The following is a 288358-nucleotide window of genomic DNA, read 5'->3' on the forward strand; positions in this document are numbered from 1 at the left end:
AGGTGTTGAGGTATGAGCAAGAGAACCAAAACTCTTTCACCAGATTGAAAACTCATTTCCTTTGCATTTCTGTCATACCTTAGTTTCATTCTTTTACCGAGTAGAGTATAAATTATTTCTTGCCACTTCACAAACCATTGACAACTTATATTTAAAATCAGGACGTAGACGTTGCATTAATATGAGCTGTTCGATGGCATCGTAATCGTAATCAACCTTCTTGGCTGAGCACCACGTATCAAATAGTGATTATTTTCCCTTGTAAATCCGTGATGGGTCTGTCCAGTCGTTTTTCTACACTTCCTAAATCTGTATCGATTTGTTTCAGGTACCAACTCAACACTCTTCAAGACACATTCCTTAACCACATCACAACTAGCATGTTGTTGTACGGACAGTGAAGTCTAGACTTCACATACTTTACCGATAGGTAAATCTTGTAATAAGTAAGTCTAATGATCTCTAGGCCATTGCAAAGTTTAAATTTATTCTTAGCATGAGGAAAATATTGATCTAGTTCTTTTCTTTGAAAGGGTGTATTAACCTAATATTATCTAGTAATATCAAAACCTGAACTTGTGTGTAATTGGAGGAGGGTGGTGGTGGATACTTTCCGCTTGTCATTTCTAATTATTTATGTATAAATTTCATTTCCCTTTCTTCTTTCTGTATTTGCACTTTCTCATTCCAGTAAATAATTTAAATAAATAAATTCTCTAAAATGAAAACTTAACATAACTGAAACACAGATTCCACATGCCAGATGTTAAAGTAGATAAATAAGTTCTGTTTTACTTCTCTCTTATTTAAGAGCTTAAGTCACAATATGATGACCAGGCTGAGGATCAGTTTCCCATCAAATTCATTTTCAGAACATTCTAAGCTTTAAATAGGCGGGTTTCTTGTAAAATATTAAGTAAAGAACACGTAAAACATCAGGTAGACCAGGTGTTTCGCAGAGGAATACCAATGTCCTGAACTCAGATCCAGGTAAACATGTTTGCCTTCAATTAATATATCTTGAAATATAATAAAAATCATGTACAGAAATTTGTATGTAATATCTTGTTTGAACACAAACAGGAGATTAGTGAGGTAGGTTCAACTCATACCCTCAATTATGGAGAAATGTAAATCACAAATACAAATTAAATTTACATTGCAACATGTGAAACATTCAGGCTTACATAGTAAAACTTCAAGATTTGAAAGTGACGACCGCGATTTTGAGTTATATAAATAGCGCACAGGAATAATGTACACGTATTCGAACTACTGCTGTTACCGTAGAAGCTTACGATTCCATATAAACATAACATTGGTGAAGTTGCACATCCCAGAAGTAGAAATGTGTTTTGTGGAAAATTCACCTTTGTAGAAGGGATTAGTTTGATCAAGACTACGGAGAAAGAATAACTAGACGACAGATCAAAAATATACAATGGACAGAGGCGCTTCAAGCTTATGTGGAATATGACGTAAACTAAGTTGATATTAAAGACTGAGGGGCGTCTCTAAACCAATATACAAACACTGGATTATTAATGTTCTAGTTGGTAGCATGGTTTCGATGCTTGCAGCAAATTTAAATCACAATGCTATTTTACTTTAATAATGGAAGAATTGATATAGATTCAATATAATGGATAAAGTTAACGTTAGTTAAAATTAACTTGGCGAATGAAGAAATAAATATATACTCTTATACTTTTAACCTTCAAATGAGAGCGTGACTGAACTGCATTCTTTCTGCATAACACAAAATTGTTTCTGATGTCATTAATATTGATTAATTCAGATAACTGTTATTGTTAAACCACACTTCAGTTGCTCTACTCAACATTTCTTTGCTTCTCATTGTAAAGACTGTTTAAACATTCAGCAGGGTATTATATAGTCCAGTAAATCAAATCCCTTCTGACACTGATGGATGATATGTGGGTCTGATGTCACCTGTTTTTTTTATTATATATGCAGCTTTGCCGTATGTGTACAGTTTAAACACTTACCGGTATTTTGCAACAGCCATATCTAGCGTGAAATTCAAAATGGCAACATGACAGAATGTTGTGCTATTCCACGTGGATTTACAAGTCGACAAACATCGGATTGGATCCGGAAATAGTATGTATATATTGCCAAACGAAGCCGACATTGCCTCAACAGCCACGAAAAATATCGGTAAGTGTATAAAATGCGTGCAGACAAGAGCGTCACCACATCTTGTAGTTTTTATTGAATAGGAAATATCAGCCCTAGAAATCCAGTCAATGTCATGACAAGTGTGGGGCAGATTTATCGGCCAATGTATCATACTTCATCGAATTATTTTGGTTTATATTCCTTATTATCTTTTTTCATGTATCGTATCACATAAAGGACCTTGAAATTCATTGCTTAACATATTTTTTTTAAGTCAGCTTTGCCGAGCATGTCAGAGATAGTTATATATTAGAATCCAAAACCATTTTCTCTCTTTAAACTCTTTGTGAACTTAGCTTACGCTGACAAAAGGTAACTGTTATGATGAAAGATTCTATGTGTACTTTTACCCTGATCAGATCTATACTTAGCCTACAATGCTTCCAAAAAGAATGGGTTTAGTTTGTTTACAAAATATGTGTAAATTTGTGTTCCTGGAAAGAAGAAAGTTGTTTTGCATGAATATTTTTTAAGCAAAACTGTGTTGCTGTCCAGTACAATAATAAAGATTTTAATTTCAATATCATACAAGTATCATCGGAAGGGAAGAAATAAACGTTTCTTCTTTGCCGACTTTAGTCAACTTTGAACATCTAGTAATCGAGGAACATTGCTGTCACACATATTATAAAATCACCTACAAAGAGTTTCACCAAAATCGACAAACTTCAAAAGCTTTAACGTCCAATTTTAAAACTGGAGGGAATAATAATAATAATTATAATCATCATAATTATCATCTGTTATTTGTGGTTTACGTTTCATCATTCACTACTTGCATGTACCTCACACCCATTCATTCTACAGTCATGAAAATTAAATGGAAAATTTAACGTTTTATGAAAAATGTGAATAAAATGTTTAAAATATATTTTGGCAGAAGGTGAGGGGGGAACCTTGGATTTATTTTTAAACCAGAAATACTTGTTCTGTTTCCTCAAGATAGTTAATTCTTTACAGCTAGTATACTTGAATATAATATGTTTTTTTCCCCTAAAATTTGAGTGAGACTTTTTAATAGTTATCTGAAGGTTGGAAATTACTAGCTTTGGGGTTAAATATTTCCAGCACCCCACACAAACCTAAGTGGACTGTATTTGAGCTTAATGAAACCAGGATAAAAATCTCTGAAAAAAAGTTTAAAATGCAGATTACTGATTTTTTTCTCTTTTTTTCAATCTAAGCACAGTGAGCTATAATTGGTTCTTTTAAAGTATGTCTCGCTCTGTTTACCCCTTGATAATTCCTTTCATTTTTTGGGAAAGGAGTCAGGAGTTACGAGTTGTTCAAAATATTTCCGTTTATAATATCATCCCACTAAGCTAGCGGTATGTGGGATTAACCTTTTCCATCGATGTCTGTCTTACATGTTCATGCTAAAACTCATATACAACTTCACTTATTAACATTAAACTTGCACTGTGGATGAATTTGTGATGAATATGCGTGTGTACCATATAAATAATCAGATAGAAGTCTCGCCCATTTATTCTTTTATTTTACGGGGGCGGGGGCACTTTGAGATGACTCTCATGAGCCCAAGAAACTACTTGCTTTAAGCACTGCTCTACAACTGCCTAATAAAAAAACACAACAAAGCAAAAAAAAAAAAAAAAAAACAAAATACGAAACAAAACAAACAAAAACAAAACAAAACAACAGCTTTACTTAAAGAGGTTACATTTCTATCTATTAAAGTTATTTCCTCGCATCGGTGACAGCAGTACGCAGTCTTTTATTATCACTGAAATAAATGTGAAAGCATCAACAAACACTCTCACTCTGTTTACGCCTTACCCGTTTTATTTGTCACGTGATGATATTAGCATACACAAGCTCTATTTTTAGACGAGGAATGCCCTCCTAGGTAAGTCAAAGACTGGCTGTCTTTAAACAGGATTTTCAGTTTTATTATTTTGAACATTTTTTCAACATTTCGAATCAAACAGAAAAAAAAAAGATATGCAGTAGAACAGTTTAAAGAACTCCTCGACGTTTACTCTTGTTTTCAGCTACATTTCCTGAAGTGGAAGAGACTTGTTTACAAAATCTTTTTGATTCTCAATTCCTGTTCTCTAACATTTTGGGTAAGCTACGACATTTAGATAGCGAAACTGTTATTTATTTGCTAGAAATTTCGATTTATTTGCTAAACTTTATTTATTCTTTCTTCTTGTTTTCTCGCATATTGATCTTTTAGATTTGAAACATTTCACTATTTGTTTGCTACCATTTGCCAGGTTTTGCTTCTTTATCCATACATTTTAAGAACCCCATAAACATTATACTTTTGTAGAATATCAACTTCAAATATTAGTTTTCTACCACAAATTTATTTTCAGATGATATTTTTACTTACGTCATTCGATAACAATAAAAGTAAATAAATGTACCATTAAAATAGAAATATTTAATATCCATAAACAGATTTTCACTACCCCTCTACAGTATTAGAGATAACACGAAAGAAAGGTGCACATTTATTTTTGAATGACTCACGAGCCCACAGTCAGCAATGCCGACAGTCTAAATACATGAACAACTCAAGATTAAATATAAAACAATTTAATCAATATGAATAATAAATAAAACTATTCAAGTAATTTCTAGATATAAATCTTCCAATTAAACTTCACTCATAAATTAATGCATTAATTTGGCCTGTTAACAAATGCCTTCTTTATTCCAGCATAAGAGATTTAACGTCGTAATATGAGTGTCCATTCAGTGAGCAGTCCATTGTACTCGTCTGTATTCGATTCTCTATTCTTCTATTCTCCCTTTTTCTTCCCTCCTGCACTCTTCCTGTGCCGCTCCTTGTACTATTATCCTTCTCCTGCGCCCTTTCATTACTACTTCTCGTACTTCCTTCTTCCCTCTCTTGAGAGTTTAGGGCCGTCTGTTAAGTGCACCCTGGGAGCTTCCTGACGGAAATATAAGAGACGTACATCCTATTCTCCCAATACACATCGTCGTAATCTAACACTCTCTCACGGACATCTCATCAGACTGATGGTGAACATCTTACCAGGCCCTCTTCACACACTACGTCTACTCCTTTCATACACGCCGTGGTTTACATACACATAGTATTACGTATGGAAATTTCGTAACACACGCGCCCGTCTAAATTGTATATTATGACACAGCAACCTACCGTTGTTTCGTTAATCGTTCATATTGCCTTTGTCCTACGAATTATAGAATGATGCACAGAAATACGTAAATGCATATGCATTTAAATCCACTCCATCTACTTCACATTATTCCTAGTCTAGATACTGAAAAATGCAAATACACATACCGATTCAATTGTCTAATATATTTAACTATACACTATGAGGTAATATTCTTTAATAGTTCTACGATATGTTATGTTCCATGTCCTAATACAATAGCTATACGTTATACTACACACTCTAAATTCCTATCTACTCAGATCAACACAAATATTCGGCTGAGATAGTTTCTACCTGTAGAAGCTTTCTAATTCTTTCCAGTTTAATTCCTCTTCCGTTTTTTAATACTAATCTCTCGCTCGGAATGGTCTTTCCCCCAGAATTCTTTTTGATAATACACTGCATCCTCCGCCCCTTCCAAACGTTAGGAAACGACGGATTAATTTTGCATAGGTGTGGCTAGATATTTTATTGTCCCCTTGTCTGTCTGAGACATTAGCTCCTCTTACCGGTAGATTTTTAAATTTCTCCAGTTTCGACTGGCTGGTACGTCTCGTCTGATGGTCAGCGACGCTTGACACAAACCTTTTTACATGTAACTGTGAGCGCAGAAGTCTGGCCTTCTTAGCGATACAAAGAGCTTAATCCCATTAAAGCGATTAGTCGAATCAACCGTCTAATTACTGATTAAACACATACCCGGCCAGTTGCTGTTGGACTCACACCCTTTAACCGACTGTCATAAACCTTACGTAACATTTAGCCAGCAAGAAAGTTATCTCCGCTGCACCAAGTCTGATGAATATTTCTCAGAGTATGTGTATCAACTCCGTTAAATACAACTTAAATATTACAGTTATCTCTGATCACTTTTGGTATTTGTGTATATCGATAAGTAACATAAATTATATCAGCATTTTTATGACTACCTCGTGAAAATATTCTAGCTGGATTTGATTGTTTTTCCAGCATCATATCGTATATAACTAAACTATTAATAAATCCATCTAATTCATCTACGGACGGTGCTTCATCAATATCGGTTATAAAATGAATAATGTCGTCGCCATCTTCATTATACAATTTTGCATTTTCATTAAAATCTTAAAGTACATCGTAGCATCTCTGATCATCAACTGATGGTGCAACTAAATATAATTTATCCCACTTTAACCATCTCATTATCTAATTAAGCAGCAATTGAGTTTTACCGGACCTAGATGGACCTATTATAATCATTCTGATATAATTTGGTAATGCTAAAATATGTTTTATTGGCTCTTGCTTTGGTGTCGCTGAGAAATCAATTACATCCATATTATAAATATACATGAATCTATATGGTTTACGTTGTAGAGTTAAAACTCCAACCACTGATTTAGTCACTGTTACAACAAAAAATGGAAAAATAGCATATGGTGGAAAATGTGCAGTGTGGAACAGAATTTTTTTTTCTTCGTTTTTACCTAGAATTCAACGTAAAGATGGTGGTGATATTGCTACATTAATTCAAAATTTCCAGGAACACCATGGGTTAAATACCCAGGAGAAAAATATCTTCCTGGATATAATTATTGTGGTCCTGGTACCCGACTTGATAACCAGTATCAACCAAAACCTGGGGAGTATCCTATAAATGATATTGATAAAGCATGTCACGCTCATTATGTAGCTTAGAAAAGTAAAAACTTACAAGATAGACATGTTGCAGTAGTGAAGTTGATTCATTTGTTAAATTCCATAAAAAAAATAAAAATATCAGAGAATCATTAGCTAATTGGTTGGTAAGATCCGCGATGAAGGATAGGTTAGCATTAGGAGCTGGTAATTAATCAACTAATTATTAAAATAATGGAATCAATTTATTATAGCCCAAGAGGATATTGGAGGGGGTAGAGCAGTAATTAGTAAACTAGCTAATGCAGCAAACGTTACACGTTCTGCCGCCGAAAATTGGTTACCACGACAGGCAATATGGCAAATGTACCTACCACTACCTACAAAAGTTCAACATGCACATTCTGATGTCAGCACTCCTAATGAAGTTCATCAGGCTGATATTTTGTTTTTACCACACAATACTATCAAAATTTGTAGACGTCAGTTAACATACAAATACGCGTTAACTGTCGTTGATGTCGCAAGTAGATATAAAGAAGCAGAGCCACTATCAGCTAAAACAGCAACTAAAGTTGTATCTGCTTCTGAGCGAATTTATCAACGAGGACCCTTACGATGGCCACAACTATTACAAGTTGATCCTGGCAAAGAATTTCTTGGTGTAGTATCATCTCTGATGAAAAAACATAATGTCGAAAACAGACGAGGACATACTACAATACATCGTGATCAGGCAATTGTTGAAAGATTTAATCGAACGCTTGATGAGCGGTTATTTGGATATCAATATGCAAAAGAAATATAAGATACGAGATCTCGTGAATGGGTTGCAAGATTACCAAATGTGATAGCTGCATTAAATAATGAAACTACTATAAAAATTTATATGAAACTTATTAATGCAATTACAACAACAAAAAGAATAACATATATCAACAAAACGATATGAATTTTCAAAACAACCAGTATTAGGTAATGTTACTGTAAGATATTTATATGAACCCGGTGAACTTGAAGGCGGTAAAAAAATAGCGACCGATCCTATTTGGAGTATTACGACACATAAAATATCTAGCGTGGTAAGATCTACGGGTAGACCTGCAATCTACAGACTAGATTCAACTGCTCCTCATCGTAGATTTGTACGTGAACAATTACAAGCAATTCCTGAAGACACACAATTACCACCGCATTCACTTAACTAGCACCTCGACATCGGTTACATTCAAGACAGGTCAGCATCACAATTTCGCGCGTATGATCAAACTTACTATTTATTCTGTCTACAGTAAATTGTCTTGGATCATTTCTCGTGTATCGCCACAACATTACTGGATTACAGCTCGCACAATGATTATTTTGTTGTTGTTTCAGTGTCAATATTAATTCATCATCAAGGTCAATGTCGCGTTTATTTTTTTTGTCACACTGTTATAACTAATTTTTTTCTTATTATATCATTGTCAATAACATCGCCAGTGGTTTCTGTAACGACTACAATAACCCTCCGCAAACTCTAGACATTGCGAGATAAACTAAATTTGACTATTCGATACGATCATCGACGATCCAAACTCGAGTATCAGAGATGGTTAACCCCTGAGATGAATGAATCGTCATTGCCTATCCTAGCGTCCACGGAGTTTTGTCAATAGATAACGGGCTCTCAACAACATTGACATCAACTAAAACAATATAATTTAGTACAAGATTTTGTTTTTCTGACGATCCTGTAGATTAACGTCGATATTCTGTCGTCGCGTATCAACTGGTCGATACCATAATGATACGGGTAGATTTGAAAACGTTTCTTTATGTAACATAAATAATTGTTGTTGAAGTGTATCACGAACTATCTTTATACTTGCCACCATCAAATCATCTGGTCTCCACAAATTCCAAACATTGCTCATAGGAGTTTCTGAAACTACTTCACGCATTATTTCACACTGAACTTTATTCGGTTGTAGTCTGATTATTTTTTTAAGCTCTCTTAATTCAGGATCAAGTGCTCTATGATCATCAGCTATTTCTTCATAATAATCAATAAAATTATTTAGCCATTTGTGTGGAGACAATCCAACAAAAGGTGGTGGTTGACCATGATCGCCACACATTATCACAGCAGTATTTTTTGTTAATAACCAATCAGGACATGTTTTTAATGTTTCTAACGACACTGTATATATTTCAACCCAAACAATTATCTTTGGAATATATTCCTCTCCCATTCGATCAGGGGTCCATGCTTCTCCTTTGCATCAAAAAAAAGCTATGATAAGCAGATGATCTAATAGTTTTTCCTCTCATTTCTCTTGTGAGTCTTTGTGTAAGGGTTAAAACTATCATATGAAAATTCCGAAATAGTTCAATTACACGAGTTGTTTTACCAGAACTTCTAGGTCCATTAAGATAATCTGTTTTATGTCTAGCACGGGATTATACACTGACGGTGCTGATGATAATTTTGATATTTGATATTTTTTGCAGAAAATATCTTTAATCGAAACATCAGCGGATGCAGAATAATCGAGCATATTTTCCTGTTTAATTCTCCATTCGCCCCATGAAGCATAATTACCGATATTTAATTATTCCAACAATCCTGAAAATCTTTTATTGATATAAAAGACGAATCTGTAGCGACTCTGACAGCAAATTTAGAAACTCTATTTATCATCGATAATAGATTTATCGAAACGTACGCGAGCATTGAAGATCTTCAATGAGTAAATTGCGGTGACTCACCGTCCATATAATTCACAATTTTACCTAATTTGGTTCCGTCCGATAAGTTAGCATTGCTTCGACTAATACATGTATTGTTTTTTTTCGTTGTATCAGTAATTATAAAATCTAACTCATCATCATCTATAATCAATCTTGTACAATGTCATTTATGATCATATGATCCTCCTTGGTTAAATTTACCGATTCTTGTTCTGCCGAGATCTTTTACGATTTTATTTTCGTAATCGGTTGTATCAGGATTTTTATTATCAGAATATTTCTTTTGTTGTGGTAATCAAACTTCTTTCTGCGGACGATATGATATAATTGCTTCACCTACTGTCAGAAATATCAGTATTTTTACGTCGAGCATATATCTTAATAATACTGTTGGTACCCACATGTTTTTCTGAAAAACGTTTGCCAAACCAAGAATAACAAATCAGATGAAGACCCTTAGCAAAATCGAATGACTCAATACAAGCTAATCCAGTCAAGTCAAAATCTGGCAATGGTCCGTTTATAGCTACTCTGGTCATTTCGTGTGTGGGATGACCAAATATTTTAAAATATACAGAACACTCTCCCATACCAAGAAAACTTCCGGGATAACATGCAACCATATCAACCAAAATGACATCTTTATGATAGTATTTACTATTCCACAATCCACCGTGTCCGTATTCGACACAACTCGATATTATATCATTAAGAAGATCAAACCGAGATGGTTTCCACGAATTTCTCTCTCTAGCAAAATGAGCCGCAACTGACGGAATACTAAAACAATTGCTGAGTAATTGTTCAGCATCATCGGTATATTTCAACGCAAGATTTTTCATTTCTTCGTGGAGAGATTTTGTGCGATAAAAAACGCCATTAGGTCGTACAAACTGATAATAGTTTCCATCATCAGAACTTTGAAATAACCATACTGATACAGGAACGTTTTTACTTATTTCGTTGATAAAAGTCAAATATATCTCCTTGGTAAAATTTAACAGTTCGATTTCGTGGAAATATTATTACTGCATTAGTCCACGCATGCGCACTATGATCAATCATTTCAATCGAAGCTCCCTTTGATTCATGCTTTGATTCCTACAAAATCTCTTCGGTTATCGTATTATTGGGAATTTTAGGGTTTTTTTCCTAGCTCAGCGACATCTTTGACAGAGGCTCTGGTATCTTTAACTAGTTCTCCTCACTCGTTTATTATTTTACGTCTTTTATCTGTTATACCGTTTCCACGAGTCGAAACGGTAAAATGTTCGGCTACACAATTCAGTCTTGAAAATTTCATTGGTTACAGATTATTAATGATGGGGTTTTCATTTATCGGATAAATTCCATAAATACCTACGGATACAGGATACGCTTTTTCATAGTACGGTTTGTCAGTACCAGTCATCATTCCTGGTTTGGAATTTTTACTCAGCATGGCGTTTTTTTCGTTATGAAGGACAGGATCATATTTGTCCCGGATGATCCAATTGTCTGTTTCTGCTAATACAAAAAATTTTGCTTTAAAAAGATATTTTCGATTGTCGAGATAATTAATGATCGCTACCACTCGTTTGTCGTTCATCGTAGCATCGACATCATCGGTGATTTTGAATATTGACCACACATGAGATGCGCCGTCTTTGCTAAATTCTTTCTTGGCGTTGTGAATTTTATTAATCAAGGTTTTATTCTTCGGATCAACCAGAGCTTTTATCGGTAAGTCAGGGGATATTCTATCAAGATTAAATTTATCTTTATAAGGCTTGATCGTGGATGACCTCTTAAATTCATCCATAGTATAATTAAGATAAATATTGAATTGAAATATTATGTAAATATAATGATTCAAACAAGGGACAAATGCAAGTGACTAATGATAGGTTCTAAGACTCCTTGCAACAAAGGTTGCGTAAACGAATTCTGCGGACATCATTTGCAACGCAAATGAAAGTCTAGAACAAAAACTGTGTTTGAAATCCGGTGTTAGAGTTAGAGGAAACACACGGTTGTGTTTGCAATGTGGTGGTAAAAAATACAGAGAACTGAAAAGATAATATGATTTAAAAAATAATGACAGTGACAAGGTTGTAAAAGGTGTAGAATATTATCTGATAAGATTTTCAAAGTAATGATTTAGAGAAATAATTAATTAAATAAATAATATTAAATATATATGAAGCAAAAAGACTTTGCTAACCTCCCAAGCCAGGACTTTACTAAACAGCCTTTCATAACAAATTATGAAGCAAATCGTGATGGTGAAATCAGGCACTGTCGACGAAAAATACTAGTCAGTTTTGTTAATAATCGTGGTTATCTCATGTTTGGTGTCAGGGAAAATAAAATGAAAATATAACTTTGCCATAGGTTCGTATTTGAATGTTTCAATGGATTGATCGAAGACGGTCTTGTGATCGATCATATCAAAAGTATAAAAATCGATAATAATTTATCTAATCTGTGAGCTATCATGCAGAGGCAGAATTCTGTATGTGGTGGTACTGGTAAATATGAGAAGAAAAAAAAAACAGTTGCAAGGAGGGCAGTTAAATCTATAAATAAAGAGACTGGCGAAGAAATAATAGTCTCGTCGATGTATGCAGCTGCGAAATATTTCGATATTCAATCAAAATCAGTATATTTTGTCGCAGAAAATATAACCAGATCTGCTCTCTCTAATAAATATAAACAAAAAATTGTTTTCCATTATTGTTGAGAGAGATAACTCTCTCTCTCTCTCTCTCTCTCTCTCTCTCGGTAGAATTATTAAGTAGTTATGCCGCTTATATTTACTAAACGTTTTATCCAATTTCTTTTTTTTTTTGTATCATCATAATCATTGTTAAAATAATTATGATAGAACGATTATTTTACCATTTCAAGACTTCTTCTATCGTTGGTGAGGAAACTTCTATAATTATACGAAAAAGGAAATTTCCACATTGACAAAACGTGTAAGATAGAATAATTATCTTTTTCTGATATATTCATCAAATTTCAGCATTAGTGAAGGGAGATAACTCTCCTTACATGACAGAGTAATTTAGTGGTTACCTCCCTTTCTTTCGGTCAATTACATGAAGGAAGGGAGATAATTTTGTAGTATATGTGTTTCCGTAGATCGTGTCATAATTAATATCAGTCAAATAATATAATTGTATAATAGTTCAAATTAGTAGAAGGATAATTTAGATTTCTAACTTGCAAGCGAAATCAAGGCAGAAGATACATGTACAGTACAACAAATCTATTACACAGAAGTATACATTTTTCAAACCTGATTTTGTCAAGGCAGATATATAAATAAATCCACCCTTTAATTCTCAGTACTGTAGCATAGGTAACTTTATAATAATTTCTGAAACTTATATTTGTAAGATTGGAACGTGGCGTAATGCTAAAGCATAGTACTCTGATACTAAGAGGTCTGGCGATCGAATTCCATGACTGAAAACTGTCGATGGTTGCGAATATTTCGCTATTTTCCGCGATATATAATTTGGGGTCCATCCCCGCCTCGAACCTCAACAGAAAAAAACCCATCCCACCATGTCACCACGTGGTGGGTGATCTTTAACACTCTCCCGGGGTTGATTATGGGGGAGGTGAGTAAAAATCTGTTGAGCGTAGAGAATGACTCCCGTATATGTTGTTCCGTCTTTAAAACAAAAATTATATGTATTTGTGCCGTCCTTAGAATTAAGTTATAGAATTAATATTTTATATATCTAAAAAGCTTACATCTCAATTTGGCTATTCTCACTAGAAAAATATCAATTTGACAAACTAGAAAACTAGAAAAATATCAATTTGGCTATTCTCACTAGACAAATATCAATATGGTTATTCTCACTAGACAAACGTAGCTTTGACGTCTTTAGAATTAGATAAATATACAATGCTGTAAATATATGCTTAAATACAATGCTGTAAATATGCTTCTATATGTATTTGTGCCGTTCTCAAAACAAAAATTATATGTTGTGTCGTCCTCAAAAACGGTTAATGATTACCTAATATTTTTTATTTTAAATATATATTTTACTGTAAATATTAAAATGAATTTTGAAAATATTAATATTATTTCTGCATTTAAAAATTTAAATAAAACGATATAAAGATGCAACTTGATCCTGAAAAAATTATGTCTGACTTTGAATCATTAAAAATCGTAAGTTTGAAGGTAGATACACATTATCGACTGAATATCGATTGATAAAAGCGATCGAGCAGATGATGTTACAATTTTTATCAGCAGTGAAGGATACAGAAGTGGAGCAAATCGTCCCTCTTTCTATCGCAATTGAAAAAATTAGATCAAAATTATCTGTTGAATACGAAAAAAAAAATATTTTAATACACGCGTGAGACAATTGAAAAAGATTATATTATTTCGTGAAAACGAAAACACTGTCACTTATGAAAATGAGTGATTGTACTAGCAAAAATCATTTTAAAAAATATTGTTATATTTTATTTTATTTTTATTTTTTAAAATATACCAAATTATTCACAATTAGACAATATTTTTTTAAGCTGATCGAATTTAATACAGGAGTGTACATAATTCAAAATCTGATCTATATCACACGGTATCATATAAATATAGTCTCGCCGCAGTTCATCTAATTTTTCCTCGTCAACAAAAAGTCTTCGTTGCCGTGTTCATCAATGACTGTATCAACACTAAATTGTTCTGTGTTGACTGGAGACTGTGTCATTATTGTTCTGATGGCGTTTTCAAGTACACCCCCCCCCCCCCAGTATGTAAACTCTCACATGTTGGTACATTATATAATGTATTTCTTGATTTAATTAATTGCGAAAATCGTTAAGATCTTATGTATAAATTTAAATTCAGATTTTCAATTCTTAAATCAATTTAGTCTCCGGATTGGTCAGTAAACTTTAAATTCATTCTCGATAATAGCTGATTATGACAACGTAGATGAACAGGATTAATATGTTCTTGTACAATCAAATATCCAGGAGGTACTTGCGGAGTAAATGTATATAAAATATATCCTTGTTGAGCTTGATTTGATTTTTCAAGATCTATTTGATAGCTGCCATCATTTACGTCACAAACAAGATTGACTGCAATCGTGGAGGTTATATAAACGATTCCTGGTGAAATATGACGACCTTCACCGTACGGATTAGTATTGTGTTTAAAAAGAGATACTGGTGGGGCTATTTTTCTTCATGACTCAACAATTTTAGGAAAGTTTTTGTTGATAAGTTCGTTAAGTGATTATTTTCAGTTCGTAGGTTTCAAGTCCTGGTATTACAAATGTTGGTAACTATGCCTCAGTTATTTTGTAATGATTGAGAAACAACAGTTTAGGGGTCATTGTTGTACGGGGTTTTGTATAATGATCAACGAACCCATCACCGAGGCGAATCATATTCCAAATGACAGTTTTATTGATATATTTAAGATCTGATATAACCGGATTTAGATGTTGCATCGTTTCAATGATTTGTTGTTTTACATCATCACTGCAGTATTGTGTAACGCTCGAAAATAAATTTCGTAGTTTCCTGATTGATTGTCTAAATTCAGAATTAACAGGATCGGAAAATGATTGAATAAATTTTTCATCGATGATTGGATTTATTTTATCATCATGGATATACAATTATCCCATTATTTTAGGAAGCTGTTCACCATCAAGAGCAGTAAAATTTTCAGTGGAAATACAAAATCCCTTTCGATATTCCCACGGATATTCTTCTCGATATTCTGGAGTTTTACAACGTAATCTGGAGAAGTTATCTCTATCGTAGCCGATAATGTTGGTTCGTGAACTGAAATAGCTATTTTTGCTTCTCTTACAGTTCCTGATTTGATTCTGCGCTGAAATTCATCATTGATTTGTTCGATTTGATAATTTTTGTAGGAGTAGAAGTGGAAATATACCACCAACTTTAACCATATATTTAATAGCGCTTGGAGAAAGAAGAAGTTGAACTCCGGTTTTTGATTCCAAGGCCCTATTAAAATGTATGAGTTGAGTCTTGGTTAATCATAATTAGTTTGGACCGCCACCAGAAATTTTATCATTTTTAGTGATATTTTTTCCGCATTTACTCGCGAGTTTTGATTGTAATTTTTTCATCTGACCGGAAGCGATAGTGACTCTAACGTGACTATACGACATTATTATAATATCACGAGTGATTTAATTACATGTTTTCTACTGGTGCGTCAATAACTCGCATTCTTCCACCAGCACCTTCAAGTAACATTGCTTTATCTAAAAGAATAACTGCAATTGCTCTGTAACCATCAGCGGGTGAATCGTTTACGCGAGCTCGGAAGTGTTTATCAACGACAGTTGTACTAAATCAAGATGCTCCCGCGAAAAGTAATAGATTGGACATAATATTGTAAAATCTAATTGTGATATTTGTAAACCAGTATCTATATCTTTATCACGTCCCATAAATGTCATCAAACGATGATATGCACGTGCTACATGATTTGTGGTATAATCTAACAATATATACTCAGCTGGCTCTTGTTGGCCATTTATTCTTAAAGAAACCTCAGTAACCCTAAATTGGTCAACTATCATATGACTGTGTTCTTGAGAGTTTATTCAATTATAATTTTGCAAAGCAATAAAAATATGACGCGGTGCAGAAACACCCTGTTGTGATGCTACATGCCATGTAAATACATCTCGAACGGTGCTTTGAATGCTATCTGTGGTCATTGTTAACCATGATAACAGTGATTGTCCACCTTGGTCCATAAAAGAAATTCATTTTTGTTCTTTAGCAATTGTTGGAGTCATTACTGGCATCCACAACGAGAGTTTTGTTATATTCACTTTACCATCATCAGCAACACCAGCGCCCCACCAGACTGCGTCGCTGTCATTGCCTTTTCTTACAACTGTATGCTTAGCCCCGAAAATAGCCTTTCTAACATTTCTACAAAATCCAAAAATATGTGACAGTGGAATCGCGCATGAAAATCTTCTACGTACTCATAACAACATTGATACATGTGTTGCAAACCCTAAGTTGAAATTTGCATTAACGCTTCCTATAATATCAAATTTAGCAGTGGTCTATCTGTATGTTCAAAATCATCTGGTTGTGGATCAACTGCAGTATTTCGTGGTGTCCGTATTTTAATGTATTGAACATGATTAGCATTGTCGGTAACATCTTTAGCAAACATAACTGATGGACCAGCTGATCTTGTATAATCATCAGAATATCTTGCTAAACCTATTATTGTTGTAGCAATGTCGACGTCTTTCTGAATTGAATCAATATTTCTTCCATCAATCATATATGTAGCGCTATCAAACAACGCCATAATCACGTTGTACAAACCAACACGTAGGTTTTCACCATATTGCGTTATCAGCTGCAACATTTGTTACAAGTTCCCTTCTACGTCAATAAATGCTTCAGCAGGAAAGAAATATCTGCTTGTATCTTGAACTTGTAATTCAATTCGTCCACGTTGATTTAGTTGTCTTGCGTCATAAGAATGAAATTGATAATCACGTATTGATTCATCTTTGAGAACTGGTGCGTCTATATCGAACGCCGGATAGCATTAATACCTTTATCACGAACAACATCAATAGCCTTCATTCCTAATTGTTTTGCAATCGGTATTGCTTTTGGAGCTATCCTTTTGAATAAACCCATAACAGTATCACCGAGTCGATCTCCGTAAATCGCTTTATAAGTTGGCTATCGTGAGTTTACTACCCTGACCATGATTGATCCATGTTGTGCATTGTGTATAATCATTTTTTTAATTACACATATTGATTAATTAGTTGTTGTTTTAGTCGCTGTGATAATCACCAGCAATTTCATCAATGAGAGAACGATAAACATTGATACCCATAATACCGCCAGTAAATAATCTTCAACAAAGATCAGATATTTCATTAATTATTTCCGGCGAATTATTTTCAGCACGTTTTCCTCCAGTCAGAACTTCTAATCTATCAACATCGGCAAGAACATTGTCAGGACAGATTCCTCGAGTAACAAAACCACTTCCAGTTGTTTCATCTACACCTTTCTTACCTGGCGAAGAACTTAATTACCACATTTGTCTAGTTCTCTTAAATTCCGGGTCTTTTTCTTTTTCTCTCTCTCGTTTAGATTCTTCCTTTTGTTTCCTTTTTTGTTCAGCTTCTTCATCACTTATTGTTGGAGATGGCTCCCGTAATGCTAATAGTTGTTGTGATTCCAGCCGTTGTAATTTTTTAATATACTTATTTACTCTGTAAATAAAATTATAATATTTTTCATCTTTTCTTTTATCGATCCTATCAATTTTATGATATATTTTAAAAACCCAATCATACCAGGTTTCATTTTTTACATATTTATCGGAGTACAAAGGCTTCAAGAACGCTTCTTTACTATAATAACTATCCACCGCAAATATATATAAATCTACCTCTTTAGTATTACTTAAAAGGTGAATACTATCATCGCTAAATTTATGAATTGCATAAAAATATATTGTTCTGAAGTATCACCCTTTTTAACACGACCTTGTTCAATATCTTCAAGTACTTCTTCATCTATGTCAATAAGCTGAGATCATCTACGTCAGCAGGCTGAGCAGCATCTACTTCATCGGAAACAGCATCTACTTCTTAAATACCTTTTAAAATATCTCGTTTGTTTAGTTCTTTTTGCTATTTTTCTAGTTTGCTTAGCAGTTTTACTGCTGAAAGAAGCCCTTCCGTTGCATCTGCAACTCTTTCAGTAACATTTGTAATGGGTTTAAATATTTTTTCTGTATATTCTGCATATTCAACTTGTGATTCTTGACGTTCTTGAAGATTTTGTTTAACAGAATCACGAACAGGCAAAAACTTTTTGATAGCTTTCAATCTTTCTCTAGCTAATCTAGCTGTATAGGATTCAGCACCATGTGCCATAATATTGAGATATAAATAATGATCTAATTATAGCAGCAGAGGAGGCGCGACCTCAATTAGACGTCAGGTGGGTAAACGACACATATATACCTCTTTATAATTTAAAAAACCTTTTTAAAAAAACACAAACGACAACGATAAAGTAACAAAAACAAACTAACCGAAAGAGAGATTCTCGGTAAAGATAGAGGCTTTGTTTTGGCGTTAGTGACCTTATTTTTTTTATTTATTTTTTTTTTGTATGAGGTTTTTAGTTTTTAAAGTTACGTTTCAGCAAAAGGTCTGTTCGCCTCCTCTGCTGTTGTGGTGGATCCAAAAGTTGTTGTTGTCGTAGGGTTTAAAGCCATTTTTCAGCACACATGGCGGCCAGTATTAATGGTGGAGGAAGAACCCGGGTATACCCCGGAAAGAACCACCGACCCACGAGAAGCTACTGGCAAGCTTTCTCACATACCCACATCGGCTGAATCAGAGAATCGAACCCACGCAGAGGTGAGATGGCAGTGATCCATAACGGAGAGCGCTTTAAACCACTCGCCCCCCCCCCCCCCATCCAAAAGTAAATTCTTACTAACCATTAACTACATTAAATTTTAGGAATCATGTTTCACAGAAGAATCATATATTTATCATCTTAAGTTCACACAGATCTAATACACGTTACACTCATTTTCAAAACATCCCGGCTATGCGGCAGATACGTTAACGGAGAAATATGACTGACTCAAATGGTAATACTTAAACCACACCCATGCATCTGGTTCAAGATGTTACCTTTTGAGCCAATCACATTTTGCTCTCTTTTACAGTATGGCAGACAGGGTCTATGTCGGAACGGGTAATGGGTAATCTGATGAAATTTGGTCACTCGGCACGATTTTTTCCCCCCTTCAGATTATTGCTTTTTCTAACAATACCCTCGCGTTGAGCACCTGTTCCAGCGTTAACTATTTATTTATTTATCAATTATTTGGTTATAGCAGATATCATTTGTAAAATGAACTACACTGCTTACACCCCCAAATGTGTGACTGTTACATAACTTTTTATCGTGGTTTCCACGCACTATACGCCCATCCTAAAATTGGTTTGATTGTGCAGTCTATATCTTATCAAGACTACCTGCAATATGTTACAACATAGACAGTAATGTATTTTGAGCATGAAATGTATTTAAATCTTTCTGAATCAGTATGTCTGTTGATATAGACCTCTAGGTTGACTAGACCAGCAAGTTGTTCTCCACCTTTTTTTTTTTGTTTGACTGGCGGCGCCAGTCAAACTAAAAAAAAAACAAAAGGTGGAGAACAACTTGCTGGTCTATAGGTTGACTAGTCACTGATATTATTTTGAGGCGCCGTAGGGGATGAAAGCTGGTCCAATCAGAAAGTTACATTTGAAATATCGATGTCATATGTCGAGAAATCCAATTTCATGTGTTGGATTAAAGTGCATGTCTATGGGGCACGGTAGGGGACTAAAGCTGGTCCAATGAGAAAGTTGAAATATCGATGTTTCATATCTAGAAATCCAATATCACGTGTTGTATCAAATTGCATATCCTTAAAGTTTCATTTTCGAGATCGAGATTTTAGATTTTATATGTTCAATTATACAGTGGTGGTTTAAAGTTCTATTTCCTATGTCGACGTTTTACATTATATATTTTAAATTACACAGCGGTGGTTGAAATTCCAATATCATATGTCAGAATCCCTAATACACGTTGTATGCAACTGTTTGTGATGAAAGTTCCATTTCATATGGCGAGTATTTAGATTTCATCTGTTGAATTTGACAGCAACGAGAAGCAGCCTCCTTGTATGAGGCGCCGTAGCGGACAAAAGCTGGTCCAATCAGAATGTTGCCGTTGAAATTTTAATGTCATATGTCCAAAATTCTAATTTCATGTGTTGTATCAAAATGCTTGTCCTTAAAGTTTCATTTTCTAGGTCGAGATTTTAGAGCATATCTGTTGAATTAAACAATAGTGGTTGAAAGTTATATTTTCTATGAAGAGGTTTTAGATTGTGTCGTTTGAATTACACGGCTGTGATTGAAATTTCAATGTCATACGTCGAGAATTCCTAATTTACGTATTGGTTCAAAGAGTTTATATTGAAAGTTCCATTTCATATGTTGAATATTTAGATTTTATCTGTTAAATTACACAGCGCTGGTTGAAATCGATGTCCAATATCAAGCTTTTAGATTGTAGCTGGTCCTACGGTAGTAATAATATTAGTTCCTTTATTCCTACCTCGTTACCACAACAAATCAAGTTGAGGATACGACATCGTAGCTAGTCCTACGGCGCCTCATACATTCAGCTCATACCATTTCGATGTGGCTCGTTCCATTTCTATGTAAGCGGGCTCGATCGACTGACCTGTAGTTTTTTAAAAGAATACATCTATTTTCATTTTTATATATAAGAAAAACAAACAAAAAAAGGAAGAAATTATAACTAAATATGATTAACCTCCTAAACAATACATCATATAATGAACCTGAATCCAAACTATCCCAGTAAAACCCTTTCTAGCTGATGTTCACACGAATCTTGGAACAATGACTACCAATGATTAATTACACCCCAGCCGGGATATCAATCAAACAATTCTCCAAGTACAGATAGACCTACACCACAGGGACTAAAACCAAGACTACCGTGCCACTAGTGAAAACTAGATAGTTAACCCAAAACTCTTAAGATATGATCTAGATATTGCCAGTCTATACACAAAATCAAATGCAGTTACAACACAACACACACAAACAGCACCACACCGGACTTTAATGACTATGGCAAGTCACTCAAAAATAATAACGATAACGAAATGGGGATGGGAACGGAAACTTTTACCCTGAACTTTCGTAAAGGGAAAACGAGTACGATCCTAAGTTTCATGCATGTCGGGTTCAAGGCAAGAAAACAATCACGAGCACTAGTGTTTGCAAGTATTGACCTGAGAATGGAAATCGACCTGCCTACCGAGTGGGAACGGAGTACAACTCAGAACCCGCATGCAGGGACAACTCGAGATATATGGCTAAACGAAACAAAGATCAACCCTGACGAAAAAAAGAGATAAATAAATAAATAAAAAACAAAAACAAACAAAAAAAAAAAGAAAAAAAAATATACAAATAAAATAAAAAGAATAATAAAATTAAAACTTTTATATAAAACGAAATGAATACAAAAAAAGCAATATCACATATGGAATCTACATTTGGGAGGACGGGGGATACAAAAATCACAAACCACGACTTTTAGAAACGAAAAACAGGGTGACACCTCCAACTCTTTACCAGCATCTGCTGGAACGGAGTCATGGGGTGCCAACATAAGTGTAGCGTGGGGAAATGGTCTGGCATTCTTGCAAAATGTGTCAGGAAATCAAACTTTGTGCTGGTATAAAAAGTCGACTGCCCGAAGTAAACATCGGCACGAATTTATAACACTAAGGATTATTTTAATAGGTCGAACGAGAAGACAGAGAAGTATCCTTCCATGTAAGTTGTAGTATCTAGTTTTTATTTATAGGCAAATTATAAGCAAACACGGCCGCTGTGCCGTGGCTGATTTTGTCAACATTGGTGCTTGAGAAGTTGTAGCAGTCGCTTGCTCTGTTAGTGTTAGTTTGAAAATTTTCTTTAAACATTTCGTCCTTTGGAAGGTATATCATTGGTATGTATGAATTTGACCTAGTCCTACAACGTAAGACGTCTACGCAAATACTTACGATTATATTGTTTGAGTCGACCCAATGAACATAGCTATCAAGGTCGACGTTTTACACCATAGCACACAGGGGCTCGTTACAAAGAAAATCAAGGGATGGGGGTTCTAACCTGTAATAATATAACCCCCCATCCCTTGATTTTCTTTGTAACGAGCCCCTGTGCCATAGCATACGACTAGTATTTGACTTGGCTTCGGGGCAGTTGCCTGTTACCATTTTGCTGTACGCTAATTAGCGAAGCGCGCACTCTCTCGCTGTATTTCATCCACTTTCTTAGTTTCTATCCCATTTATAACATTGTTAGGTATGCTACAATAATTACATAAAAGAGTCTTGCAGTTAAGTTTGTCACTGTTCTGTAAATAATGGTTTCTTTGTGATGAATTCTGTATTGTACTTTATTTGTTATTTACTGATTTTATTATTATTATTATTACAGACCTCTTAGATGCTGTTTGAGTCTTTTTGACACAAGGTTATGGCCTGAAATTACCTCTGATGATCCTGTGAATTACCTGATCACTTCCAGAGCCTGTTTTGATAAAGAAAATGTGAGCCTTACCTGTGACTTGTACCTTCAGTTATTTGCTAAGTGGGTTGACGAAGGACATATACTACATCATGATGGGGGAATTTATCTACATACTTGTGATTGTGTCACCCTCACAACATAGTGCTGCCAAACTTGACTACACTGCTTTGATTACAACTGGGAAATTTAATGGTGGTTTTGCCTGCTTCACCGTAGCATCTGTCACATGTTCCTGTCCATCCAGATTAGGCAACACTTGTAAACATTGTAAACACTTAGGGGCCTATGCAGTTTTAGCACCGGAGCATGTCCATGCTGGAAAGTCATGTACTGACCTACCTGAGGTAAAGGGAGTAGCTTCAGAATGTGTCCGTCAGGAGAATGCAAGAAACACTGAAGTGAATAGACCAAAATTAACAAAAGCACCAGTTGCTACTGAATGTAGAGGTTCAGATGAACAGGAATACAGATTTAGAAAGATTGAAATACATTCTGATTTGAAATGTCATGTCATGCTTAGAATTCATAAGTGTCGAAGTTGTAGTATTGTGCAGGACATGATACTAATTGCACTATGAAACCAAATTCCTATTAAAAAAAACACACCAGTAGTTGTACATGGAAACCATGATATAGGTTATGATGTACTGTTACATATTTGGAATGTGAGCCACACAGTTCATGTTACTAATGATATGTGCTATTACTATTAGCAGCTCACTGGACGGACAACTGTAATGTGGGTATGAACAGGCAAAAATGAATGCTTTGCCTAAAACTCAGACTGCAGACCCTGAAAAGTCAGTGAATAACCATTTGTGTAATAGATTTAAGGAGAATGCAGCTACAGGCTATGAAGAAACTTTGGAACCAGCAACAAGAAGAGATTCTGAAGTAGAATATAACTGCATTGTAAACATGGTTCACACAGCAATCAGCAAGCATGATTGTTTTCTCTCAGCAAGATCAGATGAATTTATTTGTGAGGACACGCTGTTTGAGGTAAAACCCTGTTAAGGGTAAAATATCCTTTGAGTGAACTGTTCAGTGATGGTTCAATACATTGTGATATGATTAGAAAGAAGGGATGTTACAAAATCAACAGAAAGGGTCATAATGGTTACTGTTATCAAACACAGATGCAGATATACTAAACTTGGGAAGAAAGTATTTCAAACTGTTCCCTGTAACAGTCTTTCAAAATATAATCCTTTCTATTGGCTTCCTTCATCCAGCACATTTGTGTCTTCTGTACTTTGGAACAATATACTACGTATAGGACCAATCATGGCTAGTTCTTCATGAAGGAGTTTATGTTCAGAACAGATGGTTTTCTTCAAGTTGTGAAATTGTACTGTTATCAAAAGATCCCACTATGTTGCAATGGTTTCAGCCATTTTTTACATACTGCATGACTACATTTGGTAAATATTTTTAGTGGAAACTCTCACTATATCACATCATACAGACTTAAAAGATGCCTAGTCATGTAATCAGTTAATGGCAGATGATCATAGTGCCCACTGTTATCAAAGAGCAATTAATTTTGCATACCAGTAAGTAAAATGATAAATTGGAACCACCATATCTAATCTCTAGTTTTCTTTTGAAATTGGGAAACAGTGTAAATTACTTCCAGCTTTATATTTACTTCTCCTAAAAATATATTAAAAGTCATTCCTTTCTTTACATTATTTTGAATTTTTAAACCAACATTTTTCATGCAAACACTATCATATCCTTTTCCTCTCAGGTATACAGCTTGAGTAATATTAATCATGTCCCATGAATTCAGACTCCAAATTCCTTTTGGTAATAGCCATGAATACATTTTTGACACTCAAACCAACAGCCATGAAACTCTTGGAAACTAAACACTCTGCACTGCAACATTGATGTTAATAGACATGTTTTTCTAAGTTGTAAAAAATTGGAACAGTTTGTGAGAGAATTATGTTGAAGCTAGCACACTAAAGGAATTAAAAACCAAGTGACTCCCATGCCTTTGAGGTGATACATGATTTCATGGTCTGTCCAGTTCTATATAGATCCAGATCCAGAAGAATGCTGGATGAATCTATAAGAAGTGCTAACAACAGGAAAGACAGAGTTTTCTTAGGTAAGTATCTGAAGCTGACTGAACACTTTGTTGAAAAGAAACATGCAGCAATGCCTTTTAATCTAATTTGATGTAATCATGTTCATTTTGATAATTATATTCATGATGACTGGAAGTTAATTTTGTGTATGGATGTTTGCAGATATTTTGCTTTTAACTGATACATGCAAGCTTATAAGCTTGATAAGTTATTAATCACTTTTTAGCTGAATATTAAAATAGGAGTAGTAGCAGTATTCTGGATGATCGACATATACAGTATTAAAAATAATTTAATGAGTATGTTTACAATGAAGAAGATAAAGCAACATTATATATATTCTTGTATACATCATCTGGATGTATTATTTTTAAAATTATAAAAATTGAATAGGTATTATTGAAATCATTTTCTTACTTTAAAACCATAATACAATTTAGAAGAAATCTTTCTGATAGCAAAAGCATTAAAAAAATGGCATCTCATGCATGTCCTATTTATAATAAAATTAAAAAATAGATTTAACAAAAAGTGTAATAGATTAGGAATAAAACAAATAGGTCTGCCTATTAAAGAATTACCCATTGAAGTCTGACCTACTGGGACACCGGATGGCTGAGTGGTCTAAGGCACCCACCTTTACAGATCACTTACATATCACCTTTAGTCTGCATGGTATTTAGTCCTGGGTTTGGCCATTGTGGGTATGAGAAAGCTTGCCAATAGATTCCCCCAGGTAAGTGGTTCTTCCTGAGATTTTACCATATACTTCTCCACTAGAAATACGGGCCATCATGTATAGCATATCATATGCTAAAAAATGGTGTTGAACCCTAAAGAACAACAGTGTATTTTCAATGGGGTCCTTAATTTAGAAAAGATAGTGACTGGATGGAACTTGAGACACAACTTAATGCATTCCATTGTAAAAGCATATTACTGTAGAAGTGTTGATGAAAGACATTGGTAGAAGATATAAATTGGTATATAAAGTTTCTTAAGGTATGATTTAATGTGCGTCAATAAAGATTTGTCTTATCTTTGATTAGCCCCATTAATTTCCCAGCTGTTAGAAGGGACATAACTCGTCCTAATCGTACAAGATGATTTTACTCTGGATTGATTACCTCCCATAATAGTTTGCTTGCTTCTCGTTACGATCGTCATTACCGTTAGAACGTGAAATAGCCTCGAAAGGTTCTGTAGGAATGTACAACACTTAGATAAGTTTGTAGCACAAGGGTTCGTTGCAAAGAAAATTTGGAGTATCCGTCCTTGAATCAAGGGATTGGGGTTCTAACCTGTGTCACAGGATTCAAGGACGGATACTCCAAATTTTCTTTGTAACGAACCCGTGTTTGTAGTCCGAGCTTCCTCGGACCCTTGCCACCCGATTTTTGATATTTGCGTCAGAGGAAACTCGAACTAATATGTTTGGTGATTTGCTTTAATTAATTGCACCATATATGTTACGACAGCAAAGACCAAGATCGTTCTGATTGTGACTTTGTTTCCTTGGCCGCCGCCGTTTTGTTCAGTATGAACGAAGATCGTTCAGAATGTAGTTCTTAATGGCTACACAAATAAAAAAAAAAAAACAACTGTTTTTGTATTGCGATTTAACGGTAAAGGCCGAGTATGCTCGGGTGGTTCTAATTTGACTAGTTCTCTGTTATTTGTTAAACTTTAATCATCATAAAAGAATTGAAAGAGGTCAGGGAACTAGACTAGAGACACTTTCCAGTGAGGGTCCAAATACGATTTGCTGATGAAAGTTTCGCAGCAACCAAAGGAGAAAAAGAAAAAAAGAAATAGATAAAGAAAAACCAGCTTATTCAAATTACCTCGGCAACAGTTGAACTGACCAAGATGTGAATGAAAAGTTCGATGCATCCGCAACTGCTTTGTAAGCCGGTGATTCGTAAGTCGGTGTGTTTCCCCTGGTACAGAACTCGAATTTAGATACTGCCATGGAACCAGTTACCGCCACTTTATCCAAGTTTCTCAACGCGTTCTTAATAATCAGAAATATTTGAAAGTTATAATTCTATCCAATTAATCTCTACATATTTAACGAATATTTCAAAAGAAAAATGTAATGAAAAACTTAGTCATGCCTTACAGAATACCGTAAAGTAACCATAATAACGAGTCCCTTCTTTCGCAGTGACAGTACCAGTTACCGCCAGTGCCGTTATTGACGATTAGAAATTGAGATATGATTTATTTCTGCATAATAACAACAAAACATTTATATTTCATGCCGCAGAATTCACTTTCTTCAAAATGAAAATTCTACTTCACGTACAATTAGCAACCAACGCAACCGATAGTCAGCATCTCGGTAGTTTTGACGGAAACCGACATTACGAATCGCGCATGCGTCACAATGACGACCAGCATCATAATAGGGTTTGTATCAAAACCTTATTTTATTTAAAACTTAAAGTCGATATCATATATACCACTTACACTTACAGTAATTATTTGCTTTGTACGTATAACTTCTTAAAAACTTAATCTTTTCTTCATCATTTAAGAATTACATCTTCATTATCAGTGATTGGAAAGCTTAAAACAGCTTTATATATATATATATATAGAGAGAGAGAGAGAGAGAGAGAGAGAGAGAGGGTTGTATACATTTGTAGGTTGCACATACCGATAAATTCTATATTCCAAAGGCTCCCTCTCTTTCCTCCAGTAGTTTACAAACAAGTTAACAAAAAGTAACAAATGAACATTAAAATGAACATTTAAATTGTCAATTGAAACATGTATTAAATGTGCATTTCCTTCAATTTAATTTGATTTTGTAGAGCAATAGGTACAAATAAAGTAAGTTTCATCAACATTTTCCTCATCTGTTAAACCAACACAGGCCAGGTGGTACCATTTCTCACATAAGTCACAGCAAATCCAATTTACATTTGACTCATCATCAATAGTAGGTGGTTCGGCCTTGTTACATATCCCACATACATCGTTCTTTTTTTTCTTGCTTGATGATTTTCTCCCCTTTCCATAGTATTTTCCTTTATATTCTTTCTCTACTTCTCTCTGTTGCTTTCTTTCCTCTCTTTGTATATTCCTGCATTCAATCTCTTTTCTTCTTTCTTCTTCTTAAGTTTTGTTAAGAAGATGCTGATAAAATTTATCACTAGTTATCACTCTTGCCTCAGTGATGCATCTTCTTTTTGCTGTTTGGGTCTTTGCAGGTACTGGGGGGAAAAGATCAGACAAAGCTTCGGGAATAATGCCTTCCTTCACTAATGGATTACCACCTAAGTAAGATCCACACTTGTCACAAGAATAATTGGATGCAGATGATGAAGTTGTAATCAAAGATGTTGAAGGTTTTGCTTCTATACATGTGGAAGTATTCAGATCTGGATATTTTAATGCGACAGGTTGGGATGATGTCAATGGGAACTGGCTAGAGTTGACTTTGTAGATGAACTGTGATGGCATAACTTGCGTTTTGTCAATTGCATCTGGATTCAGAGGATAAAGGCCAGACTTCTTAAAACTATCCTTAATTTTGGCTGGAGAGCACACATTATCAATTGCATACGACAAAATTACTGGAAACTTAGCTTTGTTGATAGTTTGATGCTGATTGATGAATCCAAGATTCAGAGCAATGGAATTGAATTTCATCTTTAGAGGCCCCATGATTCCAACATCTAAAGGTTGCAAAATGTGTGTACTGTGTGGAGGAAGTCCAATCAGCGCAATATGGTTTTCTCTGGCCTTTTTAACTACATCCAGGTTGATATGGCTGTCATGGTTTTCCATAACCAGCAACACTGGGCGATCTTTCCCACAATTTGGAATGAACAGGTCTTTAAACCATGTCAGAAAAAGATAGCTGTCCATGTATCCAGACTCTGATGTTCCAAACAGCCAGTTACCTGGAACACCATCTTTATAGGCTGTATGGGGGAAAGATTTTTCAAAAATTAGAAATGTGGGAAGGACTCTACATCTGCAACAATACAAATGTGGGCAGTGATATGTCCAGATGATAACAGAGCTTGCTGATATGTGTGATGGCCCTTCACGCCAATGACTTTTTGTCGTGGCTTCTCCCTTCCGCTCCAACCAGTCTCATCGCAATTAAATATTCTGCCTGGGTCCTTTCTAAGCCAAGTTTCTTTGTGGTGTCCATCAAAAGGGCAAAATAACTGTTCATGACATTTTCATTGGACATGCGTGACCTCCCCCCTATCAAGTCGTTCTGATTCTCTCTCTGTGAGTTCTGGATGTCGGCTGAAAAACTTTCTAAACCATTTATTTGAGGGACCTTTCTCGGAGCTGAATAGAGATGTTCTTTCATTTTTCTTCATAATGGATATGATATACCCTCTAGCAATAGCCCTTGTCATTGGGAAACCTTGCTGTAGCATATACTTCATGTATGATACTAACGCATCTTCTTCTGTTGCATCCAGCATTCTGTTTGGTCCAGGGACATGTTTCAAATATCGACCTTTCAGAGCATCTTCGATTGTCTTCCTTGGAATATTGTATTCCCTGGAGGCCTGACTACAGGTGAGCTGTAACTTCTTCACATACGAGACGGCAGACAATAGATCTTCTTGGAGATACTTTAAACGCTTTGCCATTTTTCTACAATAAATTATTAATTAATTCAATGTAGTGTTTCATTTGTAAATCACATTATATATATATATATATATATATATATATATATATATATATATATATATATATATATAGAGAGAGAGAGAGAGAGAGAGAGAGAATAAATGGGAAGCAAAAATTAATAATAAGCTGATGTTTTGTTACGGTTACATCCCTTTTAAAATAGATGGTTTTGAGATGACCCCTATACTAGGATTAACTCATGACAAGAGTTACATTCGTATAGGAACGCTGTGCCACATCATTTGTTGGTGCGGTTATAGTAGTGTAAGTTTGAGAGATCCTTTGGTGTGTATATTATAAACAATGACTTTTAAGTGGATATTTTATTCTTGGAGGATACATTTATGGCTGAATAAAAGTTTTTAAACGTTTTAATAGAAATGTCGTCTGCATGGATCTGAGGTCCCATATCCAATTGTTTTGTCATAGAGCTTACGTACGTACTAAAGTGACATTTATGGAAAAAAATTACCCCCCCCCCCCCCCGATGTTTACATAATCGAATTTAGGTCACTGGAGTTCACCAGTAATATTTTTCTTACCTTTATAGCTGGAAATTATTTTTCTTCACTGGAATGAAGGAAACTGGCCTTGCAAAATTATCTTTATGCAGGAATGTAAAAAAAAGCACACGTGAGCGCGAGAAATATGACGTTGGCAGTAAGTGGTCGCTGGCGGTGTCTGGTCCCCATGCAGTAGGCCTGTTGTTTTTTATATTGATTTATGGAAGTTTTTTTCATTTCAGTATAGACGACGAGACATTTACTAAAGTTTACTATAGAGACGATCAATCACTTGCAAGTGACTGCTGTATTTGAGGGTACGTTTTAATTATATAGTATAGTGCAAGTCGGCCTAATTTTTTTTCTTTTTTTCTTTCTTTAAATGTCACGATGAATGCTTACCGATTCAGACCTGGGCCGATTCGGTACAAATAGATATGAGCTATTGCATTTATATCTATTTTTTTAAAAAAAAAACAGTACCCACCCAGGCAAACCAGAGATGGCTGCCTCATTGTGTCCATGTGAAGGGCACTTGGCTCCCATTTTCTCTACATGATATAAAAAGTAACTTGCAATGTTTACAATAAAGAAAGCATAATGATATTATTTGAATTAACCCTATTAATAAATATCTAGGCCTAATCCTTTTACCTCGACCTTCCATATAACGTTCACGACATAGTCTTGCGCCCCAGGGAAAAAAACGTGTAAAGACAACATCTTGAAGAAATTGTATTCTTGCATTGCTTGAAGAGTCTCAGAATAACTTGTGCTTTGAAACTGAAAACATCAATATGTAAATAGCAGTATGTCTTTAATCACCATACTTGGTAAAAGCATTTTTTAAAATAATATTTTTGTGACAATTTTCACTAATGGTCTTGTATTCTACACAATATCATATAACAATATATCTGTAAAAGATGTAGAAACTTTTAATAAATCAGGCCAGTATGCCACTTGTCACTAAATTACAAATAAAGCAATAATTTATGACCTGATTGTCAGCAATGTTCCAGTAAACCTTTGAGTAGGAGACAGGAATAAGTTAGATCTTTAAAATTATGTTACCAATTTTTATGAACCCTTGTATGACCCAGTTATGCCAATATTTTGATCCCCCAAATGTAATAGAGATAACCGGGTTTGACTGTACATTTTATAGTTTTTACAAAGAACCAACACTACCCAGACCCACCTTTTTAACATTTATGTCTGACAGTAAAGTGATATTTTTAATATTTTCCTGTGAATGTGCGTTGTTCTGTTGTGCTATATATGTTTTGAAAGAAACGGGTGATGTCTTTTATTTTAAAAGAAAAATTATGTCATTATGTAATGTCATAAATGATATGCATCATCATAACAATTTTATAAATATATATATATATATATATATATATATATATATATATATATATATATATATATATATATATATATATATATATATAGATAGATAGATATATATATATATGACAGGATCTAAAAGATACACGAGTCTCTAATAAAACTTGAATTAGTAAAATAAAATAAAATAGAGACAAACAGTCATACATAATTATATTGTTATAAAGGATATATACAATATATCAATTCAGAGATCTCGGAAATGCTTAATTACGCATATTTGGACACCAATTTTTGATCTGGGACGCAGAAAATCACTGAGGCAGGAGTCCTCCATATGCATGTAATATGCGTGCGGCAAAATTCAAAGACTTGCCAGTCCTGCTTCAGCCACCTGCTTTGTGGGAAAATGTGTTGATCAGTTAGCTGTGCTGATATTTACAATGACAGAATACAGTGACTGAAAGACCCCTTGATGTACATACATGTTGCCATTATAAGAGTACATCAAAAAGAACATGATGCAATAGCTGAGCGGCAAGTTCAAAGGCTTTGACTGGCAGCCAGGTGGGAAAATTTACTTATATTGACAGTGATTAAATTCAGAGTCAGAAAGACCCAGAGATATACATGCGGTCATTTATAAAAGTGCATCAAATAAACAACTTTAGCTTTCGTTATTGTGTTCATTTCCGAATGTATCGGAATAAGTAGTGCACGTGACCTCAGAATCAGAACATGTTGAGACTTAGACAAAATGCCATTCGTAAATTTGGATAAGTATTTGGGGTTAAACAGCAAACTTACGAAGATTGTAATGAGATTCAGAAGAGTGCTAAAGCTGCTAGAATTGATACTTCGGATAGGACAGTAGCCAAGTGTAAGAAAGTGCGTGATGCCTAGCTTAGTGTTTGGATTAAGTCCTTACTTGGACTGACAAAATTCATTATCACTCTGATGGACGAACAATTGCTATTTAAGAGGTACATTGGCTGACCATACTTTTCTTAAAATGCCCCTCGCCTTAGCCCGGTTAGTTCTAGTGTTGTAGTGAAATGTATTCATCAAGACATCAGTAGCTAGGCCTAGTTTTGATATCAATTACGTTGACAAAGAAACTCTTGCCCATTCACAAGCATATGTTTTGATAGCTGGTTGACCATTAACCCTTTTCCGAGTAAGGTAGCAACTAACAATTTCCTGCATGATACCCTTTGATGATAAAACATACAAACGTGTGTTTTAAGTCAGAATCGGTGAACTGGATATATATTAACTGCCTCTTGTACACCATTTCATCATAAAATTAGTTTGAAACTGTAAGTAAACCAGTAGGCCTAACGGGAAATGATGGCGGACTTCGCAAAGTCTGGGATGTACCAGTTTATTAGATTGTCTGTTTTCGTAAATCGTCGGGCAAATATTTTCAGAAAAATATACAAATCATTGAAAGCAAAGCCAGTGTATTATTTTATTAAAGATTTAACTTTAAAATGCAAATTATGTAGGTCAGAAACATATGGGACAATGCTATGTTGTGGAATTCGTGAGATGCACTTTAAGGTCTAAGCTGTTTTCTGACTTGACATGTATTTGCAAAAATACGGCAAAAAAACCCAGTAAATCAGATACTATTTAGCCACTGCCTAAAATTACTACAAGGACGTAGATAAATAAATAAACTATAAATTTGCAATCCTGTCAGTGGACTGTTGTAATGAAGCTATATTAAAGTGAGTGATTACATTATGGAAACCTCTCCATCTAAAAATAGATGCACTCACGTCTGTGTTGATTCTGTAGGAAAGAAGGGATTGCAACTTTTGATGGTGGGACTCCTATTTTTACCAAAATAGGAGTCCTGGACCCCTAGTTTTAAAATCCTAGCGAGACCTCTGCAGTTTAAATTATACAATTTTATATAGTGCATTGGCATTAAGTCCATCAGAAAGACAGTTGAGCAGCCAATGTTAGCTAACATCGATGTTTATATAAAAAAGTGATGTTATGAAAGCCAAAATCATATGGTCTTCAAACACTGTATAATCAATATAATTTCATATCGTGTAATGCAAACCAATATTTTTCACTTGATGTTCCCAGACAAGCAGCTTCACAGTTTTCCAAGGGGGAAATAAAGAGTGCATAATTAGACATCTTTGGCATTGTGCCACACTTTAAATCACAAATTAACAAAAGTCAGACAGGACAATATATGAGAAACCTTTGTATCTGATGACAGTCACTACTTCAGGGATTTTAATCCATCACAGCAGCAACTGGACAGCTTTTTGTAAACAAACATGGCCAGCAATAAAGATCTGAAAGAACTATGGAATTTTGCAGAGCAAATGGTCCTTTTTCTTGGTCAACCAGCTGTTGAACACGGCTTTTTGTTAGCACTCTCTTAGGGCCCATTGCGCTGTAACTAACCATGTCCACAAGGCCTGAGGAATCTCCAAGGTCCAGATCATAAAGGAAACTCATGCTGTCTGCCTCAGGACAGAAATACCAGATGATACTGGATGACAGGAGGAAAGAAGCTGAAAGCAGCACAGAAGAGAAAGGCAATGAGTGAAGATCTCGCAAATCTGAGGAATAAAAGATTTTAAAGTGAAATAACTCAGTTGTGGACCTCAGCAGACAGACTTGCACTAAAGGCAGTAGAAAAAGAATTATATTGAGTTGTGAATCTAATGCTTTCTGTTGACTTGTAATGTACATAAGACACAAGTTCTGCATGTCGGTAGGTCATGAAGGTTGTTTAAAAGGTTAGTGAAAAGTTCAGGAACTTTGTTTCTCAGTCTGTATGAATCCTGTATAAGTGTTAGATGGATTGTTGGCAAAAGCATCTTCTCAGGGTCAACAACATTGATTTTAAAGATGGCACCAAAACAAGAGGTGCCACGGCACAAATCTTGAGGCTTTAAGTAACAAGAGTACCACACAGCACACTATATGTTAATCTCTTGCCCTTTTCCTACTAATATCCTCGATTTTAGAGCTACAAACCTTCCAGCTGCATCATAATGTGTATACAATTTCATCAAAATATATGAAGTAGTTTTAGTAGATCTACAGCTGATTAGTACAGTTGGCCCGGTAGCAAGCATTTTAGCCTATTTTAATCTGTATGTATAAGAGTAGTTTTACAAATGCTTTTGAGAGAAACTGTGGCCTAACCTGAATTTTGTTCCGCGCATGCGTCACCAACACTGATTTGAGTTACAGTTCAGCATCGCATGTACGATTTTGGAAATGTCTTCACCACTAAGAAAAAAGAACTCTGTTACTCAAAAAGTGAAGTTTAGTTTGGAATATATAAAAAATTGGCCGTGCATTCTGACATTAAACATTGATATTCATCATGCTTTTTGCACTCTGTGCGCCATTGCAGAGATGATGTGAGGAAGCACGTCGGTTGCAGAAAACACGTAGAAGTTGGGGAAATTAAGAATTCGCAGAATCCGGATTATTTTAAACAGTTGGTGGAAGAAATGCAGGCTACCAACGCTGAAGCATTATTTGTGAGTTTTCTTGTCGAACACAATCTATCTTTATCAGCTGGAGACCATGCTAAACATTTGTTCTGACAAATGTTGCCGGACTCGAAAATCGATTCCAAATTTTCCTGTGGAAGGACCAAAAGTGCTGCAGCTCCTGTGCATTCCTCACAGCAACAGTGCAAGTGAAAGTGTATTTTCTCTTGTGAGGAAAAATAAGACTTTAGGGCCTCATTAGCTGCAGAAAATTTGTCAGTAATTTTAGTCACCAAGATCAACCAGCCGGCAAGAAGTCTAAACTGTTTAGAAAAAAAATTTACGATCAAGCAGTTGAGGAAGTTCAAGTCTGCCACAGTATCATGTCTTGATAAATAAATATTTCTGCATATATGTAGTGTTTTAGTTTTATATTGCGAACTTGATATAGTGTAGTATTGACGGTCGGAGTGGTCAGAGTGGATGGAGTTATTGTCATGGTATTTTTCACAAATTCTTGTCCAAATTCACGACTTTTTATCCCTATTTTCACCAATTGTGAACCTGGAAGGTTGGCAGCTATGATGATGATTAGCATCCTGTGGGTCAGTGGTTCTTACCGGGATTATCCCAGGTTCTTCCTCCATGAGTTATACTGGCTACCACATATACTGCCTATCCTGTGCTGAGAAATGGTCTTAAACCCCAAACAACAACAACAACAACACTATTCTTGAGAATTTGTGAGTTACATGCTAGACACTTAAACAAATAATGTTGATCTAAACCTTGATGGTAAACACCATGAAAACAAATGATACATTAATAAGTTATGATTTTAGAATTAATATAAAAGTGAGTAAACTTCACTGATCTTAGTGATAGGACCATGCTGTTGAAAAATGGGACTTTGATCTTGCTTTTAGGACCATGCTATTGCTACTTACTGATTGGACCATGCTATTGCTACTTACTGATTGGACCATGCTACTGATACACATGATAGGTACATGATATACCTTCAGGAGACTTGGTTTTAGAGATAGGTCCATGAAAATGCTCAGTGACAGTATAAAATCTTGATGCAGAGCTAATTAGAATTTGATGTCTATACTTTATTGAAAAGCTTGCAAGTTACAGCTCCAAGCAAATATTGTAATGTCCACCTCTGATCTTCAAATGGGAATGCTGAAAGTGGCAAATTTTACACCCCTGTCTTGTGTATTGGTAAAACCAATTTTCATACAGATACTTCTGTCAAATTCAGAGTTACAAACAACGCACAAATGTAACCTTAATCTGTGATCTTAACCTTCAACAACACACACACTGTTGTTCTGATGTGTAAATTTACAAACATCATTCCAGCCTATGGATTGGTTTGAACCTTCCAAACAGTATAATTATGATTTTGTGCAAAATTACACAAGTATCTATGCACTGATACCACATTTTATTCACGAAGTATGGGGCAGAGCCACATGTACTGTTTTCATACTGGATTAATTATTGTGTAAACATTAAATTCAGCTTAATCCAAAAAGCAACTGGAATTAGGTAAATGACATGTCACTGCATATCACTACACTTCCAGTCTGATCATGGTGCACATTTTTCAATACTGGAAATTTATATTTCTCTATTTCATATCCTGTGTTTGTGTCTGTGTATATATATTGTATTCAATATATTGAATATATATCCATTCCTCCATCGTTAATGTAAAATATTGTGATTTAAATTTGCTGCAAGCATGAACTGGAAGTTATGGTACTGTCTAGATCCTTAATAATACAACAGTTGTATAATGGTTTTGAGATGCCTGTCATTTTCTCATATTAGATTAACTTGAGCTATTTTCCATATAGGTTGGAAGCATCTAGGTCCATTGTATCATTTGTACTGTTTTATATCTTCATTATCCATCATCTTGGATTAAACTTGTCTTATATGCATATATTGATTTTTGACAAAGCATATATCTTCTTTTGGGATGTGTGTTTAATCTTTATGTTTACATAGAATCATGAGCTTATGTTGTAACTACCAGTTTGAATATGCATATCTTGTTCTCGCATGATATATTTATAGAAACTCCCCAATGGCATCAACTTTCTTCTTATCTGGATGTTTGACATAGATTATCTGTGCAAGTCCTTTACAGGGCAGAAAGTTGTATTTTTAGAAGGTCAGCAGACCCTTTGAGTCCTCAAATTAGTATTAAATGGTAGTGCTGCTTTTAGTAAACAACTCACCCCACTGTCAAATGACCAGACATGTATAATACAAGTCGTGCGGGTCATGTATGCCTTCATTATATATTATTTCCATAATGTGACAGTGTGTAATATTTTAGAATTTCATTAAACATTCTTTTAAACAGTGAGAATTCACATTAATGGATCATCATACATCTCTATTCCTTTGAAAGGTCAGTATTTACATGCCCAGAGAAATAAATATGGCGGAATCACTGTTAAAGTATATGGATTATCCAATATTTTTGGATAAGGTAAAACCTAATTGTTGGATCCATTACAAATAGAGTGAAGGTCATGTGCTGTGATGTCACAGTGTAAGCTGCGCATGTTGAAAAAAATTGTACTAACCTATATTGTGATGATTATACCCAGCATGATCTTTTCATGACCCAGTTTAGTACCTGGCCACCATTGTAAAGTCCACAGCAATCAGTAATTTCCATTTGGAAGTTCCTTGATGACAATTAATTTGCAGACCGTTCAATGATCAGATTGAATAGATTTTAGTTAAACAATTATAACGTTACATTTTAGAACATCCATTAATATTTAAGATAAATAAATGCACTTACATGACCACATTGACATATATGATACAATAGATCTAAATAAGGATAGAGATTTATGTGAAACAAACCCAACATCAGATATAGCATTGAGAAGATCAATGTGAATAAGAGAAACACCCGACTTTCTAAAGGATTCTCTGTGCACGAAATAATGTAAATTTTTATTTTAAAAAATGTCTTACCACATACTTTTTGATTTGCAAATAGCATGGAGGCAGTAAACTGCTGTGTGGATCTAAAGAGTTAATAACAGGTATAACACAATAGAGCATTTCAGCTTAACAAGGTGAAACGGAACTCTACCATCAATTAAAACCCAGAACATTGTCAGGACTAAAGCATGAGAACTTGTAAACCAGCATGCACTTTTCCTAATTCTAAGTTGACCTTTTTGTACAATATCAGACAGTCAAGAAGCAACACAATTACATTCCTGAATTTCTGAAAGTAATTATGTCTGATTGTCCCAGCTTGTTACCAGTCTGAAGGCCATGTTTCTGATCTAGTTCTGTTCAAACTTTAAATCTCGGCTTAATGTCATGACAGGTTTGATGATGAGTGAAACTCATGCGTATTAATGAAGTGATTTTGTATCTGAGAGAGCCTGTGTTAATGAGGTGATGTTGAATTTGATTTTATGAAGTTGCTGCTTTTCTAGAGGCTATATTTCTCATTTGATTTCAGTACAAGTTTGGTTTTACTGACATATTCTAATCAATCACATAATCATTCTAAATTTCATTTGTGTACTACTAGTGAAACTAAAATCAGGAATTTATACATCAATTGAATCATTGCAGAACAATATGGGAGGAGCATCTGACTTTGGTGGCAGATACCCAGTCATTATTTTTGTTCAGAATGATTTTAGTAAGTTCCTGTGTAGCATATGTTGTAAAATTCTGAGAGAACCAATGCAGAGAGCAGCAGGGGGGGCGAATCCGACATTTTGTCCAATCGTTATTTTGCTTAATTAATACTTTCTGCACTCAGCGGATCCGGTGTCGTCAGCGCCCGGTAAAAAAAAAACGACGACGGTCCATCCTACACGACGGTGACGTCATCTGGTTTAATGTACTTTCTGCGCGCCGATCCCAGCGTCGTCAGCGTCCGGTAAACACAGCGACGACCGCGTCGATGTCATTTCCCCCCCTGCTGCTAAGTGGTTATTTACAATGATCTTACAAACAGTGATTACTAACTCCTCCTCTTGTAGATCAATTAGGTTATTTGACTGATCGGTAAGTCTAAAATTAATTCTTGTTAAAAACCGATTATGGCATCGCATATAGACCGGATTAATCGGGCTCTCAACGATTAAGAATCTGGGAGGGGCTGTTGGTGAAAATGAATAAAGGATATACCCCTGTTGAGCTTGATTTGATTGCTTGGTATCTACCTGGTAACTCCCTTCGATAACATCACACACTAGATTGATTGCTATCACCGATGCGATATTTACGTTGTATGGAGCAATATGCCTACCACCATCTCCGTTATCGTGTTTGAGGATAGTTGATGGACCGAGAAAATCATTAGGAGACTTTCTTAGTTCTGGCGCGTTGTATCCTGGAAACTTGAAATCGGGTAAATCGGCTTCTGTGATATTATACTCGGTTAGGAATTTTTGTTTATTACCATCGCTGTTAGCGGATATTATTTTAACGATTCGTTCATTGATATATTCCATGTCTGATATAAGTTGATTTAACACCTCAACGTGTTTTCGTGCTTTTGTTTTCCATAGTTGTTTTAGTTGAAATTGGTAATCATGATTAATCTCGCTAAAAGCATTAGCGATATCATTTAAATTAACTGTGACCACGGCGGACGATTCAGGAGTTTCCTTATACTGAAAATACCACTGCATGGCATTCCTGTCTTGAAATATAAACCAACTGGGTAATAACGTGCTTTTCATAATAGACAAACCATCTCGATACCCGGGATTAATTTCATGATACGATTGCGCATTTGTGTGCAAGTCCGCGGGGATTTCATTAGGTGGATTCTCAGGCCAACCTAGTATGGTTCTTATTGAACTGTTATAAATATCAACCATATACCCCGGTGTGCTTATTTCAATCGTCGACGATAACGTCGGTTCATGAACCGTAATAGCGATTTTTGATTCTTTTCCTGTGATCGATTTTATCCTGCGTTGAAATTCTTTATTGATTTGTTCTACTTGGTATGACCCAGTTGGTATTGTAACCTCATTCCAGTCTGGGGTCCCATCGGGTTTATTTGTCCATGCAAAAACCAGCGAGTTATTAGGTTGTTGTCCGTTAAATGCTTCCGCTCGGATATTAGGCCAGCTGTGATATATTCGCAATTTTGCCAGCGCTATTTCCTTCACTGGAATCGGAGAAGGGAAGTTTATACTGAATTCTGGCTTCGTTGATGTTATCGATATCATACTTGTTTGTACCGGAGTGGTGTTCTCCGCGATCCGTTGAAGTAATTGAAACCCTTCGGGGTTCAGCGACATTATTATTATTCGCTGTTTCTAGTGTTTAATTTCAACACCGAATATTAACAACCTGCTTGTTTTCAGGAGGATGTTTTAAGCCCATTGAAGTGGTTTCAGCGACGTGGTTTCCAGCTTCCAGTTGAAAATCCTCGATTTTTGACATCGCGGAGTCATACAACTGAACCATCGTGGAGAATTCAACATCGGATATAAACGAATTATCTATCGCTAACGAGATCAACCCGGATAATTTCGAGTACGCGTCGGATACTATTTGATGTTTTACTGTATACTCGTTGAGTTTTTTCTGAGAACACGATGATATCTTTCTAGTGATTGCGTTGGCGACTCCAGCAATTGTTGTCGCCGCGGAGATAGCGATTGGAACAGCAATCGGGGCCATCATGGTCACCGTGGATAAAATAACACCGGTACCGGCTACTATACCCGACACTGAGTACACGACCGCGTCGATGGTGGTTATTTTTCGGCGGTATTTTTTTATTTTTACACGGTATTGTTCGGAAAGCGTTTTCAAATTCGCGGAGAATTCTTTTACGGTATTGAATCGATATTGATGTGACGTCGGTGATACCTCTGATTCAATTACCTTGGTGGTCATTTTTATTTTAAAAGAGCTAGTGTTTTTAATTACTTAGATCCGCTACAAATTCCACATACCATGTAATGTTTGACAAGGTTAAATTTCTATCAACGGCTTTAATTGTAAACGGTTCAGTTGCGTTCTTGTTTATAATTGTTGATATTGTATTGTTAAACCCGGATGAACTCGACGATAATATATTAAACTGCATCATTGAAACCAGTGTCAATCGATAAATACCCTTGACGGTTGCGGTGATATTTATTATATTCTGTGTAGGAGTCCAGATAAATGTTCCATGTCGAATTGTGTATACCGAGTTGATGGTGTTTTCATGAGGGGTTTTTATTTTTGTCACCTTCGGTAGTCTGTCTTTAATCGCTGCAACATCAAGTTTGATTGTTCTTATTTCATATGCATGCGCGTCTACATCAATTTTGTTCTCTTTAACATTAGTTTTGATTGTTCCTATTTCCTCCCAATACGCTTCTATACCCTTTTTGTTCGCTGCAACACCAAGTTTGATTATTCCTATTTCCTGTGTATGCGCTTCTATACCACTTTTGTTCGCTTCAATATCAGTTTTGATTGTTTCTATTTCCTGTGTATGCGCGTCTACACTCTTTTTGTTCGCTGCAACATTAGTTTTGATTGTTCCTATTTCCTGTGTATGCGCGTCTACAGCAATTTTGTTCTCTTTAACATTAGTTTTGATTGTTCCTATTTCCTGTGTATGCGCGTCTACACTCTTTTTGTTCGCTGCAACATTAGTTTTGATTGTTCCTATTTCCTGTATATGCACGTATAACCCCTCTTTGATCGTTTCAACATCAGTTTTGATTGTTTCTATTTCCTGTCCATACGCAGTGATATCATTTATAGTTATTGTAATTTCATCCGGTTTGGTATATTTTTTACCAAAGAATTTATCAATGGTGTTATCAGCCCTGTTAAAATTTTTTCGTAACGTGTAAAATTGGCCAGACAGCGTTGTAAACTCCGAAATAGTACTTTTTATCCCTACAAGATTCGGTTCGGTTACCGTCGGGGTTCCAAAAAAACTAGCAGTAGTGAGTTGTATATCGGTGACAGACTTTTGTATCCCCTCGAACTGATTTGCTTGCGCGTTAAATTTATCATACAAATTTTTTAACGAATCCGACATGGATATATAATTGTTGCCAAGTGTACTTATTTTTCCATTTATCGTCAAGATGGATTCACCTGATTTAAGTCGTCCGTCATCGGTATACAACGCGATAGTGTTCTCGGTGGCATCACGCTGTCGTATTAAAATGTCATTCAGCGACACATTACTGGATTTCAATTTACCCTGGCGGTCTTGAAATACAACTATTTCGCCCGGGTCAACACTGGTTAAATTTAACGTATCAGCGATTTCATCCTCAATTAGTTTTTTTATGTCATCGGTGGCGAGCGTTTCCGTGGATTCTTTCAGCGCCGAAACCGGTCGTCCCCAGATATCAATCATTATTATTGTAAAAAAAAACAGTTTTTAATTAACCCGCCGGGCCTCTACGACCCCACTAGTGTATTCGTTTACAACCACATGAGGTGGTTTCCGCGATGATGAAATCGCCGCGAGTACGTTCAATACCTCACGGCCGCATATCTGTGGGTCACTTAATTGTTGTGTTGGCAGCGTGGAATAAAAAACCGGGGCTGAACACGCCCGGATATACCGCATGAACTCGTTTGGCGGGGCTAACCCGTATGAATCAAAATAGACGATCGCACGCGGATCAATTGCGTATGCAACCCAATGAGTCCCCGCTCCGGAGGATTTATCGAGGTTAATTATACCGGTTTCAATATTCCTTGGTTTTGTCGGTAATTGATCCCTCATAAAAACACCTCTGAAGTTTTTTATCACTAATGCGTTTGCGGCATCTATTAAATCAAAATTAGACATAGGAGTCATTAAACGGTTCCCGGTAGTCTTAGACCCTTCCCCGAGTACCATGAATACGAGGTTCCCGGTAGTCTTAGACCCTTTCCGGCTACGGGTCGTTTTTTTTTATAACCTTTCCCGGTTGCCTTCTTCAATGCCATTCCCGCCGCGGTACCAACGGCTCCTAACGCAGCCGCCTTCGCCACTGCTGGGGCCGCCGCGGCAATCAACGCTGGAATCACAGCTAACAGCGGAAATATCCCACCGGTCTTTTCCATGTTTTTAATCGCTGCGGCCGAAAAGTCTATTTGAACACCCTTTTTATTCTTCATCGCATCATTGAAATGTTTTATTTGACGCGCCATCAACGATATCTTATGATTACCACCTGCCATCTGTGACGGCTTTAACGTTATTGTGGTTCCACATTGTTTAGCCGACTTTGATCGTAATTTCTTGACTTGACCATCGGTCAACTCTACACCAACAACACTATACGACATTTTTATTGTAAAAGCGTTTATGTTTTCAATTACATGTTTTCCACTGGTGCATCAACGATTCTCATTCGTCCACCAACACCTTCCAACAGCATTGATTTATCGCTGAGAATGACAGCAACCGCTCTATAATTAACATTACCCGGGGCTATACGAGCTCGGAAGTGTATATCAACGACGGACTGTCTCGTTAAATCAAGATGTTCCAACGAAAAGTAATAAATCGGATACAGGTTTTTAAAATCAAGTTGTGATATTTGCAAACCTGTGTCGACGTTTTGATCACGACCCATATATGACAGCATCCGATGATACACACGTGCGACATGGTTGTCGCCGTAATTAAGCTGTATATCCTCGGATGGTTCCTGTTGTCCGTTTATTCTCAGCGAAACCTCCCTGACTCCTAATTGATCAAATATCATATGGCTGCGTTCTTGATTACCCAATCGATTCCTATCCTGTAACGCAACAAATATATGACGCGGGGCTGAAACACCCTGTTTTGATGCCAGGTGCCATGTGAATGTATCACCGACATTATCCTCTTTAGCATCAGTTGTTACCGCTAGCCAACTCAACAACGATTTCCCTCCCTGTTCCATAAATGATAACAATCGTGCTTCCGTGGTAACTGATGGAGTCAACACCGGCATCCACAATGCTATTTTAGTTAAAATGACTTTACCGGCAGCGACACCAGCATCACGCCATATTGCATTGTTATCGCCCCTTTGCGATAGCGCAATTGTATGCTTAGCCCCATAGATAACTTTTCTGACATTTCTGCAGAATCCGAATATGTGATGGAGTGGAATCGCGCATGAAAACTGTCGGCGTTGTCCTTGTAATGTTGCTACTCGTGTTGCAAACCCGAGATTAAAATTATCGTTAGTACTTTTTATAATAGTAAATTCAGCGCCTGGTTTTACTCTGCGGTCTGGGTTAGATGCTTCATCCTGGTCAGATGCGGTATTTCGTGGTGTCAACACATTAATGTACTGAATATGATCAGCGTTATCAGTGGTATCCTTTGCGAACATCATAGATGGGCCCGCTGATCTTGTATAATCATCTGAGTATCTCGCTAGCCCGATTATCGTTGTTGCAACATCAACATCATTTTCTATTGATTCAATTTCTCGTCCGTCAATAAGATATCTAGCACTCTCAAATAACGCCATGATACCGTTGTTGACAAAGCCAACTCGAACACGACCGTCATTTGCGTATGGTGCATTATCGGCAGCATTTGTTACAAGTTCTCCCTCAATTTCGATAAACGCTTCACACGGCAAAAAGTATTTACTGGTATCTTGGACTTGAAGTTCAATTCGCGATCGTAGGTTGCCTTGTGGTGGTTGATAGGAATAAAATTGATAATCACAGACAGAATCATCCCTGCGCACTGGGGCGTCCATATCAAACGCGGGATCAGCGGTTTGCGCAAACTGTTTTATTATTTATCATGTTGATGTTTAATTCATCAACGTCGTTTTCGTCGTAAGTTCTTTAAGCCACTTCCCGCTATCGCGTTCATGAGCGCGTTGGCTGTTGCATCGGTGGATGGCTTTGCCAGAGCCGCCAACGACTCTAGTTTTTCTTCCACGGCGTTATTTATTACTTTACTGACATTTGCAGGCATCACTGTCATTGATGGCATCACCGGTGGTTTCTGTTTTCTTTTTCTCACCAACGACATTAGTTTATCTCGTGCTGCAGAAAACGCCTTTCCGGCAACATCTCCAATAGCACTAATACCCCTATCACGAATAACATCAATGGCCTTCATTCCTAATTGTTTAGCTAACGGCGCTACTTTTGGAGCCATTCTTGTAAATAACCCCGCAATGGTGCTACCGAGACCGTCTCCGTACCATTCGCGGTATACGGGCAATCGTGAGTTTACCACGTAGACGCTGACTGGTTTATCATGGTTGTAGTGTATGATCATTTTATTATAAAACACCAGTGTTTTCCAATTAGTGATTGATCACCAGTGATTGGTCAATCGCTGTAATGACCGTGGTCCACGAGTTCGTCTATGAGCGTTCGATATACATTAATGTCCATGATACCACTGGCAAATAACCGCCTGCAAATATCAGCGGCCTCATTGATTATTTCCGGAGAGTTATTTCCGGCTTGTTTTCCTCCGATTAGTACTTCCAGCCGTGATATATCACTGAGAACACTACCAGGACAAGTAACGCTAGCGTTGAAACCAGAAGAGTATCCTTTTCCGTGCTTTGGTCTTTCACTTTTTACTTTATTGTGGAATATTATATAATTATTATCATGCGGTGGTAATTCATTTTTATATTTATTTGCCAAATACACTATTCTTGTCCAGTCCTTTAACGACCTTATATTTTTCTCGTAGCCGCTATTGATATGCTCATCTCGTGTGCCCTTAGCAAAATTTGTAACAGTAAAATCAACTAATTCTTCGTAGCCGAGATTTCTAATTGTGTCTATTGTGCTCTTTTTAAGTACATTACGGGGTATATTCCCCTCTTTCTCTATTTCTTCCGGTATTTCTTCTTCTGGTTCTCTTGCGGTGGCGCCTGGTTCTTCTTCATCGGCTATTGTAACATAAGGTTCTTGTGGGTCCGTTATAGCGAGTGGTGGCGGCCTCTCCCTCCGTTGGTGTGTTGTAGCAACCGCTATTTTCGCAGGAAGTGTTTTTAGAGACTCTTTTGTTTGCTCGGTCTGAGCCGCTATCTTTTCAAGCGCACCGAGGACGGGCACAGTTGCACTCTTTATCGGAGCAAAGAGTTGTTCACTTCCAACAGCAAAATCAGTTTGTAGTTGTTGCCGCGTTTGAAGTTGTTTTCGGACCCTGTCTCGTAACGGTATGAACTTTTTAAGCGCTACTAGCCGCTCTCTGGCTAGCCGAGTAGTAGGTGATTCGCCTACCATTATTGCAATTGCTCCGTAGTTTCTAATTTCCCGCCGAGTGTGGCGGGGGGATATGTCCCATCGGGGGCTCCAGGGAGTTTTCGTCTATAATCCTTCTAATGTTTTTGATCTTACTAGAAATCTCCCGGCGTCGTTCAAAAGCCTGTCCGAGTTTTTTTCGTACTGTCTCAACGGCAGTAAATAGTCCAATAAATGCATTTACGTCATTGCCATACAAGTTTTCATTGATCGTATATTGTAATCGCTTTATAAAAGAATACTCGCGTGGCAGGGTATATCGACCTTTCTTTGATTGCTCGTTAATAATTTCATAATCGGACAATATTTTTTGGTTATCAAGCTTATCAGATAATACAATTCCTTGATTTTTTAATTTTGAAATCTCGGTTAATATATTATTGATGTCTTCGATATTCATATTCTTATAAAACATCTTATTTCTAAATAAAAAATAAATTATTTTACAAAATGAACCCTGCGTATCAATCCCGAGGTGTGTTATCTAGTATGAAGTTGAAACAGACAATTCGTCATGGCGACTTCGTCACGGTGACAAGGATTTATTTATATACGAAAATCGAATTCTGTGACCCGTCTTTTTTGAGATCGCTGTTTTAGTTATATTCTCTGCAACATCTCGAACTGATTTACTACAAATATCGAAGTACCTACCAGCCGCATTCATAGAGTGAAATATTTTTTCTTCATGCGTTATTGTATCAAACAATTTGACGCTTTTTGCTTTTTTTGCGTGTTTCCCTGTTTTTCCAAATTTGGAATTTTGACTCGGTGTAACAGCTCTTAAATTACACAGTCTGTTATTTTGAGGGCATCCATCAATGTGATCAATAACGAGACCGTCGTTGATCAATCCGTTAAACGTTTCATATACCACCCTGTGAACAAGATAGTTTTTTTTCCCGGCACCAAATATCAAATACCCCTGATTATTTACGGTACCAACCGGCTTCTTCAGTCTACAATTTCTAACAACGCCATCGCGAGATGCCTCGTAATTAACGAGCACAGGATGCGGCTGAAATTCTTGGTTCATTTGTATAATAATACTACTTGTCTAATTCATTATTTGGTTTAATTATAAACCTTGCAATGTAGTCCTGAGGAGTTTTGATGACGAAGTCGGCGGTGGGGTCAATGACGGCGTTTTTTATTCACTTGTCGTAATAACGTTTTAACTCTCTGTATCGCTTTCCGCCACAATTGATACATAATTGCGATTTTCCTCTTACACCAACGTGGCAAACCAAGCACGGTAGGGGGCCATTTGAACCATTACGAACGCTTTGTAAATGATACCCGCAGAATTCACCTCTACATGATTTATTGCACGGGGTTGTCGACCCAATCATCAACCATTTGCAGTGATTCATTATAATATATTCTTTCATTTAAATACTTGTTTTAATTATATGGAGGAGTTCGAGAGATTAGCAGCAATTAAACCCTGGAAAAATATTAAGTTCAATCTCGATAGAGTCCTCAAGGACGCACCAAAAGCGTTAATAAACGATAGAACCCTGTTGAATAAAATACGCGATTGTATCAATGAATTCAAGCGTGATGGTGCATCTCATAGTTGGTCAACATTTCGAATTGATGGTGTTGTTGATGCTACCATGAACGACAAACGCGCGGCAACGATAATATCACAACTTGACGGTAAAAGGTATTTCTTCAGAGTAAAATTCATTGTCCGGGTGGAATCAGGTAATTGGATCATACGTGATAAATTTGAACCGGTTCTCAGCGACAAGAAAACAGTTATTGTTAGCCGCGACTCCAAGCCAGGGCTGTTAACCGGAGTTGACAGACCATACTATGAACGAGCGTATCCTGAAACAGCAGTTGTCTGTGGAATATACCCGTTAAATAAGAAACCTGATATCGGAAAACTAGCGCCGATGAAACAGTCAACGGGGATAAATTGTGTAGCAGAACGAGTAATAGAGCATTTTACAAATGCGTGTCGAGGAAACAAATTGACTGATTTACGACGTAGCAAAATAAACCAATGGGAGGAGACAGTGCGCGAGCGAGGAGCAACCATCAGCGACATAGCGAAATTAGAAACGTCGCTGAGATTTCCAATAACCGTTACAACAATAACCGGTGAAGTATTATATGAATCAAAGTATAAATCAAATGGAGCCCCAATCAAAATTATTGATCATAACGAACACGCGTGGACGCCCGCGGTCACAATATTTCCACGGGATAGAACAGTAAAGTATATCCCGGGGGAATTCCTGGGAGAGGATAGTTTTCTCGCAGAGAGGAAACTATTTGATGCTATTGCTTGTTTGTGTAAAAACGACCCTGTGTCAGTGTGGTTACTTCGAAGCACTGAAAACGACATGGATACCTTTGATCAGTTTGTAAGACCAAACGGTGAATTATATCGCACTGAAGCATTTCACAACAAAATGAAAAAAACCGCCATGGAATTTGAAGAGCATGATGAACAACTGCTAACAAATTGTTTTACGATTCCATCGGTCGCGGCTCATGTTGCAGCAAGGAAAAATGCGTGGAGACCAACGCGCAAGGAATTTCTACCGGATGTACAATCCAGTTGTTTGGAATACTATCACGGTGGACTATGGAACACTGAATACAACCGCGACGCTATGATTTCCGTTGATATGGTTGCCTGTTATCCAGCGAGTTTTCTCGGGTATGGATCCGCCGCTGAGTACTTTAAACGATTTGGACACCCCAGACATGAAATGACTCGTGTTGCTATTAATGGACCACTGCCTGATTTTGATTTAACCGGATTCGCTCACATAGTATCATTTGAATTCGCAGCAGGACTTCATCGCTGTTGTTATATTTGGATCGGTAGACACATGGCTGAAAAGAAGTGGCTGCCAATAGCGCTGCTACGGTATATGATTGATTGTAGCATGCTAGTTTCGTTGATTGTCAGTGACGCGATTATATCATATCGGGCGCAGACTGAAGTCTGGTTACCAGAACCGGAGCGTCTAGATAGCATAATTGACGAATCCAGAGCACACATTGATGCCAACGAGGAATATATCATCGAATGGTCCAAAAAGATATTCAACCAACGAAACCGCGAGGCAAAAGATCTCGGTAGAAGAATAATTGGTAAGTTCACACAAGGTGGAAAAAACTGCGACTACAAACGATATTGCTCACGGCTGATTATAGATGACGCAGAATATGATTTCGTAATCAAGGACGCAGTGGCAAAAAATAGATACGTGAACTGCAAAACAGCTTTCTTGTCCAATGGAACAAAGTTGGGTACAGTTGTTACCTACAGCGATGGAGACAGCCCAGCATATCCACATTTGAGGGCGTCTATGCTGGGTTACGCCGCTATCAATTTATTCTCGATGATAAATAGATTTCCCGACACCGCGGTTAGAGTAGCCGTTGATTCATTTTATATAGACGTAAAGTACAAGGGAAACATAGCCGAGTTTACTAGTCCGGACGAGAGTTGGGGTATATGGAGAATTAAAAATGAAATACGACGCGATTATTCCCCGTCAGCAGATGTCACCGTTGAAAATAATTACTTACGCGGTGATAATTTATCAGAATGGTCTAATGCACCACCGTGTTCTGATCCAATTTGTAGATACAAAACAGTTTATTTAAGCGGCTGTGGCAGGTCAGGAAAGACGACTCGGGCAATTGAATTATTTCGAACGCGGGCAAGTATAATCGTGCTTACACCGACCCATAGACTAGCGCGAGAGATAAAACAACGAAATGTTGACGCCGTTACTTATCACAGCTTTTTTCGATACAGCGGCGGTGAGTGGACTCCTGATCGAATGGGGGAAAAATTTATTCCTGAGGTTATCATCTGGGATGAGATATGTACTGTTTCGTTAGATACTTTACAAATGTTTCTTGAGTGGTTGCTGCGCGCGAATACAGCGGTAATCATGTGTGGCGACCATGGCCAACCACCACCATTTGTCGGCGAGGGTCCACATGATTGGTTAAAGAATTTTGTGGACTATTATGAAGAAACCGATACTGATTACCGAGCACTTGATGAACAACTGCGCGAGGTTAAAAAATTAATCAGATTACAGCCGGATAGAGTTCAATGTGAAATAATCTGCGAGGTGATTCCGGAAACGCCGTTAAATGAATTCTGGGAAACATGGAGACCAAACGATTTGATTGTAGCGAGTAGAAAGATAGTCAGAGACACACTTCAGCGGAAGTTGTTTACGTTGCATAAGGAAAAGTTTCCAACGCGCCCAGTGCCGTTATGTTATAGACCCGCGGACACACGGCGGCAGAACATTGAAGTTGAAATCCCGGGCCCGACAGCGTCAGGACCAAAAAAACAAATTCTTGTGCTGAATGATATTGTGCTCGTTGATATCAGCGTCGTTGAGGACGCGCTACGTGTTGATAAATCCCCGTGGACGCTAGGATACGCAACGACAATACATTCCTCGCAAGGATTGACTATCACGGATACAATTGTTTGGATGGTTGATAATCGCATCGAATGGTCAAATCTAGTCTATCTTGCAGTGTCCAGAGTACGGAGGATAAATCAGCTTCGAAGAATTGTTATTGACGAAGCCAGTGACAACGATGACATTATTGATGCTAGCGTCATTGATAGAAAACTCTCGGGTTACCGCCAACAGGATAAAAAAAAACAGCAGCGTTTTGATATTGATGCCAAATTAATAATTGCGTTACGACAACAACAGAATAATCACTGCGCTAGTTGCAATTGTGTAATGCGCTGGCGTTATTCGGATAAAGACGCTCGCCAATTTACCGTGGACAGGATCGATAACAGTCTCGGTCATATCCGTGGTAATGTGAGGTTAACTTGTCTTGAGTGCAATAGACGCAACGGCGCTAGTTAAGACCACGCGGGGGCAATTGAGTATCGTCAGGTATCACTTGTAGTTGCTCGCGAGTAAATCCGCGCTGAGGAGCAGTTGAATCCAGTCTATAGATCGGTGGTCTACCAGTTGATCGTGTTATCGTTGATATGTTATGTGTGGTAACACTCCAAATAGGATCAGTAGCTCTTTTTTTACCGCCTTCAAGCTCTCCTGGTTCATACAGATATCTAACAGTGACATCGCCGAGAATCGGCTTGGAAACGCTATCTATTTTTGATCTTCCGGGTATATACTTTTTTTTTAATCGCGTCCCTGGGCTTCATGTTGATTGCTCGGGTAATCTCGTTATTTAACGCTGCAATTACGCCTGGCAACCTTTTGACCCATTCACGAGATCGTTTTTCTTGGATGAATTCCTTCGCGTATTGATATCCAAATAACCGTTCAGCAAGAGTCCGATTGAATCGTTCAACAATTGCCTGATCACGATGTAGCGCAGTATGACCTCGTCGTATCGCGACGCTATGATGTTTCAGCGTTGATAAAACAGCACCGCGAAATTCATTGCCAGGATCAACTTGTAATAGATTTGGCCAGCGCAGAGGACCCCTTCGGTAAATCAGCTCAAACGCATCGGCTACTTCAGTTGCTGACTTTGTTTTTAACGGCTCCGCTTGTTTGTATCGACTCGCAACATCAAATACGGTTAGCGCGTATTTGTAACCGTTGTCATGCGGCAGAAATAGTATATCAGCCTGATGAACTTCATTAGGTACGGTAACATCAAAGTGCGAGAAGTTGATTTGTTTAGGCGGTGGTAGATAAATTTGCCATATAGCCTGTTTGGATAACCAATTAGCCGCAACGGCCTTTGTTACCTTTGCAGCGCTTGCGAGTTTACCAATTGCGGCCTTCCCCTTCCAGTATCCTCTCGGAGAATAATAGATGGATTCCATGTTGTTATTATAAACGCTAGCGTTTTCAATTACCAGCGCGAGAAGCTCCGCTTCCAATCATTAATTTACCTTTCATAGCCGATTTTACCAACCATGAAGCCAATTTTTCTTTGAATGATTTATCAGGAATAGCATTTAACGCGTGAATTAATTTTACATCCGCGATATGACGCTATTGCAGATCGCTACTTTTGTAGTAAGCAACATCATGAGCATGACACGCCTTATCGATAGCGTTTATTGGATACTCACCGGGTTTGGGCTGATTTTGATCATCGAGTCTGATATCTAATCGTGTTCCGGGGCCACAGTAGCTATATCCTGGGAGGTGCTTTTCTCCTGGATACTTTGCCCACGGTGTTCCGGGGAGTTTTGATAACTTGGCTGCAATATCACCTCCTCACTTTTTTTTAAAGCATCCCCGGGTCTAGCAGAAATAAATCTAAATTTCTTTGTACCGCATTGTACACACTTACCAGTAAGTGCCGATCTGTTATTTCTTGTTGTAACGGTTGTCATATCATTTGTGCCAGTACGCACTCTACACTTCACACAATATAGATCCATAATTTATGTATAGAGATATGAATATAATTGATTTTTCGGCGACTAAAACGAGAGAACCAGTTAAGCATGTTGCAGCGTTACCAAACTCGATCCGGATGATTATCATCGGACCATCTGGATCCGGCAAGACGCAATTGTTACTTAATTTAATAATGAGATGGATGAAGTGGGATAAGTTGTATTTAATCGCCCCTAGCGTGGATGATCAACGATGCTACGAGGTGTTGAAAGATTTTAACGAGAATGCATCAGCGATCGCTGAAAAAAATGTTATTGAGTTTATTACAGATATCAATGATGCACCAGGCATTGATGATATTAATGGCGACGTTAACAATCTAGTCGTGTACGATGATGTTATGTTAGACAATCAAAAAAACCCAGCTAGGATATTTTCCAGAGGCAGGCATAAAAACACCGACATGATATATGTCACTCAACGATACACTCAGATTCCAAAAGTAATCAGAGACAACTGTAATATTCTTGCTGTATTCAACGGCGTTGATACACACACGCTACGAAATATTTGGCAGACATGGTGCGGCGGTGACATGGACTTTAATGGTTTTCGAAACTTTTTTAGTCATGCTCAGTCGACCCCACATGGATTTGTAACGATAAATTTACATGATCCTCGGACACGATATCGTATCGGACTTGACCAAATATTCGGTTAGTTGTAAATAATTTTCATTGTAAATAACTTCTTAGCAGCAGGGGGGGAAATGACATCGACGCGGTCGTCGCTGTGTTTACCGGACGCTGACGACGCTGGGATCGGCGCGCAGAAAGTACATTAAACCAGATGACGTCACCGTCGTGTAGGATGGACCGTCGTCGTTTTTTTTTTACCAGCGCTGACTACACCGGATCCGCTGAGTGCAGAAAGTATTAATTAAGCAAAATAACGATTGGACAAAATGTCGGATTCGCCCCCCCCCTGCTGCTCAGAGCTTCTATGGACATAGATTCTGTAAAGGATGCATTGTTGAAGTTCTTGGGTAAGTCTTTCATCTGTATATTTGTCATTTAATGCTAAAAATTTATTACGTTTGCTTTCTTGGTTGAATTTGATGGTGACAATGACTATCATGGTGATGATAGTAGTGGTGATGGACAAAATGCACATACACATTCAATGAGCTCAGTAATGAGGAGACATTATCAGCTTTTAGCTGATGGGATGACCTGTTGTCCATCATACATCTGTCCCTTGGCACAACTTTATTATTGTTTTTCTTTATAAAGGAGGATTCCCATGAAACTTTAATCATCCCAAGATATAGTTGGTCCTAGATGAAAAGGGTGTCACTCTGTGACCATCTTGAAAATCTTGTTGCTACTTGTAAACAGTAACTCAAATTGACATGATGTTTTTACTGTTGGAATTCTGACCATGCCTAGTTGGTCCTAAATGAAAACGTTTCAAATCTTTTAATCCACTTTGTCCACCATATGATCATTGTGAAAAATTTGTTACTCTGCCTAGATGGATTTTCTTGTCAGCATTCAGTTTTCATCATGTGTACGGTTTGTCCAAAAAGTCATCATGCTGACCACCTTGAATATTTAATTATCACTACTCCTCCAGAATAGATGGTCACAATGACATGGTTACAGCAAAAGACTTCTTGGGATATCTCTTGGTGCTAACTGAAATTTGTCGCAATATCGCTTCAATTATGGCTGCTACAGTAGTCATATTGGCTTGAGGCTTTCACCTAAAGGCTTCTAATGATGTCTGGTTGCTGTTAAATATGTCTTGTTATTGAATGCCATATATATTCTCATGTAAGTCAACTTTTTAAACTGAAAATTTAATTCATGCAGATTTTGCCCCCAAAAATTTATCAGTCTAAGGGTAATGTTGGAAACATGCTGTTTGCAGTACATAAAAATATTGTCATTTCAAAGACTTTTACATTTTTTTTTCCTTTTCATTCTACTTTTCTTTTTTAGTAATGCATACATGTTATGCACTCTCATTTTTCCATTTCATGAGGGTATTAGGTATACAACACTTGTATTTACAGTTATTTGGATTTTAATAATTTAAAATATTACTGACAAATTAAATACTACACATTGCAAATTGAAGCATCCATCAACGTTGTTTACAGTGTGTGTTCACTAGCATGTATACTGCTTTCATTTTCATGTAGGTCCAGACAACCTGTATTTGTATTGATATTTGTGTTTTGCTAGAACTTTGGATTTAATTTGCATATTCCTTTTCCATAAGTGAGATTTAATTCCCAAGTGATATCTCCTAAGTTTTCTGCATGTGCATGTGACCTGATAATCCCTGGCTTGTAAAGGCAGCCCTTACTTTGTTTTCAAGTTGAGAATCCATTTGATCACATGGCACATTTAATATTTTTTCACTGCTGAGTAGAATTCTACAACATTCTGTAGCTGTTTGACCTCAGTCCCTTGGCTTGTGAAGGCAGCGTCTTTGTTTTCCCATCTGCCAACCCTTTGATCTAGCTGTGAGTTTGATACTTGCTCAGTGCCAAGTTACAAATGGTGGTTATTTGAACTCCTGTGGTCTTGCTGCACAATTGACAATGTCCAGTTGCCACTTTTAATAGGTTCATAGCTGCCAACCCTCATGATTTTGGCATGAATTTCACGACTTTTTCAGCGATTCACGGCTTTGTGCTTTATGCTTAAAAATAATGAATTCCCCAATTCTCAATTATTTTAAATCTTTAATCAAATAACCGATTTCCCATTAAGCGCTAGTCATGATATCTGTAGTTGCCAAAACGGTCCGGTACAGCTGTTCGCAATAGTAGTGGAACTTAAGCTGATTGATACATTTGGCCCGGTAGCAAGCATTTTAGCATATTTTAATCTGTATGTATAAGAGTAGTTTTTACAAATGCTTTTGAGAGAAACTGGTGCCTAACCAGAATTTTGCTCCGTGCATGTGCCTCAAATACTGATTTGAATTACCATTCAGCACCACATCTTGAAAATGTCTCCACCAACAAGGGAAAAAAAATGTATTGCACAAAAAGTGAAGTTTTGGAATATACCAAAAATGGGCAGTGCATTCAGCCATCAAACATTTATTTACATCATGCTTTTTACATGTAGTGTGCCACAAATGTTAGCATTGGGCATGGTGGCAGAGACGATGTGAGGAAGCACATTGGTAGCAAAAAGCACATAGAGGTTGGGAAAATTAAGAACTTGCAGCAGATTTCAGCTCACGATGGAAGACCTGCAAGCTACTTACACTGAAGCATTGTGAGTTTTCTTGTTGAACACAATCTATCTTTATCAGCTGGAGAACATGCTAAACATTTGTTCCAACAAATATTCCGGGACTCAAAGATTGCTTCACGAATTCATGTCAAAATTTACTCATTTTTGTCTCTATATTCACTAGTTGTGAGCCTGGAGGGTTGGCAGCTATGTAGGTCTCACAGACTATATGATCAGAGTGTTGCTTACAGAGCCTAAGCAAGGCCTTTACATAAGCACCCACATATGACTGTGAAGCCAGGGAAACTGAGTCAGATGATATTCACAATGACTAGTTGGCAGTTTACAATATCTGGACAACAGTGGAGGATTTCAGAACTTTATCACACATTGAGAATGAGTTCTTTGACTTTGTACCAGACAAGTTATAGGATACTATGATTCACTAAAATGTAGCCTTAGCATTAATTGTGTATACACAAGACGTATGGAATTAACATACTGTGTTATTGTGATTCTGATCATTCTGAACTACAATTTATATCCCGGTATGTGACTTATAGCTGAATTCATGGATTTTTTTATATCAGTGGATTTAAAATATCAAGTGTTATGGATTTTAGTGGAATTTATTACATAAAGATTGTTGTTGTAAAGTTTGACACCATTTTTCAGCATATGATAGGCAATACATGGCCACCAGTATAACTGGTGGAGGAAGAACTTGGGAAAACCTGGGAAGAACCACCAACCCATGGGAACTACTGGCAAGCTTTCTCATGTACCCTTTTTGGCCAAGCACACAGACAGGTGAGAATACACCCATACTTACAGGAGGATTAAAGTGAAATCAGATTCAGCACTTTGAATTAAAAAGAAGAAATGGTCTTATATTCCTGGAATTTCTTTTTTTTGCAGTAATAATAATAATAATAATGAGGACTTTGCATAGCGCCTAATCTTTAGAACCTCTAAGCGCTTTACAACATTAGACAACACCTATAAGATAAAAAACATATAATGATATGATTACAAAAACAAACACCATGAAATTAGAAAACATTAAAAAACATACTGAGAATATTTAGGGTGGGAAACATTAGGTCTTTAAGTTTGTTCTTGCAGTCGAAATAATTGAGTTTTGAGAGCACTCTTGAATGTGATCACTGTGTCTTTGTGTCTAAGTTCAGTGGGCAATTCATTCCATGTTGCTGGGCCCTGGTATGCAGAAGAACACTGTCCATATGACTTTGTTTTACGTAGTGGGAATAATCAGAATGCTCACATGGCAGACATGATAAAAACTGGGAATGTCCCAATCATTTTACTTTAATACGATTGTCAGAAGAGGAGCATAAGTATCTTGCTGGTGTGTACACATGGGTGAGGTATGTTGGACTAGAGTCTGACAGTGAAACATAGCACAGAGAACAAATTTTGTGTTTGATTCTGTATCGAATGGATAGCCAGTGTAGGGTACAATTTAACTTGGAGCAGATTTGATTTGAAGTACTAATTAAAGATCTCGTGGATCACCAGACTTTGTTCATTTTCAGCTCGCCTCCATGCAATACTCCCAACATTAGCATCTGCACAGATAAACACATATGCATACAGTACAGCTCATATGAATGTTTGGTACCCCATGGTGGGGGTGGATAGAGCACGAAGAGGATTAAGAAAAATCTTCCATCAGCTCTCCATGCATCTTGATGGAGTTAACATGCCAAGTCTTAACAAATTGCTCTGCACACAATGGTTTCCTGCAGAGGAGTCACAGATAACCACTGCAGATTGGGCATGGTTTGCTTTTGTATGACCCCAGCAAGCATGCTCTTTAGAGGTTCATGGCAAGAGAGAGATAGAGTTTCCATTTTATCTACATCATTATCAGCTGATTATAAACATTTCCTAGTTCTAATGAAGATAATATAATAGATATCCCAAATAAAATTTTAGATAATATTAACATAGTCACAATGCCTTGCAAACTGTTTATGACACTATACATTTTTTCATTTAGAAAAGTCTGATTGACTTCTTTTGCAATAAGTTTGAGCTTTTACTCTATATTCAAAAAAATAACAACAAACTTGTGCAATGACTTTGAACTTGTCTAGTTGTCCTTGAGCAATTAACTTTTATCCTACATTATTTTCATATTGAGACCACTCTTTATTCCAAATGCCTGTCTTATCCAACTTTTTGCAAAGGTTCATTGGTCTGTTTGCAGTTCATACCAGTTTGCCTTAGATCTGAGACCAAAAAGCCTAAAATCCAGACACAAAATCTAATTCCGGCCACAGGCGAATTTTTGTAGAAAAAAATTTGGTCCAAAATATGAGGTTTTTCCCTCTGTATTTTGTAGTGCAATATGAAATTCCAGATTATTTGGTATCATTGTAGAGCTACATCTGTCTACGTCTCTATAATACCACCCATTTTAGTGTATTTTACAAGACCTTGATGCTACAGAGCTCGGCAGAAGGCTACTGCCTCCTGCCACTTAAACTCGTCGCCAGGGGTTAATGTGTTAATAGAACTTTTTCTAATTGAAGCTAGCGAAAAGATTGTCATTGACACTCAGGTGATCTTATTTTCAAGTAATTATTTTTATTTGCAAGATACTGTCATATAATTGATCTGGATATAATTCAAATCTTTGTTATTTGCACCTAACACCGTGTCATGCATGAATGGCAGATGTCTTCAATCAATCAGTTAAATATTTCCCTCTTGTTTGCATTTTTGTTGAATACAGTTTTCAGTTGGATAACATATTCAAATCTAAGCACAATTTGTTTCTCAATGTTCAGGTCAATGAACAGTGTGGCGTGTGTTATCAGACATATGCGGTCATGTATTATTGGACATATGTGATACACTCTACAGTATGGATGCCTACGCTACTGTACATGTACAGAGTTCATGGATATATTTTATTCTTTATTGCTCAATACAAGGTTATTTTTTTTTCATTTTGTTATCAAAAAAGCATTTTGTTTATTTTATTGCAATGTGCAAATTTATTTCGTTTCTTAAGTCTTGTGAGATGATCTAGGTGAAAATAGTTTCACCATAAGTTCTAGAACAGGAATTTTGTTTTAATTTATTGTGTCCGAATATATACGGTAAATATGGTAGGTTTCTAATGTAATGAGTGTCTATGGGAGGAATGGAATTTTTCGGCCTCTCTTCTGGGCCCATTGTAAAAATTACAATGACATTCTTAATATTGTTTTGAGAAGGCTATAAATTATTTATAATCAATTTTTCCATGTTAACATGGATTGGCATTGATCTGGATGAGATCATGATATTTATTTATTTCAGAAGTGGACAGATAATAGTGTGTCCCCAGTGTAATCTTGAGGAGAGAGTAGAAGAGGAATTCAGTGTTCTGAAAGCAGATCAGGTACAGTACAAATCACACAATTTTTCAAAACCCTATGTGGAGCAGTTTGGGTGGAAAGAGTTGAAAGGACTAAGGTGATGATGGTGTTGCTGCATTGGTTCACAGAGAATAACTCTGCTCAACATGTTTTATTGTGGAATTATTTTGCGGATGACATGGTCTTGATAAAATGAGTGTGGTTTACTGTGTGTGACCCCTACAAGCATGCTAGAAAGAGGTTCATGAGAGAGAGAGAGAGATGCACCATTTTAACTACATTTTCTTTTTGGGTAGATATTTGCTTACTTTATCATGCTGAAAAATATAATTCAACTGATTTTTTTGGGGGGGGGCGCATTTCTATAAAGAGGTTCATGGAGAGAAAGGTATCGATTTGTCTATATCATTATGTCTTTTGGGAGCTATTTGCTTACTTTCTAATATTGAAATTCACCTGATTTTATGTTTACAGGCTTTGGTAACATATCAAGCATTCCCCGACTTCCAAGCTTTCTGTAGATAGTAGCCTCATTGTTCTCACCAAGCCAAAAAGATTTTTTGTTATCGAAGTTTTAGTGATTCTGATTATGTTTCAAAGAATATTTCACCAATGATTGTTTCAGAAATAATGCTACAATGTTTATTAATGTTAGTCAAATGTTAAGTTTTTGATGCATGACATGTTGACATATATAGGCAATCTTCAGAATTTAAATATTAAAATTTGACCAATTATAAATCTAGTTTAGAAAAGTTCATAAGTGGTAAGAAAATTAATGTCATGCTAGACATTATAGCATCATGGAGGAAAAAGAAAGAAGGAATATTCCCACCAATGGGCATGAACTTGTGACCTCATGTTCCAAAGTCAACTGTGTGTCTCTGTGTCTTTATGTGCATGTGTGTAACATACTGTACACCTAGCCATGACAGCTAGCTGCAAAGCTGAATACGACATACAAAATCATGCTAAATACTATTCACTATTGCATGATGTTTTTCTTTTATTTATCGCAGTAGCCATTCAAGGCTCAAACAGGAAACAGCATGCTTTAATATCTGCATCAAAATAATTATTGGAATTAGATCTTTGTTAATGTTGGGTTATTTACACATTTCCATATGACTGATTAATATTTTGATTATAAAAAGTTATATTTTTTCCCATGTAAAAATGAGCAAATAGTTGGATACGTGTGGAAACTTGCAGAATGCCCTAAATTTGTTGGAAATGAAAATCATTAAGCATCTTTAAGATTAAACAATTGTCAAGATTATTATTCATTTGAACATTATGTTGTTGCTAATGTCAGGACCATAATTGGAGCTGCTGAGAAGAACAAGCCAAGTCAGGTGGCTTCGTATGATAGAAATGCACCTTCCCCAAGCTGAAATTGACGTCATCTTCTGATGCCAATGTTTTTTGACAATGGTCAATGCCTTGATTTTTTGCAGAACATCCACTGAAGTCAAGTCTTTGTTAGGGAGAGCTCGATTTAATTTTCTAAGGAGGAGGAGTAAATGCTTGAAAACAGGTGTCTAGCTCTGATTTGAGGAATAAAATAGGACACTATGCCATTCCTTTTCATAGTGGAAACAGATTTATCTTGTGATGAATGAAAGAACCAAAAATACCCTGGTAAGATGGATATGGCCAGACCCTGATATTACACATGTAAGAACTGAACTGAGTCTTAGTTGTATACATGTATATTCAACCTTGTGACCTGTCTATTATGTGGTTTGCATTTAAATGTAAACTCATTATTTTATGTCAGATTTTTTTTAGAAACAGAAGAGGCTGTCATCTGGGATTCAATTGTTGATACCTCAATTCAGATTATGTTCTCTTTGTATTGTATCTTCAAAGTTTCAGACTTTAAAAATAAATTTGGCATTTTCTCTTTAAAATCTCCTGGTACACATGGAAATTAAAAAAACATTCTGATGCAGGAATCATGTTGTCCATTTCCTAATGAATCAATCCTTCCTGAGAGAAGAGCAGCAGTCACATTTGGATAATCTGTTTTGGGCTCATCCATCATCAGACTCCAGGCATCAGGGACTGGTCTCCAGGCTTAAAACAAAGGTCACAATAATTTGATGATCAGTCTTTGGATAGGGATCAGGTCGATGCCCCTCCCCCTCCTCCCTTTTTGTTGCTTATTCCCAATGAAGGTATAAAGTTGTACTACTCCAGTCGGAGGGTTGGATTGGCATTCCATTAAGTCGCTGTCAGATCTTCATGTGGGGAAGTGGAGATAAGATTTTAATTAGATTGCCTGTCACAAATTGTCCAAGAATATAGAATGTTCCAAATAAGTTCCAGCAGTCTTGAATGTTCTGATATATGAATAGTCTTGAATGTCCTGATATGTCTAGTTTTGAATGAATTCACAAGAAACCAATGTAATTTACTGATCCAAAGTCAATGTCAATGAGCACTTTAGTAATTCCATTGAATGGTTTAAATAAATCAGTACTAATTGTTTCCAATTTCAACACAACTGTAAACTGGGGCCCCGAGTGGTCTAAAGCACTCTCCGTTACTGATCACTGCCATCTCATCTCTGCCTGCGTGGGTTCGAGTCTAGGATTCAGCCAATGTGGGTATGTGAGAAAGCTTGCCAGTAGCTTCTCGTGGGTCGGTAGTTCTTTCCAGGGTTTTCCCCGGGTTCTTCCTCCACCATTAATACTGGCCGCCATGCATAGCCTATTGTGTGCTGAAAAATGGCGTTAAACCCCACAACAACAACTGTAAACTTAATAGATTCACATAGACTGATCTAAAACAGCAATGAAAGTACTTTTATATCAGTTGACTATATATATTCCTGTTTTTACTTGACCTATGATACAAAAGAATATGAATCATTCCAATGGGAAAACACGTATAATTGTAAACAAGGATAGGTATTTAACGTCTCTTTTTTACAACTTAAATCTTGCAGTATTTTACTTTATTTAGAGAACCACAAATTGGTACATGTACGTGAATACTGTTTATACGTACATGTCTAATGTTTTGCATGAATATAGTATCAACACCGTGTACTCAACCCGCAAATCTTATCATATACATTGAGCCATGCCACAATCATCTTGTATTATTCATACGTGATCTCTTCCCCAAAATGATAATAAAAGTTTTTTTCATACTTTTAAGAAAATTTTTTTTTCATGTACGAGAAAAATACATTTATATGAAATTTCGGGAGCCACACCATGACCGTTTTATATCTGAATTCATGTTATAACGGAGCGTGCTATAGCAGGTCACACTACAATGTTTCAGATTTAGGCCTGGGTACCTACAAATAACATGCAAGTGACAAGGCATAAACTGTCTTCTTTAGCTGGTAATAAGAATGGCAAAAATATACTGACAGTTTTACATCCTGAATTTCCTTTCTTAGTTCTGCAAATCTGAATTGCATGAGCCATGTCATGGGTTCTCAAGCTTGATTACACATTTCGAAATTGTACTGTAATTTCGACTGTATTTCAAGTGCAGTTACATCCTCATTAGTGCGCTCAAAATGAAATATGCGTTAAATTCCATAGCGTCTTTTTGATAATTGCAATTGAAAAACTTCATATTTTTCTCACATTATGATTTCAAATATTCAATGACAGAACAGAAACACTCTTGCAGATGTCAACATGCTTCTCCCTCACTATTTCAATCCGATGTATTTCATGTAGAATTTGCACAGATAAATCCAGACCATAATCAAAAAATTTCGTAGAATCGACAAAAATACCAAAATCTATTCATTCCAGATAAAATGGAAAAGTTGTCGCAATCCGCATTCATTCACAATTTGAATCTAAATTTCAATTTTAAGTAGACCAAACTGCCATTTTCTTTAAAAAGTTCTGTCTAGCATGTGACTAAGCTCAAATTTATCTGGGCGGAGTTATGTGTGCATTACTTATGTTGTTGTTGTTGTGTAATGATGAATCTGCGCTTGTGTATTTAGTTTGGAATATGACATATATTCAGTTACTTTGTTTCTTGTAGTGTATTTTATATAATTAAGCCTTAGGTAGAATAAGAAAAATGAGCATATAATAGAAAGGTTACTGCATTTGTATGAGGAAAATATGAACTCGTTTTGTCTGATGAGAGAAGGACATTACATATCATGGGGAGATCAATATTCACTTGGCATGCATCAGAATGATGTTGGTCATTCATAGAAAAACACAAATGTTAAATTAGATGAAGAAAAAGTAAAGATCCACATATTGAGAATATGTTTATAAAATGAAAAAATAATCATTAGCAGAACCTCTTTTGTAAATTAAGCAAGCAAGATGAATTTGCTGAAATGTTTTTTATTGTAAGGACTAGGATGTAAGATAGAAAATGTACATGTACATATTACATTGGAATCAAATATATAATGCAAATATGCTACATATACAGAATTTGTTGACAATTTAATGATGTATAAATTGTATTATTTACTTCAAACAGTAGATTAAGAGATTTAACTGTTAACTTGTTTTAGTTATATTGTTCAGCCATTGTGTATTGTATTAAGACGGGTTTTACAAAATGAAATTTCATTAAAGAACTCCAATTGTAATGACTTGCATGGATAATGAATAATCTATATCCTGTTTGCAGATGTACCCTGATAATGCTATGAAGCGTGAAATGAGCTGTATCAAAGTACGATGTGTGAACCCAGGCTGTTCCTGGCAGGGATATTTTAGGGAATATGAGGTAAAAATTGTTTCTGATAACTAGTGTTTTGCATAACACAATTTTAACTGTGGGTACTCCAGAATTAGAATTGTGTGTATTAGAAGCATAGCTGCCAACCCTCACAAATTTGGTGTGAATTTCACAACTTTTTCAGCGATTCACGGATTCATCATGCTTTTTGCACTCAGTGTGCCATCGCAGAGACGATGTGACGAAGTACGTCGGTTGCGAAAAACACGTAGAAGTTGGGAAAATTAAGAATTCGCAGATTTCAGCTCTGGAATATTTTAAACAAGTGGCGGAAGGAATGCAGGCTACGAACGCTGAAGCATTATTTGTGAGTTTTATTGTCGATCACAATCTACCTTTATCAGCTGGAGACCATGCTAAACGTGTTCTGACATGTTGCCGGACTCGAAAATCGATTCCAAATTTTCATGTGGAAGGTCCAAAATTGCTGCAGCTCCTGTGCATTCCTCACAGCAACAGTGCAAGCAAAAGTGTATTTTCTGTAGTGAGGAAAAATAAGACTTTAGGGCCTCCTTCGCTGCAGAAAATTTGTCAGTAATTTTAGTCGCCAAGATCAACCAGCCGGCAAGAAGCATGAACTGTTTAGAAAACAAATTTACGATCAAGCAGTTGAGGAAGTTCAAGTCTGTCACAGTATCATGTCTTGATAAATAAATATGTCTGCATACATGTAGTGTTTTAGCTTTATATTGCTAATTTGATATAGTGTAGTATTGACGGTCAGAGTGGATGGAGTTATTGTCATGGTATTTTTCACGAATTCTTGCCCAAATTCACGACTTTTTATCCCTATTTTCACTAATTGTGAGCCTGGAAGGTTGGCAGCTATGTAGAAGGTACATAATTACATAAATATGGTTGGCGGTATAATCAAGACTTTTGTACTGACCAGGCAGATTTGATCTTTGATGAAATGTTGGAAAAACAGTGCTTTCTTATTATAAGGTGACCGTTCTGCACTGGGAAAATGGCCTATTATGACTCTATAGTCTTACACTATGTAACAGAAAAAAGCAAAACTAACGAGTAAAACCAATAAATTAATTTCTCTAGAATACAAAAGGAAAATTTAAAAGACACATTATTGTGAATTATATCCGAAATAATCCTATATGTTCAATCACATGTCCAAAAGAATAGTATGTTCTGAATGAATAACAATAGTCCAGAATGTCTTTGAATGATTCCTCAATAATTGCAACATAGTATTTTAGTACAAAAAGTGAATAAGCACTTTGCAGCTCCAGTGAATAATTCCAATAAATAATTCCTGTTAGATCATAACTGAACACAACTATAAATTCTGATCATAGATTCCTAAAGTCTGATATTCAACAGGAAGTAATAATTGTTTACCAAGTCATGTATAATAATTTCACTGTTTAACCCAAAATGCAGTAGGATTTTCAATGGAAAACCCAGGTCTTCAACTTCTAGTTCAAGTAAAGATCGTGTTTACTTCTTAGAATCATTGCAGTGGTCAGATAGACCAAAAATTCCACCCTCAGTAACAGATAAAGGTCAAGCAAACAACATAAACTAAATATACATAACGTGCCTTATAAGAAGGGTGGCCTTTCTAGAGAGGACTATATTTGTGAGAAGTATATGTATGTGTATTAAGTATGAAAGCTTCATGTAATTTCAATGCATTTAATATTTTTATTTAAAAGAAACATTATCAAAAGGTTATTCTTCTCTTATGAATAGACTTATTCATGTTATCATACATTAGTAGCTCTTAATTTATAAGCATGAAATATTTTTCTGATTTTGTTTGTCATTTTGTATGCAGCTTTCCATTTGTCTTTTTAAAGAATGATCTGTTTTCACAACTAAATCCAAAAGTTCAGCATTACTTATCATAAGAACATACTCGTTTAGTTCTGTAGAATGTATTCATTAAGTTTTTTAAATCAATCATATTTGACCAGTGTCTGATCATTGCAAGGACCATTACTGTTAGAGTCAGTTTCCTGATTCAGATCAGTTTGGTCTGAATGGTTAGCACAGTCCAGCAATGATGACTCCCCATCATTTGTATTTTCTGTGCCAAGTCGCTGTCAAACTCCACATAACCTAGAATGGTCATTACAGATTATAAAAGATGTGACATATTCTCTTTTAACAAGTCTTTAACCTCTTGTTGTGTTACACTGGGTCTTCCTGGTATAAAGACCGGTCAACCCTTATGATTTTACGGGAAATTACCCTTAAAATATGGACTTGTGATTAAAGGCACAAATTACAATTGTTTGCAGTACAGTCTATAATGCTGGCTTGTTTGTGTTTGATCTAGATCTGGGTCTCATTTTAGATTCAGTGGAACTGGTCAGGAAACCAGACTATCTTTACCGATGTAGTCAAATACTTTAAATTGTGTGTATTATGTGACACAGAACATCTGCATGATCAAGCTTAATTTTTTCCCAAATGGCATCTAATAAACAACATGTCAAGATGAAAGAGGCAGTAAACCTCTTAAAAAGTTTTAATAGTGCAGATGAATAAAACAATATTTCATGTTCTTGGGGGGAAAAAGCAGAAAAGGCAACAGTTTTGTTTAATCGATGTCATGTGTTGATTTGAGTATGTCAGATGGTGGGAGAGATGATTTTTTTTAAAGGTTTACATCGGGTTGAGAGATATCAAGAAGCCATTGAGCTGCATAGAGTTTTGAACTGGAGTATGTGAAACTGCCATTGAGGTAATTATGGTTGAAATAAATTTTACAACCTGAACACAATATTTACTGTTCTTGCATCAGTCTTGAATCACACTTTTGGACTTTTAAATGCATGTTTTCCAGCTTCACAATAGTAGTGCATGATATTTTGGTACACATTACTGAAAACTGATCCAACTTATGGAAAACATTGACTGCCTTACTGAAAAGGTCTTGGTAGGTTGGGTAATAAGATGTTTTTGAAAGCATTTTTGGTCAGGTTTTACTACTTCATGTGTAGAAGTTAACCATTGAATTGCATCGAGCACAGTCACCTGTTTTGCTATCTCGATGTTGTTGATGCATCTTCCTTCAAAATAGTACAGGTCAAAGAAGCTTTTATCAACATAAATGTTTAACTGTTGGGATGATCCCAGCATCCATATGCTGAAATTTTGAAGTTGTCTTGGATGGAAGATATGCCAGCTTCATATTAGTTGAGGGTGGTCCATCTTCTTTAACCCTGCAGGCCACATTAACCAAAAATGAAAAGTTTGTGGGCCATACATGCCTGATGTACATTATAATTATAGAACTAATTTTTTTATGAGTGTGTGCCGCACAAAAGATTCCGGCAGGCCACATTTGGCTTGAGGGACTGCAGTTGGACCACCCTGTATTAGATAGTTCTTTTTGGGTGTGCAGAACAATCATTAAAATCAAGATCTTTCTGTTTTGCACTTTCATTTGATGATTCATCTGTAACCAAGACTCAAATATATGTGCCATCATCCATGCCTTTCTGTTGGCTCTGAAGTCACAGATTAATTTGAATTATTGTACCCATAAACTTTATGGATTTTGTAATTTGCACAGATCAAAACTGAATCTTTCTTTTGCTTTTTTCACACCTTTATATGGGTCACTTTTGTCATGAATGACCTAGAGTGTAGCATACTGAGACACAAAACCAACCATCTCATCACATTTATACGTATCACATTTGTCATAATCCTTGCATATGTCAATTAACTTTTGCTCCAGTCCCCTGCAACATAATTATTGACTTCAGCAACTCTCCACTTAGGCTGGAACTCTTGATATAGTGCCTGATCTGAAATATATGTAACCATCTATTACTTGTGGTAAAGTTATCGTGGCTCATTTCAACTGATAAAATTATTTCCTTTTCTTGACTCAATCGACATGTGAGTGGGATGTTCATAGTACATTCAGTGGAAATCCATTCAATAATGTGTCATTTAAAAATTCAGAAACTTTGCCATTTAAATCTTGGTCAAACATTGCTTGGCATTCAGGATCATTCTCTTTCCAAATCCTCTATTTTCCCACTGCTGCAAATATTCTCTTTATCTGTTAAGATATTTTCTATTTTTAGGTCTTTCCAAAATCAATTTTTTATGCAAGTAGTCGAAAACTGTCCCATACTATCTTTCATTTTTTTCTTCTTTTGAAGTAAGAATTTAACATGACGACATGTTAAACTTTTGTAATGATTTACTCCTGTGTTAATTGTTTTGAAGTTTGATCATTCAGACGAAACAGTTACAAGTAAATGAGATGCCTTGTTTATTAAGTACTGATTTTTTTGTTCTTTGCGATGTACTTTGTTTTGCTCAAGGTTCATTTCATCATTTGTGAAATAACAATATTTAGCCCATGTTGACTGAGTTATGACCCTGACAAATACCTCTAGTTATAATCATCAAAAGAGTAGAACTCCACAGCGATGTAAACCCAAAACCCTGTCACAACATTGTTAACCCCATTTCAGGTAAATGTTGAGTTCATAGATAATGATATAATATTAACCATAGTTGTACTTTTAATAATGTACTTTAGCCAGCAATTTTATCTTGGTAATGAAAACCTAACATCTGGAAACAGACATAACAAATATTAGATTGCTTACTTTACCATATGAATTAAATATTGGTTTTAAAAGCTAAAATCTGGATGCTTGTGAAAGGTAGACTTGACATTTTTGGACTAATATACCTTCAAGATGGGGACCACTGGATGACATATCATGTCTAAAGTGTCACTAATATTGCTACAAATCACAATACAGAGTTCCTGATATGAACGTATTTTTGTACTGATTCCAGGTATTTACATACTATTCATACAGGCCCTTTCCTCAGTGAAAACTGATTTCCAAGGGTCAGTGACAAGAAGAATCAGGAAGATAGTGATCACTTTTATTCCAGTTTCTTTCCATGCCAGCCTTCCTTCCACAAAAAGGGATGCCAAGTTCATACTGCTCTGTTCACATACTGTTTCCAAACCAACATTTTTACGAATTACTGAAGCAGTAACAAAGAGAATATGAAAGCCCCATTTTATCACAAATGCATATTATCAGTCATGTAAGATAGCCATCTTTTATTGCATTGATGCTTTATCTGAGATATCTAACTAGACCGTATTGGGTATAAAATGAACGACATATAACACCTGGTATGAAATAAGTTTGGAAATTATTTTTTTGTTTGGAATTTGAAATTTTTCAGTTTCAAATAACTAGTTGTATAAATACTATCTATACAACTAGTTATTTGAAATTTAAAATTCTGATAGTACAGGTTCCATAATGTACATTATATTTACACCAGCAATATTGTTGATAAGGAATAGTTGTTTCCCTTTAAGCTGCACAACTGACTTTGCTGGTTGTGTGTTTGGTTGTAAATAGGTTTAATGATGCTTTTAAATAATGATACTTACCACTGTTGAATGTTAAGCAATATGATAGTGTAATTTATGTTAGGGATATCATAACTCTAGTATGTTACACTAGAAAGATAGAGACATACTTCCTTAGTTTATTCTTGTATAAAATTATCCATATCATTATTGGATAAAGATATAACTGTATAAATTAGATAAACTCTTATTATATCAGTGTTTGATATAACTACCTTTAATTACTCAGATATATGTAAGATAATCTGTTCATACTTGTATACAATAAGACATTCTAACCTAGCTTATTCTGGTATAGGGAAATACACTCAAGTCTTACACTTGCATCAAATGAGGCATTGTAACCTTGCTTGTTCTGGTATAGGATAAGATACTCAAGTCTTACACTTGCATCAAGTGAGGCATTGTAACCTTGCTTGTTCTGGTATAGGGTAAGATACTCAAGGTTTACACTTGCATCAAATGAGGCATTGTAACCTTGCTTGTTTTGGTATAGGGGAAATACACTCAAGTTTTACACTTGCATCAAATGAGGCATTGTAACCTTGCTTGTTCTGGTATAGGATAGGATACTCAAGTCTTACACTTGCATCAAATGAGGCATTGTAACCTTGCTTGTTCTGGTATAGGGTAAGATACTCAAGTCTTACACTTGCATCAAGTGAGGCATTGTAACCTTGCTTGTTCTGGTATAGGATAAGATACTCAAGTCTTACACTTGCATCAAATGAGGCATTGTAACCTTGCTTGTTCTGGTATAGGGTAAGATACTCAAGTCTTACACTTGCATCAAATGAGGCATTGTAACCTTGCTTGTTCAGGTATAGGGTAAGATACTGAAGTCTTACACTTGCATCAAGTGAGGCATTGTAACCTTGCTTGTTCTGGTATAGGATAAGATACTCAAGTCTTACACTTGCATCAAGTGAGGCATTGTAACCTTGCTTGTTCTGGTATAGGATAAGATACTCAAGTCTTACACTTGCATCAAATGAGGCATTGTAACCTTGCTTGTTCTGGTATAGGGTAAGATACTCAAGTCTTACACTTGCATCAAATGAGGCATAGTAACCTTGCTTGTTCTGGTATAGGGTAAGATACTCAAGTCTTACACTTGCATCAAATGAGGCATTGTAACCTTGCTCGTTCTGGTATAGGATAAGATACTCAAGTCTTACACTTGCATCAAATGAGGCATTGTAACCTTGCTTGTTCAGGTTTAGGATAAGATACTCAAGTCTTACACTTGCATCAAGTGAGGCATTGTAGCCTTGCTTGTTCTGGTATAGGATAAGATACTCAAGTCTTACACTTGCATCAAATGAGGCATTGTAACCTTGCTTGTTCTGGTATAGGGTAAGATACTCAAGTCTTACACTTGCATCAAATGAGGCATTGTAACCTTGCTTGTTCAGGTTTAGGATAAGATACTCAAGTCTTACACTTGCATCAAGTGAGGCATTGTAGCCTTGCTTGTTCTGGTATAGGATAAGATACTCAAGTCTTACACTTGCATCAAGTGAGGCATTGTAACCTTGCTTGTTCTGGTATAGGATAAGATACTCAAGTCTTACACTTGCATCAAATGAGGCATTGTAACCTTGCTCGTTCTGGTATAGGATAAGATACTCAAGTCTTACACTTGCATCAAATGAGGCATTGTAACCTTGCTTGTTCTGGTATAGGGTAAGATACTCAAGTCTTACACTTGCATCAAATGAGGCATTGTAACCTTGCTTGTTCTGGTATAGGATAAGATACTGAAGTCTTACACTTGCATCAAGTGAGGCATTGTAACCTTGCTTGTTCTGGTATAGGATAAGATACTGAAGTCTTACACTTGCATCAAATGAGGCATTGTAACCTTGCTTGTTCTGGTATAGGATAAGATACTGAAGTCTTACACTTGCATCAAGTGAGGCATTGTAACCTTGCTTGTTCAGGTTTAGGATAAGATACTCAAGTCTTACACTTGCATCAAGTGAGGCATTGTAACCTTGCTTGTTCAGGTATAGGATAAGATACTCAAGTCTTACACTTGCATCAAGTGAGGCATTGTAAACTTGCTTGTTCTGGTATAGGATAAGATACTCAAGTCTTACACTTGCATCAAGTGAGGCATTGTAACCTTGCTTGTTCTGGTATAGGATAAGATACTCAAGTCTTACACTTGCATCAAGTGAGGCATTGTAGCCTTGCTTGTTCTGGTATAGGATAAGATACTCAAGTCTTACACTTGCATCAAGTGAGGCATTGTAACCTTGCTTGTTCTGGTATAGGATAAGATACTCAAGTCTTACACTTGCATCAAATGAGGCATTGTAAACTTGCTTGTTCTGGTATAGGGTAAGTAGTCCAAGTTTCCTCTAACCCTTGCCATCCCATTTTTTATATTTGGACATTTATGTTAGAGTATAGGATCAGAGTCAACTGCCTATAAAAAAAGTTGGAATTTGCCAACACCATTTGGTGTCAGCATAGTGTAGCCACTTTTTAGTTGGCCTAGCAAACTTGAACAGCTTTTGATCGAGATATGCCTGCATGAAATCGATAGGATTATGTATTATTTTCTCAAAACTCATGAGCATAGCATTTGTCATGTCTTGAATACGCTGTCAGATGAGACAAAAGTACATCGTTGCTGAAATTTGACCTGGATCTTGCAATTTGCATTCTGAGTCACATGACTATACAAATCCCACAACCTACTTGTCAGTGACATTAGAGGTCAAATAGTCATGTGATATTGACAATACACAAATTTTCCAAGTTCTGCATAGAATTAGGAAATGTTATATAGAAGTCACTTAATGTTTGTAAATAAATATAATGCACTCTAAATTTTCAACATATTTATTCTGAGAACAACGACCAGAAACCTGTTGGTATCACAGCAGACAGCAATGTGAAGAAAACCATTGTCATCAAGTACGTAGCATGTGTCAGTGATGTTTTTGTTGGTATCTCATGGCTACCATACTCTCTGCCTATGGAATCTGGTTTTCTTCTAGTTGCTGCAAAGTTTACAGATTTCCGGTTATCATTTTCAGAATAAATATTTTGAGAAGTTTGTGTTCTTTCATTTTTCTATAAGGATTATGCAATTTATGTGTTCGATTTATTTTTCTACAGCAACACTATAAATGGTTTATTGTTGATATCATGTGACTTTATGACCTCTGATGTCATTGACATGTTGCTTGCAAGATTTATATAGTCATGTGACTCAGAATGCAAATGGCGAGATCCGGGTCAAATTTCAGCAACGATGTACTTTCCTTTCATCTGACAGCATAGTAAACACCTGACAAATGCTATGATCACGATTTTTGACACAACACCAGAAAGATCATACATAGCGGCCTGTATAACTGGTGGAAGAAAAACGGGAAAACACTGGAAAGAACCACCGACCAACAGGATGCTAGTGGCAAGCTTTTTCACATACTGATATTGCTGAGCCCAAGACTTGAATTGAAATAAAATGATCTTAAATTTATTTTATCAGAATTTAAAATTGATTTTTTTTATATAAAATAAAATCTGGAAAACAATCTTACTGAATTGCAGCCCAGAGGTGGTTTCCACCTTTGTCATGCAGCTGTATGAATTCAAGTTCTCCTGAATAATTTCATCTTATTTGCTACCTGTAAAAAAAATGCAAATATATTTTCTCATTATATGTGACATACATGTTTTTGAAATCTTCTCAAAAATGTGTGACATAACCTTTTGCTAGCATTATTTGTTATGATTTAAAATTATCATATTATCTTTAAATGTGCCCAAGCTGTAACATTTCTGTAATTTTCCTGATATTTGTGCATATCTTAAATAACAGGTTACAATAAGTCAAAAGTTGTAAGTATTTTTTTTGTGTGCAACAGTCTCCAAGATTTGTGTTAAACAGTGGTGTAGCAATACATTCTGCTCCCAACACCCTGCCCACAAAAGAATTATTTCTGGGGCCTATTTAAAAAAAAATATCCTTGGATAGAAGTTATTGGGCCCACACCAGCCATGAAGCCATCCCAACCCTGCCCACAAAATTAAAGAAAAGGGTGATTTATGGCTAATTTTTGTGTTTACACGTGGCCATAGCCACCCAGCTCTGGGAGTTTTGGGGTTGCTTTGGTTTGTTGCTACACCACCATTGAATGTTTGAATGTTTTATTGGTTTTTTTTCTTTCTTGTTTTCTTAACTCTTATTTTGTTCAAGTTATTCAGCTGCATTATTTTAAATAAAAAACACTATATTGTAGAGAATTCACACGTAATTTTTATTCTTTTTATTAATTTCTTGAATATCCAGACATAATAGAAGTTGTATCCAATATTATTCAAGTCACTTATTTTTGCACTCATTTGTGATTTATTTAATCTTTGGCACCTGTAAACTATTAAAAGTAATCACTGTTGTGTTATAGTTTAAAGCCACAGTAAATAAGTGATATGGTATCTTACATTTTAGTTTTAGATGGAAAATAATTATAAAAACTTTCCTTTGTTTTTTTTTTATTCCAGTGCACTTTAAAATGTAAATACAGACTTAACCAAACTTTTGAACATTATTTCCTAGTTGTAACCAATTTATGTTGCCATTTCGTAGACGACCCCAAGTTACAGAGATAAGTTCGTTTAACTGCAGTTGGTTAAAGTTCCATTTTAAATTGTAAAAGGTATTTTTAAAAATATCGTGTAATTCACAGGGAACATTTCTTTAAATATACTTCCAAAACACAAATTAATTAATTTGACTTTTAATGATAAATTAAGTTGCACTTTGAAGCAATACAACAAGAATCTATTACTGATATTTTACCAAAAAAAACACCCCCGAAACATTTTGGTGTACACCAGAACCAACAGAATTGGGTTGGATGTGCTCTAATTTTCTGTTCAATAATCTCAATCTAGGAATAATTTTGAAATATATATATATATATATATATATATATATATATATATATATATATATATATACACACACACTGTATATATATATAGAGTCATCATCATCAAACTCTTAACCCAAGAGGTTGTTGGGGTACCACAGTTGACTTTACAACCAATTCTTTCCATCTTTCCCTGTTCTCCACTGCCCTTTGTGAATCTCCAGATCCAAAGTCTGTCTACTCCTTAATCTTGTCTTCCCACCTCTTATTCTGTCTGCCTCTTCTTTTGTACCCTCGCACTGTGCCTTGCAATATTGTTTTTGCCAGTCCAGATGATCCTGAGACATGACCATACTACATCAGTTTATACTTTTTTTTACAGTGGTCAAGAGGTCTTCATTGGATCCGATGGCTCATTGGATCCTGTTGTGGACTTTTTCATTGGTTACATGGTCATGTATGAAATGCCCAAGATCTTGCATTAGCGTCTCATTTTGAAGGTTTGAATCCTTTGTAGATCTGGTGTGAGAATCCATGTTTCACAAGCATAAAGAAAGATGGATATGACAATTGAGTGCATCAGTCTAATTTTGGAACCAAAAGCAATGTTTTTATCTTTACATCTTGGTCTATACCTTTTTATTGCTGTTGTTGTCTGGGCTATCCTTCAAAGTAGTTCTGGTTTGGAGCCCTCATCTGTGATAAGTGATCCCAAGTACTTGAAACTTGTGACTCTTTCCAGCTTCTATCTGCTGACCTTTATTTCTACACTGATGCTGTTGGTGTTGTTTGTCATCAGTTTGGTTTTTTTGGCGCTCAACCAAGTCAGTCAGTTCTTTTTCCTCTTTTGCTACATAAACGAAGGTTGGTGTTTGTTCTTCCTCCAATGCTGACAGTGCCCTTGTGGTCATGCAAGGCATCCTAAATGATCCTTTCCAGGAACATGTTGAAGAGTGTAGGTGACAGTATACATCCTCTCTGACTCCAACTGTTGTTTGAAACCATTCTCTGCTGCCATTCATAAGGACAGCACTGGTGGCTTTGTCATAGAGGTGCTCAAAAATGTGCACCAGGCTGATGTACTTCCTCATAGTTGTCCATAAGGTTGCATGCCATACCCAGTCAAAGGCCTTTGTGAAATCTAAAAAGATGTGGTATAGATTTCTGCTGATGCTGAAGGTATTTCTTGCAAAGGAGTCTGAGATTGAAGATTTGTTTTGTGGTGCTCCTTCCTTCTCAGAAGCAATTTAGAATATGTTCTTGGGAGCAGTAATTAAATTGATATTGACTGAAAAGAAAGGTCCTAGCAAGATCTTCGATGACTGGAGGGGGAGGGGGATATCTGGCACGAAATCAGTATTAATGTGCAATATTTAGTATATTTAATGACTTTAATGGTACAGTATTCAAAATGTGACATGCTTTGAAGGACTTTCTTGTGAAATTCAGCAAATTGACGTTGTACATATGCTGACCTAGTTCCATACCATTATAATTTTACTGATCAACATGATCTTTATGCTATATCCAAGTAGACTATATTCTGAAATGACAATCAAATTAATTCCTGTTTTAAAAGAAAACGTAAAATGCTTCTTATTCTGTCTTACTTATTAGGTAAACATCTTAAGTTACTACCCAGTAGTGAGCAATATCACCATACTATCACAGGTAGCAATTTAAAATGATCATACATTTATCCATAACAGCTTTATAGCTGCATCTATATATAATCTAACATGAGAAAACTATACATAGTATGAAGAAAACATCAACATTGACAGAATAAGAAATGCAGAAAACAAAAGTACTAACCTCACTTCAATCCAGGCTTCCAAATATCAATTACAGTTGGAAATATATTGCCAAAGAAACATTCTACAACCAGAATAAATCAGAAAGACTAATTGACTGACTCTGATGGTTATCATCAGTTGAAAATTTGCCTATGGTTTGTCCAGTAATTTGAACAAAAAATCATGAACAGGTAGGCAATCAGGGTAGCCTAATTACCTGAAGGGAAAATAAAACAACTGGTATAGGTTGCCTAATTGACAAAAGGGGGTAGAAAAAAGAATAACACAATAATTGTAACTGATAACTTTACTGCAATTACAAAGGAACGGTATATGAAATGATACATTATCTAATCCTACCTAATTAAAACATGAATGTTAAATAAAATGATACATTATCTGATCCTGCCACATTTTTTGATCCAAGTTTTATGTCATTACAGTTCTTTTTATTGTTAATCCAATACTGTCTTTCCTTTGTCTAAACTGTCCGATTAATTTATAATATCCATGTGGGATTTTCGTTGAGTCTTTACCTTAAAAACCAGTGTAGTATGAAAAATGCGAATTGCTATTGGTTTGATTCTTTATACTTGGCAGTTCTGACAACCTCAAATATTTCTGCGAGACAGAACTGTGCCTCTGTAAGACTGACCTCAAAGTTTTGAATGATACTTTACTTACACATTAGGTAGGTTACGGTTAACCAAGAGAAACAACTGCCAGATGCCCATCTCTTCCAACAAAATACATGTACATGGTTTAGTGTGACTTCTTACTAATGAAATCACCCAACACTAAACTGTAGAATACTATGGAGATAACTGATGCACCTTGCTGAAGGTACCCAGAGGGACAATATAAGAAATAAATATTGGTCACTGGAAAAAATATTAAAAATTTTAAGTTGATTTTTTTTTTAATTATAGTTTTGGAGTTGCTTGTCAGAGCCTTCACATGGGGAAAAATGGTTACCTTACTTGGTTATATTGGGCTCTTGGGCAATATATTTCTCTGCCGCTGATACAGATGAAAGACAGTTTGCTAATAAGTGAAAAAATGTCTGATTTCTTAAGTAGTTATGTATGCTGGTTAAACCACCCTCTGGGATATTAAAACTTAAATACTCTTAGTGGTCATTCAGAAAAGTGGAAAAATTTTAATAATGGGAATTATATAGACTATATCTTTGCAAAAATCCATTATAGTATACACAAAATTCCTGGAATGAACAAAAACAATGCATTTTTCCAGGGATGAAAACAAACAATTTTCTCCTTTTATTTTCTTTTTTAATGTTCACAAAATATTGATCAGATATATTAAATGACATTTAAAATCTGTACATTGTCAAATTCTGCCAGACAGACATACCTGATTCATGACAGTATATCAAGAGGCTGCATATGCATTGTTAATTATGATTTTATTTTCTTCTCATTCTCTACAGAGATTGCATTATTACACAGCTGCATTCCAGTATTGTAGGTAATACTAGGCTGTAGTTTGAAATGCATGAGAATGGAACAGACAATTCTGCAGCTGGTTTTTCTGAAGAATTACAAGCATTATATGCGATATTTTTCAGAAATGGCAATGTGTCTGATGCTAGGTAGCATGCATCTTTAAAATAACACTGCCTACATAGTTCTGGCATGAACTCACTACATGATTCGATTGCTGTAATGTTCTGTTAGCGGCAATAAAACTTAATCTGTTCAATATGTGCCTGTCATTGACTAGGTCATTGAGAGAAAAAATCACTGACTACAATGCCTTGTCTTTGGTGGATACAGCAAGGATGGATCAAATGTCCCCCATGACATAGTTTTTCCCAAAATTGCATTTACTGTAAAATATATATCAGTTAAGTGATACATAAGAATATCAATAAAAAGATACATAGGAATATCAGTTAAAAAAAGATACAAAGGAATATCAGTAAAATGATACATAGGAATATCAGTAAAAAAAGATACAAAGGAATATCAGTAAAATGATACATAGAAATATCAGTAAAATGATACATAGAAATATTAAAAAGATATGTAGGAATATTAAGTAAAAACATTGGGATATCAGTGAAATGATACATAGTAATATATATCAGTATAAAGATAAATATAAATATCAGTAAAATGGTGTATAGTTGTATCAGTAAAATGATACATATGAATACATTGTATCTCTGGGGAGTGCAAGGCTAAGAGTCAAACATCCCATTGATGTCAGAACTGGGAGTCAGACTGAGTAAAAAACAAATTTTGTATCAAAACTGGGGGTCATATGAAAAATGTGGGTGTCTCTGAAACACAAATGAGGATAAAGGGAAACACTTGAATATCAGTGAAAAGATACTTAGGAATACCAGTAAAATGATACATGGGAATATCACTAAAATGATACATATGAATATCCAGTAAATGATGCATTGGAATATCAATAATAAAAGTTATTTCATTTTATTGATAAAACAGCTTTAAACATTTATCTGTAAATAACAGTAATCTCTAATTGTTTGTTTTATTGCTGGATGACTATGCTTGTAACATGCTTATTGTGTCCAAAATATTTAATTAGTTTACAATTGTATATGGTCATTCACAGATTTTATACTATGTCAGTGGGGTGAGTGACTCTGTAGATAAGTGTAATGAGGCACTGGTTAAACCAGTCTGTTCAAAATATTATAACTTGCCCATACCAGATGGCCCAGTGTCCACAGTGGGGGAATTCAGTACTCCAGTTGGGTCTGGTGGAACAAATAACAAAAACATGTCCTAAAATGCCTGTTAACTGCAAACACTGTGGCAGCCTGATTACTAGTGCAGAGTTGTTGGTAAATAACCTTTCTGATACTTTTTAATTTGCATGCATATGTGTGTGGATTTTATTTGGGGGAGGTGGGTAGGATTAATATTTAATATGTTACTTGCATCAGTATGAAGTCTTTTTATTTCCATGTTAAGAAAGATTTATAAACTCAATACAGTACTACACCGAATGAACATTAGATGCAGTGGATTTATGGTTAGTACGAAAGGAAAGTGCTTATGAAATGCAATGTATACATCGTAGAAGCAAATGGATACAACACAGTACTATTGCTGAAGATTAAGGAGTTCATTATGAATGATTTGTACAGTTTCATATTAGTTTAGCTGTTTTGTATAAAATGATTGAAAGTTATACTTTTCCTAATTGAAGTGATGTTGATTATCATAGGTAATATACTTGATTAACTTTGGGGCAGAAGATTAAAAGTAATTCCTTAGTGCTCAAGCAAACCTTTTGTATACAGCATGATAATGTTTCTTTCGTAATTTGTTTCATTGTTGCTCAGAATTTTTAGTAGTGTCTTTCCGTAAAGTTTTCATAAAGCCTTAAACATTTTATCTGAGCATACTTTAATAATAATAATAATGACCTTATTTAAAGAGGGTAACACAACTAGCTAAGAACTAATCTACCTTGAGGCCTTCATACAAAGGAATTTATTTATTTTAGCTGCATCTCTGAAGCCATTGGATATATTGGGTTTGGAAGAAAGAAATAGAGTGGGCATTTCTAATCTCAACTGGAATACTGTTCCAGAGCAGAGTTCCAGAGTATTGGAAACTTTTTTAAAATAACTCATTTGGTTTGGGAATTTTATACAGTTTGGTAGATACGGATTGCAGGTGGGTAGTATTACCAGGTAGCATATACTGGAATAGTGATTGTAAATATTTAGGAGCACTATTATGGGATATCCTGTAGATTAATTTGGCTTTTCTCAAACAGATTCAGTCTTTAATAGGTAATATTTTTAACCTACCAGCTAAATTTTCCTTGCTTTCTTTCTGGATTGATATTAGCCCAAATGCTCGTTTTTGAAGATGTACCAGCTTTGCTGTTTTTTTCATTTGAATTACCCCATACTGTATTACAGTAGTCTAAATAGGGTCGTATGTAACTGTTATAAAATAGTTTTCTGTGCCTTTCAGGGAGAAAATGTTTTATCCTACTGAGAAGCCATAAACTTGAATTGACTTTTTTTACTGATATGTTTAATATGTTCAGTCCATGATAGGTTATTATCTACCAGAACACCAAGTAGTTCATCATGACAGACCATTTGCAAATGTTTATCTTTCCATGTCAGACATAGTTCATCACTATCAAGATTGGTCCTTCTTTGCTGTGTTGAGATAAGTAATATTTTAGTTTTACCAGTATTTACCACCATGCCATTGCATGTGCACCAGTTTTCCAGTTTGTTTAGGGCATTCTATAAAGAAATTTCAAATTCATGCTTTGTGTTTTGGATGTCTGACAATATTGTGTCATCTGCATAGAGATCTGATGATGATACTGAGTCCCTTAGTAAAAGTGGTATGTCATTAATAAATAAAATGAATAGTAATGGACCTAGAATTGAGTCTTGTGGTACTCCATATCTAATTGTTCCAGGTTCAGACAGAACATTATTTATGTAAACATGTTGTGTTCTCTCACTTAAGTAAGAAGTAAACCATCTAATTGTTCTTTCATCACACTGGTATATTTTTAGTTTCTTCAAAAGGATTTCATGATCCACCATGTCAAAAGCTTTCCTGAAATCTACAAATACAGATCCTATTACTCTACCTTGGTCAAGTGCTTGAAGCCATTTATCAGTTAGGGAGATCAATGCAGTCTCACAGGAAAGTTTCTGTCTAAAGCCTGATTGATTAGGGTGTAACAGCAAGTGTTTGGTTAAATATGACATGAATGAGTCATGGACATGTTTTTCAATCAATTTTGACAAGTTTGGTAGTATTGAGATTGGTCGGTAGTTATCAGCGTCATCCTTAGAAACCAGATTTGTGAATAGGAGTTACTTTTGCAGTTTTCCATATTTTTGGACAGATGATGTTGCAATACTTACATTGATTATGAATGTTATGCTATCTACAATAGCAGAGGCAGAAGATTTAATGAGTCGTGGACCAATCTGATCAAGTCCTGTAGTTTTCTTGGTATCAAGTTCACTGAGACATTTTTTAACAAAATTTTTTGATACTGGTGGGATAGAGAAACATACCTCCTTAGAGATTTTGCTGCTGCAGTTCATTAAAGTTGTTTTCTATCACTGGTTCTTTTAACTTTGTGTTAATGTTCGTGAAAAAATCATTGAAAACATTTGCAATGTCAGTGTCATCAGTGACTATGGTGTCATTTACCAGAAGTGAGTGAATTTTATTTGTCTGATCTTTGTGTGTTCCTCCAGTGAGTTCATTGAAGACTTTCCAAATGGAATTTGTGTTGCTCTTTTAGTTTTCAAGCAGTGATTGTTAATAAGTTTTTTTTAGCTTTTTTAATCATACTTGTTATTTTATTTCTCCATACTTTATATTGTGCATGGTTTCCCAAAGCCTTGAATTGGTCTCATGTTTTCATAGCATCTAGGATTTCAGTAGTAAGCCAATTAGATTGAATTTATATCTTTATCGTACTTTCAGTGGTGCATACTTAGAGACTACATCCATGAATAAGTCAGTCCACACCCTCAGGGCTTCATCTGTGTCATCCAAATTTTGGATCATATTCCATGGAACTTTATATAGGTCTCTGTCTCTACGTAATGGTTTAGGTTTATTGTAGCCTTGACAGTGAAATAGATCATCGTTGTGGTTAGCATTTAATTTGGTTTCAGTGAGTCCAAAAACATATATATTATTTTGCTTGGAAGACAATATTAACTTGATCTGGTATATTTTTCCCACTATACCTTGTACATTTAAGTGACCTATGTTAAAACGTTTTGTATTTAGTTTCATATCAATTATATGTATGTCATTATGCAATGGGGTACTCGCTGAGATTGTCTCCATACTACTTTTATCATTCTTACATCCTATTTCTATATTTAAATGTTCATATATATTAGCATCTTAAAAGTCACATACAAACCCTGAAAATCCATTTACGTTTGCTTCTACAATAGTGTCCATTGAATAGTTTAAGTCAGTAGTCTCACTAGGTACATTTAGATTTGTTGTAAATGAAGCATTGGCATTCTCCTCTTTCCCAGCATCCTAATATGTATAATACATTGATGGACAAAGTCTTTGTTTGTGTCCATATTTATGGCATCTGAAGCACTCAATCTGTTTGCCATGATGGCATACACATGTCATGTGCCTTGTTTCTCCACATATGAGACAGTACTCTTCATTATAGTGCCTGAAAATGGGGGCATACATGTTAATATTTCTCGGTAGCTGAGAGGTTCCTTTTCTGCTTTAGTGAATTTTGTCTCTGTGGTAGAGACTGAGGTTGACATCCTGGTTCTGAAGAAAGAAACGTGTATTGTGGAATGTACTGTAGGTTGAAGTCTTCACATAGGTCAATTATCAGATCATTGATTTCTTTGGCCTTGGTGTCCACATGTGGAGGTAGTCCTGATATCATTATTTTACATGTGTTTGGGCTGCAATACCTAGCGGCATACAGTAAACTTTCAAAATCTGTTTTGATTTGATTTAGTGACCTTCCCTCACTGGCATCATTTCCACCTACTAAAATAATAATTTGGTTGTATTTGGTTAGGTCACTGTTCATTATTCTGTCCGTGATGTTGTCAATTTTTGCACCTCTTAGAGTCTGTACATCTGTTTTAAAAAGTCTCCTTGGTATTATACTATTCAAAATTGAGGAGCCAATTATTAGAGTCCTATCTTTTCTAGCTTGTGATGCATGTGTTGGACTCTGGACTGTATTTCAGACACATCTTAGAGGAAGGGGTGCTGAAATTGGTGTTTCAATTGTGTGAACTACTCGAGTTGATTTTGACACATTTGTCTGAGCACTGGGAAATGCAGTTGTGGGTGAAGGCAACAGACTTGTCTGAGCTGAGGGCCATGGGTGTATGCTAATTGCTGTTGCAGGTGTGAAACATGACTGAGAGGGGGGTAGTGTTGTTTGCAATGCAAGATTACTTTGGGTATCAGTTTTTATTTGCATGGTCATTTTACATTTTCTTTTGGCTGGTACTGGGATTGTCTGTGTCTGAGCATCTGATACTGTTGATATTTGGGAGTCTGTCTGAATTGCTATTTCACATGAGGTTACTTGCTCATTAACCCTTCCCTGTGCTGACTTAATAGCATGTAACTGTAGTTTTAATTCTTCAATTTGGGCCTCCAAGTTCCTAAATGTTTTTTGATGTACACACATGAAGAAATCATTATGGTTTAAGCCATCACTGCTGTGGTCATGATTTATGGAGTGTGTAATTGCCTGACACTCTGGAGGGGTGTTAATTTTATTGCCTGAGTCATTTAGGTCAAAGACTTCAGGAGCTGTTTCATGTTTAGATGTCAGCATAAAACTGCCTTTTGCATGGGTATTCTCATCCTGTCAACATTTACAGATAATATGATCTAACCATGTGAAACTGTTCAACCCCTGTATATGTAAGACACGTGTTGTTTTATACAATGTAGTTGTCACAGTGTTTTTCTCTTGTGTTCTGTAGATAATACCATTTTGTACACTTGAACTGCATGAAGTCATGCAAGGATCTGAATCCAATATCTGTTTTACAAACTCAAACTTTTGTGGATCTATATGCACAGTGATACTGAATTTATTATGTTTGACCCTCAGGAATTCTGGATAAATGTCAGCCATATTGGATAACTCAAAATCGTCATCTGTACCATTGTTTTCATTTTCACTCTGAACATGACTTTCCTGCATGGGATTATCTGTGTGGCTCTGATCTTCAGGTACATCAGACATACTAAAGCCAGAGAATGATGCAGAAAAGGTTGAGCTGAGTGTGTTGAGTAAGAAACCTACAAGGCTGGTCTTTAAATATGTTTCCATGATTCTGATATTTTTAGCTTGTTCATAACAGTGATAGCAAGTATATGAAATCCTTATATATGACTAGCACATATCCATAAACTTTTGAATGAAACTTGAATACCGGTAATGTGTTTGAGTTGGTATCAAATGAAGTTCAGATATGGTAGATGTATTTCAGTTTCAAGTATATCCACTTCGGTAGCCATCTTCGATAACCAAAAATCCTTTGTTTTGAACAGGTTTCCAAATTCACTTGAATAAATGAAAACGTGCACATTAAATTTCACTTACACTAACTTAATATTGTCATAAATCCACAGTATAAATTATGGCAATAGGAATTAGCATATTTAACACCAGTTTTCACACCAAGTTCATTTAATTGAGTAGAGCTGTTTTAAGACTATATATACATGGCAGCCATCTTGTCTCATGCACCCCTTAGGTTTCAGAAAGATGTAATTGTTCACTTTTAGGTCTATCATGCAGAGAGAAGAAGAGCTTATGGGATAGCCTGTTTTGTTGTCTGATGCCATCTGTCCATCAGCACAAATTTTTTATCACTACTCCTCCTAAACTACTTGGAAGATTGCCATCAAACACATACTGATCCCATGGTCTTGTTGGTGCTAGAAGAAAATGGTGCCACTGGCACATCCATGATATGTACATATTTTTATCACTGCATCTCCTGAATGGATGGTCATATCAGCATTGGGTTTCAGTAAACGATTTCGTATGATATGTAGTTGCTTCTAAATGAAAATGGTGAATATTGCCACCTAACAGCAGCTATCCTGAAATCTTGTTATCGCTACTCTTAAATGGGTGGTCACATCAGAATGGGTTTTCACCAACTCCTTACTTTGTCTAGTTGGTTCTTAATGAAAATGGGGCACATCTGATAACCAATATGGCCAACACTGAAGCCTTGTTGAAATTTTGTTATTACTGTTCCTGAATGGATGGTCATATCAACATGGAGTTTTCACTAAATGATTTTTTATGTCTAGTTGGTTCTCAGTGAATGGTGCTGACCTAGGTTCCAAAATTGCTGCCACAGAGGTCATCAGGAACATTTCGTTAGACTAAGATACTTCTCTTTCATGTATGGTCACATCAACTTGGGGTTTTCATTAAAAACACTTCTTATGATGTTTTGTTGGTCATAATATAAATAGTGTCGATATGAAGTGATTTATGGCCATTATGGCAGTTTATCTTCAAAATGTTTTCTTTGCAACTCCTGAACATTTTCTCGCCAAAAGACTTCTTATGATGTCCGTTTGGTTTTTTATGAACATGGTGCTGATCTGACATCTAATATGAAAGTCACACATTGGCCATCTTGCAAAAATCTTGTTATTGTTACTATCGAACACGAGGTTTTCACTATTAAGATTTCTTAAGATGTTGATGTGGTCCAAAATGAAAATGGTGCCATTCTTAGGTCCAATTTGGCTGTCACAGCACCATCTAGCAAACCTTCTTATCTCTACTCCAGATGAATGGACAGTCATACTGACATGGGATTTCCATCAAAAGACTTCTTATGATGTTTACGTGGTTGTAAATGAAAATAGTGGTGTTATGGGGTCCAGTATGGGTGCCTCTGTAGCATGTTTTGAAAATCCTATAATCATTACTTCTCCTGAATGAATGATCATATCATCATGGTTTTCACTAAAAGACTTCGTATTATATTTTGTTGATCTGAAATTAAAAAGGTGCTGATCTGATATTAAAAATGTGTTCATCTTAAAAATCTTGTTTTTGCTGCTCCTTTAAAAAGGGAAATCATTTTGACATGGGGTTGGTCCAAAATGAAAATGTCTAACCCACAATATGGCCACCATGTTGGCTATCTTGATTAATATTGTTATCTCTACTCCAGATGGATGGCTTTATCAGCATAGACTTTCATGATGCCTAGTTTAAAATGGTGACTGTTTTACATATAAATATGGCTGCCATGACAACTGTCATGATAATCTTGTTTTCCTACTTCCCCTGAAAATATGATCATTATGACATCCCCCATTGACCAAAAGACACAACGATGTCCACTGTGCCCTAAAAAAAATGAATCAAATCTGACATCCATTATGTTCAAAACTATAATTTGAAAATCATGAAAATCTTATTATCATAGAAGTATTATCACAGAATGTTTCAACATTCAGCACTTAAAAGGAAGAAATCTCGAATTCTTGGTGATTTTTTTATGCCCAGTAAAGCATCAGTCCATTCAAGAGTTTTTGGTTTTACGGGAATCTTCTGCTACTAAAAAAGATCAAAGAAAGGTAATTAAATTTGATACAGCACCTGATACTTGAAAATAAAAATGATGATGTGGAAAATAAAAATGATGATGTGCCTAGAGAAAACTATAATTAGTTGCTGTTTCAAGATTATCAACCATTGGTGCACATGGATATTTTGTTGAAAAATATCAGAAAATCTGAATTTGTTTTATTATATATAGCTATTATTTGCTAACATCTATCTATCTATCTAATGTCTATTAATATATATGATTAGGAAGAAAGTTGTATAGTTTGTGAATAGAATTTCTGTTTTAAGATTTTTGCAAAGAGAAAAATCCTCTGAATCCATCCTATGTTGTGACACTTACATGTACGTCACAATCTTGATACCCTATCTAAATTGTGACATGTACAAGAATGTGCTGAATATACAGTGTATTTAATAGAGCTAACTGGAATCAAACAACTATGATGATTTAGTTGATTACTAAATTTGTGTATACACGAAGTTTTTCAATTTTTTTAATCCCATTCAAATTGGTTAATTACATTATTCATGTTGTCTATATCTGTCTTTGAAAAGAGATAGAGATATTCCTGTTCATGCTGTTAAATATCACCCAAACCATTCAGATGTCAGCACAGAGTGAGAGAGAGAGAGAGAGAGAGAGAATGTTTCCCTGTGAAATAGGGTTCTTAAAATTATGAACAATCATGAACTTTATGAACAATTCTTGAACAGAACATTAAACTTTCCTGAAATTGTATTTTGGTGTTGATGAAATTGAGTTCTTGAACAGTTCATGAGTATCTTCAAGAACAAATGAAATACCTTTTAAGAACAAAAATATTTCATTTAAGAACTGTTCTGAACATCAAGAACAGTTAATGTGCTAAAAATAATTTAAATAGTTCCTACAAAACAATCAAGAATAGTTCTTGAAATAGTTCTGGAACATGCTAAGAACAGTTAAAGAATTAAAAAATTGATGAAACGTTTCTGAAATGATTATGATCATAGTTGGAAACAAATTAGAAACAGCACAAACAAGTTGCTGTTGAAATAACTGAAAACTAATCAAATGTATCGTTATTTGAATTTTAATGCAGCATGATTCAGTGAAAGACTTTCTTTCCGAACTTCACCTTTCAACTTAAAGATCACACCCAGTTTTCAGTATTATTTAAAAAGAAACTTGACATTTATAAATCCAGAGAATGTCTGAAAAAGTTTAAATGCATACCCTCAGAAATTATTGGCTTGGATGATTTGGGGATCTTAATACAGGTGCGATTTATTATTTTAACATAAATTTAAGTACAACCTAGGTTAATAATATTTGTATTTCATATTTATATTTGAACCATGGACATAGATTTATAGATCCTTATTATTTGTAGTTTTACACCTGTATACATTTGAGTACAAAACAATATTGCACTGATCCGATTTTATAGGATTGGAAAAAAGCAAAATTACTACATGTTTCATATCGAGAAACCAACACTTACTAAGATTGTGAACTTTATGCAGATGATATTTTGCTGTGATGCCAAGCATCTCTTGCAGATCAAATATTTGTTTTCTCCTTCTACTGTTCTTTGAAATTTATTTGTTCTGCTGCCAGAGCAGCCCACAGCACTGCTTCATCAGCTATGCCATATTTAACTATCTAAATGAAAGAGGTCCATGAACTGCATGGCCAGTGAGCTATATTGGTTACTGGTAAACATCTTGGTGACTCGTTATTTTTTGTTCTGAATTTTTATAAAATTTATATTGTGTCTTTTAATAAAATCAAATTTTGTGCCTAGTGAAGCTACTGAAATGAATTAATATCAGCGAGGTCAATCTTACAGATCATGAATACTGGTTCCCTGCTGTAGATATACATATAATTATGGGCTACAGATGAAGCATGTTATCGCAGAAATAGCTGAACATGTTCCAAATGACAGATGCTGATGTGGTTGGTCAATTCGAAATCAAAACATTCCGCCAAAGGCAACCATGCTCATTGCAGAATATTGATGATGTGACCTTGCATCTGATCGACTGGGGTTTGTCAGCAATCTTGTATTTTCCAATCAGGGTTTGATACAACTTGCTAAAGAGTCATATATCATGAAGATGTAATAATTGGATTCTGAGCAATATCTGATGTGTATTAATAAGGTAATCTTGTATTTGTTTGGCTGAACTTGTTACCACTCTGGAGACTCAAAATTCCAGTAGGATTTTGCTCCCCTTTAAGCATCATTGTCATAGACAGGTTCTATAATATGTGAGATCTGTGCGTAATAATGAGATATTTGCATTTGTTTGGCTGGCCTTGTTACCTTTCTGGAGCTAGAAGCTATATCTGTCATTCACTTTCTATAAATCTTAATGGAGCAACAAGTATACCTTTATTGGCTTAGTTTACTTTTTTGCTTTAGTTCTAATCACATACATTGACCCAAGTTTATGGAAGGCTTGCTGTTAAGGTATGGTGGATACCTGTTTAGGTTTGGGGTCATAGAGTCAAAAATTACAGTCACTGAGGCTGAAAGAAAAATGTGTTTACAAAATAATGTTTGTTTAGAGTAAATTTCTTCATCAGACTTTTTGAATGGCATAATAACTTTAGTTGTAATCATGGGTTAGACATAATATGTGGAGGGCTGGTACTTGTCATGTGGTATATGCCATGTTGAATTTGGGGGTCAAAAGGCAAAGGTTAAGGTCATTGTGCCTGTAATAAGGATGGAATTTGCAGAATAACATTTGTTCTTGAACAGGCTTCTTGATCTTGTAATCTCCCAAGTCAGCCATGTTCTGTAAGTGCCTACTATAGCACTATTAAAAGTGGAGCAGGCATTTCAAATTACTCTTGTTTTATTAATTAAAGTACTCTTAGAAATATAGGAAGCATGAATACAATGGTGTAACAACAGAGATAATCAACCCTTAATTGTTTTGTTGATGGGATTCTTAGTTGCTTAAAAACACACATTTCAAATGTTAAGATGATAGCAGTTATGGACCAAGTCACTTGATCAGACAAAACCCTACATGACTCAAAAAAATCCTGGAAAGAACCATCATTAGTGAGGAAAAAGATGTTATTCTTATTATCTTTTTTTTTAATGGAGTAATTGTATATGTTACTGTGAAGTTATTTATTTTTGTGAATATCATTTTCATGGCTTATAATATGACTAAATATTTCCATATGTATGTCAAGGAGATTTATTTCTGAACTTAATTATTGAATCTGCCATGCCTGAAGACACTTCAGTTATTGTTGTCATAAATTTATATTGCATATTTTGTGAATAATTGCATTTTAAAAGTATGACACTTGCAAAAGTTGGCACAGGTATGAAGATGTGACATGCAATTGGAACAAAGAGCTTATTGACATAAAAATCTTAGAGGGTTTGCAATAGGTTAGGAATAGAAGTCTTTTGGAAATTTAAGAAATTGAAAAGACTAATGCCACACCTGTAGTCAGTACGATCATCTGTGTAATGGTAATAATAATTGGAAAGGATTAGGAAACTAATCTGCATTCAAATGCTGAAGTGTAATGTCTGCATTATATTTGTTTAAGCCATCAAGAAAAAAAAGCACATCAGATCACTATTTAATTCAGTAATATTGACAATAACTATTTGAAAATAAACTGCTGCTGTTTGAAATGGTAAATGAGGGACTCCACCCCCTTTAAATGTAATTCCTTATCTTGTGATTTAATTTAGCTATGTTTTGCTGGATATTTGCTGCTTATATTTTTCCATCATAAATCTACTGAAGAAAGATTCACTAAGTATGTGTTGGTAATGTTTTGACAATCTTATTTCAGTGGTAAATTTAATGAATTCACCTGCAGTAATTTTACCAGAGAATCAGATTTTAATCTACACATATCATTCTACAAAGAGCATGATAAATGAACATGTTGAATATTCCACCATAACTGACATTTAAATTCTTGATTTGAGAGAGCATCACTGATGGAAAATTCTTTGTTAGACTTCGAATGTGTGGTTTCTGTTTGCCACAAAATATATAAAAATTTGATACCATTAAAAAAAGTGAACTCGGGTATTCCCAATTTTTTCAATGGGGTCAAAAAAGTGACAGTTATGCAGATAATAAGTATGAAGGCATTAAAATACAGCATATTTGTCTTTCAAGGAACATTCCAAAGTCTGCCCAAAGCATCCTATAAGATGTGAGCAGTGTAAAATCAAGAAGATTCCAAGGGATAAAGTAAGTATTATTTATGAGGTTGGGTTTGACCTTGAAATGAAAATGGTAGAAAGGAGTCATATACATTGTATCTTAAATGCTGTGAGTTGATTTAATTGTTTGAATCTGTTATAGATTTTGGGGAGATGGAAAAAGAAAAAACTGTAACCAAAGAAAGTATAGTGTATCGAATAGTGAAAAACATGATTCACACCTGTAAAAGTTAGTATTTGATCCAGAGTAAAGTATTTCATTTAATGTTTGCTTATAATAGGTATAAATCTCTTACTCAGACTTCTATCCCAATTCATGAAATATGTTGTGCCTGTAGTATTTAAATGTTTGTTATCAAATTCATCAATATGTAAATAAATTCATGTTCTGAACTTCTCCCTCGATAACTCGCACATAGCAGGTCTAAAAACATAGACCACATTATAAGTGTGGGCATGATTTACCAAGGGACATCCAAGAAAAGAAGTGATGCCATCCCAGCTGAACATAGAGAAAACACCTGGGGGATGGTATTGAGCTGTAATGGCTGAATACTCATTTTATAATTGTATAAAAATACATATATAATTTCAGGAGCCACGCCCCAATCATCTTATTTTATTCATATGCGATCTCTTCCCCAAAATGAAAATTCTCATCCATGAGGATATCTCAAGGAACCAATTCAGGATTTTTCCGAAACTAGCTTCGATACAATGAATGGCATCTGTGAAACAAAGTTTTTTGGTTGCCTTACTATCTTTGATTACAATCATGATTGAGTGGTAGTCTGGTTGTATTATGTACACAATAATGTTTTTAACGGTGTTCAGTGGATCAGTTGAAATGAGTTCACCCAGTAAACGACCAGGGCCTCTCGAGCTTATGAATGTAGGATTTGCATGCCTTTTAACTTTTCTTTCATTCCACCTCCTTTACTTAATACAAAAGATACAATTACCCTGATAATACAAAGGGGGTCTGCTTTTAATTTATTGCAACAATACAACAAATACTTGTGCAAGTCAGATGTCAGACACAGTTTGTCCTTAAATAGGTTGTCAGAGAAACACTCAAGGACATCGCTGTCATGGCAGATTGACACACTGTACGTTTGAATACAAGAAGGCATGTTGCAGTTATGATGATTTTACTCTTAAACAAAACTAAAACACAAATTTCACTTGATAAAAAAACTTAATTAATTGCTGTTTATTATGAAGTATTGACTCCATTATGTGATTTGAAACTTTTCATTGATTGAAAGTTCATTTAAATATTGTCATTTATGGTTTACTAAGAGTGTCTTTTGGAAAGAGAATATAACAATTATATGACTTGTTCAAATTTGACAGTTTCATAATGTTGATTGCAATTTCCAGGTTCATTCCACCAGTTTTTATGATAAGCAATATATCAAAGTTTTAGTTGCCAATTTTTATCACAATTTTCAAGTTCAACAAATAAGGGTCAGTTTTGGAGGCTATTTTCTAGTAATAAGAAAAATGGAATTCATGCCTTACTACACATTAAAAGTGGGTTTACAAGTTATCTGGACACGAGTTATCAAGTGACTGGTCTAAGTGAGAGGCAATACAGAAAAGGAGAAAGAAATAGTTCTACAATTTTACCAAATAATATAGACTTTGTATGCACATTAAAAAATACAGTGGAAAAAAATAAAATGTTTAAGACCTGATGTTATTTAAGGCTGAAAATTGATGTTTTAAAAACCGGAGTTTGTTTCTGGATTTGCAACTCTTTGGCCAAGATCTAAAGCTGACCATTCCAAACTTCATATAGCTAGATTGATTAGGAGTAAAAAAAAAAGTGGCCAGGGCTTGAACATCATGGGTCCAATAAGCAAAAAAAAAGGATGTTCAGTTTTCACCCATCTGCACATGTGTGGATGAAATAGCCACTACAAACACATCTTTATACACATAAGCATACTCTCCTGGCATTTCACTTATGAAGAAACAAAAATTGTCATTGGTTTTTGCTCATGATATAAACCTTGATTAACAAGTTGTGAAACTGAATAGTAGCTTAAAAAAAAAGAAGAGTGGTTTGTTAAACAAGTGGAGATTTCTTGTCTACCAAACAATTGTAGCATTGTAGCATTTACCAGATTTTTATACCTGTACATGTATGTGGTTTACAGTAACTGAAATGATTATGTTTATTTGAAATGATTTGAAAATGAACCTCTCCCCAGTTAGGTTTACTGAGGAGCTGATTGTGAAAACCATGCACATTTTTTGAAAATAATTTACAGAAAAATTCCACCAAATAAACCTCTTAAGCAGATATGTGGAATATATAATTTCATTGGAAGGGTAGTTCTTGGATCAGTGACAGTCATATGTATATCTGCAGACATGTTTACCAGTTTTAAAAATGGCTACAGGCAGTAAACTAAACTTAGCTTTTTATGTATGTAAACATTGTAGTCTTATTGGTTGATCTCATGGTGCAAGGCTTTGTAGTTGGATCACACACGCACACAGAATCAGTTAGGTTAGACTTGATATATAATTAGTCAGGGTATCAGGCTTCTCTTGTTTGTGTAAAATGTTATCCATACATGCCAGCTTTCTTGGCTGCAGCTTTAGTTTCTTACTTTTGGGGGCAGGAAAATGTGTTATGGTTAAAGGGGGAAAGAGGAATGTCATTGCATGTAGACCTGGTAATTGACACATCATAATGAATTAGACATCGTGTCATTAATATAACCTTTAGCAGTAGTAACCTCATTATTTTGCAGCAGTTTTAAATGTAGGGTGAAATAAGATGTAATAATGATTGATATACTGACATAACTGTTCTAGCCTTTGCATGATAAAAATGGTGTGACACCAAACAAGCGATAACTCGGTACAAATAAAAGCCATGTTAATATTCTTTGTATTATGTCTTGCTTATTCTTTATGATCATTCCAAAATGCTTTATGCTTATATTTATCTTATTTATTATTTTTAGTTTCTAAAAGAGATTTGCCCCAATTCTAATATAAGATGTCAATTTCAAAAATCTTACATGATGTTCCTTTTTTAGGAACTAGCATTTCCAGCTTAATTTTTGTCCATGAATAAGGGTTATACCTATCAGAATTTTTGTCGTGATTCTAAGAAGTAAACAAGTAAACAAGTTGTTTACTTGGGTTCAGGTTCAAGACCTGACCTAGTTCACGAGTGGGTTTTTCCCAAAAATCTATTGCATCACAGGTCAAGTATATCTTGTATATTAAGGATTTGGTAAACAGTTATTCATTCCTGTTTTATGATCAGTCTGTGGAGTCACTTATAATTGTGTTCCGATATAATTTTAGAGGAATTATGGATTTCATTTCATTGGAATTACAGAGTGCTTAACATTATGGACTAAAACAATACTTTGGGATTATTTAGAACTAATTCAAAAACATTCTGGATTATATTATTGCAGGACAAGACATGCTCCCAGGGTCTGCCTAATTTGTACGAATTTGTTCAGTTGGAAAATGGTGATTTGCGCGAACGTCTGCAAATTAGTTGCACTGTATAAAAAATTTCCCGGCCATTCACCCTTAAAGTGTTTGTCACAACACAAGTCAAGCTTGTCACAACAAGTATGTATTCATAACTATTTACACATCTGGTTTCTTCAGCTTAACATGAATGGTTGTTATGCTCAATCTGATGGGCACATTTGGCCCCGTGACAAGCATTTTGTTATGGTTTGCATCAAGGAAGTTTTACAAATGCATGTTTATAATGCAGACTATCCAGAAGACCCAAAATGGCTGATACCCAACATGGTACATCTTTAAATGATGATTTCGGTCGGCAAAACTGGCTGATCATAGCAATAAAGGCAATTTATTTTTAAAGTAAGGATTATTGGATCTGTGAAAGTGTTCCTGGAGATATCAGTGAAGGATTTTGAACCCCAAAATAGTGTTAAATATGAGTCCGATGTACATGCTATGTGGACAAAAACAGTCATCCTCTCATTTCAGTTTAGCCCTGCACGATCACGTGCTACAAAACTTTATAGCCCTATCATAAAGGTTACGATAAATTTAATAAATAAGAATCTTAAAAACTAATTAAGAAGTAAAAATATTTATTTGATCAAAATACCTCTGTTTGAACAAATAGACTATGGCATTAAAAGACTTAAAATCCTGATACAGCATTTAATCTGGCAGTGTAGTTAGTAGAGTACTAATTCAAGAAAGTTAAACTAACAGAGCTTATGTTAAGTGAAAGATCATCATTTGGAGGAGAAGTATCCAAAAGACAATACCTGTGAGCTGTGGAAAATTGTGCATAACCTGCATAAAGAACATTTTCCAAACATGCTCCAGCTGGCTAAGCTAGTTTATGTATGGTATATGCCCCTTCAGACAGCATTCTGTTGTTGTTGTTGTTCTAGGGTTTAACACCATTTTTCAGCACAAGATAGGCTATACATGGCGGCCAGTATACCTGGTGGAGGAAGAACCCTGGAAAACCCAGGGAAGAACCACCGACCCACGAGAAGCTACTGGCAGGCTTTCCCACATACCCATGCTAGCCGAGCCTTGGACTCGAACCCACACAGACAGAGGTGAGGTGGCAGTGATCCGGAACAGTGAGCACTTTAGAACTCTCAGCCACTCGGGGCCCTGACAGCATTCTGTGAAATGGGGTTCTCATTACAGAACAATATTCATATATAGATAAGGAACAGATTAAGCTTTAAAACAGTGTACAGACTGATGCTTATTATACACCTAGAAACAACATCTTTTAAAGATTTCGATTTGAGTAGGGGTGTTACAGAGTGGAACACTAAGAAAGAGATTTGAGATATTGAAGTGTTATGTAAATATTTATCTATAGCTATTTCATCCTCCCATTCATTTTTGTTCTACTCTCCCCATATTTTTATGACAAGGTGGAAAATCCTCCATATGATAAAATCCTGGGAGCATTTCTGCAAGACATTTAAGACTTTTGCGGCCAAGTGGTTAGAGCGTCTACCTCGGATGGGGGAGGTCGTGGGTATGATCCCCAGACGAGTCATACCAAAGACTTATAAAAATGGTACTAACAGCTGCCTCACTTGGTGTTCAACATTAAGAGGTTAGTGTTAGGATTGGTTGGCCTGGTGTCAGGCTAATGTGACTGGGATATGACAGAAAATTGTTAAAGCTACTTTAAAAATGCAAATCGCATCACATTCCATAAGACTTGTTACATAAGAACATTCAGGATTATTCAGATTCATTCAGAACATTCTATACTTTTGAACAGTGAGGATTATTTGGGATTTAATTCACAATACAGTGGATGACTTTGAATTTTCACTTTTTATTCTAGAAAAATAAATTGTTTGTTGAACTTTGCTAAACATGTTGGGTTTGCTTCTTTCTCTTATGTTCAAGATCCAGCGTCATAACAGTTGGAGGGTATTGCAGGTTTTGAATTTCTTTAAAACATTTCAGAGATATTTAAAATTATCTTTAATATTTAAATTGACTTTGTTTTGGAATTTTAGTTGTCCCTGTTAAAGATTATAATTTCACACAGTCAAGAAATCTTTGGTGAAACCAAGAAACCTCATTTGTAGCTGTGTCATGGCCTATAGTAAATAAAAATAGAGAAACTCTGTTCTTTTGATAATCTCACATTTTTTATTTTAACAAATGTATAACATTTATTTTCTATAGCTAAATGATCATCAGGATAATGAGTGCCCAAACAAGAAGTGGACATGCCCTGTGGATGGCCAGATGGTATCTACCTATTTATTTATCTCTCTGTTGGTCTGTGTACGTATGTGTCTTCTTAAATATCCAAAATACCTACCAATTTAACTACTTATGTCTCTCTCATAAGCATATATTGCACAGATGTAAATTGCATATTCAACTGTCTGCCTGTCCATGTGTTTGTTAGATATTTTCTTCCCATAAACCAAATTAATTTTAAAGCTTTAGCCTTGACAACATTACTCAAACTTTCCGGAAGAGAACATTCCCCATAAATATAAAGAAAGTTAATCTACACCTCCTCCATAGTGACCCTGTGGCATGGTTCTGTGAGGGTACATTGCCTACAAAGACTCTCCGCCCCTGTAGCATGGTTCTGTGAGGGTACATTGCCTACAAAGACTCTCAACCCCTGTGGCATGGTTCTGTGAGGTTACATTGCCTACAAAGACTCTCCACCCCTGTGGCATGGTTCTGTGAGGGTACATTGCCTACAAAGACTCTCCACCCATGTGACATGGTTCTATGAGGGTACATTGCCTACAAAGACTCTCCACCCCTGTGGCATGGTTCTGTGAGGGTACATTGCCTACAAAGACTCTCCACCCCTGTGGCATGGTTCACTCCACCCCTGTGGCATGGTTCTGTGAGGGTACATTGCCTACAAAGACTCTCCACCCCTGTGGCATGGTTCTGTGAGGGTACATTGCCTACAAAGACTCTCCACCCCTGTGGCATGGTTCTGCGAGGGTACATTGCTTACAAAGACTCTCCACCCCTGTGGCATGGTTCTGTGAGGGTACATTGCCTACAAAGACTCTCCACCCCTGTGGCATGGTTCTGCGAGGGTACATTGCCTACAGAGACTCTCCACCCCTGTGGCATGGTTCTGCAAGGGAACATTGCCTACAAAGACTCTCCACCCCTGTGGCATGGTTCTGCGAGGGTACATTGCCTACAAAGACTCTCCACCCCTGTGGCATGGTTCTGTGAGGGTACATTGCCTACAAAGACTCTCCACCCCTGTGGCATGGTTCTGTGAGGATACATTACCTACAAAGACTCTCCACCCCTGTGGCATGGTTCTGTGAGGGTACATTGCCTTCAAAGACTCTCCACATTAAGTCAGCATGGTTGCAACATTGATTGACTTTTTCTTAATCTCAGCATGCTGTCTCCATCCCCTACAATGATACATGGAGGAACAAAGAACTGAATGAGCTGTACTGTACAAATGTTCCATTGATACAAAAATCAGTACCTGTTTAGCTGATTAAAAAAGCCATCTATTTACATGGAGCACTTTCATCTGGTCAACAGATTGGTTGTTATTTTCATGTTTTGAAATAAAATTTGAAATTGTATAAATATCAATCATTTGGATAAAAAAATGAAAGCAGGCATCAGTAAGCATGTAATTATGTATATTAATTGATAACCTTTTGCATCTTATTCTTTGGAATATAAAGAAAAACTTGGTATATTGGAAATATTGGAAATTCATCATAAATGGAATTTTTATTTGGTCTGGTGCATTTTTAGCTCTGCTGGTCATAGACCAGAAGAGATTATGGGATGGCCTATTGTCCATTGTCCAGTGTACATCTGTCTGTTAGTACAAGTTTTTTATTGCTACTCTTAATAAACTACATAGAGGATAGCTCAGAAATTTAATAAAAAAAACATTTATACCAGTGTTGGTCAAAGGTGAAAATGAAAATCTTGATGTTGCTATTTCAGCAGAACGAAAGTCATATTAACATGGGGTTTTCACAAGTCGTATTAACATGGGGTTTTCACAAGTCGTATTAACATGGGGTTTTCACATGTCATATTAACATGGGGTTTTCACAAGTCATATTAACATGGGGTTTTCACAAGTCATATTAATGTGAGGTTTTCACAAGTCGTATTAACATGGGGTTTTCACAAGTCGTATTAATATGGGGTTTTTACAAGTCGTATTCACATGGGGTTTTCACAAGAAGACAGCTTATGAAGTCTAGTTAAAAAATGTTTGCATTTGGACGCTCAATATGGCCACCACAATGGACATCTTGAAAATATTTTTATATCTACTCTTGAATGGATCATCATTGCAACTTTGTGTTTTCACTAAAAGACATGTCATGGTGTCTAGTTCATCCTAAAGAAAAATTGTGCCAATCTGACATCCAGGATGGCCACCACATGAGCCGACACAAAAATCTTACTGAATGGAAAGTCCTATCAGCATGGAGTTTTCATTGGATTATCACAAGAAGGCTTCTTATGACATCAAGTTAATGCAAATAAAAATGGTGCCAGTCTGTAATTAATTATGGAAGCCATCTTGAAAATCTTGTTGCAACTCCTCCTAAATGGAAAGTCTTGTCAGCATGAGGTTTTCACCAGGAGACAAATTGTGATATCTAGTTGGTCATGAAAGAAAATGGTCTCAATCTGACCTCAAATATGAATGCCACATACTACAAATCTAGTCAGTAATTCTCCAGAATGGATGGTATTGTCAATGTAGGGTTTTCAGAAGGCTTCTGATGGTGCCAGATTTCCCTTAAAACAATAATGCCAATTTTGTAATGTTGCCACAATGGTTAATTTGAAAATCTATTCATAATGAATATGATAAATGCTTTCATACTCACCATTTATAAACAGATGGTCTTGTCTTAAATTCCTGTAAATTTCTTTCAGACAGATGAGTATCAGTCACTTAAAGGGACACTTGTTCTCTCTTCAAATGTTTCATGGATGCACATGATCTTATTTTCTTTTGATTTAAAATTTGGAAGGGACTTGAATCATTTCTTGATTTGTTTCATTAATGGCAAGAGTATACAGTTATGATCCTTTCTACAGAAGAAAATCATCTGATATAAAACAAAGTGAAAATGGTATAGAACAGTCAATTTGTTCATCTGGATGCCACTGACGTTACACATATCTCTAGCACAAAATTTGTTTTCAGGCTTCAATTTGAGTGTTTCAGTACACCCAGTAAATGAATCATCAAGAGAGGTAGAATGACTCAGATGTTAAAAGTAGTATTATGTTATTTGCTTAAAACGTTTTCATATTTGATAAGGGCTTTTAATTGAACTATTGCAACTTTCACAGGTGGAAGGAAATAGATTTCCAAAACATGTGGAAGAGTCAGCTGGCAACCATTTGGTTTTTGCCATGAGGCAAGGAGACAGCATTAATCAGCATGTCCTCCAGTTGGAGGAAAGGATTAATAATATGTCAGGCTCAGAGACCTTACACCTAGCATGGCAACTCCAAAGTACAACTGAAAAGATGAACCAGATAGAACAGATAGTAGGAAATATGGCCTCTCATGCCTTGTCTGATAGCAGCACACAGGAGCAACATGTAGGGAGTGGTGAAATGCAGATGAGAGTTCGACAGCTGGAAGTAAAAACGGACACATTTGAGGGAATTGTTACAGCACTTCATCGAGAGACTGAGCAGTGCATCACTACACTGGAGACATTTGATCGACAGAGAAAAGTTGACAAGGAATTGATTGAATCAAATGAGCGCAAGATTCGATCGTTAGAGAGAACACTGGCTCTGAAGGATATGACAATAATGGATCTAGATGCAAGGATACAATCTCTTGAGTTTGCTAGCTATGATGGAATACTTCTGTGGAGAATCTATGAATTTAGCAAGCACAGACTGGAGGCTCAACAAGGGACAACTTTGAGCATTGACTCTCCAGCTTTCTACACCAGCCAAATTGGTTATAAGATGTGTATACGAATGTATCCCAATGGGGATGGGATGGGAAAGGGATCCCATATGTCCCTTTTCTTTGTTATCATGAGAGGTCCTTATGATGCCCTTTTGAGCTGGCCATTCATGCAGCGTGTAACTTTCATGCTGATTGACCAGAACAATCGAGAGCATGTCATCGACTCATTCCGACCTGACCCTGCAAGCTCGTCATTTAAACGACCTACATCAGATATGAACATAGATAGTGGATGCCCATTATTCATTCCACATGAACATTTGGATGACTCAAGTTATGGCTACATTAAGGAAGACGCAGTGTACATCAAAACTGTGGTTGATACAGCCAATCTACCCCTTCTGAACGACAACAGAAAACCTGCAGATGTGTCAAGCACAAAGAAGTACTCTGACTGAAATTGGGATTGTACATTAAAGTTCCCAAACTGACTACACTATGTAATTTTATATGACTCATTTATGTGAATAATTTCTTACATTTTTAAGCCTTGAGAAAAATAGTGTAAGTGTCATAAATTTAATTTGAAATGAATATAGATTTGTTTTATTTAAATTCGTGGTTCGGGGGAAACAACAAAAACCATGAAAATTGGTCCCCCACGAAAATTGATGATACTACGGTATTACAATTTGTTTGCAAATGACATATGATCTTAGTCATTTATTCTAAACTTGATTGTTAGAATGTTGTGGGCAGACTGCATTTAACTTTTTCATATATCACAGTATTAGAGAACAAGCTCATTTAGACCTTTACTATTTCTCCCAGTATTTGTTAGTACCTGCTGGACATAGACTAAATTTTATGATTCAATAATGGCTACTTTAGCATGCTGGTTGTTATCCATAGGCTGTCCAAATTTACAGCGAGTTAAATCAAACACATATTATTAAGTAATTATATATGGAGTGTATATCTAGTGTAAAATATGGTGGTGTCAAGTAATGCAAAGTCTTTTCTCGAAGGAAAACAAATTGGATCATGCAACCATTTTTCATTTTTGGTAATTAAGGGGGATAGATGAGATTTCTTACCAATCAATCCAATCTGTTTGCATTAAATGGGAAACATATTTTGTTTTGCCTAATATACAGTATGGCAAGTAAGATCTCCAGACTTTTCTTTCAGCTCAACATTTTCACTACAGGTAGACACTTGCTTTCACAAGCTTACACTTGTCAGTTACCCAGGTGACTCCAAGAAGGATTATGGTTTATATTAAATAAGTCCTTGTCCTATGCATGTCAGTTCATTCCTGTTTATTTAAGTCTGCTATGGTCATTTTTGTACATTTGTTTGCCTCCATCATATCCTGTTATGGGTTATTGGTCATTTCAGCCCAAGATGATTTGGTCCAGATATTTCGGGACACTGTATCAACCAGGATGGCATGGTCACACTTGTGACATTTAGCCCACTATATTTTAACATAGTATATAAAAACTTGTATAAATTTCAGTGATATTGGTAAAGAACATTAAATTTTGTGACTTAATGATAAATATTAATCAGATGTGATTGAATTACATCAATGCATGATCCAGTAACAGATAGCATTTGTCTGGTCAATCCATTTCATTTAGAATAACTTTTATGTTTTTATTTCTTCAAAATACATAATCTGCTGATACGTCACTATGATCACAAGCACATTCTTGATTTTTAATTATACTTTGATCATATGACCAATCATACTGTAGAGTAAGCAAAAGTTAAAGATGTGTAAGTGTAAATAAGCAGGATGAATGGAAATAACAGAATCAGAAATTACCATTTTAGTATGAGGTTTCAAGTTAGGAATTAGGAAAAAAATCTCAACATCAAGGACAGTTGAAAAGATAAGGTTGTGGGAGTCAGGAAATCAGTGAAAAATCTGGGTAGCTGGGTCATATTCTTCTAAAATGCTGAGTCAGCATCATTTAGTTACTAGGTAGTATGTTGGGCCTGCCCTGTATGAAAGTGAAGTGGGTGTTTGTATGTGATATAGTATATATAGATAAACTGTGCAAGAAAATTGAGAGGGAGGAGAAGTGAAATAAGAAACGTTCAGTGCAGGGGATAAACCATTGAGCTAAAATTGGAGTAGTGGACAAGACGTGTGTGTGTGTGTATATATATATATATATATATATATATATAGTAATTATCCAAAATGACTTCACTGTGCTCCCCAAACCCCAATCCCATGTGGACAATTAGAGATCTCGGGTCAGACTCTGCTGTGTATGTGTTATTTGCATTGTTGTTGTTTATGATTACATTACATTAAATAACAAAAGGTCTAAAAAATGTGCTGCTGTTGTCAGTGATCCCAATAATTGAATATATATGTGTATAACAGCCTTTGCACATGATGGCTAATCATACTATAGTTGTGTTGTTTTAGTAGAAAATGATTATTTCCCTCATGACCAATGAAAATCATTTCAGCAATTAAAATTGTGGACCATATATACTCATTAATATTATCACCAATATTCAGAGATCATTATAAAGAACCAAAGTATATTCTAATGAAAACATGAGCATTCCAGTAGCACACTATGTCCATAATCAAGCATGGTAGAATCATCTGTCAAAACTGTTTTTGGGCCAAAATGATTAGGAGTCCTGCTATATCAGATCATCTCATGTTACATTGTCTAAGTCATCAATTTCGTCTATGTTCAGTAACTCATGAAGGACTTAATGGATTGGTGATGTTTTAGATAAAAAGACCCCGCTCAAGTTCCATTTTCACCCTTTTGCAGGCAAAAGTATTAGAGTTACTTGTTTGACTTGGCACTTTGCTCTTCAACTTTACTTTTGCTTAATGACATTGAAAGGATTTTTTTGATTGAAATAAAATTTTGTATGAAACATTATCTTATAGAACACATAGATCAAATTAGATTTTCACTGCAATTCAACAAAATCTTATGAATCATAGCCCCAATTTAACTTTGAAATTTACCATCTAATTTCATTTCCACTTTTGACTAACTTAATGGGTTTAAATTTAATTTAATATGAGGCTTTATATGGGTAAAGTTTTAATTTTATCATTTTCTAACAAAACTTTATGAAGTTCAGGTCCCTTTTGAACTTATGATTTTGTGCTGTAATTGCTAGATTGTGGCATCCATGGCATATGGACACATTTCTTGTTTGCTGAAAATATTTCATTTGAGAGCCTAATTGTTATTTCTTAACTTTCTCAGTAATTGGTAAGAGTTAAATTATCTATGAGAATATAGAGCTCAAAAATTAAAGCAGCTAACAAAGACAAAATGAAATAAATCTAAAATACCAATCAAAAAGTAAACAAAAAGGTAACTGCAGTATGCTGAAGGTAGGAATTTGCCAGACTTTGACAAGATTTTTTTCTTGTAAATATTAAACCTTTTTCTTTCCTTTTGCATTTGCCATGGAATTAGTATGTAGACACACTAAGGATGATATGCAATGATTGTGGTAGATAGAAAGGGAGGGGTGCACCTCATCTGCTTTTGAAACCCACTGACAAAATCCATTCCGGCCCTAACTCTTTCTACACAGCACAGATGCACACACAGCCATTAGAAAGAATACCTCTGTTGTGAAATTGCAGCTCTTACATATGCCTATGTAAAACACATATCAAGCTGGAAAACAATAATTGTAGGAATTTGTAGAAAAGCAGCACTATCCTCACATTATTATCTTTTTATCACAATTTCAACTATTATATGTACAGGTGTCCCACCCATCTAGGCTCTGTCTCCTTGGGGCAGATCAAAATTACACAACTGTAAACACATCATTAATCATATTTTCACATTTGAAATATCTTAAGCAGGCAGAGTTGTGTTCTGTTCTATGACTCATGAAACCACAGTAGATTTTATTTACATATCAGCAAAAATGTGGACAAGATGTTTGAATCAAACAAGTGTAATATTGTTTAGAGAGGATATGACAATCATATATATATATATATATATATATATATATTAAACTATTTAGACAACTGGATATATATTCATGGATTGTAAACCATGCAGAATACCTGATATGCATATTGTACAATGATTCTTAAACTCTGGCTGATCACCAGATACTGTTATCTGATTGGCCAATTGCAATAAACTTGAGCCTAACAGACATCTACATTTTGTGATCAGCCTGAGTTGCAGCGTGAGAAAGTTTTTATAATGTTTAGGTCTGTTGTAATTATGTAAATAATAAAGTGGATTAATTGTAATGCCTTCTAGAACTTTAAATGATTTTGAGACTGTTACTGTCATTCTTAAATATTGTTTCCCAGTTATTATGTAAGTTCTAACACATGTTACATCATATAACCCTAATGAAATACTTATGGAAATCATTTTGGTTACTGTATAATGATACATATTCCTCACTATAAATCCTTCATTTTCACACAATTTCTGTTATATGGTGGGTTTGTAGGATCTCATTTCATTACATTGTTGTGAAATTTTATGTATATTATTTGCCATTATAAGTCGGTTGCACCATAAAGCATTATACTAACCGCTCCGGTGGCCTAATGGTTAGAGCGCCTGCCTCGGATGCGGGAAGTCATGGGTTCGATCCCTGGTCGAGTCATACCAAAGACTTACAAAAATGGTACTAACAGCTGCCTCGCTTGGCGCTCAGCATTAAGAGGTTAGTGTTAGGACTGGTTGGCCTGGTGTCAGGATAATGTGACTGGGTGGGACATCATGCTCATATCTGCAGCCTGATACTCCAGTGCTAGACATCACTATAAACTGTCACACTGCAGACATCGTAGCGATATGATTGAAAAATTGCTAAAGCTATGTTAAAAATCCAAATCACACACATACACACACAAGCATTATACTCTATTGCTCTCATGGACAGTGTTATAGTGAGTGTGAACTGAATCGTGTATTTCATTATAACTCAGTCACATTATTTTATGAAATCTTAATTATTACATTTTTTAAATGACTAGCTATTGATGATTTGTCAAAACATATGAACATTTAATTATTTGTGAACAAACACATTTCATTATCAGTTGTAAATAGAGTACAATATATTATGTCCAAACTACATAAAGCTAAAAATTGTATTTGGTCCTGAAGGAATCTTGGTTTTGTGAGGTTACACTGTATTTGAAAAAGAAAGGCAATATTAAAATAAAGGGGAATAATAACTTAAGGCTGAGACATTAAAGTTTTCACTTGAAAGGGAGAAATAAAATAAGGATATGGCATTAAAGTTTGCATTTGATAGAAAAAGGGATGTGACACTTTTAAGTTTGCACTTGAAAGAGAAACGAATGTTTAAAGAAGGTTTTGACATTTTTAAAATTGCACTTGAAAGGTGTAATATTTAAATAATGATGTGACAATTTATGTTTGCACTTGAAAGAGAATATTTAAATAATTACATGACACTTTTAAGTTGAAAAAGAATATTTAAACAAAGATGTTATATTTTTAAGTTTGTTATTGAAAGAGATAGAATATTTATACAAAAATGTGATATTATTAAGTTTGCACATGAAAGAGAAAGAATATTTAAATGTAACATTTTAATTTTACACTCGAAAGAAAATGGGAGTGTAAAAGCAAGGGGAATGGTAAAATAGAATTAGGAGAATATTAAAATGGGGATTGACATTTAAGGTTTTTGACTTCAGTTTACATTCAAGAAGATCGTTGTAAATTCAGTTGTTCATTATGGTGTTTTATATCTTTACAAGATCAGTCAGTGTTGAACACATTTCATATAGTGTTATTTATGACTATCCATTCTGTAACATCCCATCATGTGACTTGAATAGTAAGTTCTACAGAGATAAAGACAATGATTGATGTAAGTTTTAGTCATTTCACCAGTTGTGTACTTTAATTAATTACAACACCTTTCCTATAAACTCTTCATCTAATATGGTGTTACAGATAAACATCCATCTTGTAACATCACATTACATGACTTAATTGACATTATCTACAGATTTATATTGTTGTAAATGCCTTTGCTAATTAGGATTAGAAATGGTATCACAACAAGAGTAATCTGAGTTCGAGTCTCTAACCTTTTGGAAATTCTGCTGCTAAATTAATAATTATAGTAAATTTGTTCAAACAGTCATTGAGACTATATTTTATATCCCAATTCAACCTTCTTACCTTGAAATAGGCATTTTGAGGTAAATTGTATGCTCCGTTGTTTCTGAGAACTAATGGATCTTTATTACAGTAAGAGACACACAGGTCCTGTACACATTCAGCATCAATTATTTCAATATTTGGTGTAATTTCTTACGATTTGATTCTACATACCAGCAGTGCAAATTTGGGACCCAGGGAAGGCACATCCAAAACAGATTTGCCACCCATAGATGCATTTAAATTTGTGTAATTTTCATATAAACTCACTTTGAGTGATCAGGGTACCTTGGCATATGTTTTTAAAATGTCCCTTCCCTAGGTACCAGGTATGTTAAATGAAACAGTTTTTGTTACCAGGCATGTTTAAATGGAACAACCCTGACATTATGGTTTGAAACCAAATTAGGTAAGTGGTTTTATATTAGGAAACTGATTTTCTACAAGAATGCTTGGACTAATGCCAGAGTGTAAGAGTTCTTTCCTTTTCAGAAACTGTATTTTGTGTAGTTTTTCATACCCTTTAATTTTTTGTACATCTCCTAGATGTAATAATATTAAATTCTTAAATTTATGATGTTTTGTGTACATTGTACCTCATATTTTTCACAATTTTTTAATAATATTTGTACATACAAGTTCTTCAGAGAAGATTTATTTGTGGAAATTCAAAAATGGCAAAGGAGTAAATGTCTGTAAATTGCATTACAGGTAAGAATTTGGTTGTCTTTGGTACTGTTGTCTTGTATATTATACCTTTGTTTACATTTTTTCTTCTCGTTGCAAAATAAAAGTCTTTAGACACACTAAGCCCCTTGTTTTGATATGCAATCTTTGTGGTAGATGAAAATTGAAGATTACATTATCACCCTCCCATGCATAACTTTTTCTGATATTATTGCAGTATCTCTTTAAAAAATGCATTATTTAAACTAATGTCTGATATACTTTCGATTTATTTTATACACGTTTGTCAGATTTTACAAGGAAAACAAAAATAGCTTGAAATATTCATCATAGACAATTCCACGAACCAAACAAAATTCCCATATACACTTGAAACATTCAGATGTGACAGTTGCCCCACTTGCACGTCTCAAACAAAAAAAAGATTCCTGTTTGAGCACTTTTATCAAATAGAAACTTTGTGAAACTTTAAGTCTGCCTTCAAAAGATGTCATCCTCACACTTCATCAGTAGTGTGAGAATGTACTGGTATGTTTTAGATTTTGACCTCTGATGTGTGGTTGATTATAGGTCACGGCCTTCTAGCCCCCAAAATATGTACTTATATTGGTAAAAAGCTATGATGTATGCACAACCCAAGGTTTGTAATCGGTGAAAGTGATCAATATGTGACCAAATAAGAGGACAGTCATAGGGGATAGAAAGCTGTGACCTATTATCAGCCATAGATCAGTAACCAAAACTATGGTAGACATAATGATCTGCATGGCAAAGTGTTCAATCAGGCCTATATTATTGATTTTGGCTATACTACAAATATCTTTACTGCTACAGAAATAGTTTTGGTTTGCTATTATACAGTGTTGCAAAGAATATTTTATACTGCCAGAGAATATTTTATATTTTAGTCTTTATTTAAGATTGTGTAAGAGAGTAAAGGTGCTAATGTTGAGTAGAGATCAATGCCAAAAAGTTATTTCTTTCCATTTAAGAATTGTTAACAGTAAAGTCATCTATGAGAAAATGGAAGACTAAATTCCAAGCAATTGCAGAGAATAAACTAAAAGAACAGTAGCTATAAATTATTTTAAAGGTAAGAATTTGCCAGACTTTGACAAGATGCTGTTTCCTAAATATTAGAACATTTTCCTTATTTAATTATTTACAAAATAAACGACTTATGATATGCAGTCTTTGTGATTGATGGAAATTGAAGGTTACTATGCATAGAACACCAGCCCTGTGCTGTCTCAGCTAAATGTATCTTGATATCATTGTGGTATCTCATTAAAAAATGTGTTCTGATTTAGTATTCAAAGTAATTTCTTTAATACCTTGTGTTTATTTTGTACATATGTTTCCTATTGTATAAGGAAATATTAATTGGCATCAAAACACACACACAACATTCAAAATTATCCCTCTATTGTGACAGTTGCCCCTCCTGCACATGCTTTTTATAAAAAAGATTCTGGTTGTTGTACTTTTATCATATGGAGACTTTGTCCACAATGCAGCATTATCCTCAAACTTTTGTCAGTTTGTCACAATCCCAACTATTATACATGTGTATACATGTGTCACCCTCCCTCGGGGCTCTACTTCTATGGGGCACATTGCAATTCTAAAACTGTCGAGTACCTCCAATTATATTGCCAAGTTTGAAGTACCTCTAATGGTGTAGTGGGAGCCGAGTGACAAATCACAACACATTGAATATACAATTACATGTCGGCATAATTGGTCCTGTTCCCCCCAGGGGTGAGTAAAATTTTGATACCAACTCTGATCACATTTACAAGTTTTAAATAATAATCATAAATAGTATGGATTTGCACAACATTACATGAGCATGCATGAGAATTGTATGATCATATAATCCTATCTTTTCTATGAAAAGTGCCCAAAAAATATCTTACTAGAGACTGTAACTCGCTTGATGATAAAAAGAAATGAAATCCTTAACTTTTAAATTTTAATTTAAATAACCCATGCCACCATCAGTCTTAAATAAAACTTAGCAATGTTTTTGTGTAAATATAGGCACAAGTAACTTGATTGGAAAATGCTTTTGTTTAGGAACATGTACAAATATCTCGGAGAATTTCCTTATGTTTACTTTAAATGACTTGAGAAACCTGTGATGTCTATGCTTTAGCATATTAACTGCAACATAAATCAAGTTTTTATTTTCAAAATTGACACAATGAATCTGCACTGCTGGGTATGTATTGAAAATTTGGCAAAACCAGGGGAAAATAAGTGTAATAATATGAATTTTGTACATGTAAAATCTACCACGGTGTTAGAGTTGACTGTTGGACAGTTCTCCATTTCAGACAAACAAGGGTTAAACAGATCAGGGTAAGACCACATTTATGGATGGATGTTGAATGGACCACACGAATGCATGATAAACAGAATTCGATTGATGGTTGTTGAGTGGTTAATATGGATCAATGATAAACTGCAGTTGATTGATGGTTGTTGAGTGGTTAATATGGATCAATGATAAACTGCAGTTGATTGATGGTTGTTGAGTGGTTAATATGGATCAATGATAAACTGCAGTTGATTGATGGTTGTTGAGTGGTTAATATGGATCTATGATAAACTGCAGTTGATTGATGGTTGTTGAGTGGTTAATATGGATCTATGATAAACTGCAGTTGATTGATGGTTGTTGAGTGGTTAATATGGATCAATGATAAACTGCAGTTGATTGATCATTGACGCTTCATGTTCATGTAGGATATAAATTCATTGAAGTTTATACACATGCTACTATTACTGAAAGTAACCATTGTTGTCATTAAGGCATATGTACACCTTTTATGATCATAATTATACTGGTGTTTGCATAGGACTAACTGAACATAGTATTGTCCAGAGTCTGATGTTTAAACGAGGGTTTACAAATCAAACTTCATATAAAGCCTTGAATAATTTGTACCATACTGCAACAGCATTGACTTGGACTTACTGTTGATATATAATGCATCAGAAGACAAAGTTCTACATTATACCGAGGTAAACCTGAAAAATTTATATAGGTTTACAAACCGAACACAATAATATAAATTCTTGAATAATCATTTCTGTAAAGGGGCCCGTAGACTACCTTAGGTTGGGGTAGGGTGCTCCCATTATTATCTTTAATTATCCTAGAAGACCCACACTGGCTCGTTTTTGTTAGAAATTGAAGTAGTGATAGAGATGCAAAGCTCCAAGTCCCCAGTCAGCGATGCCGACAGTTAAATTACTGAATACACAAAAGGTGGAATTCAAATAAACAACAAATTTAATGCCATTCAGATACAGATAGTCCTTCCTCAAATGAAATTCAATATTCAAAACCCTATCACTCGTCTTTTACTCGACCAAGTGATGGCCTATTTCATCATCTGACATAGTGTGATAGATTTCCCTCCTGTCCTGTGTTTCTACTCATCTGTAGTATTTTTTGACTGGTACCCAGTACTCCTTCAGTCCAACAACCACGTCCTTCAACCTTCCACTGCCGTTCTCTCCTTTTCTTGTCTCCCAGAGATTCGGGACCAACTGTACCATGGTATTTCCCTTCTCTGTCTCCTACAGTTACTCCGGTCCCTAAAAGCTTCCTGTCCGAACACACACAAGAACATTAGTATATTCCTCTAGCTATCTAGCCTCACACTAAACAACAGGGGCCCCGAGTGGCCGAGTGGTCTAAAGCGCTCTTCGTTACGGATCACTGCCATCTCACCTCTCTCTGCGGCGGTTCGAGTCTAAGATTCAGCCATGTGGGTATGTGAGAAAGCTTGCCAGTAGCTTCTCGTGGGTCGGTGGTTCTTTCCTGGGTTTTCCCAGGTTCTTCCTCCACCATTAATACTGGCCGCCATGTATAGCCAATCAAGTGCTGAAAAATGGCGTTAAACCCCACAACAACAACAACAACAACTAAACAACAATCTATCATCAGATAAGCCATTACCTTCTTTGGTCACGCATTCGTGCACATCGAAATACCCATACTTTCTGGTATGGTATACATGGTATCAACTGCTTATCATGCATATATCAATAGGTTTCATCCAATCGGTATATATAGATTCTCAATCTTATTATACAGAACAATATAACATAATCAGACGCATTTCTGTACATTACACTTCTACAAAGTGTACACAGATATCCACATATCCATGCGCTGATATATCTTTACACATCATACTCCTACAAAGTATGCACAAATAGTCAAATACTCATTAACTAATGTTGCACACTGCGACCATTATACAAAGTTATAATTAAATTCAACATTTGCAAATCTAGAATATCACATGAATAAATGCAAGAGGTTACTACGAATTAACTAAATAGCGAATTACAATATTAATTCTTTACATAAACATTGCTCATATCTCAAAATATGCATGCAGATCAAACACTACAAATGAATCAAACCCTACAAATGGTAATTATACGTACTAACGATTCTAGTAATGACAAATGGTAATTCTACGTACTAACGATTCTAGTAATGAAGTATACATACTTCACATAAAGTACAATTACATTGCCGTAATAGATTGTGGCAATCGAGCAAATAAGTCACTGACCTTTCCGAAGCTCCTTGTAATTCCCAGAATAACAATGTTTCCCGCCAATTTCGAATGACATCGGAGTAGCTTATAACTTCCTTATGTAATTCCCGCAAGATGGTTTACTGACTAGTGACGTTTAGTTTCAAGACACTTGATTTAAACTTGCGATGCCAATGGATGCCACGCCTTGCTCAATTCTGAGTGGATGTCGATTCACCCATGGTCTACATAATTAGCAGACATTGCCTCTTCGGCAGTCTGTCAAGGGTGGATTTACGACCCTCACTTGATGTTCCTTTGAGCCAACACCGGCAATTAATGCCACTTACCTGTGAATTGCACTCAGCAGAATAAGGAGCCAGTAACAAGTTCCTATGACCACGTTATATACAACTGGCTTCCCATCCGTCTTTTTTATGTCAGCTTACACTCGCAACATTTATGAAGCGAATAATTAGCCTCAGGGTCTAGCATATACATGTTGCAATCTGTCTATTGTTCCTTACTTATAACGTGATAATTTCCATACTGTGATAGGATTGACCCAGACCTATTGATGGTACATAATGCATCAGAAGAGCTGGGCCTACATTATAGAGAGGTAAACTGGCTAGTTATATAGGTTTACAAACAAAACAAAATATAAATCCTTGTATATTTTGTATGATATTGCGGTAGCGTTGACCCAGGTCTGCTGTTGGTAGGTAATGCATCAGAAGAGCTGGGTCTACATCAGGGGTCTCAAACTCAAACCACCCCGAGGGCTGCATGAGGGCATTTTTGATGGCCCAAGGGCCGCACCACCTTTGTTATCTCTTATGACACCTTGTAACGCCAATCATTTTGTGGGCCACAGGATACGGCTTGGCGGGCCGCGTGTTTGAGACCCTTGGTCTACATTGTACCACTGTAAAGTACAATAGTCCCCCACTATAATAAGCATTCAAGGGAGGCATATAATTATACTGTGTTACAGGTAAGATTGCCTTATAGTGGGCTTCCTTACATGTGAAATAATATTATTCAGCCAGATAGGTGGGATCTACAGTCACATCCTTGTTGCATTGGGGACTGTTATATCAGGACAATCCTATATCAGATACCTTGCTATAATAAACACCTTTATATTGAGGGGATGCTGTATTTAATTGGAATGTACTATTTGTGCAGCTGCCTCCAATCCACGTTATCTGTAAATAATCTAATATCAATGAGTATTAAAACAAAATAAAATAATAACCAATGGGACAAAGCTGTAAAAAATGCTATCGTGGCCCATTTCTGAGGCGTAACTAATAAATGAAATCGTGTCCCATATTTGCATTTTGAGACAATTTTGTACAAAGATGATATATAAACAAAGGGTCCATCCATATATGATATCACATAATTTTGGAGGATATGTGACCCTCCTCCCTCCATTGTCACATTCATCACAAAAACTCAGACCCCTTCATAAAAAATGTTGCATAGCTTTGACCCCCTCCCCATAAAAAGTTTATGAAATCACTTTGTATAGAGAAACATACAACAATACAACACTGGGTTCAGAATTATTTTATACTTTCAGGAATATTTTTATCTACATGGGTTTAGTCCTCTGAAACTTGTACTAAAGAGAAAAAGTATGGATAAGATAAAGACTTAAAATCCAAGGAATAAATTTGTAGACATCTCATCTGATCAATTTATTTCTCAATGTTCTCTTCCTCCCACTGTGATAGTACTAAACTACGTAGTTTACATTATCTTTGGTTGATGGCACTTGTTTTTTTATGACCTCCCAGTTTTCGAAACCCCATAGCCCCATCCCACATTGTCATACAAGTTGGACACGCACACCTAGTGCGTAAAGTCATATATGAACAGTCCCAACTGGTCATACATCATAAACATGTTTAGATGTTTATGAAGTCAATAATGGTTTGATTTGGTGATTTACAGTACTACAACACAAGCAGGTTATTTTGTGCCAAAGACTACATGGTATCTGATCTAGGCTAATCTGATTGTATGATTTGAACCTGCATCTCAGTGGTTACGAGTATGGTCCATCGACTGACGGACATCTGTGACTTCTGCCTCCATAGTCACCACTTTCAGCCTAAAAGAGAGTACACTAGTTCCATCTACATACTACAGCCTGCAGAAAGTCATGAATGTAGATATACCCAGGACAGTAAAAAAGTTTACAAAGTCAAATATGTTATATTAATACATGATTTATTTTGTGATAAACATGATATGCCTAATATTTTGAGACCCAACTTTAATGGAAGACTTCAAAAGTCAATTGAATGTCGAGGTTTACACACGTTCAAATTTAGAAAGTGTTCTTTTGCATACCAGGGCCCAGCAACGTGGAATGAATTGCCCACTGAACTTAGACACAAAGACACAGTGATCACATTCAAGAGTGCTCTTAAAACTCACTTATTTCGACAGCAAGAACAAACTTGAAGACCTAATAATGTTTCCTACCTTAAATATTTTCAGCATGTTTTTTTTATGTTTTCTAATTTCATGGTGTTTGTTTTTGTAATCATATCATTATATATGTTTTTTTATGTTATAGGTGTTGTCTAATGTTGTAAAGCGCTTAGAGCTTCTAAAGATTAGGTGCTCTACAAAGTCCTCATTATTATTATTATTATTATTATTATACCACAGCCCGCAGAAAGTCGTGGATGTAGATATAGCCTTGACAGTAAACACGTTTAAAAACAAACAAAAAACATTAATACATGATTTATTTTATGATAATCATGATATACCTAACAGATGAGCCGTAAATACATGATATGCCTAACAGATGAGCCGTAAATACATGATATGCCCAACAGATGAGCCGTAAATACATGATATGCCTAACAGATGAGCCGTAAATACATGATATGCCTAACAGATGAGCCGTAAATACATGATATGCCCAACAGATGAGCCGTAAATACATGATATGCCTAACAGATGAGCCGTAAATACATGATATGCCTAACAGATGAGCCGTAAATACATGATATGCCCAACAGATGAGCCGTAAATACATGATATGCCTAACAGATGAGCCGTAAATACATCATACGCCTAACAGATGAGCCGTAAATACATGATATGCCTAACAGATGAGCCGTAAATACATGATATGCCTGACAGATGAGCCGTAATTAAATAATATTAATGAGCATGACCACATCACTCTAGACAAGGTCATGATCAAGACACGTGACAGGGAGAGTCTGCTTGTGAACGATTTGAAACAAGAAGTCAACATTAAATAGCGTTTGACCCAACTGGGAGAAAGGATTAATAATTTCTCAGGCTTGGAGACCTTACATATAGCACGCCAATTCCAAAATACTGCTGAAAGATCAACCAAAAGGAACAAATAGTAGGAAATCTAGCTTTTCGTACCGACAGTGACACGAAAGAGCAACATATATGGAGTGGTGAAATGCAGATGAGAGTTCGACAGCTAGAAGTAAAAACGGACACATTGAGGGGAATTGTTACAGCATTTCATTGCCACATTGAGCAGTGCATCACTACACTGAAGACGACTGATCGACAGAGAAAGGAGGACAATAAAATGATTGAATCAATGAGCAAAAGATTCGACCTTCAAAAAGAACACTGGCTCTGAATGATATGACGCTCACGGTTCTAGATGCAAGGATACAATTCTTTGAGTGTGCTAGCTATGATGGAATACTTCTATCAAGAATCAATATTTTTAGCAAGCACAGCCTGGAGGCCCAGCGAGGGAAAATTTTGAGCATTTACTCTCCTGCTTTCTACACCAGCCGAATTGGTTACAAGATGTGTATACGAATGTATCCCAATGGGGATGGGAAAGGGATCTCATCTATCCCTTTTCGTTGTCATCACGAGAGGACCCTATGATGCCCTGTTGAACTGGCCGTTCTTGTACCTTTCATGCTGATTGACCCGAACGATCGAGAGCATGCTATTGACTAATTACGACCAGACCCTGAAAGCTCTTCTTTTAAATGAACATAGCAAGTGGATGCCCATTATTCATTCCACACAACAGTTTGGATTACCCAAGTTATAGCTATATCTAGGAAGCCACAATGTACATGAAAACTGTGGTAAACACAGCCAATCTACCCCTCCTGAATGACAGCAAAAAAATCCTGCAGACGTATCAAGTACAAAAAAAGCTATCTGGCTAAAACGGAATTCCGGTTTCTTCTTCAGCTGGTTCTGTTTGTGGTTCTAGAGAGTGCTGCCGGGAACGCTTTTACCCGACTTACCTCCCCACCCCCACCCCGCTTCAGATCTAGTTTGTATACCTGACTTTCTCCTTTCTTCTCCTACTTTTTCAAGTTGACGCTCCATTCCTACAGTTTTTTCTTCATTTGCAATATATTTCTCTACTGCTCGGCTAAAGATTTTCAATTTTCTTTAATCATCGTTAGATTTGATTTGCTGAATATTAAAACCAGCGCGAAATACATCATTAACCCAATCGGCGGCTTTTAGAGTGCTAACATATTCGGGTTTTACATATTGTTGCAATGCAACGAAAAAAGACGAGATATACTTAAATGGATAATTGTAATCTTGTAAAAAAAAAAAAATAACCCAGGTGCAACTTGCTTGGGCCTTCCCGACTCCCACCCCACCCCACCCCCAAGGTGTTAATTCTAAAGAACATGGGGTTCACTTTGAGATGTGTGCTTGATTACAAATTAACAAACCAAATACCCTCTTTCGCACTTAGCAATCTAACAATGGCAATGGGAAAAGAAAAATCGAGAAAATATCCTCTGAATCTCTAAAAGTTCGCACTTAGCGATCCAACAATTGCAGTGGAAAAAGAAGAATATAACAATAAACTAAGATTTAAGAGATATCCACAGTCATTCAACCTGGACACGGGAACTTCCTTTTGCTATTTGTTTTAGGTCAAATAAATTTGTCGGCCGCCATATTTTTTGGTGCCCCCCCCCCCCCCCCAAGCCTCCAAGCCTCTGATTAACCTTTGGCTCGTTTAATGAGTCAGCACTACTTGGCTAAAACAGCATTTTTTTAGCCCCCACTTTGCAAAACGGGGCCTTGATGAGGCTCGCCCAAAAAATCGGCCGCCATTTTTTCGGTCTGCCCTCCCCCGCCCTTTAGTGCTGTTAATTTTGAACACCCACAAGTAAGAAAAGTCACGTAATGTTTGCATTTAATTGACCTAACAACAATGTGATACCTATACATGAGCACGTTAACTGCTTTATCAGGAACCCTGAGTGTCATAGTGGTCTAGAGCGCTCGCCGTTCCGGATCATTGCCATTTCACCTCTGTCTGCGTGGGATCGAGTCTCGAGCTCGTCTAACGTACGTACATGAGAAAGCTTGCCAATAACTTATCGTGGGTCGGTGGTTCTTCCCGGAGTTTTGCAGGTTTCTTCTTACACCAGCATACTGAAAACGGTGTTAAACCATACAATAACAACCACTTTCCTATTGTTAGCACTCTTTGTTACATATCAGATCTTGTCCTGAAAATGGTGTTAAACCATACAACAACAACCACTTTCCTATTGTTAGCACTCTTTGTTACATATAAGATCCACCCAGCATGCTTCTGGATCTATATAAAACAACTGTTATGTCATGACGCGTTTCTTTTCAAAATATGCACACGTAACCAATATTACTGTGTATATATTAAAAATGTGGCGAAACAGGGCAAGAAACAGAAGCTGAAGCGATTTGAATTTGTATGGTAAATCAACTGCCAACAGAACAAGCAATTTAATTTTTTGTTTTGTTTTAAAAATTTCATCCAATGTTTTAAATTTAAAAGATTCTCATTTAGTTTTGAATCAACCTCATAAACACAGAGTTGTAATTGAGGCTACTCATCCTTAACATCAGAGACCACTATGGTAAATAATAATGTACATTTACAGTAGTCGTATCGAATTAGTATTGAATATTTTTCAATTTATGTCATTTTCTGGTAAAGTTTTAGCATCTAAAATTAAATTGTTTGTTTATTTGGCAGCTGATTAAATATTTTTTGCTATTTATAATTACAATATATAGTTTCTGCTGTGCTCATTTGAAGTCATATGGCCAAAATATAGGTTTTCGGTTTTTTTATATATACTATTTTTAATGATCTGATACTTACCTGTCACTATTGCATTGGTCACTTTGTGGGACACAAAGTCCCATGACCAAGCTACATAATTCCTTCCTCTGGTTAATATAGAAAGTTATAGAAGTGAGAAAAGAACCAGGTTCCAGTCTGATTCCAGTGTCACAGCCCACATCCCGCTTACTCTCTTTACTTGAGCCCGGAAGTTAAGGCATCAGAGCCGGGTGGGAGCAGTGAGTCTTTGCAATGGAAAATGAAAAAGGAGTGTTTGTAATTATCCTCACCCATCAGATCTGATTTTTTTGTCTATCTGCACCCTCAGAGACTGTTTGTGAGCCAGCCAACCACGCCCAGCTAAGCTGGGCTCAAATCAGCCCATTATTACTGGTACCCATGTGGCTGTGTTTTATAATTATAACTAACAATGCATGCATGCCTTACCTTATAGTGGTGAGCCATTTGGTCCTATGGTCAAGGTGTTGCTTCTTGAATAACAGTGTTGGTCTTACACAAACGAGTTGGTCATTATAATGAGAAGAATACAACCACACTGAGACAGAACCCAATATATACACATAATGTTCTAGTTTTAAGCACATTTGCATGCTGGAAGTGATGTACTGGAACATGGAGTGATCACAGGGTATGTGAATTGTGGTGGTAATCGTGTGGCAAGAGACCTTATGAACAGAAAACAGAGAAGACATTTTTATAATGTCATTTGTGACCTGCAAGTGAAACAAAGTTTATGGAATTGGGATAATATATATATCAAATTTAGCATAAGCACATCAAAACAAAATACTTATAGAGGATGATATGCATAACACTTGGCGTTTTTTTTAGCACTTAATTCACTATCATGTTTTCGAGCTGCACTTTGAGGGCAGATACCCCAGGGTGAATATGATGCGATATGTGACCAGAGCTCTGCGGCCAGCCCCACGACCATTTCAGGTTCCTACATGCAGGGTTGTTCCTCCTGTTTCAATCCAACAGTGTAAGATTCAGCCTTTTATTCCAGGACCATGAACAGTTCTTTCTCCACGGTGTAATTCTGAACCCTACCTGACGTAATAATGGATATGAACGACTATCGATCCATTGTGTCAGAAAAGGCATGCTAGGCCATTTAATGTAAGATAGAGGACTGAATGGTCTAAATTTTAGTCTTGTCCTAATGACACTGTTGCCAGGCAAGCAAAACATCTATGATGAAGACGCTGAGGTGGACACATTACAATTGACTTCATACTTTCACAGCAATCAAGCCACTGTCCTGTGCATTGGTGAAATCCAGCAGCTCTTTGCCCAAGCTATCGTCGCAATTTATGTCGCATTAAAGAATATATGTGTGAGGGGTCTGGATGGGTGTTTGTCTGCTGCCAAGTACTTGACTTAGGCATGTTGTAGTAAATGCCGTTTTCGGGTCAGAACTATATTCCAACACGAAAGTGCTTATCACCACGTTTGTCATCAATGTGAGGAGTTTAGTTGGCTGCCATCAGCTCAATACTTAGTAGGCAACAATGTTTATTGGGTAGCCAAGTACCGCCTGCTCATTTTAGTGATGTTGATTTTACAGGCATTGAACTGCCAGTCAAGGTTAGTGTCATTGATAAGTTTGAACACCACAATGACACTGTCACAGTGTGTTTGGTTGAGAAAATAGCCTATACCTGCTAAACATCAGTTAGAAAATAATGTTGAATTATTGATAATTACGGATGATTAATGAAACCTCTATCTCTGGATAAAAAACTTGAGCCAGATGGTGCCCAATAACAACAAGCACAGCGATAACAACGCTTTCAAATCTTCAGCCAGGCTGACCAATTGCAATTCCATACTAATGACTGCCACAGCATAAGCGAAAAACCACAGCATGTGACTGTGCCAGAGCCAGACTAAATCATCTTAGCCTTTCATAACCACCACCGCCAGGTGCGTGTTCCATATATCATCTTTGAAAATTTCGAGGGTGCTAGTGGAAGGTCTTGCCATTAAACAAGATAAGGGCAACATATTGAAAATCGCTTACCAGGTCAAATGTTGCTTCTGCTACATGGTTGTCCTTTCTGGCGGAGTATATATGGAGACAGTGCTCCAATGGAGCTAGAATGCCATAGCGACCTTCATCCTGTATCTGGAGGTAAAGCTAAACGAGATCCACAAATTCTTTCGAATACAACAGAAATGATCATTGACTGGGACGACTGGAGGACCTTCCAGAAAGTGAATGACTGCCACATCTGTGATGGAGAGCTAGTTGTGGACAGAGTGAGTAACCACTGCCATATTACTGGCAAGTACTGCTGCCCATCAAGCATGTAACATTCAGCTGCAAATCTTCCCATCAAAAAATGAAGTCGCCAGTTGTGCTGCATAACTGGTGCGGCTATGACCATCACCTTATACTGGAAGTCAACGGAGCAGCCTCGATGGAGAAAATCAACCCAATTCCAAACAACATGGAAAGGCTCATGGCGTTCTCACTGGGGAAGTTGCAGTTTATTCACAGCCTCCAGCTTATGAACATCAGCTTTCATAAGCTGGCCACCATTTTGCTAAGGAGGCGTTTGTGCCACATCACAGAACACAGAGAGTGACATTAACCTTCTGCTTTAGGGCAGATACTGATGTTAATACTAGAGAAACTGGGTGAGGTTTGTGAAAACGCAGATTCTACCGATAGAGGTCTTATACAGCCAGTGTAGCCACACTAACGTATCCGGAAAAGACAATAAACATGTGCAGAGCGTGTGGAAGACATACGGCTACCATAACCTAAGCAAAACTATCGTTTCAATCACAAGACTGACGCTTCTGCTAGCGGATTTGATTATTGTATTAGAGAACACTCATATGACTTTCAATCTATGGAATTTCTTAAGTTTTAAGTTCGTACATGTTAATTATGACCAAATTCGACAACTGATAATAAGAAAATAAAAAGCACACTAAAACCAGGTTAATAGTGAAATTAATTATATCAATTCTTGTTAAATACAAAAAGAATCGCTAAGCAGTAATTTACTTATTTACTTATCCTGAATAAAGATAAGTTTATTCCTAAATCTTGTCAGTAGACGAATGCCAATATGAAGATCATTGCATATGTTATGAAAGGGATTACATAACCTTTTGAGAAATGAAAGGTCTTTCGTCCCCATCAATATTCTGGCTATAACATGTTTTGTCTTTCATCCATGGTTCGAGAGAGTGAGAGAGTTCATGCTCCTAGAAAGGGGTGTCACTCCCAAGGGTGTTGATCTACATCGGGGATGGCTGAACGAGAGGTACGGAATCGACTACAAGAAAGACAAACCGTAAGTTCTGGCGAAACGTTATTGAAATTATTTGATATAATGAATTACATAATGAAATACATATAAAATTACAATATTCCTTCAAGCTTACCGACTTCATACAATTCCAGAATTTCTGTCTGTTAGAATATAATGTAAATAATTGAATTCGAAGAAATTAACGATATCTAAAGTTTGTAAAGTTCAATGTTTCTGATCACTATCGCAATCATTTTGTACAAGCAAAGAATAATAAAAGAGTATTTACAAAATACAAAAATGCTGAAACGCGTCGATCTCAGATTGAACGGTTACCCCTTAAACATAACATTAACATTTTAAAATATTAAAAATCCCTATGCCCTTACGAATGCAATCTTACAAACACAAACAGTTTCTTACCCGCAAGAAAGATGAACCGTGAGTTCTGACAAACGAACTAATTTTTTAAAAATTGCTTTTAATAAAATTTACTAAAAAATTAAATCCAGACACTATTTTTACTCCCTAATTATCAGTACCTGTTTCCCAGTTAGCGATAACGTCGACCGAAAGTTGTCATGCTCTCTCTCTCTCTCTCATTTGTGCATATAATAAACACGTTTTATTACAATGAAAGATGCATTTTGTTTAAAAAGTAATACACATTTCATAAACATATCACAGCTTTGTGCTGTTGCATTAGGTTTGTTTACTATGCGCAACTTTGAGAGATTAATGGGGAAAAAAAAGTTCTTTATGGTTTGCTGTATGTACTGCTAGAAACCAATTTTACGCGAAAACATCACAACTTAATCTCTTCGAATTTTGTAGTCGATATTACAAAACCCAAATTTGTTTTTCCACAGACAACAAATGAAAAACATTTTCATTCAGAAGTTAATGTGTCTTTTGAAGCATCTGAGCTAAAAAGAAGCACCGAAGCTCGACATCTTCCTGACTGGTTATTATTAACAAGCATAGCGGCAGACTTCAAAGTGAAAATGCTACTCCTCGGCTGGCACTTGATGATAGATTCACAAAAAAGTGACTAATACAATAGCCTTTTTTGAAAAATCAATTCCTTTATGGCATCAAACACCACTGATAGAGAGCAGCCTTCAATAAACACCACTGATAGAGAGCAGCCTTCAATAAACACCATTGATAGAGAGCAGCCTTCAATAAACACCACTGATAGAGAGCAGCCTTCAATAAACACCATTGACAGAGAGCAGCCTTCAATACCTTTATGGCATAAAACACCATTGACAGAGAACAGTCTTCAATACCTTTATGGCATAAAACACCATTGACAGAGAACAGCCTTCAATACCTTTATGGCATAAAACACCATTGACAGAGAACAGCCTTCAATACCTTTATGGCATAAAACACCATTGACAGAGAGCAGCCTTCAATACCTTTATGGCATAAAACACCATTGACAGAGAACAGCCTTCAATACCTTTATGGCATAAAACACCATTGACAGAGAACAGCCTTCAATAATATGTAGATGCTTTCAGCGCCTTGAAAAATTAGCATACTCTCAAACAATCAGTCACTTTCTACGCATACAGATATTTGTATACGGCTTTCAATGATTTCTTTAAAGAGGTTTTGGAATAGTATGGACATTAAACGGAAATAATGTCCACCGGATTGAGTGGTCAGTCCGAATGCGCTATCCATATAATGTATGTGAGAAGGAAAACATCCCTCTGATTTTGTACTTAGACGTGAAAGGAATTTTTAAAAAAAGACAACGTGAATGGGCATGTCCAAAAAAAAAATATAAAAAATAAATAAATAAAACAATTCTTCACAAAAACCCAAAACAAAGAAAAGGAAAAGAAACAAGTTAACACCATTCTTTTTTCTTCCAAGATGACAACTTTGTGGATTAAGATTCGATTTCCAATGATCATCTAGTACATTGTCGATTTGATGCACACTGCTAAGGAAAATAAATAGGCACAATGTTCACAAAACCGCTTTTCAGTTTTGTAATCGATTGAAGGGAAATCAGGCAGAAAAAAAATTAGTATGTATTCTTTGGGGGAATATGTGACTGCGTTGATGGAGAAAATACTTATAATATTGTCCACATTCAATGGAAATTCATCCTTGTAGTCTCACATTATTGGTTCGAGTCAATACAGCATTTCTTCTCGTAATGTCGAAGGTAATCCACAAGAATCAAAATATTCCACACTGTGGTCGTTGGGAACGTGGAGTCTACGCAATGGGTTCCTGGGCAATGACTGTCGTCCATGTTTAATTTGTAAATTTTTTTTATATATATTGCATTATACACTACTGATAATGTAACATTGTATGTTGGACTTGATCTTGTCCAAATTCAAGTTAATTTTCTACCTGACATGAATCATTGATTTTGATTTAATAAACAACATGTTTATCTCAATCTGAGTCTACAACTTCGGAAATTCCTCATGAAATACCAGGTCTACCTGATGATTACTACATTTCATATCATAATTTTAGTAATAAACTTCTAATTATAAATAAGATTTTATTTTGTTAACATTATGAACCTTCCAGAAGAAAACTTTCCATTAGGTAATAGTATTTTTTTAATAGAAATACTAATTGTTACTTGAGGTCAAGAAGAGGACTATATAACCTTGTTCTTCTACAATTATTCATTCATGCTCTAAGATCTAGCAGAATCAGTTTATATTATTGTTGTGTCCAGAAATTCATTTGGGCTGGAATTCATTTCTACAGATTATTTAATTCAAGCGAATCTCCTCTGGAAACACAAAGTGTTCTTCAAAAATAACATTCTTGAAATAGGGTCTTGAATTTATACTGAAATTTCAAATAATGATATAGTCTTGGATTGTGTTATTGTGATTCAACAAAAGACTGTTGGCACATAGTTACAGCACCAGCCACTACAGGCACATCAACACTTGCAGTTGGATTTAATTTGGATTTCAACTAAAGTTTATTAAGAACTTTAATAATTAGGACTTGTCTGTAATTCTAGGATTATTTGCGATTTAATTCGCAATATCGTAAGTTTTTGTTGTTGTTGTTGTACATTTTCAATTTGTATCCAAGGGAAATCAATTATTTGTTCAATTTTAAAGATTTGTTGCTTCTCACTGTTTTCTATTTGTTGCTCTAAGACCACATAATCGTAATGAACTAATATTAAATCATCAAAGTTATGAATTATCCATACACAACCAATGGTATACTATGGTATTTACTATATAACTCTTGTGCTTTTCGTTATTTTCATTGCGTTCCGGTATTTCAGTTCGCTTCCGCGTTCTATGCATTCGATATTTTGTGTGCATTAGATACAGTGCCCGTTGCCATTTTTTGTGTCGGGGGTGGTGGTCAAGGTTGGCAAATGCTCTGACATTGTCTCCATCCGCCGTCATATTGTTCAATGAGAACGAAAGTCATTCAGTTGAAGAAAATACAATCACACCAACATTCATTCAGTTTCTTATCTTAAAATTTTCCCCCTCATCACGACGTATTGCAACAATCCATTTTCTACGAAGCTCCATCTTCTTCACTGATAGAATATAGTGGAAACTTAAATCTATGTGAATTTTAGCATTGCCATTGCACAACGGAACACAACAATATTCGTCACGATTTTTCCCTTGCCAGTATCAATTGTAGCAGCCATGGTTGCGATGTAAAATTAAGTTGGTGCCTAGCTTAGCCTCGTTTTGGATTCGTTGACCCAGGGTCACATGAATACTTTCTGAGAATGGTCTATAGTTCTCAATGGCAACGATTTGCATAGCCTATTATCCTAGTTTCCCATGATGCTTGATGCCAGGGTACCAGGCATAGAATTGCATCCTTTGTTTCCATCCCGGTAACCTTGGTCGTAGTGCTTAAACCGACGGCCCAGGGTACCCTGATGCCGACGTTTCTTTCTCGACTTTACGGAAAAAGCAGATGTAGTATTCCCTCATGGTACCAGTCTACATAGGTATAGAGAAGGTCTCACTGGACAGTTTATCTGGTGAATTTTCATCCGACAATGACCTAATGCAGAAAAATGAGAATAATTTTACACTGAAGATACAAATAAAAACAAACTAATGATTTTTGTAGAAAGCATGTATGTGATATTTTGACTGCGGCAATCAGGTCAATTCCTTATACAACTGGTGTCTTTTATACTGAACCCACAGGGGCTCGTTACAAAGAAAATCAAGGGATGGGGGTTCTAACCTGTAATAATGTGTTATATTATTACAGGTTAGAACCCCCATCCCTTGATTTTCTTTGTAACGAGCCCCTGTGACTGAACCAACACTGCCACGAACCCTTCAATATAACATTCATTTTTGACAGCCAAGAGCTATTTTGAGTATTTTCCTGTGACAAGGCAGCTAAAAGAATCAGTATGTGCCTTATACATAATAAGGTTTACTAGTACTATAACAAATTAGCATACTTGTCATCACCCCCTCAGCCATCTCGATATTTAGATATTTGCCTCTGTAGCAGACATACGTAAATATGTAAGTCAAGTCAGCTGTTCATTTGCAGCCAAAGTTACGCATTTGATCTCCAGTGCTAGTTTGTGACACAGGTGCTCGACGCGAGCTTGATGTTAAGAAAAAAAAAAAAAAAAAACAATCATCTAAAGGAAAAAAATATACAGAGTGACAAAAATACCTTAGATTACCCCCATGACCCGTTCTGACAAAGGACCCTCTCTATCATAATATATATTATTATAGAGAGGGTCCTATGTCAAAACGGGTCATGGGACTAATCTAAGGTATTTTTGTCACTATATTATGATAGAGAGGGTCCTATGTCAGAACGGGTCATGGGGGTAATCTAAAGTATTTTTGTCACTCTGTATGATTTTTTCCTTTAGATTATTATTTTTTTCTTAACATCAAGCTCGCGTCGAGCACCTGCGGTTTATGACAGGGAGTCACCAAACAAGCCAACCCATTTTCAAGCCTAACTCAAAGTAAATCTCAACACATTACAGATTTAGCTTCTGTGTGAATTTATAAATGCTAGGCTTATAATGCTAGGCTTATAATAATTAACTTCATGCCTTCTACCGTTTGAGGTGTCAAAATACGAAACTATTCAGTGGGATCGAAACGAGCAAGTATTGCGGAGTGCAGCTCACAAAACATACGAAACAGGGAACCAGACGATGTTATTAGATGTTGTAGGAGTGGTCAAGTATTTCGTACGAAACGTCAATATAATATTCACCGGCAAATACGGTCACAGTTGAAAACAAGCAAGATATGGAAGTTGTCATTCTGCATGGACGAATTTTTATTTGCCAGTGACTGTCGTAATTTATAGTACGTACGTTTGCAGATCATTTTATACACTTTTCTTTAATAATTTTAAAATGTGCTCTTTTCTCACGCTTCATGAAATATGAATTCACGGGAACTAAAAGCCAAGGCAAAAATGGAACACAGGGGCTCGTATAGTTGCTTACAATTTAACTAAGCCTATCAGTCATTGTGAGGTGGAAAGCCTAGGCCTACAAATCTGAGATGGTGTTTTGAATATGTATTTTATTTCTTCTTCAGTTATATCTGCCAAATCAGCGAATTGGTTGCAGCCTTGCCATATATTTGCACAATTTTATTATAGATATTTTGTTACTGGTTTAATATAGGGGTTGATCGGACCATGGCTGATTTAGACTGAGGTATTAGTTTCCTCTGATCCTTCCCACCTCATTTTTGATATTTGGTAAACACTCCAACATAAATTTCGAAATGTCAAATATAGGGTAGGAAGGGTCAGAGGAAACTCGAATTAGTGAAATGTTAAATTTCGTCTTTTGACATTTGCAGTTGTTTAAGATATGGTTTTTCTCAATATTTATCTGTTAAGTAGTCCGAGTTTCCTCTGACCCTTGTCACCCCATTTTCAACTTTCACTATGACTGTCCCGGAAACTCAAATACATAAAAACTCCTAGATTCCATTAATATTTTCAACCTCAAACAGTCAGTTAACCAACCCACCCATAAACATGGTCACATTTTAGACTGGATTTTTCACAGACCTGATGATAACATTCTACGGTCCTCCCTGGTATCCCATGACCTTGCATCAGATCACCTCTGCATTTTATGCCATCTTGACGTATCAGTCCCTAACCCTCCACCTTTATCTGCCACTAAGAGAAACCTCCGTATGATAAATAGAATCAAATTAATGCATGACATCCAAGCTAACCTTACAACTTGCTTACCTCCTACCGCAGAACAACTCAGTAACTGTCTGCACTCATTACTTGACAAACATGCCCCAGCTACCAAGTGCAGAGTGTCAATTAAAAAGTGTTCTCCATGGTATAGCAGTGTTAGGGACCAACTTCGCACTGCTACAAGAGACCGCCGTAAAACTGAGAGGCTCTGGCTTTCCACCAGACTCACTATTCATAAGCAAATCTATGAAGTCGCTAAGAAGAACGTCACAAATATAGTCCATGCAGTGAAATCAGCCCACTACACTACTAAGATCATGGAAAGTTCCAGCTGCAAAGAGCTTTTCGAGATTACTAACAAGCTAATGTCAAGGAACAAATCAATACCACTTCCAACTACCTTCTCTCCAGTCGACCTTCCGGACATGTTTGCAAATTGTTTCCATGACAAAGTACAAAGCATTAGAAATAAGCTTGACACCACAATTTCAATTGACTCATCGTCACCATACAGTTGGATACAGAATTTGAGCGACAACCATTAGCAGCATTTGAACCTGTCTCTATGGATTTCGTACATACAATCGTGTTGTAGAGTGCACCAAAGTCATGTGAACTTGATCCAATTCCAACATCACTGCTGCTTGAGTGCTTAGATCCAGTATTGCCTTCACTAACTGATGTTATTAATACCTCTCTCTCATCTGGGGAATTCCCATCATTTTTCAAAACTGCCATTGTAAAGCCTCTGCTGAAGAAACCAACACTAGACCATAACGATTTAAAGAACTACTGCCCAGTTTCTAATCCCCCATTCATATCAAAAATCTTAGAAAAGGTTGTTCTATCCCAGCTTGTATCTCATCTAAATTCAAACAGTCTTTTTAGCAATATACAATCTGCATATCGCCCTTGCCACAGTACTGAAACTACTCTTTTAAAAGTAGTTAATGACATTCTCTCTGCATTGGATAGTGGAAAGATTACAGTCCTCACCCTCCTTGATTTGTCTGCAGCATTTGACACAATAGACCATGATATATTTTGAAAGACATCACTGGTGGCAATCAGTGTAATGTATTATGGAACTTTACTTCACCGTCTCCAGCATGTATTTGGCATTCATGATACAGCCTTACAATGGTTCAAGTCCTACTTGGTCAACAGGACACAAATTGTATCTGCAGATGGAATACACTCCAACCCAGTTGATCTATGTTGTGGTGTTCCACAGGGGTCTGTTATTGGACCTGTTCTCTTCATTCTGTACACTCAGTCACTCTCAAGTGTCATAGATCATCATCCAGTGTCTCATCAATTGTACGCTGATGACACGCAAATATACAAAACTAGCCACCCAACTGAAGTTGATGCTACCATCCAAGTTGTAGAGAGGTGCATTTCTGATGTGAAATCATGGATGACTTGTAACAAGCTGCAGATGAATGATGATAAAACTGAGGCCATTCTGATCACAACACAAAGACTTTCTCATTCACATCCTTTACCTAAAACAATAAAAATCAGCAACGCCAACATTAAATTCACACAATCAGTATGAAACCTAGGTGTTACTCTGGACAGTAATCTCACATTGCATCAATATGTCATGAACATATGCAAGGCTGCATATCTTGAGCTGAGATGCATCAGCTCAATTCGCAAATATCTTTCAGTTGATGCCACTAAAACACTTGTGTGTTCATTAGTACTTTCAAGACTGGACTATTGTAACTCAATTCTGTCTGGTTCATCTCAATATCTACTCCAGAAACTTCAAAAAGTTCAAAACACAGCTGCTTGGATCATACTTAGAGTACCACGATCAGAGCACACCTCCACGCTGCTCTGTACCCTACACTGGCTATCCATTCGATCCAGAATCGAACACAAAATTTGTTCTCTGTGCTACATTTCACTGTCGGACTCTAGTCCAACATACCTATCTGACCTCACCCATGTGTACACACCAGCAAGATACTTATGCTCCTCTTCTGACAATCGTACACTCATTATTCCCACTATGAAAACAAAGTCATATGGACAGCGTTCTTTTGCATACAGGGCCCAGCAACGTGGAATGAATTGCCCTTAGAACTTAGACACAAAGACACAGTGATCACATTCAAGAGGGCTCTCAAAACTCACTTATTTCGACAGCAAGAGCAAACTTAAAGACCTAATAATGTTTCCTACCTGAAATATTCTCAGCATGTTTTTTATTTTTTAATGTTTTTCTGATTTCATGTTGTTTGTTTTTGTAATAATATTATTATGTTTCTTATCTTATAGGTGTTGTCTAAAGTTGTAAAGCGCTTAGAGCTTCTAAAGATTAGGCGCTATACAAAGTCCTCATTATTATTATTATTATTTTATATTTGGACATTTATGTTGTTGTGTAGGATAATGTGACTGGGTGGAACATGATGCTTGTAACACCCCAACATATGTCCAAATATAAAAAATGGGGTGACACGGGTCAGAGGAACCTCGGACTGTCTGGTAAGGTGAGCCCTGCAGTTCAAAACTAGATTTAAGGGCTATATGTAGGTATCAACATCCCCCCCACTATTTAACCAAACCAGGCCAGATCAGATATTTAGATGTGTATAGATTTTGGTGTCTCTCTTTTTATGCTGTCAATTGGTAATGGCAATTGGCTTCATAAGGTGGGTCAGTATGGTATAGCCAGATATTATGTATAGAACATTTCAGTCCCAGTCCTAAAACTAGTAGTCCCAATAACAGTAATTTCTTTCAGCCTCGTTGATGTTCTGTTTTCTTTATCAAAATAGATGAAGTGTGTCAGCTATTCTGATGAGAATCTTGCTCATGTGCAGTCATGTGCTTATAGCCAAAGTAATTATGTAACATTGACATAAGAAAAGTGCATGTGAATGCACAATAATCACTCAAAGACAAAAGTGTATATGTCTGTACATGGCCCAGATTTTATGATGAATAATATGAGAGTTTGTATTCCTCCAACAAACAAAACAAGTCTCAAAATTTTGGCACTTTTTTCTAAATATTGCATTAGCCTGCTGCCTTGGTGATATTGGCTGTGCCAGCTCCTCTTGATGTTTGTCAGATAAAACTTTGGTATAAGAGAATGATCTTGATGTGTTTGCTTTGTGCTCATGCATCCGCCTCAGATGCAAGAGGTCACGGGTTCAAATTCCCCCTAAGTCATACCATAGACTTATAAAAATGGTACTAACAGCTTCCTCTCTAGGTTCTCAGCATTAAGAGCTTAGTGTTAGGACTGGTCAAACTGGTGTCAGGATAATGTGACTGGGTGGGACATCATGCTACATGTCTGCGGCATGATGCCCCATTGCTAGACATTGCTATAAACTGCCACACTGCAGACATTATAGCAATATGTCTAAAACAGTTAAAGTTCCTTTAAAATCCAAATCACACACACGCTTCACCACATGAAGTTGTTATTTAACATGTGCAGGTCGTCTTGGATGATACTGTTTTTTTCAACTCTTTGGTACAAATTCAGCTGGATGGTCCCGTATTTGAAACATGTGCACTGGAGTGTTCACCAACACCACACATGAATGTTGATTTTATCTTGTCACTTAGAAAGTACACTTTATAATATATAAAATGCCTATTATTACATTTAATAACGTTACACAAACCTGTGCAGTGCTGATGTGGATCAGCATGAAATGTATGCCATCCAGGCTGATTTTGGCAGAGTTTACCAGCTGGGCTGGGTTGTTATTGGCATTGATCCAGGTGAGCTTGTGATTTTCTAACATCAAACTGGAAAACTTAAAATGTCAAAGACAAAGACATTCAGATTTGTTCTGAGTCTGAAAGGAACTGTTGCAAAGAACCTAGTTAAGAATAATGAAGTTGGGAGACAAAGATGCTGGTGTAACTGTCATAGGTACATGAATTTAATTTGTTGTCAGAGATGTATCTGTAGCAACCAGTGTGGATGGCATGCTGGTAAAATATATCTAATCACAACTGCATTCGTGAACATGTATCCGTTCAGAACTTTTTGCAGCTGCCCAAAGAGTCGCAATATCATTAACAAACTTGGTTGCTATTGAAAATAAAATGATTAGCATGGCAGAGTCTATGTTGGAGAAAATGGAAACTGTCTGACATCTGTGTGCTCAGGTATGAAAGAGGGTGTATGTTGAATTTACAGGTAGTAAAGGTTGAGTAATTTTTTGTTTCAAAACACAAATGTTCAAAAACACCTAAGAAGAAGTAGACCTTTTCTCCACAGATTATTGCGGAAATACAATGTCGGCATATTTCTATTCCTGCATAAGAAGTCCAAGAGATGTACAGAATCAGCTCAACTAGATTATTCAAATATGGAACGCTATCCAATATTGCCCAGCTGCAAAAACATTGGATATTAAAAGATATGTTCAGTCTATAAGAAGATCTGCAGCCCAGAATTGATTTATTACAATGGTACAATAATCTTATATCAAAAGAGATAATATTGCAGTCTTCATTTCATAGTCTGCAGATAATTCTGGATATATTCAGTGATCTGAAAAATAAAATACTATCACCGGATGAAAACATCGTGGAGATCAACAAAAATATTAAATAGCACTTGCAATGATTTCAGTAATAGCCAGAAGGTTTAGTACAGGAATCATATTGTGATCATTTTATGGAACAACAATGATCAAAATAAGGCAAATTGTTGAATATGTACGTAAATGAAGTTAAACAAGAACTCGAGGAAGAACTGATGCAATAAAGCAACCCACAAATCAGTTGGTGTACTGATTGATTGTGCCCATCCAGTTTATTTTCCATGCAGCCATTAGTGCAAATCATGTATACTTATGCAGGTACTTGTATCTACATCCGTGTACATGTACATGAATAGATACAGAAGCTGCGTTAGGAGTACGCGGGGCCTAGGGCCGACCATGACCGCATGGGGCCAGAGTGAAAAACTGAGATCCAAGTTATTGGACAGCCGTTGCCCGCTAGTGGCATTGAGAAAATGGCTGCATCTGTGCTGCTACCTGTTAATTGTGTTATGAAGTTGATTAAGTGCATTGTGTGCTGCCTGTATCATAATTTCCAATTTACCAGAGAATATAGCTTGACAAACTCATAAGGATGACCTTAGGCCTGAAGCACCGGACCCCCTCAAGAGTGGGGCCTGGGGCGGTTGCCCCACTTACCATCCCCAAATGCCGTTAATGAATAGGTATATATAATAGGAGTTATTGTTTTTTTACTGATCTGATTATAAGTCTTCTAGCCTTTATGACTATCATCTTGCAGGTATACCTTTTGGCAATGTTGACATGTCATTTTACAAACACAGGGTTCACCTGTGGACTCGTGTGAATTGTGTATGTTGTGAGCACAAAGCTCTGTGAGGTAGAAGGCTTTGATGTGGATTAGGAAAATTAAAAATAATCCTGTGATATATCAACTATCAGAAGCAATCGTGAGGCATTTATATTATTTAGAGCTGTTAGGGTGTCATTTATTTCATCTGTTGGAGGCATTTATTGTGAAAAGAAGAAATGCTAGGAGCCTGTTGTATGTAACTGGGTATGATGTTCCATATCAGTGGACCATTATATAGAAAGCTCATTTTAAACAGTTTGGTTTTATTGTAGTGTATGGTAGTTTTGCTTTCAATGGACCTTAACGTTGGAGTACTGAAAGCATCTCTTTGGTAAAAGATACTGGAATCATACATTTGGCCATCCTAAAGAATATTCTGAGATATAATCATTAAAAAAAATGTATGTCCTGAAATTTGTTTATATATTGATAGAGAATTAAATGGCATACCCTCTTTTGGAGTCTTAAAAGTTTTGTTACAGTTTGATTGGAGGCATTACCCCAGATGCATTACAATAGTCCAGATATGGCATAACATAACTCTTATAAAATATGACCCTAAATATGCAGATAAGGAATGAATGTTCTTGTTTTTTAACTAAGTAGCCAGAGATAAGAATTAACTTTTTATGAATCACATTTAAATTTCAGGTTAGGTTGTTATCTACGAATAAACCAGTTTTACCATAACTGGTCATATTCAAGTTAACATTGTAACATAGAACTTTTGTTTGTCGCTCTCTAGCTTTGCTCTTTTTTGTTTTTTTGTAACTGGCTAGGCTTTTGTTTCTTTTGCATTTATAACCATACAGTTTTCCTTGCACCATACTTAGAGTCTGTTGAAGATCATCTTCTAGATTTTTTCTATCGTAATTTTTGGTTTTATTTGACATGTAAATTGTAATTAATTCCATTCAAGCTTTTTTATTTTGTTTCAAATTCCAATATTTTTACTTCATTTTGGGGGACAATTCCTATTTTCCTATACTGCTTACATCAAGACTGTCCTAATTGGCACCCTGTTGGTGTATTATATTAACTGGCACCCTGTTTGTGTATTATCCTAATTGGCACCCTGTTGGTGTATTATCCTAATTGGCACCCTCTTGGTGTATTATCCTAATTGGCACCTTGTTGGTGTATTATCCTATTTTAATCTGTAATAAATATAAGAAAATATCAAATGACCATTGTTTAGCAGCAGTAGTTTGTTTGCAAACTATGTGAGTACATGATTGTAAAAAATGAGGTCATTTTGGCTCTTAATATACATTATTCAGTAATGAGTAAGATACCATATTTCTACTCTGATTTTAGTTATACTTAAAGTATGGGCTTATATTATCAAGATGTTAAGACAATTCAATAAGTCATATCCACAGATATTCCTGAGATGATCTTGCCTTTCATTGGCTGAACTTGTTTCCATTCAGGAGGCTATACACTTGATCGAAACTTTTATCACAATCTGAATGTGTGCTTACATCATCAGGATCTAAAACCAGATTGACTATGACTGAGGTCCATGCATATTACTTGTTCAATCTTGCATCTGATTGTTACCACTCTGGAGGCCATAGCTATGGTCTGACTTTTGTAGGGTTTAATGCCATTTTTCAGCACAAGATAAGCTATACATGGCCGCCAGTATAAATGGTGGAGATAGAGCCCGGGAAAACCCCACAAAAAAACAACAACCCATGAGCTTTCTTACATACCCACATTGGCTGAACCCGAGACTTGAACCCATGCAGAAATAGGTGAGATGGCAGTGATCCATAATGGTGAGCACTTTAGACCACTCGGGGGCCCATGTTTTGATTTTAAATAAACATGGAATATGGGCTTATATCATCATAAACTCCGAAAAGTTTGATAATTATCGAGAATTAAGGATATTAATGAGGTGATCTAGAATCTGATTGGCTGATCTTGTTACCACTCTGAAAGCCATAATTCTGTTTCAGTTTCTAAATCAAACTTTGATATAGGCACATATATGATTTATGAGCGTGAACAAGTTTGATAGTGAATGTCATCCATGAATATGAATAAGATGATTATATATTTGATTGACCGAAGCTGAGGCCATATTTCTGGTCTGGTTGTGATAAAAATTTGAATATATGCTTATGTCAAGATTTCAGATGAATTTGATGTGGTGTGATGTGATGTGATTTGGATTTTTAACGTAGTTTTAACAATTTTTCAGTCATATCGCTATGATGTCTGCAATGTGGCAGTTTAGAGTGATGTCTAGCACTGGGGCATCATGCCGCAGACATGTAACATGATGTCCCACCCAGTCACATTATCCTGACACCAGGCCGACCAGTCCTAACACTAACCTCTTAATGCTGAACGCCAAGCGAGGCAGCTGTTAGTACCAATTTTTAAGTCTCTGGTATGACTTGGCCGGGGATCGAACCCACGACCTCCCGCATCTGAGGCGGACGCTCTGACCACTAGGCCACCGGACTGGTGAATTTGATGTGGAATGAGGTCTGTGTGTATCTAATGAGGTGATCTTGCATCCGAAAGGCCAAGTTTATTATCACACTGAAGGCCATTTTTCTGATCCAGTTTTAATTAGACTTTCAATATCGTTTATGTCATGATGGTCACAGGGACACGTTTGATGATGAGTGAGATCCACACATATCAGTAAAGTTATCTTGTATTTTATTGCCTTTGTATCTGTGGAGATTTGATTTTGCTTAAACTTGTAATTAAGCTTTTGTTATATCATCTTGGTCTCACCCAGACTGGTAGGTTCTGTAAGATCAGCTCATCTTTATGAGATGATCTAGCAGTTGATTGAGCTTGCTACTTTTCTAGGAGCTGTATTTCAGATTAGATTTGGATACAACTTGGTAAACATGTTTATATATATGATGCATCAATTTATTATATGATATTGTAAGCATGAAGTTTGCAGATTACTTATACTTTTATCTTTGAAAAGATTTTTTCTTCCTCAGATATGTTTATGAAATGGTTAAATGTTATGCAACCCTAGTGAGAAACATGTGGCCCACTTGGGCATTTTGTTTCTGTAATATAACAAAATTTGATAGGAACAAAAATCTACACATCAACAGTAATGCTTTATCCTGTCGGTGAATATATTATCAACATATTATATATAAGTTTTCCTATTATTAACATTCTATAAATTGACATCAGTCATTTTAAATTTCAGGGTAGTGTCATACTAGTCGAACGCACAGCATCAGAAATATTGAACTAAATGGAAGCAGTAACATCTGACTTTGATTGCGGTTATCCAATCAGTCTTTTTGTACAGACTGATTCTGATAAGTTTCTCTGCGGCCTGTGTCATAAAATTCTGCGAGAGCCAATACAGAGTTTCTGCGGACATAGATTTTGTAAAGGATGCATTGAGAAAGCTCTCAAGTAAGTTTAGATTCTGTAAAGGATGCATTGATAAAATTCTCAAGTAAGTTTTACCTCTTTTAGGAAAATGTATATTAAGGGTTTATGTCAACCAGGTTCAGCACACTCATGTTCTCTAAAGGCCAATCTATCAGGTAGGATCTTCATCTTTAAGATCTTATGAGATATTTTGGGCTGCAGAGACACTCACTCATCGATGGAATCTCATGCATTTTGTGGATGTTGTCAAAACCCTCTTTTGAATCACTGAGTGAGGCTTCCCTTGAGAAACTTACTTTAAAAAAAACACTGGTGAAGAGAAGTGAGATTCTTCATGGTTGTCAGTAGACAAGGGTTGTTTATGGTTTAGTGGTAATTATGAGTCTGTTTCCCTTCTTTAAAAACCTGGGTTTCTGGCAAAGAACCAGTTTCCTTTGGAAGCTCCACTTCCTGTTGTTATTCCCAGTCTCAGTCGTTTCTGTGCTGGGGATGATCAAGGTAGAATTCTGCCCAGTTAGAACTTTACGTTTCCTTTCGGTTGCTACAGTAGGAAGAAGAAAGGGTTGGAGGAATCTCTTTCTACCTATTATGGGCTCCACTGACATTTCAGCATCCACCATTTCTAGGTGGATTATTCTTACTATCAAGGTAAGTGACCAGTCCCTCACTGAGACACATGAAGACTAAAAGCCATGAAGTTAAGTTACAGCTACTTCCTAGGTGTATTTAATTATTATTCATTTGATGATGCTATGAGGTTTTAATTTTGATGGTCACATGTTACTTTTTCTTCCTTTTACTTTTGGTCTTTGGCACACCAGAGTGTAGACATATTCAGAATCATTGGGCCCATCAGCAATAGCTCAATTTTTTGTTGTTGTTGGGGCGGGGGGGACATTAATATATTTTTTCTTTGCAAGGGATTTTTGGTTACCACCCCAGGGTCACAGTCTGCATGAGGGTTGTGTAGTCAGGTTTTTTGGGTGGTGGTGTTTGTTTGGTTATTTATTTATTTATTTTTGCAGTGGTCAGCAGATAACATGTTCCCAGTGTGAGCAGGAGGGAATAGTGGAAGATGAATACAGTGTTCTGAAAGCAGATCAGGTATACGTCAATAATGGCTTGATGTACTTTCTTGAGAAAATGATTAAAACTGAACTAACACTGACACATTATTGAGAATTTATTTGTGGCATTTATTTTTTAAGTGTACAGTCTTTCCAGCAAGCCTAGTTTTTGCTGCTTTTCCTACATTTTTGTCCCTATTTTTCTGTACTTTTTCCTAATAGGTCTACTATCCCTCTTCTTTTTTCAGTTTTATGTTGATCATTGATTATGATTATACATTACATTGCATTAACATCCATAGCAGAGTGAATTTAGTTATGGTATTATTGATGTGAAGCTATAAGATGGAGATAGGTTGGACTAAGTCACTAGTATGTGAGTAAATGCCACTTTTATCCAAGTATGCAAAGGTGATTAAAAGTAAAGTTATTTTTTGTAATTTATATAAATGATAAGGTTCAATAAGGGGCAATTTTGGTCCCCAAATTAGTGATAAATTAAAATATCTGTCAGGGTATTTGTTATAGTTATACCACAGCCACTATATGTCTACTGAAACATGTATACAAATGATATAATAATTAAATATTGTGAAAATAACAGTTAATTTGTTCCAAAAGAGGTGCGTGTTCATTAAAAAACCCAAATTATGCCATATTTCCACATTTTCAAAGTCATCAAAAACTAGCAGTGCTTTCAAGAACACATTTTACTTTTTGACTGAAGACATTTTTTATAACCAGCTAACACATGTGCAAATTTTATGCATGTTCTCAATTGTGTATATCTCCAACAAACAGAAAATTATATTTACTTCCACATATGCCTACTGAATACTTTTCATTATTTTACAAAAATGTCATTGCACTTTGTTTTTTTTTTTTTTTGTTCATGATTGTGTACTGAGCATTCTTTAGCACAAATCAGAATTTTTAGAAGAGAGTAGCTCAGTGTAGAGGAGGCATATGAAGAAATGAGATCCATGTAAGTACATAAACAAGGAGGCGTATGAAGAAATGAGATCCATGTAAGTACATACACAAGGAGGCATATGAAGAAATGAGATCCATGTAAGTACATAAACAAGGAGGCCTATGAAGAAATGAGATGCATGTAAGTACATAAACAAGGAGGCCTATGAAGAAATGAGATCCATGTAAGTACATAAACAAGGAGGCCTATGAAGAAATGAGATGCATGTAAGTACATAAACAAGGAGGCCTATGAAGAAATGAGATCCATGTAAGTACATAAACAAGGAGGCCTATGAAGAAATGAGATGCATATAAGTACATAAACAAGGAGGCCTATGAAGAAATGAGATCCATGTAAGTACATAAACAAGGAGGCCTATGAAGAAATGAGATCCATGTATGTATATAAACAAGGAGCTGATTACACTATTTTTGACTAAAAATGATATAAAAAATAATGGTGAGAAATAAAATCCACGTGTATTTTTACATTACTTTCATAAGTTGCATTTATTCCCTATATTCTACCTTTCTGTGATTTCTTATAATGAACAAAGGCAAACATGATCAGAACATGAATAATGTGAACCAAAACATTTATAAATCAACAGTGAACACAGTAAAATTGCAATATTCATGGGCACCGTTGTTCAGTTTTTCAGTTTTATAACTTCAAATTATCATCTGCAGACTATGTATAAGGCCTACAAAGTATGTTACTGGTACAGTATAACACGGACAGTACTAACATTGATTATTAGACTTTGGTGCTGTGAAAATTTTTGTACTGTGGTATTTCTAAATGTACCATGATATGTACCACGATATACCACAGCTATATTAGGGACCAACAATTCAATGTTCAGAGGCAGGTGCCTGACACGTTTTTGGTTAATTCTGTTTGTGAATAGTTGGAAAGATATTTTGCTCTGATGATTTGTTTGTTTAAATCTAATGTCCTTTGTGGTATTTATAAATAGTAACAACATGTTTTTCTATACTTTAAATTATAGACACATCACATATGAATGAAAGGATTTTTGGGGGATTGCAACAGTTTCTCAATTACATAAAAATTTTCAGCCATAAAAAGTTGCTTTCATTTAACAAAATTGTATAACAAAAATAACACAACACAAAAGAAAAAAATTAATATTTGTATCAGATTAAAGTATGCATGTCATTAAAAGAGATTACTCCTGTACATTTATTAACATTTTGAACTCTTGAGCAAAGATATAACTGTATTTGAAACAAAAATTAAAATTTGCTTTTATTAACCAATTATAATTGATTATCAGTTGGTTAATTAGAACTGATTATCAGTTGTGAAATTATGACCGATTCCCATCATTATCTTTAATAATCAACCCTAATGTAAATATACACATCATTTAAATAATGTTGCAAAACAAAAACTCAGATTTATACATGATATCATTGACTGTTACACATTGTGTGGAAATACATAGTTTAGATGTATTGTTATGTATATCTGTGTTGTGTGTTTTACTTTCATCCATGATTATAGATTGTAAGGGTCATGTTTAAGCAAATTGTTACATAGCTGACTTTGTCCATGATTGTAGATTAATACTTGAAAATAATATTTGTAAATATGTTTACTTGGATTTGAGTTTAGGACAATGGTTTTTCCCCCATGGAAAAACCATGGTCCATCTGATCTTGGCGAGGTAGTTTGCTTAAATTTAAGTAAATAGACATGACCTTGTTTATGAATTTGATGGGAAAAGACCTACATCATGATCCTTTTATTGTATCTTAGGTTTTTATATAAAGGTTGTGATCAACGTAAGTATTAAATCCTAATTTAAAATGTCTTTAGTGGAATCAGTCTTTTTGTTGTGTTCTTTCATAATTTGAGAGGATTTATTTTTTATTCATTGGAATTACAAGGTGCTTTTTGACTTTTGGTCTAAATCACTGTTTTGGGATTATTGTTAATTCATTCAAGGACATTCTGGATTATATCATTGTGATTCATAAAGACTGTTTGTAGATCAGCTCATCTCAGAGCTGTTGGCACATCAGCACATTCAATACTGGACTTGTTCGGAACACTCTTTACTTTTGTACGTTTGATATAACATTTTGGATTATTTAGTTTAATTCACAATAATGTAAGTTCCTTTGAAATTTTCACTTTATATTCTTGGGAAGTAGATTATTTATTGAATTTTACTAAACTTGTTTGTTTTTCTTTTTTCTGTTCCTTAGTTTAAGACCACAGAGACATAACAGTGTCTTTTTTGGCAGTTAGATTCATCTGGACTTATTAACCAGGCATGATGCCTGTATTCCATAAAAATAGATACCATAAACTAGGAAAAAAAAACAGGTTTTTAATGGTCACTTTTCCTTATTAAGAGCAGTCTTGGATAAAAATGAGCACATAGTTAAGGAAGAGATAGGTCCCTCTTTTATATGTACGTGTTTCATCTGAATCTGACTGGGAGCCAAAATTATTGTACCTTGTCCTTTCATACTATTTTTCTTTTTTAAATGTTCCCATTTTCCCTTAATTATTTTGCTAATGTGACCATCACAACATCTGTCTTGAAAATCTTGTTTTTGCTACTCTGCTTGAATGGAAAGTCATATTGACGTGGGTTTTTCATGAAGGACTTCTTAAGTCTAATTGGTCCTAAATGAAAATGGTTTTGCTCAGACATCCAGTATGGCTGACAGTGGCCATCTAGAAAACTCCTGTTTTTGGTACCGTAACTCTTGAATAGGGTGTCAAGTCAACATGGGGTTTTCACTAAAAGATTTCTTAGTTGGTCCTAAATGAAAATGGTTCTAATCAGACATCCAGTGTGACTGCCACAGCAGCCATCTTGAAAATTTTGTTATTGCTACCTCTTCTGAACATGGAGTTTTCACTAGAAGACTTCTGACCGCTCCAGTGGCCTAAGTGGTTAGAGCATCTGCATCAAGAGGTTAGTGTTAGGACTGGTCAGTCTGGTGTCAGGATATATGACTGGTTGGGACATCGTGCTACATGTCTGTAGCATGATGCCTCAGTGCTAGACATCACTAAATTGCCACACTGCAGACATCATAGCGATATGATTGATTTTTAAAAAAAAGCTATGTTAAAAATCTAAATCACACACACACACACACACACACACACACTGGTTCTGCTCAGACATCCACTTGAAAATCATGCTTTTATTATCAGTAATGCAGTACCTACTACTAATACATTGCTTTCCTTTTCTGGGACTCTAGTCTTCAGTCTAAGCTAATTATTCCCTCTTCCAATTGAACTGGATTTCCAGAATAAAAAGGTATGATCCTCTCTGGCTTCTTAGTCATAGCAAAACATAGGGAATACCATCTTTTTGTCTTTGGATGGCAAGTGTCACACATGTTTTATATTGCTTATCAAAATTTGCCTTCATTTTTGGCATTAAACTTGTTTTTGGTTTTTCACCTACCATTTTGTAAGTGTTTGTCTCCATGAGCCACACATTTTTTGAGTGTTATCTGTGTTCTTGTTGGTGCTTTATTATGTTGTATCCCACTTCATTGTAGCAGTCCTATTGTCTACCCATATTTGGATCCAGAATTGTTGTTTTTATGGTAATTACTTGTCTGTCATTATTATGTAGATTATGCTTTTTCATGCTGAAAAAAACCACCTTCTGTTCTATGTGACTATATCCTCCCACGGAGTGGAGAATTTTCAGCATGATACAATCTGCCATACTGTCGTCATTATGCCTATATGTCACCAGAGAAAATTGCAATCTGCCATACTGTGGTCATTATGCCTATATGTCACCTGAGAAAATTGCAATCTGCCATACTGTGGTCATTATGCCTATATGTCACCTGAGAAATTTGCAATCTGCCATACTGTGGTCATTATGCCTATATGTCACCTGAGAAAATTGCATGTATCGAGTGTTTAACACATTAATGGTATCAATTCAAAACTTGGTGTTGAACTATTTGTTCCATAGTTTAAATTATGTTCAAGTAACATTTGTTCCATTTGGAATTCATTGTCTTTAAGGAACATAGAATTACGTGTTTTCAACCCTTAGGGGTCTGGGTACAGCATCTAATTTTAAACATATTACTAAGGTACTGGTAAGCCCTTGTGTTAAGGGATATTATTAAAGGGCAGTGACAGGCTTGACCTCCCTCTCTCTCTCTATCAAGGATCTCATTGTTTCCATCAACATGTTTATTAATAATGCCTGCATTCTAGCAGGAAGAGAGAAAAGAAAATCTATTGTTATTGCATGTTTGTTTGCAATTTTTGTTTCCTCAGTAAAAGGTTGCATTGAGAAACAAATGAAAAAAGACAGGTTCAGCTGGTCCTCAGCTGTTTACCTAGTGCATACATATTGCATACAATTACAACTAGGTCAGAGGTGAGTGTAACCGTGACATTCAAATATTGTCATTATTTTTATTTTAAAAAATCAGAATACTGTTAGGACCAGTCTAGAGCAGTGTGGCTGCAAGAAGGACCCTTGGGACATTCACCCAGACTGCATTTATTGCTCAGTGTACAACACAGAAAAAAAATTTGTGTGCACATTGCGGATTGTGGCCTCTGAAGCCTGAGATCAAGCTATGTATGGACAGTGGAGGAAACAAAAAATCCCCCAAGTGATTGTCTGCATATTTTTGGTTCAGTCAGTCCCCTTCCTGCCAAATGGGAGGAGAAGAAAACTGAGAGGCTGAGCTCTTCAACCCAAAAGAGTACTCCAGTGACCATGACTTTATGGGACCAACTTCTTCAGCAACCTGAGGACCCTCTACACGAAGGACAGAATGTTCAAAGAGTTGATTGTCTCTCCCCTTCCCCACCCCCACACCAGAACGTAGGAGATGTCAAATACTCGTGTTCATGGCAGTGTGCTCACCTTGTGCCCAATGTAGTTGACTGCTCTCTTCTGTTAGGAAAGTGGAGTACCACACAACCATGTTGCTTCCTCCTCTTAGGCAGGTGGAACACCTTACAAGCATCTTGCTTACTGCTGTTAGGGGGTTGTTGTACTGCACAAACATGTTGCTACCTCTCGTTAGGAGGTGGAGCACTATACAAGCTTGTTGCTTCCTTGAGAAAATTGGAGCACTACACAAGAGTTGCTCCTTCCTGATAGGGAGATGGGGGCACCAAACAAACATGTTGCACCAAACATCTTGTGTCCAGGGAAACTTGTTGCCCCTTCCCACATGAGAGGTGGTACACCACTTTTTAATCCGTTGAGGATGAAGTATTTTCCGATTATCACTCAGTGGCCTAGTTGTATGGCAGTAAGTTATGAGCTGTGGACCCCAAGTTTTTCAAACAGATGCAGCCCCAGATTAATATGCAAACTCATACTACAAATTTGGTTCAAGACGCACAGGAAATAGATGCCTCAGACCCCCCACCAAGAGGAAGATCTTTAACCCTTCTTACTTTCCCGCCAAAGGAAGGGGTAGGGACAGCCAAAGGAACTCAGACTCTCTCATACCATGCATCCCTTTCTCAGTATTCCTGTAGGTTCTCATCTGGGTCTGTCTTCAGAGGCTTTGTCAACCATCACATTGCAGGAGCAATATGTGGCCACAAGAGACACCAACATTCTATCATATGGACCTCACCCTCAACAGTGACTACATTAAATTTGTTAGTTTTGGCCAGTTCCATGACCTCCATGGTTTGCAGTTCACCTTCGGTCCAAGGACCCCTTACACTCGTTACAGTGCCATCAGTGCTGGTGAACCACCCCTCTTTTGCCACTCCCAAAGGAAGAGAAACAACTGGGAGCAAGTCAGACAAAGGTTGGTGTTCCGTGTGAATCATGACTTCATTAGAGGGAAGATCAGCGATCAAATTTTGATAAATCTAATGAAGGCTTGTGAATTATATTGTCATGACCAGAATGGACTTTGTTCAGTGACCTGGCCATGAGTGCTGGTCACTGGGCTTCAGTTGCCAGTCATTAGGGTTTGATCATCAGTCTTCAGTTAGAAATTGGGTCTCTAACCTCCCCCAGGTTCTATGTTGCGGCTTTTGGGGTGGTGAAAGAGGTTCATCAGCATCCAAACCCACCCTTTGTCCTCTTTTAATCCCAATGGGATGTGCCCTTGTGGATAAGTACAATAGTTTTCTATATGGGATTTGTTCAGGCCATGTGCCTTCTTAATAAATGGTCAATTCTGCAATGCAATATTAGCAGATAATGTAATACTGCTATTAAAATGTTGTTCATGGATGGGGTAAAATCTATTTAAATTATTATTGCAAAGATTCCCTCCTCCCACCCCAGTCTGATGTCACGTACTCTTAAGTCCAAGTCAAGAGTGGTCATATTGGCAATGGGTTTCACTAAAACTCTTCCAAAGGTGTTCAGTTTGTTCTAAGTCAAAGTAATGCTATCTTGCTTTCATCATGGCTGCCACATTTCCTAATTTGAAAATCTTATTTCTCATGAATATCAGAGATGGATTCAACCCCGGGCAGTTTAAAAAAAAGAAATGGTCTTGTTTTAAATTCCTGGAAATTCTTATTTGGACAGTAGATCACCAATCCTGTCAAAAAGACTTTGTTCTTAGTAAGTCATAGTCATATAAAGACCATTAGGATAGAAAAAAAATGCCATTTTTTTTTACGACTGTCAACCATTAGTGATTGTTATTTGATATATGGGGTTACATCAGTTTTTGGCATCAATAGTAAGTAATGTTTTTGCTGTAGATCTACAGTATAGTGGTTGGTTTTAAATGACAGTCAATCCTGTTTTAAAGGTCACCTTTAACCAACCACAACGCTAAACTGCTAACATTTCCAAGATACCTTGCTTATAATTACCTAAATCTAGCCACCCAACTGAAGTTGATGCTACCATCCAGTGTGTAGAGAGGTGCATTTCTGATGTGAAATCATGGATGACATGTAACAAGCTGCAGATGAATGATGATAAAACTGAGGCCATTCTGATCACAACACAAAGACTTTCTCATTCACATCCTTTACCTCAAACAATAAATATCAGCAACGCCAACATTAAATTCACACAATCAGTACGAAACCTAGGTGTTACTCTGGACAGTACTCTCACATTGCACCAACATGTCATGAACATATGTAAGACTGCATATCTTGAGCTGAGACGGATCAGCTCAGTTCGCAAATATCTTTCAGCTGATGCCACTAAAACACTTGTGTGTTCATTAGTACTTTCAAGACTGGACTATTGTAACTCAATTCTGTCTGGTTCATCTCAATATCTACTCCAGAAACTTCAAAAAGTTCAAAACACAGCTGCTCGGATCATACTTAGATTACCACAATCAGAGCACGCCTCCCCACTGCTCTGTACCCTACACTGGCTATCCATTCGATCCAGAATCAAACACAAAATTTGTTCTCTGTGCTACATTTCACTGTCTGAATCTAGTCCTACATAACTATCCGATCTCACCCATGTGTACACACCAGCAAGAAACTTACGCTCCTCTTCTGACAATCGTATATTCATTATTCCCACTATGAAAACAAAGTCATATGGACAGCATTCTTTTGCATACCAGGGCCCAGCAACGTGGAATGAATTGCCCACTGAACTTAGACACAAAGACACAGTGATCACATTCAAGAGGGCTCTCAAAACTCGCTTATTTCGACTGCAAGAACAAACTTAAAAACCTAACCATGTTTCCTACCTGAAATATTCTCAGCATATTTTTTATTTTTTAATGTTTTTCTAATTTCATGTTGTTTGTTTTTGTAATAATATTATTATGTTTTTTATCTTATAGGTGTTGTCTAATGTTGTAAAGCACTTAGAGCTTCTAAAGATTATGCGCTATACAAAGTCCTCATTATCATTATTATTATTAAACACCTATTAAGCATTTTACTGTCTTTCACTTTTTTTATCTGGTAATACTATGGCTGCTAAAATTGTGAAGCACATTTAAGTATAATGGTAAAAGTATTGAGTCTTTTGATTTGTTTGAGAATGAAAGTAATATGTAAACATGTAAATTTAAACATTTTATATTTTTTTAAATAGTTTTGTCATTTGCTAACATGTTCACACCAAATTTGGTGACTACATAAATGTTCTGGGGACCCATGTCACAGATTTATGATGGAATGTTGTATTTTGATTTTGTGGCTAATTAAGTATATAGACTAAACAGATAATTTTAGAAGTGCCATCCATGAAATTTTAAATCTGTGTAGTTTTAAAGCTTAGCAATATATTTAAAACAAATCCCTAACATGGTTTACTAATTCCTCTGTAGGTCTGTTACATCACACATAAAATCCCTAACACAATTGAATGATTCCTTTGTACGTCTGTGATGTGAAAGATTTTTAATGAAATAAGACCAATAGTATCTTGAGCTAAAAAAAATTTAAATTCTTTTGAATTTTGTGTTTTTGTTGAAAATTTTAAATTTTAAAAAGAATAAAGTCTCCTTAATGAAGTTGATACTCAGTTGAAATGCATTCTTCTTTTCAAGACATACACAGATATGTATATTTTTGAATGAGACATTAAGTGTTTACAGAATAAGACTACCTGTTGTGGTCGGACATATATTCACCTTGCCATACATCAGAAGTATATTCACCTTGCCATACATCAGAAGTATATTCACCTTGCCATACATCAGAAGTATATTCACTTTGCCATACATCAGAAGTATATTCACTTTGCCATACATCAGAAGTATATTCACCTTGCCATACATCAGAAGTATATTCACTTTGCCATACATCAGAAGTATATTCACCTTGCCATACATCAGAAGTATATTCACCTTGCCATACATCAGAAGTATATTCACTTTGCCATACATCAGAAGTATATTCACCTTGCCATACATCAGAAGTATATTCACCTTGCCATACATCAGAAGTATATTCACCTTGCCATACATCAGAAGTATATTCACTTTGCCATACATCAGAAGTATATTCACCTTGCCATACATCAGAAGTATATTCACTTTGCCATACATCAGAAGTATATTCACCTTGCCATACATCAGAAGTATATTCACCTTGCCATACATCAGAAGTATATTCACTTTGCCATACATCAGAAGTATATTCACCTTGCCATACATCAGAAGTATATTCACTTTGCCATACATCAGAAGTATATTCACTTTGCCATACATCAGAAGTATATTCACCTTGCCATACATCAGAAGTATATTCACCTTGCCATACATCAGAAGTATTTTCACTTTGCCATACATCAGAAGTATATTCACCTTGCCATACATCAGAAGTATATTCACTTTGCCATACATCAGAAGTATATTCACCTTGCCATACATCAGAAGTATATTCACCTTGCCATACATCAGAAGTATATTCACTTTGCCATACATCAGAAGTATATTCACTTTGCCATACATCAGAAGTAGCACATTGATTAATTAGATCATAGAGGAGAAAAGATTGATGGCATGCATTGGAAATGAAAAAATAAGTTATGAGCTGAATATTATTTTTATTGAATTAAACAAGGAAATGAATTTGCAGAAATGATTTTCATGGTGAAGACTATGATGTGAAATAGAAAATGTATATCCACATTTTTTACATATCTTATTTTCAGAATTGCACATCCGATCCCAAGGACAGGTTGATACTGTGTTCTAGAGCTGGGTACCATGAATTTTTTTTACTGCGGTATACCACAGTATTTCTGAATGTACCACAATATGTATCACAGTATACTGCAATTATGTTGGTATCATCAATTCAATGTTCTTTGGCAGGGGCCTGACACATTTTTTAAAACATATATTGTCCTCTGATCTATAGCAAAATAACACCATGTTATATCCATGATACTATTTGGAATAACACCATATCATATCCATGATACCAACTATTTGGAATAACACCATATTATATCCATGATACCAACTATTTGGAATAACACCATATTATATCCATGATACTATTTGGAATATCACAATATTATATCCATGATATTATCTGGAATAACACCATATTATATCCATGATACTATTTGGAATATCACAATATTATATCCATGATACTATTTTGAATAACACCATATTATATCCATGATGCCAACTATTTGGAATAACACAATATTATATCCATGATACTATTTGGAATATCACAATGTTATATCCATGATACTATCTGGAATAACACCATATTATATCCATGATACTATTTGGAATATCACAATATTATATCCATGATACTAGTTGGAATAACACAATATTATATCCATGATACTATTTGGAATAACACAATATTATATCCATGATACTATTTGGAATAACACAATATTATATCCATGATACTATTTGGAATAACACTATTTATATCCATGATACTATTTGGAATAAAACTATTATATCCATGATACTATTTGGAATAACACAATATTATATCCATGATACTATTTGGAATAACACAATATTATATCCATGATACTATTTGGAATAACACTATTATATCCATGATACTATTTGGAATAACACAATATTATATCCATGATATTATTTCGAATAACACAATATTATATCCATGATACTATTTGGAATAAATACTAATTATCTTCAGCTAAAAGAAATGAAAATATTTCAGCTATAAAAGAATCATGGTCTGATCCCCTCACCTCGAAAATTAAATGGCCAACACCTGATAGAAGATGAATTTGCTATGTGTACATTAATTGTTGAAATCTAAAAGCTATAACTGACACAGGGAGGATTAGGCTTACAATATACATTCAAGAGCCAATCAATAAGAATTGAAATTGTTGGTACTGAAGCCATAATTTTAAGAGCTACATTTTTGGTATAATAGGGAGAAAACATTAAACATGAAACAAACTTGTTCAACAAACAAAAACGTATCTGGTGGACTTGAGAACATTCCTTCAGGTTCAGACAAGAAACAAGTGTGCTCCTGAAAATCGTAGAATGATTTGCAGCTTAACAAAAGAATATGTATATGCTAACAATAAAATTAAAACATAACATTTGGCTTTTTGTTTTCTTTTAATACAATAATTTCCAAAATTTGGCTTGGTTCAAATATGTTTCTCAACTTTCTATTTGGCCACCACATTGGCATATATGACGTGTCAAAATGTGATTAAATTCATCTTGGCATCCGTCCGTCTACGGAAGACGATGGCGTAGCTCCAAAGTATGCTTTTGCTTATCCTTCTTTTTAGCTCTCTTTTCAGCTTGTTTTATTCTTCTCTTTTCCTCTGCATTTTGAACTCCCTGCCTGACAGCTAGACGCCAGCTGAAACGGTTGTTTGCACAGCTCTCCCAGTTGTTGACATTGATGTTTGCCATCTTCATATCCTTCTTGCAAACATCTTTGTAGCGCAAATGTGGTCGTCCAGTTGGTTGTGCACCTTCTGCTAACTCCCCGTATAACAGGTCCTTGGGAATGCGACCTGGGTCCATTCTCTTGACATGGCCAAGCCAGCGAAGGTGCCTCTCGCTGAGTATGGAGAACATGCTGTTCATGTTGGCGCGTTCTAGAACCTCTGTGTTGGGTACTCTGTCCTGCCACTGGATGTGCAGACTGCGCCACAGACATCTCAGGTGGAAGCTGTTTGAGTTTCCTCTCATGTCTTGCATAAGTGGTCCATGTTTCGCTGCTGTAGAGAAGTGAGCTGAGCACGCAGGCTTGGTCGACATGCAGTTTGGTCTTCTCTGTGAGGTTGGGGTTGTTCCAGACCCCCTGGTTAAGTCTGGCCATCACTGCTGCTGCCTTGGCAATCCTGCCGCTCACCTCAGAATCAATGGAGAGTGAGCTGGAGATGTTAGACCCGAGGTATGTGAAGTTCTCGACAACTTCCAAATTGTACCCATCGATGGAGACAGAGGGAGGGGAGTCTGTGTCCTGTGCCATGACATTCGTTTTCTTCAAACTGATGGTCAGTCCAAATTTCTTACATGCATGGGAGAGGCGGCATACCCGCTGCTGAAGTCCATCTTCTGTGTGTGATGTCAAGGCTGCATTGTCGGCAAAGAGCAATTCATGGTTGAGTACCTCTGTGACTTTAGTCTTAGCACGGAGACGGGCGATGTTGAACAGCTTGCCGTCAGCCCTGGTGTGGATGTACACTCCCTCGCTGCAGTCCTTGAAAACGTACTGGAGAAGCTTGGAGAAGAAGATGGCAAAGAGTGTCGGCGCAAGGACACAGCATTGATTGACTCTGCTGATGACTGGGAATGCTTCAGATGTTGCGCCATTGAAGCACACTGTGCTGTGCATGTTCTCGTGGAACGACATAATGACAGCAAGCAGACGTGGGGGGCAGCTGATTTTCTGCAGGAGTCTGAAGAGTCCGCTCCGACTAACCATGTCAAACGCCTTCGTCAGGTCTATGAAGGCAATGTAGAGGGGCATCTGCTGCTCGCGACACTTCTCCTGCAGCTGACGTAGTGAGAAGATCATGTTTACAGTTGACCTGCCGGCTCGAAATCCACACTGGGACTCTGGGTAGACACAGGAGGCTAGGATCTGCAAGAGCGCCAAGGCAACACGGGCGAAAGCCTTTCTGATGATGCTGAGGAGGGAGATGCCTCGATAGTTGTTGCAGTCGCTACGGTCTCCTTTGTTTTTGTACAAAGTGATGATGTTGGCGTCACGCATGTCCTGTGGGATGTATCCCTGTTCCCAGCAAAGGCAGAGGAGTGTGTGTAGGGGCTGGAGCAATGCTGGTTTTCCGCTGTTGAGGACTTCAGGCGAATGCCGTCGCTTCCAGGAGCCTTCCCACAGGCAAGGCAATTGATGGCTTTTCCAAGCTATTCCAGGGTGGGCTGTGTGTCAAGCTCCTCCATGACAGGCAGGTCTGGAATTGCGTCCAGGGCAGTTCCAGTGACATTGTTTTGAGTTGCATATAGCTCGAGATAGTGCTCAACCCATTGCTGCAGTTGTTTCCCCTGGCCTGTGATGACTTCGCCCGTCTTGGACTTGAGGGGGCGGTCTTGTAGCTGGGGGGGCCTGTCGCCTTTTTGATACCCTCATACATTCCTCTTGTATCCCCGGTGTCAGCAGCTGTCTGTATACTGTTGCAAAGGTTCAGCCAGTACGTGTTGGCACAGAGGTGGGCGGTCTTCTGGGCATTATTCCTTGCAATCCTGAGGGCTTGTAGTGTTCTGGGGCTTGGTGCAGCCTTGTATACCAGGAGGGCTTTCCTCTTTGCCTCAGTCATGGGCTCCATCTCCTCCCAGTTTGCCATATACCAGTCGACATTCCTTCGCTCCCTCTTCCCGTAAGCTGTGATGGCTGAATTGTACACAGAGTCACGGATATGGGACCACTTGGAGTCAATGGTGTCATCAGGTGTCACTTTGGTGAGGGCTTCCTTCAGTTTGCTGATGAACTGTGTTTTCTCTGGGTTGCTTGCACAGCAGGTGTTGATGCGTGGGTGACCCTTCTTCTTGGCGTGGTGCAGCTTCTTGGGTAATATTCGCACCTTGCTGGCCACGAGGGAATGGTCCGTGTCACAATCGGTACTGTGGTAGCTGCGGGTAAGGAGGACACTGGCCAGTTCTGCATGGCTGGTGATGACGAGGTCTAGCTGGTGCCAGTGGCGTGAGCGTGGGTGTCTCCACGACACCTGGTGGATCTCCTTGCATTTGAAGAAAGTATTGGTCACACATAGGCTGTGGGAGCAGCACATCTCCAGCAGTCGCTGACCATTCTCGTTGATCTTGCTCCTTCCATAAAAGCCGAGACAGGTGGAACAGGCCTCATGGTCAGCTCCCACTCTAGCATTGAAGTCTCCTAGTAAGTAAAGGCTTTCATTGTTGGGGATACTGGATATTGCCTGATCCAGAGCCTCATAAAACTTGTCTTTCTCCTCGTAGGTGGAGCAGAGGGTTGGGGCGTACATGCTGAAGATGTTGACCGGGCCTAAGGATGTTGACAGCCGGAGGGCAAGGATTCTCTCAGTACCTGATGATGGAGGTTCAATGAAGGCGATTAGCGTGTTCTTGATGGCAAAGCCTACACCATGCTGCCTAGGTTCATCCAAGGGCTTCCCCTGCCAAAAGAATGTGTAATTGGCTTCCCTGATGGTGCCGCTGTCAGCCAGTTGGGTCTCCTGGAGGCAGGCAATGTTGATGTTCAGTCGGGAGAGTTTTCTGTCAATAACGGCAGTCTTCCGTGCATCGTCGATCTGCTGTAGGTCAGTGGTCAATCCAGGACACATGGTCCTGATGTTCGAGGTTGCAAAATGAAGAGTTGGAGTCTTCTTATTTCTTCTTTTAGTCTTTCCTGGTGCAGAGTTTTGTGGCCCACTTGTTGAGATGGTTCTCTAAGCTCCACGCACCCAGTGAAGCAGGCAGGCCATGGCGGGCACCACCTTACTGACTGGGGGCTGCCCAGCTTGAGGCGGGCGGTAGCTGTCTAGTGAGACCTGGTGATCTCTCCCACCGTCAGAAGTAACCCCTGGCGCCAAGCTCTATGCCAATCGAGCTTTGACTTAGAACCGGTAAACTGCTACTTCTCGTGTTGTGCCGACACTGTACGACGACGCTGGAGTGTCCTCTCCAGTGGAGCTATGAAGCCTGGGCAGGGTGGTATGGAGAATCAGCTGTTGCCCATGCAGCAGATCCCCCCTCTCCATGCAGCTGGTGTGCCCAAGGGAACGACGAATGCTGATACAGCTTGGCACCAACGGCATCGCAGGAGTTGCCAGAATGACTTTGAAGTCAATGTCATACCGCCTTAGGGACTCCATCTCCAGACTTTCTGTCGGGGTTTACTCCCTTAGCCTTTCCCATGAATGGGTATAGCCACAAGGCAGCAGAGGTTTGTAATCGGAGTTTTCCTTCTCCTAGATGAGCTACCATCCAAGGTTTACGAGTCCCATCTACCCGAAGCAACTGGTTTTAAATTATCTTAAATATATGGATAGAACTCCATATGGGTTTCGTTCCAAGTGGGCGGAAAAAATGAGTTTGATCCAGCATAGGAATATGTCGAGGCCTTCCTATGCTGTATGAAACAAGTTTTATCCCTGACATGGAACAAAACACTTATGTGGCTTTGTATTTATTGCATATCTTCTTTTTAGCTACAAATTCTTTAAAACTTTTGTAATTTGTGCTTTTAAAAATATGAATTAGGCATACAGAATGAAAGATACAAACTCGGAAAAATCCCCAAGTGACTTTTGTAAACAGGGCTAGGCCTACACATATACTGTACAGTTATGTCACGAGTCTGTCTGTATTGCTGAGATGGTGGTTTACTCTTAAGCTTTGAATGTTTCAAAAATGTTGTATAGGATATATGAATTGATTAAACTGCAGTCATAGGCAAGTTGATATTGCCTAACTTCTCTAATGGATCGTAGGTTTTGGACCAGTAAGTGAACCTTTCTTTATACACCATACTTACTGAATACACACACATTTACTTCCAACCAAGTTTCAGGGCAGATTTTTTAAAATAACAACGTAAGATAAGAATTCTGTTTCAGACTACATAGTCCATACATCTAAACTAAAATATAGATATAAAGTAAAAACATTGTAAAGATAAAAGAACACATGTATCATACATGCAATTATACAGATACATCTACACAATTAACTGCGACCTGCATGTACGTTAACATTACCTAAATACATTAAATTTTATTCAGAATGCTTGTCTTCTTACAGTACATTCAAGTTGTCTAGGTTTTGTTTTCATTGCAAGAAATTGTTTATACATTTAATATAAATTGTTATTTTAACCATATACTTTTATAAAAATGAAGATTCAGTCTAACATGCAGACTAGGTTTTTAAGAATCATAGAATATTTTAAGAAAATTCTAAACAAAATTGTTCTGTTTCATCTCTTTCTTGAATAATAGCAAGAATTTTAAATATAAACAAATATTCAATATTCCATCATGTGTACCAGTAATAAAAAAGTAACAACAACAATATTGTAACAGGATAATTCTTCTTAATTTGCATGACAATCTCAACAGCCTTTATGTTGCAAATATTTGTCTGTTTTAAAAATTCTATTCCTCTGTAACTTTAATAGACAATTTTTAAATCCATCCACTTAATCTTGCCCCTTCCGTTGAACATATTTTTGAAATTCTGAAGCTGAAATGGATTGTTGCTAAGTTTGTTATTTTAAATGGTTTACATTCTGGAATGTCGTTTGGGAATTAAACGTGGGGCATTTCTCTCTCTCTGTCTCTCTCGCTCTCTCTCTCTCTCTCTCTCTCATGTTCAAGGCCTCTTTGCATACCAGCTGAGAATTCATCATCAAGCATTCATTCAAGGATTTTGTTTTCCACTACAACTACTTTTAATTTCTCAGGAGTTCACTTTTAATTAATTCTAATGATATTGTTCATCCTTTGTGTATTGTATTATTAAGATAATTGTTAGAAAATTAAAGTTATATTAAAGAACTCGGACTGTAATAACTTAAGTAGATAATGAATAATCAATGTCCTATTTGCAGATGTGCCCTGATAATGCAGTGAAGCGTGAAATGAGTCGTATCAAAGTACGATGTGTGAATGCTGGCTGTTCCTGGCAAGGACACTTCAAGGAATACGAGGTAAAAATTATTCCTATTAACTCCTGTTTTGCATAATACAGTCTTGAGTAGAGCTGATCCAGAAGTGTGTGTCCGTGTTTGTATGTGGATGTGTGAGAGCATGCATGCTTTTCTTGATTACATGGTGCAGATGATGGACTTTTCTAATGACCAGTGATGGAGTCTAGAAAACCTAAATAATCTCCTTTGTAATATTTTTATAAAATTCTTAATTTGGTATGATATAGCTGCCTACATTGCTAAAACTGTGCTACTTATATTTTGCTAGCTTGTATGAAAGTATGACAAATCATGATGCCAGAACATTATACCATGTATGCTTGCTTATAAGTTGATTCAAATATAAGCCTACCTCCACCTTTTGAGGGCTAAAAATAGCCAAATTCTCTTTGACCTGCTTATATTTTGCAAGTTCGATCTGTCTGAAGGGAGGGGCCCCGAGTGGCCGAGTGGTCTAAAGCGCTCTATGTTACGGATCACTGCCATCTCACCTCTGCCAGCGTGGGTTCAAGTCTCGGATTCGGCTAATGTGGTTATGTGATAAAGCTTGCCAGTAGCTTCTCGTGGGTCGGTGGTTCTTTCCGGGGTTTTCCAGGTTCTTCCTCCACCATTAATACTGGCCGCCATGTATAGCCTATCGTGTGCTGAAAAATGGCGTTAAACCCTACAACAGCAACAACAACAACTGTCTGAAGGGGTGACTTGTCATCAGTGAGTCAGAGTAGCATTTTGAAAAAATAAACAAGCCCAACTGGATGGATGGATGGATGGGAAAAATAACAACAAAACAGTGTAAAATACACTTGTATTATTCAGTGGAATATGTCACATAAATTGACAACTTATGATTTCTCCTAATTAAATCCACTAAAATCTACAATGCTTGACATTTTAAATGCATTTATATGATAAAGCCATGAATTAAATTATGTCACATGCTGGTAGTTCTGAATGATCCGATTCACAATATCCCATAATATGTTAATTCCAAAATGCAGAGACAAAATGATGACCCCCCCCAGTCAATGAGTCCCCTTCTTCCTGAGTCAAATGATGCAAAATATTTCTACCTGAGGACAAAGACAGGATAATGAACCATTTTTATGGATGCAAACCTGTTCACATAAGAACCCATAAGACTTGGATCCTTTTCATCTTTTGGGTTCATCTTCTTTGTTATACCGGGCAGGTCAGGTGATGGAAGAAATAGGTGTGGACTTTTTTTTATAAGGTAGTAAATTACCTCCAACTTCCCCAGATCTACATCCCAAAATTCTGAGATGACCAGAGGGCATGATATTCTCCAGTTTGGAGAGTCTTTCTGGGACACAGCCCATGTTGATGATGTTGTTCCCTTGCTCATCGATGGTCAGGAGCCTGTCTAAGAAATGTCTGAATTCCAAAAAGTGGCCAGACAACAGAATGGGTGGTCTGTCCCATCATCTATGCTTCAGTCCCTAGTCACAGCCAATATCTGCTGGGTCCTTTCACCCACTTGGCCCCTAAGTCTCCCACCTTGGATTTGGGTGCCTGCTAGGTGGGGTTCTTGGCAGGGACCTGGGCTCAGCTATCCATAAAGGTTCTTGAGGATTTTGATCAGAAAGAATGGACACTGGTTAACACAGTCTTGGATGCTGATCTTTTTTGGCTGCCTCTGTGGTTCTTTTGAAGTTGAAATCTAAAGTTGAATATTGAAGTTTCCAGCTGTCTTGCAGAGGCTGTTAGAGGCCATGGCCAAGACATTGAGACACATGCTGTAGATTTCTGTAGTGCTTTCTGCAGAACTCATTCACATTCCATAAATGCAGCTTTGGAGACACCAAAGATTTTGCTGCATCAGAGCAAAATCCTTTTGTGGGTCACCCCTCTTGATGTCAAACACTGTTCAGAGGGCTAATTCCTAAAGTGGTTTGTCCGGACTTGATGGATCAACAACATTATTCCTTGGCCATGGGACTACACATGGCAAAACCAATGAAGAAAATACTCCCATCCTGAAGGCTCATGGCTAACTCCTTCAAACAGGCAAATGATCAGAAACAATATCATTCCCAGCTTAAAACCCCTCTACACCCATCATTCTCATGGTGAGGTGGCTGGAGGGACCAGGGTAGAAAGTCTGTGGACAACTCTTTCTTCCGAAGAGGGAGGCAGTTGCCCCAAGTGAGTCAGTTCCTCTTCTGCCAAGTTCCCCTTGTTCTAATGTCCCAATAGGTGCCAAATGAAGCCTTTTTGCAATGACTTGTTTGGACCTTGCAGATTATGTTCCACCAGTCTCATCTTGTATCTCTGTAGGAAGCGCAGACACTCTTCTTAGAAAAAGCGCACTAGAGTGGGAGAAGAAAACCAGAAGTCCTGTAGTTTTATTTCCAGATCTTCTTAGTTTCAGAGAGGAGAAAGTTTTTTTATTTATCATCAATCTTTCCCAATAGAACAAATTCCTTCTGGAAGAGGAATTCAAGATGGAAAAAGCTGCCTCAGTTAGTTATGCCAGCAGGTCAAATGGCTGAGTGGCCTCCATTAGATAATCTGGATGTTTATCTTCAGATTCACATCTTTTCATCTCACTGGCTCTTCCATTTGGCTAAGCTGCTGTCTGTAGGGGTTTGTATCATCTGGCACTATTGTTACAAATCTGTGTTCTTATACTAGGCGACAGAAATGAGCAGAAACTAACAAGTTTTATAAAATGTAACAAATAATTTATTTCATTGATAACTAAGGGAAAATTTAAAAAGAACTAATAGTTTTGTAAATTTAATCCCAAATAGTCATACAAATTCAGTTAAAAGTCCAAATATATGAAGTTCCAATTGAATTCCAGTGGTATTCCAAATAAATTCCAATATTGATTGTGTTGATGTGCCTGTAGTCTCGAACATGTTGATATGCCAATGGCCTGGAATGTGACATTGTGCTCAGTCTTTTGATGTATCATAATAATATAATCCAAAATGTCCTTGTCTGGATTTATTACAATTCCAAATTAATATTTTAGTCCAAGAATATCATGGAACACTTTGTAATTCCAGTGAATAATAATTTGAATAAATAAAACCACCCAAATTAATAACTGAACACAACAATAAGAATAATTCTACTTCTGATGTTAAGGCAAGAATGAAACAATTTTCAAATTGACAAAATGATATAAAAAGTTAAGACACAGTTATAGAGCCAGGATTGAGGTCAGTTTCTTTCCTAAAACATTCAGAGTTGTCGACAAGTTGTGGAATATCCAAGTGAAAAACTAATATCCTACATTCAGATAGAAGTAAACATGTTTACTTCCATTGATAATAATCTGAATATTTAATCTATACTCATAGAGAAATATTAGCTGTGCATTACATTGTTTACAAAATAATTGTAACTAGCCAGGTACACCATTAACTTGATTTTGGACAATGGTCAAATACAGTATACAGATATACGTAACATATATCACTGAAAAAAGTTAACAAACAAATTAAATATACAACGCAATCATGGTTTTCTGCATATGTATGGTTTCTGTCACCAATATTGTCACAAAATGCATTCCAAGTTCAACCGATTAACAAAAATAAAATGCTTCAGTGCTTACCTTTTGTAAAGCTGCTATTGTCACCAGAGCATTCTATTCAAAATAATACTAATTATGGACACATGGGATACTGCCCATGTGTTGTCATAAATCATGATATGTTTGCCTATTCTGCGCACATCTTAGGATACATGTAATATTTATGCACCAGGCTATGGACTATTTCCCTCAGCATGTCAAGCAAGGATCAAGGCCAGGTTTATAGTTGGTTTTAGAAAATTCACCGTGACAATTCCACTAAATGGCAAGAGATATTAAACAAACTAAACTGATTTTTTTTTCTTAAATTAGTAGAAGTGTAGCATTTTATAATTCAGTTTCATATGTTACGTGTTTAGGCTCTAATAAACAGTAACACAAAAAAAAAGAGTGAAAACAACAAGTTTTGAAAAATTTAACAAGTAATTTATTTCCCTGGAAAAACACTGTAAAAATGAAAAAATAAGAACTTAGGGTTTTTAAGAATCAAATCCAGAAATACTTCAAGAATAATCCACAAATTAAATTTTAGAAGTTCTAGTAATGAAATGTTCTAATGAATTCGAGTTTGAGTCCCGACGAAAAATTCAAAATGGAAGGTGATGACATATACTGTAGCCTTTATAGTGCTGTAGCATCTACAGTTCTTTGTTATTCCACAGAAAATAATATTCCAGTTTGAATTTCTGAATAAAATTTAAATAAATGTCTTTGTCCAAGAATTCTGTATGAGCACTCAAATATTTCCAGGAAAAAGAATTAATCTTTTAGAATCCAAATAATTTGAATAAAGATTAAAATATAATTCCAAACTGTCACAATAATAGGAACACCTTTACATCCCAGTGTTTGGAAGCCCATTTGCCTAATTTCTCTATAAACAAATGTTATACAGTAACTTGAGAGGCAAAACATTCCCGGATGAGGGTCATGTGATCACATTCTAGAATGGTTTAGAAGGTATCTACAAGTCTAATGGCACGTAGTCTAGTACAGCCTCGATTTCAGGATTATCATTCACACATTAAAAATGAATTTAAAAAGGTTGTTTACTTGATTCTAAATCAAGGTCAGGAACTAGGTCAGCATAAGATACAAAGTTAGGTGTTCACAACTAACAGTCAGGTCAAACTAATTTCTGGAAAATATCAAATTCCGAGTAAACAAAATTACATTACTTTGACATATAATCAAATTAAAAATAATTTTTTTTAAAAACTTACAAACAATTAAATTAAATCAAATATAAATTAAATCAAATATACATAACAAGTTTGTTTGTTTATAATGTCTCATCCATGGAAAAAGAAAAGCTACAGAAGAAGTTTGAAACTATATGCTCAGGAATTTCTTGACAAGTTGATAAGCAGACGATAAAGTAGGTTTGGTACAACTTCTTGCAAAATTAGAAACTTGGATTAAGATGCAGTATTGTTCTAAGTTAAGCATTTCTGTCTTTTAAATAATATATTTTGTATGATTCTAAAAGATGAATATTAGTTAGGTTTTGATGAATTGGAGCATATATTATAGATTCCTGGTCACAAGTTCAAAAGGTCATTGGGTTGGGTCTTCATATTGACATTTAGAAGTAACATTTTCATTTGCATTCAGAATAGAAATGTGGAAAAGTTTTGTTTGCACTTTATGCTTATTACCTACTTAGATTAAAGGACAATTATTCTCTCATGATACAAATTGGATTGTTGACCAAAAACAACACATGATCGAATGTTTACCAAAGTGATGTATCATTGCACAGAATAGGCCAACATGATGACAATGATACTACAATGACTGGTTGATAAGTTGAATTTGGTATATCTTCCATCTCTTTCCCAAAAGCCTCCTTTTTCCTCTGTCTATGTCTTTTATGGATGTCTTGTCCATGTGTTCCAGTGGTAAAAGAAGATATTTGACAGAAGAAAAAAAACAGGGTAAAGAAAAGGGGGAGTTATATTGTTGTGTTTGTGTGTTGTGTATGTTGGACCAGGTGTGTTCACTGTTGTTAGTTCCTCTTGTGTTTTTGTTGTGTAATTGTTTCTGCTGTGCTTTCATTTTCAGAAACTCTGATGTGAACCTACAACCTCAGAGAGCATCTCACTGTCCTTGTTTCTTGCATGCAAGCTCAAGTCTTGTATCCCATGTTGTTTTGATTATGTTAATTTCAGTCAGTATGCCTTTTGTGTTAGTTGTTATTCTTCTTTAAACCCATCTCTCACTGTATTTGGCAATGGTGTATTTGATTGGTGTGTGGCAAGGTTGGCCCATTGTTCAGAGCCACCCTTAGTAGGTGACCATCCAATCCTGCCTCACCCCGATCAGGCCCATCCTTCCTTTGGCAGAGGGGATCACTATCTGTAATTAGTCTTATGATGTTTTAATTTCAAAGTTCATCCACATGGGTCTAATATTTATAAGAACTTTTCCCACATTTTTTAATTGTATTTGTTATGTAGTTTATTAGTTCTTTGAATGTTTCCTTATCTGTTACGTTGTTTGTATATAAGATCGATTTTCATTAAACAAGCCATATCTATTTTATATTACATTCTTAATTTCTCTCCTTTCTTTTAATATTTTACAAAATAACATGTTTTTTTAGTATATCTTGTTTTTTTCCTTATCTGTTATGCTGTTTGTATATAAGATTGATTTTCATTAAACAAGCCATATCTATTTTATATTACATTCTTAATTTCTCTCCTTTCTTTTAATATTTTACAAAATAACATGTTTTTTTTAGTATATCTTATTTTTTTTTTCCTTATCTGTTACATTGTTTGTATATAAGATTGATTTTCGTTAAATAAGCAATATCTGTTTTATATCACATTCTTAATTTCTCTCCTTTATTCTGTTATTTTACAAGTAACATGTTATTTTAGTGTATCTAGTGTTTCTGGCATAGTGGACATATTTTGACTATGTTTATGAGATGTCTTGGCACTGTTATGTCACCTGTTGTAATTTGTGTAGGGGCATGCAGTTTTTAGGAACCCTGCGCATCAGATCTGGGACTAAATTCCCTCCGTTTTTGCTCTGTAATAAGGTGATAAATACCTGCAAATCACCACTGTGCCTCAGGTGGCACACCAATGCCATTTCTACTGTGGAGGGGCTGATTGACTTTACTGATTGACATTAGAACAACCAGTGAATGAAGACCATCCATAGAATGTCCAAGACATCATGCGTGATTTACAATCAGATACCATTTCCAGAATCAAGTGATCTTAATTTCTATCAAATATAACGGGACAATAAATAAAATATTAAAAAAAGGCCAGTATATTCTTGCATTTAGAGAATGTTGATCAGCTTCTTTTTATGTTTACACTTTTACTTTATTCATAGAAATCAGAACAAACTTACAATCTGCCTGTACAAGAGGCACACCATGTTGATCTATTCTTGAACAGTATAAATATTTCTTGCTGTTTAAACTTCCAGAGTAATCCTCTAAGGTGTGGATGATTAAATTCCAGTTGACAGCCACTTTTGTTTTAAAGAAAAACAATAGCAACTTCTGAATTTACACTTAAATACGACCCACATAATGACCCAGTCATGAGGCTGAATATAACTTTGAACTTTCAAACCAGGATTTTTTTCTGTTGTTTCATTCATAACAAAATAAACGTATTTCATGCAAGAAAAGGAAGGGCATGGTGTACAAATCAAGGAAACGAAATGTTTCAGGCAAGCATCCCCTGTAAATGGCATCTGCCTAATAAAGACTTCAGTGGATATTCTGCAGAATTAAAGAACTGATTTATAAAATATGTGAATTTCAGCTTGAGAAAGGTTCATTTCTACCACACGATGCCATCTGCCTTTTCGCGTTGTACGTAACAGCTCCATTTATGGTCCAGTCATTAACAACATCAGTTCATAATTGTTCCTAATTAACTAGACTGCAAGGTATTGTTAAAATGAGAAATTAGGAAAATTGTCAAATCTTTGAGATTTCCAACATATGACATGATTCTGCATGTATCCTATTATTCGTTTCTTTTTATGAGGAAAAATATTTTAAAAAATTTATCATCATAGAAAAACATATGGAAATGATATGTCAGTAACCTAATATTAATATAGATAGAAGAATTTTAATTGTTTCAGTGCAGTTTTCTATGACTGCTGAAGTGTTTAGCTATTGAGACAAAAAAATATAACATGCAAACTAATTTCTTTCAGTAGTATTTGCAGATTTCTGTATGTAATATACATGTACTGCTTTGCAGCTAAAATGGATTAAGTGTAAAAGACATGGGATCTCTCTCTCTCTCTCAGTACTGGCTATATGTGCCAGCAAAATTCTCTCAACACAAACAAGTGGATGCCTTTAATGCTCTTTTCCCCCTCCCCATCTCTGTCTGTCTGTCTCTGTGGATAAAATGATGAATTTTAAATTTACATTTCTCTAACATAATGTAATAACAACATTATAGAAGGGTGATTTAAACTTGAGAAAGTACAGTTCTCGCAGTTTTTGCGTGAACATACAAAAACATAAATTATTCTTTAAAGCTAACTGACTATGTACCATTCTGGAAATATAAAGGGAGTTATGAAGTTAACTTCATTCTCATACTGAATTTCTGTGTGTTATAAAGAAAAGAAGATGCATTCATTCTCTTAACAACAGATCTATGGGCAAGGGCACTACATAAATGTATGTTAGTGTCAGATATATATTTATGTATGTGTATAAGATAGAGAGAAAATTATTAAGATTCACAACTTTACTTTCATTTTAACTATACTATTAAACTATAATTTTAACTATACTATTTTGTATTAATTAACAAATGGTCACAAATCATCCCCAGTACATTTTGGTTCATGCCTACTTTTTGAAGATGGATGATTATGTGCAAACTTAGAACCTAGCACAACTGATGTCATCAACACAGTTGTTTTCCTTTGCCACTGACCCATTATTTTCTTGTTCGAACTGATAGCATAGCAGCAGAACAGCAGCTTTTCTGCAGGTTTGTTGATAAAATTTTTGCATTTATCTGTTCATTGTCTTCTCTTCCTTGCATCAGTCATATCATTCAAGTCAGTGGTTCCCAACCTTTAATGGCTGCGACCCTAAACAATATTTTTCTGAGCCTCATGACTCTGTTTCAACATTTTGATAAGTTTTGCCAGCCTCTAAAAAAAATCAGTGACCCTCCAGAATGTTCTCACTACTCTGATTTGGGTTGCAATGGGGGTTGCTAACCACTGACCTAAGTAACGATTATATGTTAGTGAGGTCATTGAGGTGAGATAAAGAGCAAAAAATAAGATTGGTTGTTTAAAATGGTGACATCTTCATAATTAAAATATTATAATTTGACCAATGATAAATCTACATGTACAAAATTTGGAGAAGTTCAGAAGTATTAGGAAAATGAAAATGATAACTGTTTTGAAAATAGTGTCATGGAGGAAAAAGAAAGAATGAATATTCCAGCCATGGGGCTCAAATTTATGACCTCCTGTTCCAAAGTGTGCCCACATGTGTATGTGTGCATGCATGAAGGTGTCATTTTATCCACTCAGTCAAAAAAACTAGCTGCAAAGCAGTATACCACACACAGAAACATGCCAAAAATTGTTCAAAGAAATTAGTTTGCATTTTTGTTGTTGTCTCAGTAGCCAAATGGTGATTATCATAGATTAGTCAATATACCTCGTTATTATTCATTTCAACAATATGTTGAGGTTAGATTAATTAGGAACAATGACCAAACTTCTGTCAGTTACTGTATGCATGAGTTCTCATTAACATACTGTACAATTCATGTGGAGACATCCACACAGAATGCCATACGTTTGTTGGAAATTAAAATCTTTAAACATATCAGAATTAATGATTTTCCACATTATTATTCATTTAATCAATATGTTAAGGTCAGCTTAATGAGGAACCAAACCTCTGTTAATGATGGGACCATAATTTGAGCTGTCAAGAACAACATGCCAAATCAGAGGTCTTTATGTAAGAAATGTACCTTTCCCAAAATGAAAGTGACACCATTTTCTGACGCTAACATTTTATAACAATGTTTACAATGGTCACTGCCTTTATTTCTGCAGGACATCTGCTGCTGAAGCCAAGTTTTTATTAGGGAGAGACCATTTCAGTTTTGGGTGCGGGGGGCATTATGCTTGCAAGAAAACAGTTGTCTTGTTCTGATTTATAATATAAAAAAGATACTATCCCATTTATTGTTTTATTTGAAACAAATTTATCTTGTGATGAATGAAAGAATTTTAAAAAATACTCCAATTCAAGGAAAAGTTGAATATAATCCCGTAAATTTAAATGACCAGCAGTTAGAATTGAACTAGTTATAGCTGTGTAAATGTATATTCATCCTTATGACTGGGTCATTACTGTTTAAAGACTGAACATGTGGTTCGCATTTCAGTGTAATTAATAAATTGTTTTCTGTTTTGTTGGGTTTTTATAAACAGCAGTGGCTGTCATCTGGAATTTAGTTGTCCATGCCACAGAGGATTACTTTTCATGTTTACTCAGTATGATAAATTTACACTGTTCAAGAGAAGTTCAAAAAGGTGTCAAGTCAGTGGATACTTTTGTTCAGATTTCTTTCAATAAAGTTAAAGTGTAAACTTATTGCAAAAGTTGTCAATCTGTAGTATTAGTACAGTTTTTGAGGCATTGCTATAATGGTAATATTATCTAAATTTTGATTTGGTGTTATGTCTATTACAGTTATCTTCCTGAGAACTAGGAAATGGGTTTAATCATCTGATAATAATGTAGATAAATTGGTGCCTCTCTCCATGAACCTCAAAAACACATTCTTGTAATGGTAATACACAGTAAACCATGCCCATTTGATAGAAACCATCTCCACTCCATGCTGGTCATCTGTGACGACTCTGAGAAAGCATGGTGTGCAGAGGCAGAGAATTTATCCACAAGCTGTTGCAGTAAAACTGTCAGGATGCACTAGAGATGGTGGAGGTTTTTTTCCTTAATCCTCTCCACCCCCCACTGTAATGCATGGGGTTCCTGAAATTTGTGAGAGCTGTACTGTAGGTGAATGTATCGCTTTGCTTAACTGTTGTTTCTGTTTTTCACATTTTCCAAACTTTGTTTCATTGTATGTACCAATTTTTTATTTCTGCTTTATGTCACATCTGTTTATTGTATTCCTTGTTTATTATGTGAATCATATTTTTTTCTTCTTCTGTCCATATTGTTGTGTTGTCTCTTTATCTAATGGTTGTGTCTCTTGTTCTGCCCAGTGTTTTGGGCCAGTTCATAAATTTTGAGAGATTATTATATATATATATATATATATATATATATATATATATATATATATATATATATATATATATGGGTTCATTTCTCAGCAGGTATCCAAAATAGTAAATGTTCAGTGCAGCCCAGGTGTAATCAGTTTTTGTGTGAATATTTTTGATTCTGTTAATGATATTAGCTGTTTAGATATTATGTAAATGTGCTATTCCTATCCTCTCACTCCATGTGTAGTGTATTATTTCCTTATCCAAAGTGTTTAGCATGTTGTTCATTAAATCTATTGTTATATTAATGTACCATATTAGGCTAAAGTAGATATATTTAAATCTTTGCAACTTGGACTCCATCCATTAGGTTTATTGTTGAATATTTCCAAATTTTAATCTGTTTTTGAATTTTGTCCAGTAGTTGTTCAACGTTTACTGTAATTGCCTTTCCTCCATACGTTATTCCCAATGCTACAACTTTCTTTTTGATTAGAGCTGGTGGTAGTCCCGGGAAGGTTCCCCATCCAACTTCTGATCAGTAGTATTTCTGTTTTACCATAGCTTTCCCAAAGTTTTCAAATTCTTTTTCTAAATGTTTGAATGAGAACCCATCCTATAAACTTTGTGCAGTCATTAGCATTTTCAGTTCATATCTCATATTTGGTATCTTTATAGCTTCTATGTTTCTGTTGTTATTAATTTTGATGCTTAGATGTAGAGGTGGAGCATAGCTATTGAAAACCCTTGTCTCACTGATTTTCTATCATGAAACTCAGTTTTCGCACCATTACTGTTACTTTAGAGCTTATGTCTCTCTTTGGAATTTTGATCAAATTACAAAAGTGGAACCAAAACCATACCTAATAAAACGTTGTCTGTGAAACTGCTCTAATCTATAAAATGACTTCTCTTGGTTGAACAAGATCACTTCCTTTTCACTGCATATGATGAATTACTGGTATTGTTTTAATTGTAAGTGTATTATTATGTTCCTCCCTCCTCTTTGGTTAGTATTAATTATTGACCCCATGCAAGTTTTTATCCTATTTGTTAATATTTTGCTTAGTATTTTGTAATAAGTGTTGAGTAGTGTAATTGGATGCCATTTTGTTTGGTTTTTCTTTGTCTCCCATCCCCTTATAGATCAAAGTTATTTATCCCATTTTCATTCTTTTGTCATTGTGTTGTCTAAGAATATATTGTTATATACATATTCTAGAATTATTGTGAGTTGATCACAAAATCTTGTATTAAAATCTGTAGACATATGGTCAGAGCCCAGTAAGTTCACTTTATTTAATTGTAATATAACTTGCTTTTATTTCCTCACCATGAATAAATTATTCAGTTTTGGGGGGAATATTTTGTTATTCGTCTAAATTAAATATTGCTGTAATACTGATCTACTTCTTTGCTGTTTTATATTTTGAGTGCTGTAACAGTTTCTATAATAAAAGCATATTTCTTTCATTATTTAACTTTTCCCCTTGTAGACAATGTTATTTTTTCTAGTGCACCATATTTTTCTCTGCCCTCCTTTTCTACTTTAATCTTTAGTATATCCCTTTTTGCCGTTGTATAGACGTTTGAAAATTTTTCTTCTCTTACTGTTGTCCTTGTGTTTTATATCTTAATATTTGTCTTCATTCTTATTCTGCATATTGTTTTTCTTCATTGGCTGCCTGAGTACTATTTATTAATTCTTTGTATTTTTTTGTACCTTTTCTCTGAAGAGATTTAATTTTACCATATTTTATGTTCAAAACTTTTGAAAATGAATTTGCTTATTGCATAAAATTAACAAAATGATAAAGGTCTTGTGTCTTAAATGTTGAGCAAAAATCAGGCTAGGTATTGTTTTTGTTTTTCTGATAAACACCCAATTGCCCAACAAAACTTAAAATTCTCTATTGCTATACTAAAATGCCTGAAATATTTGTTGTTTTTATGTTTTCTTATGTATATTCAAAATTTTAGGCATTACATATCTTAATTGTTATTAGACACACATTATACTATATTTATATTTTATATTTTTGGTCTTTAATAAAAAATATAAAGCAATAACCTAATACGCTTTTCTCCTAAACCACTTCCAGATTTATTTACCCTGATTAATGTGAATACCCTGATACTGACCCTTGAAATTTATGACCATAAAACAGGATTAAAAACAACAATTCCAGATTTTCTGAATGTTGTGACCAGACTATGTATCATTTCGTTCGTACTGTAATGTTAAAGATCAAGCTTATTTAGATGTTTATGTTTCTCCCAGTATTTTTAGCACCAACTGGACAAAGTCTAAAACTCCTGATTCCATAGTTACATGCTTTTTACTAATTGAGATCTATTTAGATTTCCAGTCAGTTCTGTCAGACAAATGCAAACTATTAAAATAAAGATATAGAGACTAGCCTCATACAACATTATGTTCTTGATTAGTTTTAACAAGGTCTTTTCTGAAAGGAATAAGTTTGGAAATTTGGGTTATGCAGCCATGGTTAACTTTCTTTAAATGGGAGGTGGGGGGGGGGATAATGAGTCATAATAAATATATTCAAACCAACCAGGGAGCCAAGGGTGACTTCATGGTCTAAAGCACTTGACTTTATCTATCATTGCCATCTCACCTCTGTCCACCTGGGTTCAAGTCTCTTAATCAGCATGTGGTGATGTAAGAAAGCTTGCCAGTAGCTTCCCATGGATTCCCAGGTAATCCTGGGTTCTTCACAATTTACACAGGCTACCATAATATGGCCTTTCATGTGCTAATAAATGGCATGAAACCCACCATGACAGCAAACACAACTGACCATTAACCAATCCAGATTTTTCAAACATGAAACACTCATATTTTGTTAGGCCTAATAGACAATGTGTCATACAAATGCTTCAAAATAATTTCTTTCCACTCAACACTTTCATTTCATGTATGAATTTGCTTTCAGAAGAAGGTTACATTTGTCAGTCACACAGATAAGTCATGATATCAGGACCTCTTTTTGTCTCCTGTTTTACTGTAATTTTTATAATAATAATAATAATAATTAATAATAATAATAATAATAATGCTTTATTTATAGAGGGTGACTCACTAGTCAAGGACTATTCTCCCTTGAGGCCCTCTTAAGGAGAGTATAACAGTGCACATTATATGAAGATGGCAATAATTACTGTTTATTTTAACATGTTTAGTATTAAAATACTAAATTCCATTATCTGTTAGAAACACATTCATGCTCATGATATCTTTTCTTAAATACTCTAATATTTTCAGCAGATTTTACATGTAGTGGAAGCTTATTCCACAGAACTGTACCAGAGTATTGAAAACTCTTTTAAATTGCTCTGTTCTTGGTTTTGGTATTAGAAGGTTTCCATGTGATTTTGATCTCAACTGGTATTGTGTTGAAAAAGGCCTGAATAAGTCTTGAAGATACTCTGGTGCAGTTCCATGTAGACATTTATATAAAAGAACTGCCTTGTGAAAATCTATCCTGTCATATATTGTGAACCATTTGAGTTCTGTAAATAATGCTTTTGAGGGATGATCAACAGATGCATCTAAAATTACACGTGCTGCTCGTTTCTGAAGTTTATAAATCCTGTCAAGCTCAGATTTAGCACAGTTTCCCCATACATTAGAACAATAATCCATTGTTGGAAGAATATATGACTTGTAGTATAGATTGCGAGTTTCCATAGGTAAATATTTCTTGATTCTGCTGAGAAGGGCAATTTTGGATGACAGTGTTTTACAAAGCTTATCAATATGGTCTTTCCATAATAAATTATTATCTACAGACACACCTACAAGCCTTTCATGTTTGACATTTTCTGATGGATGATTATTTATTGCAAGAGACAGTTTTGGGTTCCCTGACTTGTGTAGCTTTTATGATGTCCCCAAAATCATACATTTTGTTTTACCTTCATTAATTACCATCCTATTTTGTTGTGCCCAGTTTTGGACTCTGATAAGGTCTGAGTTTAATTTCATTTGGATAACTTCAGTATCAGAACTAGATGTATACAAGGTTGCATCATCTGCAAACAAATCTGTGTTTGTGGATTCATTATTTAATGGTAGATCATTGATATAAATAAGGCTTATGACACTTAATAAGATCAGTCACAGTTGTTAATAGCTGTACTGATCACATACCAGTTGTCCATTGTCTGTCATCGGTCAATTAACACAAGTTAATTATCATTACTACTCTGAAACTACTTGGAGGATTGCCATGAAACTACTTGCACACATTCATCCCAAAGTGTAGTTGGTCCTAAATGAAAACAGTGCTACATAGTTGTCCAATTTGTCCATTGAAGTCAACTTAAAAATCTAGTTAATCACTACTGAATGGATGCTTATATCAGCATGTCGTTTTCACCAGAATTCTTACATCTGGGTGGTCAGGAATGAAAATGGTTCTGCACTGGCATAGAGTATTTCCACTATGTGGCCATTTTGTGCTAATTTTCCTGAGTGGATGGCTATGTGAACATGGGGATTCCACTTAAAAGACCTCTTTTGATGTCCATTTGGTCCGAAATAAAAATGTTGCCTATCTGAAATTCAGTTTGGCTGCTAAGGCAACCATTTTGAAAATCTTGTTTTTGCTACTCATTTCAACATAGAGTTTTCACCAGAAGATTTGTCATGACATCTAATTGGTCCTTAATAAAAATGGTTCTTTATGGTCATCCAGTATGGCTGCCATAGTAGTCATGATGGAAATCTTGCTATGACCGCTTCTCCAGGGATGACAGGATATCAGTATGGAGTTTTTACTAAAAGACTTAGGATGCCTACACCTATAGTTGCTCCTAATGAAAATGGTGCTGATCTGATATACAGTATAACCTTTATTGTAGCCAGCTTGCAAATCTTGTTAATGCTGCTCCTATGAATGGAAAGTTCTGCTCACATGAGGTTTTCAAAAGAAGACTTCTTATGATATCTAGTTGGTCCTAAATGAAAATAGTACTGCCAGGGCATCCTAAAATTCTTGTATAGTGTTACTCCACCTTAATGAATGGACATATCAACATGGAAGTTTTCACTGAAGGACTTCTTTCGATGTCTAGCTGGTCCTAAACAAAATTGATGCCAGTCTGACATCAATATACTAGCCACCATAGCTAGCATCTTGAATTTTTTTTATTCGCTACTGTGTGTTTCATTGTGAGTAAGATCTGTGCATAATAATGATGTGATCTTCTATATGATTAGCAGAGTTTCTTATAGCATGAACGTGTACTTTTGATCCAGTTTGATCAAACTTGGTAAATAGGTTAATACTATTATTATGAGCAAGACCTATGCATGTCTCTAGCTTATCTTGCATCTTACTGACCAATTTTTTAACACTCTTGGGACTGTATATTTGATAGTTTTGATCAAACCTGGTAACTTGACCTTTGTCATCAGTATTTTATTTGAGTATTATTCCACTCTATTTTTATTATGGGCATAAAGTAAAATTGTCTCCATTTGCAACCAACACAGCAGAAAGAATGTTGGCATACCTCATTGCTACATTCATGTACTGTGACTAAAGTTTCTTTATATGTGATATTACGGAATCAACTTGCTGCCTGAAGAGATAATTGAATGTAATGGTTGTTTCAGTGTTATTGAGAAATGAGCTTGGAACTAATCCAAAATACACTCAGTTTATGGAAAAGGATTAAGTACTGAAGTGCAATAAGCAACTTAACAAGTTTTTTGTTAAAATAAAAAATTATCGGTAGGTTTTTTTCTTCAATCACCTTCAAATTTTAGGAAATTAAAATGACCAAACAAAGCTAGCAGTCTTTTAAGAGATGCACATTTAAAGTAAATTCATGCTGCATAATATATTACCCAAATTACACACATCAATCATGCAGCAAAAGAAGGGAAATTAAAGTTATTGTAGCATTCCCAAAGATATGCAAAGTCTTTTTAAAATAATCATAATATCCACTGAGGAAATCCTGGGAAATTCTTGATAGATGATGTAAATGATCTCTGTAAAATAAGCCCCACCCATATTTAAAGTATTTGACATTTCAGGTAGTTCTGTGTAAAATAAGCCCCACCCATATTTAAAGTATTTGACATTTCAGGTAGTTCTGTATAAAATAAGCCCCACCCATATTTAAAGTATTTGACATTTCAGGTAGTTCTGTGTAAAATAAGCCCCACCCGTATTTAAAGTATTTGACATTTCAGGTAGTTCTGTGTAAAATAAGCCCCACCCGTATTTAAAGTATTTGACATTTCAGGTAGTTCTGTGTAAAATAAGCCCCACCCATATCAAAAGTATTTGACATTTCAGGTAGTTCTGATCAGAACATGCATAACTGTCCGACATCATGTGACAGATAACTAACTGGTGAACTATTTTCAGCAATTCACATATTGGAATTATCAGTATTATCAGTGATCACTTTTCCAGAAGATTAATTTTAATTGTTTCAACTCATTGGTCATAAACTCAGTAAAAGAAAGAAGCACAACCAATAAGTTTCAGTAAACTTAACAAATAATTTAAGATATAAAATAAAAATGTAGGAGGAACTTATGAATTGAATCCAAAATAATTCTTAAAAGTTCTACTCAAGTCCAAAAGAACTGAATGTTCTGAATGAATTTCAGATCATCAGTGTATGTATCACAGTGGCATTGTCCACAATTCCTTTTAATAATTCACAATAGTCCCAGAATGAAGTTCTAGTCCAATGAGCACTAAATTGTAATTCCAATGAATAATCTTAACAAATGTCTCCTCTGAAATTATCTAAACTCAACATTAAACACATCTGCAGACTGATTTTAACATATGAATTAAGAATCCTAAATAGGAATGAATCCAAAACAGGAATTAATTTTATTGCTTAGTTCTCTCCTTATATACATGTTTAAGAGTCTATTACATCTATATGATGCATTATACCCCATGTAACAGATCTTACTACTCAGTATAACATTTTAAAATATCTTCTCATGTGACTAATCCAAACTTGTCAACAGGTTCAAATATAGGATTTCAACCAACCAACCAAACTTTGCCATAGTATGTTGGATTTCAACCAACCAACCAAACTTTGCCATAGCATGTTGGATTTCAACCAACCGACCAAACTTTGCCATAGTATGTTGGATTTCAACCAACCGACCAAACTTTGCATGTAACTGTTTATTAAAATGCCCTAGAATGTGTTTGATTTCCAACTTACAGTCATTAGAAGTATGATGGCCTATGCTATTCCCTCCTAATAATTTTGGTTCCTGCAGCATAACTTCACTAATTAGTATATATTTGTGTGTGTGTGTGTTTGTGTGTGTGTGTGTGTGTGTGTGTGAATTTAACATGCACCTTTATATTGATAAGACCTCAGTCGGTTGTTTATTTTCACTTTTCCACAACATCTTATAAGAGTGAATTATGGCCCTTCATTGATTGCCTGCCTGACTTTGGTTTCTGTAGCATTATTTTACCTGTGATTAATGGATTCAAGTCTAGCTTAGTATCTTTATATTTCTGAGACCTTCAGTGAGTATAATGTACAGCCTTATAGAGGGGATATTTGCCTGAAACAAGCGAATAACAGATATATTTTATTGGCAGTTTATAATGATGACTAAACACTGAGGCATCATCCTGCAGACATGTAGCATGATGTCCCACTCAGTCACATTATCCTGACACCAGGCCGACCAGCCCTAACATTAACCTCTTAATGCTGAGTGTCTAGTGAGTCAGCTGTTAGTACATGTACCATTTTTTATAAGTCTTTGGTATGACTCAGCCGGGGTTTGAACCCGCAACCTCCCACATCTGAGGCCGATGCTTTAACCACCTGGCCACCTGGCCACCAGAGCAGTTGGTCTTATTGTTACATATATCCTGTGACTTTTGGCATGCAGTGAAAAATTATGATGTTTAACTACAGTGAATTATCTTGATTATGTCTCAGAAAATACAGTAATTCATGGCCTAGAATAACAGAAACATTATCGTTTAGGAGAATTATGGACTCAGATTTCTGTTGTCCTGACTTTGGTTTCTGAAGCTTTACTTTCTTGAGGATTGTTTGATTTAAGCAAAATTTGGTGTGCAGCTTTATGGGAATGGCACCTTGAGTGAGTTGGATTTTGCACATTCACTGTCCTTATTTGGAAGAGTATGTACTCTGAATACCCATTCTTAAACTTGGTTTCCCCACTCATGATTTTCTGTTTAAGTTTCTTTCAAGCATACTGCTATAGCACTAGTTGGTGGTCAAATTAATGGCTTTGGGATAGGCTCTGTTGTCTTTACTAATGGATAAATCTTGATGGACTTTGAATTCATGATTTCAGGTAGTCACAATCCATGGAAAAGAGGTGATTTCACAGTACTCCCCACTTATAAAGTTTTCATTAAGATCGAAAAAAAGAGAACTAATTAAACAGCATAACAACAATGATAATAATATATATATATATATATATATATATATATATATATATATATATATATATATATATATATATATATATATATATATATATATATATATATATATATATTAGTCATATGCCTACAGTTTGATTTAAAATTTTCAAGGAACACTCCAAAGTCTGCCCAAAGCATCCTCTGAGATGTGAGCAGTGCAAAACCAAGAATATTCCAGGGGATAGAGTAAGTATAGTTTATTAGATTTTACTTGCTGGAAGTTGTTTGGTACCATAAAGATCATACTTTATTTATGTGAAATTTAGCCAGTAGTCTTCTGTGTAAATTGAAGTTTAGAAAATGTTATTACAGTGCAAAAGGTACATTTAAATTGTACCTTTTAAATGCTATGAGTTGATGTTGGTCTAAAGCTTTATAACATATTTGGGTTAATAGATTGCCCAACAGAATAAAGTACAGTGTATCAAAACATGTTTCAAACCTATAAAACTAGTATTTCATTCTCAGTAAAGTGTTTAATCTTGGTTTTTATTACTTACTTCATTGAAATATGGTGTGTCCTCAGTTATGTGATTATTGATTATCCAAGGCATTCAGGTATCAGTACATTCAGTCTCTGAAAAATCTAAACCATTTTCATATGCTGTCACCCCCATCCCCATCTCTGTGAAGATAGAATAATTATCAATGCTCTTCTATATGCCTAAAAAATAAATTTATGAATCATCCTAAGCATAAGGGTTCTTGTTAATACAGATCTAAAGTTTTTTTTTCTGATCTAATATGGATGAAATATTGGCTCCATTATTTTTTAAAGTCATTTTTAGTTTTTGTTGTTGCACTCACATTTGCAGTAAATTGTGGCATAGTCACTTTACCACTGGCAGCAGCTGTGGCAGTATTGTTATTGTTGTTATTGGGTCAAAGTTTATTATTTGCATACAGTTCCTAAACTGCTTGATAGACCTCTCATTGTACTTCACATGAATCATTATGAAGCTAAAACAGTTCATTCCGTAATATGCTAGCTTGCTCCTTTTGACCTCTGGATGAAGGTCACTGTCAAAGAAAATTTGTATCAAGGTTCTGGTTAAAGTGTTTTTCATTTGCTTATTTATATTCTTAAACCCCCAAATGGATTTTGTTCATATTTAAGATGAATCATTCAGAATTTTGAGCAATATTTTTTGTAACATTCTTGTTTGTTTTATCACCTTAAGGTCAAGGTTGCAGTCATACAAAATTTGCATTAAGGTTTTTGTTAAAGTTCTTTATTTGCTTACCTACAACTCTTGTTGGATTTTGCTGATACTGAGGATGAATCATTGTGAAACAGAAAAAATTCATTCTGCATTGCTTAGCCATTTGACCTTGAATTAAAGTTTACACATTTTACAACTGTGCTTTAGTCATGGGCTAGACATGCAGGCCCTAACCACATCATTTTTTACATTTTTCATTTTTCAAAAAGATTTAATTACAATAAAGTTTGAACATCATATTTTATGTCTCTCTTTATGTGATGGAATTTTTAAAAATGAATTTTGTAATTGGTTTTCTCATGAATAAGCATAGCACTGCTTAAAGCCCAAAGTCTGAAGCTGAATGGTAGGACCATGTACATTTGTGAATAGTAAAGCAGGTGGAAATTTCTTGTCTACTCTAAGTAATTAAGGTGTGAAAGAGAACAATACCTACTAGCTGAGTTGTAGTTCACTTTGGCCACCTCTTTCTCCACAGCCAGTTAGAATTGACAGGTTGAGCTTCACCTATTGATCACTGTGCAGTGCATTATTCAAGACCAAACAATCAATCAGATCCTAGTAAGAACCATCTGTCTTTGATGACAAGTTTGGATTGACCCTTGGTGAAGTTGGCCACCCATTGATAGTGAAATCTTGGCCTTTTATTAGAAGAAAATGGCCCAATGAATTCTCATAAAAAAGGTTTGAATTGATAGTCTAGTGCTTTTTTAATTTGACAAATTTAGCATTTATTTTCTGTAGATGGAAATTCATCTCAAGAATGAGTGCCAAAACGGGAAGTGGGCATGTCCTGTGGATAACCAAATGGTATTTATATTTCTTCCTTTCTTTATGTTAATTCATCAGTCAAACAAACAAGCATATTCTGGTACACTGTTCCTTCCATGTAGCGAACCAACCCACTTTAACTCAGGACAAGTGCGAGTCCCAATTTTTCCTTTTAATAAATGCCCCACAAAACTTTTTTAAGTATGAATATGGAGAAGCAAAATCCAAAGTTTATAGTGAATTTAAAATTCCCAAATTGGCATTTAGAGGTTTGCTCAAGGGTGAACAGAAATTTTAACATCACCAGAGAGGAACAACTGGTTAGTCCTTATCATTCCTGTGAGCAGAGATGAGATGACAATTCAGTCCTCAAACTGGGGGTTTAGGATACAGTTAAGGAAAGGAGATAATCCATACAGTGGCCTTGCAAGACTTGCAGGATCAACAGCACTGGTGTTTGGCTTGCATACTGGACCAGCTAAACCAGTGAAGAAACACTCCCTCCTAAACATTTTAAACAGGGTACAAGCACAACCATCAGACCCAATTTAAAACTCTGTTCCATCTGGCTTGATCATGATAAGGTGGCTAGAGGGTCCAGGGGAAGGAATCTACAGACACCCTCCCCTGCCAATTCCTCTTCTCTTAATCTCAGTAGGTGTCAGACTGGCCCATTTTTAAAGACTTGGTTGAATCTCCTGTTCAAGGCCCCCCACTAAAAGAATTGATCCCAATGTGGTTCCAGCAGGCACAACTGGCATCCCTTTGGGAAGAGGTGTACACTCTTCTAAGGAACGGCATAGTCGAGAGGGTGACCAACATCCATAGTATGGGATTTTATTGCCAGATCATCTTAAGTAATAACAGGTGGAAGGTTTTGATATATAGATTTTTCCCATTTGAACAGGTTTCTTCTCAAAGAGCATTTCAAGACAGAAATCCACCTTTATAAGGAATATCATTAGGTCAAATGACTGGGTGGTCTCAACAGATCTTCAAGATGATTATCTTCATATCCCCATCTTCCCCAGACCAGAGGAAATTCCTGCAGTTTTGTCTGGGACAGAGGTCTTTCAATTTCTGGCTCTTCCTTTTGGCCTAGCTTTCCTCTACCCAAATCCTCACCAGGGTGAATAATGGAATAGTGGATCATTTAAGGTCCTTTGGGGTCCTTATCCTTCATTATTTCAACAATTGGTTGATGCAAAATGTCCTTAGAAGTGCCTCTCTGAGGAATCTATCTCTGTTGGGAGATGGCAACCTTCCTTGGCCTAATCCCCAGCCAAAATAAATCAGGTCTGGTCCCTTTTCCCAAATACTTTCATAGGCAGAGTTGAAAAGAAGACTTTGGTGTCTGGTTTTCTTTGCCCCTCTCTCTGTCTCTCTCTCTGCTGGGCTTTGAATATGCTGACAGACTTAGTTCCCCTAGGAAGGCTGCAGATGCAACTTTTCCAATTCTTTCATCTACCAGATTGGAAGCCTTACAAGGACTCCATGTCAACTTGGATCCCCTTAGGATCTAGATTTCGTCACTGTCTGAGTTGATGAAAAAGTCAAGACAGGTTTTTGGCCAGAAGTTAAGATTCAAACTCCAGAACCTTGTGACCTTTTATACACTACACCTCAATTTCAAGCTGGTGTGCTCTCCTGGAGCCTGAGCGGTAGAACTGCAGGTTCATTGGTCTCATTAAGAATCTTCTGTTGATGTAAGCAACCTAGAAATGAAGGCTTTATTTCTCACTTCTTGGGTGCGTCAGCCACATTATAATGCATTACAGCATAATGGTCTATATGGAAACATGCCTTAGTTTTCTTTTGGAAGTCTGGAGTGGCCTCCATTGGGCAGCTTTAGAGGTGATCACTCTCATAGTCCACCACCTTCTAGGCATGAGCAATATCCCAGGAACAGCCTGTCCATAAAGAGACGAGCTGTCCTCCTGGGGTGGTCAATACACCAGCCAGGAGCAGAGACACTTTTCAACTGTGTGGAAACCAATGATAGATGTGTTCACGACAAGCTCCCTCTTTATGTCTCTCCAGTGCCAAGAGAACTGATCATACTCTTTGAGATCCAGAGACCAGTTTTTCACTCTTTAATGTCTGGATGGAACAATTTGTATGTTCTTTGGTGATTATCTCAATGACCTAAAGGTTTGTCATCTGCACTCCTCCTGATCTACTTGGAGGTTTGGAAGATATTATGGAATGGTCTGTTGTCCTTCATTCATCTATATGCTAGCACAAGTCTTTTATCATCTACTTCATCGAATAAAATATTTTTTCTATTGGTAATTTTAATTTTCAGTTCCAAAAATAAACCCCATTTAGTGTGAAAAGGAAACTCTTCTACATAGAATGTTCCAGCCTGTAATTTATGCACAGTAGGGTCTCATATGTGATGGTGTGTTGTCCATTGTTCATGGTCATTCGATTCATCCATTAACATATGTTTGTAATCACAACATGCATTCCCCATACTCTAAGGATTACCATTCTTCTAATCGTGTAGAGTTGTCCTAGAAGAAAATTGTGTCAGTCTTGCATCCAGTGTGTTTGCCACAGTGGCTGATTTGATAACCTTATCACTCAAGAATATCTAAGATGGTCTAAACACTCAGCATTTAAGAAGAAATGGTCTTGTCTTGAATTCCTGGAAATTCCTTCCAGACATTTGAGTGTCAGTCCCTTCAAGGGACTCTTGTTCAGTCTTAAGTTGCTGGAGATGTCTATTTTGATTGAAATTTGTGAAGGTGCTTGGACTCTTGCTCAGTCTTAAGATGTTACCTGGATGCAAGAGATGTTTGTTTTAATTAAAATTTGTGAAGGTACTTGGACTCTTGTTCAGTCTTAAGATGTTACCTGGATGCAGGAGATGTCTATTTTGATTGAAATTTGTGAAGGTACTTGGACTCTTGTTCAGTCTTAAGATGTTACCTGGATGCAGGAGATGTCTATTTTGATTGAAATTTGTGAAGGTATTTGAATAAGTTTTAGATTTATATCATATATGGGAAGAACATACAATTCAAATTCTTAAAATATAAAATGAAGAGAAAAAGGTATCAAAAAAGTCATTTAACAGGTTGACACAAAATTTGTTTTTGAGCCTCCAATTCGAATGTTTAAATAAACGTTTTAACTGTACCTTGAAGAAAGGCAGAATAACTAAAATGTTAGAAGTATTGTCCTGTTTGCTTCAGATGTTTGAATATTTGAAAAGGGCTTTATATTTAACAGTTGTAACTTTACAGGTGAAGCTAAATAGATTTCCAAAACATGTGGAAGAAACAGCTGGCAACCATTTGGTTTTTGTCATGAGGCAAGGAGACAACATTAATCAGCATGTCACCCAGTTGGAGGAAAGGATTAATAATATGTCAGGCTCAGATACCTTACTTCTGGCACATCAGCTCCAAAATACTGTTGACAAGATGAATCAGATGGAACAGATAGTAGCAAGTCTAGCTTCTCGCCCCTTGTCTGACAGCGGCACCCAGAGGCAACATGTAGGGAGTGGGGAAATGCAAATGAGAGTTCAACAGCTTGAAGTAAAAACAGATCCTTTTGGGGCAATTGTTAAAATACTTCATCATGAAATTGAACAGTGCATCACTACACTTTGGACGATTGATCAACAAAGAAAAGTGGACAAGGAAATGATTAAATCAAATGAGCACAGAAGTCGATCTTTGGAGAGAACACTGGCTCTTAAGGATAAGACAATCATTGATCTAGACACAAGGATACAATCTCTTGAGTATGCTAGCTATGACGGAATACTTGTATGGCAAATCAAAGAATTTAGCAAGCACAGACTTGAGGCTCAGCAAGGAAAAACTTTGAGCATTTACTCTCCAGCTTTCTACACCAGTCACACTGGTTACAAGATGTGTGTACAAATGTATCCCAATGGGGATGGGATGGGAAAGGGATCCCATATGTCCCTTTTCTTTGTCATCATGAGAGGACCCTATGATGCCCTGTTGAGCTGGCCGTTCATGCAGCATGTATCTTTTATGCTGATGGATCAGAACAATTGTGAGAATGTCATGAATGCATTCCAACTGGACCCTGCAAGCTCATCATTTAAACGACCTACATCAGATATGAACATACCAAGTGGATGCCCATTATTCATTCCACATGAACGTTTGGATGACCCAAATTATGGCTATATCAAGGAAGACACAATGTACATCAAAACTGTAGTTGACAAAGCTATATCATCCCTCCTTGAATGGCAATAAAAAGTAATAGTAAACATATGAGGTACAAAGAAGCAATCTGGGTACAGTTTTTAAGCTTATAAACACAACCAACACAGCTTTGTCACATACATTTTTGAGGCAGAAAGTTACAAATAGGTATTTATTGTTTTTATGAAAAATAAAGGTAGACTTAAAAGACATTCATAATTGCTGCCCTGTTGTCATCATATTGCTGCATGATGATGTGTTTGTAAAGACATGCTGAGGCAGAAGACTTGGTTGAATTTCTTGTTCCTGAAGGACTGGAAAAAACGTAATGTCTTCCAGGATCTATGTATAGACTCATCAACAAATTCTGCATCTTATTTCCACAGAAAAATAAGTGCAGTTTTCCAGTGTAAGACAATGAGAGAGTTCCTCGCAGGTTTCTACTTGATCTTTAATCCAGGCAAATTGATAAGCTTTAGTTCTTGTGTGGCAGGCTTGTTTGTATATAAGTAACAAAAGTATTGTACTCCTTATAGGTCTCCTGTCACAGTTTGATAACAGGATGCTAGAACAAAAGTATTACTTGTGTAAATGTTGCTGTAACAATCCTGAGATCAGTCATTGTAGAGGAGCAGGGTACACATGTATATGATGTTTCAAAATCTGCAGGACTTAACATGATAGGTCCAAGACTTATTATGGCAGCTGCAGCTGCCATTGCTGATAGTATTACTTTTCTGTGTAATCAAAGTTGAAGAACAAGTGAATTTTCCATCTTGGAAAACTGCAAAAGTAACACTTTGAGGACAGGTTAATTTCCCAAATTTTGGAAAACTGCCAAAGTAACACCACTACATAAAGCTGGAACAAAAGAGGATGTGAATAACTATAGACCAATATAAATTTTTCCATCCTTTTCCAAATTACTAGAAAAGCAATTACACTGTTCTTTTATGAAATATCTCTATGATCAAAATCTACTTCATGAAAATTAATTTGGCTTTCTAAAAGATCGTTCTTGTGAAACTGCACTTATCTCTATGACTGACATGTGGCCTAAAGCCTTAGATGAAGGAAAGTTACTTGGTATTGTAATGACTGATTTTCAAAAGGCTTTCTACTTAGTAGATCATGAAATTCTTCTTGAAAAATTAAAAATGTATAAATGTAGTGAAGGTAATCTTAAGTGTTTCACATCCTACTTGATCAGTAGGTCTTAACAGGTAACATTAATGGACATGTATCTGAAACTAAAATGATAAGCTCTGGAGTGCCTCAAGGTTCTCTCTTGGGGCCCTTGTTATTTGTTTTGTTTATAAATAACCTATCCCTAAATAAGAGATGCAGTCTCATCAGCTGACATGTATGTCAATGACACTACTTTGTTTGATGCTCAAAGTAACCAAGCTGAAGTTGAAAAAACCTTCAACCTGCTCTCAACAGACTTCAAATATGGTGCAAGGAGAATGGCATTATCCTCAATATGGACAAAAGTCTTTTGATAACTTCCGAAAAGAGCGAGATTGCAAACTGATATGCTGCATGTTCTCTATGATATCACTAATCTAAAAATCATGTGTTTACATAGAATTCTTGGAATATTTGTTGATAAAAACTTGCAGTGGTCTCATCATATAAATTATATTTCAAAGAAAATAAACTTTTATTATTAGCTCCTAAAGAAAATCAAGCCTTCATTCCATTACATTACAGAGTTACTTTTTATACAAGTTAATTCAACTGCCTTTTGACTGCTGTAATATTATTTGAGGGAACACAATGGCTACAATTATGAGAAAAATTTCCAGACTCAAGGAAGGAGCATGTAAAATAGTACAACATGTAAAATAGTTCAGCATGTAAAATAGTTCATGATGAGTAAACGGAAAATGTTCAAACTGAAGTACTTATGTTCAGAGTATTACCAATACATGAAAGAATATTTTTGAGAAAGGCCACATGGTATTAAATCAGCTCCAAGCATCTCTTTCTTCCATAATAGTGATGTATTAGATGGATGAAATCATAAAAATCGTGCACTTATTAAAGTATATGTTACACTACTGTGCTTCCTTTTCATTTCTGAAACAATGTAGCATCTATGTGAATAATCGTATATTTGTGTGTGTGTGTGAACATATTGTTAGCTTGTATCTTATGTGTACATATTAGAGGGCCTCAGGGTAGATTAGTTTCTCATTTGTAACTAATTGAGTCACCCTCTGAAAATAAAGTCTTTATTATTATAATTATTATTATTATTATTATTATTATTATTATTATTATTAAAGCAAAGCAATTTTACTATATCATTGAGCAAAAAAAAAACAACAGACATACTGGTAGTTACTAAACATTTTGAAAATATAATTTTTATCAGTTTGATTCTGCAAAATTGTTGAATAACTTTGTTTTTTCCAAAATTAGGAAGTCTGGTGACAGATATAGAGGTATAATCACTTTCTCTCCACTTCTTGTATGAAATAAATATATCAAGAAGGCTGCCATGTATGAGAGAATCTAATTACATGGCTCCATTCACCATTCAATGAATTAGGTGCTAAATGTACTAATTCCTATTGCCATAATTTATACTGCGGATTTCTTGGCATCCGTCCGTCTACGAGAGACGATGGCATAGCTCCAAAGTACGCTTTTGCTTATCCTTCTTTTTAGCTCTCTTTTCAGCTTGCTTTATTCTTCTCTTTTCCTCTGCGTTTTGAACTCCCTGCCTGACAGCTAGACGCCAGCTGGAACGGTTGTTTGCACAGCTCTCCCAGTCGTTGACATTGATGTTTGCTGTCTTCATATCCTTCTTGCAAACATCTTTGTAGCGCAGATGTGGTCGTCCAGTTGGTCGTGCACCTTCTGCTAACTCCCCATATAACAGGTCCTTGGGAATGCGACCTGGGTCCATTCTCTTGACATGGCCGAGCCAGCGAAGGCGCCTCTCGCTGAGTATGGAGAACATGCTGTTCATGTTGGCGCGTTCTAGAACCTCTGTGTTGGGTACTTTGTCCTGCCACTGGATGTGCAGAATGCGCCGCAGACATCTCAGGTGGAAGCTGTTGAGTTTCCTCTCGTGTCTTGCATAGGTGGTCCATGTTTCGCTGCTGTAGAGAAGTGAGCTGAGCACGCACGCTTGGTAGACACGCAGTTTGGTCTTCTCTGTGAGGTTGGGGTTGTTCCAGACCCTCTGGTTAAGTCTGGCCATCACTGCTGCTGCCTTGGCAATCCTGCCGCCCACCTCAGAATCAATGGAGAGTGAGCTGGAGATGTTAGACCCGAGGTATGTGAAGTTCTCGACAACTTCCAAATTGTACCCATCGATGGAGACAGAGGGAGGGGAGTCTGTGTCCTGTGCCATGACATTTGTTTTCTTCAAACTGATGGTCAGTCCAAATTCCTTACATGCATGGGAGAGGCAGCATACCAGCTGCTGGAGTCCATCTTCCGTGTGTGATGTCAAGGCTGCATCGTCGGCAAAGAGCAATTCACGGATGAGTACCTCTGTGACTTTAGTCTTAGCACGGAGACGGGCGATGTTGAACAGCTTGCCGTCAGCCCTGGTATGGATGTACACTCCCTCGCTGCAGTCCTTGAATGCGTACTGGAGAAGCATGGAGAAGAAGATGGCAAAGAGCGTCGGTGCAAGGACACAGCCTTGTTTGACTCCGCTAACGACTGGGAATGCTTCAGATGTTGCGCCATTGAAGCACACTGTGCTGTGCATGTTCTCGTGGAACGACATAATGACAGCAAGCAGACGTGGGGGGCAGCCGATCTTCTGCAGGAGTCTGAAGAGTCCACTCCGACTAACCATGTCAAACGCCTTCGTCAGGTCTATGAAGGCAATGTAGAGGGGCATCCGCTGCTCGCGACACTTCTCCTGCAGCTGACGTAGTGAGAAGATCATGTCTACAGTTGACCTGCCGGCTCGAAATCCACACTGGGATTCTGGGTAGACGCGGGAGGCTAGGATCTGCAAGCATGCCAAGGCAACACGGGCGAAGGCCTTTCCGACGATGCTGAGGAGGGAGATGCCCCGATAGTTGTTGCAGTCGCTACGGTCTCCTTTGTTTTTGTACAAAGTGACGATGTTGGCATCACGCATGTCCTGTGGGATGTATCCCTGTTCCCAGCAAAGGCAGAGGAGTGTGTGTAGGGGCTGGAGCAGTGCTGGTTTTCCGCTCTTGAGGACTTCAGGCGGAATGCCGTCGCTTCCAGGAGCCTTCCCACAGGCAAGGCAATCGATGGCTTTTCCGAGCTCTTCCAGGGTGGGCTGTGTGTCTAGCTCCTCCATGACAGGCAGGTCTGGAATGGCGTCCAGGGCAGTTCCAGTGACATTGTTTTGGGTTGCATATAGCTCAAGATAGTGCTCAACCCATCGCTGCAGTTGTTTCCCCTGGTCTGTGATTGATTCCAAGTGGTCCCATATCCGTGACTCTGTGTACAAATCAGCCATCACAGCTTACGGGAAGAGGGAGCGAAAGAATGTCGACTGGTATGAGGCAAACTGGGAGGAGATGGAGCCCGTGACTGAGGCAAAGAGGAAAGCCCTTCTGGCATACAAGGCTGCACCTAGCCCCAGAACACTACAAGCCCTCAGGATTGCAAGGAATAACGCCCAGAAGACCGCCCGCCGCTGTGCCAACACCTACTGGCTGAACCTTTGCAACAGTATACAGACAGCTGCTGACACCGGGGATACAAGAGGAATGTATGAGGGTATCAAAAAAGCGACAGGACCCCCCAGCTACAAGACCGCCCCCCCCCCCCAAGTCCAAGACGGGCGAAGTCATCACTGCGGATTTATGACAATATTAAGTTAGTTTAAGTGAAATTTAATGTGCACATTTTTATTTATTCAAGTGCATTTGGAAACCTGTTCAAAACAAAGGATTTTAGGTTATCCAAGATGGCTACCCAAGTGGATATACTTATAATTGAACTACATCTACCATATCTGAATTTCAGTTGATACCAACTGAAACACATTATGCAAGTTTCATTCAAAAGTTTATGGATATGCGCTAGTCATATATAAGGATTTCATATACTTTCTATCACTGTTATGAACAAGCTGAAAATATCAGAATCATGGAAACATTTAAAGACCAGCATTGTAGGTTCCTTACTCAACACATTCAGTTCAACCTTTTCTGCATCATTCTCTGGCTTTAGTATGTCTGATATACTTGAAGGTCAGAGCCACACAGATAATCCCATGCAGGAAAGTCATGTACAGAGTGAAAATGAAAATAATGGTACATATGATGATTTGGAGTTATCCCATATGGCTGACATTTATCCAGAATTAATGAGGGTCAAACATAATAAATACAGTGTCACTGTGCATATTGATCCATACAAGTTTGAGTTTGTAAACATGTTGGATTCAGAACCTTGCATGACTTATGCAGTTCAAGTATTCAAAATGGTGCTATCTACAGAACACAAGAGGAAAAAACTCTGACAGCTACACTGCATAAAACAACATTAGTGTTCTACACATATAGGGGCTGAACTGTCTCACATGGTTAGATCATATCTGTAAATGTAGACAGGATGAGAATAGCCAAGCTAAAGACAGTTTTATGCTGACATCTACACTAGTAACAAGAGGTACTACCAAACTTGAAACAGCTCCTGAAGTCTTTGACCTAGATGACTCAGGCAATAAACTTAACACTCCATCAGAGTGTCAGGCAATTACACACTCCATCAATCAAGACCATTACAGTGATGGCCTAAACCATAATGATTTCTCCACTTACGTACATCAAAAAATAATTAGGCACTTGGAGGCCCAAATTGAAGAAATGAAACAACAGTTACATGCTATTAAGTCAGCACAGGGAAGGATTAATGAGCAAGTAACCACATGTGAAACAGCAATCCAGACAGACTCCCAAACAGCAACAATATCAGATGCTCAGACACAGACACAATCCCAAACCAGCTAAAAGAAACTGTAAAATGACCATACAAGTAACAACTAATAGCCAAAGTCATCCTGCATTGCAAACAACAGTACCCCCTTCTCAGTCATGTGTACAACTGCAACAGCAATAAAAGAACACCCATGACCCTCATCTCAAACAAGTCTGTTGCCTGCATCAGCAACTGCATTTCCCACTGCTCAAACAAATGTGACAGCATCAGCTCGATTAGCTCACACAACTAAGACACCAATTTCAGCAACTGTTTCCTAATGAGATTTGTCTGAAATACAAACCAGAATCCAACAAAGGAAATTAAAAGCCAGAAAAGATAGGACTCTAATAATTGGCTCCTCAATATTGAAAAGCATAATACCAAGGAGACTTCTTAAAAACAGATGTACAGACTCTTAGAGGTGCAATAATCAACATCACGGATAGAATAATGAATACTGACTTAACCAAAAAAATACAGCCAAATTATTATTTTAGTAGGTGGAAATGATGCCACTGATGGAAGGTCACTAAATCAAATCAGAAACAATTATGAAAGTTTACTGTATGCTACTAGGTATTTCAGCCCAAATACATGTAAAATAATGATATCAGGACTACCTCCTTGTGTGGACACAAGGGTGAAAGAAATGATGATCTGATAATTGACCTTCAGTCCACAATAAACATCTTTCTTTCATCAAAACCAGGACATCAACCTAAACCTCTACCACAGAGACAAAATTCATTTAAGTGGAAAAAGAACCTCTGAATTACTGAAAAATATTAATATGTATGCACCCATTTTCAGGCACTATAATGAAGAGTACTGTCTCCACTGTGGAGAAACTGGGTAAATGACACAGGTATGCCATCATGGCAAACAGACTGAGTGCTTCAGATGCCATAAATATGGACACAAACAAAGACTCTGTCAATCAATGTATTATACATATTAGGAAGCTGGCAAAGAGGGGAATGCCAATGCTTCATTTATAACAAATCTAAATGTACCTAGTGAGACTCTTGTCTCTAACTATTCAATGGACACTATGGTAAATGCAAATGTTAATGATTTTTCAGGGTTTGTATGTGGCTTTGCAGATGCCAATATATATATGAACATTTAAATATAGAAATAGGATATCAGAATGATAAAAGTAGTATGGAGACAATCTCATTGAGTACCCCATTGCATGATGACATACATATAATTGATATGAAACAAAACGTCACTTAAATATACAAGGTATAGTGGGAAAGATAGACCAGATTATGTTGTCTTTCAAGGAAAATAATATACATGTTTTTTGGACTCACTGAAACCAAACTGAATGCTCACCCCCATGATAATATATTTCACTGTCAAGAACACAACAAACCATTACACAGTGACAGAGAAACAGCGGGGGGGGGGGGGGCGGTCTTGTATACATCAGGAAAGATGTCAATGCATAATGGTGACCCTGACTTGGAAAAATTGAGAGTATTTGGGTGGAAAGTTCTCAAAATAATGCAAAATCATTCCTAGTTGGTTTCATTTATAGGCCACCTTCCTCCAAAGCAATTTGGAATGAGAACTTTTTGAAATAAATGGAAAATGTTCTTGCACAGGAGAAAGAAACAAATACACTCAGTGATATAAATAAGGACCTACTCAGTACTCAAATAAGGAACAACTAGATGGAATTATTTTAATCATTAGGGCCTAGTCCACCAGGTAATTGAGCCCACAAGGGTAACAAAAATATCAAGCACTCTTATTGATCACATATATACCAACCTACCAGACAATGTGGCTTGTGTTAATGTACCAGATGTTGGTCTTAGTGACTATTTTTTTTTTACAAGAAAAGTTAAATGCAAGAAAAATAGGAAAAATACATGCAAAACAATCACTTACAGATCATTGAAAATTTTTCATGAAGAACAATTTCTCGATGACTAATATAAAAAGTTCCATGGAATATAATCCAAAATTTTTATGACATACGATAGATGAAGCTCTGAGAGTGTGGACTGACTTATTTATGAATGTAGTCTCCAAGCATGTACCACTGAAAGTACATCGAGTAAAGTATGAAATCCAATCTAATTGGCTTACTACTGAAATCCTAGATGCTATGAAAACACAAGACCAATTCAAGGCTCTGGGAAACCATGCACAATATAAAGTATGAAGAAATAAAGTAACAAGTATGATTAAAAAAGTAAAATAAGCTTTATTAATCATTCCTTGAAAACAAAAAGAGCAACACAAGCTCCATTTGGAAAGTTTTCAATGAATGCATTGGGGAACACACAAAGATTAGACAAATAAAATTCACTCCTGGTAAATGACAGCATAGTCACTAATGATATGCTGACATTGCAGATGTGTTAGTGATTTTTTTCACCAACATTCCACAGATTTAAAGGAATCAGTGATAGATAGAAAATAGCTTTAATGAACTAAAAAAGGTTCTGCAGCAGCAAAATCCCTAATGAGGTTTGTTTCACTATCCCACCAGAATCAAAAAACTTTGTTAAAACATGTCTCAGTGAACTTGATACCAAGAAAGCTACAGGACTTGATCAGACTGGTTCACAACTCATTAAACCTTCTGCCCAGGTATTTCAGAAAGCGTAACATTCATAATCAATTTAAATATTGCAACCTCATCTGTCTCCCCCCACCAAAAAAAAATATGGAAAACTGCAAAAGTAATGCCTATTTACAAATCTGGTTCTAAGGATGATGCTACCAAACTTTTCAATATTGATTGAAAAACACGTCCATGACTCGTTCACGTCATATTTAACCAAACCCTGTTACACCCTAATCAGTCAGGCTTTAGATAGAAACATTCATGTGAGACTTCCTTGATCTCGCTAAATGATAAATGGCTTCAAGCACTTGATCAAGGTAAAATAATAGGATCTGTATTAATTTTGTAGATTTCAGGAAAGCTTTTGGCATGGTGGATTATGAAATCCTTTTGAAGAAACTGAAAATTTACCAATGTGATCAAAGCACAATTAGATGGTTTACTTCATACTTAAGTGAGAGAACACATCATGTTTATATAAATAATGTTCTGTCTGAACCTAGAACAATTAGATATGGAGTAACACAAGGCTCAATTCTAGGTCCATTACTTTTTATATTATTTATTAATGACCTACCACCTTTACTAGGGGACTCAATTTCATCTACAGAGCTCTGTGCAGATGACACTGAATTGTCAGACATTCAGAACACAAAGCATGAACCGGAAATTTCTCAACAGGAGATTCAACTGGTGCACATGGTGGTAAATACTGGTAAAACTAAAATATTATCTCAGCATAGAAAAAAAGAACAAATCTTGATAGTGATGAACAACGTTCCCTCTAAGCAAATGGTAGATGTGTGCGCTATGCGCTCTGCATTGTGCAAGCATTACGGTGACTTGAGTATCAATGCTGCATTGAATATTTGGTAATTTTGATCTGCTGCGCGGAGAACAATTCAGCTGCATGGGGATGCCTGAGCGACTGCGTGGCCATGCACATTCGCAGCTTAGAGGGAACGTTGGTGATGAACTATGACATGGAAGGATAAAAATTTGCAAATGGTCTGTCATCATAGACTACTTGGTGTTTTGGTAGATAATAAGATTATGGACTGAACATGTCAAACATATCAGTAAAATAGTTGTTTCAAGTTTATGACTTCTTAGTAGGATAAGACATTTTCTCCCTGAAAGACACAGAAAACTTTTTTGTAACTTACATACAACACTATTTAGACTACTGTAATACAGTATGGGGTAATTCAAATGATAAAAACAATGCAAAGCTAGCACATCTTCAAAATGAGCATTAGGGCTAATATCAATCCAGAAAGAAAGCAAGGAAAATTTAGCTGGTAAGTTAAAAATATAGCCTATTAAAGATCGAATCTGTTTGAGAAAAGCCAAATTAATGTACAGGATATCCCATAATAGTGCTCCTGAATATTTACAATCACTATTCCAGTATAGGCTACCTGGTAATACTCCCCACCTGTGATCCATATCTGCCAAACAGAATAAAATTCCCAAACCAAATAAGGAATTATTCAAAAAAAATTCCAGTACTCTGGAACTTTGCTCTGGAATAGTATTCCAGTTGAGATTAGAAATGCCCACTCTGTTTCCTTCTTCCAAACCCAATATATCCAGTGGCTTCAGAGATGCAGTTAAAATAAATAAAGTCATTATTATTATTATTATTATTATTATCATGCAAATAGCCATGAAAATGTACTGCACAGAATATAAAAGCATTTTAATGGCAGACAAGGCTTGGTACCCACCTAAGTACACTAAGCATGTGCAAAGGGCACTATACCAACAGGGGCACCAGAAAAAATTCAAATTACGGAAATTGTTGGTGATAAAATTGATTGAAATACATATGACCATTTTGACCAGCAAAACAAGTATTTTGATTTGGATTGATGGCAAGACTGATATTTTCCTACCTTTTTAGCTTTTAATATTGTGTTTTTGAGTTTCACATTTTGTAAGAAGGGGGTTGGCATCATATTTTCAGTACTTAGGGCCCTGGAAGGTCTTAATCCAACACTGATAGCAGAAAAGGTTTGTGTGAAGGCGTCAACAAGAGCAGAGGTCAACATTTCTCAAATAATAGGCAATGAGGTCATAACAGTTACCATTGAATATCTCACTAGAATATATATATTGTTGATATTGTTACTCTGTATGTAAATACAGTATTCTTGTAAATACATTATTTCATAGAGTTTTACTCATGAACATCCATCTTGTACATAACACATATTTATATTTTTGCTATGTCTTGTAAATGGTTTTATGGAATTGCTGAGTGCTAGAAATTATAATAAAAACAAGAGACACTGAGTAATCTGAGTTTGAGTTATTTAATCTTTTCGAACTTTTGTTGTTAAATTAAGAGTTGTAGTAAAATTGTTTAAAATAGTCACCATGAAGACATAAATTAAGTTCAAGTTGTTGAATCGTTTTGAGCTTTCTTTGGTAAATTGAGTGTTATAGTACAAATTTATTGTAAATAGTCATCCAGAAGATAAGTTATAACCCAACTCTGTTGTAATATATTGTGTATATTCCAAGCAATTGCCAAGAACTAATTGCAAAAAACAGCACATGTTCAAGGTAGGAATTTGCCAGCCATTGGCTAGATACTGTTTTGCAAATAATAGAACATTTTCTTTTCTGTTTGCTTACTAAAAGACTTTAAACACACTAAAGTTTCTTGTTATGATATGCAATCTTTGTAGTCGATGGAAATTGAATGTTACGATGCATAAAGTCTTGTGATCTCTCTGTGCTAGTTTTTTCTTGTTATAAATTGTATCTCTTTAAAAAATAAATAATTATTATTCAAAATGACCTTTTTTAAATACTTCATATGTTTTTATACATATTTTTATAAACAATAACTTGAAATATTCATTGGCATCAATGAGGGACCATAGCAAATTATCTTTACTTTAAACTGATAAGTGGCAGCATGGAACATTTAAGCAGTCCAAGAATATTTTCGGTATACTTCCTGCTTAACAAACAGTCAATAAAAACTGTAGCATCTTCATTTTGCTTTGCTAAATGACTAAATCGTGCAGATCAGTCAGAGAGGAGTTTCAAAGATGAGCTAAGTTATCTAGGTGAAAACAGGAGTTAATCGATAGGTTATTCAAATAATAGGCATAAGTGGTGATGTTGTTTCAAATGGAAAATTACGTTTTCTCTTTTCTGGGTAAAAATGAAATACTCATCAAATTCACACAATTAACTTTGTGATTCTTTTCTGGAATCACTTTTCAACAGATTCATATCCCTAAAATTACACAATTCATGGAACATTCAGCGATTTGTTCTGAATAATTCATTAGATGGTTACTTGGTGGGGTAATTTAGTACAAATTTTAGACTTCCTCGGAAGCGATTGTAGCTGTTAGTTTGGAAATATAAAAGATTCTTGTTCAATAGAATATTTTTTGTTGTGATATATTATTAAAGTAATATCTGCATTGTATTCAACTGTAATTCTTTTTATTCTCAGGTTTGAGGCCTATGACAACAACTTTTTCAAACATGTCCTAGACAGGTAGTTTCGTAAGTGACGTGAATGAAACAAAACGTTGCTATGTTACTGTTGCTGTCCTTCAGAAAATAAATTTCGGTTAAAACAGAACATTATTATCTTTATTATGACGTCTCTGCTTATTTTAAATGGGTTTAATTTGATATTCAGCCCGTACATGGCTGAGAGAGAGAGATAGACGTGTGTGTGTGTGTTAACAAAGATATGTCATGTTTGCTGAAGTGAAATATTCTATTTTTATTTTATTCAGAGAACCTATACCCAAAATAGTTGAGAGGGACAAAAAGAGAGATATTATCATGGTCTAAAAAAGTTGCATTGGTGTGTTTTTTGTTTTTCAATGACAGTTTGCAATGATTTAGAACACTACATTAGATAATGTCACAATAGAACATATGCTGTGATGTTTCAAAAGGAATTGTTTCTGACTTCCACACGAGTACACACATAAATTTGTTCACCGATGTATTAATCGTTATTTATAGGAGGCCTGGCCCTATTAAAAGGGGTAATTATTGTAAACTTGTACCAAGTGTATCTATCTCTCCACGACCATGTATTTCACAGTTGTCTCCGTGACCATGTATTTCACAGTTGTTCACCAAATGCAGTTTTTAAAAAACTTTTTATTAAGGTTTAAATATGAAACTGTTCTCATAGTTGTTTTGCATAGATTTAATTGTCATATAATAAGTGAATCAAAATAATATATCTCGACTGATCAACAATAGATTGTTCTGGGGAATGATAAAGTCCAAGGATAACCAAATATTGAGACTGGAATTTTCTGTGGCTACACCTACTGGAAAGATAACTGGCTATGATCCCTTATTGCATCAGCCCCAAAAATTGACAGACACTTAAAACATTTTTTAAAATTCCTGTTTGAGCACTGTTATCATATGGAGACTTTTTAAAAACTAGACATTTGCCCATTGCAAAACATTATCATCACACTTTTGTCAGTTTATCACAATCCCAGTGATTATATATACAAGTATATACATTTGTCCTTGCACTTCCATATTCTACCTCTATGGGGAAAATCAAATTTTCCCAAACTTTTGAACACATTTTCATGCCACCTCTAATCATATTGTCAAGTTTTGAAGTATTTTAAATAGTGTAGAAAGAGTTGAGTGACAAATCACTACACATCGAATAGACAATTACGTATCAGGAAAATCTGTCCTGTTTCCCCCAGCTCCACTCTCAAGGATGGATACAGTTTTGATACCACAGTGCAAATCTACAGACCAACCCTAGTCACATCAACAAATTTGAAGCTGCAATGATAAATGGAGTAGGAGCAGCTGCCTAGTATTACATGTACATGCATGGGAAGGGCATGATCACATGATTCAATTTTTTTCTATGAAAAGTGTTGTATAACTAAATATCTAACCAGAACCTGACTGTTACAGCTGGCTTGATAGATAATACAAAACAAGTCTTAAAGTTTCCATTTAATTTAAATAACCCATTTTGTCATTGATCTTAACAAGGAAATTAGTAATGTTTTTGTTTAATTATGGTCTGAAATAAACTTGAAAAATATTTCTTTTGTTTAGGAACATGCACAACATCCTTGAGAATTTACTCATGTTTAAGTGTTGTTTTTAGAACTATAGGCAGCCTATGCTTTAGCGTGTCAACTGCAACATAAATCAAGTTTTTATTTTCAAATTTGACACACTGAACCAGCACTGTTGGGTGTGTATTGAAGATTGGGCAAAAACAAGTTCTAATAATATGAATTTGCATATATTATGTTGTAAAAATCAATACAGATAGCAGAGTTCACTCTTGGACATTTGTCCAACTCTGACAAACGAGGGATAAACATAATAGGTAAGACCATATAGATGGAATCTGTCGAGTGATCCACATGGATCCAAGATAAACTGGTTGATTGATGGTTGTTGAGTGGTCTGCATGGATACATAATAAACTGCAGTTGATTGATGATTGTTGAGTGGTCCACATGGATCCATGATAAACTGGTTGATTGATGCTTATTGAGCAATCCACATGGATCCAAGATAAACTGGTTGTTTGATGGTTGTTGAGTGGTCAGCATGGATCCATAATAAACTGCAGTTGATTGATGATTGTTGAGTGGTCCACATGGATCCATGATAAACTGGTTGATTGATGGTTATTGAGCATTCCACATGGGTCCATGATAAACTGGTTGATTTATGGCTGATGAGTGATCAACATGGATCCATGATAAACTGCAGTTGAATGATGGTTACTGAGTGATCAACATGGATCCATGATAAACTGCAGTTGACTGATGGTTACTGAGTGATCAACATGGATCCACAATAAACTGCAGTTGACTGATGGTTATTGAGTGATAAACATGGATTCATGATAAATTTAAGTTCATTGATGGTTGTTGATTCAAGTTTATGTCCGCATAAATTCATTAGAGTTTGTACAAAGGGCACAATTGCTGAAATGTTTTCATTAAAGGATATGTACACCTGGTATGATCATGAATTGCCTGGTGTTTGCACAGGACTAACTAAACAGTGTCTTGTCCAAAAGCCTGATGTTGGAGGGTTCTACCCTCCTTAGGTGCCCTCCATGGGGTTGCCCTGTCTTAAATATCCAGGTGTTTAATAAATAATATGTCTATATTCAAATTATGCATTTTAGGCATAAACATGGCTCATTAGCATCAATTTTTCAACTAAGTACAAATATTATCTCAAATGAACCAGAGGAGCTAATAACGACAGTATGATTGATGCTTACTGGTACTGTTGTTGTTGTAGGGTTTAATGCCACTTTTTAGTACATGATAGGCTATACATGGCGGGCAGTATTAATGGTGGAGGAAGAACCCAGGAAAACTCCCGGAAAGAACCACCGACCCATGAGAAGCTACTGGCAAGCTTTCTCACATACCCACATCGGTTCAATCTGAGACTTGAACCCATGCAGACAGAGGTGAGATGGGAGTGATCCGTAATGGATAGTGCTTTAGACCACTCGGCTACTCAGGGTTTAGGGTTAGGGCCCTCTTACCAGTACTAAGCTTTCCTTTGAATGTTTTTAGTATTCATTAGCCTTTGTAAACATCATTATGTGGAGAAAATAAATAGACTAAAATGACTGAATATCCTGAATGGAAAGATACACTGACATTTTTTCATCAGAAGACCTCCTACAACATCTAGTTGGTCCAAAATAAATATGATGCTGCTCAAACATCCAATAGGGCTACCACAGTGTCCATCTAGAACAAAAAAAATCTGGTGTTAATTCTCCAAAAATGGATGGTTAAATCAATGTGGGGATTTCACCTAAATACATTTTATGATGTCGATGATGCTGACTTAATATCCAGTAATGCTGCTACTCCTGAATGCGAAGTTATGTTGACCTTGGGGGTTTTCCCCAGAAAACTTATTGATGTTAAGTCGGCCCGAAATGAAAATGATTCCACTCAGACATCCAATATAGCCAACTCAATGGTCATCTTGAAAATGTTACTACAACTTGACGTTAGTGGATGGTCATATCAATATGGTGTTTTCCCAGCACTGCATCCAGCTTTAAAATCTTGTTATTGGTGCTTCTTCTAAACAGAAAGTTGTATCATGATATCAGTAAATGGTTTTTACTGGAAAACTTCTTCTGATGTCTTGATGGTCTCTGAAAAATTGTGCTAATCTGTTATTGTGTGTGGTTATAACAGTTTCCATCTGAAAATCTTAGTTCCACTCCTACTAAATGGAAGTCATATCAACATGGAGTTTCACCAGAAGGCAACTTGATGTCGAGTTGGTACAAAATGAAAATGGTGCCAGTCTGACAGCTAATATGGCTGCCATGGCAGATGTCCTAAATATCCTAATGCTGTCTCTGCTAAATGAAAAGTTGTATGAGCATGGGATTTTCATCAAATGATATGAAGTTGGTCCTGAATGAAAACAGTGCCCATCTGACCTCAAATATGGCAACATCTTGAAAATCTTTGTTACTCCTAATAAACAGAATGTCATGACGACACTGAGTTTACATCAGATCACATCCGTCCTGCATGCATGCATACATACATATATATGCATACCTGCACAGATATACAGAGCTGACAAAAATGAATGATTTTTGTTTTTGTGTAGTTTGTTAAATATCATTGTTCTTATTGTCTAGTCAGATGCTACTATCCTTGTCCACCACTAAAAGTCATATTTGTTTTACTGGGGTAAAATGAAAAGCTTCTAGTAACTTGGAGTGACTGTCAGCATTACATGCATAGTTCATGCATCACTAATTACCATGATTAGCCACTACAGCTGAGGACTAGCATGAAAAGCATGCATTCCACTAATGGAATTCCAGTACACATTCACATGTACAATACACAACTAACTTGAAAATGAAAACACAATATATTCAATGAATATTTATTAATATGGAATGTTTACAATGGAATACACATACTGATTCCTACTTCAACTTCAGTTATCAGAATTGGCCTTCCATGGAAGCTAGAACGTGTACAGCATGGAACAATATGTGTTCCTGCACTAGACACATACTTATTCTAATAGTAAACAATATAATTTTGCACAAAGTAACTTTCTTTAGCTGTAAAAGACCAGTACTAGTACTAAATTTTAAACAAAGTTTGTTAAATAGAGTGTTCTAACCCTACCGCTTCGGTGGCCTAGTGATTAGAGCATCTGCCTCGGATGTGGGAGGTCATGGGTTCGAATCCTGGCCAAGTCATACCAAAGACGTACAAAAATGGTACTAACAGCTGCCTCACTAGGCATGCAGCATTAAGACTGGTCAGCCTGGTGTCAGGATAATGTGACTGGGTGGGACATCATGCTACATGTCTGCGGCATGATGCCCCAGTGCTAGACATCACTAGAAAATGTCATACTGCAGACATCATAGCGATACGACTGAAAAATTGTTAAAGCTACGTTAAAAATCTAAATCACACACACACACACAGTTCTAACCTTGCCTAGCCATAAATGGATACATGCAAAATAGCAAACACTTTCATAATTTGTATACAGCCAATCGGGAGATGGCAACCAGTTCCCTGACAAGGCAGAAACTGACCCTTGGTCATCACATTATTATATGAGCAACCACCATTAGACTATCTAGCCCAAGCAGAAAGTGTGGACTGAAAGGATGTGGAGGCATACCCTCCAATCTGGGGTGATAGTCACCCCTGGTCCCTAACTGGTTTTCGTTACTATTGTAACTCATCAGAGGAAATGGATATGGTTGATAATAACCTAACATGAAGCAATACTGGCTGCACCAGTGACACTGGCGACAAAGGGGTATATAAACCTCTCACTGACAAGATAAAGTGATCAGCTGAACAAACATATCCACGACAACCACCTTCTTTCAATCATCGCTTTCTAACAATATTTAATCAAAAATGATGGTGACCCTCTGCACTATATGAACCTGACAGATGCCAAAACAACAGAGAGCCCAAAGAATCTATACAGAAGTGCAAAGACTTCTATCCAACTCTTCCACAATTACACTGATTATAAGAGATGTCAACACTAACAAAAAGAGAACTCTGGACATTCTGGTTTCAAAATGTGCTACTACCAAAGTGTCTATACACTTGAACCTATCTGAACACAGTAATTCTATGTCAGATAACAAAAATCTTCTAATCTGATACAAAGCTCTCTAGCATATATCACAATATTAATTGGAAATCAATTTTAATTGGAGAAATAGAGATTTTTATTGGATTTATCAATTAAATACTCTTTGGCTGATAGGGATCAACATGTTAAATGGGAGTCCAGACATTTGTAACTGAGAGTACCCAAAGTGAAATCTGTTGTGGAGAAATATACATAGGATTAAACAGCATCACTGATTTCAATTTCTTTATTAATTACTTTTATTTTAGTGTACTTAAAATGACCATGATAAACGACCACTTCATTACATCTAGTGCCTTGATACGGTAACCAGCACCTGTCTAGTGGCCCTAAAAGGCAACCAGCACCCTGGCTACTGGTCATGACCCTGATGTGTCCAGAAGCCCAGGCAGGTAACCAGGTCCCTATTGTGTCTAGTGGCTGTGACAGGCAACCAGAACCCTGCTCTAACTGGTGGCCCTGACAGGTAACCATGGCACTACTCTAACAGGTAACTAGGACCCTGCTGTGACTAGTGGCCCTGACAGCTAAGCAGGACCCTGCTGTGACTAGAGGCCCTGACAGTTAACCAGATTCCTGCTGTGACATGGTCTGGAGACAACACATACTATCTATGAAATGCACTGAAGCACCGAGAGCAATACTGACATAGATTATTAGTTTATGAAGTGTAACATAAGAAATATAAAATTACAATTTTATATATATAAAAAAACTATTATCAGTTCAAGCTTTTATTGAAATCTGTTTATCATCTATTAAAATCACATTAAACTATTTGAAACTTTACTTAAGTAATATAAATAAATTTGTCAATCTTCTTGATTTTGCAACATAACTAGAGTTTACAAACACAGAACTTGTCAAAGCTCCTGACTTTTAAAACAATTATCATTTAATATATAGTTAATTTACAATTATAATTTTTGTTCCAACATAACAAAACATACTTATACATGTAAGTAATTTTCATAATTGTAAATATATTAATAGCATTATATATCTGACTTGTTTTCAGATATTTACATTATGTTTGAGTGTGCATTATTTTCTATAAAAAGTATAGAAAAACTTTCATATCAACAGCTGAGAGCAGTTCCAGTAAAATATACATGGGACCCAGGGAAGGCACTTTTAATACAGAATAGTCACCCATAGATGCATTTAGAATGTTGTATTGTTTTCATCTGACCTGCTTGGGTAATCTGAGTTCCCTAGCATTTTAACAATGTACCTTCCCTGGGTACAATATGGTTTTAAAATGGAATAGCCCTAAGGAAATGTTTATTGCTTACTTACTGCAAAGTTATGAGAATCTATGGTTAAAATATAAAATTGTACTTGTTGGAGAATAATATATATGCACATGTTTAAAACGTATATAATACATAATTATATAAACATATTTAACAATAGCAATTTCCATAAGCTAGTAAACAGCTTTTTGTTTTTTTCTGGCACAAGATACTGAAGACATGTACAAAATCTGGAATATTTTTCACTGATTCAAACAAAAGGATATTTAAAAAAATACATGTAACCATGTTTATCTTTTCTTCTTGTAGCTCTAATAATTAATTAATTCCATCGAGCTGAAAGTCTTACTTTTCATATGATGTGATCATAGTAATATGATCACCCTGCTAAAACAATTCAAAGTTTGAAGTAGATGACATGATGATTTATTGTTAAATTTGAATGCTAAAACCCATTTTCTCCGATCCTGTAAGTGATCCCTTTTGTGAGGCTGTACCTCTCTTTCCAAGATACTTAACCAAGAAATGATGATCAAAAATGATAGTAAACCCATTGTTTGAATAGTCTGGATAATTTTTAGATCTAAAAACAATTTTTCTATTAAAGAAAACTAAACCATAACCAAACAAATCATTCAAACTTCAAAAATTAAAATGGATACTTAAAGAAATGAAGGAATGAAACTTCTAAGCTTTTGAACATTTGAAAAATTATTAAAACTCGTGAACATAAAAGGAAATGACAAGACCTTGTATAATTCGCCACAGGGAAAGGAAACAATAGACAAATTTAAATTCATGAATGTTACAATGTACCTACAATACGTTATTTGTATATATGATCACTGAGGTGTCTGTGATACCTTGTATATTACATGTAAAAACAAAAATCATGCTTATTTTACAATATTCACTGAACCTGTGCACTATATAAAACATCAATATAATTATTCTTGTATAATTAACAAATAAAGAGTTAAGAGTCTGCAAAAATAAACTTGTAGACTAGACATTACATAAATTTCATTTCATTTGTAACAACTTCAACTACAAATGTCAATAAACAGAAAGCAACAAATACAGTACCTGTCTTATGTTGTGCAGAGTTTACAAAACAAACATTCACATGAAGCCTTGGAAAATATATACCATACTCTGACAGCACTGACCTAGAATTTCTGTTAGTACATTATGCATCAGAAATGCTAGGTCTACAATATACTGAGATAAACCTGAAATGTATGTCGGCACTAATCAAACAAAATATAAAACCCTGAATAATCCATATGATTCTGTAATAGCATAGAACCAGACCTACTACTGGTATATAATGCATTAGAAGAGCTGGGTCAACAATATAATGAAATAAACCTGATAATTATGCTCACTACAAAGCAAAGAAAATCTAAACCCTTGTATAATTTGTCCCATAGATCTGACAACTGCTGGCATTCAATGCATCAGAAGACTATTTTCCACAATATACCAAAATTTTTGTTGTTCTAGAGTTTAACGCCATTTTTCAGCACAAGATAGGCTATACATGGTGGCCAGTAGAACTGATGGAGGAAGAACCCTGGAAAACCCAGGGAAGAACCACCGACCCACGAGAAGCAACTGGCAGGCTTTCCCATGTATCCATGCTAGCCGAGCCTTGGACTCTAACCCAAGCAGACAGAGGTGAGATGGCAGTGATCCGGAACGGTGAGCGCTTTAGACCACTCGGCCACTCAGGGCCCATTTATACCGAAGTAAATTGGACATTTATATATAGGCTTACAAAAGAAGTACATTGGTCTCTCACTGTAATGCCACCCAGGGTAGCCATACAAGTGTAGCGCATTACAGGTAAGGTTGTCCTAAAAGGGTTAAATTACATTGGAAAAAATATAACCAAACCAGAATAGTGGGATCCATGATCGAACCCTTGTTATATTAGGGACCTTGCTATATCAGGACCATGTTATATCAGGTAATGATAAGCCACTTTAAAGTAAGGGATGCTGCATCTAATATGCATCCACTGTGCAACTGTAGTACTATACAAGTCCTACAGTCCCATTATCTGCCACCAATCCAAGTTAACTCATAAAGATCTAATACTGGAATGCTTTAGTGGTTAGAGCATCTGCCTCGGATGCAGGAGGTCACAGGTTTGAACCCCAGCAGAGTCATACCAAAGACTTATAAAAATGGTACTAACAGCTGCCTCACTAGGCGATCAGCATTAAGATGTTAACATTATGACTGGCTGACCTGGTGTCAGGATAATCTGACTGGGTGGGACATGATGTGACATATCTGCAGCATGATGCCCCAGTGCTAGACAACACTATACACTGCATCACTGCAGACATCGTAGTGATATGACTGAATTTTTCTGAATGTTACTCTAATATCAGTAAGTATTAAAATAACATAAAAAATGACTTGTCTGTTTATTATGATGGGATGCAAATGTAATAAATGCAATGGTGTCCTCATTTCTGCATGTTAGGAAAATTCTGTACACACACAAAATATAAATAAATGGTCTCAAGATTCTAAACATGCTTAGATATTTATGAAAAATTTTGGTTTGGTTTGGCATTTTATACCACAGCAACAGCTAAGTTATTTAGTGCTAAAGACATGCCATGGCATCCAATCCAGTCTGAGTTTGGCCCACTGAGCATCTGTGAATCCTGTGTTCAAAGGTCACCTCTTACAACCTGTACAAGTGTGCACCAGGTCAATTTTACACACTACAGCTCACAGTGGGCCATGAATGTAGGTATACACAGGAGTAATTTTTTTTAAAAACAAGCAAATTTCTTCTATTTGTACATGATTTTTTTAATAATACACTTGATATGTTCTGGAGATAAGCTGTTGTTATACAAAAGGGAAGAACCCATGAACCTAATCAGGGGCGTAACCCAAGGGCAGGAATGCAGTAAGAAGTAAGGCAAGTACAGTACATGATGTTATATATTCCAAATAAGGTGCACATAAATTTTAACAAAACAGGTACAATACTTTTTGGCACAATGTTCTCATCCAGGACTGATCTGATTGAAGATCCGACCGCAACCATACAGAGGTTATGTTCTGGTGATCTATGTTATTACCATAATCACTAATTTTATCAGCCAATCAGATGAAGTCATACATCTTCATGTTTGGGAGACTGAGAAGTATGGCTAAAGAGCATCAATGTGTGCTGAACGATTCAATTCACTTTCTGATTCCTGAAAGCTGCATTTCCATTAGCTAATGAACAGGTCATCAAAACATGACCCCTATCTTTGGGGTATAATAAAAATTGTTGTCTTTCTGAAGAACATACTGTGAATTCACTATATTTTTGTGGTACCATTTTTTGACGATTACACAGTTGATATTAAGAATACATTTAGAGATCCAAAGAACAACATCATACTTGGAAACAAGACAAACTCCTTTCCAAACATTCTATGGAAGAGGAACAGGACCCTACTATGGAAAGAGGAATCCCTCCACAATCCTGTTGTGGAAACAAGAGGACCTGCTCCCCAATTCACATTTTTAGTACCAAAGAAAATGTTACTTACTTGCAAAATCAAGAAAATTAATATCCTAGGAAATATGTGAATTCACAGTAGAACTTGCCTGCAAAACTTTCCAAGATGTAGCATTCTTGCATATAACTGTATCTGTTTTTCTAAAACCTGTATGTACCCTAATACAAAATGAGAGTGCAACTATCCAAAAATTTAGTTTTAAAATATGGCTTGGAAAATCTGATCAGATCGTCCAAATACAAGCAATCTTACAAAGTTTATTTGTCAACCTCAAGTGGTATTTACATAATCGTGCTAACACAGTTAATACAAAAATATTCAAGTCCAAAAATATGTGAAGGTTGAAAAGGCTATAAGAGCCTAAAAATCTACCATGTCATATAAATAATCTTAACACATTAATATGCTGTCAAGTTGAAAAGTTCTAACAAAGTCTTGACATTTGATAAAAACATGCCTAAAATTCAGTTTGGTGCATTATGAAGTAAAATTAAATTTACATGTAAACTTATGTCACTAATAAATTATACAATCTTATGTAAAGGGGAAAAAAACCAGGCCATAGGTAATGCATAGTACCAGTACGCATTTTCACATTTACTGGTTAATGGGTTTTAACAGCACTCTTAAATTTTTTTTGGCTATATTACATGTCAGGAAAAATGAGACCCATGCTGCCCTGTATGGTCATCAAGCATGTGACCTTTGGATTACATTTACTGTTCTGACTGCATGTAAAGTACATCCATTTGGAAGCAGTGTAAACTAAACTCTGGAAGAACAGGGTTTATGATTTTTATTCTAGACTCCAATCTGTCATCACAAAACGTTCTGGAAGGAAAGGACTATGCCATTCATTCTAGACCAAAACTTGCCATCACAAAATGTGCTGGCAAAACAGGGTCTATGCTGTTCATTTGACTTCAAATTATTCTTCAGTTGATCTGATCTTTGATCTTTGCAACTGGATACAGGATATACATAGGTCGATGCAATGAAGCACTGAGGAGTACATAAACATGCAATATAAGTACTCAAATACCATACTGGACATAATACTCAACACTTTATTCAAGTACTCAAGTATCATACTTTGTACAATTACTCAAATACCATACTGGACACAATACCTACACTTTCTACAAGTACTCAAATACCATACAGGACATAATACTTACACTTTCTACAAGTACTCAAATACCATATTGGACATAATACTCAACATTTTCTACAAGTACTCAAGTATCATACTTTGTACAATTACTCAAATACCATACTGGACACAATACCTACACTTTGTACAAGTACTCAAATACCATACTTTGTACAAGTACTTAAATACCATCTTCGACTTAATACCCCCAACTTTCTTCTTTAAAAAATTCTTTTTTTGGTGAATTTCATGAAGCTAAGGTTCACTGTAATGAGAGCATAATGATAATGCAATAAACAAAGTGGACATCACAGTTAATGTACAACACCAGTGCCAAAATGCAGTGTGGGTATTATGTAGAACAGAGTACGTGGACATCACAGCTGATGTGTAACACCAGTGCCCAAATGCTATGTGGGTATTATGCAAATAAACCTGTAGATATGTTTATGATCCTAAAGATTTCAAGCAGTTACTGTTGTTGTTATGGGATTTAATGCCATTTTACAGCATCAGATAGGGTATACATGGTGGCCAGTATAAATGGTGGAAGAAGAACCAGGAAAACCCCCAAAAACCACCAACCCATGAGAAGCTACTGGCAAGCTTTCTCACATACCCACATTGGCTGAGCCTGAGACTTGAACCCATGCAGACAGAGGTGAGATGGCAGTGATCAGTAACAATGAGCCCCTCAGACCACTTGCATTATGTGAGGGCAGATCTTAATTTATGATGCTGCCATATGCAGATATGCATTTTGTTTGCAGAATTACAGAAATGCATTAATTTTGCAATCCCATGGCCTGGATGCAACACTAAAAATGATCACAGTCAAATATTTTACAATGCCTTCAATTGTATAAGTACTGTATAATAAGTTTATTTCATATTATATACAGGTGTTTGGACAAAATTCTGTGCGTGATTTTTTCTTCCCCTCAACACTCTGAGTAGTCCATGGTCTTGATAAATTCCACTGCTGATGAAAACTGCATCCACCAATACTGTTCTTCACCTGCAAGCCGCTTCTCATAGAAGCTATTAACATACTGTATTGTGGACAGAAGACAGGGTGGGTTTGCCTTGATTATGACATAAATTAATACAGGCATGAAATCATCAGCGGCTGGAACAGACTTCTCATTAGCCATGCTCAGAAGATTCATAATGGTGGTGGAACAGCGGACTACACACTGAATCTTGTCTTTGGGGGTCTGAAAAATAAAGATGGAGGATAGTTTAAAATACAAACCTCTTCACATTGTACAGAAGAAATCCAGGTAAACAGACCTTTTGAAAAGAAAGGCAGAAGTGATTGCTAAAGATGGAGAGAAAACAGACTGCATCAAAACAGATTGCACCAAAAAGTTGAAATGGTTTTTGGTATAATTTACTTGTTCCAGACAGGATCAATTTCAAAGGAGGTTAATTTTTTTAATCTAGGCTCAAACAATTAAAAAACTAATAAGGCTTATATATGTGGATAAAGTGTTTCTGTACAAAACACAATATGGATAATATTCATATTTACAAAATACAATATGGTTAATATCAGCATGTACAAAATGTGACCACTCCAGTGGTCTAGTGGTTAGAGCATCTGCCTCAGATGCAGGAGGTCATGGGTTCGATCCCTGGCCAAGACATACCAAAGACTTATTAAAAAAATGGCACAAACAGCTGCCTCACTAGGCGCTCTGCAATAAGAGGTTAGTGTTAGGACTGGTCGGCCTGGTATCAGGATAATGCGACTGGGTGGGACATCATGCTTCATGCCTGCGGCATGATGCCCAGTGCTAGACATTACTAAACTGCCACACTGCAGACATTGTAGCGATTAGACTGAAAAATTGTTAAAGCTACGTTAAAAATCCAAATCACATACACACACACAATGTACAACATGTATGGGTCAATGAATTTTGATTGAAAAATATTCCTCTTGACAAATAGTTCTGGCTAAGGCCCATGAATTTTCATGTAGGGGATCTCTGGTTCTGTTATGAAATCAGGTCATGATGGTATAAAATATGTATATTTTCCATTCAAAAATATGTTACACCAAATCTTCTTGGGACCAAAAATAGGATGAAGATACTTGGTTAATAACGATCATGACTGTTCCCTCTAGTATTCAATAATGTCCCCTAAAAACAATGTGGGTATGTGAGAGAAAGCTTGGCAGTAGCTTTCTATGGGTTGGTTGTTCTTCTCATGTTCTTCCTCCATAATATATACCGGCCGCCATGTATATCCTATCAAGTGCTGAGAAATGACATTAAACCCGTAAAACAAAAACCTATTCCACTACTATTTATATTGACTACATAACTGCTGACATCAATATTATGACACTTCATATTAATATTTATTCATAATGGCTCCTACTCTGCTGATGTCAATATTAAGACACTTCCCATTACTATTTATTCATAAGGGCTCCTACACTGCTGACATCAATATTATGACACTTCCCTTTACTATTCATAATGGCCCCTACACTGTTGACATCAATATTATGACACTTCCCTTTACTATTTATTCATAATGGCCCCTACACTGCTGACATCAATATTATGACACTTCCCTTTACCATTACACTGCTGACATCAATATTATGACACTTCCCTTTACTATTCATAATGGCCCCTACACTGCTGACATCAATATTATGACACTTCCCATTACTATTTATTCATAAGGGCTCCTACACTGCTGACATCAATATTATGACACTTCCCTTTACTATTCATAATGGCCCCTACACTGCTGACATCAATATTATGACACTTCCCTTTACTATTTATTCATAATGGCCCCTACACTGCTGACATCAATATTATGACACTTCCCTTTACTATTCATAATGGCCCCTACACTGTTGACATCAATATTATGACACTTCCCTTTACTATTTATTCATAATGGCCCCTACACTGCTGACATCAATATTATGACACTTCCCTTTACCATTACACTGCTGACATCAATATTATGACACTTCCCTTTACTATTCATGATGGCCCCTACACTGCTGACATCAATATTATGACACTTCCCTTTACTATTCATGATGGCCCCTACACTGCTGACATCAATATTATGACACTTCCTTTTACTATTCATAATGGCCCCTACACTGCTGACATCAATATTATGACACTTCCCTTTACTATTCATAATGGCCCCTATACTGCTGACATCTGCATTGCGATGAATTTTTTTCTAAAATCTCAACTACTCTGGTCTTGATTACCCTGCTATCAGTGCCTCGGTTGCCATGTTTTCTGTCAACAAAAGTAATCCTACATGTCACTGTTGTAAACAGTACATGCAAAGTTTGGCTTTAATATGACATTAATGTAATGACAGCAAGTGTTGAGTATGGTTTAGTTTTGTGCATTTAATATAATTTTCAGCATATAATAGGCTATACATGGGGGCAATTATATTTGGTACAGGAAGAACCCGGGAATAACCAACCAACCATGGTAAGCTATTGCTAAACTTTCTCACATACCAATGTTGACCAAGCTGAGACTCAATTCCGTGTGGACAGAGGTGAGATGTCACTGATCTGTAAAGGCAAGTGCCTTAGACCAATCAGCCATCAAGGGCCCTACATGTGTTGGGACCTATAAAAGTTTGGACAATCTCACTCTTTTTCAAAACTAATTTTGTAATGCCCTGTAAATGTTGGTCACAAAATTATAGCAATTTTTTATGTACTATAAGTCTTGGGATATGTTTGATTCTATTTATCGCTTAGTGTACTGTACTGACTGTAACAGTATTTTAACAAAAATTACTTTATGGGGACAACTATTTTGAATTATTAGATGGTAAATTGATATAACATGTTTGCAAAATCAATAATTATATTTAATTTTCCTTTGTTTTCTTCTGATTTCAATGTCAATTATGTATAATTTCACTGGACAATGACAATCTGTGAGCATTAGCACAAAGCTATACCCATACTAACAATGATTTCTCCCCTTGTTCTAATTTACTATGGTCAGTTTGTGCATTATTGCATTAATAAGAGTTAAATATCACCAGTAATTACATTTTCACCTTTGAAAATTTAAATATCTAACACATTCGAATGTGGTACTATTATTACAGCAACAACGAAATAGTGTGTTTTTCATTACTCATGTTTAGTGACCTTGTTTACCTCATATTATCACTGCATGTACATTGATGACACAAAGTCATTCTGCCTGCATGGACATAGAGACTATAATACAAAGCAACTCTGCCTGTATGGACATTGGGACTTTAACACAAAGCCATTCTGCCTATACGGGCACAGTGACTTTAACACAAAGCCATTCTGCCTGCAATGACATAGAGACTTTAACACAAAGCCACTTTGCCTGTGTGGATACAGAGGCTTTAACACAAATCCACTCTGCCTATATGGGCACAGAGAATTTAACACAAAGCCAATCTGCCTGTATGGACATAGAGACTTTAACACAAATTGATTCTGCCTGTATGGACATAGAGACTATAACACAAAGCAACTCTGCCTGTATGGACATAGAAACTTTAACACAAAGCCATTCTGCCTGTATGGATATAGTGACTTTAACACAAAGCTATTCTGCCTGTATGGATATAGTGACTTTAACACAAATCCACTCTGCCTATACGGGCATAGACACTTTAACACAAGGCCACTCTGCCTGCATGGCCTTAGAGACTTTAACACAAAACGATTCTCCCTGTATGGAGATGAAGACTTGAACACAAAGCCACTCTACCTATATGGACATAGAGACTTGAACACAAAGCCATTCTGCCTATATGGGCACAGAGACTTGAACACAAAGCCATTCTGCCTGCATGGACATAGAGACTTTAACACAAAGCCACTCTGCCTGTATGGACATAGAGACTTGAACACAAACCTTGTAAGCATTAATCATATATATCTCCCTCTGTGCGGCTGGCCATGGGCATTCCAGATGGTATGTACGGGGAATCCTCATGTAACTATGCTGGGGTGTTATCACACTGCTCAGTTTTATTATATGCTGATGATATAACCTGAAAAGGACAAATTAAAATCTGCATACTACATACTTATTATTTAACTCTTTTCCCAATAACTTAATACTGGACAAACTAAATAAATTTTTTCCCAACTATGTACCCAAGAACAAGTCCCAATAAATGTTTCTGAACATAACAATTATATGTTTGTGATGCATTATCATACTGCCATTTACTGAAACACCTGAAAGCAAATTATGAACAAACATTTACAATCAATTTTCTGAAATGGTAACCATGCAAATATGAAATTTTCCATTTCCCCAAGATGACAAACCTATTGACCTGCAGATATGGTATAAGTTAAATGTGATTAACTGATACCTTAGATGGTTATGGTGTTCTCATGATGGGGGAAGCAAAATACGAATCCAATCTATGTATCAGATAATTCATATTCAATAAACAAAAAAATTTCCTCCATTCAGTCTAACCGCAATTTCCACCTAGGCCACTTACATACAAGTCTAGTTCTGACTGTGTGATTGTGTTTATTCTTGACTGGCTGATAAATACTTTTCTAAAGTAGTGGTGAAAATAGCAGACATATAGCAGTTTTTAGTACTAACATTCACAAACCAGGAGAGTTTATGGGATGGTCCATTATCCATCACAGTGGACATTTTGAAAAAACATCTTGATATTGCTGTTACTCTTGATGACATGGGGTTTCTTACTGATATGTCTAGTTGATTTTAAATGACAATGATGCTATTCAGACATCTATCGCTAAATTTTGTTATCATTACTTCTCCTGAATGGTCATATCAACATTAGGTTTTCAAAGAAGGACATCTCATGATATCTATTTAAGTCATTCATGACTGATATGTCCTCCAATATGGCCACCACAAGCTATAGAAATGTACCCACAGGACATGAAATTTTCTACAAAAGGTGTAAATTTTAAGAAGGGGCTGTAACTCAATTTTAAAAAGGGAACCTTGTCATCTCTACTAGATATTAATCCTTATACAAAATTTGAATTCAACACATGTAACACAATATTCCCCTTCCCTTAAATATGATAATGGGGGTTAGGACTGCAAGGATCACTTACTGGTCCCTAAGGATATCTCCATCCCCATTTGGGTACATGGCATGGGTGTAGATCCGACTCATGATGTAACGTTCTATGGCCAGCTGGGCATCCTCTATTTGAGCATTGTTAGCAGCTGAAAGGAAATTTCCCAAAAATTGTATGTAAAGTTAAAAACTTTACTAACATTTATAATGAATTATAATTATGAGTTTTGGAAAATTGGAAATCTAAGATGCCAAAAAATGGTGAAATTTCAGGCATACCTTGGGCATTTTTTTATAATGAAATATGCCTTAATGAGATGAAATAACTAGAAATAAATGTTAAAACAGGTTGTTAAATTTGCAGATTACTGGCTGTCAGGGAAACCCTGCAATGGCTATTTGGCTATTACTATCAAAAGCAAAGCCTAAGCAGTTACATACCTGCCAACCCTGACAAGTCCATCTCAGTAAGGCAGTTGATGTTTTTTCCTTAAGATTGACCAGTTTTCAGTTAGGTGTAAAAAAAATATCACACTGCTACTGTAAAGTCGGAAAATGTAATTAAAAGTTCGGTATTTGAACATGCAGCGACAATAAACATTATGTTCAACTAAAACGTTTGTAAAATACACATAGACTTTATTTACCACTAGTACAGTTGGATAAAATTTAGTTCCAAACCATATGCAGCTCAATGGCTTGTTGCTATTTCTCAACTTGATGCAATTCTTGGGAATTCTTTTTCTATTTCACATGATGATGGCAATCATATCTCCCGCCATGAGACAAACTAAAATTGGCACGTGATGTCCAATAAACGCAATTATGTCCCTTCCAGCTTTATTCACAAGAACCTGAATATTCCTTTGTATTCTTCAGTTTTGATTATTAAAACTTTTCAAGACGCTTATTTTCTTTTTCGTCTTAAACATGCATCACTTGCTGGATGCCATTTTAAAAAAATGCTATAATCAACAGTTTGATCATGCAGACGCTTCGCATGAACAAACAGGCTGCAGTTTAAAGCATATGAGGTGATACTTTAAAGTAAGTCTGGTTCCCTGACAAGTTTCACTAACTCTGATATGAAACCCAGATCCAAATCAAACAAGGATGAACTACTTAATATCCGGATGTTTAGGCCAGAATATTTTCTGGTAGATTTTGCTTTTATGAGTAATTTTCGTAAGACTTACAGCAAAATCGTAAGGGTTGGCAGGTCTGTAGTTAAAGAAGAAAATATTTTGATCTGAAAATTTTACTTTGCCAATCGATAATTTTTTAAGAGGAAGTATCATATACAACAACTGGTCATTAAATGGTACAACCTGTGTAATTTTGATAGGCAGCAAGATATAATTGTGATAACTTCTCTTCATTTATAACAATGTGCAAATTAATATTTTGTGATCATGATGGCTCAGTCTGATATTTAGTAATTTATCAAGACAGACAAAAACATCTTGGTGACTTCAGCTAAACGAATGTCATCACTTGTGTGAAACATGCTGCAATCAAACAGACAGGGTAAGTTTCTAAGTCCTGGTGAGCATAAAATCAAAGACAGGACTTAACCTGTTAGCCAATACTGATAATATAAACTGATTTTTGGCTGGTTGACTTTGTTAAGTATGATGATGACTGTGAATGGAAGAGCTACATAAGCAAAACTAGAGTTCCAATTTCAGGTACCACTAACTCAGAAAGTATTATTTGTACTGATAACTTAAATACATCATCATCTTTTTGTTTGTAAATTCAGTACCTTGCCATATTGCATCTCTTGCCATCTGATCATTAAGGAACTGCAAGAATTTCTCCACAAAATCAGTCTGGAATGAAAGTAAGAATCAATTAAATAAACTCAAGTAAACTTAATTCAAAATCCATGAGGTTTTCTATTTTAACATACTTAAGTAATGCATGTTTTTGTTTTAGATGGTGGGTCTAACCTGTTCTACCTATTCTTTCACTGAATAATTTTGAATCTTTTCTACTTGCAGTGTCCCATAAAAAGTGGCATTCCCACTCCACCTTGCTGAGGGATTTAAATGCACTAACCACAATTAAAACAATCAAAACATGGCTACCTCAAAGGAACCTGCATTTTACTAAAAAGAAATTCCAGGATATCTAGACAAGACCATTTCTTCTTTTAACAGTTCAGTGTAAAAACCATCTCTGATACTTTCTTGAAACAAGAAGATTTCCAAATTAGCTGCTGTGACTATGTTGGCATTATTTTCATTTTGGGCAACAGAACACCATAAGACCATTTTCTGGTGAAAAACTCATGTCAGTAAAATGTTCCATTTAGTATGAGCAACAAAAACAAGATTTTCAAGATTGTTGCTGTAATAGCCATACTGGAGGTCAGATCAGCACCATTTTTATTCTGAAACACCACCATAAGCAACCTTGTGAAGATGTCATGTCAATATGACTTTCTGTTTACGAGGGATATAACTAGAGTTTCAAGAGAGCAGTCATAGCAGCCATATTAGATGTCAAATCAGTACCATTTTCAGTTACGACCATCTATATATATCATAAGAATTCTGGTGAAAACCCAATACTGATATGACCATCCCTCTGGGAGGAGTAGCAATAACAAGATTTTCAAGGTGGCCAATGTCAATGCCATACTTTAATATTGGCATGGATTTCATTTGGGACAAATTAGACATCAACATAAGTTTTCTGGTGAAATTCCCATGTTGTTATGACATTCTGTTCAGGAAGATTACAGATAGCGATATTTTCAATATGACTGCCATGATAGTCATATTGGAACCATTTTAATTTAAGACCAAGACATCTTTTGGTGAAACCTGTCATTGGTATAACTTTCCTTTAAAAATGGTAGAAATATATTTTTAATGTAGCTGCTTTGGCAGTATATTGGATATCTGACCTGCACTGTTTTTCCATTTAAGACCACAGTCATCATAAGAAGTCTATTAGTGATCAGCCATTCAGGAGGAGAAACAATAACAAGATTTTCAAAATGGACAGGAAGATGGCCACATTGGCTGTCCAAGCACCATCAAATTCATTTAGGATCAACTATGCACCATAAGAGATCTTCTGGTAAAAAAGTCCCATGTCAATAAAACCATCTCTTAAGATCGGGTAGCAATAACAAGATTTTCAAAATGGACAGGAAGATGGCCACATTGTCTGTCCAAGCACCATCAAATTCATTTAGGATCAACTACACACCATAAGAAATCTGCTGGTAATAAAATCCCATGTCAATATGACCATCTCTTAAGAACGGGTAGCAATAACAAGATTTTCTAGATCGCCATATTTGATGTCCAAGCTGCACCATTTTCAGTTAAAATAAACTAGACATTAAAACAAGTCTTTGATGAAAACTATATGCCAATATGCCTTTCTTTACTGATGTAGCAGCAATAACTAGATTTACAAAATGGCTAACATGGCAGCCATAATGAACATCAGACAAGTACCATTTTAAATTAACGCCAAGTAAACAACATAATAAATCTATTAAAAACAACCCCATGCTGATACGAGTATTAACAGTGATACAATTTTAAGTATGGCTTATGTGGCAGCCCATTTTCTTCATTTGGGAACAACAAGACCACTGGATGAACGTGTGTAATGTTTCATGGCAATATTCCAACCACTGGATGAACGTGTGTAATGTTTCATGGCAATATTCCAACCACTGGATGAACGTGTGTAATGTTTCATGGCAATATTCCAACCACTGGATGAACATGTGTAATGTTTCATGGCAATATTCCAAGTTGTTTAGAATGAGTAGCAATAACAAACATGCAGCGGACAGCATAACTATGAACAACAGATGGCAGATAGTAGACCATCCCATAAACTCTTCTATTCAATGAACAGTAAAGCTAACTAGTACAAGCTGCTGTTTATGTTATAGTGATCCCTAATAAATGATTGTTAACCAAACTGTTGCACAGAAATAAGTGCTATATAGAAATACAACAATTGTGAAAATGGTACATCATGTGCCTCCCCTATGTGTAACACTCATCTACATAGGCACAAAAGGTATGTGGTAGAGAGCTTGAAAAGCTGTATGGAAACTGTTTCCTGTCTTTCAATTCATGTGACTTTGACATGTCATCACAAAATGAATATTTATCTTCACTGTCTCTAATGCAATCTGCATACTGTCTGGTCAAAGCAAGTGATAAATAATTCAAGATCTCACATGCAAACTGTTCAACTACTTAAAGTCACTATGACCTTGACCTCCAAATCAATACATGTCTCTCTTATCTCAAATGCTAATGCTAATTCAGCTAATGTGGGTATGTGAGAAAGCCTGCCAGTAGCTTCTCGTGGGTTAGAGGTTCTTTCCGGGTTCTTCCTCCACCATAATACTGGCCGTTATGTTTAGCCTATCTTGTGCTGAAAAATGGCATTAAACCCTACAACAACAACATCACCATAGAGTACCTAAAAGTTCACTAAGAATAAATTAACTAGATCAGCCCTACTTCATTAGTTTCATGTGATGTGCATATCTACTTGGCAGAATATGGTTTATAAAAGTAAATATCCATACATATGTATATATCAACCTTGAAAGCACCAAAAGGCCAACATGAAATACTGTCCACTGAATAAACTGCCAGTCCATAAAAAGTCTAACATACTGTAATCAATATCTGCACTGCTACAACTTAAGATCGTCACCAACTGTTTATTTGAAATGATGTGTGCAAAAATTACATTATGGACTGGCTGCAAAAATACCTTCAAGATAATACCTCCTGCATATAACTTTCATGATCCCCCAACCCCCTATATTGACCCAGGGGTCTTTAACCAATATTCATTACATATATAATGTGTCATCAATGAATGCATGAAAGAAGTTTGCTACAAAAAACATGAAAAAATGTCAACTGCAATTTTTGTATTATATACCTCAGGCCCACTCAAGTTCTCACAGTTTTCATAAACAGGTTAAGAAGAAGCAGTGATGGATGGATGGATGCATGGATGGATGAATGGATGGAGGATATTACAATATTCCTTCTCTCAAGCTCAGTATCAATAAAGATCTGATCTTGTTCTATTTCAAAAGACTTACCTTTTCATCAGAGACGGTTAATTTCTGGAATTCACTTATAAAAGCCATGACATTCCTCTCCCTGAACTCCATAAAGAACCGGAGACACACATTGGTAAGGTATTTATTACAAATCTCCTTCTCCCTGAAAGAGCAGATGAATTTTGTTAATTTTGGGCCTGATGCTAATCAAAAGAGAGTGATGTTAGCTCTTAGACGTACAGACGCACAAGAAATATTCATGGGCAACTTAAAAAAAAATACACAGGAGCATTTCTAAATAAAATCCTGTTTACTTTCCCTTAATAAGTTTAAACAATGTAACCCATAAACACATGAATCTCTATATATGGTGGTCGTTTAAATGAAAAAAAAATGGGGATTCGTCATCACTAAATGTTTTGCGTAAGATACGATGCAATACAATGCAATCCTAGTAGTGGCAACTAGATAAGGCCAACCCTTCTTCACTGAAAGGCTGAAGGTTCCCATCTTTTAATTCAGTTTTAGTGTAATCATCATAAATGCAATATGCCCTCTTGCATTCCAATATGAAAAGTGTCAATCTACTATCTTAGCTATGTCCATGAGCATTTCTGTGAGAACCTAATTAAGTGCTGAGTGTTTCAATCTTCTAATTGCAGAAGTGTTTGCTGTATTATTTCAATCAATCAAAAGTAGATCTGCTTTGTGTTATCACATTAGTTACATGTTTTGCATTAAATAAAGTAAAGGGGAATGGAATCAAAAGAATTTACAAGGCATGAAAATAGTACCTGCATGACAGCTAGTGGTCACGGTAGTGTGTCAAATCAACTCATTTAAATTTACCAAATGAATACTGATATCAATATTATTATGTTGGTAAGATAATTAATGTATCTAACATTAAGCAGCGGTTTATCCTGCCAGTTCACAAATATGATCAACAATAGCAAAAAATGCAAGCAAAAGAATTAATTAGTGATGGAAAACTTTGTTTCACAGATATGCTTCATTATGGAAAAGCATGTTGCAAAGTTGGTAACGAACTTAAAATTCCTGAATTGACACTCAGTGGTTTGCTCAAGAATAGGCAGAAATTTCACTATTATTAGAAATGAAATTGTGGCATCATTATCCTAATAATTGAATTTTTTTCTTTTAACCCTTTACCTCATGCAAGCGTCTTTGGACGCCTCTACTCCATTTGCATGGAAGCGCCTTTCGATGCCTCTATTCCATTTGCATGTAAGTGCCTATTTTGACGCCTGCTGTAAACATCAGCCATTTTGAGCTGGTTTTCATAGCGCCACCTTCGAGGAGATACTACATTCATTTCTGCGAATGACAATTACATCAGATCACGTGGTCACTGTTTATGCACTGGTCGATATCTGCTATTTAAAGTAACTGGGTCGTAATCACCACTCTCCAAAATGGCGGTCGCGGATTTCATTCAGTACTTATGAAGTTTTCACGATTAGAATCATAACTATGAAAGATTCAATAACTAAGGTAAAGGCTCTGATATTGATGTAGGCAGCAATTAGTTTTTATAAATTTTCAAATTCAGATGACTTAGTGATGTAGACGCATACGAAAAACTTGTAAATTTCAAGTATCAGAAATGGCAGCTGAACGAGTTATCTCAAGATTTTAAAGCACATAATAAATTCTTCTGTGCAAAATAATTACACAGCTATAACAATCGGACTTTACTCTTCACATGTTGTGTGTTGAAAATTCATGGAGTAATGTTTTTAAAGATCTATTGGTTATCTTGAGAAAAAAAAGGTAATTTATACAGAAAAGTAAACAGCTTCATTAGAAAAGCAATTTAATGACAATTGTTCCCAACACGATCATAAAACGAGTATTAAATTATGAAAAAGTGCACCCCCAATTTTCTCGTTGCCATCCACCCCCAATCTTCTCATTGCCAATGTCCAGAAAACTCATTTGAAAGTTCATGTATTTACATTTTACATTCCATTGGGACTTAAAAGGCAGCTTAGGAACCAACTGATGTTAGACTGGACAGGGTTTAATCTATTAAGATTTCATAGTAATATACTGTGTGTGTGTGATTTCGATTTTTAACATAGCTTTAACAATTTTCCATTCATATCGCTACAATGTCTGCAGTTTAGAGTAATATCCAGCACTGGGGCATCATGCCGCAGACATGTCCCACCCACTCACATTACCCTGACACCAGGCCAAGCAAGGCAGCTGCTAGTACCATTTTTATAAGTCTTTTGTATGACTATGCCTGGATTCTAACGTGTGACTTTCTGCATCGAAGGTGGACACTCTAACTACTTAGGCCACCGGAGCGGTGTGTATTTACTGATAAGGCAAGAAATATCATTATTAATTGGACAATAAATTTAATTATTGATAAGGTAAAACTACGATTTAAACTGTTGATATAAGGACTGCTAAGTTGGAATTTGCAATTACCTTTTGATTCTGCTGAGAAGTCTCTGCAGGTGAGAATATGTAGTGAGGAGCCCCTGTTTACATCTGACCAGGTAGGCTACATAGCTAGACCTTCCCTGGTAATCCTCCTGCAGTGATCTCACAAGCTTCTTGCAGCTGGAAACACAGTGCAAAACTTACAGGCAAAAATAAAATGTAAAGCATAAAGGTGAGACAGGTGTGAATGTTAAGATTACCCACTGATTCACCGGACCAGGTAGGCTATGAAGTGAGACCGTCTCTGGTTATCCAGCTACAGGTTTCTTACTAGTCTCTAACACACTACATTTAGCAATATATTATAAGATAAAATACAGATGAGTAACAAAAGGTAATCATCAGTTAAAAGCTACTAAAATAGAAGCAAATTTTTAAGCAGTTTTCTTCATTATTACTTACCCAATCAAAATATATTAACAGTACATCCACTACCTTGCAAATCCACCCCTCCAGGCTTAAAAGGCATTGGCCATGTCTTTTGTCTTATTTTGAAGCTGAAATGCTAAATAATTGTCTGGTTATGAAGATGGAAGTCAGACTGGATTTGTCTCCCCTTTGATAGAGGGACTAGAATCCCAAACCCTTTAACTATCAGTTACTACTTGAGCAGAAGTGCATGTTCTTACAGTGTTATAACTGCAGGGAGGGCCTGGGCAAATGCCCTTTTTAAGAAACTAGTTTCTTCTTTAAATACATTACCAGATCATAATATGTTAAGTAAAGGAGAGAGTTACAGCCCCTTAAACTGGAGTTGTCCTTCTTTAATCTTTGAACATAGATGAAGCAGCTTTACTTGTATAAGATATAGGCCAAGTTTAGCACATGGTTTATGCATGGATGCAGATGAGGTGTGAATGTGTGTGATTAGGATCTTTAACATAGCTTTAACAATTTTTCAGTCATATCACTGCGATGTCTGCAGTGTGACAGTTTATAGTGATGTCTAGCACTGGGGCATCAAGCCGCAGACATGTAGCATGATGTCCCACCCAGTCATATTATCCTGATACCAGGCTGACCAGTCCTAACACTAACCTCTTAATGCTGAGTGCCTAGCGAGGCAGCTGTTAGTACCATTTTTGTTAGTCTTTGGTATGACTCAGCTGGGTTTGAACCCATGACCTCCTGCTTCTGAGGTGGACTCTCTAACCACTAGGCCACCGGAGCGGTCTGAATGGATGCAGATGATGAAAACTTTTCACTAACACAATGTCCAAGGAGAGTAACCCACTTAATTGTGATGCTGCTGAATGGACTCTAAAGTAGCAAGCTGCACTGCTGAATCAGGTGAAACGGATTCCTTAGTCTGTGTCCCAACTTTTTTTTTCTCCAATGATGGCCTACAGAAACAAACTTGGTGTCTCAAAATCGTATCTATTATTTAAAATTATAAATTGTAAAAATATAGTGTCCAGGAAATTAAAAGATATTGATAGTCAGGTAAATGACAATATTGGATGCTTTGTAAATAAAACAAATTCTGATTTTAAAATGATATATTTTTTAGTTTTGATATTCCCTTTTCTGTCAGACTAATTATGGGAAAACTTAACAAGTTCAAGTTTCAACTATCACAAAGGATATCATGATCATCTATGACTGTCTCATGAAGCAGTGATGCAGAGTGGGAGGTTTTGAACCAGCAATGAGAAGACCAGATTATCCAGCTAAGATTTTATTCTTCAAGTGGTGGAAAACCACCAAGGTGATCCCCAACGAACATTCAAGGGCAAAACAAACTCACGCCAAAGGGAATTTTTGGACCCCATATCCACATGAATAAATGGACTAAATGGGACAGGATTATCCTTGTTGACAAGGCATCTGAAACAAGAGGAAAACAAAGAATTTGGGTATTCCTACAATGTGATGCTCAAATTCAAGATTTTACTGCAAAGTTTACCTCCCAAAGAAGCACTGTGGATTTCAATATATCCACGCTAAACTCAGGGTATCCATGCTGTACTTGGAGGTGTCAATGCTAAACTCAGTTGTCCGAAGATGTTGTTGAGAAAGGATAAGCTTAAAAAGGCCTGGACCAAAATCCCAGTGGGGTTGTGTTGTGAAGGAACTTAACTGCTCTATACACGAGGTGAGTGTATACTGAGTCACAGATACACAGATGGCTGAGTACTCCACTGGCAACATCAGATCAAGAAGGGAAGATGGTTCTTCTGAATGTGTCTTCTAACTTGTTAGAGAAGGGTGCATGGAATCCTCCTGTAAGGGTGCATGGAATCCTCCTGTAAAGGTGCATGGAATCCTCCTGTAAGGGTGCATGGAATCCTCCTGTAAAGGTGCATGGAATCCTCCTGTAAAGGTGCATGGAATCCTCCTGTAAGGGTGCATGGAATCCTCCTGTAAAGGTGCATGGAATCCTCCTTTAAAGGTGCATGGAATCCTCCTGTAAGGGTGCATGGAATCCTCCTGTAAAGGTGCATGGAATCCTCCTGTAAGGGTGCATGGAATCCTCCTGTAAAGGTTATGATGACTGAAATGGTAAAGTTGAGGGTCAGGGACAGTGAATGAAGCTGGGAGTTTGTCTATATTGCAACATGGTGATCTCCAGGCACTCACTTGAACAGGTCTCCTGGATTTGGTAGTTGCCATAGCCAATACTGAATAATGATGAATTTGGGATTGGTGATGGACCTGCTTGGTGCTGGTCTGTGATGCTTCCATGGGTCCATTCATTTATAGTGTGGAAGAAAGTTCACCAAGTCAGGTACTGGTTATGCTGGATGTCCGTGACAGGGGTGCAGCTAGATAAAGTGTGACCAGTTGTTGTACACAGTCACTTGTTTTCGAACCACAACTGGGTTTATTGGGAAGACAGATCACCAAACTCTTGGTGTAAGATGGCACAGGTAAAGGCTGTACCAAGGCTGGAATCATGGTCTGGGAAAGCTATATCAAGTGATGGAATAAAAAATTGTTCAAGTGGTCACTTACCGCATATGTACTGGCCCAGTAATCTTTGCTGTGATGGAAGCTCTGGTTGTGGCAATGCAGACTGGGTACCAGTAAAGTATCACTATACACAGTTCCAGCTGTAGAACTGAGCTGGAGCCATCTGACTTCTGGTGTCTAATACCAGGTACTGAGGTAATGATCACCATTTTGAAGTAACATGGCCCATATATGATGGAATGTCCTGGAATAGTATCTGGGCCATTGCATCAAAACAGTATGGACTGAGTGTTTGGTGACATCTGTTTTGAAACTGGGACTGGGTATATCATGAAAATAGCTCACCTTTCCCTATAAGCCAAAGGTGGAGGTAAATGGAGGTACTATAGCTGGTGTGCTCTACTTTCAGTTGTGTCCGATGATGAAGTCCATTATTACCAATCCTGGGAAAGATCACCATAGCCGGCTATGTGGCTTGTCTATGGTGATACTAAAAGTCAAATGTTGCATTGAACATACTGTGTTGGTGATAATGCAAATAAAGAAAAATATGCAAGGAAATTACATGCATGACTCCATAATAATAGAATAGATACTTTACAGAAGTAAAAGCAAACTGAACTTAAAAGGTAATTAAAATGACACTGGTTCAGTTTATTGGTTAAAGTAGTTTGACAAATGAAACAATAAATATTCAGCTATGATGAAGATAGATCAAGAAACAAAAGTACCATATTATATTTTCCAATTTTTAGAAACTGATCAAGTGAAGTCCTTGAGAAAGAATGAGCTTCCAAGCACGAACAAAAGTAGCATCTGATAAGTGAAGTGATTTGGGCACCAATCCCATTACTGAAGAGGAGACTACTCTTATCTGAATTCCATCTTGGTATTAAGGTGGTGCTCTACAGTTTCGTATTTTGCATAAGGTTAGAATTTTAAAGATAAAGAATTTCCCCGGCTTTCCTCACTGGTTATACTGGCTATTTAAAAAAGACCTTGTATATCTTAGGCATAATTTAATGGACCTTTAATTCCCTTTATTTTGGTGTATGATTGATGGGTGTAATATGGTTTATAGAGTTTACAGCTTGGCTTTACTCCAGATGTGCACCTTTCAAAAAAGTGCTAGCTCACCAAGGTCATTTTCACTTACTGAACTTCAGAGGTAAATTGTATAAAAAGAGCCAATAACATTTTTTTTAAGTCTGGCAAAATTCATTTTCCCTATTTTAATAGCTGCTATGGATAGTGTACTTTAGACTAATTCAGGCTGATTTTTTAGCACAAGGGAGCAGCCATTTTAGTTAGCAGTGTGCTTAGATCATGTACAATTTCCAAAAGTACAATATCCAAAGAAATATCATCCATATTACATTAATGTAGCGTAGAAGTAGGCCAACATTCTCTCCATTGTACATGTTTTAAATGCAAACAACTTCACCTTACATATGTCACTCTCTCAAAAGTACATAATAACTGGTGAGCGCCCCCTAAGCAGAAGACGTTTTCGTGCTTCTTTTACTATAAAAAGAAACAAATATGGCTTTCATAATAATAGCTTGGAAGGAATGGATTTACTTCTAAGATCAGGCAGCAGATTTTTGACGAAAGCAACTGCAGATACATACAATTTATTCTTGATCAATTGGGTCAAGGATATATATTCCATAAACTTGCTAATAAGAAATTGTATTCTTAATGGTCTTGCTACATTGGATTTCTCATTTAACAATTATGTTGTTGTTGTTGTTATGGGGTTTAATGCCATTTTTCAGCACACGATAGGCTATACATGGCGGTCAGTATTAATGGTGGAGGAAGAACCCGGGAAAACCCCAGATAGAACCACCGACCCACGAGAAGCTACCGGCAAGCTTTCTCACATACCCACACTAGCTGAATCTGAGACTCGAACCGGCGCAGACAGAGGTGAGATGGCAGTGATCCGTAATGGAGGGCGCTTTAGACCACTCGGCCACTCGGGGCCCCCATTTAACAATTGTAACTGCAAGAAGTGGAATACCATCAATAACAACACGGAGAATGAGAGAGTGAGGTGGTAGTGTTTTGTTGGGTTCTTTCTTTAATCCTCACCACAGGCATAATTATACAGTCAACAGCATTTAAAACTACTTGGTGAATTATATGAAGAGTAAAAGAAAATAAATTAAATGTTCATAAAATTCATGAATCTTAATATTTTTGTCATGAAGAGGACATACCCATCTGTATCAAACTGCCTGACACATCGTAATGCCTCATGAAGCTGTGCTACTGTGGCCTTGTTCTGCAAGTTAATTGCTTCTGAGAGTTGAGCCCGCAGCAAGTACACTAGATCATTATTTTCTTTCCGAAGGTGGTCCATGTCTCGTGGACTATTAGGAACAATACCAAAGTATGATGTTCCAAAACCAAGTTGAAAATCTCCAGTACTTAACACCATTCGAAGTTTTCGTTTTGCATCCAAATAGGCCGGACAGTTTTCCAAGTTGTTTGGGTCATACAGTGGAACTGAGTCCTCCTCCTGGTCCTTGGCTGATTGTCGTTTTTCCTTATCTGTCATTCCTCCTGCAGCTAAACTCTCTGCTGTAGGTGTACTTGTCAGAATGGACTTTTTCCTGTACTTGGCAAGAATCTCATCGGAAGTTTCTATAAAAGGAATAAAATAATTTATATGCATGAGTTTATCTGGTGGGGTGGGTTTGGTGTGGGTGTATGTGTAATTGAGAGAGAAATAGGAAGGAAGTAATCTTTGATGAAAAGGTAACAGAAAATATATTCCATCACTCTATTAACTAGAATTAGCTCATAAAACATTATCAAAATTGAATATACAAACAAAATCTGTATTTCCTCCAATCTCACTGTCCTGAATCTGATGGCCTGAACACCCACCATTTCTCAAACTGACAATTTGATCCAAGTAAACAATCTGTTCTCTCAAGTAAAAGCCAGATGGGGCAGACTGTACTCCCTTGAATTTTTAACCTAAATGTTTGATCTTTTGAATTTAAAAAAATCAATTTGATTTAATCATTCAGCCTTGAATTGTCTGGTCACTTTACAATGAAAGTTAAATGAATACCTGGAGATGAGATATCACTACACAATCAGTCACTCTTGATGCAGTAGTTTTTACATAGGTTACTTAGGACAGTAGTTTTTACATAGTTACTTAGCACAGTATTTACATAGTTACTTAGGACAGTAGTTTTTACATACTTACTTAGTACAGTAGTTTTTACATAGTTACTTAGGACAGTAGTTTTTACATAGTTATTTAGCATAGTATTTACATAGTTACTTAGTACAGTAGTTTTTACATAGTTACTTAGCACAGTATTTACATAGTTACTTAGGACAGTAGTTTTTACATAGTTATTTAGCACAGTATTTACATAGTTACTTAGTACAGTAGTTTTTACAGAGTTACTTAGCACAGTATTTACCTAGTTACTTAGTACAGTAGCTTTTACCTAGTTACTTAGTACAGTAGCTTTTACATAGTTACTTAGTACAGTAGTTTTTACATAGTTACTTAGTCCTGAGCTAGTTTCTTGTGATGATCCTATCAAACGTTGCACCGAATGACATCTATTAATAAAAGTATATATCAAATGTCTTATAATAGCAATTTATATTATACCCAACCAAGAAGTGAAATTAAATGCTGCATCACAGCTGCTCGGATTATACTTAGAGTACCACAATCAGAGTACACCTCCCCGCTGCTCTGTACCCTACACTGGCTATCCATTTGATCCAGAATCAAACACAAAATTTGTCTCTGTGCTAAGTTTCACTGTCGGACTCTAGTCCAACATACCTATCCGACCTCACCCATGTGTACACACCAGCAAGATACTTATGCTCCTCTTCTGACAATTGTATACTCATTATTCCCATTATGAAAACAAATTCTTATGGATAGCGTTCTTTTGCATACCAGGGCCCAGCAACATGGAATGAATTGCCCACTGAACTTTGACACAAAGGAACAGTGATCACATTCAAGAGGGCTCTCAAAACTCACTTATTTCGACTGCAAGAACAAACTTAAAGACCTAATAATGTTTCCTACCTGAAATATTCTCTCCATGTTTTTTATTTTTTAATGTTTTTCTAATTTAATGGTGTTTGTTTTTGTAATAATATTATTATATGTTTTTTTATCTTATAGGTATTGTCTAATGTTGTAAAGCGCTTAGAGCTTCTAAAGATTAGGCGCATTACAAAGTCCTCATTATTATTATTAATATAGATATTCTCTTTCTGTAAAACATTTTTGTGTAGTTTCACTAAACACATGCATCTAAGTGTTGACCAGGTTATTGATTTATACCTTTTCCTTACAGAGATTAAAAAATGAAAAACATTAGAAAATTTGTTTTAGGTTAAATAGAGGTGTTCATATGCATTTACTTTACATCATTTTATATACATAACTGTTGTGTTTCTTCTGTTCTCTATTTTATTGCTTTTTTAATGACAGTATACATCACTCCCCAATCCATGAATAGCTTGCACTCACACACACACACACACACTGAAAACAATTCATAATAAGCTGTGTGTGTACATGATTTGGACTTTTATCACAGCTTTAACAATTCTGCAGTCATATTGCTGCAGTGTGGCATTTTATAGTGATGTCTAGCACTGGAGCACCATGCCAGACATGTGGCATCATGTCCCACCAAGTCCCATTATCCTCACACCAGGCAGACCAGTCCTAATACTATCCTCTTAATGCTGGGCACCAAGTGGGGCCAGCTGCTGGTACAATTTGTTATAACAATAAGGTAATATATACATACTTGTCACTGCCCATCATGCACTCAATTAGCTTGACTACTGATTTACACTCACATGGAAAGGTCATTCTCATTCACTTGAACTAAGAATTATTCAAACTGATTTCCCCTGTCTCTTGGAGTGAACAAGATCTGACTTGAGTAACATTCGAATAAGATTTACTCTTAAAAATTAAAATGATACAAATGATTGCGGACATAAAATAAATTCAAATTTTACTGCATATCGTACTTCTCTTAGCAATTTAAATGTGAGCTCTTATGAGGAAACAAATCTTATAGAAAACTTGACAAGTGAATCTAACAATACATGCTTGCAATATAGTACACTTTAAGTGTAATTCTAAAAAAGGTATTATAATAAAAATGTCACTGACAGAAAATCTATTAGCTGATTACCACATTCAACACATCTCATTGAACTATCATGTTTTTTTCCAGTTTTGGAATCAACAAGATGGCTAAGTGTATTAGACACTGTTGTAATATGAACTGATAAAGTTTAAACCCCTAGATTCATTTCTATTCAGAATGAAAGTTATTGTCGAGCTTCGTTTACTATGAAACAGGCATTAGTGTCAATGATTTGGGTGTTGTCATCAATCTTCATTTACTATGAAACAGCCATTAGTGTTAATGATTTGGGTGTTGTCGTCAATCTTCATTGACTATGAAACAGCCATTTCTGTTAATGATTTGGGTGTTGTCATCAATCTTCATTTACTATGAAACAGCCATTAGTGTTAATGATTTGGGTGTTGTCGTCAATCTTCATTGACTATGAAACAGCCATTAGTGTTAATGATTTGGGTGTTGTCATCAATCTTCATTTGATATAAAACAGTCATTAGTGTTAATGACTTGGGTGTTTTCGTCAATCTTCATTTTGCCACAACTTTTCAATTTGCTGAAAGAATACATACATATGCAGTGTTTATGTATGTATGTATGTATGTATATATATATATATATATATATATATATATATATATATATATATATATATATAACTACTTATCAAAATATATTATCACAGGGTAAGTTATTACAATTTAACACAAATTGCAGGATAGGTGGGTTAAGGTAGCAACAGAGGACAAATACACTCAGGTACAGCAGAGAAACTCATTTGGCAATAGCATAAATACAAAAATCTGACAAAGAACTAATAAGACTTCTCTGTATTATCCTGATCTAACATGAATGTTTTAAGAAACTGGTTCTTTAATGTTTGCACATCACAATCGGAATAAAAAATTTGCCAGTCAATTATTGTAAACTCATTATTTCTTTGTTGGGTAGAAATATTAATGGATTTTGTACTTGATCAGCCTGTCAGTATAATCCCTCTACCTTATAGACATCTATTCATCATTGTCGACAGTGAAAATTAAACAGGCAAGACAAGAACTCCTCACAGCTCAGCTTATTAACTTCAGACCTACTATTATCCTAAATTTTCTGTTGAATACACTAATTGATGTTGAAGAAACACAACTTCATGAAACTGGACAATAAAATTTGAATATTGTTTATCATGATAACATGCTTTTTGTTTAAACAGGTTAGACAGACAAGAGACATGACTGAAATTCCTACAGTATTAACATACCTTCCCATTTATTTGTACCCCCCTACCAATTTTAAAAAACAAAAAGCATCAAGGATATAAAAAAATGCATACAACGTAATCATTACATTCACTGATTTATAATTTCAAACCTGAGTGTCACTAATGGGTCCCTAACAATGTTTAATTATTGGTATTTCAACGCAAATGTAAGTTCCAAATGTAAACAAGCAAACAGACTGCTCGCTGTCTAATTCTAGTATCTATTTCAGTACAAACTAAGTCATTCTGCGTCCAATGTATGCAATGTCTAGTTTTAATATTTCTAAAACAAACTGAACAAAGAAATAGGAAAAAATCTTGTATATATGTGCCGAAAGAGATGTAATTCCAAAATGCACAGAATTGAGATTTTCAAAGACAGTGAAACTATATCACATCTGTTGCTTGAAAACATAGATTGGCCCAAGCAAATATGGCAACTGTGATGCTAAACTCCCATTTGATTTGAAATGCCAACAAGCTGACAGTGATTTGGACCCCCTGGAAAAAATCAGGTTAGAACTAATAAATCTGTGAATGAATTGACCAAGTGTTTTGTATTTTATTTATATCCTTGATGTCTCCTTTTTCCCCCAGAAAGTCAGCAGGAGGGTACAAATGAATGGGATGGTGTGAGAATACTATAGAAAATCAGTACATTATCTTTAGACCTATTGTAATTTTATATCAAACTTTCAGCTGAATAGTTGCAGCTGATACAACAGCTCTATAGATTCTAAAAATATTGAACCACAAATTTTTAACAATGTTCAAAATGATGAGCTAAGCTTAATGTTTAAGCAGACAAGACAAGTATGACTGGAACTAATAGCACATCAGCTTTCGTAAAGTTTCAACTGAATGCAGCTACTGATGTAGACAATATGTGACTTTTAAACATTTTGGTGCAAACATTTATCAGTGGTCACTTATGATGTTTAAGCAGGTGAGACAATCAAGACATTAACTCCTAGTAAATCATGACATTAACTTTAGACCTACCATATCTCTCCATGTTTGTGCAGGAGGCAACTAAAATGTAATGATCTTTTAAGAAACTTGTGGTTAAACAATACAAATAGGTTTTATGTGCTCAGTCCCACTCTAAAATGTATGTAAAATACCTTGCACCACGTTAGATATATAAACTTCCTAGTAATCTGCAAAGATAATCAATTGTAAATAGTTTTTGCACATTACAATTCAAGTCTTATAGGACGACCATTTAAAGTAGGCATGTGTAACCCAGGGCCCAAGGGACACATCCAGCCTGCAAACTGGCTTTATCTGATTATACTGTGCAGCTTGATAAATTACTTATGTCATCCATGCCTTGGAGGAAGTTGCACATGCCTAATTTAGAATAACATACAAGATCAAAGCTTGTGACAAAGGGAAATAACTCCACAAATACATGATTACAGGCCTGCAGAAGCATTGAAAGGGGAAATTCGTCTTTGGTAAAGTGTGTTTCTCTGAGAATACTTACCTCAATACATTTACATTAAAAATTAAGCTCTCAAATCCAGCAATCAAGGAAAGACAAAATTTCCATCTTTCCTGTCTATATAACATATTGATGAAGGGAAGAAAACAAAAACAACTCAGTCATTACCTCCCCTTGCAACCAGTAGGCAGCTACAAATTGGCCAAATGTTTACCAGTTGAAGCAGAGCTATACATTAATGAGGATGCTTGCAGGGAAGGGGTTTAATGTGATCAGATAAGTATTCCTGGAGATGCATAATGTACTAACAAATGTACTTTCTCCACTGAATATATTCCAAGATAACATTAACATTAGGAGAAAAGGTAATCAGTGGCAGAAATGCATAAGCATCCTACAATAATCAGAGCCACCCTTTGAGAAAGAATGGCTGGATTCCCTACATGAAGGATAAACCGCTTTCCTAAAATGAGGGGAAGGATGACCAATGATCACAAAACCACAAAAATAAGAGAAAAGTACAACTTGTCTTTACCGAGAAAACAGAACTGGTGAGAATCCAGTGAAACTGTTGAACTCGCACAGCTGAATAGGTTACATTAATGTAAAACTGACAGCAGCCCAGATGATCCCAGACCCACCTGATTCTATTTTCGTCTCCGCAAAGATAAATCATACATATAAATTTATGGTTGACTACATATACCCTTACAACGTTTTCTGTCTCTGATAAAATTGTTACACTTGATTGTGAGGCTTGCAGGAATCTCATGAGCCAAGATGTTCATGGTACATATCTAATTATTTTTATAGACTTTATAAATGCCAAGCATATTGACCCTCTTAGACCACAATCATGGCACTTAATGGATTATATCATCTTTTTTGACCTGCACTGGAACATACTGACACTATTGGGCCCCACAACTGTCTTCTGTGCCCTACAAGTAATGCTTGAGAGCAAAATCATTTAATGTTACTATTCAAAAATCACATAATAATTATTGTAACATGCAAAAATATACCTTTGTACACAAGAAAGATAATCCTGGATTACCAGAGACCAAGCGTGATGTGAATTGTAGTAGTAAACATCCAGCCAATAGCTAACAATGCCTACAGTAAACATCCAGCCAATAGGTAACAATGCATATCAGTGACAAGGGAAGGTAAGGAGTAAGATTTTTTCCTATTCATGTATATGTAATACAGATAGGAAACAAAACTACTGCCTTGGTAAAATTGCAAGTTTCAGAAGGTAGCAGAGTTTATTTCCAAACATTAATGTGGTCAGGGAAAGACAATCCTGGATTACCAGAGTTTATTTCCTAACATTTATGTGGTCAGGGAATGAATCTGAGGGAGAAATAATTGTGTAAATAAATGGTTGAAGGATTATGAAGGCAGATATGGACTAGCAAATAACAATACGGTACAAGCCTTTGGGCTGCAGTGAATGATATCTGACTTACCCCTCCTCATTTGTGGTGACTTTTTAACTGGATATTCTGTATATAAATATAGTATCAGTGGTAATACATTCATATCTTATTACAGAACGGTTCATAGGAGCCACTGAGTTGTTCCACCTTTACAGTGAAGCCACATTTTACATGATGTTGGAAGCAACAAGCTGTCATAATGAATCATTTCATCCACAAGACTACACACAAATTCCACATTCTATATATTCTCTAAGTAAAACTACATTATATTTGGTTTTCATCATCATTCTTACGTGGGTGTGAATATATTGTCTTTTTTTTTTTCAAGAGGGATCACTCTGCTACCTAAACCTCTAAATGTATAAATTTCTTCACTAAGTTGTTATACATTTTTTTGTTACAATGTAAATGTTTTTTCTTTACTATGCTTTTATACTGGGGTTTTGTTACAATGGTAAATGTTATTTCTTCACCATGTTTTTATACTGGGATTTTGTTACAACATAAAATGTTATTTCTTCACCATGCTTTTATACTTTGATTTTTGTACACTGTTATTTCTTAAACATGCTTTTACACTGGAATGTTGTTTAATGGACACAAAGCATGAGTCATAAAAACACAGACACCCCTGTCAATATGGACTTGCCTAAAAATGCAAAAGAAAACTTCTATGTCATTACAATATACCCCCTTGAACAGAATGAGGTATTGGCAATAACATGACTTGTATGGAGACATAGGGATACGAGGGCATTATCATCACAATATGCCCACTTGTCATCACAAAGTGCCTGCTTGAACAGAATGAGGGCATGGGCAATAACTGGCATGACATCAGGATATGAGGGCATTATCATTACAATATGCTCCCTTGTCATCACAATATGCCCAGCTGTCATCACAATATGCAGCCACCGTTGTAATCACAATATTCCCTTTGTCATCACAATATGACCCTGGTCATTACAATATGCCCCCTTGACATCATAACATACCCCTTGTAATCACAATATGACCCCTTGTAATCACAATATGAATCCTGGTAATCACAAAATGACCCCTTGCTATCATCACAATATGCACCCTTAAATAGAATGAGACTGGGGAACAAGTATAATAAATATTTTGAGTGAACAAAATGACCAGATAGAATATGTAATTCCTTCATATAAAGTTTCAATGACAATATCACCCAATTAAAAACAATATGACCTAGAAATGAAAGCCACTGCCACAATATGCACTTTTATATTTTTTTACCCCTCCTAACGACAACCACCCAAGCCCCTTTATTGTCATCAACTCATGCTCATTAAACATCACACCAGATATGAATACCCTCCCTCAACTGAAGACGGACATTTTTCTTCAACCTCTTCCAGTGACAATCCCCCAACCCCTCATGTCTTTTCTTACCATCCACATAAAACATCAACCATGAAAAACCTGAACTGTTGAAGATGGCATTTCCTTTGACCCCATCCCAATAGAAACACCAAACATTCTTACCATGGTGTTTTATGTTGCATTTCACCCATATATAAAAATTATCTAACAAGAAAATTGGAACCTGGCAAAAGAGATCATAATGGTATAATCTGATGTTAAAATGATAATTTTTTTTGCCAAACTTGGAATGGTCAGCATTTATGGATATAGAAACATTTTGAAAATTTGGAAAATTATAAACTGGTACATCATCAAATATGAAACTTAGAATTAAGTATGTATATGTATGGTTTAATTAAACATGAACAAAGTGAGCTATACCCCGGTGAATAAAATCTAGGCAGCAAGACTAGCCTCTTCAACCAAAAATACAAAACCATGACACATGACTTGGAAAATTAATCATTTTAAAAAAACAGTACATATGCACTGTGAGACAAAATAAAGGTAAATATGTTGGAAGAACTCCCTAAAAAAGCAAACAATAAAAAGATAAAGTAAAGATGTTGGAAAAACTCCTGAAAAAGGAATAAAATACAAGAACAAAGGTACAGACGGTAAAATCCTTTAAATATAAGAACATTTTTTTATGTAACTGCATTCTTTTAAAAAGTCCAAGACCTCAAACTGAAGATTATCATTGGATGCATCCCAAAGCAAACTTGTTGCCTCCATCAGTCACATTTAACAAAATGCATAAGGGTTCACTGAAACTATTCTACATCCCCAGAATATGCAGGGGTTAACAACTTGGAACAAAAACTAGGAGGTCATCCCAGTAGAATACATGCAGAGAAATTCATATTTTGGCTTTCAATTAATTCAAAATTACCTGTTACAACTATATTGAGTTCAGGTGTTGGTTTCTTATCAACTGAAACTGCATCTTCAAGATCTGAAAAATGAAAAATTACATTTTAAAACAGTGAATCTAAATATTTGTAAAGTTCTCCAGTCAATCATTTTTTTCTTAAAAGAAAAATATCCATAGCTGTTGTTGTTGTTCTAGGGTTTAACGCCATTTTTCAGCACAAGATAGGCTATACATGGCGGCCAGTATAACTGGTGGAGGAAGAACCCTGGAAAACCCAGGGATGAACCACCGACCCACGAGAAACTACTGGCAGGCTTTCCCATGTACCCACGCTAGCCGAGCCTTGGACTCGAACTCACGCAGACAGAGGTGAGATGGCAGTGATCCGGAACGGTGAGCGCTTTAGACCACTCGGCCACTTGGGGCCCTGATATCCATAGTTTTACTAAATGTGTCTCAGTGATTCTTTTATCAATGAATTCATTAATCTACTTAATTACCATAATAAAACCAGAACAAAGAGTGAAGGGATTGACACTACTCTCCAATAAGAATTTCCAGGAATTCAAGATAAGATCATTTCTTCTATTTAACTGCAGTCTTGATGGACAAGAGTTTCAAATAAGTCACTATGGCCACCATGTTAGATACAAGATCAGTACCATTTTCACTCTGGACATACTAGACAGTATTAGAAGACTTATGGTGAAAACCCAATGTTGATAAGACCATCCATTCAGGAGCATTTGTCACAAGATTTTCAATATGGTCATTGTGTCAGCCATACTTGAGGTCAGATAGCACTATTTTCATTTGGGATCAACTAGACATCATAACTAGTCTTCTGGTGAAAACTGAATGTTCATATGGTTTTCTGTTTAGGAGTAGCAAAATCAAGATTTTCAAGATGGATGTAATGGGGGGCATACTGGATGTCAAATTAGTACCATTTTAATTAGTACGAACTACACACCTAAGATTTCTTATCATGAAAATCCCATGGCAGTATGACTTTCCATTCACTAGGAGTAGAAATAACAAAATCTTTACAATTGCTGCTGTGATAATAATATTTCCAAGACAGCCACCCTATTGTATGTCAGAGCAGCATCAATATAATTTAGGACCAACTGGAATGTGGGATAAATGTGTGTCAAGTTTCATGGCAATCCTTTAAGTACTTTAGGGGAGTAGTAAATAACAAATATGTGCCAACAGATGGATTGACACTGGATGATGGCTGGCAGATGATGTACAACATATAACTGGCCATCTCATAAGCTCTTCTTGTCTATGGCCAGTACAGCTAACAAGAATTCCATGAAAGAAAACAGATGCTTGACTGACAAAAATGATTTTCCATGAATCCATGATAAGACATTTTCTTCTTCTAACTGCAAAGTGATGAAACCATTCTTAAAGTGAAAACAAGATTTTCAAGATGATTACCAGGGCAGTTTGTCATGTGGCATGTAAGATTGACACCGTTTTCGTTTAGGACCAATTAAATATCATAAGAAGTTTATTGGTGAAAAAACATGTTGATATGAGGAATAGCAATAACAAGATTTTAAAGATGGCTATCATGGCCGACATATGTGATGTCAAATCTTCCTAATTTTCATTTAGGACCAACTAGACACCATACAGAAATCTTCCTAATTTTCATTTAAGACCAACTAGACACCATACAGAAATCTTCATAAGTTTCATTTAGGACCAACTAGACACCATACAGAAATCTTCTGATTATAAAAACTCTCATGTAGATAAAACTTTGTTCAGAAGTATCAGCACTAAAAAGATTTTAACAAGAACCCTAAAAGGGACTGTCTGAAAAGAATTTACAGGAATCCAAGATAAAATCATATTTTCCTTTTAATTGCTGTGTTAAGACAACATCCCTATATTATTGATCAATAAAAGAATGTGTTCAAGTTGGTAGCAGGGTTGGCCATACTGTATGTTCTTATTTTCTTTTGGGTTTACTACCATTTTTCCTGCGTGGGTTCGAGTCTCGGATTCGGCTAATGTGGGTATGTGAGAAAGCTTGCCAGTAGCTTCTCGTGGGTTGGTGGTTCTTTCCGGGGTTTTCCTGGGTTCTTCCTCCACCATTAATACTGACCACGATGTATAGCCTATTGTGTGCTGAAAAATGGCATTAAACTCTACAGCAACAACAACTACCATTTTTCAGCAAAAGACAGGCCACACATGGCAGCCAGCATAACTAGAGGAGAAACCCAGGAAAACTCCAGTAAGAACCACCCATGCATAGGAAACTGCTGGAAAGCTTTCTCACATACCCAAACTGGCTGAACCCCAAGACTAAAATCCATGTGGATAGAGGTGAGATGACAGTGATCAGTAAAGGACAAGTTCTTAAGACCACTTAGCCCCGGCTCCCCTCCACTGAATGTAAGATCACTTATTTATGACTAACTTCATGAGTCATCTGGTGTAAACCCAGGCTTATATATGCATCCATTGATGAGTAGTGATAAGACAATTTTCAAGATGATCATCATGGCAGCCATATTTTACATAAGATTGCAAAATCTTCATTTAAGACAAACTAGATATCGTAAGTCTTTGTTCATCAATTCTGGAGTAGTGAACACAATATTTTTAAAATGGTTGCCATTGCAGCCATATTGGACATCCGACTGGTGCCATTTGCATTTAGGATCAACTGGGCATCATAAGAAATATGGCAGTGAAAATCAAACCCATTATCAACATAATGAATAGCAAGAGTAAGATTTTCAAGATGGCCACTAATTAAAAGTTAATCCTGATTACTGACGTAACTATGTTGTGAAAACAATTGACCCTCTGCCATAGTTCAAAGACACCATATTCTACACTACTGTGTGTTATGCAAGCATCAGCAATTGATTGGCAAATAAAGGATTCCCAATTTTGGTGAACCAAAAGGTACCTAAATAGGCCTCATGAGTTGGTGGTTCTTTCCGGGGTTTTCCCGGGTTCTTCCTCCACCATTAATACTGGCCACCATGTATAGCCTATCGTGTGCTGAAAAATGGCACTAAACCCTACAACAACAACAACCTAAATAGGCAGCGTCATGGTACTATACAAGTGGCAACTATTTTCCCCTCGTATATCTGACCTTATTTCCTTATTGTCAACTCTTAAGGCATTTAGTATTATTTACTAAAAACATATGTAGTCTGAATTAGTCTTTTGAGGACACACATGCTCCATGTTATGTATTTTCATTCCTTCTTCTAATTTAATGATGGTAATTAATGGTCGTTGTTGTTGTAGGGTTTAACGCCATTTTTCAGCACACGATAGGCTATACATGGCGGCCAGTATTAAGGTGGAGGAAGAACCCAATTAACGGTCGTATATATGGTATAAAAATGCTAGGTGTTCATGCGTGTAAGTTTCTTTGGCAGGAATGGCACTATAGCATATGGAGTTAGAGCATTCATGGTGAAAATTTTTGGGATTGAAATTAATTGTCGACAGTATTTTGTTGTGGTTTATTTTTTGTTCTGCTTTATTTCTGATTTCTGATTCTTGTAGAGGTTTAAAAAAAATTGTAAATTTATTCGAGTAATGTTTAAACTTAACATTCTATTTACTGAAGAAGTGAGTTCTTTCTAGTAAAGTAATTATTTTGTCACAACAATATTCACAGGTGATACAACAGAGCATGGCTTCCATGGATTGCATACAATATATCTATTTATGTAGGACTTTTCTTTTTAAGGAAAAATGACAATCTAAGACATAACAGAATAATCGAGTGTTCTCTGCAAAAATCGGGAACTATTATGAAATCGGGAGGTAGGCGTGGATCAACCCAAAAATTTGGGAGGTTTTTTCCCCCTGACGCGAGAGTTGACAGGTATGGTGTAAGGTTGCTTACATCAAAGCAACTACAACTTAGCTGTTATGGCATTAGCATAATTTTCGAAGCATTATTTCTAAAACTTCTTATTGTATTTTGGAGATATCATTTAAGTTTAGTGCAGTGGTTCCCATGATTCGACTCCAAGGGATGTACTTCATTCAGCGCACGTTTAAACCTACATGCTTAAACCTTAAGTATTCAACACTGTTCAAATCAACATAGAGCATAACACGTCATTAAATACATGTCTGTTTAGATCAGAATTTCTCATGCTGCCATGACCTGTGGAAGACTTAGTTTATTAAGGAGTGCTCAGTTTACCTATTTGGCCATAATGTACTTGCCTCCCTTTATTAAGGAGTGCTCAGCTTACCTATTTGGCCATAATGTACTTGCCTCCATTTATTAAGGAGTGCTCAGCCTACCTATTTGGCCATAATGTACTTGCCTCCCTGTATTAAGGAGTGCTCAGCTTAGGTGACACTCTACAGGTCCGTATTTTGCATAGGTTAGGATTTTAAAGAAAAAGAATTTCTACAGCTTTCCTCACTGGTTATACTGACTATTTAAAAAAGACCCTGTATATCTTAGATGTAATTCAAAGAACCTTTACTTCCCTTTATTTTGGTATATGATTGATGGGTGTACTATGGGTTATAGAGTATACAGCTTGACCTTACTTCAGATGTGCACCTTTCAAAAAAGTGCTAGCTCTACTTGGTCATTTTCACCTCCTGAACTTCAGAGGTAAATTGTATAAAAAAGAGCAGATAACTTTTTATATATTTGGTAATTCATTCATTGCACTTTTAGAAGCTGGTATTGTCTAGTCTGGCAAAATTCATTTTCCCTATTTTAATAGCTGCTATGTATAGTGTACTTTAGACTAATTCAGGCTGATTTTTTAACACAAGGGAGCAGTCATTTTAGTTAGCAGTGTGCTTAAATCATGTAAAATTTCCAAAAGTACAATATCAAAAGAAATATCATCCACATTACATTAATGTAGCATAGAGATATGCCAACATTCTCTCCATTGTGCACGTTTTAAATGCGAAATACTTCACCTTACATACGTCACTCTCTCAAAAGTACATATTAACTGGTGAGCGCCCCCTTACCTATTTGGCCATAATGCACTTGCCCCCTTTATTAAGGAGTGCTCAGCTTACCTATCTGGCCATAATGTACTTGCCTCCCTTTATTAAGGAGTGATCAGTTTACCTATTTGTCCATCAGTACTTGCCTCCCTTTGATTTCTTGGCAGTCAGGAAAATAGACTCATCCAAAGCTCAGGACAAACAGGGCAGATTACTTGTACACAAACCAGTCTTTTTCAACATATATTGAATGAATGGTGCTGTGCTGTATGTCAATATGAATTATGTTTAAATCATTCATGCGTGAAGCAAATTCGTAGTTTTAGCTACATTTCAAGATGATCAAGTGAAAATTCGATGAGAAACAGCAACAGATATCATTTGCATTGTTGTGCAGAATAATCTATAGTCCATTGCAAGAAATATCAGACAGACTGACACCAAGGTCCCCCTCTAATTTTCGATTGGGCTCATCCTGTATTCTAAATGAGGTGCCAGTCAGGCTTGTTGAATTTTTTTTAACTTGCCTGAAGAAACTTTGTGCTGATGAAATGTGTAAATGAATTTTAAAGATGTTGACATACCTGCCAAAACACGGTACAATTTTAAAGATGTCATACCTGCCATAACACGGTGCAATTTTAAAGATGTTCTGTACTTGAGGATATGTGATAGAAATTTATTTTAGTCATGGATTAAATAAGAAGTTTGATACTCTTTGAAATTTATCTGATGTCATTGAACTTTTTAGTATCATATTAGGACATATAAATGACACCAGTGCTGCACACATTTTATTAGCGTACCTGTATTTCAGTCTTGTTTTGTTTGTTTGTTTTTTTTAAAAAAGAAATGTGTAAGAAAATGACTTTTACCCATGCGTAAGAAGGAGGCTGGAGGGAAGAGAGGGTGGTGGCAAGATGGAGAATTAAACCTGTGAGAATTCAGATTTTCCTACATTGTCCATACACATGGCAAAGGTTCTGTTGATGGCTGTTACATTATACTGGAGACATACCCAAAGTATTGAGAAAGTTTTCGAATATTTTCACCCAGGGTTAAAGTACACTTGTAAATTAATGACCAGTTTATGGCTGATTTTAAAAATCAGAAAAATGGACCAAAAAATCCTTTTGAGCATTTAAGTTGATGAAATTAAATCCTGAAATAAATCAATACACTGAATATTAGTGGTATTAAAGTGAGAGTATTAAAGTTCATGTCGGCATTCAGTGCTTACTATTTCAGTAATAGGTGTACATTTTTTCATTTGATAACAGATACCTTTGAATGGTGATTTTTCTCTTTTTTTCGATCCTCATACATCCATATCTATTGAAAGATTTTTATATACATGTCCTAAGAACATTTGTTTTCTGCAAGTAAAATTCCCATGCTGGACTTCTGTATCCTACTGCATATTAAAACCCATGCTGGACTCCTCTATCCTACTGCATATTAAAACATATGCTGGACTTCTCTATCTTGCATATACATATATAACCCAGGCTGGACTCCTCTATCCTACTGCATGTTAAAACCAATGCTGGACTTCTCTATCCGATTTCATTACAAAGAACATGCTGGGCTCCTCTATCCTACTTCATGTAAAAACCCATGCTGGACTCCTCTATCCTACTTCATGTAAAATCCCATGCTGGACTCCTCTATCATACTTCATGTAAAAACCCATGCTGGACTCCTCTATCCTATTTCATGTAAAATCCCATGCTGGACTCCTCTATCCTACTTCATGTAAAATCCCATGCTGGACTCCTCTATCCTACTTCATGTAAAATCCCATGCTGGACTCCTCTATCTTACTTCATGTAAAATCCCATGCTGGACTCCTCTATCCTACTTCATGTAAAAACCCATGCTGGACTCCTCTATCCTACTTCATGTACAATCCCATGCTGGACTCCTCTATCCTACTTCAAGTAATATCCCATGCTGGACTCCTCTATCATACTTCATGTAAAATCCCATGCTGGACTCCTCTATCATACTTCATGTAAAATTCCATGCTGGACTACTCTATCCTACTGCATGTGAAATCCCATGTTGGACTCCTCTATACTACTTCATGTAAAATCCCATGCTGGACTCCTCTATCATACTGCATGTGATTGTTATCTACCTCACATGATATAAAATTATCATGTTGATTAGTACATTTTTATTTTAACTTGTTTTTATCCACAATTAATATGGTTTTTCCATATCCCAAATGCAAGCCCCTCAAAAATTTGGTCTGGGATGTAAAACTATGCTGTTATGTGGAAACCATTTTTGTTTCTTTCTTTGGCAATGGTACATGGTGGATAACATGAGCTATGGAAATTATAAAGAGAATGGATTGATGTCATTACACAACATGCCTTCCAATATTGCAGGAAAGTAAAAAAATTGTTTGCTTTGAATTTCTTTTAGAGATATCTAACACTGAGATATTATTTCAAAAAAATAAAAATTTGTATTCTTTATTTTTGGGCTTTTGTTTGTTGTTTATCTGACAAGTTTTATAGCATATATAAACTTACCAAAGTTTAACTGGAAGAAACAAATTTTTAAAAATAATCTTAATATGAAAAAAGTTTAGGTAACATGTACTAGAAGTCAAAGACTTACCTTTAATTGGATAACCAAACACAAATACATATATATTCTGTGAATCTGTTTTGGTGTTTTGTGCCACAGCAACACAAGTAGGTTATTTAATGCCAAGACAATTGGAGTAAAGTGTATTGCCCAGGAATACATCACTGTAGGTGCCCTGGGCTGATCCAATAACAGGAAATTCAAATATGCACCCTTTTGAATGCAAACTGGGCTTGCTAGTTAATGAGCCACTGTAGCTGATATGTCCAGTGAAAAAAAGTAATATGACACAACTGGAAGTTACAAATGAAACTATCATCTAGCAATCTTAAATACATGTTTTTGAAGTTCATTGAAAGAAGAAAAAAATACTAACAAATGGGATTTGTTGTGTTATTGGGCTCATAACAAGTATTTTGATCTAATGACAAGTAGCAAAGAAATAACATAGTAAAATACATGAATTAAGTGCATCGAACACAAACAAACAGCCATACCTTGCTAAAGAACTGATTCACCATCTAACACATTAGACAGCAATACAAATCCACAAATTACACAACAAAAACATCAAACAATGAGGTATGTGTGTGTAAGCAAGTTGTGTGCACATTAAATGCAACAATCTTCATCAAGATGTGCAAGTGGCCCATGGCATAAGTCCCACCACAAACACTGCATGCTTCATGATTCCTTACTTTCTTGAAATGACACCTGTATGTACTGTATACAATGGCACACTGATCTGTTTATGTATTTTCTTTTACGTTGAAGAATACATTAATATTGATCAATATTAGGTCTCTATTTTAGGCTCTTTGTATCATAACACATTGTACAATATACATATTGTCAAATATATTGATATGACTAATAAATTCATATGATGTAGTTTACTGCTTCCTTCTTCACATCTACAAGTAGCATAGCATGCATAAATAACACAGTTACACATACCCTGCTGTTCTTTATCACTTTTAGGACCCTTTTTCTTCATACCTGAAAATATTCATCACACAGGCAATATGATCACCCAACAAAGAAATTAACACTTGGTACATTACAGCTCACGTGATTTTTCAAAACCCCACAACTCATAGTAAGGTGGAGAGAGATTGGAGAGGATTAGGGAAAGAAACCTCCATCTCTCCACATATCCTGATGGAGGTTGCCATGGTGTCTTGCAGAGAACGACTCTGAACACCATGTTTGCTCATGACTGCTGTGAAGTAGACATGGTCCTGATAATATGAGCATGGTTTACTGATTATGACCCCTAAAAGTATGCCCCGAAGAGTTGTTGTTGTTGTAGGGTTTAACGCCATTTTTCAGCACACAATAGGCATGGTGGCCAGTATTAATGGTGGAGGAAGAACCTGGGAAAACCCCAGAAAGAACCACCGACCCATGAGAAGCTACTGGCAAGCTTTCTCACATACCCACATTGGCCGAATCGGAGACTTGAACCTATGCAGATAGAGATGAGATGGCAGTAATCCGTAACGAAGAGTGCTTTAGACTCGGCCACGCGGGGCCCCACTGCTCTGAAGACAGAGAGAGAGAGAGACGCACCAAGTTATCTACATCATTATCTCTTTTGGAAGCAAACTGCTTACTGTACTTTTTATTACCCCAAAAAAGTGACCATTCAGTTAATTATAAACATTTCATGGTTCCAATGAAGAAAATGTAAGATACATAATGCACAATCTAATTTTCGATAACATTAACATAACGACTTTGCCTATAAAACTGTATTAATACTCCATGTTGCACAATGAATTTTCACTAATACATTATCAGAATATACAGATGCATCCTTATTTCTGTTGCAGTTCATGCAATATCCTTTTTAAATGATCCCACTGAAGTCTGAAATTGTACTCCCTGCAGTGAAAAGAACAATAAATACCAAACAAATTAATTACAATTTCGCATTCATAACTGATTGAAGTGAAACAAAATTGCACAATTTCCAATGGTTTGCCCACGTCTGAGTTCTCATTAACATATGTACGATTTCTTCTGACATTCAATCACACCATTATAAAGGTGAAATTACAACTTTAGAAAGCATAGTTCTGGCAGTTGTGAAAGCAGAGATTATTGCTTAGAAAAGCATTGTTAAGTGTCAGTATTTTTATTTAATTTAAACTGTACTATTTTGTAATAATTATCAATGAAGCTTTTTTGTCTTTATCAGATAAACTGAGTATCATCGTTTGATGGTAATCCTTGTCAATATTTTATAACAGCATTGACAACAGTCATTGCTTTCACTTCTGTAAGCATCCACTGAAGTCAAGTGTTTGTCAGAGGGAGATCCTTTCTTTTTCTAAAGTGGGGGTGGGGTGAATAAATTCATCTAACAATTGCCATGTTCTAATCTGTGAAATAAAAAAGAGCTCAATTTATTCATTATTTCTCCTGAAACAAATTTATCTTGTGATGAATGGAGAACAAATATCCCTGTCAGAAAGTTGTTGTTCTTATGGTGTTTAACACCATTTTTCAGCACAAAATAGGCTATAAATAGCAGCCAGTATAACAGAAGAACCGGGAAAAACCCAGTGAAGAATCACTGACCCATGAGAAACTACTGGTATATTTTCTCAGGTACTCACCTTAGCCAAGCCTGAGACTCCCTGTCAAAAGGAATACTAAAGTCCCATACAGTACACATGTGGTCAGAATTAAACTAGTTTGTAGTTGTACATATTCAGCCTCATGCTTGTGCCTTACAAATTAAGGAGTAAGCATGTGTTTTGCATTTCAGTATTTCTGTTTGTTTGGTTGTTGTCTTGTTTTCGTTTTACAACATAAGCAGTTGTCAATTTGGATTTGGATCGTCCATATCTCAGAGGATTGCATTTCCTTGGTAACAATAAATAAATGTAGGTTGTTCAAGAGAAGCTCAAAAAAGTGTGCCATGTCAAGTCTGTAAGTTTGTTCAGATTTCTATGAATAAATATACAAAACTTCTGAATTTTTTTTACTTGTCCAAATATATGCCAAACTAAAAGATGACTTGATTCTTCAAATTGTATCTAGTTTTAAATCACTCTTGACATTTCTATTTTTCCATGGGTGGTCTTCATTTACTGACTTTTAAAAAGTCGATCAGTAATGTTTATCAGCCCCTCTACGGTGATTTGCATGTATTTATCCCTCCACAGCAGAGAGTCAATGCAGATAATAAATGGAGGGGATTAAGTCCCCCCATCTCGATGCATGGGGTTTTGAAACAATGCAGGAGCTGTACTATACATAAAGTAATATTGTTTCTAGCATGAGAAGTCATCATCAAGACATTCAAAACAATGACTGAAACAGGGCATGAAAAAAATAACATTACTTGCCAACGAACAATAACGCTAAGCAATCATATTTGCATTGAATACAAAATTTGACGGCTACACTGGTGATAACATGTAACTTATATGAAATCTTGATTTTAAAGCAGTATATACCTCATTTTTTTCAGCCCTGTGTGGCACTTATTAGTTTAAGAGTTGAGAATGAAAAAAGCAACAAATAATGGTGTTAGCTTGTCCTTATGGTGATTTTCTCACAGGAACTCCATACCGTCTAACTGTCTTCATTGTGTTAATTAAATTCTCTTTGTGAAATAAACAGCAAGGCATCTTTACACTTGGTGGCTTTGCACAGAAAACTCAGTGGTTATTTATTATAAATTATTATTATTATTAATATCATTATTGTTATTACTGTTGTTCTTGTTGCCACTGTTGATACTTTACAATCACCAAGCTTTAAAACTGACAAAGTGTTAAGACTAAGGTCTCACTACAAAGGTTCATGCTTATTTTTTATACTTTTAGTTTCTTTCATCTCTCTTATGTTAGCTTATGTCAGTTTCCAATCTAAAATTACCAGTTCTGAAGTAAAAATCTGGGTACAGTCTGTACTGATTCTTGTAGTGGTGGATAAGGGAAGGTTGCATAATAAAAACTAACAAGGTGGGGTAGGTCAGTCTATTTGATCCAAACTATTTTTATTTTGACTGATCTAAAAGGCATCCTTGTTACATCTGTTCTGAAGCTACACCAGCCTAAAACATATTGTTCTCTGACAATGGTGAAAGAAATATGTCTCTTTTCAATCTGACATGACATATAGTGAGACCTTAGTGGAAAGTCTTAAACCCAATGAAAATGTCCTTCAACCAAAATTGTGCAAAACAAACTGTTAATCTACCTTGACAGACTTACCCTTCTGGAATTTATTTTTGAAGGTCTTAAACAAACCACCTTTCTTCTTGATGGAGCTGTTCCCAGCATCCTCTTCTGGACCGATCTCCTGAAAATGACAAATGTTGTGACTAATATTTTTAAGATTTACATCCCCTGGCCACTAGTTAATAATAATACCAATTTAATTTAAACAAACATTCCACCTTACTACTATGCTATCATTGGTACCAATTTTATTTAAATAAATATTATGCCTGACTGACAAGTTATCATCAGTGCCAACATGATTTTAAAATGTTTCACAGAACCTGGTGTCACCTTTGTCTGTATGCATATAAGTACAACCCCGACCTGCAAGACTTTCTCTCTATGACAGTCAACATTTTGAAAACCAATTTTCAGTAAGCTGTTATGAAATTTCATGTACTGCAACTGTCTACCTGGAAATATGAATAACATTTTTATCAGAAGTGTGGTCTGAGGATAATGTAGTTAAGGAAAACATTACATTCAACATAAAATATTTTTGAAGTACACTCCGACATTAATAACCTTCAGTATAGCATGATTAAGCTAGTGCTCACAGCATATTCTAGAAATGGCATTCAATGAACACTTCAAAGATGAAAAGAAAGGCAAGACTAGAACTGTCAGTATATCATGGCATACGCTGTAGACATACAGCAATATTATCACTTGAATGCATCAAAACATTAAAAGCAAAAATTTAACATTGTTGTTGAATTTGCCACCACTACTGACAACAGAAAAGTCAATAATAAATCTAAACATGCTGGTGAGATAATAAAATGTTACTATCATGAACCTAATCTGACTGAAAAGTCAGTTGCAATTTACCTCCCTTGGAAAGGGGTGTTTTAATTCTGTGGTCAACCTTCCCTGACATTTTACAGACAGGAATATAAGAAATATAAATCTGTTACAGATTCAATAAAACCTTTCTTAGCAGAAACCTCTATATAAAGGACACATGCTGCTGGAGAACAGTTAGGAACAATTTCGCATTTACATGTTCAAGGTAGTCTGCTGTGTCAAATCCAATGCTTACTGTTCTTTAATTTATGATGCAAGTATTTACATGACATCGCTTTTTACATGTATAATCACAGCACTATGAACTTTCGAGAAACTGGAAATAAAATTATGTAATTAACACTTACGTCTTTTACTATAAAATGAGAAAGAAAAGTTCTAACACAATTAAAATATGTCCGGTGAAAGAAATTGATAAAGTCAACACACACAAAAACAAGACCTTTACAACTTTTTACTGATTTACAGCCTGCCATGAATCAACCAAACAGGTTTTTGTTGCAAAAACCAATGTGATCCTAAGAACTGGTCATACTTGAAAAAATTTACTACCAAACCAACATATCAATTTGTTATGATATGATTTTCAACCTTGGCAAATTGGATGCAAAATAGTAATTCAGCTAATTGGTGGGCAATTAGTGACATGGAGTTTCTTTCAGTTCTTTATTATATAATGACTCTTACTCTATTAAAAAAGGGATGTATATTTAACTAAGAGTAAATACACATCAACCTATAACTGTATACATTTTTTTTGTCATTTTGGATCACTTAGAACCTTAGCTATGTAAAGCTATAATTTTGTTGAATATTCCTGCAATTCATAAACAATCATCATTAACTTCCATATAAAAGAAAGCCTGTTTGCACCAAACAGTTATTTCATCTTTAACTACTTTACTCTCTGCTTTAGTTGGTTTTAATGACACTTTTAACACACTTTATTTAGGCTATATCAGGCCAGGGAAATAAGGGCTAAGTGCCTTTCCCAAGAACATACAGAGGCTGCCTACCTAGGATGGGTACTGAAACCAGGACCCGTGGATAATGAATTCAACTCTATATGAAGGACACTAGCTATAATACAAGGTCTTCATTTCATTTACGTGGTAAACCTCATTAACTTCTATATACATGTATAAATGTGAGCTGTCTTATATTTTGGGTTGAAATGATAACACTCGCTTGTCGATTGTGGGATTTATTATGAGATGAAATGATACAAAATAAACCAGACTTGAAGGGTATCTTTTTTCAAAATTATATTCAATCCCTGGTCTTTCACGAGGTTGTTGTTGTTCTGTTGTTCTAGGGTTTAATGCCATTTTTCAGCACAAGATAGGCTATACATGGTGGCCAGTATAACTGGTGGAGGATGAACCCTGGAAAACCCAGGGAAGAACCACTGACCAGCGAGAAGCTACTGACAGGCCTTCTCACGTACCCACGCTAGCCGAGCCTTGGACTTGAACTCACGCAGACACAGGTGAGATGGTAGTGATCCGGAACGGTAAGCGCTTTAGACCACTAGGCCACTTGAAGCCCCCTTTCACGAGGTGTTGTCTGTCTCAAGAACTAGAGTAGGAATGCCAGAAGCTTTTGTTAGTTTGGCAGGGTATTTATTTTAATACTTGTGAAGCATGAGAATCATGTACCGCATTCACTCACTCACTCACTCATGACAAACACACACATTGGTACACGACACAAGTCCTGGGTCACATAAAAATACCAGTTTAAACATGACATCTTCATTCAATGTATGAGTTTAAAATCTTCAATCTCTATATAAAAAACCCTGCTAAAACAAAACACATTCATTTAGTTACAAGTTTAACCTGTATAACCTCCACATAAAAGATATCATGATTTCATGTACATGTTTAACTTCTTCAACTCTGACTGCCTTGGCACTGGCTTTGATAATAATAATAGTAATAATAATAATAATAATAATAATGCTTTATTTATAGAGGGTGACTCATTAGTCAAGGACTATTGTCCCTTGAGGCCCTCTTAAGGAGAGTATAACATTGCACATTATATGAAGATAGCAATAATTAGTGTTTATTTTAACATGTTTAGCATTAAAATACTAAATTCCATTATCTATTTGAAGCACATACATGCTCATGATATCTCTTCTTAAATACTCTAATATTTTCAGCAGAATAAGTCCTGAAGATACTCTGGTGCAGTTCCATGTAGACATTTATATAAAAGAACTGCCTTGTGATAATCTATCCTGTCATATATTGTGAACCATTTGAGTTCTATAAACAATGCTTTTGTGGGATGATCAATAGATGCATCTAAAATTATGTGTGTTCTCGTTTCTGAAGTTTATCAATCCTGTCAAGCTCAGATTTAGATCAGTTTCCCCATACATTTGAACAATAATCCATTGTTGGAAAGTTGTTGCAAAATATAATCACTAACTTCAATATTTTGTCACCAATTTTTAAAAAATGTCACCATTTTCATAATACAGTACTACACGTTTATCTTAACATTGTTGTGACCAAAGTAATATCGATGACATAAACAGGTGTTTTGACAATTATGGGGTGGGTGGAGGTGGCTAAAAAAATGTAATTTTGCCAACAAGTGAAATTTATAAGAGGTGACCTATCATGATTACTGACTAGGATTTACACCAAGAGAAAATAACCAGTGGACATTTTGATTAAATGAAGACAAAACTAGTTGGAAATATACTTGTATATTGACAACTTATATCTATGTAGTACATTCCATAATGTGTTAAGTAATGTGCATGTATATAAAAAATCTATAAATTCAAGTATTTGATCAATATGCTAGAAACTTCATGTATCAGTCATTTCCTGTTAGAAAACACAAATAACATGTATAAAAAATGGTAGTCTTTGTTTGATCTATATCCCACTGTCACTAAACAATTCACTCCAATATTCATTGTCGCTCTATAGTTGTACATATGCTACATGTACATTTACTTAAATTGACCTAGATACTGGTCAGCTAAAAACAACTGTCATCTTGCAGAAGCAACCAAAGATATGAGGCTATTCAAACGGAAATGAAAACATATGAATAAATTAAAATTTTAACATACATACTTGCGAGAAGTCCAACCTTAACTTGATGACCGAATATCTATAGTTTAAAATACTGGCAATTTAATTTGCATTTTATACCACCATAGGCAGTGATCATAATGAAATAAGCATAAACATTTTTCTTGCAAACAGGAAACTTTCATGGGATAATTAAAGGTGTTTCAATCACCTTGGACAACCAATTAGATTCCACTACTTTTATTTAATGATGAGAGGTCTTATGTACCATATTCAAGACTGTAGTTGGCTTGCTCTGATGAAGGTGCATGTTTTATTAAAGACGCCAAACATATACCCATTTGTTATTGCGGTGGTACCACCAAATAATTGCAGAACGCTGACTGGGCCTGAATTTTGTTGTTCATTTGCTAAATATTTATATAGAACAATCGGTACTTAAAATATAATCAGTTTTCTTTAAGCACAAGTTTTCAGTTTCTGGTATATTTTTATTTAAAAAAAAGAATTAGCAGTCATGTGGTTGGTTGTAGTCTTTCCTGTTAGGGGACACATACTAATATCACATATCAATGCCAACTATTCTTATAGCAACTACATTTCATTTACATGTTTTACCTCTTTAGAAACCAAAACAGAGGACACATACTACTGTCATATATCAATACCAACTATTCATATAACATTTACATTTCATGTACATGTTTAATTTCTTCAGCCTCCATATCAGGGACAACTGCTCATAGATCCTAACATCTTTTAAACAATATATTTAGCCTCATGTCTTGTTATCCTCTATATATGAACTCTTGTTTATAAAGAAAAAAACTACAGTCCCTTTAGAGACTAGTTTTACTAACACAAGATTAAGTGACAGAAATACTGGGCTTACACGAAAGTGCCGGGAAACCAGGGTGTGCTCATGGAACACAGATGCCTCACAAAACTGATGTAGACAAACAGACAGACAAAGGTCACTCCCTTACCCTGCCACTGTTGTGGTGGAGCAATATATATATATATATATATATATATATATATATATATATATATATATATATATATATATATATATATATCTATATCTATTGCCACTGCTTACCATGGCATATAATATACAATATTGCAAAAAATTATGTTAGGTAATTTTTTTAAATTAATGACACTAGAAGATATGTGACATTATTTATTCACCTCAAACATTTTGAAAAAAAGATGTGGACTGTGTTATCTTGGCCATTTAGACATGCAATGAGTAGTAACTCATTCTACAAAGTTAAAGAAATAAATATGAAACTCTTCCATATGACTAGGAGTGGTTCGAACATGTGCACTATGGATTTATGATTAGAATCCATCCACTGGTTGCACAGCCCTTGCATTGTGGCAGGAGTGGGGACAGATATGAAACTATGTGTAATAGGGAGGTAGCGATAAGCGAGAACCATGAGAATTGTGCCAGCTGCATACGTTTCCAACTTTCTTCATAATATTATAAATGTTCATTCAAAAAATGTATTATGTATAATGAACAGTTATGTATAATGAACAGTTTCTGACAGCAAAAATCTTGTAAATTTATTCAAAGTTTTTGGCTACACAACATGATAAAAAAAGCAAGTGCTGATAAGGTCAAGGTCTTTATCACTTATCCCTTGTTCACTTAAAAGCACAAAGCATGTCACAGGACATGTATCTCATCTCATGGATCTCAGAATTATATATAACTCATCTCAAGGATCGCAGAATCATGATAGTATGCCATTGCAAGGGTCTCAGAATCATGATATTACCTCATCTAAGTTCTCAAAATCATAGGTATCTCATTTCAAGGATCTCAGAAACATCATGTGTATCTTATCTCAAGGACTTGTTCACTTAAAAGCACACAACTTGCTGGATACATGTTTGTTTCCCATCTCATGGACTACAGAATCATAATATGAATCTCATCTCAAATGATCTCAGAATCATGATATGAATCTCATCTCATGGTCTCAGAATCATGATATGAATCTCATCTCAAATGGTCTTAGAATCATGATATATATCTCATCTCTATGACCTTAGAGTCATTATATCTAATGATCAAGGACCAGTTTATTCTCACCATGTGCCATAGGGCTAATTTGTTACTAGTATCTCATGAATTTTACTTAGTAGGCACACTTCTAAAAGTAAGACTTTGTCACTAGTTATCGCACAGACAAAATTTGCTTACCTATAATGCATACCTGTAAAAGGCCATTTTGTGAGGCACTTTCAAGTATCTACATAATAAGTAAAACCTATTTGAGACAGATCAGCGACATATTAACCCTATGGCTGCAAGGACTGGTACTATGCCAGTATAAAACCAATATGATCTATGTACTTGCAGTAAATCTAGGTCAACGAAATCTGGCAGGTTATGAAAGTGACTTGAGTGACTTATTGGAATTACACCACAAACATGATCCATTTACTTGGAATATATCAAGGTCAAGCAAATCTTGCACTCAGGGATTCAAGTGACTTGTAAGAATTAAGGTCAAATGTAATCTATGCAAATGGAGTAAATTAAGGTCAATAAGATTTGACAAAATGTGTGTGGGAGTTGAGTGACTTACAGGAATTAGAATTACAAGACAAATATTTTACACAATGTACTTGAGTTTTGAAAATCCTGAAAGTTGTGTTGTTTTAAATTTATTACACAGAAAGTTGTGTTATTTTAAATTTATTACACAGAAAGTTCCAGATTTCACTTTTGGGGATTTTGAGCATGAACTTCACTTTTCATCAGAAAGTTTGACAATATGGGGCAAAAGGTTAGACATAGCTAACTAACGGATAGAGTGGACTTTAAAATTTACCTTTTCTTCTGTCATTTGTACACTAATGTCCAGACTAGATCTGTCAGATTTGTCCACTGAGCTCTCTTCTTTCGAGATCCCTGATCCTGATGACTGGCTGCTATCAGTACTACTCCGTCTCTTTATTACTGGGTTATCTCCTTTCACAAACACCTCATTAGTGAAAGTGGAGGGGCCTCCTTTTGAGGAGATCTCATTGGTAAGTCTTGATACTGGGAATTCAAAGACCATTGTTGACTGGCTGGAAGAATTTTCATTTACATTTTCACTTTTTATCACATCTTGGAAAGACTGTAAATTGGGGCTCCCTACCCCTTCTAGCAAATCTCCAACTACCTCATTTTCAGAAGATAATGGGTCAAAATACGCCATGGAAGCTGAAAATCTATTTTCATTTAATTTTGAGTTTTGCTGCTCTGTGAGTTTCAAATCACTAATTTGATATGTCACTTCAGGAATGCCTTCTATCTCTGCAGATAAAACACCTGAATCTATCGAGTATCGACCAATTACATCCTCATTTCCATTTAGGGGAATATTTGTTCTTTTCATATCAAAGTCTAAATTATCTCCTTGGTCATTCTTGGGTTTTGGTTTCTTCAGAGGATAACTTAGATACTTCTGTTCTTTAGGCCGAGCACCTGTTTCTGTGCCTACTACTTGAGGTCCATTCTGGTGAACTAGTTCAGAACTCCGTCTTCCACTATTAGTACTAGGAGCTGTGTTTGGAAGTGATGTTCCTAAAGCAGAATATTCATCAGGTAAACAAACTGGATGAGAAACAGGCCTTTCTGAAGCCAATGATGGAGAGTGGGAAGCTTGTTTCTTTTTTGGGGGAACAAACAATCTATTGGAATCATATGTATTATTGCCTTGTATTCCATCATTAACAGGATCCTCAAAAACACTGTCATGTGCAGTTGGAAGGTTGTTCACATTGGTATGAATCTGTGGGATCTGCCTCCCCATTGTGGCCGTGGTGCCCTCTACACTAAAGCCTCCAACTGCGCTGTGCTTTTCTTCTGTAGGACTTTCTCTCCCTGGTTAAAGAGATAACTAGATGTCATTACATTAAGTCCTACTGGTAAAAGCATCAAAATAAGATGAAACTTGAATCTTTAAAAACTGTAGGTTTGTTCAAATTCAAGTATTTACAGATGATGTTAGCTATATCTTCTTGTTCATTACTGTTTACATATCTGATAGAAGAAATGTCACATATTGAAGCTATGAAATTACTAAATTAAGACAGTCAATTTTGGGACAAAATTTTATATACTAAAGCAAAAGCTATTTCCATGGGAAATACCCATGCTTCTTATGTCCTATTCCAATCCTCCAAAATCATATCTTTCTCACACATGGGCAAATTATGTAACAAGATTCATGAATTTAGTTATCTTTTCCTGCAAGGCTAAACCACGAAGATAAAATTTAGAAAAAACTGACAGTGTGCCAGCTGATGGCCTCAATGTTTTCAATCGAAAAGGTGATCTGGGTGAAGGGATTGCAGAAATGGTTCTGATATCACGAAAGCATTACTGTCATGCAGCATAGCCAATCCTGCTAGATCTCAGAGTATGCTGAGTGAATTATCCATTTCAGCCATAGGGCCAAAGTCTGGGAGTTATGTCTGGCTTTTCCTCTCTGACCAGAAGCAGAGTTTTTCTTGACCCAGATGAGTACTTTCAATGCCTTTCAGGTTGCACCAGTTGAGAATATGAGCTGGGTTTGTGAATTTCACCTCCCTTGAAGACTAGCAAGAACAAGTGGGGCAATTGATCATCTGATCTGATTACCAGTGGACAGCAACCAGTTGTTGGTCACAAATCCTAACTGGATAATTAGAATAGTGAATGATCAGAGTGGAAATGATGTTGTTGTTGTTGTAGGGTTTAACGCCATTTTTCAGCACACAATAGGCTATACATGGCGGCCAGTATTAATAGTGGAGGAAGAACCCATGAAAATCCCGGAAAGAACCACCGACCCACGAGAAGCTACTGGCAAGCTTTCTCACATACCCACATTGGCCGAATCAGAGACTCGAACCCACACAGACAGAGGTTTGATGGCAGTGATCCGTAACGGAGAGCGCTTTAGACCACTCGGCCACTCGGGGCCCCCAGAGTGGAAATGAAGGTAGTTCACTCACTCTGTAGGCTGAGATGAAAGCTGTTAGAAAGCACATCATGTATGATATCAACTTTTGTGAAAGCCTCAAACTTTGAGGAATTAAGTAGTGAAAGAACCAACATGAGATTCCACTCAGAAACAATTTCAGTGATGACTAGGACAGAATTAGATCAAAATTAGTCAAGAAATCTAAGACATCCTTATCAGTGCCATTATCTGCCCTGCTATGATGTATGACAGTGTACAAATAAAAACACCCCATCCCCCACCTCCAAAATATCATGTGATCTACTGAGTCTTGAGTCTACATTTACATGCCATGACACCCTAATTGAAAATTCTTCCTTACCCCAAGTGTAAACCAGTCACGAAGCTTGCTAACTGTACATGATGCAGAACTTGATTTTGTGGAAATTTAATCAGCAGCAGATGTTTGTACAGATGGTTGAAAATACTTCACAAAATGCTCCAACTTGCAGCAGGTGTAATTAAAATTTAACCAACAAAGCTTATGACATGCTGGGCATACAGATGGACTGATGGAAGAACATTGCAACTACAGTATCTCAACATTTGCACATTAGTTACAGGCCAAATAATTCTTGACAGCTAATGCTAAAAGCAACTTAAGGTCACCTGAGGCTAGTGGTGTTTCTTCATCTGGTGCCCTTGCCCCAGCTTCAATGTCCATTTCTTCTAGGGCTGCTCCAAATTCTGTCACACTCCCAACATCATCCTGATCAAATTCGGACAATCTTGCCACCTGTTTGTCATCTATGTCACTGGCCAATACATCAGTGCTCCAGGCATCACTTGCTGTCTCCGACATATCTACATGCTGAATGTAAACAATGAAAAATTAACACAAGCAAATCAAATATTGCAGTAATGGAAGGTAAGTTTTATATTTCCTAAAAAAATAAATCCAGAGAACAATACTCTTATAGAGTGGGTGACAAGAAGACCAGTGCCCGCATGTTGAGCCTATCACTCACATGAATATGTCTCAACCAAAACTTTAACAAAAAATAATGACAGTTTTAATGTCACTGCTGGTGGAAATGTGAGTTACATTCCATGAAATGAGTTGACCTGACACATAACTGTGACTTCTAGCTCTTACACAGGTAGGATGTGCATGCCTTTTAAATTTGTATTTATACTATTCCCATTATTTGACTTCATACAAAAGACATCATTTAATTGCTATTTACAGTGTGGGGGGGGGGGGGCGGGCGTTTACCAAGACAAATGTAGGTTTCAGTGTGTTGGTTTTGCAAAGCAAAAGGGCATTTTTGTGGGTACTTAAATCTATGCATTTGCCAGTCAAACTTTGCACATTTGTAAGTATTTAATTTCATGTATTAACCCCTATGAAGACCCAGAATAAAAAGAATACAAACATAAAAATGACAACAAATGCAATCACTTAAATGGTTAAAACAAAACTACCACCTGTATGAGTAAAAGAATCAAACATCTGTCAGGATCAATCACCTACACTCAGCATCAAAAGAAACCTGATGCAGTCAACAACACTAAGGTAAATGATTATTAAAGGTCAATGTCTATGATCTCTTACTTATAACACAGTTCATAAAGTTGCTCTGTCAGTACTTTCTATACTTTGACTCGGATCCATGCCAGTCTAGATAATGCCATCATTTCATAGGTAAACTAAACACATGACCTGCTGCCACATGCTCAATGCTTCTGGCAGGTGGTGTCAATATCTGATGTGTTCAGAGCCCATCAAGGTGCAAAGATCCTAACTAAGTGAATAATTGCTCAAATGTTTCAGTCTGCCTCATGTACAACTGAACTTCAGCCACTAGACTATAGACAAGCCAAGTTATTAAAATAACACTTCCACAAACAGGTCATGGAGATCATCGGGGAAAAGGAAGACATTACTGGTGAAGAACAGTATACTATATTATTGGTCATTAAAATCTCATCAATCAAGCTGATTCATGCTGAATGGATGATTGTGCCTCATGCAAAAATGTGTGAAAGAACAAACCTAATTATCCATAGCTTTGAGAAAGCTGAACTTGTTTAATTCAACAATTTCAGAATTATTTACTTAACATTCTTTTGTCCAACATTTAGTAAAGTGTGAGCTTCAGTACTCTGTTGTAATCAGTATATAAACACAGTATTTCATTAGCATCTGTGCTTCAGGCAAGTTATAATATTTTACAATCTTGTTGTTCATTTGAATTAAATGTTCATATAACAGTATCATTTGTTTTTGTTTCATTCATTTTCAGTAATACCTCATACTTTTTCTGATTTCTCTCAACCACAACATACTGATTCAAGGCAATGAGTGAAAATTATAGCTACGTACATATGTGTCCACTGAAACAGAATACAATGTTTTATAATTCTTTACCTTTTTTTGAGCGGTTACAATAAAATAAACAAAAATAAAAGCTAATATTTTATTACCAAATTACAGTAATACAGTTGATTTATCAAACAGTTTTGCTGATTTATAAGAATATTTCAATAAGCAAACAGGTTGGGGGCTTCTTTATCAGGTGTAGCAAATTTTTGTTGTGGGGTCTTTAAATTTATGGTTGAGAGCAACAATGAAAGCAACAAAAATTGACACCCTACTAAAATTAGTGAAATCCCAGTATATGACAAACATTTATCATGATGCACACGCTTACTAAGTTTCATGACAATATCTCAAATGGTTCAGAAGACTTCAACTGTCAAAACTGTGACAAACGGACAAATGGAGACAATTTTGTTGAAAGAGGGATAACTCTTAAAATGCTGATTACACAGAAACCATTCAATTACCAAACACACTGACTAGTCATGTCAAGTTTCTTGAGAATAACTCAAACATATAAGGAGATATGAAGCACAGTTAAAAATGTTAAAACATGGGGATATAACTCTAAAGGAACTAACCTAACACTGTCTAATCTTATATGGGACATAAAAATGCATCATTATACAAATGTATTCCAAATTTCACGAAGCTGTCTAAACAGTTCATGGGATATTAACTGTCTGACAGACAGATAGATGGACACAATTTGTAACAAAGAGAGGGATAACTCTTAAAATGCTTTTCTGACAATCTTAATTTTTACACTTTTGGTATGATTCAAGAGAATACCAAATTTCAATAACATATCTCAGTAGGTTCAGGAAATATTAAGTGAACAGAAGTGCAGCACAACAGCAGATACTGCATGTGGTATTTGAACAAAGGTTCTATGGTGTCATTTACACGTACTATTGTGCTGTGCAGGTGTATCAAGTTGCGTCCTTTAGGTGACTTACTTCAGGTGTCAGATGTCTACCCATTTCCTCTGCTATTTCCTCTAGCCGCACCTGTTGGTTTTGTTCAGGGGGTTCTGAGTCACTGGCCAAGACATCGGTACTCCATGTGTCACTAACAGTGGACTTTATCTCATCACCTGTTGATTAAGTTATTAAATGTGTAATTAACTGCACTGATGCTGATGATAGTGATGGCAATTAAGCAACAAGAAATACTGTGTATTCATTTATTTTCATGGGTAAAAACTTTCAGTTTTGACAAAAATTAATTTTATTGATTAAAATTAGGGCCTATTACATACACTTAAAAATCATTATCCATTGGGCTTTTAACTTTTGTGCTTTACAGCAACAATGAAATCCACTAAATACTGTACACCACACTTCAGGTTGAAATAATGGTTGTGCGTCTTGCTATAAGACTCAAATTGATTTGGATCTGTGAGAGAGTGTAACAACAAAATTATTTTAAAAAAAGGTTCCAAAATAATTTCAAACTTTCTCAAATCTCACAGCTACAGCCTCTTCTCGGACACTTTTCTGACAACTTCAGATAAATTTGGGCAGACAATTCTCTGCTTAATATTCTAAATGTCATTTCTAATTTTTCTGGAATTTTTTTCTTTAACAACAAATGCAAACAAAAAAGTCTTTGACTTTCAATTAGACAATTGGATTCATTAGAACTGTGATGACCACTGATGAAAGTTTTCTATCAAATTAATTAAAAGAATTATCCATAAAACTGTCATAGTAGGGAGCATTCAAAAAAAAAAAGAAGAGAGAATGCAAAGTTTCTGATCTTACTTTCCAGTTCCGCTTTAATCTCAAACTTTCCAAATCTCTCAGTTACATCCTCTCGGTTACGTTTCTGAACAGTCTCAGGTAGATTTGGCGCTGGCAGTGGCCTCCCCTCAATACTTTCTGCCTGGGACAGGGGTGTGTCCCGACCACTTATATTGGGACTTCCTCGACCACTAACATTGGCAGAAATCATGTCAGAGAAGTTATCATTATCATTTTCCAGATCGATGGAGGCAACAGAATGAGTTGAAGCAGCTTCAGATATTGCCTCCTGAATGTCACTGGTGTTACCTTTGGCAAACAGAAAATATAACCAAATGAATGTAATGGCTTTTATCAATTAAACCTGTCGAAAACTGGCAAGAAAATGACTAGTTTTAGAAAATTAAAAATACCTTGAACAGAACATTTTTGTGTTGTTTAATTTTAGAATGTTATAATGTTACACAATGTTTCTTGTTTAATTTTTTCAATTTTGGCACAAGTTGCTTGAACAGTTCTACTGCTTAAATACATTATAGAAATTTTAAATGCACCCTCAGAAGTTCAAAAAATTAAATCATGCAAATATGTTACCATAAATTGTGTATGGATTTGTTTTGCAACATGACATCAACAACTGAATGTGTCATGATTTAAATTCTAGATAATTATGTCCCACTTTGACATCATATGTTGCAATGTCTCAATGTCATACACAAAGTACTTTCTATCAAGTGATACCCAAATCCTCAAACCAATCAGAACACAGCTTTTCTACAAAATTTCATCTTGGATATGCTCAGATGGTGTGATGCTGCATACAAGGAGAGAAATTGCTGGAAAAAGCACTGACTTGAACAAAGAAACCTGACGAAGTCAAATGTAACTCACAATTACTAAATGCATAAAGCAAGTTTCATGAATGTTGCATGTAATAATAATTGGACTAAATAACCAAAAGTTGACTTAATCAATTAAACATTAAACACAGAACAAAGTGAACAATTTGAAACATGGTGTGATATCCTCTGGATGCAAATATAAAGTTTGTAATTTATAACGTTTCAGCAGTTAGCGTGTTGGATGCCTGACCAGAATGGTGCATGTTAAAATCCAGCCTTGACCAAACCAGGGCATCCACATGATGTCTCTGAGAAAGGCATTTTACTGCATTTCCCTCAGAACAATATAACCTTTCATGCATTGATGTGGTATTAAACACCAAACTAAATATATAAAGTTTTATGACTAAATAGACAAAATTTCTGAGAAACTGACAAATATAAAGGTGTACACCTTTTTAACTTTGAATCACAACATCAGTAACAAATAGAACAAGCAGCAATGGGTGTACTGCAAAGGTTTCCACTCTGTAGTTGTGTGGTATAGTACGTTAAAGAGATCTACCAGAAATGCAAAATTTGGAGAAGATTTACATTAAGAGAACATATTTGAATTGCCAACATGGAATGCTGTCAATCAGATTCATTCAAGGTCTCATCAATATAAAAGAGCATAACAACACTGGATTAAATACAATATTCCCTACTAAAGTTATGCTGCTAAATGCAAAGTTAGGATGATGGGTGATCAGGGGCCAGAACTCTTCCACATGATAATATGGGACATTTGAAATTAAGCTATTTCAAAGTGTCATCAACATAAAGGTATATGCCCAATTGAGTTGAAATCTAACCAAGCTTAGCAAATTTATTCTGTTGCAATAAGGGTCCTATAAATGATGTCATGGAATGCTAGAAACCAAAATCACTCAGTGTCTCACCAATATGAAACCACATGCCAAATATGGTTGAAATCTAAAAAATTCTGGTGAAGTTATCATGCAGACACCGAAATCAGAAGAACAAGCTATCAGAAAGCCACTCTTCAAAGCAACACTAAGCCCATATAAGGCACATGCAAGTCTATGAGATAATATTAATACCATACTGCTTCATAATAATTCTTAAGCTATGCTTGTTACAAGAAACATCACATGTGAAGATATGAAGGTAACTATAAAGGGCAATAACTCTACTAAAATGAACTTGACAAATATCAGAATATGCCTAACTATGCTCAGTTTCCACACTATTTCAAACAACCATTTGACTGTCTTTTCCAAGTTTTTTTCCTGGATGAATGGTTCAATTTTGACCCTTACTGAACAGAACTGAAATATTTTGACTTAAAAGACAATTTTTGTTTCAAATCAGAAGCTGTTTCTTTTTTGAGACTCTGCCATAACATTTGAATTTGAGATACAACTATGTTTTAAACCACTCGATATATCACTAAAAACATGCATTAACTACAGAAATTTATATAAAATTGCTTGTAACTCATTTAAGTTTACAGTGCAAAAATGTTAACTTCACTCTGCTTGACTGCATTTGTTGGTATGAAGATGGAATTTATTATAAAATGGATTGTTTTAAATTTTTACTAGAAACCCTCTAAAATTATACACCTTGGATAAAAAGAAGAGTTACTTATGCAAGTCCCTGGGAACATTTTTCCAAGCATTCATCTTTGGACTGACTTGCAAAAAATATTCATCATTGTCATCACTTTATTCAACACATTATGTGTACATATATGATTACTGTATGTGCTTTGATACTAAAAAGAAAAACTGGCACCCCATGCCAGCTTGACACTAGAAGGGTATTAAACCTGCTGTCTTCACTCCAAACATATTTTTCTGATCTTAACCCATTTCAATATCAAGTTTGCACCATGAGCCTGTATAAATTGCAAAGTCATCTCCTTTGTGACATCTTCCAGACTGACAAAGTAGGCAAAATAGGCAGAAGGAATCAACAACGTACATACACTAGAATTTTAAGCAATGATAGATTCTGAGCATGTTGGGAATATCTGCATATTTTTAACTCCTACAAATCTGCATCACTCAGCCCAAGGAAAGAGTAAGCATTACAGTTTTCTTGCCACATCCAATTATTTCACATGGTCAAAACAGAGGGCAAGTGGTTTTCCTGAGCTGTGCTTATGTCTGGTTGGTAACCTAATGTCTACTTTCAACATAATCCATCTATGGACTGTATATTTAATGCAGTCATTGTCAAGGACACACAGATCATAGGACATGGCAACTTAAAATTTCCCCAACTATCAGCAGATTTCCAAGTGTGTATCATCGTCTGGTAGCGAAATTCACTGTAATATGAGTTGGGGGTGTCAAATTACTACAGAACATAATGCTTAACACTGTGTTGCAAGAGCAAACTGTGACCTAATAAACAAAGATTGATTACAATACATTTTTGTTCATTTTAAAGATCACAAATTGAACAGGAATAGATAAGCTTTATTACTTTTCTCTGACATTTGGTGAGACCACATGTCACATACAATGCATCAGTATAGCATGATGCTAAACTGGTCTTCTTATCTTCAACATAAAAAAATATACTGATATGGAGAAGAATAAAGAAAAAGTAGTCTACTTGACAAAACCGATTGCCTGATGTTTAGAACTAGCACCCAAGTGATCCATACGGCACTGGTTTCTCAACTGCCTAAATGATTCAATCTCCAAAACATTTGGTGAGAACTCTATAAATTTAACTCATAATCAGATCAATTACAACCAATTACATAATTTTTTGTCAACAAGGGAACAATTATTATAGAATATGTTGCATGGATCATGGGTTATGCTGGTTACAAGGATCTGCTGTATAGATGTAATATTTATGAGAAATGGACAATAACTCTATCAAAATTGAACATAAAAGTACAATACTTCAAAACAGTTACATTTACATGTAATTGTAAATTCACCTACAAATGGCATCCAATTATATAAAGAGTTTTGGTGGTTATAAGAAATGTGCATGGATGGAGAGATGGACAAATTGAAACAGTGATTTGTATAAGGTTCATACATGTAAATGTGGATTACTTAATTTTTGCTGTGCTTTTAATGTTAGTGCTTCTGAACATGTGATTGTAAGCCTATAAAAGATCAGGTAAGGTTACCTATTGATTCCTGGTCATGTGAAAGGGAAAAGCGAGTCCTTTTCTCTTGAATTTCTGTTGTTCCTACACCAACATCATAGCTATCAACTCCATGATACTTCACTCTCCGTCGCCGATTCTCTTGTTCCCAGGATATTACCTATCAAAATAAAAGAATGAACAGGGAAATTAAGCAAAATACCTATCACACAGATCAAACATTGCACTGGAATAAGAATGAACAGGAAAATTAAGCAAAATAACTATCACACAGATCAAACATTACACAGGAATAAGAATAAACAGGAAAATTAAGCAAAATACCTATCACACAGATCAAACATTGCACTGGAATAAGAATGAACAGGAAAATTAAGCAAAATAACTATCACACAGATCAAACATTACACAGGAATAAGAATGAACAGGGAAATTAAGCAAAATACCTATCACACAGATCAAAGATTACACAGGAATAAGAATGAACAGGAAAATTAAGCAAAATAACTATCACACAGATCAAATATTACACAGGAATAAGAACGAAGAGGGAAATTAAGCAAAATACCTATCACACAGATCAAACATTACACAGGAATAAGAATGAACAGGAAAATTAAGCAAAATAACTATCACACAGATCAAACATTGCACAGGATTAAGAATGAACAGGAAAATTAAACAGAATACCTATCACACAGATCAAACATTGCACAGGAATAAGAATGAACAGGAAAATTAAACAAAATACCTATCACACAGATCAAACATTGCACAGGAGTAAGAATGACCAGGGAAATTAAGCAAAATACCTATCACACAGATCAAACATTACACAGGAATAAGAATGAACAGGGAAATTAAGCAAAATAACTATCACACAGATCAAACATTGCACAGGAATAAGAATGAACAGGAATATTAAGCAAAATAGCTATCACACAGATCAAACATTACACAGGAATAAGAATGAACAGGAAAATTAAACAAAATATCTATCACACAGATCAAACATTGCAAAGAAATAAGAATGAACAGGAAAATTAAACAAAATACCTATCACACAGATCAAACATTACACAGGAATAAGAATGAACAGGAAAATTAAACAAAATACCTATCACACAGATCAAACATTACACAGGAATAAGAATGAACTGGAAAATTAAGCAAAATACCTATCACACAGATCAAACATTGCACAGGAATAAGAATGAACAGGAAAATTAAGCAAAATAGCTATCACACAGATCAAACATTACACAGGAATAAGAATGAACAGGGAAATAAGCAAAATACCTATCACACAGATCAAACATTGCACAGGAATAAGAATGAACAGGAAAATTAAGCAAAATAACTATCACACAGATCAAACATTGCACAGGAATATTTTAATACAGTATAGTCTACTTATAACAACCTCAAATAACCAGTAAAATGCACTCCTTACATGCTAACTTGTTTGGAAGAAAAAAAATGATCCCGAGATATGTAATCAAAGTATCCACAATATTGATGTATATATCAAAAGAGAGTAGTGAAATGAATAAAAGTGAGAAAAGCAATATTCAGTACTGAAACAATATTTTCTACTAAATAATGAACCAGAATAAACTATAAAATCAATTAAATCTGCACCAGAAAAATAAAACATTAGAAAGTTTATTATGATGAGACTTAAAAGGCACTGAGTAACTACAATATTACAAAAATATTGATACCTAATATTTAAACAAAGTTAATAACAGCAATGTTAGACAAGCTTTAACCAATATATGTACAAACGCTAGAATTTGCAAGAAGTTGTATCAAACAATGATGGGTCATAACTCTACAAAAAAAGAGAATGTTTCCAATTTCTGTGATCAATAATTGTAATTTTGTGCCATTTTAACTATTACAGACATTAAACTTTTGAAAACAAAATTGTGTTTCCAAAAAGAAACCTCTTTGCACTTCCCTGTTTTAACCTCCAACTGAAAGTCTAGATCTCTTTGGTAAGAAATGTTTAATAGGCAATGTAAGCCATGCGTGTGCATTTGTCTTGTTGTCGTCAACATGCATGTACCTAGCCAGATTGGGTGTGTGCATTTGTCTTGTTGTCATCAATATGCATGTACCTAGCCAGATTGGGTGTGTGCATTTGTCTTGTTGTCATCAATATGCATGTACCTAGCCAGATTGGGTGTGTGCATTTGTCTTGTTGTCATCAATATGCATGTACCTAGCCAGATTGGGTGTGTGCATTTGTCTTGTTGTCATCAATATGCATGTACCTAGCCAGATTGGGTGTGTGCATTTGTCTTGTTGTCATCAATATGTGTGTACCTAGCCAGATTGGGTGGGTGTATTTGTCTTGTTGTCATCAATATGCATGTACCTAGCCAGATTGGGTGTGTGTATTTGTCTTGTTGTCATCAATATGTGTGTACCTAGCCAGATTGGGTGTGTGCATTTGTCTTGTTGTCATCAATATACGTGTACCTAGCCAGATTGGGTGTGTGCATTTGTCTTGTTGTCATCAATATGCATGTACCTAGCCAGATTGGGTGTATGCATTTGTCTTGTTGTCATCAATATGCATGTACCAAGCCAGATTGGGTGTGTGCATTTGTCTTGTTGTCATCAATATGCATGTACCTAGCCAGATTGGGTGTGTGCATTTGTCTTGTTGTCATCAATATGCATGTACCTAGCCAGATTGGGTGTGTGTATTTGTCTTGTTGTCATCAATATGCGTGTACCTAGCCAGCTTGGGTGTGTGTATTTGTCTTGTTGTCATCAATATGCATGTACCTAGCCAGATTGGGTGTGTGCATTTGTCTTGTTGTCATCAATATGTGTATACCTAGCCAGATTGGGTGTGTGCATTTGTCTTGTTGTCGTCAATATGCGTGTACCTAGCCAGATTGGGTGTGTGCATTTGTCTTGTTGTCATCAATATGCATGTACCTAGCCAGCTTGGGAGTGTGTATTTGTCTTGTTATCATCAATATACATGTACCTAGCCAGCTTAGGTGTGTGTATTTGTCTTGTTGTCGTCAATATGCATGTACCTAGCCAGCTTGGGTGTGTGTATTTGTCTTGCTGTTGTCAATATACATGTACCTAGCCAGCTTGGGTGTGTGTATTTGTCTTGTTGTCATCAATATGCATGTACCTAGCCAGTTTGGGTGTGCACTGGTGTTGTTGTTGTCAATATGCATGAATCTGGATGCATGAATCTGGTTAAAAGCCTGTACCTGGTTAAAAACCTGTATCTGGTTATAAACATGTACATGGTTATATGGTGAAGATCTCAAAAGTTTCCAAACTGACCCAGGGACTTTATCCCAGTTTGATGGGAAGGGTGGATAGAAGGGTAAGCATGTCTTAGATTCATGTAATGTTTTGTATGCCAGCAATCTATAAAAAATGTTAATTAAATGGCTCATGCATTCTTTCACTCTTACACAAACTGCATTGTTGTCTTCAAAACCTTGTACTTTTGAACATGGGAAGACATATTTGTTTCCATAAAAAATAGCAAGCCATTCAAGTCATAGTTTTCAACTTTTTTATACTTATTTGCTATTTTTAGTGCATTGCTTTTAAGCATACTTTGATCAGATCTCACACTTATTTAAGGCAACAAAAACAGAAGAGATCAGAATATATATTTTTTAATGATGCCAATATTGCAGAAATCTGTTTTGCTTCTTTCATATTACGCTGGTACCCTTCTTGAATATTCCTGTCGTTGTCATCCTTGTCATCAACAATTTTATAATACATGAAGCAAATTATTCTTTTACCCTATTCAATCTACTCTCATTTTAAAGCAGAAGCTGTAATTAGCTTTTCAATTATGCCGACTACAGGTAAAGTCAACTTTAAAATATTCCAGGACTAATTAAATCAACTGTCTCATGTTTTCAAAACCACATAGTGGTTATAATCTCTTACAAATTATATTCAACAGGAGATTAGGAAATAAAAGACATAATCACTATTTATAATAAGTATTATGTAATAAACTGAAATAGCTCTGATCAACTCTTTTCAAAAGGTATTGCCTAATTTTGTTTCTGAATTGTAAATATACTGATCCAACTGATAATGTTATCTGTATATGCAAAATAAAGAATGATTGATACATGGTTGATAGCTTTCATAACTGTATTTACTGATATTCATTAACAGCTATTATAGGGGAAAAACAGCCAACGCTTCAATGAACAAGTGTTTAACCAAGTGTTTGGAGCATTTTTCATGTGCAATTTTAGCATCTTGTTGTTGTTGTAGGGTTTAACACCATTTTTCAGCACATGATTCGCTATACATGGCGGCCAGTCTTAATGGTGGAGAGAGAATCCGGGAAAACCCTGGAAATAACCACCGACTCAGGAGAAGCTACTGGCAAGCTTTCTCACATACCCACAATGGCTGAATCTGAGACTCAAACCCACGCAGGCAGAAGTGAGATGGCAGTGATCCGTAACGGACAGTGCTTTAGACCACTCGGGGCCCCCAATTTTAGCATATAAAAAATGCACTTGGACTCAATTAGTAATAGACAGCTAACTAGTTATAGCATTTGGAAACCTCAGCATTTGCTAACAGTGATAAAATGTACATTGGTTAAAGCTTCAGTGAAGAATCAATCTATCATTTATCCAAGTGGTAAAAGTCAAAGATCCAATTAATTTATGAAAATTATTTCTGTTTTTAATAACACTATCTTCAAATACCTCAAGTTCACATACTGATTTGTCAATACATACAATTTAAATTAAGAAGTATAATTTTAATATATAGATAGTACTACCACTTCATGTGGAATCTCATCCTGGCAAATTTTCAACCTGGATGAAAATGATCAGACAAAGAACCCCTACTTCCTCCAGTCACTTTTACATTTGTCAGACTGTTCTGGAGAGGTTAGGAATTTTGAATCCGGAGCTGAATTCTAAGTTAGGTCCACAGCCAAGGTAAGCATAATGGACATAACATTTAAGGTCCACAGCCAACATAAGCATAATGGACATAACATTTAAGGTCCACAGCCAACATAAGCATAATGGACCTAACATTTAAGGTCCACAGCCAACATAAGCATAATGGACCTAACATTTAAGGTCCATAGCCAACATAATCATAATGGACATAACATTTAAGGTCCACAGCCAACATAATCATAATGGACATAACATTTAGTTTTCAGGGAAGGAGGGTTGGGACTTTTTTAAATTGTTCAGCCCCATAAGTGCATCGAGAAAATTTCTCTTGTTCTGATTGGTAGGAAAAAAGTAAAAATTTTATCCATCACTTTAGCTGAAAAAATCTAACCTGCATTAAAATAATTAAAAAATCCTGGCTGGAAAGAAAATGCCTGAGGGTGCCACAATGAGCAAAGATAAAATGGTCAGTCACTTATGCAGACTGTTAATGCCATACTAACACCCACAATGGAAAGCATGGGGATCTACCATGACAAGCCACAGAAGTTGCTTTGCTTTCATTTCTGCATGTTGTACAATATATTAAAATTTAATTTTAGTCATGCTTCGTGTATATGGCCTGAACATGCCAAGGTCAGGGACCCACATTTTTGACCATTGGACCATGCTATTCTTATCACTGAAAAAACAAGTTTATTTAGTCTCAAATGAAAACTAACAGGCTTATTAAACCATGTGGATGAATAAGAAATTAAACAGTGGGATCTAACAGTAAAAATATATTTACCATCGAATCAAGTACCATACACAATAATATGAACTCCAGTAAATGTTTGGTGTGACTTCAACAAAACAGTGGGACTCAAGTGCCATGGTACTGGATCCAACACAAAGTCAGGGACCCTGGATCCAAATAGTGGGATTCAAGTACCACAGTACTGGATCCAACACAAAGTCAGGGACCCCAGGTCCAAATAGTGGGACTCAAGTGCCATGGTACTGGATCCAATACAAAGTCAGGGATCCCGGATCCAAATATTGGGACTCAAGAGCCATGGTACTGGATCCAACACAAAGTCAGGGATCAAGAAACAATGTTCATCCTCTGATACAAATGATTTGATCACCTTAGATAAATATTGATTTGATCACCTTAGATAAATATTGATCTGATCACCTTAGATAAATATGCAGACTCACCTTCTGTTCTGACAGCATGCCAGGGCAGTCAGTATCATTTCCAAGGGTGACAACTAATACCTCATCAGAAAAATTTGGTGCCTGAGGTTCTTGGTCTGGGGTTGGTGGAGCAGATAAATAGAGTTCCTCAGGTGGTATCAAGGAGACAATACTCTTCTTTTTGCCTACAGGACAGAATTTTATATATATATATATATATATATATATATATATATATATATATATATATATATATATATATATATATATATATATATATTCATTCAAACCTGTCTTTGGCAGGCACCCACCCATGGGGAAAAGGCCAAGACAGGTGACTTCTGAAGGCACATACAACTCTCAAACTTGGTACAAGACAAATTTAATGTATTATCAACCAAAAAGTATTATCATTATTAATATTTCATAAGTATTACTATTATTAGCAGTAAGAATATGCTACAAGACACATGTATACAGTATAGCTATTTAGCATACATGCACTCATCTCTATCTCTCTCACACACACACACATATCTCATTATCAGCAGAAAGGCTTCCAAATAAAATTACCAAATAACAGCTTACCTGTAATTGTGAAACACATGACTGACTTTTTGTTAGCATGAAAACATATAATCACACTTTTGAAAAACTGATGGATTAAGCAGTTGCTCAAACTCAAAGAAATCAAAAGACAGCTTTTGTTTGTGACCTTTGATGATTAGTGACTGAAATGAAATGGCTTCTGTTAGTAGAAGATTGATCCAAGTTTATCTTTATTCTTGCTTCTTTTCATTTTCCAAAAATTTCTGCCCATATTGTTACAATTAAACAATCTTCGTTTTTTAAATACTTTGTTTTATTACAATTTGAGAAGAAAATGCCACATGTACAGTGCATGGCCAGTAATGGCAGAAATTAACACCAGAATCTGATTGTGTATAGTACATGGCGAGTAACAGCAGAAATTAGCACCAGAATCTGAATGTGCACAGTGCATGGCCAGTAACAGCTGAAATTAGCACCGGAATCTGAATGAGTACAGTGCATGACCAGTAACGGTAGAAATTAGTACTAGAATCTGAATGTGTACAGTGCATGGCCAGTACCAGTAGAAATAAGCACCGGAATCCGAATGTGTACAGTGCATGGCCAGTAACGGCAGAAATTAACACCGGAATCTGAACGTGTATAGTACATGGCGAGTAACAGCAGAAATTAGCACCAGAATCTGAATGTGCACAGTGCATGGCCAGTAATGGCTGAAATTAGCACCAGAATCTGAATGTGTACAGTGCATGGCCAGTAACGGCTGAAATTAGCACCGGAATCTGAATGTGTACAGTGCATGGCCAGTAATGGTAGAAATTAGCACCGGAATCTGAATGTGTACAGTGCATGGCCAGTACCAGTAGAAATAAGCACCGGAATTTGAATGTGTACAGTGCATGGCCAGTAACGGCAGAAATTAGCACCGGAATCTGAATGTGTACAGTGCATGATCACTAATGGCAGAAATTAGCACTGGAATCTGAATGTGTATAGTGCATAACCAGTAACGGCAGAAATTAGCACTGGAATCTGAATGTGTACAGTGCATGACCAGTAACGGCAGAAATTAGCACCAGAATGTGAATGTGTACAGTGCATGACCACTAACGGCAGAAATTAGCACCGGAATCTGAATGTGTACAGTGCATGACCAGTAATGGCAGAAATTAGCACCAGAATGTGAATGTGTACAGTGCATGACCACTAATGGCAGAAATTAGCACTGGAATGTGAATGTGTACAGTGCATGGCCAGTAACTGCAAAAATCTGAATATGTACAGTGGATGACCAATAACGGCAGAAATTTGAATATGTACAGTGCATGGCAAGTAATGGCAGAAACCTGAATATGTACAGTACACAGCCAGTAACGGCAAAAATTTGCACCAGAAGCAACAGCCAACTAGACAGATCATTCTGAAGGGTTTGATGGTCACTGGTTTTGAATTATTCTGTAAAGGAGACAGTCATCTGCAAACAGCCTGACCTGAGATTTCACACAGTCTGGAATGTCATTGGTCCCAGTACAGTTCCCAGAGGGACACCAGAATCACCACCACTTGCATGTGTCGCTTTATCAAGAACATCTCTAGCCAATAGTGTAGTGGCACAGTGATTCCATAGTGTTCCAACTTGAACAGTAATTTATGATGTGGCATAGTATCAAAAGCTTTTGAAAAGTCTAGTATCCATTAAGCCAAATTGTTGTCTTTAAGGCACTTACTGTAAATCGTCGTTTTGGCTCTTATTTTGTTAATCAAATAAGAGCATAAAGCGTTTAAACTTTTTATTGTGTGGTTTTGCATGTTTGAAAAATATGGAGATTTCTTGATGTCTTCCCAATGCCCCCCCCCCCACCGACCCCAACAAACAAATGACAAGAAACTTGAAATATGTGTGTATGATAAAACCAAAAAGAATGAAAATTCCAAGATACCTGGAAGCAAGAATTTCCGTGGCTAACTCACAAGGAGAAGGATGAGATGACATGTTCAGTTTGTTCTGCATATAGATACGATTGGGAACATTTTAGTTGGCTGCAAAAACGTTTTTAAAATTGGTACAGTCAGAACCCATGACTCATCAGAGAGCAGCAAAAGGAACAGTTTAGGAGAGAAAGCCGTGAAGACAGCCCCTGGCTCTTGTGAAGGTGAGAAGTCTGTTACGTTGATGAACAAGGCAGCCTTTGAAAAACTAAGTTTCATGTTTAGAAATGCTCATTTTGTCCCGAAACATGGACACCCATATGCTATGTGAAATTATGTGGGTTGGAAAAGGTTTGGAAAGAGGCAGTATTGCCAGAAATTTATCAGGGCATTTGCCGATACTGAAAAGAGTCAGAACAGGACCATGTCATTTCCCCCAGTCAGTTTTTGTCAGTTATTAGTGATATCTCCACTTATAGTCTTTCGAATGCAAGGTAAATGTTATTAGCTTTCATTTTATACTATTGAATTTAAACTATTAAACCAGAAATTTAAACTATTAAACCAAAAAATTAAATTTAGATCTATTCCATTTATAATACTGTAAATACTTATACTAACAATTTAACTTTGGATCCATTCTAGCTTATTTAATTTTGTTAATTCAAATATTTAGTATTTCTTCTTAGGTTTAAACTCACTTTATTGGGATCAAAAATATATCCAAGGTATACAGTGAAACCATCAGTCATGCTATAGCAGGCCCTATGGCAGAGATATGGGAATGAATGGATGAAAAAATTTGTTGCAATGAGAACAGATGGTGTATCAGTGATGTTGATGCTGCTGATGATTATGATGATGATAATAAATACCACACACAAAATTTTTCAGAATTACAAAACAAAGCATATAAACTGTTGATGAATTTAATGTAAACTAATAAAATAACAACAGTATTTGTTTTATTATATTGGATAGATTACACATCTTTTTCAGTAACTATAACCATAAGCAAGCAAGACTTTCAATCTGTAAAAAGGCCCACAAGTTTTCAAAAGCAGGAAGTCCTGTAGGCTTCTTACTTAAAAACATTAGTGTCGAACCCTGATGTTAATGCTTTCTAAAGAAACATTAGCCAGGGTAAAAATTACAAACCTTAAACTTTTTTACAAAATATCCCCAAAAGTGTACCATCGGGTGTACATATATATCTCATTGGGTGTACATATATCTCATCAGGTTTACATATATATCTCATCGGGTGTACATATATATCTCATCGGGTGTATATATATATATCTCATACAAAAATGTACCATTGGGTGTACATATATATCTCATTGGGTGAACATATATCTCATCGGGTGTACATATATATCTCATCGGGTGTACATATATATCTCATCGGGTACACATATATATCTCATGGGGTGTACATATATATCTCATACAAAAAAATTTACATTCGGGTGTACATATATCGATCATACAAAAAATTTACATTCGGGTGTACATATATCGATCAAACAAGTAACAGACTTATAGTCTTTATGGTATTTAATCAAAACAAGTTGTATTAATCAGACTGTCATATACTGCATAAAGCTACAAAGCAACAAGGACAATGGCCCATTTTATGCCCACCCAGTCCACTACGTGGATCACTGAAATTTTTGGGCAAAAACGATTTTTCTTCTTTCTGTTACAGTGACAGACCTTTTTACTTTTGACCCTGAAATTGATAAGGTTCATCCTGACATCAAATGCAAGCCATCCACAAAATTTGATAAATGGTGGACAATTTGAGTCCTTGTGAGGAAATTAAACTGGTGAAAGACAGATAAATGGATGGACAATATTATAACATAATGTGTTCCACCTTACATAAAAAATATAGCACAGTTGTTTAATTTGTCTACTTGTGTTCTCTGATTTGTAAATAGTTGGGTATTTCATGACTGTAGTGCTCAAATAGAATTTTTGTTTAAAATGGAAGTACCTTTAGTTAATTTATCTGAAGGGCTAACTGTTTGATCATCTTTAAATAAAGGATTATTTTTATTATTTACACGTCATTTTGAACATCTATAGTAAATTTTACATCAGTAAGACTGTAACATGATATCTTTACCATCCATCAAAATTCTTCATGAATCTGGAGAAATGTTCACCAACAAAGAGGACTAGATTACTAAAAGTATAATGATGTGATGAGAAAATTACGTTTCTTGTGGACGACTGGAGTTCCAGGTGGGGTTTGCTTGGGTGTGAGTGAGGGGCTCACACTGAGAATGCTGTTTACTGGAGTAGGCGGAGTCAGAGGAAGGGTTGGCAAGGTCCCTAAAAGGTCTTCCAAAAGCTTCCTTTCTGGCAAAGCTTCATCCACAAGGGAGAAAGCATTGCGTAAAAAGATGACCTGCAAATTAACATTTAAAGTAATAAAACAATATTTTAGACAAACCCACACAGTATTTATCATAATCAAAATCAATAATGGCTTTGTTACACTCTACAACTGAAGCAATTATTGGTAGATGGGGGTATTTATACTGTTGTTTTGAGAAGTTGGCTCTGTTACAAACATCATCTAAACTCTAAATACTTTTGAATGGCAAAATTTATGTCTATATGTTTCGGTGAACAACAATTCCTACTGACAACTAACCCAGGCAAATATAAAGCATTTGGCTGGGCAAGCCTAACCTTTATAGAGAGCATAGAACAAATAGTTAAGGGGCCCCGAGTGGCCAAGTGGTCTAAAGCGCTCACCGTTCCAGATCACTGCCATCTCACCTCTGTCTGCGTGGGTTCAAGTCCAAGGCTCGGCTAGCATGGGTATGTCAGAAAGCCTGCCAGTAGCTTCTTGTGGGTTGGTGGTTCTTCCCTGGGTTTTCCAGGGTTCTTCCTCCACCAGTTATACTGGCCACCATTATTAGCCTATCTTGTGCTGAAAAATGGCATTAAACCCTAGAACAACAATAACAACAAATAGGTAAAATTTTAGCAACCCTTTTTCCTTAACATCCTTACTGGGCTAGATTTATTACCCCATGTTTGTATTTTCTTTTCTTTTCTCTGTATGATAATTTTAATTACTGTCATCTAAGCTCTATCACAAAATGTTGCCATTATCTCTTAAGCTCACATGACGCCTTCTGATCAAATTTTATTTAGTGTCTGTGGAAAAAGCTGTCTGAATCTTTCTCTGCTTTTAGTATCATCAAACCTGGATGGCAGATCAGCATTGTCTGTACGAATTTGAAAGACTTATAATGCCTGAATATTTTTTTCGAGTTGCTTAACACACATTAACCCCTGGAGCTTTTTGTCATTTTTGCCTAAAAATCGAGTAGGAAACACATTTTGAAAACTATTTCTGAATAGACTCGAAAACACCAAATCCCCAGTCATCTTTCAATAAAATACTGCCTAGTGGTGTTAGAAAGATCGATTTTCATTGGCTATTTGACTCGCGCATGAGCAGAAGGGTAAAAGCCTTTTTTTTCTTCTTTTTTCTTGCTAAATTGAGCCATTATTTTTGTATGGAGACCACTCTTTATTCCAAATGCCCATCTTATCCTACTTTTTGCAAAAGCTCATCTGTCTGTTTGCAGTTCATACCGGTTTGCCTTAGATCTGAGACCAAAAATTCTAAAATCCGGACACAAAATCAGATTCCGACCACGGACAAATTTTGGGTAAAAAAAAGTCGGGTCCAAAAAATGAGGTTTTTCTATCTGTATTCTGTAGTGCAACTAGATATTCCAGATTATTTTGTATCATTGTAGAGCTACATCTGTCTACCTTTCTATAATAACACCCACTTTAGTGTATCATGCATGTCCATGACGCTACAGAGCTCGGCAGTAGGCTACTACCTCCTGCCCTGTAAAGTCGTCGCTAGGAGTTAATGTGTTAAAGGTGTTTTCTAACTTTAGTAATGGTGTCTACAATGGGTTGACATCATTTAGGTCTTCATGCTAGGACCAGTTTTGTCTAATCAAGCTCTATTAAGCTGTTTTCTGAAAAGTGGTTTAAAGGCTTTTCCATCTTTAGGAAATGGCAGCCATACTGGGTGGTGGATTGACACCGTTTGCATAAAGTTAAACAGTTTTCAAGATAAAATAGTTTCTTTAAAATTTGGTTCAGTGTTATTGATTTTTTTTTATAGAGAAATTAGTTAAAAGGGTATATTTTGCAACAGTGGCCGTTTTTCATGTCAAATTGGCATACTTCATATAACCTGAAAATCATGTCGATCATTACGAACTTTGACAAATTTGACCAAAATTGGTCCAGTGGTTTTTTTAAGGAAAAGTTGAAAATAGCAAATGTTAAATGATAACAGGCCGTATAACAAACCCACTTGATGGCAGGTGAATAAAAAATCTTCATTATATATACCTACAATGATCAAGAAAAAAGTGTAGGATTTTCTTTCTCACATTTAAATGACTGAGGTATATGTCTGGTTTAGAAATGAATATTTTTAATGCTAATTTGACACAAACTATATGACTGTCCAAAGCTGATTATAATGTGATTCTTTCAGTCAGTGTTCATGAAAACTCAGTCTACTGCGTATCCAAGAATATTCTTTTTCTACCCACATCCCTCACACCATCCCGTCACTGTTAACTAACAGAAGCAGTGTGTCCTCAATGTTGGCGATCAGAAATATATGGATTCCCATTGCTACAATGAACTGTCAAATCCTTTTTAATTCTCTGGCTAAATTTTTTTATGAAATTGGCATGTTTATTCTATGCATGATATTTTAAGGCAATTAAATCCTCTTTTAAAAAATAAAATTGCGCATGGCAAGGATTTCTGACATTGTAACATTCACAAAATACTCACCAGATTAGAGAGTTCTGGCAGTGTAATAAGCACAGTGCACCGAGAGAGGCAGGGTAACTGAGTATTCTGAGTACTTGGCAATTCAGGACACAAACCATCAAGGAGGGAGTCCAATAATGAGGACATACAATTCTGAAAATAAATAAAATTCACATGACCAGTGAATAATCTGTGAGACAATGAATGCTGAGAATTTTTGCCTCCTCTGCCGGGATATATTCAAGATAAGTAACAAAAAAATAAATGAATCTATCTTAACATACAATAGTGTCCGAGAAATGGAGTAATATGCAAACAAAATATAATTACTGGAGTGGGAAAAGTAGGTTATGGTGACTTCCTTTTTTCCTGTGATGAGCAGTACTTTCTAAGTTGAATACATCCTCAAGTTTTATGTCAGTACATAAAACAGTGCCTGGGAAACGAAGCTAAATTAAAACAAAGGTCATTCCAAGGGACTGATACTTAAATGACTGAAAATAATTACCAGGAATTCATGACAAGACCATTTCTTGTTTTTAATTTTGAAATCTTAAAACTATGTCTGATATTCTTGTACAACAAAACTTAAATTATCTACTATAAGATGTAAGATTGGCAAAATTTTCTTTCAGGACAAACTGGACACCACTGGAAAAAATTGGTAACAATCCCATGTTGAAATGACTATCCATCACGAAGAATTAGAGACAAGATTTTCAATATGTTCATTGTGGCAACTATATCTGAGGTCAGATCAGTGCCATTTTCATTCAGGAGAAACTATACCATAACTAGTCTTCCTTGTGAAAACTCCATCTGGATATGACTTTCCATTAAGAACAAGCAGCAATATCAAGATTTTCAAGTTGGCTACTGGATGTCAGATGGGCACACTTTTCATTTAGAACCAACATGACTTATAAGAAGTCACCTAAAAACCACACGTTGACAAGACTTTCCATCTAGGTGTGGTAGTGATAAGATTTTTGAGATAGCAGCAATGGCAGACATATTGGATGTCAGATCAACATGATATAAAGTCTTCTGATGAAAACCCCATGCTGATGACTTTCCATTCAGCAGGAGTAGCAAATAACAAGATTTTCAAGATAGCAGCTGTGGTGGCCATAATGAATGTCAGATATAAAGTCTTCTGACGACAACCCTATGCTGATGACTTTCCATTCAGCAGGAGTAGCAAAAACAAGATTTTCAAGATAGCAGCTGCGGTGGCCATACTGGATGTCAGATCAACATGATAAAAGTCTTCCAGAATTTTGCATCCTCTACCAGGGTATATCAAAGATAAGTAACAAATAAATAAATGAATCTATTATGATTACTTAATATACAATAGTGTCTGAGAAATGAAGTAATATGCAAACAAAATAAAATCACTTGAGTGGGAAAAGTAGGTTACTATGAGCAGTACTCTCTACGTTGAATAAATCCTCAAGTTTATTGTCAGATCAGCATGATATAAAGTCTTCTGATGACAACCCCATGCTGATGACTTTCCATTCAGCAGGAGTAGCAATAACAAATTTTCAAGATAGCAGCTGTGGTGGCCATATTGGATGTCAGATCAGCATAATATAAAGTCTTCTAATGAAAACCCTATGCTGATGACTTTTCATTCATCTGGAGTAGTTGTTGTTGTTGTTGTGGGGTTTAACGCCATTTTTCAGCACGATAGGCTATACATGGCGGCCAGTATTAATGGTGGAGGAAGAACCCTGAAAACCCCGGAAAGAACCACCGACCCACGAGAAGCTACTGGCAGGCTTTCTCACATGCCCACATTGGCTGAATCTTAGACTCGAACCGCCGCAGACAGAGGTGAGATGGCAGTGATCCCTAACGAAGAGCGCTTTAGACCACTCGGCCACTCGGGGCCCCCATCTGGAGTAGCAATAACAAGATTTTCAAGATAGCAGTGGTGGTGGCCATATTGGATGTCAGATCAGCATCATTTTTCATTTAGGACCAACTAGACATCAATGAAGCTCCAGTGAAAACCTAATACTGATATGACCAGCCACTGAGGAGGAGCAACAATAACAACATTTCCAAGATGGATACGGTGGGAGCCAAAATGGATGTCTGATCAGCATCATATTCATTTAGGACCAACTATATATTGGGATGATTGTGTGTGAAGTTTAATGGCAATCCTACAAGTAGGTTAACATGGAAAAGCAACAACAATCTTGCTCAAGCAGGGAAGCATCAGACAACAGGCCATCTAATGATAAGCTCTCCTTGTCTAGGACCAGTAGAGTTCAAAACTTAACAGTATTTATCTGACAGTTAGTGGACTGGGAATGCCAAAGGTTGTCAGAACAGAAACCATTACTGATGCTTGTTAGACTTATTTATTACATGTAGATGTCAATTTCAAATCAGACTGCGTTACCTCTTTATCTCCCAAAAGGCAGTAAGGAAGAATGAACCATGGTTATGCATTTTCTTTACTGGGCTTTTTATCTTCATGTCAGTAATCACATGGATAAATTAAAATATATTTTTAACAGTCACAATGATATCTGTAACTGTCACTTTGACGATAAAAGTTCTGTATTTACACTGAAGATGGCAGTTGTGGTTTTACCATCACAAATTCATTTTTCCAGCAACAAGTCAGTGGAAGCAGTACACTATTTTTTATGGTAAAGACCACGTTGATAATATCTTCAAATGCTCAAATACAAGATTACTGTACGAATTAAACATATTTAGAAAATGTGAGCAGAAACTGTATCAAATGTAACAGTAGTTCTTTAGTAGCTTTATGTCACAATGACATAACTGATATCAGCATTTGTTGATGTTGTTGTTGTAGGGTTTAACGCCATTTTTCAGCACACAATAGGCTATACATAGCTGCCAGGATTAATGGTGGAGGAAGAACCTGGGAAAACCCTGGAAAGAACCACCGACCCACGAGAAGCTAATGGCAAGCTTTCTCACATACCCACATTAGTTGTTGTTGTTGTTATAGGGTTTAATGCCATTTTTCAGCACAAGATAGGCTATACATGGCGGCCAGTATTAATGGTGGAGGAAGAACCCGGGAAAACCCCAGAAAGAACCACTGACCCACGAGAAGCTACTGGCAAGTTTTCTCACATACCCACATTAGCTGAATCCGAGACTCGAACCCACACAGACAGAGGTGAGATGGCAGTGATCCATAACAGAAAGCGCTTTAGACCACTCGGCCACTCAGGGCCCCGACATCAGCATAGCAACAATGTTTGTGACAGTAGAGAATAAATTATACGATGACAAATCATGCCATGTGAGCCAAAACTGAGCATATGATTTCAGGGTTGGGGGTGGGGTGAAATAGCACCGATAGTCAAAGTCATAGACTGAAAATCTCTTTCATTTGTAGTAAATCCTCATTTCACCTCTATCCATACAGTTTATGCAAAAGTGTTTCATATCATTATTCGCTAGACACATGGCTAAAAGTACTTAATGAAAAAGTTTATTTCACATCATACTCAATGTGTACCTAAAGCTTATATCCTGCTACACTGTATGCTAGGATTCAAGTCTCCTGTGCTTAATACCATTCACAGATCAAAAACTGCAGAATGCAAACAATTAAGTTGGTCTCGATTCAAGCTGTCATCAAAGAGTGGTATAATGACCTCAATTCCTGTGTGGTTTGTTATGATCAATCAATTCCAAATGTGAAGACCACTTTCAAGTCCTCACTTCAAACTGTCACTGCATGTTATTTAAATTTCTCCAAGAAAACATCATACGTGAATTATACAGTGCTCCAAATTCATTACATATGTGAATATTTCGAAAGTCCACACATCCATCAGTCATAGACAAATACTTAAAAATGTCCCCATTACTAACAAATGAAGCATAATGTACATTTCCACATGCCCCACACTGAATGTTTACTGTATATACATGTTTATAGCACTCTTTGGTTATCACCCAACATCCCTCACTTCAGATTACAAACGGTAACATCACCAACTCGTAAGATGAGGTTAAATAGCACACCTAATCTGCACCAATTTAATTTTCAGTCAACAAATATCAACTTATTGGAAAGTATAAATTTTAACATTAACCCTTTACCTCATAGAGCATAGTTACAAAGTGCAGCATGCTATAAATAGAACACCTGTTACCTACTGGACTCCATACGCATAGGCCTGCCTGTTAACTATTAAACAATGTAGTGTATGTTACGTTTAACAGCAATTTTAACCATGTTACATTTTTGGTACACATCTATTATGTCTGGAAAAATTTAAGAGTAAAGTCGATTTGTTATAGCTGTCTAATTATTTTTCACAGAAGAATTTTTTATGTGCTTTAAAATCTTGAGAGAACTCGTTCACTGTCATGTCAGTGAGGCTGTGTGACAAACCGTAGCTACCATTTCTCATACTCAAAATTTACAAGTTTTTCGTATGCGTCTGCATCACTAAGTCATCTGAATTTTATAACTTATAAAAACTATTTGCTGCCTACATCAATATCAGAGCCTTTACCTAAGTTATTGAATCTTTCATAGTTGTGATTCTAATCGTGAAAACTTCGTAAGTACTGAATGAAATCTGCAACCTCCATTTTGGAGAGTAGAGATTACGACCCAGTTACTTTAAATAGCAGATATCGACCAGAACATAAACAGTGACCACGTGATCTGACATAATTGTCATTCGCAGAAATTAATGTAGTATCTAATAGGGGGTTTTCCCCAAAGGTGGTGCTACGAAAACTGGTTTAAAATGGCTGATGTTTACAGCCGACGTCAAAATGCGCTTCCATGCGACTGGAGTAAAGGCGTCAAAAGGCGCTCCCATGCAAATAGTGTAGAGGCATCCAAAGACACTTGCATGAGGTAAAGGGTTATGATAGTCACTAAGTACCCACTTTAATTGGTTATGGACTATTTTATAAATAAAACCCCCACTGCATGTGTGTTTTAATGCTGCTGAGTTTGCAGCTAATAACATCCTTGTCAAGCTTATTGCCAGTGATCATGGAAGACTACTTGTATGTCTCCAATTCCAACAAAGGGGAATCGTATAGGCATTTTCCAATGTTTCCAGTTCCTTAGGTAATTAAATGTTTCACTAGATTCATACTAGTGGTGGTGATGGCATGGTATACTCGTAGGTTCCACATTCCAACGAGGGAAGCTTTTTGTTCAATGTTGCCCATTTCATGCATAGCTATAAATGTTGCTGTAATGTTTCCATGTCCAACAATAATGAATCAGTACATGCTGTCCCTACAGGTAGTTCTGATACAAACAAAGCTGGAATACCCATGTCCCCTTTTCAGTTGTCATACATCCAACAAAACACGACTGTCCATAATTCCTTCGCAAGAACCTCTGTGTGTGTTTTGTCATGATTCTCACAGTCTCAGGTAATTAGCCTGTAGCTTAGCCTCGTTTATGATGAGGCATTTAAATGTCACCAGCCTAAACAAACAAGATACTGTATGCTTCAATGTCCCCGTTTCTGTAAATAACTATGTGTTGCTGTAAATTCCCCTTTTTAAATGTTCATGTAAGGATAATTAGATCTTGTCAATTTCAGCAAAGGGGTCAATGTTGTGTGTGTGTGTGTGTTAATTCAAATCTTCCCAGGTAGATTGGTAACTGTAAGCACCATTGTCCTCATTTCCATCAAGAGTTGTACTGTTCAGTCAGTGTTGCCTAATTCTTTAAATGACTATTGTTGCCAAGTCCCAACCTCCAGTGGTTACAGAAGGTTAAATCTCTAATTTAAAACATTGCAGGCATTCATCTGTGTATCAAAATAACTCCTATTCATTAGTAAAACATTGCAGGCATTCATCTGTGTATCAAAATCACTCCTATTCATTGTTGTTGTTGTTCTAGGGTTTAACACAATTTTTCAACACAAGATAGGCCATATATGGCTGCCAGTATAACTGGTGGAGGAAGAACCCTGGAAAACCCAGGAAAGAACCACCGACCCACGAGAAGCTACTGGCAGGCTTTCCCACGTACCCACTCTAGCCGAGCCTTGGACTCGAATATATGCAGACAGAGGTGAGATGGCAGTGATCCAGAACGGTGAGCGCTTTAGACCACTCGGCCACTCGGGGCCCCCTCCTATTCGTTAGTAAAACATTGCAGGCATTCATCTGTGTATCAAAATCACTCCTGTTCATTAGTAAAACATTGCAGGCATTCATCTGTGATTCAAAATCACTCCTATTTATTAGTAAAACACTGCAGGCATTCATCTGTGTATCAAAATCACTCCTATTCATTAGTAAAACATTGCAGGCATTCATCTGTGTATCAAAATCACTCCTATTCATTAGTAAAACATTGCAGGCATTCATCTGTGTATCAAAATCACTCCTATTCATTTGGGTTTTAATTTTTTTCAAAGTTTCTGTACTGTATTATGTTTTGACATCCCATTTCACAAATGAATAAAATCTATATTTTATGCAATATTTTTATCCCAAAGTGTTTGTGCAAAAAAAAATATTGCAATTTCAGGGTCATCAACATTGAAAATGTAACACTGCAGCTCTAGTGACCATGACCTACGAGCCTCCAAATCAATAGGCTTCTGAATCGACTCACAGACAATGCCAAAATGGCTGCAGCAAACTAAACTTATGTTGTGGAATCATCTAGTCAATAGACAGACAGATGGATGGACATTATTACCATTATATCCTTCTGTACCTACAGTTAGGTGAATACAAGCTATGAAACACTGGAAATTATTAACATAATTACTATCAGGTACAAGTACACCTGTTGCTGAAGGGAACAAAAATAAGCCAAACACCAAATATTAAATCTATTCATGCAACAATACCTTTTCAAACTTGCTGTAGAGATCATGTACTTTAGAGTCAATTTCTTCCCACTGGGATATCGCTAATACTTGTACAATCTGGGCCATCTGCATCAGGTTGTGTCGTGCAATATGACTTATGGGAACATCTGTTGTAATGCCATATGGTTCAGGATCACAGATCGCTGGGCAGATAAATAAGGCAAATACCAGATCAGTACAGATGGCTCGCACCTCCTCTATTTCCAGTTTATTGTTTTTAGTCAAAACTTGGTACACCTAGTGACAAAAAAAAAATTATGTATTTTGAAAAACATACCACAAAGCCTGTCTACATGAGAAAGAACGCTTTAGGGACCCCATAATTCTGTCCTTTATGGAGATATCAACCCATACCAACATGAAATAAGAGTGTCTGCTTTATAAAATTATAATTTTGATGTAAAACTAGAAAGGTACTGAAGTATAAGACCTTACTGAATTACAGACTGTTGTAGTTTTGGTTGAAAAGTGCTTTCTGCAGTCATCCTTTCCACCATGTAACAAAATGAAGTCCATCAAGATTTTCTATTTCTAACAATGGTGCCCAGAATTGACAACAGATAATTTGTACAAAACCTTAGAGCCCATAATGCCAGAATGCTTTCTTTCAGAATTGGTTAAATTATAGTTCATGGTTTTTAAGAAGAACTTCTTTTGAAATATGTCTGTTTTTAGCAATGTTTGCATATTTTAAGACAGACCAGCATCAAAGCTGGATGTCATCTAAGCCTAAAATATTTTTGAAATATTGGTAATTGTATTATAGGATATTAGAGTATTAGGGCAAATTGGTATCAATAATTGTATAATTATAGAGTACTATGGCAAGTTGATAGCTGTAATATAGAGTATTATAGCAAGTTGACAGCTGCATTATAGAGTACCATGGCAAGTTGGTAACTGTATTATAGAGTACTATGGCAAGTTGATAACTGTATTATAGAGTACTATGGCAAGTTGATAACTGTATTATAGAGTATTATGGCAAGTTGATAACTGTATTATAGAGTACTATGGTAAGTTGGTAACTATTATAGAGTACTATGGCAAGTTGATAACTGTATTATAGAGTACTATGGTAAGTTGGTAACTGTATTATAGAGTACTATGGCAAGTTGATAAGTGTATTATAGAGTACTATGGCAAGTTGATAACTGTATTATAGAGTACTATGGCAAGTTGATAACTGTATTATAGAGTACTATGGCAAGTTGATAACTGTATTTTAGAGTATTATGGCAAGTTGATAACTGTATTTTAGAGTATTATGGCAAGTTGATAACTGTATTATAGAGTATTATGTCAAGTTGATAACTGTATTTTAGAGTATTGAAGCTGTACCGATTAATCGGCCATACTCATAATCAGGCTGATTATTGGAACAATCAGTATAATTGGTATCGGCAGAAATAATCGGTGCTGATGTAAACAAATTTCCAAAATATAAATTTAATCATAACATTCACCTTGACATGGCTTGAATTTTATATCAGAATTAAATAGTGGAAATAAACATTTGATTTGGAGGTTAACTGGAAGACAGTATATTCTTATAAGTAAATACTTTTTAATATGCTTGCTGTAAACTACCGCTGATTGTCTGCTCACAACAAATTATCAATACCATGCATGCACGCATCCCAATCACAGCAACCAACCAGCCAATGAGGCCTCGTGTGGCTCTTGAACTTCCAGCATACACATTACAGGGATGGTCCTGACTTTTAAAAAGTTGTTGCCAAAAAATAAAATAACAAATCTCAATATTTTGTTGCCAATTTTCAAAAAAATGTCACCAGATTAAGTAGTGAATATTTTTCCAAGACTATTAATGTAGTGAATGAAAACTGAAAAAGATGGGATAGTTATTACTTTACTGACAACAAGGAATACAACCATAATATTACAAAATAATCATTACATGACTGTTTTGCACTACTTCCAAGGTCATTGCATTGCACATCACCGTTAGTGCATAGGTCTAACTGTTGTCACCTGAAATAAATGCATTATCAATTGTAAAATATCTACTTTCCTACAGCCTCTCTCTTTTCAATAGAAACATCAGGTATTAAACAATCTATATTATGCATATTACTTTTCCAAATAATAGTTTTGTAAGAAACTTTATTCTGATAATGACATTTTAATACTAAAACCCTATAATTGTACTTTGCAATGTAAGATAAGTGAAATATAATGCAACTGTTGATTTCACGCATTCAGGAATTAAATGCCCCCCCCCCTTGTGGCTAACTTCACAAAGTACATCTCCGTCAACAAAGAGTTAAGATATTTATTTTTGCTGCACTTTATATGCTTTGCTTGTTAGTGAACTGCATCCTAAATCCTAGGAATGATCACTGAATGCTGTAGATTTTTTCTCGACAAGCAAATTATGATCTCCATTCCCACCAACTTGACCTGGAATTACTGTACCATATATATATAAGCATTGATTACCATTATTAAATTAAAAGAAAGAATAAAGAAACATATCACAAAGCATATGTGCCCCCCAAAAACTAATTCGGAATAACTGTTATGTAGTAAAGAGTTTATTTTCATATATGAGTTAACAATAAGAAATATGGTGGGATATAAAAATGTGGGAAATAGTTATCACATGTATGGTAGCTTGAAACCACATTTGAACTTTTAACATAAATTCGCACCCATTTTAGTCACTGTTAGTTTTTAAAAAATTATGGCATGGTTTACTTGTCAATCAAATGCTAGTGCTTTCACTAACTGTAGAACAGGTGTTTTCTTGAAATAATCGGTCTCATAATTGGTATCGGCAATATGCAGTATCGGCATAACTGACAAAAAGTGACATTGGTACAGCTTTATAGAGATGAGTATTATGACAAGTTGATAACTGTATTATAGAGTATTATGGCAAGTTGATAACTGTATTAAAGAATATTATGGAAAGTTGATAACTGTATTATAGAGTATTATGGTAAGTTGATAACTGTATTAAAGAGTATTATGGCAAGTCGATAACTGTATTATATAGTATCCTGGTAAGTTGATAACTGTATTATAAAGTATTATGGCAACTTGATAACTGTATTACAGAGTATTATGGCACGTTGACAACTTTATTATAGAGTATTATGGTAAGCTGATAACTGTATTATAGAGTATCATGGTAAGTTGATAACTGTATTATAGAGTATCATGGTAAGTTGATAACTGTATTATAGAGTATCATGGTAAGTTGATAACAGTATTATAGAGTATTATGGCAAGTCGATAACTGTATTATAGTGTATTATGGCAAGTCAATAATTGTATTATAGTGTCAGAGGTCTTGCTAGGATTTTAAAACTAGGAGTCCAGTTCTCCCATTTTGGTAAAAACAGGAGTCCCACCATCAAAAGTTGCAGTCCCTTCTTTCCTAAAGAATCAACACAGACGTGAGTGCATCTATTTTTAGATGCAGAGGTTTTTGTAATGAAATCACTCACTTTAATATAGCTTCATTACAGCAGTCCACTGACAGTATTGCAAATTTATGGTTTATTTATTTGTCTACGTCCTTGTAGTAATTTTAGGCAATGGTTAAATAGTATCTGATTTGCTGTCTTTTCCCCGTATTTTTGCAAATACGTGTCAAGTCGGAAAACAGCTTAGACCTTAAAGCGCATCTTGCAAATTCCACAACATAGCATTGTCTCATATATTTCTGACCTACATAATTTACATTTTAAAGTTAAATCTTTATCAAAATAATACCTTGGCTTTGCTTTCAATGATTTGTATCTTTTTCAGAAAATATTTGCCAGATGATTTACGAAAACAGATAATCTAATAAACTGGTACATCCCAGACTTAGCGAAGTCCGCCATTATTTCCCATTAGGCCTACTGGTTCACTTACAGTTTCAAACTAATTTTGTGACGAAATAGTGTACAAGACGCAGTTAATATATATCCAGATCACCAATCCTGATCTTAAAACATATGTTTGTATGTTTTATCATCAAAGGATATCATGCAGGAAATTGATAGTTGCTACCTTACTCGGAAAAGGGTTAATGGTCAATCAGCTATCAAAACATATGCTTGTGAATGGGCAAGAGTTTGTCAACGTAATTAATATCAACACTAGGCCTAGCTACTGTTGTCTTGATGAATACATTTCGCTACAACACTAGAACTAACCAGGATAAGGCGAGGGGCATTTAAAAAAGAGTATGGTCAGTCAATGTACCGCTTAAATAGCTCTTGTTCATCCATCAGAGTGATACAGAATTTTGTCAATCTAAGTAATGACTTATTCCAAACACTAAGCTAGGCATCACACACTTTCTTACACTTAGCTACTGTCCTTACCAAACTATCAATTCTAGCAGCTTTAGAACTCTTCTGAATCTTGTTACAATCTTCGTAAGTTTGCCGTTTAACCCCAAAATGCTTATCCAAAGGTACGAATGGCATTTTGTCTAAGTCTCAACATGTGTTGATTCTGAGGTCACATGCACTACTTATTCTGATACATTCAGAAATGAACACAATAACGAAAGCTAAAGTTGCTTATTTGATGTACTTTTATAAATTACCACATGTACATCTCTGGGTCTTTCTGAGTCAAAGCCTTTGAATTTGCTGCCCAGCTACTGCATCGTGTTCTTTTTTATGTACTCTTATAATGGCAACATGTATGTACATCAAGCAGTCATACAGTCACTGAATTCTGTCATTGTAAATATCAGCACAGCTAATTGATCAACACATTTTCCCACAAAGCAGGTGGCTGAAGCAGGACTGGCAAGTCTTTGAATTTTGCTGCACACATATTACATGTGTACGGAGGACTCCCACCTCAGTGATTTTCTGCGCCCCAGATCAAAAATTGGCGTCCAAATACGCATAATTAAATGTTTCCGAGATCTCTGAGTGTATTATGGTAAGTTGGTAATTCTATGATAGAATATTATAGTAAGTTGGTAATTCTATTACAGAGTATTATGGCAAGTTGATAACTGTATTATAGTGTATTATGGCACTGTATTATAGTGTATTACGACAAGTCAATAATTGTATTATAGTGTAATATTGTGTTAAGTTGGTAATTCAATTATAGAGTATTATGGTAAGTTGGTAATTGTATTATATAGTATTATGGGACGCTGGTAAGTGTATTATAGAGTATTATGGCAAATTGGTAATTGTATTATAGGGTATTAGAGTATTAGGGCAAATTGGTATCAGTAATTGGCAAGTTGATAACTGTATTATAGTGTATTACGGCAAGTTGATAACTGTATTATAGAGTACTATGGCAAATTGATAACTGTATTATAGAGTACTATAGCAAGTTGGTAACTATTATAGAGTACTATGGAAAGTTGGTAACTGTATTATAGAGTACTATGGCAAGTTGGTAACTGTATTTTAGAGTATTATGGTAAGTTGGTATCTGTATTATAGAGTACTATGGCAAATTGGTAACTGTATTATATAGTATTATGGTAAGTTGATATCTGTATTATAGAGTACTATGGTAAGATGGTAACTGTATTATAGAGTTCTATGTTAAGTTGATAACTATTATAGAGTACTATGGCAAGTTGGTAGCTATTATAGAGTACTATGACAAGTTGGTAACTGCATTATAGAGTACTATGGTACATTGATAAGTGTATTATAGAGTACTATGGTAAGATGGTAACTGTATTATAGAGTTCTATGGTAAGTTGGTAACTATCTTATAAAGTACTATGGCAAGTTGGTAGCTATTATAGAGTACTTTGGCAAGTTGGTAACTGTATTATGGAGTATTATGGTAAGTTGGTAACTATTATAGAGTATTATGGCAAGTTGGTAACTGTATTATAGAGTACTATGGCAAGTTGGTAGCTATTATAGAGTACTATGGCAAGTTGGTAACTGTATTATAGAGTACTATGGCAAGTCTGTAACTATTATAGAGTATTATGGCAAGTCTGTAACTATTATAGAGTATTATGGTAAGTTGATAACTGTATTATAGAGTACTATGGCAAGTTGGTAACTGTATTATAGAGTACTATGGCAAGTTGATAACTGTATTATAGAGTATTATGGTAAGTTGGTAACTGTATTATAGAGTACTATGGCAAGTTGGTAACTGTATTATAGAGTACCATGCAGGGATCGTCCTGGACTTTGCCAATGTCGCAAATTGCGATTTGTTTTCCTTATTGGCGACAAAAATATTCCATCTGGCGATTTTTTTGGCGACAGACTTTTTGGTTATTTAATTTGCACAAACAATCATGATTTGGACTGGATAAATTAAAAGGGAGAACGAAAGGAAGCTACAACCTTGACTAAGCAATGCATTGGAATCAATCTGTTACACAAACGATCCTTTGTTCGTATTGACAACCCCATCTTTACAGTGAATTGTTACATCATAATCTGCTTATGCTGACATCTGGGCTGAGTCCTGTATGCTGTGATACAGTCAATCATGCTACCGAACTATACCTACAACTGACCGACTTCTGAAGACGCGAATAGAACAGATACAATTAATTGAATGGCTAATCCTTCTGGGTTCTTTTTACATATACCAATACATCAGTTTTGCTGAACCTTCATAGAAAATGATAACCTTTGAAGTACCGACTACTGTGTATAAAATTCAAAGCAAAAGGAAATAAATCTCAATCACAATTATATATGTCGCCAGTGCAACATTATCATGAGCAAATAGAAGTTAGACGTTGCGTGTTCATCATCTCATCCTAAGTTACAAAAATTATCAGCGTTTGGATTTAGTGCAAATTCATCAGACAATACAGTCACTGAACCCGATGATAAACCTTGCAGTCCAACATTATCTACATGTAGTCATTCAAGTGCAACACCACATTATGATGAACGCGGCAAAAATTCCCGAAAATTTCTAGACAGCTGGAAACTTGGGCGTCTGTGGCTGAGTTATGATAAAAAGTTAAAACAGATGTTCTGTGATGTCAATTCATTTACAACTGGCTGTGATATTTTGAAGAAGGAGTGTGTCACCAAACATGAATCCAGGCGGGGTAAATAATATTTGTGCATTTTACTCATTGATCTTTTCCTTTTGCCATCAATCCCGTGTTATGGCTGCAGAGACTTAAACTCCGCAACAAGAAATAGCACAAAAAAAACAAGTTTTGCATAAATTAAAAATAAGTATTTATTTCTCAAAATACAGGAGTGAAAGAATCCCTAAATTGGGTGTGAATTTATTCTTATATATACGGTCCAATATTGCCGGTGTTGATTCGTGTAAGTTTCATTCGTGGGAATGGAGATCCTATTTTGCTTGTCGAGAAAATTTATACAGCATTCAGTGATTATTCTTGGGATTTAGGAAGCAATTCACTACAAGCTTTGTGAAGCTAGCCAATGGGGGGGGGGGCATTTAATTACGGAATGCATGCAATCGACGGTCGCATTATACATCACTTTTCTTATATTGCAATGTACGATCATAGGGTTTTATTATTATTAAAATGTCAACTAAAGTTGATAATGCATTTTTTT

General features: G+C 36.0%; 4 protein-coding genes and 1 long non-coding RNA gene across 6 annotated transcripts in view; 3 read left to right on the forward strand and 2 right to left on the reverse strand.

Annotated features, from left to right (window-relative positions):
* The first annotated feature begins 22034 nt into the window (after positions 1–22034).
* LOC149779137 (uncharacterized) lies at positions 22035–38811 on the forward strand. Its single transcript, XR_016415578.1, has 4 exons — positions 22035–22192; positions 22862–25073; positions 30470–30544; positions 38690–38811. It is a non-coding gene; the product is annotated as an uncharacterized LOC149779137 (long non-coding RNA).
* Positions 28177–29681, reverse strand: LOC149779138 (uncharacterized). Its single transcript, XM_089940321.1, has 2 exons — positions 29419–29681; positions 28177–29041 (listed from the first exon to the last, which is right to left on the reverse strand). The coding sequence occupies exons 1-2, from the start codon at positions 29679–29681 to the stop codon at positions 28177–28179; spliced, it is 1128 nt and encodes a 375-aa protein (XP_089796447.1).
* Positions 38812–53663: 14852 nt separating the features above from the next.
* LOC149779139 (TNF receptor-associated factor 2-like) lies at positions 53664–108101 on the forward strand. The gene is made up of 6 exons (XM_089939697.1): positions 53664–53710; positions 59256–59337; positions 63953–64051; positions 90433–90507; positions 96180–96245; positions 99339–108101. The coding sequence occupies exons 3-6, from the start codon at positions 63953–63955 to the stop codon at positions 100374–100376; spliced, it is 1278 nt and encodes a 425-aa protein (XP_089795823.1). The 5' UTR covers positions 53664–53710; positions 59256–59337; the 3' UTR covers positions 100377–108101.
* Positions 108102–125945: 17844 nt separating this feature from the next.
* On the forward strand, positions 125946–181984 carry LOC149779140 (TNF receptor-associated factor 2-like). 2 transcript variants are annotated; one of them, XM_089939698.1, is made up of 7 exons: positions 125984–126132; positions 135564–135778; positions 136783–136861; positions 154295–154393; positions 173843–173917; positions 175699–175764; positions 178977–181984. In XM_089939698.1, the coding sequence occupies exons 2-7, from the start codon at positions 135612–135614 to the stop codon at positions 179970–179972; spliced, it is 1482 nt and encodes a 493-aa protein (XP_089795824.1). In that variant the 5' UTR covers positions 125984–126132; positions 135564–135611; the 3' UTR covers positions 179973–181984. The 2 variants fall into 2 exon arrangements, with proteins under 2 accessions (XP_089795825.1, XP_089795824.1); XM_089939699.1 differs by lacking the exon at positions 135564–135778 and having other exon boundaries at positions 125946–126132.
* A 16380-nt stretch (positions 181985–198364) lies between these two features.
* Positions 198365–288358, reverse strand: part of LOC149779141 (GTPase-activating protein and VPS9 domain-containing protein 1-like) — a 99744-nt gene continuing 9750 nt past the window's right edge. The window contains exons 4-22 of the mRNA XM_089939700.1: positions 280809–281066; positions 273970–274101; positions 271333–271525; positions 266647–266810; positions 260525–260663; positions 256541–256828; positions 255734–255870; positions 253061–253262; positions 250289–251328; positions 243556–243643; positions 240281–240322; positions 231755–231817; positions 222375–222801; positions 217222–217356; positions 214798–214921; positions 211456–211522; positions 209725–209839; positions 208520–208658; positions 198365–204814 (exon numbers count right to left, since the gene is read on the reverse strand). Coding sequence (XP_089795826.1) covers positions 204539–204814; positions 208520–208658; positions 209725–209839; positions 211456–211522; positions 214798–214921; positions 217222–217356; positions 222375–222801; positions 231755–231817; positions 240281–240322; positions 243556–243643; positions 250289–251328; positions 253061–253262; positions 255734–255870; positions 256541–256828; positions 260525–260663; positions 266647–266810; positions 271333–271525; positions 273970–274101; positions 280809–281066 — 4029 coding nt within the window. The 3' untranslated portion in view covers positions 198365–204538. The remainder of the gene's footprint in view (positions 204815–208519; positions 208659–209724; positions 209840–211455; positions 211523–214797; positions 214922–217221; positions 217357–222374; positions 222802–231754; positions 231818–240280; positions 240323–243555; positions 243644–250288; positions 251329–253060; positions 253263–255733; positions 255871–256540; positions 256829–260524; positions 260664–266646; positions 266811–271332; positions 271526–273969; positions 274102–280808; positions 281067–288358) is intronic.

Source organism: Sinohyriopsis cumingii, chromosome 17 (genome assembly GCF_028554795.1).
Source record: "Sinohyriopsis cumingii isolate HCF-2022 chromosome 17, ASM2855479v2, whole genome shotgun sequence".
NCBI classification, from domain to species: domain Eukaryota; kingdom Metazoa; phylum Mollusca; class Bivalvia; order Unionida; family Unionidae; genus Sinohyriopsis; species Sinohyriopsis cumingii.

What these genes read in the sequence shown, in the direction of transcription:
- LOC149779138 (XM_089940321.1), bottom strand. Translation starts at nt 29,681, where the DNA reads ATGGCAAAGCGTTTAAAGTATCTCCAAGAAGATCTATTGTCTGCCGTC. An exon ending in ACAAGGGCTATTGCTAGAGG is followed by an intron (nt 29,042 to 29,418) that starts GTATATCATATC and finishes GTATTGTTGCAG; the next exon opens with ATGTAGAGTCCTTCCCACAT.
- LOC149779139 (XM_089939697.1), top strand. Translation starts at nt 63,953, where the DNA reads ATGTACCCTGATAATGCTATGAAGCGTGAAATGAGCTGTATCAAAGTA. An exon ending in GATATTTTAGGGAATATGAG is followed by an intron (nt 64,052 to 90,432) that starts GTAAAAATTGTT and finishes TTGTCTTTCAAG; the next exon opens with GAACATTCCAAAGTCTGCCC. An exon ending in GCCCTGTGGATGGCCAGATG is followed by an intron (nt 96,246 to 99,338) that starts GTATCTACCTAT and finishes CAACTTTCACAG; the next exon opens with GTGGAAGGAAATAGATTTCC.
- LOC149779140 (XM_089939698.1), top strand. Translation starts at nt 135,612, where the DNA reads ATGGAAGCAGTAACATCTGACTTTGATTGCGGTTATCCAATCAGTCTT. An exon ending in GTGTTCTGAAAGCAGATCAG is followed by an intron (nt 136,862 to 154,294) that starts GTATACGTCAAT and finishes TCCTATTTGCAG; the next exon opens with ATGTGCCCTGATAATGCAGT. An exon ending in AGAATATTCCAGGGGATAGA is followed by an intron (nt 173,918 to 175,698) that starts GTAAGTATAGTT and finishes TATTTTCTGTAG; the next exon opens with ATGGAAATTCATCTCAAGAA.